This window comes from Physella acuta, unplaced genomic scaffold, assembly GCF_028476545.2.
Source record: "Physella acuta isolate Inbredline_101_S28 unplaced genomic scaffold, ASM2847654v3 ptg001125l, whole genome shotgun sequence".
NCBI classification, from domain to species: Eukaryota; Metazoa; Mollusca; class Gastropoda; family Physidae; genus Physella; species Physella acuta.
The window spans coordinates 1-256,583 of NW_026732642.1; the positions used below are offsets into that span (position 1 = coordinate 1).

Genomic DNA, 256,583 nt, shown 5'->3' on the forward strand with positions numbered 1-256,583 from the left:
CTGTCCTTGTTTCTATTTACTATTTTCTTTCCAGGGAGATGTTGACACGTCACTTAAAGGCTAGCATATCTAGAACATTTTTAAGGCAATTTTCTTTTTTTTTTTTAATTGTGGTCTTGCTATTGCCTCGGTCTCTGCTCCATTTAATAAGAGAGAAATCTCTGCTGGCACGAAGACCACAACTCTTCGAGCTGGATGAAAGCGGCTCTAGATTTGTGGATCCTCAACTTTTTTTTTTGGCGCATACCACAATGTGTTCTTCAAATAAGTCATTTAGAATGACGCGAATTTCTATGAAGATAAATGGTTCAGTTCTGCAATCTTATCTTATTATCGTTTTGGACGTGAACCGAATCCAAGTCGCTAGCCTGATCCTACAAAGTTTTTATCGTGCATTTTTCTTGGGTGCCATCATGCTCCGCTTTTGTCGATGTCATACTTCGTTCTGCGTTCAAAAAATATGTATGATTTGACTAAATAAGTAAATATAATTTATAATATACCGTTCTTGATTTAGTTGGTTATTTTTAAAATACTTTTGTGCTTTCGCAGCTTTCAACTGCGCAAGTGTTTAAAAAAAAATAACATTCACACCAATTCAAGTCAATTGAAATGAGTCAATCTAGTCGTCACGTACAAAAGTGGCCTACTTCAGAGACAGCTTATCATTTTACAAGGGCATTTATGTGTGTATTCGATTACTGTGTAGGCAACACAAGTAACACGAATACTTAAATTGACACGGTAAAGTTTGATGAGATAAATTTTAAAATCGGGGAATGTATATGTAACTAAGTTCTCAGCGTAAACCGCCACTATGAAACTAGTGAATTATCTGTGGGATTTTTGTATATGGAAGGAAAATGTGTTCGAACTTTGTAACAATTTCAAATAATCTTTTTTTGTAAAGTTGGAAGAAAAATTGATCCATAAACCTATTATTGACGACTTTTAAAAAATAATTAAGAAAGAAAACTAAAAAAAAAATGAAAATTAGAATTTAAGTGGGAGGGCTGACATTTTTTTCTTAATGGGGGGGGGGGGGGGGGTTAACAGGATTTATGTATGGACGACACATAACATCATAACATTACTATTTTATACTGCAAAGTACCTTAGGCCTATCCTAAAAGCAAGAGGCCTCTGTTTTCTCACGTATGATTATTACTACAGCTAAGTTTTGTTTTATGATGTTCAGTTCTGTTTCGTTTTAATTCTTTACGCAGACCTAAAGTACGCAGGGATATAAAAAGAAACATATTTCATAAAATAATTTTGCGAACGAATTATTGCATCACTGTATTTTAAAGTTTCCTGAAAGTTTCGGAAAAAGCAAAGTTTAAGTGCAAACTGAAGATAAACTGATATTTTTTATTCTGTGACGTAAGAAGGTGGGCCGAAAAACTAGTTGATTACCGTCAGCAAACTTGAATTATTATTTTTTTTTTTGGAGAGAAGTAATCGCGCCCGAACTTTGGCCCACATGGCTTGAAGAGGGTGACTTAATTCATACTGTGTTGACCGAAATGAAAAGACGTGTTTCCGTTGAAAAGTATACCATAAGGTTAGAGTGACAAATGATTATCAAACCACGTTTGGAATATCTAACGTCTATGCTTCTGTAGACTACTGTTTTGATAGACATGCTTTTTTTTCTCCTTAAATTTGCATATCAAAAGTGCTACTGATACTGAAGATAAGAAAAAAAGGGGACCAACCAAAGTTCTTTTGATGATATTTATTCAATCATTTATTATAAGCGAATAAAGCCTCTTTGATACCCCCTCTCTCTAGGTCTCCATTCAGCTTCTCTCTATTGGCCTAGAACTATCAAAACATCAAAGAGGTCACCGAAAATATCTCCCATAAATGGATCCTTTTAAAAATATTTTCACCCCTTTTACTTTCAAACATCTCCGTCGCACCTGAAAAAAAAAAAAAACCGCATCCCCCTAAAATGCCGGAAACGGTTATTTTTAGAATAAAGCTAGTTAAAATCTGTACCAGAAAGGTGGGTAAATAGGCATGCGGCCCAGACCCGCATCATACGAATCGAATCGTGATTGCCATATCATACTTTTCGAACCCGAGACCCTGCGCAGATAGTCGTATTCCTGACGCTGCCTTTGCTTACAATAGCCCTAAGTAAGTGTAAGGGGTCATCCATAATCAGTGTTTCTTCCAGACTTTTTTCTCCGGGGGGCACTTGAAATTTTCGGGGGGGGGGGGCGGTAGACTTTCTTCGGGGGGGGGGGGGGGGGGCGGACACTGTTAAAAGTATATATTTTCTATATAAATTTCATTTCGTTCGGGGGGGGCGGTAAAAAATTTTCGGGGGGGCTTGGCCCCCCCCCCCCCCCCCCCCGAAGAGATGCCTGGAAGAAACTCTGTCCATAATGATGTTTTGGCGAGTTTTAACCACTCCACCCCCAACCACCCCCCCCCCCCGCCGCCCAACCAGTGTTTCTTCCAGACTTTTTTCTCCGGGGGGGGGGGGGGGGCACTTGAAATTTTCGGGGGGGGGGGGGGGGGTAGACGTTCTTCGGGGGGGGGGGGGGGGAGGACACTGTTAAAAGTATATATTTTCTATATAAATTTTATTTCGTTCGGCTCTGCCCCCTCCCCCCGCGAAGAGATGCATGGGAGAAACTCTGCGCCCAACTTACCACCCTCAAACATCACCACAAAAAACCAGACCTCCAACCTACAACACCGCACACTACTTAAAATTTCATTTTAAAAAAGAACAGTTTATTTCTAAAATGCTTTCTGTGCTCGGTCAATATTACAATTTTTTAAAAAACTTTTATAAACGCAATTAACGCTGACGATTCAGTTGATAAGATTACTCTCTAAAATGTAAACGTATGTCACTTTCGGAGCCCCCATCCCCTTCGTCATACATCGTCACAAATTTCCGAACTCCTCCATACTACCCCCCCCCCCCCCCCCAGAAATGTGACGTCGTTTATGGACGATCCCTAAGGGGTCGTCCATAAATGACGTCACACTCAAAGGGGGGAGGGGGTCCGTAATTTTGTGACGGTGTGTGACGAGGGGGAGGGTGGGGGTTCAGATGGCGGAGCCGCCTGAGTTGACGTCACAAATCTTCACTCACTCCCGTAGCAAATCATATGTGACATCATTTATGGGCGACCCTCTATCACTCACTTGGGTACTTGATATTGACAATTTGACAACAAAGGATAACCAAAATGTGTCTGGCAGGTGGAGACTTGCGATCGACCATAATTGACAACACGCACTTACGGGGTGGACTGGCTCATTGTTTTAGATGAAGTTTTACGAGGGAAGCTGGTGGATAATACATTTTGTCTCTCTGTATATATAAATGATGACAAATATTAATGTTGTCAAAATTATGGTTAGAGATCTTAGATAAGGCAGTGAAGCGTAATTTTTTACATTATGACTTGTTGTGACATTGACAAAACAAGTTAATTAAAAAAGTCTAGTGACATTTATGCGCAATTTCCTTATGTTATCTAAAAATAGCTCTGACGTATAATGCTGGGGTGCATTCAAGCTAGAAGAACGATCGGTTTGTAGGTGTTTATGTAATTTTAAAATTTGTGACCGAACGAGAGGATATTTTTGAAAACTTTCTTCGGCAATATTGTTCTAAATTATGGCAGGAATCGATTGGTACATGTTTCAAGTCGCTAACTGGTCTGGTTGCCGAGATATGGGCCAAAAACTGCATTTTTTCGAGGTTTTTTGGCTTTTCCTGGAAATCCATGAAAGAAACCCGGAATTTTTATGGCCTATGTTCATTCTCGTAACTTGCTTAACATAATTGCTTTTGGAACTAGTCATCGATATTGAGGTGGATTGTAATGACTGACGAGAAGCCGCGTTGGTTGTTAACAGCCTTTATTTACAGACGCCATGATGCAAAGAGGGAGAGAAGTGGCGAGAGAGAACTATTTATAGATAACAACATGTAAGGGACATCACTCAAAATAACAACATAAATATAATACTAATACAGAGAGTGAGTTCCCTTGACCTCACAATTAACTCAATCTATTACATCCCTTTACCCTTAGAACACAATAACACATCTCTCAATAGAACAATTGATAGTATCCTAAAATCACCAATTATATTGTAACATGAACACTATGGTAGATTACATCCTTACAAACAATGCACAATATGCTACAACATAATCAAGATACAAAACAATGATGTCAAAGTCCTTTTGACCTTTAAAATCATAGGTCTAACTTATTTGGGACTTTGATTGTCCTGCTTGACCTTCTCAGTGGCTTTTGATTTGGTGACTCAAGATTCTGACCATCTGGATTCTCTATCTCAGGAGGTCTAGGATTTAAATCATTAACTCCAGAATTTACATTTTCTGACTCCAGACAACTTGGTTCACTCATATCAACAGAACTTGGTTGTGGAACAAACTGAGTTGGTGTGAACTGATCAGACTTGGTGGGATTGACAGATTCACACTTATTATCTGCACAAGTTATTTTTAACTTTATAAGACACAGGTCCTGTACATTGAACAATTTGACCTGGTATCCATTTTTCCTTTCTCCCATAATTTCTTAGATACACATTATCATTAACACCAAATTCTCTTTCAATGCATGAGTTGTCATGATTTAATGGAACTATTTTTGAATTGGCATCTGAAAGTATTATGCTATTATTCAGATCCTTGACTGACATAGATTTCTTTGATTGATCAATTTCCTCAGGTAATCTGATAGTGCTTTCCTGGTAACCAAAAATACTGTTTACAAGTAATATCCTGGACCATATCAATTTGCAACTGTGATCCAGTATTTGAAGTGGGTGTATTAATGGCAAAAATCTTTTTTCTTTTCTTTTGATGTTACCCTTTTTAGTTTCTGTAAGTGCTAATGATGTTAGCAAAGTTGTTTGATGATCACATTCCTTCTTACTAATGTATTCTCTTTAAAACATTTGAAATTGCCATATCACCATAATCATTTATCAAGTTACAAGTACTTTGCTTAGGTAACTCTGACTGATAATGGACTGTATCTTCTCCATCTTTTATATTATCTTCACAAAGGGTTTTAATTTCTTATTTTATATGGCCTTAAGTCATCATTCACAGACTCTTCAGGCCAACCATTCATACAGTGCTCATATACTTTTATTAAGCACTCATCTTTTTGTGTTTCTCTTTTAATATCATTCACATTTATATTGGAGTTATCCATGATAGTGAAGAGAACAAATACATCTTCTGGTACATGGTTCAGACTCTGGTTTTTTAAAGGTAATCTACTAAGACTATCTGCACTATTCTCAGATCCAGGTTTGTATTTCAATTCATAATTGTATGCAGTTAGTGTGATAGCCCATCTTTGAATTCTTGGTGAGGCATGCTCAGGTAGGGTTTTGTTTTCTCCAAATAAACCTAGCAATGGTTTATGATCTGTAAAGATGGTGAACTTCCTACCAAACAGAAACTTATGAAATTTCTTAACACCAAAAATGATGCCTAAGCCTTCCCTATCTAACTGAGAATAATTTTTCTCAGCCTGGTTCAAAGATCTACTGGCAAAAGCAATGGGTCTGTCACCCTTCTCATCCATGTGGGACAAGACTGCTACTACACCATCTGGTGAAGCATCACATGTTAATATAAGTCTTTTCCCTGGGTCATAGTGAGTTAGTAAGGTGTCAGCAGACAAAGCCTCTTTTGCTGTATTAAAAGCAGCTTCTTGTTGTTTACCCCAGTGCCAAGTTGCATTTTTCTGTAGCAGCTTGTACAGTGGTGATAGTTTACCAGACAGATTTCCTATGAACTTTGCATAGTAATTTATTAAGCCCAAAAAAGCTCTTAGTTGTTGGGTATTTTCAGGTTTGGGTGCTTCTTTAATGGCTTTTGTTTTCTCAGGTTGAGGTCTGATGCCTTGTTTGCTCAATATATAACCAAGAAAACTAATTTCTGTCAACATGAATTGACATTTATCTTTGTTTATCTTTAAACCTTTTTCACCAACAATTTTTAATACTTTATCAAGTGTTTTAAGATGTTCAGTGTCATTCTTACCAGTTATGTACACATTGTCAAAGTACACACAAACATTTGGAATGTCCTTAAAAATACTGTCCATGACAGCTTGGAAAATTCCAGGACTAGATGATATGCCAAAACATAGTCTTTCATATTGGTAGAGTCCTTTATGTGTGTTTATTGTCGTATAGACTTTTGAATCTGGATGCAGTTCTAGTTGAGTGTAAGCATGACTAAAGTCTAATTCAGTGAATTTGTCTCCTCCTGCCAAATTCAAAGAAATTTCCTCAATGTTAGGTATAGGGTACCTATTTAGCTCTATTTGCTTATTCAGTGTAGTTTTATAATCTCCACAAATTCTTATAGAACCATCCTTCTTTAACACTGGCACAATGGGTGTCGCCCAATCGGAATAGTCTACCTTCTTTATGATGCCATTAGATTCCAATCTACTTAGCTCATTTTCAATTTTATTCCTCATTGCATAAGGTGGAACTCTAGCTTTGCAGTATCTTGGATTTGTATCTTTAATGCTTAACTTCACTGTTCTATCATTTAGTAAACCTGAATTACCAAAAACACATTTATTTTCAGATATAACTTTATCTAGTGAAGTAAGACTAGATTCTTTTACATTCTTCAATGAACAAATACTCTCCCAATTTAACTTAAGATTACTTAACCAGTTCCTACCCAGTAATGGCGGTCCATTTCCTTCAACCACAAGAAGAGGAAGTTTAACACTTTGACCATTATAATTTACATGAACCATACACTCTCCTATTACCGGAACATTGTCACCAGTGTATGTTGTTAAACACTTGTGACATGGTTGTAGAGGCACTGATCCTCCTGTGACAGCGTCAAAATCTTTCTTTGTTATGACTGTTAGAGATGCTCCAGTGTCAAGTTGGAAGCTGATGCTCTTACCGTTGATATTAACTTGTACATTGATGGGAGCATGACTTATTGATTTCACAGAGAACAGGCTGAAATCCGGCTGCGAATCAGTTTGAGCATTTTCACAGGTAGAGTGGTTCATTGGTTGGGTTAGGTAGTCTTGGTGAGAGTTAACATAGTGCTGCTTTTGGTTGCGGTACTGTCTTGACTGGCTAGATTTAGCAACAGACGAAGACTTTGCAAAGCAGGCCTTGGCAATGTGACCTTGCTTACCGCACTTATAACAAGTTGCAGACTTGAACTTGCACCGATGAGATGCATGGGGACCTTTGCATCGATGACATTTTTGATAATTATTACTAGATTTAGATCTAGGCTTTGAACGAGCAGGCTGTTTAGCATAAGTTGGAATGCTCTGATGGGGTTGATGTTTATTGACTAACCTGCTGTTTACTGCATGGATCTCTGAAGGTGCTAAAGATCTCGCCGCATCAGATGACTGCTGGAATGAAGTTGCTAGTTGTATTGCTTTTTCTAATGTTAGATCTGACTCGAGCAGCAACTTTCTTTGAATATCAGGGCTGTTTACACCTGTCACAAACTTTTCACATAGTCTGTCAGACAGCGTGTCTCCGAATTCACAAAATTCACTTAAATGACGTAAAGCAGCAACATATTCTGATATTGACTCGTTTGGTTGACGAGTCCTACTGTCAAATCTAGCTCTACATAGAAACTTTGATGGGGTAGGCGCATGGTGGTCAATTAGCAATTTGCTCAGCTCGTTAAAGCTCTTGGTAGTTAGACTAGCTGGTGCGCATAAGTCCTTTAGTAGCCTAAATTGTTGAGGCCCTATGACTGTTAACAAAACAGCTCTCTTTTTGGCTTCTATCGTCACGTCGTTAGCTTCTAGGTAAAAGCTTAACCTCTCTAGGTAATCTTGAATGATTTCATCATTCGCATCAAATTCTTTTATTTGGCCATACAGCGCCATAATTCTAGAAATAATTAGCTAATAAGCTCTAGCAAACCTCTTTTTTGCGTAAGTAGGTGCTCTTTCTAGTAGATGTTTATCCTTCGTCGCCAAATGAGGTAGATTGACGAGGAGCCACATTGGTTGTTAACAGCCTTTATTTACAGACGCCATGATGCAAAGAGGGAGAGAAGTGGCGAGAGAGAACTATTTATAGATAACAACATGTAAGGGACATCACTCAAGATAACAACATAAATATAATACTAATACAGAGAGTGAGTTCCCTTGACCTCACAATTAACTCAATCTATTACAGATATTGCTTCGTTGAGGAGGAGATACGACTTAAAGCCCGGACACACATTCATACATCCATACATTCATCCATCCATTCCCAGAAATGACGAGTTAATAAACGCAATTCTCCAGAATGGAAATTGCGCTAAAAAATATGACGGAGGTTGGGGTTTAATTAAGGTAAAGAGAAGTAAAAAAAATGTCATAAGTTACGATAGAATCACTAAGGGGTCATCAATAAATGACGTCACGCTTTTTTGACGATTTTTACCTCCTTCTCCCCTCCGTCACACGTCGTCACAAAAAGTCAGACCCCCCCCCCCCCCCTAAATGATGTCCCACCTCAACCTACAACCCCCCTCAAAATTGCAGTTAAATTTTTTTTAAACATCGATATTTTTCGAAAATCTTGTCTATACTATTACAATTTATTAAAACAGTTATCTAAAACGCAAAATATCGTCTAAAATTCGTTTTCTAACATTGCTTTTTAATAATGCAAAGGTGTGTACTCATATTTAATGACATATTCATTAATTCACTCTCTCCCACATTACTAGTTTTGGCCGAATTTACGACGCTAGGCCTAAACTAAGATTTTACCATAACCTGGTCACGTGACCGGCAGCCACTCTGATAAAGATTAAAGGTCAAAAGCGAAAAACTTAGGCTACCATAGCATAGAGTTTTAGAGCCTTAGAGGCGAGGTAGATCTAGATCTAGATCTAGGCTTAGTTACTAGATCTAGACTAGATAGATCTAACTAGTACTTACTTAGAATCTAGATCTAGAAAATCTAGTAGCTAGGATTCAACTTTACAAAAAGTTATGTTATTATAACGATCTAGAGTCTAGATCTAGATCTAGAATCTAGATCTAGCTAGAAGATCTAGATCTAGATCTAGATTCTAGACCTCTCGACCTCGCCTCATTGTCATTTAACATTTTTCTGTTTCTAGTTTACTGAAGTTCACTCATCAGATGATCAATCAACATTGACAACATCACTCACAGATTTGATAATAAAAGTTGCCTGTAGCTCCAGCCATGATCAAAACAAGGTTGGTGAGTTAGGGAGTGTAAGAAAATTAGAAGGGTTACTAAAAACGAGAGTAGATATAAATTTTACTAAGTGACTACTCGGAAGATTTTTCTCCCCAACGTCTCCACTTAGTCGGCAAAAGATAGCTCTGCGCATGCGCAGTGACCCGTAGTTAGGGTTAGAATGAGGGTTAGGGATAGGATTAGGGTGTGTTAGGGTTCTGCGGTTGTAAACACACGCAAGGGCAGTACCATTGAAAACATCGCCGCGATGGCAAGTCGTAGTTTCTCTCCATTGCGCATGCGTATCTTTTTCCTGCTAGCATCGGCTTACATTTTATCTAGAACATATCTATAACATAGGATTTTGGGTGGGGGGGTGACACTGTGAGGTCCTGCAGCAAGAAACCACAGAACTTGCGATGTCACTGGATATAGGCCTAGATATCAATAAATATCATTATTAAATTAACACAATCCGTCCCATGAGCCGGAGATTCCGGCTCGCGCCAGCTTCACCGTAGGCCCGCGAGCCGGAGTCTCCGGCTTGGCAACCCTAGTGTTTGTTTCATGCGAAAATTCAGTCTAATATTTAAACTAACTTATTCAAATCCATGTTTTTAAATACACGACATCCGGATCTTTCTTTCGGTTCAAAAATTTTGCACTGGGAGTGTTTCACGTGTGTTTTATTCAAGTTTAAAGTTCGTGTTTACGTTTTAAAATTCATTATGGAATTAGGTCCCTCAGGCCAACGCCCACTCAAGCGATTTTGTGCTGAAAAAGCACGCGTTATGCTTGATGAGTGGATGAATAATTTAGATTCAGATGAAGAAACATTGGTTTTATCATCTGATGAAGATAATAATTATTCATCAAGCAGTGAGAGTGATAGATCTGGTAGTAGTGGTGATACTGATAGTGATTGTGATAACAACAAAAGTGGGTGTGGCAAACCTTCTGCAGGGAAGGGTAAGGGACCCATGCCTAAAAAAAGGAAAGCTGGTACTAATACTGCTAGTACTAATACTTTTGTAACAGGACAGGATGAGCCTGTAACTGTCAGTGGTACTGCTACTACCACTAGTAGTACTAATTTTATTTGGGCAGAAGTACATGAAGGTACAACGCAAAACAACTTTCGTTTTGTTCGCCACGAATCCCATGGCGTAAACTCGGATAAAATAACACCCGAGTCAACTGAGCTAGATTGCCTGCTCACTTTATTGAATGACCAGATCATTGAGCTATTATTAGCTAATATCAATGAGTATGCTAGGGGAAAATTAGTGTTTCCTCAGCTCAGGCATTCAGTGTACTACAAATTTCAACCAGTAACGAGACCAGAGTTGAAATTTTTGGCTATTTTGATAGCTATGGGCCTCAACCCTAGGCCTTCAATAAAAAGCTACTGGTCTGTAAAAGAAGCCCACCTTTTTACACCTTGGTATGGACAAACCATGGCCAGAAACAGATTTCAGGCCCTTTACCACACATTTTTACATGCGGCTGGTGACAAGGCAGAGGCGCAAGATAAAATTGAGCCCTTTCTCAATACATTGATGGCATCATTCCAAGATGCATTTTACCCCGGTCTTAATTTATCTGTCGATGAAATGGTCATTGAATATAAGGGAAGGTGGAAGAACAAACAGTTCAATGCCACAAAGCCTTCTAAATATCATATAAAAACATTTGGCTTGTGCGACAGTAAGACGGGGTATGACGTAAATTTATTTACGTACTACGGTTCTGCGACTACTTATCATCCAGACCTAGACAAAAATTGCACCATGGCTGAAAAGGTTTTTCAAAAATTGTTGACACCACTAACAAAAGGCCACCATATTTTTGCAGATAGGTTTTACACCTCTGTACCTCTGCTTGGGTTTCTCAGCCGTCAGAGTTATTATTATACTGGCACGGTCGACATAAGACGGAAAAATTTCCCTCCTGCACTCAAGTCTCTTGTCTTGAGCCATATGGAGATGAAGTGGTACATGCATGAAGAAAAGTACCTTACAGTGGCATTTAGGGATAAAAAGGCTAAAAGGTTTGTGTCAGTTGTGACCAGTCAAGGAAGTGTTAGCAAAACACTAATCAAAACCAAACGTGGTGACGTCGAAAAACCAACAGCCATAAATTTATATAATCAAAATATGAATGGTTGTGATAGAGCAGATCAGCTAGTTGGCTACTATGGCTGCCACAAAAGAAAAAGCCACAAGTGGTGGAAAAAAATATTCCACTGGCTGTTGGAAATCTGCCATGTCAACGCTGCGATTTTATTTCGTGAGTCTCACCCCAAGCAAGCGAAGATCAGTCTAGCTCAGTTCAAGTCCAACTTGATTGTTCAACTTATAGCTGAAGCTGGTAGATCACTTGTTGAGAAACCTGTGGATATTGCCCTAGCCCAGCAACCACAGCCAAGTGTGAATTTTGGTTACTGACAATCCAACCATTCGGCTAGCCGCTAAAATACATATCCCTATGTCGGCTAAAAAAGACCGTAATTGTCAGGTCTGTAGTAAACCAGGTGCTCGCAAAAGAACCAGCAATGTATGTGCAGATTGTCCTGGTCAACCATTTTTATGTAAGGAGCCCTGCTTTAGAATTTGGCATACTAAGAGTAACTATAAATCTTAGTATGCTGGTTGTAAAAAAAGATGTCCTGTTTTCAGCTTTTCAATCTTTTTAGTTTTTTGTGCATAACTTTTTTATTTTACAAGTGTTTTTTTTCATATTTGGATATGTTGTGTATATATGGATAACCAACAAAATGTGTAAGTTTCATAAAGTTTGGGTAAGTGGTTGGTGACTTGTGATTATGTAAGTAGGAAATATGTTTTTATTTTTTATGTGTTGTTACACTAACACCTCATTTTAACATGTAAAAAAACTACTTTCTTTAACATAACCCTCAATTATCTTCATTTATTACTATAGAAAATTCATTTCTGTTTATTTTGATGTATAATACATAATTCTGGTTAGAAAAACATAGGAGCTATAATTATTTAAGTAGGTAAGGGCTGTGTAAAAAAAATTGGGTCACGAACCAATGAGGTCAGGAGGTGGAAAACCCCCTGGTATAGAATGAGTTAATATGTTTTCTAGAGATAGATAGATATTACTAGAACTATTAGATAGGCTTATATTTATATTTTATATATAGCCCCATATATAATTTTATATAGGCCTAATATAGGGGCTAACAATATATATATATATTATAAGGTCTACATAGGCCTATATACACCTGTCGTTGATTGACTTATCTGTTATTCAAAATACTCAACGAGCCTTTATTCCTCTCAAAATTTTGCAGTAGTTTGTGAGCCCCTCCCATTGATATATAATTTTGCAAATATTGGTCTTGGTGTCAGCGCCCCCCCCCCCCCCCCCCCAAATGGTGTCACCTGGTGCAGTCCGCACCCCCTGCCTATATTATTTTAGTATTTACTATTACAAGAGACATATTCCTCATGCCTACTTTATATAGTACTAGCTTACCCGACCCCCGCGCGTTGCCACGAGGATAGAAGAAAGTTTGACGAAATATATTAGGATTTCACCAACGCGTTATCAATTATAATTATATGTTCTTAGACGCGTGACCTTCTTTTCTAAAAATGAGTTATTTAAATGTAAACAATGCCTGTTCTTGGATCATAAATATTAGGACACGGGTTTACCTACACTACCGCCTGAAAACATTGAGTGTACATTAATCACTCACCGAAATAATATGGTAGAACACACTTCAGTGACCGCCTCTGTGTCAGAGACGTAGAGGGGCGCTCTCAGGGCCCCCACCCCCCGATTACACTACCACATAGGCGCGGCGTACGACACCTGGTTCCTTAAAACTATCAGGCGCCATCGGCCTAATAGCATCCTGTTAATAATGATGCAGATTTCGTCATTCGCTAAAGTGACACAAATGAACAGGATTTTTTTCTTTAACACGTAAAAAAATTATTTGACATGTTTTAAATATCAGTGTGACTGATGCAATATGCTAGCGTTACTAATGGTCTATTATTAGATGCTTGATATCAATTTCTGACTGGATTGTCTAATAGTAGATGCAAAGTGACGAAACTCTACAGTAGGCTCCTCATATTCAAAAAGTTATTTTTTCATCTTTGGCAAGGTGACGAAACTGTACACAAGGATTTCCTCGCGTTACAAAGTTATTTTTAGAAGACTGTTGTAGTTTTACCGCTGAGTATAGTAGTACCCCTTACTCGCTATGCAGGACGCTCGATTAACGGGTGCCAAGTGCCAACATAGTCGCTCTAAAACTCTGGGCGCCAAACCGTGTATTGACGAAAGTTGTACCCTATATGGAGCCGCCCATACGAAGCTTTAGTTTTCTTTTTCGCAGAAATATTCTCGAGAGTATTCTTATCTACTTCCTAAAGTTTCATGGCACTCGGATGAACCGCATCCGAGTTTTATTTTTTATATACCATGTATAGAGAAAAAAAATCGCTCTCCCCTGGGGGCGCCGCCCTTGCAATATTAAACAATATTTTTTTGCAGAACCCTACCATTGAGTGATCTAATCATCTCCCCACAGTTTCATGGTACACGGATGAACGATGTGAAACCGAAATAGACTCTTATTTTTATAAACCGTATATAGAGAAAAATTGCAGCCTCCCGTGGCACCGCCCTTGCGAAATTAAAAAAGGATTTATTTTTTTTACAGAACCCTTCCCTGAATTGTTCTAATCAACTCCCCCAAAGTCTCATGGCTTTCGGATAACGGTGTCACACCAAAATCGCACCCTCCCGTGGCGCCGCCCTTGCGAAATTAAAAATGATTTTTTACAGAACCCTTCCCTAGAGTTTTATGATGAACTCCCCAAAGTTTCATGCCTATCGGATGAACGGTGTCACTGCAATTCACTTTTATTATTTTTATATACCATATGTAGAGAAAAATCGGACCCTCCCGTGGCGCCGCCCTTGCGAAATTAAAAATTATTTTTTTACAGAACCCTTCCTTAGAGTGTATTATGAACTCCCCAAAGTCTCATGGCTAGCAGATGAACGATGTCAAACCAAACTCGACTTTTTATTTTTATATACCGTATATAGAGAAAAACAAATCGCGCCCTACCGGGGCGCCACCCCTACGAATTTAAAAATGTTTTTTGCGCGAAAACCTCCCCAGGAGTATTCTCAACATCTTTCCAAAGTTTCATGGCGATCGTGTGAACGGTGTCACTGCAATTCACTTTTATTATTTTTATATACCGTATATAGAGAAAAACAAATCGCGCCCTGCCGGGACGCCACCCCTGCGAATTTGAAAAAAATTTTTTGCAGAAACCTCCCCAGGAATAGTCTCAACAACTTCCCAAAGTTTCACGGCGATGTGATGAGAGCTGTAGTAATGCATAAAGGACAGACACACAGACATACATTGCTTTTTATATATATAGATTATATTTAAATTATATTTACTTTTGTTTTGTATTATAATTTGCCTACTTAATTGGGTATTAATAATTACTATAATTACTAATTAGGTGCTAGTAATTTAGACAAATAATAATTTTACTAAACTGTTAATGTAAATACTAATAGTAACAAAACAATACTAATACAAAAGTAAAGTAGTTCTGTAGTCGTAGTACTTGGTAATAGAACTTGTAGTAGAACCCTTTCCCTTTTGTTGGCTTTTGAACCTGACAGTCCATAATCCATGGTGCATTTTAAGTGGAGTTCACTTGTTTCAGTTACCTCTTTCTCTTTAAACCTGTGTCAGTATAGCCACGTTATTTGGAGAGACACAGTTTGGTCTATAGTTAATTTTAGCTACGCATTGGGACATTACCTGTACTAAAATGTATGCATTTTATTTTGGGACTCTTCTGGTGGATTTGCTAATGCTAGTATTTGATATAGATCTAGCATCAGTAATTATTCCAGAACATTGTAGCTAGGGTCTGTGTGGTCTGGAGGGAAAATTCATGGTTGATAACTCATAATAAGTCTAAACCAGGGCAGATGAGGCTTGTTATCCGAAATCAAACAGAAGCTGATCCCCTTATGTTATACCAACTCTGGTTTCCTTTCTGCAGCTCCTGCAATACAGCTGGTGCCAAATAGTAATACCAATCCCTTAGGTACATTAGCTATGTGCAAATCAATCTTAATCTAACCACAGTAGACTAGCTTCAAATTTAAAGGTTACATTTTTTAGTCATATGTTACTTTTTTTTATTAAGACCGATATCTCCAAAATGCTAAGAATAAGTACAATTTTTCAAAAATATATTATCATTCATATCTTAGAGAGATAAATGGTCATATGACAGTGACATTCATGACTGATATAATTTTAGTAACTTTTCTATACTAATATAGTATATAGGATGATGGGACAGAGTGGTTGAGTAGTTTTAAAGCACATAGTTACTAGGCAGAGGGTCTTGAGTTTAAAGGGATTTCCCCCAAGGCTACCCAAATCAGATGGGTTCTTTATTTCAGTCAGGGAAAGAAAAAGCAGCTGAGCACAGTTCTGACCACAAATTTATACAAATGTTGAAGAAATAGATGAACATAACTTTATTGGTTGCCAGGTCTGAAAGGTACTTTACTTTTATCTGGAGGAAACTGCTTGGTAGCTCAATTAGCCTACTAGTGTAAGATTAGGGTTAGAGTTAAGTTAGCATTTTGCTGAGGGATTGATATGTTGGTACCCAACAGGAATAAAGTATCTAATATCTTTTTTTATTCAATATGACATAATATTATTGTACAAATAACATTGTTTCTTCCATAAAAATTTGTCACTGCCATTCATTCAAGATAATATTGATGTAGGGCCCATACCAATAACTCTTTAACCTCAGATGTCTGTTTAGGCCTTAACTTATTGCACTTTTATCTTTGTCCTTAAAACAGACAACAGATTATTTATTACTCTTACTACTTGCTGATAAAAAAAAACATTATAGATAACACATTAACAGGGATCATTTCATAATATTGCTATTATGGAAGTTGTAATTAAATCAAGTTGTAGGCCTAGCACTTGTTATAATTAATGTTTTTCAAAACAAAAACATAACCAGATTGTTTTCATTGAAATATTATTTTACTACATTATTAAAATGGAAGAAAAAAAGTTGTAAAAAATGTCTCATAAATTAAGTACTCAATATTTTATGCTGAATGCACTGCATCTGTATGTGACTTGGAACACTACACTCAGCATTTACTGGTTGTATTTTTAATGTTCTATACTTATGGCAACTATGGCACTGTATAATTATCTAATCTTATATTGTAGTTACTCATATGATGAAGTGGAACAGATTGCTAAGTTCATCTTGGATAAGGTGAAATGTCGTCCCAAACTTGGAATTATTTGTGGATCAGGTTTAGGCAAATTAGCTAATTCTGTAGAAAATCAAGAAGTTATAGCTTACAAAGATATTCCAGAGTTCCCAATCAGCACAGGTATGATACAATGTTTATATTTTTAGTTTTTTTTTATAATAAAAAATATCTTGAGTTTAAAATTCATGTTCTTTTGAAGGGGTAACTTTTTTAAAAACAATAATTGTGTAAATTTCAGTATAAATTATATCAATGTAATTTGTTGTTATATCTATTGCCAGTTCCTGGGCATGAAGGAAAACTTGTCTTTGGCACTTTAGGGGGTAAGAATGTTGTGCTTATGCAAGGTAGATCTCACTGCTATGAAGGATACCCACCCCAAAAGGTGAGTCAATCTAATTATTTTGCTTATGTGTTGTAATAGGTTCAATATGTTCACAATAATTTATTTTGAAAACTGTTTTAATAAAATTGCCTTTGAAAACTTATGTAGGGTGTTTATAGAATGACATTTAGATATTGTGACATACTTTCATTTAGTTGGTAATTTCACATTCTGTAATTCTTGTTTAGCTAACATGTAAACAATTTTCTCCCTATGTCAGACTACACTTCCTGTAAGAACCATGCATTTGATGGGAGTAAAAACTTTATTTGTAACCAATGCTGCTGGTGGAATCAACAGAAAATTTCACGTGGGAGACATTATGATCATCAAGGACCATTTAAACCTGGCTGGCTTTGCTGGTGTTAATCCTCTTGTTGGTCCTAATGACGAGAGGTAGGTAATGAGATCATCTGATAGTTTCTTACCGCTTTATATTCTTGCAATTTCTAGATTTTAATTTTGTGTTTCAATAAAAAAAATTCAAAGAAAAATCTATTTTAAAATAAGTTTTGAAGTTTACTGTGAACCTAAAATTTAACTCTTTTTTTTCTTTGTTTTGTGTAATTATCTTTTGAAAAACACCATAAAAACTTGTATATATTTGTTATAAACAAATGATACTTCCAATTAGTTCACTGTAGAGAAACAAATGTCAATGTGGAGGGGGTCCTGTTTTCAAATTGTCTATCACATTTTAGCCATAAAGAATCTCTTAATCTAATTTTTTTTGTTTGCACATATAGGCCTACCTACACAATTGTAGGAGAAACATGCTACGTTTGATCTAAAAATAAAGATGACATGTATTCTTTGTCTGCTAGGTTTGGTCCTCGTTTTCCCCCCGTGTCAAGAGCATATGATCTGGAAATAAGAAAACTTGCAATGAGCCTGGCCATTGAAATGGGGTTTAAAGATTTTATACAAGAAGGGGTATATAGCATGATGGTAGGACCTAACTTTGAAACTGTCACTGAATGCCGCTTCTTGGAAATAGTTGGAGTGGATGCTACAGGTAACTTTCTAGTATTTTTAAAAATGTTTTAATGACATGGGTAGGGAAGGGCAAAGGGAACATTTTTTTTAAATGTGTATAAAAGAACATGAATATGTAATCACTTTTTGTGCTTTCTCCTGCTACCAAGTACAGCTCACCAGAGTTCTCTGTCCAACACCACTTTTCTAGCTCCACAAGTGTCAATGCATCCCCTGTTCGGTACCATCACCTCTCCCCGTGGTCTTTTATTTAAGTTTATTAGTTTTCATTCAACACTATATGTAGTGGCATACCCACCCCTAAAAATGACTGCTGTCTTATGTAACTTCAGTTATCAGTGATGCTAGTTTCAGTTTCTATTTTAAGATTTTGAATGTCAGGGGTACTACTTGATTCAGCAGTTAAACTGCAGCAGGCTCACCCAGCAGTCAGTGACCCGGTGTGCCAGTTAGCACTATGGCGCCTATGTTTGTGTTTTGAAGTGGGCCATACACTAGGGATACAGTTGGCTACTATAAAAACTATAATCATTGACTAAATCAAACCAGGGCACATCCTCAGGCAGTCGGGTGACATGTAGCACCCAGGGCTACCCTTTGAGCACGCCTATATTTATTTTAAAAAGCACCCTTCAAATAAGATCACAGCGAACATGACAAATAGGCTACTACAAGAATAAATGTTAAAATTACATCAATCTGTAAAAAACGAGAATAAAATATATTTTGATATATTTTTAATTTTTAAATTGTAACATGAAAGTATGCAAATCATAAAATCAAACATGCATTAAATAATGATAGACTTTTTAAGTTAGCTTTTATAAACATCTTATAACATCGTCTTTTTGAAGAAAATATGCTCTGTACTATAAATACTAGTGAATAACTCACTAAAGCTAATACCCCTGTGAAATGGTATAACCCCAAAAATGAGTTAGTCGGATCTTTTAGAGCACCTGCAATGATGAGATCAATGGATTCCACAATGCCATTGATAAGAAATTCCCAGGCATGATGTGGCCTATGTGCTGTAGCCAAAAAATATGTCCACTGTGATCACTGCCAGCATTGTATAGAGGATGCTGTATGCAAGGTCAAGGATCACTTGTCAACAGTCAGCAGCAAAATACCCTGGAACATCCATAGTTAGGCTGAGGGTTAGCTGGGTAAAAAAAAGTTGCATTTGTTTTACAATTCTCCTGTCTGCAATAACACCTATGCCATATTTGGAACTGATATCTGCAACACTATTTATTGTGATTAGATGAGCTATATCCTCATCTTTTAGACCATTTTTTTCCCCGTTGAAGGCATTTAGGATAGAATAGTAGGAGTTGGAACCCCTATCCTAGATACTGTTAGAAGAGGACAGATATCTTTTAATTCTGTCCAAGAAAGTTGAAGAGCTGTTGCCTTTACCCCATGCAGACATGAGTTGCATGATGGTAGTCAATAACAATTGAGTGAGAACACTCACTAACCCTTTTACTTCTTTTCCCTGTACCAGCCTGATACGTCATCAGCAGACTAAGTTCTGTATTCTGGCAAGCTCACTTGCTTTATTTCTTTCTATGAAGGTAGGTCTTTTAGAATTGTTTAGTTGTCTACTGTTATTTCTGTTGGAAAGTTTTTTGTTGATCATACTGGGAGGCTGAACTTTGGAGCAGAGAAAAACCTATACAAGTGATGTTTAATCCACTAAGAATAAGCAGTGCCCCTTGCAAGTCATAGGTGTCTAACAGAAGTTAAATCTGTGGAGTCCCACCTTTTGTGGACATGCTGAAACCTAAACTGACAAAGGCAGTAGCAAAGGCTCGGTGTTTCTTGAAGTATAGGCCAACCAGTATGGTTTGGGACTCAACGATGAAGCCTAAAGATATACCCAAAACTGCAAACATGAAGTGGATGATGATGATGTTGGGAGCATAAGCTATCACAAGGATGCACAAGGTACACAGCCTAGCCCTGGTAACAACTAAGCTCTCCTCAAACAGCTGCAGATTCATGGAACTTGTCCAAGAATTCAATAAATAGTAGGCCCAGTATACAAATGAAGATGGAAGCAATGGAAATGTTCAGGAAGGCACCAACATAATAAGTCATGCCCAGCCTCTGTCCACAGGTAGAGGTGTTTTTTTTTTTGCTTGTCACTGTTGTCATCTCAAGTCCATCTGAATTGTCCATACTTCTGTACAAACACAAAAAGTTTATTCAGGAAAAAGAAAGTTAAAAGGTTGAGTTCATTTATTAAGAAATTCGGTTATTCTTCACACTGTTCAAATTCTGATTTTAAATGTCCTAAACCAGTAATTTGTTCATGAAATAATGATCGAAGTCCATGTGTCGATGTATGGTGTTTTCTTGTGACTTGCTTTTTCTGAATGAGAGTATGTTTACATTCGTTAGTTTTCTTCAAGAACTAGTTTACAAAACCCAGTGATATAGCCTAGTCCAATTCATTCTACATCGTTATGGGTTCCTTACCATTGACCAGGAAGCAATTATCTCAAAGAGACAATTGCGCCAGATATATCTAGATACCCTCTTACCCTTTTGTTTACACTACCAAACTGAAATCGACATTTTAAGTTTAGTTTCTACTCTCATTCTCAAGAAAGATTTATAAACTGTACTTGCTGTCTTAAACACATCTTCATGTACAATAAAAAAAATATTGTCGGCCCACTTGGGGTCGTAAATAATTTTTCCTCAAGTATACCTTCTTCTATGAACTGTCCTCGTTATTAACTACTTACATCCTCATTCAAATTAATCGCATTACCAATCAGCATAAACCTTCGTTTAACACCATCACCACATATGTTGCCCATCAGCATAAACTTTCGTTTAACAGCATCACCATCACCACACTGTGTTACCTATCATCATAAACCATAAAAAATTCATAAAAAAATAAGCTTATTCAAATGCAACATATTCATAGCTATAGTTTGTTAGATGCAGTAATGGCTTGTATTAAATTGTTTTGTTAAAAAAAAAAATACGTAAATTGTTTGAACTAGAGTTGTTAGTAACACTATTGAGCTTTACTATTGATAGGCCACACGGGTTTTTAAAAAGTGTTTTTATTTCTTCAAAACTTCGATGGCCTCAAAAATCCTTATTCATAACTTTTAAAAGTATAATATGGTTAATATGCGATGAGAGAATACAACGTTTAAGGCAGGACACGACTTAAGTGACCACAGGTGGAACACAATAGATTCCAACAACGTAAATTATAAACTTTAAGAATAGTAATCTAATAGTAATAGTCTAGACATCACTGCAATACGTTTACCACCACCCATACAACATCGCTACGCAGACATTCGTTGATGGTTTGCACACTTCTTCAGTGCAAAAAATAAATTCCTAAAGTATGACCCCACACAAGAAATCACTATACATTTACACGTGTTGTGGTTAAGCGATGTTTGATAATACATGTATTGTGACAGATGTGTAGTTATAGGGGACATGTGTTGTGGGCGGTGTTAAAAAAATATGACCTGTGTTATGAGCGATGTTTTCTCCGTAGTGGCCGGGTTTAATGCGACAGTGTGATGACACTACGGTCTTAATGTTTCGTTTGATGACATGCTTATATATCTATAAGGTTCTTTACAAAACGGTGCTGCATTGCAGTTATTACTTTTAAATTATTGAAATCGGTTGAAACAATCACAACTAGGCACTAGTAGACACGAGTCTCGTTGTTTTGTTGACAGTGTTTCTTCCAGACTTTTTTCTCGGGGGGGGGGGGGGGTAGACTTTCTTCGGGGGGGGGGGGGGGGGGGCGGGGCGGACACTGTTAAAAGTATATATTTTCTATATATAAATATATAAGGCGGCCCCCCCCCCCCCCCCCCCCCCCCAAGAGATGCCTGGAAGAAACTCTGTTTGTTGATCATTTTTCTAGAGAAACAAGCAGCAGGGGAAATAACTGCGATAAAAAGTTAATTGATACAAGGTTACTAAATAACAAACTCTTCAAAGGATCGTGGTCAGACTTTGTTCTCATTTGTATACTTTTTTTTTTTACAAGTATGAGAAATTTTGGTAACCAAACATTGTGGCATAGAGTCTTTGTCTTGTTTTTTTTTTTTTTCAACTTTTTTTTAAAAGCAAATTATTCTTTACTCCCCCCAAGTATGAGTTGTAATTACTAATAGTAGTAATAGCATGATTAGGACCTACTACGCCCGAGTTTTGGGTGGCCAACCATTGTGTCGTAATACATGTTTGACATGTTTTTTTTGTTTTTTTTAATTTAAAAAAAAAATCTTTTACTTCCAGGTATGAGTACTATCCCAGAAGTTTTGGTAGCCAAACATTGTGGCATGAGAGTATTTGGCATGTCGCTGATCACCAACATGGTCATTATGGAATATGATGCTGTGTCCACAGCTAACCATGAGGAAGTCTTAGAGACAGGAGAGAGGCGCAGCAAAGATTTGCAGAAGTTGATGACCGCCATTATAGAGAAAATTGAGGTGTAAACATTGGTGCGTTTGTAGCTCATTAAAATATTCAGATTGTTCATTACCATTGAACAAACAGAACATCACATTAAATTTGTATTTAACATTCAAGTGCAGCTAGTTGTGTGCAGAGTAGATCATTGCAGCTAGTTTAGAGAACTTGACTAATTTCATTTTTTAAATGCTGACTTAGCCTATATATAATTACTAGACTGCTGCTGTATAAAAGAATAACTATTGTTTTGAATATTTTTTTTTTTAATGCTACTCAGATCTATGTGATTAAACCTACTCAACAATGAAAATGAGATTCATTTAGCTTTTTATCTAATCAACTTATTAATTATAATAAAACTGTTGTCATAGTGGGTAATTTTAAAAAAAAAAATGATTTTTTTGTCATCTCACTAAAATATATAAGTGTGTTTACATTGATACTAACTTTTTTTCACTTAATTATTCCTGTTTGGGTAAAAGATTGTATGTGTCATTTTCTTGATATTTTTGTGTTATTAATTATATTAGAATTTGTATATTTTTTTCTGTACTTTTACAATATTTGAAATCTTGATTAAGGTTCTCCTTATTAAAAAAGACATACTGCACATAGTAGAAGAGTTCTGACATGTGATAATAAGCTATGTGGGGGTGGGGTTTTTAATACATGTAGCATGAACTATATTTTATTTTTTTAAATAGTAATTAAAACTATTTATTGTCCATTAGAAATATGGCAATGGGAGTGGAAAATGTGATGTTTGTGTCATTGTTTTTAGAAAAGGGGACTTGCCTTTTCTAAGTATATGTGATGATAGAAGGGAAAAAAAGGTTTGCTACAATATTGTGACATCATTTATGGGCAACCCCTTAGCCAATATAAGATTATTGTATTTTTAAATGCATTGTCTGGAAGTAAGATTTATATAATACCATTATCTTCATTTTCCTACTTTCAAACCATACAAGCTTAATACATTAGCGCAACTTGGCTTGAGTTTTCACTTCATACTTTATTAAACTTATAATGTCTAAATGCTATTAACTTCAATTGAATAAAAACATTCTTTTGAATTTATCCTCTAAGTTTTGTTGTAATATAAACCTAAATGTTGTGAGAATATTATTGTCAATTACAGTTTTTCAACCAAGTCCCTGTCTCAACTTTAAGCCTATGGGTGTTAGGTTAGCCTGTTGTCATAGACTGTTGATAAGAGCTAGGGCACTCTGTTCTGGGCTAGTCCCTCCAACTGTCTCCAAGTATCTACTCTTCTTGGTGTCAGGCCATTGTACTGGAAGGATCTTTCTGAGACGGGAGTTTATAAATTAAATTATTTTTTTTTATTTGTGTCATTCTCCATATCTCATCTCCATAGAGTAAAAAAACAGGTTTACTAGTGTATTGAATTCCAAGAGTTATCTCCACAACCCCAAACATTTTTAGTTGGTTGTAGCTACTCTGGCCGTGATAGTCCTTATTTGTATGCCTTCTTCTGCTTATAGTACAGCCTATGATAAGTCAAATAAAACTAATTTTTAAAATAAAGCTTTTGTTATCATGTTTAATTAAAATGTATCCAACAAGTGTTTTACTTTGATGTGCACATTCTCTATTGTTCCAGACTCATCCTTAACCACAATAGTGGAGTCAGAGAAAAATGTCCAGACTCTTGACTCCTTGATCGACTGACTCTAGACATGACTAATGAAGAGCTCCAGATTCAGAGAACTGATGAGGGCAGGTGCAGCCCCCCAGCAGTCTCTCCAGCTCATTTATACACAAACTTTCTAAACAATAGGGTACAAATAATGCATCACCAGTGTTACAATTAGAGGCAGAAAACTTCAACAGTGCAGCATAAAATCTGTGGAATAATGGAATAAGAAATTTTATTAACACCTTTCAATCGTAGAAATAGAGGAAATTTATAGAACTGTTCAAGGAACAGGATTTTCATCAACTCATTTTTTTTCACAGTGACCTGGAATATTATTAGAATATTTTGTGTGAATATATATATATATATATGCAATACATATATTTATGTATATCTAAGGGCGCCTAAGTGAATTTATATTTTTTCTCTCACATTTTTAATTTTTCAGGGCTTTCAGCTGAGCATGTGATCATGTCCTTACAGTTTTTTATTCCCCTTATACTACAGCTTGCCCCACTTGCACAGCACACTCTAATCTATTGTTGTATGGATGTCGGTAACCGGTAAGCTATTAGCTACCATACCTTAGCTTGTTTGCAGCAAACATGTTTATTTTATGCTAGTTAAATATTTCTCTACATTTTCTGGAGTTTGGAGTATAAACTTTGAAGTTCTACTGATGAGCGGACCAGGATTTAGATTTTAAATGTGAGAGAAAAAAAATGATTTTTTTAGAATAAGGAACAATTGTTTAAAAAAACAAAACAACGGGCTGGGAACCACTGGGCCACGCCTATAACACTATACTAGTATACTATAAGTTGTGTGTGATGCTTCTCATTTCTTCTTTTTTTTTTTATAATCGATAGTGCTGTAGGACACAGGGGAGATAAATGCTGTTGTGTAATAATATCTTGGTTGCATGTAGTTTTTGTTCTTCACTGTAAGAGTTATTGTTTTTCCGAGAATATTTTACCATCTGTCTACACAGTGACAGTGTGCTCTTACGAAGACATAATCTTAAAGATGGCGATGATAAAAAATAAATGTAGATCTATGTGACGCGTATGTTGAAAAATGTATTTTGTTTTATACTGCTAATTTTTAAGGAAGATAAGAAACACAAATCACGTGACCCTACAAATAGTGAAAAGCTTATTTCATTATAGGACCATTAGTGACAGCAAAGCCTGAGATTTCACTCGTGGCGGACCAACAAGGGGACGTAATTCATATATACTTTAGTTCAGTTATATTTAAGATGTAATTATATTGTTTGTGTGAAACTCACTTCCCCCCCCCCCCCCCGTCTGCTTTCTGAAATGTAGACAGCTAAGCTGCAATTGTGTACAGGGTTTCTTTTTTTTTTTTTGCTCAGAGGAGTGAACTTGAAACTTCCGATTGGGGGAAGTGGGGGAACAAATGTTAAAGAATATGTTTGTTTCGTCCTGGAGTGGAGTGAACGTGCTGGGGGGGGGGGGGGGGGTGTCTACAGGAGAGATGCCTGAAAGAAACAATGGGTTATCGGAGTTGTTATAAAGTCGTTGAAGGTATCACGTTAACAATGCTAGCCCTGCATTAACTATGATTACGTTAGGTTAGGCCTACGTAAAAACTCGGTTTCTTCGGGGGAGGCCATGTAAATATAACAGCCTAGCGTTATTGTTTGTCCATAAATGCAATTAAAATCCTAGGCATTGTGTAGGTAATGACACTATAGTGTGTGATTTATTGTAGCACGCTGCCGTCGAGCAGTTGGTGTGCACACATTGTGCCATCTGTTGGCGTGTTCGTCAAATGCGTGTGAAAACGGTGGGCGTGTTATTGTGTTGTGTCAGCGGCGCAGCTACTGCGTAACAAGTATCAGCAAGGCATAAGGTCCATGGAAATATATGAGCCATTTTTCCTGTTTGACCCATGTAAAATTTTACATAAGAAATTTGATATTTGTTTTGTATCCATTTATTTTAAAAAAGTAAATGGAAATCCTGTTTTTTTTCCTGCTGTAGAAATAATGTGTTAATTAAAGGCTCACAGTTCTTCAATAGTGTACAGGCATAGGCATGAAGGAACGGGGGTGGGGGGGGGGGGGGGGGGGAGACGACAAATAGGACCTGCTTGTATAAATAACAAAAGGCCTACAGCATTGTTGCGTTGTCGGGCAAGCAATTGAGAAAATTAGCATATAAATAAAGGTACAGCTCATCGACACTTGCCTGGCGCCTTAATTACAAACGGTGTTTTTTGTGTGATCCAGGTCCGATCATGTAATGGAAAGGTAACTTAAACATTAACTTTTTTTTTTTTTGATGGCATCCTTCACTTGTATATTTTTTTTGGATGGCATCCTTCACTTGTAAATTTAAATGCGCCCTTTGAAACCTGACCTGAACGGGAAATTCCCCCAACCCTACAGACGTACTACCCCCCCCCCCCCTCCCCGTAATGTCAAACAGCAGTGGAGACAGCGGCGTAGCTACAGTAAAGCTAGCATAAGTAAAACATAGGATAGGAGCCCAAGACGCCCTTTAAAATATTAAAACTTAAACAGTGAAATTTTAATATTTGTTTTTTTAGGGGAATAAAAAACTGTAAGGACATGATCACATGCTCAGCCCTGAAACATTAAAAATTTGAGAAGAAAAAAATATAAATTCACATAGGCGCCCTTAAATATACATACATATATATGTATTTTTATACATATATATACATATATTTATATTCACATATATACATATATATACATAAACAATTTTATATATATATATATATGTATATAAAAATATATACATACATATATATATATATATATATATATATATATATATATATATATATATATATATATATATATATATATATATATATATATATATATATATATATATACTTATTTCTTAAAACTTAAACATTGAAATTTTAATATTTGTTTTATATAGATAATTCTAAAAAGAAAATAAAAAAGAAATCAACTTTCTTTTCAGCTGTAGAATTTTTTTTTTAAACCCGTAAAAGTCCCCAAGTTATTCCATAGTGTACATGCAATGGCATGCAGAAGTGGATGGGGGCGGACGAGGCCAGGTTCGCTAAACAACCTCACGATTAATAAATCTACAGGAGTTCTCGGGCTAGCAATTGATGGAATTACATTATATATAAAGGCGTGGTTGGGTGCCACTTGACTGACACAAAACGTGTTTTTTGTGTGATTGCAGTAATGTTATGTAATTTTCAACTTGAGCTTTGACGTTATTGGGAATCCGGCACCCGTAGATGTACATGCATCGTTACAAACCTCAACTGGGCAACGCGAGTTTCCCAGCGCGCGGCTATCTTAGCACCTAGGGTCCGTTGATTGGACGTCCTGCACGGTGGGTCAGGGGTACTACTTGATGCTATGGTCAAACTTCAACAGGCGCAACAAAGGGCGCCCCGGCGGTCGTTTGATCCTGTATACCCCGGACTCCCCTATGAGCACTATGAAATTGCACTTACATTTTTCATTAAAACATCATTATTTTTCCTAAGTCTTTTCTAAATTCTGTCAACATAGAGTATGTTAATCAATTTAGATTACAATTTATTCCTTTTTTCTAACATTGTTTTTTTTTATTAAAAAAAAAAACCAGTGTGAAAGCGGTGGGTCGTTCATGGAAGACTCCCTCCCCCCCCCCCTCATTCCCCATTTAAAATGTAATCTAAAACTTCTTATTCTTTATTATTATTTTATTTTATAATCAATTAAAAAGGATATAGGCAAAAATCTAGATATAAATGAATAGGGAAGAAATAGGCATAACGTAACCAGGGGCGGATTAAGCTTCTGCGGGGCCCCTGGCTGAAACTTTTTCCGGGGCCCCCTAAACTATATATATATATATATATATATATATATATATATATATATATATATATATATATATATATATATATATATATAATGACATCACAAAACAGAGGCCTTTCCAAAAAATAAATAAAAATTGTCTATCTGAAAAGTCTGAAGCCTGGATAATGGTGGAGGGTTGGAAATCAAGAAAAATTTTGAACTAACTCCGTGCGAATAAATCGAAAAGAATGACTGACTCAACAAATGTAATTCCGAATGGGATTTCGGGGAGGAAGATATAGTTTGGGGGCATACCGGAAGTGGGGGGGGGGGGGGGTGATATGCCAAGCTCAACACAAGAGGTTCCAGTTTCCATTACCCTAACGGGTCGGACAGAGTTCACAGTTTAATTAAATTAGAAAAATACTTAAAGGTCAAAGTTCGCCATTGTTTATTGTTACAACTGAGGCCACGGTTGATGTTAGGCCTAGTGAGTTACCCCCCCCCCCCCTTCCTTCCCCATCTCAACTTGAACAATGCTGTATTTTATAGGAAGACATTAGTGTCGCACCTAGTTGTTATGTGCAGGGAAGAGAACTACGGTCGCCTGGAGATTGTTTTACCTGAGGTGGATGGCGATGGGTCGATTAAGTGAGCCTTCCCCCCCCCCCCCCCTCCCTCCGCCTCCACCCCCTTGTACCTGGTATGTAAATTTGGGAAAAAAACGTAATATGATATCCTATTGTATTCTGACCAATGTAGATGGGGTTTTTTTTTTGTTTTTTTTTTTATGTCTTTACTAGTTACAATTAGGTGGTAAATTTGGGGGCCCCTAAAAATCGGGGGCCCGTAGCTGCAGCCCTTTCAGCACCCCCCTTAATCCGCCACTGAACGTAACAACATCACGGAAAATATAATAATTAATATGTACCAAAAAATATGCATCTACATTTCAGAAGCTCCTTTGTTTTAAGAGTGATTTTCCCTTTCGGAAGTGACATCATTTAACACTTGTCATGGTACTATATTTTAGATGAAAATTTATTCGCAACATAATTTTGTTTGAAAATTATTCCTTATTTTAAAAACGGATAATTGTAGGTTTCGCCGTTAAAATGCGCCTACTATTATTTTAAAAATTCATATAACATATTTTATTATCAAATACGTATTTTGATTGTACTATTATTCGTCGCGGAACATTATTTTTTTCTGCGAGTAAGACGCCATTTTCGGGCTCAGTACCGATACAATACGGGATTTTTAGCAATCTCAGTACTAGACACCCCTTAAAATTGTGCTATAAACTAAAGATTGAGGTATATTCATATCGTTTGACTAGATATGCATTAAAACATAAACATACTTTTAGTTAAAGTAGTTTAACTGCTTGTAGTAGGCCTATTCTTATTATTTTAGTCATTTCTTTTTGACAAAAAGTTTTAGTGGAGGAGTGTGTACCCCGACTGTACTGTGTACTTTACCGACTGAAGACAAAAACAGAATCTAGATTCTAGACTCGAATTTTATAATGTAGACTATATCTGCAAGATCTCTAATTTACTGTAGGAGTACGAAAAAAATCTAGATCTAGAGAGTGACAATTAATTAGGTATTGTTTTAGGCCCCCCTACTCTGTTTTAGTTTTAATTAGGTACTAGGATAAATTTTCAAAATTGGGTTTTTGGGGAAACAACTACTACAGTTAAAAGGAGCAGAAAATTACAATAACAGAACCGTTTTCATTTTTGATGTAGCTCAAACGGTTAAAAAGTTATGATTTTTTTTCGTATTAAAAAAAGCGTTTTTTTTAACATAGGATTTTTTTCAATTTCTGTGTTAGAATTTTTTAAAACATTTACTAAAATTGTCATAGCCTGTAAACCGTGTGATCAAATTTGTTATAACTTTGTAGTAACTTAAGTTATCATATATGTTAACATAATAAAAAATAAAAAGAGAACTTCATAGGTAGAATTCTAAAAAAAACTGGAGGTGAGGAGGGGACCCCCTTGTTTTTGCATTCACAGTGCTTTCATACAATCACAGTTTAAAGTTAAACTATTTGAAATATCAAGCTGAAAATTGCTCAGAATGTGTGGCTATGGATGAGATCATTAATACCATCAAAATATTGATCATAATTTGAAAGTTTTTTGTTCAAAGAGCAAATGAGCTGATAAATTATGCATTTGTACAAAAACCGAAATCTGGTTAGTGTAAAATGGAAAATGATGCCAAATTTGAACTTTTAAGTATTTATGTCTCAAAATTGGCCTGATTGTAGTTAACCCTAAACCTAAATAGATACAATCAAATTGTATGTTTTAGTTATATATGTCTGCCTAAAATAGGGGGTGGAAGAATGTACCCCTCTATATTTTTAACACCGAAACTTTTCACACAACTCAAAATTAACTCAAACTATTTAAAATATCAAGCTGAAAACTGATCAGAATGAAGTTCTGTAAGTGTGTCTGTTAATATTATATAAATATTGATATTGGTAAGTTTTATTAATGGTTATATGTGAATTCTAATTTTTTTTAATATATGAAACCATATTTTAAACTATTGTAATTTGTTTTAGAAAATTTAGGATGAACAAGTTATTTATTTCCATCAAAGAAATTTAATTTTCATCACTGTTTAATATTACATTATTCTTCCTTTGCCTGTGCTGTAGAATTGCAGTTTCTATCTGAAATAATGAACATTACTTTAGTAACATGTCATTAAAATAAATGAAACATAACTAATTAGTAAACTGACCAACCACTGTAGACATACGGTCATTAAGATCGACTTATTAAAATTCCCGACAAACCCCTTGACATCATTAATGACTTATTGTGCGTGACAATAATTCCCGTCATTAATGCTCACGTCAATATGTGCTTGACAATAACTCCCGTCATTAATGCTCACGGCAAACTGTGCGTGACAATAACTCCCGCCATTAATGCTCACGGCAAACTGTGCGTGACAATAACTCCCGCCATTAATGCTCACGGCAATCTGTGCGTGACAATGACTCCCGTCATTAATGCTCACGGCAATCTGTGCGTGACAATGACTCCCGTCATTAATGCTCACGGCAATCTGTGCGTGACAATGACTCCCGTCATTAATGCTCACGGCAATCTGTGCGTGACAATGACTCCCGTCATTAATGCTCACGGCAATCTGTGCGTGACAATGACTCCCGTCATTAATGCTCACGGCAATCTGTGCGTGACAATGACTCCCGTCATTAATGCTCACGGCAATCTGTGCGTGACAATGACTCCCGTCATTAATGCTCACGGCTATACAGTTCTAGAATCTAGCTCTCGTCAAAATGGCTCAAAATAAACGCCGTAGATAAAAAAAAAACTAATTTTGTTAGTATTCAAGATCTAAAAAGTCCACAACATTAAAGAAGAATTCAAATAAACAGGACTACTGCGTTTACAATCAGAACAGAGCGTTGAAAACTTGGAATACTGTTTTAAATCCTTCATTATAAACTACGGTAAACGATCTTCCATAAGTGACGTCATTAACCCTCCCCCTATCCTCATTGGTACACTACGTCACCTTTCTTAACCCCAACCCTCGATGCTCACGTAGAACAATGTCAACCTCGGGTCAACGCGTCGTTCAGTGACGTCAGAGGACTGAGGACAGATTCCCGGTGAACGCAGTTAATTGGGGGGGGGGGGCATAACCAACAATAATAATGTCAGTTTCGCGTGTTGGTTTAGTAATTAGTAGTGGGCCATCCATACAATAGATCTACATGACGTCACGGAACTGGAGTCCACCGTACTTACTCAACCCCCCCCCCCCTCCCAACACCCATCTCCTATGTGCAACACATCATCCAAAACGTTATGCCCTCTCGGTCTCAACCTTAAACCGACCGCTAAATGTATGCGTACATGACAGCATTTCAAATAATAAAGTATATAGGCCTAAATAAAGAGTCAATGGGGAATGTGCTATTATTTTCTAGAACTGTCAATTCAAACGATATAGTGATATTAATTAAACAAAGTCTATACTAAATAATAAAAAAATAACTGAATACAGTGTAAATTGAAAGTCATATTTAATAAGTCGGTAGTGTTGTTAGCGTGATCGGGCTAGGCCTCTCACGGTACTTCCGGCTTTCCTTTCGTTTTGAGCCGTAACCATCAGAAATGGCGAAGTACATACCTTCTTGGGGAGTGAACCATTAACAATGGGAGCAACTTAGAACTCTAAATTAATAAAGATAATACGTAGAAATGGTCCCTATGTTTGAGTCTCTACATAAAGTGGACGTGTCTTCAATAGTTATTTTGTAATGAATAAAATAAACTTACCTTATTTTCAAAGAATAACTCCTCTTTTTTGGGTCCAGTAGAAAAAACAAAAAAAAACAAACAAGCTTGATATCCATTTATCTCCTTAAAACAATCATCACAAGAAAAATGATCACACGGAAGCGGCGAATTAAGCAAATTTTCGAACATCGTCACTCGCGCGATCGCCGAAAACGCAACAGCCTGGTAACGGGAGAAAAATCACGCCTCGGACGCCGCGGCGCGAGCGCAATCCTAGTACCTAGTTTTAATAAAAATACTAAAATACTTAAAAATAGTCAAATAAGATAAAATTAAGAAATCTAGATCTAGAATCCCTTGATTAAATCCCGGTTAGGACGATTATAGATACCGGTGTCCGATAATAGACGCTTCCATAAATGATAAAATAGGTGTATTAGGTTGTTAGTAGTATTATAATCTCGACTAATTTTATGGTTAGAAATTAGGGTTAGGCGTATGTATGGTAGGACCAGGGTTGGGGTTAGGGACAGGGTTAGCATTGACATTAGCCAGCCATGTGTTTATTTAGTTAACTACCAGTAAGCTAACACCTCTTTTTTAAAGAAGATTCCATTTTCGGACACCGGTGTAAAAATTCTCCCAAAGATTAGATCCTAGGACCTAGACTAGGCCGAATTTTAAATTTTTTGGCATAGGGGCCCTAATGATTATGATTAGGCCTAGTGAATTAGGCTACTAATTAATTAGGTAATTACTAAATTAGTCCTAAAGGCCTTAAAGTAATTTATGTAGGCCTAATTGCAATTAGATTCTATATTGAATTGTAAGTACTAAACATTTTAGAGGAGAGCTCAATAGAAGTAGAAGAGGCTGTAGGGGTCTAATGACTATGCAGGTGATACTACTTTGTAATTTTAGTACACTGCCACTCATCATAGGCCTAGCTAGTATCAGCTGACCTAGAGACTTTTTTTAAAGAGATAGATCGCTTCGGCTATAAGCTCATAACAAATTATAGTTTGATCAACTATAGAATCCTTTGGAGAACGAACCTCTGCATGACCTCATCCAACTTGTGGGCTTGTTTCATTGCATTAAATATAAACTCAAAACAATAACATAAACAATCTCATTTAAATGGGTCAGGCCACATACCACGCATGCATAGTGTTGTGTGTCATGCCTTAATGACACTGTTTGCATCATTAAAAATTTCCAAAATACATCATCTATCATTCTCATAAAATAGTTTATTTTAATTTGAATAGCATACCAGGTTTTAGAAAACTGAAATTGTGATAACTGAAAATTGTTTTGATCACTTACTTTATAGGCCTAAAGTTGCATAAGGTTAATAGCCTTTCACTTTTACCCCTTCTGGGACATAGCCTATCAACAGGCATTTTCTAAGCATCTCCATTCTGGGCTGGTATCTTTCACAGTCCCTATCTTCTTCCAGGATAGGTCTTCCTCTGTCTGCCTGTATTTCTTCTACCCTGTGCATTCTTGGTGAAGGCTTATCTTGTTATGCCAAATGCAGGCTTACTGAGTTTTCTCTATTTTCTCTGAAGAATATTATCGTCAGTTGGCTTGTGTGCTGTCGTTTTATTTGTAATGGTGTTAGGCCATTAGATTAAAGAATCTTTCTCAGAGAAAAAAATACTCCTAGTTTGTGTACACTCATATCAAAATAATATAAAAAATCAAGTCATGGATAGTCCTTATTTCTTGAGACTTAAACTACAAAGGTTTAATGTAGTTCATCTAGGCTAAACATAGAGTGGTGGGCAGTATTCAAAATATCCAACTAATACATAGAATGGCACATTCTTATTTTGTTCATTACAATATCATATTTTGCAACATAGGCCTACTTAATCACAAATATCAAGATGTGGTTAAAATTTAAATTTTACAATAGCATTTACTCTTTGAGTGTATATTTAAGTTATCTTTCAATCCAAATATCAGACTTTTGTGTTCACTTTATAAGAAATCAATCTTTTAGATTCAACCTTATTTTAATGGTAGATAGATTTATTTGCTGAAGATTTTCAAATCAAGTAGTTTTTGCACTAATACATTACTGGGCCTAAGTTGAGTTTTAAAGACTTGTTGGTGTAAATAATTTTAGAACTTATAAAAACATACATTTCAGATAATGTGTACTCATTATTTTTCACATTAAAACTAATTATTTCTTATAAATCAAATTGTTTTTTAAAATAGTACTTTTAGGTTCATGATGAATGTTGTTTTCATTTCAGAGCTTGCAGTAACGAGATAAGATAAAGGATTTCATGATAATAATCTTTAGAGAAAAATAAAATGAATGTTTTAAAGGTTTGTGGTTTTCATTAAGCTACATAAGCTATAATTTTTAAAATATGATTATCATACAATGAAACATTCTTTTTGGTTAAAACTCAGCTGTTTAAGCCTAACAATTTTTTTTTTAAAATTTTCTTTTTTTTTCCAGCAGCAAATTAAGTCTTTAACTTAATTTATTGTGCTTTTTCCTAACAGGCGGTGAGTACACCGGTTCCCAAGCGACTACGAGATCTAATAAGAGAAATTCGTTCTTCACGAACAGCAGCAGATGAGAGAGCTGTAGTTAATAAAGAATGTGCAACAATTCGAGATTCATTTAGAGATCAGGATAATACATATCGCTGTCGCAATGTTGCCAAGCTTCTTTACATACACATGCTTGGTTACCCAGCACATTTTGGTCAGGTAATAACTAAATAATGTAATGCTTGGTAATGTTAGTTAGAAAATAAGTAGTTTGTTTTGTGTGTTTTAAGCTTGATTATGCTATTTTTCTTGTTCTTTTTGTTTTCTGGTTTTTGCATTACAAATATATATTGTTTTATTCCTTTTTTTTTCACTACAACCCAGTTCTTTTTTTTTTCCTTAGCTTGAATGTATGAAACTTATTGCTTCACCAAGATTTACTGATAAAAGGATCGGGTATTTAGGTGCTATGTTGCTACTAGATGAAAGACAAGATGTTCATCTCCTAATTACTAATTCTCTGAAAAAGTAAATATTTACATTAATTTATTATGTATGGACTTTTTAAAATGAACTGCTGATCATTAAAATGGAAATGCATTGTGGATTGTTGGCTATTTAATTACGTTTGAATTATTTTTCCAGTGATCTTGGTCACCAGACACAGTACATTCAGAGCTTGGCATTATGCACTCTTGGTGCAATCTGCTCTACAGAAATGAGCAGAGATTTAGCTGGAGAGGTTGAGAAGATGATCAAATCTTCAAATGCATATATAAAGAAAAAGGTTTGATAATTTTGACTACTTTCATTTGCTGTTCATTCTTTATTATTTACTTTTCTTTCTTTTTGCACCTTGCTATTTATTTTTGAAAAAAAATTGTTAATTTTATTATTGCAATATTTTAGGCTATTTTGTGTGCTTTCGGTATCATCCGGAAAGTACCAGATCTTATGGAGATGTATATCCCAGCAACCCGGTCACTTTTAAATGAAAAAAATCATGGTAGGATTTTATTGTCTGAAATATTAATTTGCTTTTTGAACCCTCTCAAAGCCATGTTCAGTTGGGTATACTTAACATTTTAAATTATCATTTTTAAAATAATAACAAAATTTAGTAAAATAATTTGTCTTTTATGGCATCATTTAGAGTACCAAGGTAAAATATAATAATGTGCTAAATAAAGTTTGACATGATTTAATGACAAAATTTTATTTTTAGGTGTCTTGTTGACAGCTGTCTGTTTGATAACAGAAATGAGTGAAAAAAGCCCTGATACTTTACATCACTTTAGAAAGGTTTGAGATGTACTATATTACAAGTTTATAGTGTGAATCATGAAATATAATGATTATTACTATACACTGATACCTTACCATTCTTTAAAATTATTAACTAACATCTATTACATTTCAGTTAGTTCCACAGTTGGTCAGAATCCTTAAAAACCTTATTATGGCAGGTTACTCACCTGAACATGATGTTTCTGGTGTGAGTGATCCATTTTTGCAGGTGAGCCAAAATTTTACCAGTAAATTGCTGTGTATCATTGATGATCAAAACTATCTTTATTTCCTAAGAATTTCTTAAGATAGTCAATGCATTGTTTTTATTGGAGGTTAAATTTGTCACACATTATCCCCTTATCATATAGGTCAAAATATTGAGGCTGTTGAGAATACTGGGACACAATGATGCAGAAGCTAGTGAAACTATGAATGATATATTAGCTCAGGTAGTTTTTAATTAGCTCAAAAATATGTATTTATGAAAACTGAAAAAAAAACCATTAATACATAGTATCATATATTATTTAAAAAAAAATTTCTTTCCTTAGGTTGCAACCAATACTGATACTAGTAAAAATGTTGGACATGCAATATTGTATGAAATAGTATTAACTATTATGGGAATCCAGTCAGAAGCTGGTCTAAGAGTATGTAGTCTCTTTATATTTACAAACTTTCTACAGTTAATTAGGCCAAAACATTTTAAAAAGAGTTGTTGAAAACTATTAATCTTTGAAATCAAACAGCATGATATTTTACTAATAATTGTATCCATTTTCATTTTTCAGGTTCTTGCTGTCAACATTCTAGGCAGATTTCTACTTAACAATGATAAAAACATCAGGTACATAACTTAAATGATTTTAATTTGCCTGACAGTCAAATTTAGTTTTTTTACTTATTAAGTTATGATTTATTTAAATATTTGATAACTGATCAATACTTGTATGTATCAATGTTCCAGATATGTTGCTCTAAACACCTTGTTGCGTGTTGTCAGTGCAGATTATAATGCCGTTCAAAGGCATAGAACAACTATTGTGGATTGTTTGAAAGATCCTGACATATCTATTAGAAGGTAATTTAATTGTGTTTGGCTCTTTGCAAAATAGCAAGCTTGTTGTGCAATTAGTTAACCTTTTTATGGTCGTCCTTGCTTCTCAAGATTTAAATATGTACGTTTCTTAAAATTGTTTACAGGCGAGCCATTGAGCTATCCTTTGCTTTGATCAACCACAACAATGTCAGGGGAATGATGAAAGAGCTGTTGTTGTTTCTTGAAACCTGTGATCCAGAATTCAAATCTGATTGCTGTTCAAATATAGTCATGGCTTCAGCAAAGTAAAATAGCTTTTCTATGGCATACCTTTGTAATTTTCTTTTGCTCCCTTTCTACTTGTATATTTTAAAATGTTTTTTTCTTTTAATAGATATTCCCCTAATAAAAGATGGCATATTGACACAGTTTTGAAAGTGTTAACAACAGTAAGACTTTTTGAAATTAAAAACATAACCTAACAAAATAAATTGAATAAATACTTAAAATTATTAAAGTGTAACAAATACAAATAATTTACATTTATACATTGGTTACCAACAGTTGATCTAGTTAACATAGAAAATAACTTCTTTCACCTATTATAGATCACATGTGCTAAAGTGCTCTTTTAATTTAAATATGTATTAAAATTATCTAATGCCTTGTATCTCAGGCTGGCAATTACATCAAAGGCGATGTGGTGACTATAGCCATTCAACTAGTATCTGAAACATCAACTCTTCATGCATATTCTGTGCAGCAGTTATTCAGAGCACTACGCAGTGATATTACTCAGCAACCTTTGGCCCAAGTAGCAGCATGGTGTATTGGAGAGTATGGGGAGTTAATTAATTCCAGTAGTGTAGAAGAGGAAGAACCCCTGCATGTAAGAATTCGAATTGAATAATATTGAGAAAAATATTTGAATGAACTTAGTTTTAATGTAGCTCACATGAGGGATATTATAATTTGGCCATTTTCTCCACCTTGTTCAAGGTGCAAGTTTTAAAAAAAAATGTATTTCTTTTTTAGGTAACTGAAGATGAGGTGATAACTTTGCTTGAAAGAGTATTGGCAAACAATAACTCAGCTGTTGTAACTAAAGAGTATGTTATCACAGCACTAATGAAGCTTTCCTCAAGATTTATAAACAGTTCTTTGTAAGTAATTAGTATATATTGCTTAGACAATTTAATTAAAAAATTATAATTTTACCATCATTCTTAACATACACATCACCCATTAGATGACACGATTGATTTGCAAGTCTTAATCTTGGCCAATCAAATTGTGTTATTTTTGCTAATTCCAGGTTATCTACTACTGATTTTCATGATTGGTTGGTTGTTACTTTTTTTGTGTGTGTGTGTTAATAGTACATTTTTTATTAATTCCACTAAAACTGTGCCTACAGAGGGTCAATCAATAACAGCTTTATTTAGTAAAGTGATTGAATCTTATTTGTACATGACGTTCAATATTTGGCCAAGGCATATGAAGAGATAGTGTGCTCAGTAATATGCCCAGCTACCATAGTTTCCTTTATGTGAATCAGGTACTTATCAGACCTAAATGCACTGAGGGGTGTCCTACAGACTCGAGTCTGAATTCCTTAGGGTTTGTAGTTAAGTGCTCTATCACCCAGATGTGCTGTCCCCTAAATGTAATAAGCAGTCTTGAAAAAAATCTACAATTTCAGGCGACTAAGGCAGATAATTGCACAGTATGGTTCAAGTACAAATGTTGAGCTCCAGCAACGTAGTGTCGAATACTCAAACCTGTTCACAAAATTTGATCATATGAGGTAAATCTACAGAATCTGTTTATTTTTGTTAATAAGGATTTTAAATTGTATGCATAAATTTTCTATTATAATTTTTTTATAAAAAATGTTTATTTCAGACCAGCATTACTTGAACATATGCCTTTAATAGAGGCTCATCCACACAGCATAGAAGTGGGATTCCAAGAAAAGCAGGATGAGCTGCACCTTCTGACAGATTCATTTTCAAGGACTGTTGCACACAATGCAGCTCCTGGATTACCTGCAGAAGTAAGTAAAGTAACTGCCCCTAAATGTAAAAAGTACCCATTTTTACCCATAATTATGAAAACATCAACAATAATTTCAGGGCATAAACAAATAAGGCTTGAAAATTTTAAGACAAATGTTAACACTACAACATATTTAAACAACTTTGTATTTTCCAGAATGGTGATATTTTAGATATTTTATCCAATGGTTCAGTTCCATCATCACATGTGGATTCAATGAAAAATGGTGGAGGGGCTTCAGATCTTCTTGACTTACTTGGAGATTTAGGGACAGATGTGTCACCTATACCAGTACATAATAATACAGGTGATTTTTTTCCTGATTTTAAAATCTGTGCTTTTCTTTGTAGGATAATCAAACCAGGCTATAAAAAAAAATTATAATCATTTAGATACACAGATTTATCAATTACCATTTTTATAGAGATGTACTGAAACAAAACATTTTAAACATTTCTCTCCTGACGTTTTAGTTTTATCACCAGTCAGCAACAATCTTTTGGATGGTTTCATGCAGCCAGCAACACAACCAAATGCTCTTGTAAATGGGACATCAGGTATGATACTGTTTGGATTAATGAAATACATTATTGTTATAAAGTAAGGAACTAACAATTCTAAACTAGTATGTACTACATTTTTAAAGTAAAGTTCTGAATTTTTGTTGGGTTTTTCACTTTTTCCACACTCTGATGACCCAAATCTCTTCAATTACCTATGCTTTTTTTAACAAATCAAAACTGAAATGACAACGAACTAGGCCCAATTTTTATTCACAATATTAAACTAGTTAAAAAATATAAATCCTTTTATCATTAACAGACTTAAACTATTTACAAAAAAAGACAACTTTTTATAAATCGCTAAAACCTGCTTATCTGCTGTTTGTCGTTATTAATTTGATGTTCAAGCACTTTCAAACTCATATAAACTGATTATTTTTAAATGAAGTTGACCATTTGCTTTGGTTCTAGCTCTGCCGGTTGTAACAGCTTTTAACAAAGATGGACTTCTAATAGAATTCAATTGTCAGAAAGCTAACAATGATGCCACCAAAACTGTGATTAATATGAAGGCAACTAATTCCTCTCCATTCCCAATGCTAGACTTTGTCTTTCAGGCCGCAGTGCCGAAGGTAATTTTTATCATTTGTTTTTTAACCATTGACTTGCATTTGGTGTTCCAATGAATACATTTAAATTGCTAGCTTATATGTAGAAAACTATTTTCACATATGAATCTAGTTTTATTCTCTAAATGCTAATACTCAAAGATACACTATTAAATGTTAAATGTCTTCATTTAAATACTTGTACTCATTTATGGTATAAAGAGTAAGTGAACAGTTATTGGCTCTAAATGTTTTTGCATAACATTTCTGTAAAAATATTAATAATCTTATGTTTCAGTCATTCCAGTTAAACCTTCAGTCCCCCTCAGGTAACAGGCTCCCTCCAGTTAATTCAGGGCATGTAACACAAGTTATACAGCTCAGTAATCCACAGAAGGTTGGTTACAGCTTTCTTTTTAGATTAAAATTGACTAATAACTCATCAGCTTCCACAGTTTTCTACTTCTTTTCAAAATGTTATTTAAATGCATTTATTGAATGTACAATTTACACATGATTAAAGAAAATAATTACTGATTTTTTAAAATGTCTTTGCAGCAACCCATACGAATGCGTTTAAGAATAACCTACACACAGAACGGAAAGACAGTTAATGAGATGGGTGAAGTCAGTACATTCCCACCAGAGCTTTGGCAATAACATCTTGTAACATTTTATGTTTCTTTTTTTTTTGGCTGTGAGAATGGCTGAATGTCAGAAAATGTGTTAATGTGAGAAAGTTTGTTGGGTTTATGAGTCGTCATTGTAAGTAAATACTTATAGTAACAAGAGGAAAATATTGTAATTGATTAACTAAGGAATAAATGAACAAATAATTAAGCGAGTCCCTCAAAACTATAGTATGTACATTTTAAAAAATATCTTGGTTCATTATATATTTTTAAAGCATGCAATTTTCTTTTTAACTTAGCATTCAATCAGAAAACATTATAACCTGCTGTAGTTAAATATCACAGACTCTTGTATTTTCTTACGCAAAATATTTATTCAAAACTTGGTTTAGAGGGTTTAAAGCAGTGATTTTATGGTATTTCTATGTCTGTTAAAGCAAACACATAACCAGTCTATGATGAAAAATTTTGAAATATTTAAAGCAGTAAACTTCTAAGTGCATTTTTGATTACCTTTAAATGCACAACATAAGTATATAATATTTGCATAGATCATTTAATTACTCATTTATTAAATTGTTCTTACCTCTCTATTTTAAATTTATTTTAGTGGATTTTCTTGTCTTTGCTATTTTTTTTAAGTTGCTGTATTTATATATTTATTTTCAAATTAATTGCCCACTATAAACAAAATTGAAGTAACCCTTTATAGTACTATTATTTTCCCACCTGTTAGCAGATATCAATTTTATAATACAATTTAATCTTTATGTCTGCCAGTAACATTGAACTTGAAGTGAATGTTGCTTGATTCTTGAGCATTTGGATGGGCATTACAGCTGTTTAGGTTTTGGACTAGCAAATACTATAAATGTACTGAAATTATATTTACATTTAAGTGAAACTTTTTTCATCTTCTATTTAACTATAATAAAATTAGCCACACTTTAATCACTAAGATATTTCTTATAATCACATTAAGTAATATTAGATTATAGATATTTAACTGCAAAAACCTCTGCTCTTAAAAGGCCAGTCAAAATATCAATCATGAAAATTGACATAACATTCCAAAGATTGTGTTAGTGATATAACAAAAGAAATGAATGCTTACACTGATTTCATCTTGTTAAGCATTGGATATTTTTTTTTAGCACATATTTTGTGAAATTCCATTTTACTGTGGCCATTTTAGTACATTTCACTTGTTTTGGAATGTAAAACTTGTTAATTTCTTTTGAGGTTGTGATTGATGCAGTACTGATTCTCTTGGGTTTTTTTTGTGTGTGTAGTTGTGTTGATTGAAGGTAATGGAAGTATAGAAATCTGTGGTAATTAATTTAAAATACTATGCATTTGTCATTTAATAATAATTACATTATTTGAACTTTCATGGCTCATCAACCTTAATTAACCAAAATATCCAAGTTTGTCATATTTACTGTAGGTCAATTTTATTTATGAAATAGCTTTACCCATTACATTTTTGCATAACACCTGCAGTTAATAAATTATGCTCAATATTAGTATTTCTGAAGTCATTTAGAAATTGCTGGGAAATTTTAATAGAAATGTTAAGTCATTTGTATTTAGTTTTAATGGTAAATTATAATTTTCATAACAATTGCATAAAAAATGAATCATGTTTTATCACTGTGAGGTTGCCTTTTTGATGCTGTGATGAAAGTATGAAATATGTTTTTGTGATCTATTTCATGATTGTACATAATTTACTTTAAAAAAATGATTGAGCACTATTTTCTGTGTCTTATACTTATAAATATGTTTGCTTACAATAATTTAAAACATGTAGCAAAAAAAATTAAATTAGTATCTATGCTATTGAGAAGAAACAATTTAGTTGTACATTGCTAGAAAGTAATGTGTGGGTTTTATAAATCTAATGGTTTTATTTTAATATGACAGTATTTTTGTTTCACTATATGCTGCATGTTAGGAAATCAAATTTCAACCAATTTTCAAATAGCTTTAAAATATTGAATCTTTCCACATTTTAGATTGATAAAATGAATCAAGTAGTTGGCTAAAGTTATTTTTTAAAAATACTTGTAGATCACATTGAATTAAAAGATATGTATTTAAAATTTGTATTTTATGCATTTATAGTTTTCTTTGGATTAAAAATTGTATAAACCAATCTGTAAAATTTGTGTGGGCTACAGTTCAATCTTACATAATCCAAAGTTGTACCTACATGAAGATTTGTAAAATTTTTAGGGTCTGATAGTGTGTGATTTAAAATAGACTAATTGTGTAAAACTTTCTTTTTAAACATGCCCTTATTTTAATCAAAGACCCAAGGTTAAGCTAGATAGGGCCCACTTATTTATTTTTATTCTGTCATTGACTTTCTTTTTTCTAGGTCTGTAAAAGATATTCTTAGATTTCATTATCACTTTTGTTTTACACAATTAAGAGATTTAAGCAAGAGAAAAAAATTTACATTTCCATACATATATACATGGTTTGAGAAAAAGTGTTTTGAATGATACTTCACTACTAATAGTTAACTGATTAGTATCTTGTTCAAATAATAATATAACTTGCTCTGTTTAAATTTGGGAGTGATTGTGAATTTTTTTTCTATTACACCATGTATTTAAAGTATTTTTTACTTCTAGAAATTGTTTGCTTGTACAGTATATGTTATGGCTTAGTTAATTTTGTTTCCAGTTGTCAATTAACTGAGCTGTTTTGTCTGTGGATTGAAGTCACAAAAAAGCTGAATGAACCAAAGCATGTAATTAGCATGGATGATGTTCCACAAGGTTTCTTGGGAATCTTTTGAACTTAGAACATAATTATTTAAACTGTGCACTGAATAAAAGCAGTGTAAGAGAACTAATTTACAGTGCAGCTAAAGTTTGGTGATGGCTTATAGTTTGTGATTTAGTTGTGTGGTGTGTAAACCACATTATTTTTAAATGATGGTTTAAGTTATTAAACTTCAATTGTTTCTCTGTTGTTTTTGTGTGTGTGTGTTTGTATTTACAGTGGATTAACTATAAAAAAAAGACAAAAATGTTTTAGTTCATCTTTGTTAAATTGTGTACATATATCATGTTCTTGCATTGAAAGATGTATTTTTTTTCTCTTGTCTGTTTTATTGTCATACTTGATGCCATGTACATTGTCTTCACTGCGTAATTTAAGATAAACATACAATGGAATAAATAAATAAATAAGTTTGTCATGTATTCTATTGTATCTACCAGAAATAAAATAGTTCTCTTAGGTTAAGTATGCTACTAAAGAACTTTTTAAGAACTAATAAATATGAATCAAAATTTCTGCAGTATCTTATAAAATACACAAATATCAATGGATGCTGTACACCCTTGTGCTAAATTGACAAATTGTCAATACCATGTAAGTATAGTTTGGTCTTTAGATATAGGCATTATATTCTATATATATATATATATATATATATATATATATATATATATATATATATATAAGCTTAGATATCTAAATCATATTATATGATTCCACTCTAAGCTTAGTCGGGTCTATTAATTTTATCACTTCACTAAAGTTGTGTATGTAGTCAGTGGGGTAGCGAGGTCGGGTGTCACCCGGTGCGGCACTTAATGGTGTCACACCCCCCCCCCCCCAGAGGCTTAGCGACTCTTCCCGGGGACAAACTTTCAATTTTTTCGAGTTGCACCCCCCCCCCCTCAATTTTTCTCTATTTTTTACTATTTTATGCCTTGGTGTCACCCCCCTAAATGGTGTCACCCGGTGCGGTCCGCACCCCCTCCCTCGCTACGCCTCTGTATGTAGTAATACTAAGTATGGATAAAGTAAACCACGCTTGCCCTTCATTTAGAAACTAAATACTATGAGTGTCTGGATTAGCTTTTTAATTTTCTCCAGCGCGTCTTTTGGTTGTAGCCTAGATCTAAGTAGCCTACTAAAGTAAGAATACCTGAGGGAGCATTTTTACCTTTAGTCACATGACTGAACCACCAACCGGAACCTACAAACGACTGGAACGCCATCTAACACACTTTTAGGAGTCGGACGTAAATTAAAGATTCGCAGGATTATACTACACACTGGGGATTAAAAAACGCCGTGCAGTGCTTGTTTATAACATCAGTAAGCAATTGGTAATAAAATGACACAATACTAAATTGTGTTCAGAGGACTATTATTGGTATAGTGTTCTAGACTAGAATCTGGATCTTCTTGTCTTGGCGACCGGAGTTGACACTGCTGAGATGACGATGACCTATTTTTCATGTGTCACAGACTGAACTGAGATATTTTACTTAACAATAACAAAAACTTTCAGCAAAAACAATTCACAACTCTGTAAAATGTCAAAGTGAAATCGCAATTATTGTGTGTGATTTGTAGATCTAGTCTAGATCTAGATAGAACTAGTCTAGATATAGATCTAGATAGGGCCTATAAAATAATATATTTTATTTAAGACATGATGATGAGCTGAAGAGTGCTAGACTCACTCAGATCTAGATCTAGAGAATAATCTAGATTAGAATCTAGCTAGATCTAGATCTAGAACCTAGATTCTAGATCTAATGTAGATCTAGACTCTGTGTTAGAGCTAGACTCTGCTAGATCTATATTATATAGTATATAGGCCTACTATATTATTAATTCTATACTAATCTATACATATAGAATCTATTCTAGTCGTGTAGTAGACCTAGGCCACTCTATTTTATCTAAGATAGACTAGGACTCTGGTCCTAGTCAATCCTCTAAACTAGAGAACTCAGGAGTCACTCTAGACACTCTAGTCTAGTGTGACTCTAGACTAGATCTAGTCTAGATTCTAAATCAAGTAGATCTACCCTACCACTGTACTAGAATTCTAGTAGATCTATCAGTGATCAGATCTAACACTCGTAGTGTAGTCACCTTCTAGATCTAGATTCTAGTTCTAGAATCTTTTTACCAAAACATCACTAAATCCAAATTTCTAAATTTGTCTTGAGTATTAAATTTAAACTCTTAAGCTAAGGCTAGAACTTAATCTAATACTACTAGATCCTCTCTATCTAGATTAGTGATTAGAATCTAGAGATCTAGCTCAAAAGTTTGTCCCCCAGCGCCGAGAAGGGTCGAAAAAAAATGCGGGGAGTGGGGGGGGGGGGCTAAATAACCTGGTGCCAGCACTGCCTCCACTTCACACACCAGCCCCAGCAATACAAGTCTACATTTGCCACTGAGCAATATAGTCTTATATCATTTTTTAAAATTTCCCTAACAGTTAGGGTTAGGTTAGTAAAAAAATGCATTTCCTATTGTCCTAAAAACATAACATAAAAGTACCCACTACAATAATTACTATACATATTTTTCTGTTAATTATGAGACAAACTATTGAAGAATGAATAGTAGTTTTGACTAGGCTTGTAAACTATTATATTGTAACAGTCTAGTACCAGCAACATTGATCCACAGAAGTTACTTGTTATGAGAAATAAATATAATTACCAATGTTACTGTTGATCCAATAATTAATTTTCACCTGTCCCCATCAAACAAATCACATCTTTTGAAGTGTTAGAGCAACTTACAGAAGCATCTTCCCTTTTGATAAAATATGTGGCTACTTTTTATTTATATATAAATTCATCCTCATTTTGGTACATATAGATTAGCTTTACCCAGAAACAGCTAGTACTGCTGATATTTTTTATAACACACTGTAACTTTAGGGAAAACTCATATTTATAATTATAATTTTTAACTCAGTAGAGTGGGGTGGTAAAGTACCAGATCCAGGCTTTTTACTTTCTCGTATATATGGAATATAGAGAAAGTCTTGTAATCTTGAAAAAAAATCGTGATTTTTGTAAATCTCGACGTTTTACGCCTCCCTGAGTCTGAAAAACATAGTTTTGCAATCTTGTCTGTATTTATGTGTGTGTGTGTCTGTCTGTAAACACGATAACTTTAGATAACTTTAGTACCGTTACAACTAGGTTGATGAAATTTCATATATAAGTATTAAATCAAAATCGTAGATCCGTATTAACTTTTGAGCAATTTCCGATAACCGGAAGTGAAACTTTTTCTACTTTCAATATTTTAGAAGCCTATAACTTGAGTACTATTTCAGATAGATAAATGAAATTACACATGTAAGTAACAGACCTAGATCTCTGCCTTCTTTCAAATTTTGAGTAATTTCCGTTGACCGGAAGTAGTAATTTTCTCTATTTCCTATTTCTCAAAAAATGCATGTGAATTGATAAAGTACTAATAATATTCCGCACTATTATACACATTTTGTTTTGCATTCACTTGGTGTGCAATCCTTTTTCCTTCAAGATTCTTCTCTATTTTAAAAAGTTTAAGTAATTAAAAATCATGTTTATATCCCGAGTTGCCATCCCGTTATTTTATATAAGAATATTCGAGAAAGCTGAGAGGAGATCACTCCCTATTTATTTTTTAATTAGTTTTTTAACCTCTTCACATAACATGTACAAAAAATTGCAGCGAATGGATATGTACAAGCGAAAATTATGGAATTGTATTAGTAACAATGTTTATGTCATAGATAATAATGTTGAAACTGGTGATGTAACCATGTCATGTTTTTATTTAGCTGTGCTCTTAATACTAGTTATATATGTAATCTGAATGAAGGCTTGTGTGTTTTGTTTGGTCATGACCTTTGGATGACTAAGGTTGTTTGTTTGGTTTTTTAAAAATGTAATAACTTATTGTTTTAACAAACTTAATCATACTGCTCTTCATACTATGCTGGTTAATGATTTTTTAAACAATTCACGTTTTTTTCCAGGCATAGAGCTCTATTTAATCTACCATCCAGTATGGCTTCAGATGAATTAGAAGCATCTTATTCTTTACTCATTCTGCATCAAACTATGGATATGTGGTCATTGCAAAACTATTTCCAGATCATCTGTTAAAGGTGGAAACATTTTCTGCTTTAAATATTACAGGATAGACAAACTGGCCTTCATGATAATAATTTAAAACAAACATGGAACATTTTAAAGTAAATTAAGTCATCCTGTAATAAGTATTACACAAAAGTTGTGTTGTTTATTTGTGTGGACTTGGTTTTTAGTTTTTGAGCATAAGACAGGCAATTTACTCCTGTTTTTGTTACTCATACAAAAAAACCTCAGTGTTGTGATTTTGCTGTTGCATTAACAAAACATGGCCATGGAACACTACGAACTTGTCCAAGAGATGCCATCCATAGAGCGGATGACAACTCAGGACAGGTTGAAGCATGCCCGTAAAAGAAGATCCCAGCAGTTAAAAAAATGGGCCCAGTATGAGAAGCAGTTAGAAAAGGAGAGCACAAAAAAGAAGAAAAAGGAACCACAACAAGACTCTATGAAAAGAAACAAAAGACGGAAAACAGACAGAGTACAATTTGTAGCTAACATTGCCCTCCTAGAGTCTGCTGCCAGAAATGACTTGGAAGAAGGTAGGAAATGTTTGTTTTCTTTTTAAACCTAACATCTCCTTTTAAAAAATGTATTTATATGTTTTAAGGTAGATTCTAATTTTATAGAGTAAACTATCAATCATACTTTGCCACCTTTTTTGGGGACTTCATATAATTATATTTCATTAGCTCTTGGTTTGCATTCTCCATGCATTTTCATCCTGTGTCTGTCTTTGTACTTTTTGAAAGATTCTCAATAGGTTTTCTGTGGCTTTTGATAGCATTCAAGTTTTAATGACATACATTGTAACTTCTCTTATTGTTGTTTTATATATTGTTTGCTTAGTGCTCCTACTGATGTTCTTGCCATCATGTTTTGGCTACTGAAAAATGCCTTGTTGCTTGTAGAAATTCTATATTTTATTTATACTACATTTATATACATAGTACATCAGTTTGCTTTAAAACCAACTTGTGGGATCCCTTTACACAGTATTGTTGATTGTTGAAAAAAACTTTTGCACCCGTTTTTCTGTTTAGAAAATAATATAATTGAACAAGATATTGCAGACCAAGTAATTAAATAACACATGTAAGAACTGTTAGAACTACTCTTTAAAAAACAAACCAGGTATACTCTATTCTATTGACAACCCCCTTCATATCCTTTGATTCTGGTTTTTTTTTTTTGTATTGTTATCTTAATGACACATTGTCAGCTTTATGTTTATCAACATGACAAGTATTGCATGCCAGTCAGCCTAGAAAGCTGATTATAGAGAAATGTCAATAGAATAGTTTTAATGACTGCCTCCTTACTAGCATTTTGATAAAAATGATACTTTATAGCCGTATAGGCCTACCTTGTGTATTTGTAAATAACGTGTTTCCCAAGTGGGCGTGTCCAACATTCCGATAATATTTTGCTCAAGAGAGGAGGTATGAATGATGTGTTTGTTAAATTGGAATTGTACCAGTTAAGTCCGCCATAGCGGACATCTCCGTACTTCACTTCCCTCCCCTTGTCCTTCAGCGTTACCTTAGACTCGAAGGCTTAGTCTGAGTATGAAACGTTCTTACAAGGCGTATGAATAGACGAGTTTCACGCATAAAACATGAAATAGGACAAGCCCCCCTAGACGACAGACATTATAAATGGCACACAAAGTCCGACCTGTTCTTACAGCAGAGCTACACAATCTGGTGTCACACAAGGTTAATTCATTGGCTCAACACTCGCAGTTTATGTAGCGGCTCATTACACTAACTAGATCTAGAGCACACATGTTTAATTAGGACCAGGCCTAATTGATTGGTGGTTCACGTCGAGCCGAGAGTTTTGTCATTACAATTGGGTGTGTTGTGTTTGTCTTTACGAGAGAAAAACGAGTGCATTGACACACTTAAAAAAAAAAAAATTGAGCTTGCGGCGTTTATATGTATATAAAAAATTCCGCGTGCTTGATTTTATTTTCCTCGTGAAACAACTTTCTACTTCCTAAATATCACAATAGAATTGGTCTACTAAGTGTTAGATTAGTGATTCTTAACCCAGGGGCTCGGCGGGTCAAGAAACACTCATGACTCTATGATTCACGTTCGGATTTTGTCAGTTCGGACGATAGAAGTAGAAGGGTTCAGTGAATGCGCATATGAAACTGGTGGGGTTTGGTATTTCCAAAAAGTTTAATTAAGAACCACTGTGCTAGATGAAACAACCGTGCGTTACTGTGAAAATAGTGATATGAATCAGTCTAGTGCCATATAGTGTTATAGATAATTTTCTATTGTTTAAGCTACACGACATAGTCCGTGCACTAGTATAATTGAATGTCAGTACTCTCAAATTGTGTGCTTAGTCAGGTTCGGGGCCTATAATGCCGAGACAACTGACCTGCATCATAGGCTATTATTAGAATACGTGGGCGGGTGGCCTGTTGGGGTTACTGCGCTCCCGCCTGTAGCCTAGTAAATATTAATGCGAACTAATAACAGACGGGCGAAAATTGACACTATAATCCATCTTAGACTATCAGTGATGTTCCTGCTCATTAGTTTTGTTCTGTTGCTTTATACCTCAAATCCTCAACAAATTATTTTGCTATTTCTACTCATTGAACAAATAATACTGTGATTTTTTTTAATATGTACTATCGTGAATTGCTTTATTTTAAAATAACGCAGAACCCTTTGTGTAGTAAAATGTTAAATAATTGATTATGCAACATTCTATTTCAAGCTGAGAGGGTACTTATAGTAACTTAGATTATTTATAGAGAGCAGTCTCGTGTTAAGCCTGTATGTATATAGTTCTCTTATCTCGCCGATCTCTGCTGGGTAGATAAGCGGATTACAACGTGTAGTGTCATTCACTTCATTTAGCAACATGTTTAGTTGGTGCATCCCTGGCACTTCTAGTCTTGTTTATCTATGCTCCAACACTACCATCTATGGTCCATAGTTTAGTCAATCAATAACTGCAACAGTTTTAAACAACGTAAATCGAATCGATTGTCTTTTTTTGCAAATGCGTTTATTTATGCTTGCGTCAGTTTGAACCTAATTATTGGTTTATCTTAAGACCGACTTTGCTCCTACATAACAATAATTTACAGTAAATCAATGGTATCTTTAAAAATGTTTTATGCTGGCGTCAGATTGAACCCAATGAGCGGTTTATCTTGAGCAATGTACTGACACCAATAATTAGATCTTGGTGTCGGCAAACGTCAATCGGCGTTCAGTTGTATGTTTCTTTATCACATCTTGGTTTTCATGAACACACGGGCGTGCCTACAACTATACTTAGGCAAGTCTTAGTCAACTCATTAACCGCTTCATTTATGTTATTAATATAACACACTTTCAGTTTAATTTTTACTCAGCTAACACCCATCTCCCGCCCATCAGCACATATAGACATAAATCTGTTATAGAAGTTAATACGTTTTATTACATGTAATAGGGAAACACAGGTTGTGCATGCCCTGATAAAATGCGAGTTAATCGACGTGTGCACATACAACTGCCGTCAACACGCGCGGAAAAGGCCGGCTATTATCTCCGGCCTTTTGATGAACCTTAAACAAACACCCCTATTCCCCCCCCCCCCTAAAAGACCCGCCAACACTGCGGTGAACGCAAATAAACAAAAAGTTGACGATACAACCGCCAGTAAAAGCTGACTTGAAAGTGTTTTTTTGGCACAGGTAATGACCCACCGTAATGCGTGACGTAAGCCCTACAAAAACAAGGGTCATTAACCATATTTTTGGCAGGATACCTGCCTAAAGAACAAGATGGATGCCGCGTAGATGATACCATCCTCTAAAGTTACGTCACAACAGTTGTGTGTTTTGGACATGCTGAGTGGTGACCGCAGTTAAACAATAGTGTATGTAAAACTTGCTAAGTGTGGGTTGGTGCCAGTTTCACGTTGAACTGAATGCACTTGATAAGTGCTGTGTATCATGAAACAAATGTGTGTTGTTCGCTGATGGCGAGGTCGAAAGAATGCCATTTGTTAGGCCGGTGTCTGGTGGCACTTGTTATGCATGTACTCAACTTTACACCGCGGCACAGTATGGTTGTATGGCTATATGAAGTCAACTTTATAGGCCTACTACGCAACAATACGTCACATTGCAAGCAAATAGGGGTGCTAAAATTGGGACCCCACTTGGCTCTGTTTACTTGTATTGGAAATAAATTATTATGTTTGTCCACCTAATAAATGTAAACAAGGTCATGATTAGATGTTGAGATATTCAGGTTAGGGTCAATGTTACAACGTTTAATGGTTGTAGCATTGTATATTAACCTGTGAAGTTTGGAACCATTTGTCCAGCCCGGCTTATGGTCAGATACAAAAGAGCGACAAAAGACACTTTTAAAAAAATCTTAATCATTATGGCAGCCAATTAACGCTGTATGCTTATTTAGGAGGAGGGGTGAATTGAGGTGGTTTTTTTTTTTTTTTTTTTTTTTTTTTTTTTTTTTTTTTTTTACTATTGAACGTGGAATCGTAAAAAAAAAAACCCCGCGGTTGGATATCGGCAACCAATTTGTCTATAACCTCGGCTCCTCTCCCCAATAAATAATGCCTGATGTAGATATATGTCGGCTGGTTTGCCTGTGCTCTTTCCCCCGCAGAGGCCACGGTTAAGCTGGAATAATTGTCTATGTGGATGTTGTATTGCACAAGACCGGCGGGGATGAAGATCAGATAACATGATGAGACGGGGCGGTACAAAGGCAGGCTCCTGTGGACACGTGACATCGAACCTGAGTATCGCATACACACATCAAATTAGTTCCGGATTTTATGGGGAACTTTGACTCCACCTGCTTTAAATGTGGATTGTAGCCTATCTACTTTGTTGGCTGCAATCAACATGATTAGGGGGGGGGTAACTACAAATCAACAGACATGTAGCCTAAATACTGCGTAGTGGTAATTGTATCCGTATTACTAGTGCGTGCAAACGACGCTTGTAGTGTAGGCCACGGCTTGAGACAGGGCTGGCTTGTGGAGGAAATTATTCGCATCGCTGGTCCCGCCCGTAGAATGAAGCTTCCGTGGTTTAATTTTTTTATCGATTCAAGTCGTCCGTTTGTAGAATCTACACGGGAAGTGGGCGGAGGATGTTTCTCCCTACCCCCCTCTTAAATATTGTAGCAATGTTTACTGTTGTACATATTTTGTAGCCGGCTAGTAAATGTGACGGCCACACTAGTGCCAATAGACTCAGTTCACACGTATCTGAGGGAGGGAGGTGGGGGGGGGGGGGGTTGGAGAGCGAAGATAAAAATGAAGTAACAAAAATACAAAATGTCTATTTCTCCCACTTCTAGTTCGCCGTCTGTTGGAGAACAAAGTCAGCCCAGACGTGACGAATGAAGATGGCCTTACTGCATTGCATCAGGTAAAACAACACAAAATATCAAGCCCCCTTCACACTCAAGGCTTATCTATGCCACTAATATTTTGTTTGCTTAAAGGAACCAGTTTAAAATCTTCATAAATCTTGCTAAGTTTATCAGAGCCTTATTGCCATAATACTGTATATGTTTATCCAACTACATATAGTAAATATTCCTTAGTTGCCATAATTTGTTAAATGGGATTTTGCACATTTTTATCCACCACTCCTTACTTAGGCCATCTATATTATGACTTTTAACAAAACACACTTTTGTTTGTCAAAATAAATTATTGTAATCTCATCATTTTAGAGAAAAAATTAACATTGTGTTAAAAGAAGAGAAAAAAATATTAAATAGTAGAAGTGTTACAAAAATAAGAATAAACAAAGACTAAGGCTGTTATGTGACAGATCTAAATCACTAACCTATCCCATAAAACATTAAAGTGTTGAACCACCCCTATTATTTCTGATGTTAATAAGTTATTGTGATTCTTATATAGGAATACATCTTTTCACTAGTGTAAGCAGGACTGTGTTGTTGGGGAGGGGAGAAATGTTTTTTCCAAATATATTTATATGTATATATGGTGCCTACATAAATATCAGCATGTGCATGCATGCATGTTTTATATATTCTATAAAATTAGGAAAATGTAAAATTGTGGTTTTATAAAAATTTGAAAATTAATTTAATGCATTGTAATGTAAGCAAAGTAAGCATCCCTAGTAATTTTTTGGGTTCATGGGGGAGCTTTGACACTTTCAGACACACTCACATACACACCCCTTCTGTTTATGCCACTTTCTCTTTTATAAACCTAACTAAAAATGCGCATTATGTTTTCTTTGGGTTTACCATTCTGCTTTTTTTAACAGTGCTGTATTGATGACAATGAAGAAATGTTGAAACTCCTGCTAGAATTCGGTGCTAATGTAAATGCCTGTGATAGTGAAATGTGGACACCACTTCATGCAGCGGCCACTTGTGGCCATGTAACCTTATGTAAACACCTTATAGAGAGGTAGGGCTGACATCAGTTTTTAAAAAAAAATTTTAACATTTTATAGAGAGGTAGAGTTCATACAACATAGACGAAACTGGAACTCACCAATACTAACATTTTGGTGTATAGAATTGATTTAGGGTAAAACACTGTGACCTTTACTTAAGCACTGTCAATTGTTCTCTTTCCCCAGAGGAGCTGAGCTGTTGGCAGTTAATGCAGATGGAAACATGCCCTATGATATTTGTGAAGATGAAATCACTTTAGACTATATAGAAACAGAAATGGCTAAAAGAGGTTTGTACAAAAGCTATTTTTGCTCTAACTGAATACAACTATTTTGGCTCTTGCTGATACAAATTTTATGTAATAAAATTTCTTTTTTTTTATTATTCCAACACAATTTGGTGTTTTTATAATACTGAAACTAGCTTACTAGAAAAGCTGTGAACTCATATTCTTGAAGTTACAATTTTTTTCAAAACATTAGTTCTCTTTTTTTTATCTAACTTTTGTTTTGAATGACTAACCAGGAATCACACAAGAACAAATCGACACAACAAGGTTAACCACTGAAAGACAAATGTTAAATGACCTGAAGGAACTTGTGGCAAGTGGAGGGGATCTAGAATTTAAGGATGCTGTGGGAGCCACTATGGTAAAACTTTTTGTTGTTCTTTTTTTTATTATTGTAAAGGGTGATTTGTTAAGGTCGCAAAGTATTTGCAATATATCAAATAAAAATATAAATAAAAATATGCATATGATAGTATTCAAATAGTAAAGCATTTTTTACAATCTTTCTTAAGCTTGATAATTATCTAAAACATACTTTCTAGCTTAAAATAAATTAACCTAAAACTAATACATAACATTATTTCAGCTTCACATAGCAGCTGCCAATGGATTCTTAGATGCCGTAGAGTTTTTGTTGGACCATCATGTCAGTGTAGATGCCAGAGATAATGAATCGTGGCAGCCTATACATGCTGCAGCATACTGGGGGCAGGTAGGCAGAAACATTTTTTTAGTATCTTGGACAGACAGATTGAACATTTAATACAGGGTGCAAGTGGAATAGAACAGTTAATCAAAACCTTGGATAAATACTGGGCACCATAATGAAAGACAAGATTATCTATGTAAATTTTACAAAGTAAAATTCAATGTTTTTCTCAAACAGCTGGACATACTGGAATTGCTTGTTCAGAATGGTGCAGACTTAGATGCAAAAACTAAAACTGGGGAAACTCCATTTGGTAAGTTTATAAACAGTATTATTGTTTTCATTTTTAATATATCTTAAATATTATAAAACTTGATAAAACATAATGTAACCATCATATTTTTTTTCTCTCTGTAGATTTAAGTGAAGATCCAGATATTAAACAAAGGATATTGGATTTAAAAGATGAAATTGAAACCAACAAAGCCAGCAGATTGCGCCCAGGATCCTCCAGAAAGCACAAACATAACTCTAGAAAGTAAGTTCTTTAGATAGTTTTTTGCTACAGTTTATAATAAGAAATTTTTTCTCTCAATATTTCATTAAAAATTGAATATTTGGCAACTTTTATTTTTAAAGCCAAACAAAAAGTTTTCTGTAAAATTCCAATTTTTATCAAATTTCTTTGTTGGTAAAGATTCTCTTTACAATAGTTATTGTGAAGTAGTTTTTTAATGCTAGATTATTTTAATTCATTAGTTTTATGTACTAGTTATTATTGTGGAGAAGTTAATATAGTCAATAGTAACTAACACTAATAATAATAATAATATACGGCTGAGTTTTTATTTACTTTAATAAAAGTTATCAAGAAGCTTTGATTTAACAGTTCTTTCAACACTGTTGATGGACATAACTTGCACAGCCTGTATACATTCATCTGACTTGCCATTTTCTAAGATATTACTAATAATAATTGTCTTGTTCACTTTGGCATTTCATTAAAACTTAATGCTCACACCAACCTTATAATGTATATCATCCCACTTAAATCTGCATGAGTTGTGAAGTCTTGGTATATAAAAAATCAGTTGTTCAATTTCCATTTTATCACTAGCAAAAATGATTGGTGTATTTCTAATTTAACAAAGCAAGAATAATAAATGAATACTTATGCTTTGTTTTAAAACTATTATTAGTGCTAAAAAGACTAGAAAATAAAAGGTTTTAAATTTTTTATGTTATGTATATATTTTGTATAAAAATATCATTCCCTAGCTTTTGTATGTGTCTGCATATTTACAGTGGTTGCATTGTCTAAACATTTTTTCATCTCATTTAGCATATGATTTAGTGTCTGTATTTTAAAACCGTGCGGCGTCAATTCGGCCAATGACGAAACGGCCCCGTCAAAACGACCCCGACAAAACGACCCCGTCAAAACGACCCCGTCAAATCGGCCCCGTCAAAAGGGCCAGCGACATATGGACCCCGTCATATAGGCTCCCGACAAATAGGCTCCCGTCATTTAGGCTACCGACAAATAGGCTCCCGTTATATAGGCTCCCGACAAAAGGGCTCCAGTCAATAAGGCTCCTGACAAATAGGCTCCCGTCATTTTGGCTCCCGACATATAGTCTCCCGTCATTTAGTTTTTTCCACAAAACGGCCCCCGTCATTACGACTCCCGACAAATAGGCTCCCGCCATTTAGTTTCTCCACAAAACGGCCCCCGTCATTACGACTCCCGACAAATAGGCTAGCGTCATTTTGGCTCCCGACAAAAAGGCTCCTGTCAATTTGGCTCCAGACAAAAGGACCACTGACACAGTGGCGTAGCTGCCGTAAAGCTAGCATAAGCAAGGCATGGGGGCCCAAGGCACATAGGGGCCCTTTTCCCTCATAAAAAATTAAAACTTTTACAATGGAATTTTAATATTTGTTACATTTAAATAATTTTAAAAAAGAAAAAGGTTAAAAGTTCCAAAAAGCCCCCCAAAGGTTAAAAGTTCCAAAAAGCCCCCCCCCCCCCCCCCACCGTTTCGGCAGTGGGATTCAGTGTTTGTGGGTCAAACAGAGCCCAATCGTTATAATAACACTACAGGCTATATCACTTTGTCGTGCAAGACATTGAGAGAATCAGCCTATAAATAAACTTTTTAGCAGTAGTAGGCAAGCATAATAATATAGTATAAATACAAAATCAGGACATATAAAATACAAAATGTTGCCTTCAGAATATTTATATATTAAAAAATATCCATCGTAAGTAGAAGTTGATATCTTCGTTTAACTCCTCTGTAGCCTAACGCAGAGGCGTAGCGAAGGCGAGGCGGGGGGTGCGGACCGCAAAGGGTGACACCATTTAGGGGGGGTGACACCAAAGGCAAAAAATTGTAAAATTTATAGAATGAAATGCCATTTTCCAGATCCATTAGTTAAAGTTAAATAGTCTTCTAAGTACAAATCGAAAATTATATCAAGAGGGGGAGGGGGGTGTGACACCACGACGTAAACGTAAACTATAAAGAAAACAATGCTACATCCAACTGTATTATAAACAGACTAGTAGATAAACATCGTTACTATTAAGTCAGCAGTGATTAAAGCTTAAACATGTACGTGTACCAGTATGTGGCATATATATAAATTTTAGGCCTATGTAGGCCGACACACACACACACACACACACACACACACACACACACACACACACACACACACACACACACACACACACACACACACACACACACACACACACACACACACACACACACACACACACACACACACACACACACACACACACACACACAGACAGACACACAGACACACAGACACACAGACACACAGACACACAGACACACAGACACACAGACACACAGACACACACACACACACACACACACACACACACACACACACACACACACACACACACACACACACACACACACACACACACACACACACACACACACACACACACACACACACACACACACACACACACACACACACACACACACACACACACACACACACACACACACACACACACACACACACACACACACACACACACACACACACACACACACACACACACACACACACACACACACACACACACACACACACACACACACACACACACACACACACACACACACACACACACACACACACACACACACACACACACACACACACACACACACACACACACACACACACACACACACACACACACACACACACACACACACACACACACACACACACACACACACACACACACACACACACACACACACACACACACACACACACACACACACACACACACACACACACACACACACACACACACACACACACACACACACACACACACACACACACACACACACACACACACACACACACACACACACACACACACACACACACACACACACACACACACACACACACACACACACACACACACACACACACACACACACACACACACACACACACACACACACACACACACACACACACACACACACACACACACACACACACACACACACACACACACACACACACACACACACACACACACACACACACACACACACACACACACACACACACACACACACACACACACACACACACACACACACACACACACACACACACACACACACACACACACACACACACACACACACACACACACACACACACACACACACACACACACACACACACACACACACACACACACACACACACACACACACACACACACACACACACACACACACACACACACACACACACACACACACACACACACACACACACACACACACACACACACACACACACACACACACACACACACACACACACACACACACACACACACACACACACACACACACACACACACACACACACACACACACACACATATATATGCTTTGTTTCCTGGGAGGGGGTGACATTACGAAGTGCCGCACCGGGTGAGACCCGACCTAGCGACGCCACTGGCCTAACGGCTGACGAAGGGGCCCACTGATAATTTTTGCATAGGTGCCCGAAAATCCTAGCTACGCCACTGCACTGACAATACCGTTTCTGTAGCGACTAAGTCTCCCGGCAAAGCGGTCTCATTGAATATGACATCTGCCAGTGGGACCCCTTCATCAATATTCTTTAGAGTTAGCTTATCCAACACTCTTATGTAATACAACGTATGCATCTCTTGTTCGGCAGGCCTTATTTTTATATTAGTTTATCTATTATAAAATATAGTATGTTTTAATTTAAAGGTCATCTATCTATGACATCCATAATTGAGTCGGTCATAGGCTGTTCCAACTCATTGTGTGGGGAGAAGGGTCCACGCTGTACCTTCCTAACTGCAATATGCTTGTACAGGGGCGTAGCGAGGGGGGGCGGGGGGTGCGGACCGCACCGGGTGACACCATTTAGGGGGGTGACACCAAGGCAAAAAATAGCAAAATATATAGAGAAAAAGTTGAGGGGGTGGGGGTGCAAATCGAAAGTTTGGGGGGGGGGGGTGCAAATCGAAAACTTGAAAGTTTGTCCCAGGGAAACGCCTCTGGGGGGGGGGTGACACCATTAAGTGCCGCACCGGGTGACACCCGACCTCGCTACGCCACTGTGCTTGTAGGTTATCAAAACAAAATGCTGTTATGTTAACATCATGTATATCATACATTTACACTTCTGTGCTCGCTTTTAAGCAACAGATCTTTTCTGTTGTAAATTAAACATTATCAAAACTTTAGAATTGGTGGAATTTAGCTGTTAAGGGCTCGATTTGTTTGTGAATTAATGTTGGTTAATGAAAAAAATAATTTCATTCGGGCATTAAAAAGAGGTTATGGTGGTATTGGAGGTAGGACACAATGGTTACTTTTATGCCAATAGTGGTCATATCATTCATTTTTCTGGAGCCAATATGTCGGGAGTCATTTTGTCAAAAGCCAATATGTCGGGAGCCCAATTGCCGGGAGCCAATATGTCGGGAGCCCATTTGTCGGGAGCCCATTTGTCTTTAGCCCTTATGTCGGGAGCCAATATGACGGGAGCTGCTTTGTCGGGAGCCAATATGTCCTGAGCCTATTTGTCAGGGGTTAATATGTCGGGAGTCCATTTGTCGGGAGCCTAAATATCGGGAGCCCATTTGTCGGGAGCCTATATGTCGCAAGTCAATATGACGGGAGCCCATTTGACGGGAGCCAATAAGTCGGGGCCCTTTTGACGGGGCTATTTTGACGGGGTCGGTTTGTCGGGAGTCGATTTGACGGGGTCGTATTAACGGGGCCGTTTTGACGGGGCCGATTTGTCCCGGGCCGTTTTGACAGGGCACCTTTAAAACAGGCAGCTTATTGTTAACATGTAGAAATGCTAATTCCCCTTTCTGCTATGGGAAAAAGAACCAACCATATACACTAAAAGTTATGTCTCCCATAAGCTGTACTTTAAGACACAAAAATTGTAAAGCTAGATCTCTAGTGGCTTCACCAAACTCCATCCCATCCACACTTACAGATTTGTTTTGTACATACAGGGGCTGTTCACCGGAAATGTGCTACCATATCCAAAGGTTAACATTAACAAATGGTACCAGTTTATTTTTTTAAGCTCTGCTCCCTTTATTTTACACATTTTTATTTCAGCTCAACTGCTCACCATCATCAGGACTCTGTGTATAGTTCAAATACATCTCTCAACTCCAAATCTACCAGGTCTGACAATAAGTCCCTTGTCACTTCACCTAACCTTGTATATCTATTTACGTACTGGGTCACAAACACATTAAACTCAATAAAAAAAATGTCATCACAATACAAGGGATCAGTTTTATACAAAGTTCAAATTCATACTGTATATTTATTTTAATTAATGGTTTTATATTGTTTTTTGTTATCATATTGTTCAAACCTCCATTCACATTCCCTTAAATTCCTACTTTAAGAAGTAAGATCCAAAGCTTAGCAAAAAGTGACATCAAGGCCTGCTACGTAATCACTAACACTTATATCTCAAGGTGGCGGATATTTCCAAAGGCTTGTTTCAAAGCTGCATGACCAGGACAATTTTGCATTCATTAAAAATTCTAATTAAGCTTTACTTTCCCATTTGTAATGGTGCCTCAATTATGCTTTGTATAGCTAATTGATAAAACCAAAGCATGCATGTTTAAAAGAAAACTAATTTTAAAGATAATAAACAACTAGGATACAGAACATAGTATAAAACTAGTAAAATACTTATCTTTAAATGGCATCACTCTGTACAAAACCTGTTTTCTTTAAGGGATCACTTAATTATCAGTGGTGCTAGGCGGTGTTAACAAGCTAATGGTTATAGTCTACTACCTTTTTATTATTGTCATTCTCTTACTAAAACATCATTTTCATAACTCATTTAAGCTGCATTTATTCATTCTTTTTCTTACAGAGATGTAACTATTCCTTTTTTTAAGGAAATCTTATTTCCACCAAACTAATCTTCCACCTGAAAAAGGAATCTAAAAGTATCTTTGATTTGTTATCAGAAACATGGTTATGAATCCAGTTTCAGGCACGGAAAGGTTTATGTTTTTAGGTAGTCTGTTACATCTCTGTCCATATTTTCCAATACTGTGTGTAATCAAGTACAAATAAATGTGTGATACGCTTTCAGTATTTATTAGAACATTTCATGTATTCATTTCTGTGCAGTATAGCTAAAAGCAGTTGAATAATAAAAGCAGCTTTATCTGACTGTATTTCTTACTGCAGATTTTTCCAGACAAGTCTACTGTGTCAGTAAACAGTCTACTGTTGATTTTTTTCATTCAATAAATGCTGCTGCTTAATACATCCTTGGATCATTTTTACAAAAGTGATGTAAAGCAGTTGGTGGGATAGGTTTAAAACACATTTAAAATGACAATCAAATTTTATAGAAGATATTCTTGTTTTACCACTTGTTTGTTTATTACAAATTTTAAATTGTTGATTTAGATTCTCTTCAGCTATCAGTTATTTTGAATTCATGCATTTTCGTAATATTTTATAACTGGTTGATTGCATTATTCATTCTTTTCCAGAAATATAAACACATAGCTTGTTATTTGCCAGTTAATAAAATATGAATATTAACTTTCATAATTAATCTAATACAAGAGAATCAATTAGGTACTTAACATTTTTTGGTTGTAAATACAGCCAAGGAGAGAGACTGAAGTGACTGAGGGGTTTGGCTATCCTCAGTACCGGTGGATGACCAGTTTCAACATCAGTGTTTTCCTTGACACCATTGTTTAACAGTCACTTTCTAATGATTGCATTACCTATTCATTTGCAATCAGTGTAAGAGGAATTAACTTTTCTTTGCATGCCTAAACTGAGATTGAATAGAAGACTTGTTACCTCTATTGACCTTTAACCTTCTGATATATTCCTGCCATTGGGCACAGTAGGACTATTGTTTGATCATTTGTTGATACAGTAAAGGTTTGAAGATAGCTTGTTGTAGAGTGAGATCTGCATGGTGGCAGAATTATGAGAAATGTTCAACTTCTAGATAGTCTTTTTACTTGCTGGAGTTGTTTTGTGTTTAAAGTATTTGATGACCTGCTAGACACTTGTATGTCTGCAGTAGATTATGCCAGGACAGATTTAACATTAAAATTAACATCTGCGTTTTACTGCCATTTATTGCTTTAAGATTTTTATTAATTTTATTTTGGGAAATTATTTTTTAAATGTTTGATATATTTAAGGCAGGTTAAGCCCCATATTCCTATGCCATTTTTTTTTAAGTTTAAAAGAATACAGCTGAACTGACTGAACCATGTCAGGACATTTTTACAAATAAAAAATTATTGCTCTAGTCAAATTTAATCAATTTGGGGTTTCAATAAAATCTAATTGATTAACAGCATGTCATTTTTTTATGCATGACCAACAAACTTCTTTTTGCAGCTTTAAACAATGCATACAGCTAAATTTTTAAACTTTAAGTGTTAAGTAAAGAAAAATGTTTTTTTAAATCCCTAAAACAGTAAGCTAGAATCTGAGCAGCAAACCTGTATTTATAATGTCTATAATGTAGCGTTACTAATAGAAGAGACAGCCATTACCTTCATGTAACTGATGAAATTTTTTTCTTCTTCTTAAAATCCTCGCATTGCTTCAGCTTGTTTCTGGTTCCCAGGTATAGATAAGATATTCACAACCCTTTCTAAGTGTTTATACCCTTACTCAACCAGTATGTTTTCCTTATAAAACACTCACTTATTTATTCTACATATGAATCTGCACCTTCCTTTTGTTTAAATAAGGTGGGGAATTTCTTTGATGGGCATTATCAAATAAATAAATCTTTATAGAAAATACAGCACTTTGATTAGTACAAGTTATAAAATGTTCACTGATCTCACACCAGTCCTGTGTATTAGAACACTTTTCTTGTTGGTAGTTACCCTCTTGGTAGCATGAACTTTGACATGTAGGGTTAGGATATTTGTTATAACCTCTGTATTAGCTAGGCCCTGTGTTGTTTTTGTTTTTATTATTTTGTTATTTTAGTAAATAAGATCAGTGCATTAACACTTCTTAAACCAGTAAGTCTGTTGGCTCACTTCTAAAAGTTTTAGGATCTTAATCAGGTGTGAAGAAATTTTAAACTAGTGCAAAGAAAGCAATACAAAACTTGAACAAATGTGCTTTGAAAAGCAGTGTTGTTTACTTTCAGTTTCAATGTTCATTAAAAAAAATAAGCAGTTCAGAAATGAGTTAATAGTTTTGCAAGAATTATAACCAGTTTATATAAGCGATTTATTTTTCATGTTTGTCAGCATGAGTAAACTTCTATTTATTGCTTGCTTTTTTTATTTAATTAAAAACTCTTTTCATGGCTGCAGCAATATTTAAAAACTATAACGCTGGTCATATTTTTTTAGTTTTTAACAAAAAATGTCAAATTATATTCATACAAAGCTTTGATATATAATTTTTTTTTAATGATTTGAGTTTAATATTTTTTTATTATTTTAACATGTTTTTTAATTGGGTTTTTATTTAATCAGGAATACAATTTTCTTTGGTGTATGAGTGATCATACCTTTATTCCTTAATACATTAAACGCTTTAAATCTTTTCTCAGCAACCTTGTATACAAAGTTTGAAGTAAATTGCATTATCTGCATGTGTAGAGCATTCTCTAAAATAATGTATACTATTAATGCATAATTATAATGTCTAAAACGTGTTCAGTTATAAAAGTAATTTTTATACTATATATTACTAACTAAAATTGCCAGTACTTTTTTCTTTTTTGCTGGCTGATTATATTTCTTTCAAAATTTAAAATTAAGTGAATCTTCATCAGCCAAAAAGGATGCAATAAATGCATGAAAATTATAATGTTAACATATATGAGTGATCCAATCAGCACTTAAGCAACAAAACATTACATGGTTGTTTTGTGCCATGAATCAACTGATTAGTATTAATAATCTAATGTGGGATTCATTTTTGTCTTTATTGCATGGGCTGCTTCAGTTCAAACTGTTTATTGTACCAAATTAATTTCCTCTGTAGAATATCAGTCATCATTTAACACAAAAAAATGTATTATTGTTTTTATTTGTTTTAGTGCATCAATGAGACGTAGCTCTCTGCGTGGAGAGAAAAGTAATTTATTCAAAAAGGAGGCTCAGGAAGAAGCTTTGCATTTTGGGCTTCGTCTTATGCAAGATGAAGAAGAGTTGCCAGTAAGTTGTGTCCATAAAATAATCCAGTCCCTTAAAACAAAACAAAAAGCTATTTATAATCAGTGGTTTTGGAAACTTTATTGAATTAGTTAAGGTCATTGTTAGTGCTAAGGTTTAAGCAGCGAAACTAGAAAAAATATAGCCACAACCTGCCAAAGTTTAAATCATTACCACTTGATCTTAAACTGTTACAAATATTTTTTAAAAATGTCACTGTTTTCAGGTTTTAACTGAAGAGAGAGAAACTTTACCAGCATCAAACATTGATGATATTGCTGTGTCTATTGATGACCATGACAACATTGAGCAACCTTCTCCAGCACCCCGTCACAGATCTGACCCTAGAATGAATCCAGGCAACAGCTTAGGTCGCACCTCTGCTGACAAACTTCCTGGTGGTAACAATGCTGCCAAACCAACTGCAGCAGGGAGATCACCACCATCTGTTTCATATTCTAACGACATGAGGAGACAATATAGTGACGTACGAGAACCTGTTCAAATGGACCCTCAGAAAGAGGCGCTTGAAGCCCAACTTCAGAGTATGTTTTTAGCTAGTGTTCCCAATCGTCAAGCTCGAAGTACATCTGTGACATCTGTTACACCACCCCAACTTCAGTTCTACCCACCTCCTATGATGGAAAAAGCCAAAAATGGTCACAACAATAACAACAATACTGCTCTAAGCACTGCCTCTACCAACAGTACACCACAGTCCAGTTTTAGAGATGGCCAGTTGCGTAGATTTGTTGCACCAACCAATGCCCCTATAGTGGGGGGTGATGAGGATGAGAAACAAAAGTGCTGTGTTATTTTATGATACAACTGTTTGCATCAGTTCATTGCTTCCAATTTGAAGCAATTTTTTTTCAAGTATACAAATCTTTACCAGAAGGAAAATCTTTAATGAATAATTAAGATTTTCTATACTTAATTATTTTCTTTCTGGGCTTATCCCTTTGTCAGTTATTTTAATTTAATTTAATGCTAAGTTTGAAATTCTTCTGATAAGACATTTACAAAAGCTCTCTTGCATCAGAAAAATATCTATATATATAATTCTCTTCTGGGATCAGTTAGAAAACAAGCTGCAAGCGCCTCCTTGCAGTCCCCTCTCTTTCTCTCTATCACTATCACTACCACCCCCACCCCACCCCCACATGATCTGGTGAGCGGTGTTCACTCTGTTTACATTTTACAATCATAGAGACGGGTTTGGTGACGGCTATTAGGGGCAGATAATTTAGTTTGAAACGATTTTAAACTTCGAGGAGGTAACTAAGAGGAGGCTGCTTTCACGTGGGGGGGGGGGGGGGTTAGTGTTTTTAAGCAAATATTTTCAATGGCAGCATTGGTACTGTCGAATTCACAAATTATAAATTACTGAAAAGTAGAAAAAAACAACTAAATAGCGGCGTATGATACGCAGCGGGTCGGCTCGTGTGTTTTATTTGAATACATTTAGTGTAAAAAAAAAAAGGTAATTTTATCCAGTGAAAACAAATGTGATGATTATTTCATCCGATGCAGATATCAAAATAATTATGCTTTATTCAACTTTTTGTTAAGTTCACTATGTAAAAACAGCTATTGACAGATATAAACTATATTTTGTTGTTATTGTTGATGTGTATTCATAAATATGTACATACACGTTAATATTATTTTGGAGATTGTACTTTTATATCCTGTGTTTATATATAATTGATCAAATGTACATATGTCATTATAACATTTCCTTTCACTAAAAACCATGTGCCACTGTCAATGATGAGATGCACTTTTGTGTTTTAAAGTAAGCATTCCATGTGTAAGTTATAGTACATTTTACTGAGTTTGAAAAGTTTTATTTGTCCACTAATTAAGCAATATAATATATGCACGATTCATTTAGCACCAAGTAATCATCTCAGTTTGGCTGAAGCAAACACACCTAAATTTTCAACTGCAAGAAAAAAAAATTAAGCAATATTATATTAACATTAGTATTTAGTATATAAAATATTATTCATTCATTATTTCATGCTATTCATCAAGTTTAATTTAAAACCTATCACTTTTGTGTAATTATTTCTAAGTTTTTTTTAGCATCCAGTGATATTGCTATAACTTAATAAGATTAAGATAGTGTCTTTGTAATCCATATTAATAGCAAATATATATAATTTATATATAGTTTATATAGGCCTAATTAAAATTATTTGAGAAAAATTAAGCAGATAAGTAAACACATAACATTATACAATTCAACACTCACGATTAATTTATTCTTTTAAATTTTAGTAACATTCATTGATTATATTTAGCTTTTATTAGTTAGCTGAGTTTTCTTTGTGAAATTCTTAACTTTTAACAATACAGTACATCATGAAATAATATCTTGACTTCAACAACTATGTAACATTAACATGTATTTGACAGCTTAATAATTATACCGCATTTAAAAGAGATTGACATTTTTGTTATGCTAAAATGGAAAGCTGCATTATTTTTACTTTTATACAGTGAGTGGATACACTCTTTATTTATTTGGCAGTTGTTAATTTTGTCTATTTTAAATAAAAAAAAATTTTAATTTAGGCTGCAGCATTATGAACTTTGCTTGTGGACACAACACACTTTATTTAAAAAATAAATCCTTTATAGATCTAGAACAATTCTATGAACTTTGCACATTAATTTCAACTTTGATTTATAAAAATCAGTTTAGTCTATACCTTAAGATGTTCAAATTATCTAGTTACAATTAGGTAAACTGCTAAATTTTAATAAGTGATAATTTATCATACAAAAATTTATTTGCTAACAGGTCAGGAGTCAAGAAGTTCTACTTTCCAGTAAAATCTGTATATCTTGTGATAAGATACTTGTTACAAAATTTGAACAAATTTAATTAGAACAATCATTTTAAGATTTACAGTTAATAGTAAACAAATAATTCTGCTGTATTTAGCATACAATCTTTGTTGAAGGACACAACAACTGCAACTAGCTAGTATTGATGTACTATCTTTGTTAATATTTGCATGTGTTCTACCTAATTTTATTTTGTAGTCTAACAAATAATGTAAGCTTGGTTAAATCTTATGTTTTTTGAATCAGATAATTATATGCGTAATAGTAGCAGTTTTTGTTATTGTGATTTGGTTCTAAAGAAAGCTTGGCAACTTAACTTGTACTATATAATTGGAGGACTAACCAAGACATATGTAAACTTTGAGATCTTACTGTTGCCATGTGCAATAATATCAGAATTTTAAGTTCCATTAAAGTAATAAACATTAAATTCTATGCTGTAACCATGTATATAAATTACATAGATCTGGGTTTTTCTTAAATGACCTATATTTATTGTAATTTTTATGTTCATATTTAAATTGTTACCTAACACCTATTTTCTACTTTCATTAATACATTGAAGTCTATCCTATGCTCTGAATTTAATTAGGATTGCATGAAGGTCAGTAGTGTGTAGATTTTGCATGCAGTGCTGTTTACTGTATTAACATTTTATAAACTATTTATTCCAATTTAACAAAGAAAAAAAAAACACTGTTTTTATAAGTGTACATGTTTTCTTATAATTGTGTAATTTATAATGAATTATTTACCTGTACTTAAATTATATTATTTATTTACCTTTTTGGGAATAGGGTAATTGAGTTAAAATTAGACTAACAAGATTGTAGAATTTTATCAAATGTCAGATAATTAAAATTACTACTCAATTTTTTTTATAGTAATTAAAGTAGCTTCAATATTTTATTTCTAGTAACTGTTGACTCAATTTATATGATTGTACATTTTTAAAATGAAATTTATTTACTCTAGATAACACAGAGGCTCTACATTTTATTTCAGTTGTAGATGTAAATTTTACCAGACTTTGAAACTATAATATTAATACATGTTGACATTAATTCATTTTGGTTATAAATTTTACCTTCCCAGAGCTTGATCTTTCTTTAGGTTCACTGAGCTGGTTAATTAACAACTCAGCATAATATGTTGAAACATAGATTGGAAGTGAGCTTTTGCTATGATGAATCAAGGGAAGCCACTCTCATTCATTTTAACTGTGCCTTGTCACCACTTGATTCTTCTGAGATTATTTGTTCTACAAATCAAACGGGCATTTACTAAATTTGGTCTACTTATAATACTTATATTACCTTGCTTATTAAAGATAAGCATGTGAGAAACTATAGATTTGTAACGTGAGCATGATCTTTTAAAATAACTTTCATTCAGTTAGAAAGTAGACTTTACTGAAATGCAGGTCAGTGGGCTATTTAAATAAGGTTATCATTGCAATCTCTTATGTACACCATATGCTTATTATCTCAGCATTTTGGGCCGAACATATTGATACTTCATACACAAATTAGCTGTATGGTTTGTTTTTTAAATTTCAAGTTACATTCCACAAAGTATTTTATCTGTTGCTATAATTGTGTATGTACATACTATATTTTAACACAAAATGTCACCCATGCAAATACATGTACAATATTTTTGTGAATTTTAATCTATAGAGCACATTTATATTGTGCTATTCCCGTGTCAGCAAATAAAAGATTATTAACATTCTGCTCTGTATTTTATTACAATTGTTTTATTTCAGTGTTTTAAGTTAGAAGGTCAACATAAATTAACATAAAAACCAATTTAAATAAATATGAATAGCAAATAAACTTTTCCATTTTTTTTTATTCATATATATTTTTTAAATGTTTAAATTTGCATCTTGATTAAACGTTTGTAACAAAAACCACAAAATACTTTAATTGGTTACCTTTGAAAATAACTTTCTCAATCATACTTTCAATTTTCTTTCTCTTATGTGATCTGATTACTCTATAAGTTACCTTTCATCTCTGAATATATTTAATTTTTCTTAAGAGTAAAATATACCACTTCTCAACAGCTTTATAAGTGTTTTTGCTAATATAACAACAGTTACATCATCTGTAAATACAGAACCAATGAAGGATACACAGATTTTAATTATTATTTATTATATTGCTTACAAAATATATTCTCTAAATATAAAATAAATATAATAGGAGAATATACTTTATGTAAAACACCAATTTTAAACTGAAAGTAATTCTAGTTGACTTGTAGTGATACATCATAGCCTTGACCTAGAAGACTGACAGACATCTTTGATGGCTTTAGCAGCGCCAACACCAGCTCCCCACCCTAATGTTATTCCATGGCCTCCATGACCATAATTGTGAAAGATCTATGAGCAAAAATCAGAAGAAAACAGTGTAATATCACTTTTTAATTTCCTTAAAAGTCAGTATTATCCTTTTGGCATTAATAAATTTTTAGAAATACTTTAACTAGCTATTCATGAATTACTATAAAACTATTTATTTCCATAAAGATTGTATTCATCTTACTGGTAGTTTCACTTTGTTACTGCAGTCCATTATTTCCATTTCAAAACGAATTTTGTCACGTTTAGGACGCAGACCAACCCATTCTCGTAAAACTTTTACTCCCTGAAAGAATTTTCGCCTTGTTTATTTGGATGAACATGATTATGTTAATGTGTTATTTTTTTAATTATTTAATAAAAGCAATAAAAGAAACAACAAAAGTATTATCCTCACTTTGAGCTGTGGAAACAGAGCCTGTGCTCTACTTAAAATGTGTTCACGAGTTGCAGGATCAGGCACTGTGTTGAATTTGCCAGGCTCTCTGGTTCCTCCAATTATCAATTTATCAACACTTAAATAAAGAAGTTGGTTGTTTTTTATATTTCTCATATACGAAGCATATAGAAAGTATTGTAATTGTGTAAAAAACAAATTGAGATTTTTACAAATCTCAACGTTTCACACCTCCCTGAGTTGGAAAAACATAGTTTTGTAATTTTGAGCGTATGTCTGTGTGTGTGTGTATGTGTGTGTGTCTGTAAACACGATAACTTGAACACCGTTACAGCTAGGTTGATGAAATTTCATATATAAGTATTATATCAAATTTGTAGTTTTGTATCAACTTTTCAGCAATTTCTGTTAACAGGAAGTATAACTTATTCTACTTTCAATTTTTCAAAAGCCTATAACTTGAGTACTGTTTCAGATAGATGAACGAAATTTCACATATAAGTAAAATATCTACTTTTCTGCCTGCTATCAAATTTTGAGTAATTTCCGTTTACCAGAAGTAGTAATTTACGCTATTTCCAATTTCTCAAAAAACGCATGTGAATTTATAAAGTACTAATAATATTCCGCACTATTATACACATATTATTTAGCATTCACTTGGTGCGCAATTCTTTTTTTCTACAAGATTCTATTCTATTTTAAAAATGTATAAGTAATTAAAAATGGTGTCTATTTCCGAGTTGCCATTCCTCGTAGTGATATAAAATATTCGAGAAAGTTTAAGGGAGATCACTACCAGTTTATTTTAATTCTACTCACAATTTTTTTCTCTTTAATAACTGCTGTTAACTCTCTTGACTAAAAACATTTTAAGGAAATGCATATGCTCTCTCAGTGAAAATATTATTGTTACTATTTAAATTGGTCAGTTATAGTATGGAACAGAATAAACAAGCTTTGCATACAAAATTAAGCACCAAAAGCTGCTTGTCATTTTAAGTGATTTTTTTCCTGGCTTATTTATCATACAAAATTAAAGTGCTTACTGTGGTATCAAATAAACATCATCCTCAGACAAAAAGAAAGTTTTCATCCAAGGGGCATCAACCTAAAAAACAATTTCAGTTCAACTTGTTAAAATAAAAATATAAGAAGATAAGACAGTTTCTTAATGAGTTATGTGATAATATGGTATACAATTATTAAAATAGAACAGAAGAAAATGCTTCAGCAGTGATACTTAACAAGAAATTGAACAAAATATATTTTTATTTCTATCTTTGGTTACAAATCTTTTTTATTTATTGTTGTAGCCGTGGAGAAGAGACTTCACACACCATTACTAGATGCCCTCTGACTGGATAAACCTTTTCATCATGCACCAATTCCCTGGCTCCAAGTCCACAACAGTTGACAACAATATCAAACTCACCAGCTAACTGAAAAATTCATTCATCATTTAGCTAATATGCTCAGAAATACTTATTTACAGGCATGCAGAACAACGAGTTAGGGATAAGATTTAAAGATATAAATACCATTTCTAATGATGCTTTTAGCTACTTGGTGTTTTTTATTTTAGGTAATTCAAAATAAATTACAAAGAGTAATTTAAAATTCTAAAGGAGCACATAAACATAACTAGGGGAAGAATGGGCATGCAGTTATACAGCAAAAATATCTTTGGACTTACTTCTTTTATATCATTTATTTTTCTTTTCTGGATAACACCACCAGCAGCTTGAAACCTAAGAAATGTAATGACCATTTGTTTAATGTTTATCTGTTAAAATTTAACATGATATCTGCGTACTTCTAGCGTTAGACTGCTAACCCGATAGTTTCGAATCTGGGTTCAAGTTAGTGGAACGTCCCTGAGTCCACCCAACTCTGATGGGTACCTAACTCAAGTTAGGGAAATTAAGGGCAGCTGGGCATAGTGCTGACCACATTATCCCTTTATATGCTGAGGTCAAGAAACAATAGCATTTTTTAAAAATAGGATATAGTTAAATATAGCAGTTGAAGATCTTTCTTAATGATATGAAGATGCTATGTTTAGCCTCCTTACCTAGGACAAAACATTGTCAACTACCTACCTCTCTGTAAGCCACTTACAAAACTTTTCTGTATGTGTAATAACAGTAGTAAAACTGTAACCATATCTGAGGAGGTCATGAATAGGTCAATTAAGTACATACAAAATTTAACATATTTTAGTTAACATACTCTATCATTTTTTTTTTAAGTTAACAAGCATTATAAATTCTAAAACTACTGTGGATTATTAGAGAGAATGTAAATTAAAATTAACAACTTACTTATAATTTAAATTCAACCTTCTCAGCTGATCTTCTGACACTTGATGAAAATCATAGGACAGAGTTGCTAGTAAAGAATAAGCACTCTCCTAATGATGGATTATAATATAAAAGATGTTACTCATTTTTTTTAAATCTGTCTTTTCAAAGGTATTTTCAATATTAAGTTTAAACTGATTTTACAGACTAAGCGATTATAATCATTGTAATTCTAGTACAAAGTATGATTAAGAGCTTGTAACACAAATATATATATATATATATATATATATATATATATATATATATATATATATATATATATATATATATATATATATATATATATATATATATATATATATATATATATATATATATATATATATATATATATATATATATATATATATATATATGTATGAAATATGTATGAAATATATATGAAATATGAAACATTAAAAGAACTTATCTAATCTTCACCTGGGGTTTGTTATATACAACTGTACCAGACACCAAAGTTTGACCACTCTCATTGGCTGAAGGTGACTGGGCAAGTTCACTATAAAACTCCCATGAATCTTTCACCCATTGGCTAAAGAGTGTAAATACATTTTGTTGTTTAATATTAGCCTAGGCAGGATTTCTGACCTGTTGTGGTGATTTTATTTTGCATGTTGAAAATAGTTATTTACAAGACAGTAATTAGACCTATTCAAAATGTGTATAGGAAATTTAAAACATTTTAACACTTTAAAATAACTATTAAAACTTTAAACTTACGTCACCATTTCCTTGTCTTCAACATGAAAATCATCCATGTTTGGTCTAAAGTAGCCTCCTGCTCCAGTGCTGGTTGTATCAGTTCCAAACTTGTCGGCTATGATAGTGACTTTAGCATCAGGTATCAGCTTTTGGAGATTTACAGCAGTAGACAAACCCATGACACCAGCACCAATAACTGCTATTTTAACCATTTTTTTAGAATCAGTTCTATTAAACTTGGGGCTGAATTATAAAAGAAAATATTAAATAATTAAAACACATCAGTGGAAAAACTTTTAAAATGACATTTGTTATTACTTAGTATATCTAACGATAAAAAAGGCTTCAAAGATAATCATTGTTTCATGCCATTCATAACAGTAAAGTAACCTATAACAGTTAAAATCACTACATTATCAATATACCTAATATAGGCTACATATTTTGACAACATATAACTGACAAAAACATTAAGTACCTTTAGTTTAATCACAATAGATGGCAACCCTTGCTCTCTCAACCACAATCTACGTGCCACTTAAAACTAAACCAGTTATTTATCTTTCTTTTTAGAATGGCCAAATCTGTTAGGGCAGTACTGAGACAAATCTCTTATCTGTATTCTCAAAAGGAAAAGGAAAATGCAAGTCATTAAAGAGATAGTTGTAACTAGTTCAACACAGTACAGTAGGACTACTTGACCTACATTATTTGCAACTATGTATGTTTTTGCATCATGTTTAGGCTGAAGGGCATACTATTATTAATCACACACCAGCATTAGTCAAGAGTTAAGACAAAATACAATGATGTAATTAATGTCTAAAAGAAAAATTAGTGCAGGCTTGCTATAAAATACTATAAATTGTTGTATTGTATTAAGTGATTCTGGCTACAAGAATAAATCTATTACTATGTTTCTTTTTAAAGTTTTAATACATTAATTTTTATTTAATTAGTTCAGTTTACTATTAATTTGTGTTGGATTTTGAACAAATCTTACTTTTGAATTATCAACACAAAAGAACAGTTGTTACAGTTATGTTTGGTAAAATTACTGGAAGTAAATTATCTGTCTAACATGAGTTTATTATCATGCCTCATCCTTTTGACCATGTCAATGTATGATTTTTTTTGCAGCTTATATATGCTAACATGTTTGCTTAAACTGCAGGGGCATTATTATAATGATTATATAGGCCTACAATGCTGTGTACAATCAAAAGGGGAAGTGTGCAGTGTTTCTTCCAGACTTTTTTCTCTGGGGGGGGGGGGGGGGGGACACTGGTCAAAGTATATAAGTATATGTTTTCTATATAAATTCCATTTAGATCTTGGGGGGGGGGGGCTGGAAGAAACTCTGAAAGTGTGTGGGGGGGGGGGTCACTCACATGAATGAGGGTGGTGTGGGTTACATTCATAAGGGAAGGATTGCAAGCTTGACAGAACAGACAAAGGCAGATTAAAGCTGGTTTCAATTTCATAACCAAATGTACTAGATCTAAAAGATGAGCAAGCTGATGGCCAAGTAAAAGCAGTTGGACACAGGGGCGTAGCGAGGGGGGGGCGGGGGGTGCGGACCGCACCGGGTGACACCATTTAGGGGGGTGACACCAAGGCAAAAAATAGCAAAATATATAGAGAAAAACTCGAGGGGGGGGGTGCAAATCGAAAGTTTGAGGGGGGGGTGCAAATCGAAAATTTGAAAGTTTGTCCCTGGGAAGGGTCTCTATGCCTCTGGGGGGGTGACACCATTAAGTGCCGCACCGGGTGACACCCGACCTCGCTACGCCACTGGTTGGACATAAGATTTAAATCTAGAATAGATCAACAGTACTTCATTTGCGCTATCACCATGCCTGAAATGTAGGCTACTTCTTAAACTTGTTACCATGGCATTAGATGTTTATTTTACAAAGGTTTTAATTAAGAAATTCTTTAAAGAAAATATGAATAGATTAAATTATTTTGCAGTCATCTAATTTTTCTGTTGATCAACAACAATCCGTCTGCTGTCATAGACGACGTCACATTATTTTAAGAAATGTTTACCCAACCCAAACTTTTCTCAACACTCTCATTTTAAATAGAGCACATAAATTTAACACAAACGGGTTTTTCATAAATAAATAAAATTTCTTTAAAATTTAACTATACAAAATAAATTGTGTCACATGTCTTACCCCCTCCCCACCTGCCACCCACTTCCTTAACCACATCATCACATTTAATTTCATCCCCTTTCCCTCTCTTGGTCTTTGATACGTAAGATAGAGTCATTACAGTTAGATTTCTTGTCCAGAGTTACAATATTAATAACTTGTAGGATTGTTTATATATATATATATATATATATATATATATATATATATATATATATATATATATATATATATATATATATATATATATATATATATATATATAAAATAATTATAATTGTCTATAAAACATCTCATGATTTTTTTTTACTCTTCTTAATAATTCCCTTCCCTCCCCTTACGAATCCTCATTAGAAGTTAGAAGTCATCCCCCTTCCCTCGGTCAATTCAGTCAATTGCAATTTTTTAAAGTAGAACTAGAGTCTAGATCTAGAATCTAGATCAAGGCCTAAACAGGATTTCAAAAAGAAAAGTAACTGAACTGGGCCAAAAACTCTCCCATGCGAATATAAATTAAAAGTGCCATTCCTATCACCTCCCAATAATTCGTTTTAATCCATTTTATTCATTACAGCGTTCTTTTTTGGAAAATATATTGTTGATAGGTTTTAATGCGTTTAAAATAACGACATCAAATGTTGTAATCGTATTTTTCTGAAAAGGAAAGACTACCATGGTTTTAAATAGGACACACATTTTAATGAACATGTCATGCTATGCAAGGTTTCCACATTGGCAACTTAAATTGCTTTGAAATAATTAAACATATTTTACATCTTCACATATTCATCATACTCTTAATCTACAAATTTACATTAAGTTCGGTTAAAAAAATTTTTTGTTTTAACGTGTATAATACATTTTAAATAATAAAAACAAAATACTAAAGGTAAAAAGAATTTTGTAAATTTTTGTCTGACATTTAAAAACACATTTTTATCTGGCAGTGCATCTTTGACGTCAGTATCCCGCCATTGATTCATTGATGCTGTTCTAATAAGAGTAGCAACGATGAGTATCAAAGTCGATAAGGATGCCTTTTATAGGCGAATGAAAAAGATTTATTCATCATGGGCTGTAAGCAACTAGATTCTATTTGATGTTGAACCATTCACTTTTTAAAAAGTTTGCTTTATGTTACTTCAATCTTAGATCTCGTGCAATGTTTGTTCCTTAGAATCAACATACCCTGTTATCGATAGTGATACCATTTTGGCTGATTTTGGGCATTTGCCTTTCATTTACTGTCATTTAGCCGTGAATTAGACATATACTTTATTCATATTGCTTTAAGAAACTTTTATAACACTTACAAGCAATGAATCTAAATTCTAATTGCACAAAAAAAAGGGTAAAATCTTAGTTTAGCGTCGTAAATTCCAACGTAGCTAGTAATGTGCGATGAAGGTAACTAATGAATATTTCTTTCATTTGGCCAAATTTATGTCATATTTTACCTAATATAACAGATAATTGAATAACAAATCACAATCCAAGACCAAACCAGTCATAAATATCCTGGAATAAACTTTAAACTACTCCGTTCGAGACAAAAATGAGTAAATACAAGCAGCGGCCATGTTTTAAAAACAATAAATTGTCTATTCGCATGTCTTTTGTGTTGATTTTGTGGTTTAATATGATTGTTTTGTATTGCTGTAATATATGCCGGGGGTCGTCCATAAATGACGTCACACTCGTAGGGGGGAGGGGGGTCCGTAATTTTGTGACGTTGTGTGATGAGGGGGAGGGGGGGGGGGTTTCAGATGGTGCGACGTCACACTTTTGCATTTTAAAAAAGCAATGTTAGAAAACGAATTTTAGACGTTATTTTGCGTTTTAAAAAACTGTTTTAATACATTTTAATAACAATTGATTAAAATACTCTATTTTGACAGAGTTCAGACAAGATTTTGGAAAAATATAGCTGTTTAAAAACAATTCACCTGCAATTTTGAGGGGGGTTGTAGGCTGAGGTGTGACGTCATTTTAGGGGGGGGGTCTGGCTTTTCGTGACGACGTGTGACGGAGGGGAGGAGGGGGAGGTAAACATCGTCAAAAAAAAGTGACATCATTTATGGATGACCCCCTGTATAGTAATTTTTCTTTTTTTTAATATAGTTGACATGAATGACTAATAGACCTTATCAGACTTAATAGTGTGCATCCAAGACCACAACAATTGTTGGGAGGTCGAACTTTTGAACACTTTATTTGCAGTAAGCAAATCAATATTAGATCGCTCATAAATGACGTCGCTCTTAAGATAGTAATGACAGCGTGCATTATTACAGAGCAAACATATGAACATATTGTTTCAGATAGAAATTGTGATTTGTGGTGGGGAGAGGTTGAATAGAACTCAGCGATGTGATTTTGGAGACGGGTCAGGTTTTTTTTTTCTCGTGAAAACGGGATGGTTGTGGGAGAAAGACCAGTTGTAGAAGTATGACGCGTCATTCATTGGTGATCCATTTTCTCAGTGGGGACGAAAGAACTGTAAAAAGCTTGCCGAGTCGTATTTCTTGAACCCCACCTTTTTCATTCCCCCACTTAGCACATCGTCACCGAGTTAACGCTCGCATGTGACGTCATGTAGCGGTACTGCCGACCGTTAGGCTAATTTTATAGAGAAAAAAAAACAAGCACTGCCTTTTTGACGCTTTTGCGACGTTTAATTTGATTACATAAGTTGGTGTTCATTAAACGGCCCCTAACACATCTATCACTCGTCCATTTAAACGTACGTAGTTATTTCTGCAAGCTTGCTGTCTTGAAACTTTCGGCCCTTTAAAAATGTATTAAGCTCTCACCGTATAGAACTAGACTACCCATATTAAGCTCCAAAATAAGCTTGGTGAAAACAGGATGGCCGTCCGATTTTGAAGCTGCTCTGCGCTTTATAAAAACCACAATAAACGATAAGATGACACTTATATTGAAGTAAATTATAGTTCTGAATATTGATACATTAAAAGTGATATTCGGAAATTAAGAGCCAGACAGTCAACATGATATTTCAATTTAAGTCCAAGAAAATAAATTTCCTCAAACGATGGAACATTACTAAATTTTCGCGCAGTTTAGCGAAATTGAATTTAAGTATTTACGTCATCTTACAAAGCGCGATAGCCTACTGGTGCTCTAACGCGGCCCATGCTAATGGCCGTATTCCTAACGCCCCGCATTAGACGCGGCTTATTCGTCGGCAGGCATTTGGTGGCAAGCCTTTTTGACGGGGATAATGTGTTGCGGCCGTTTTGCCGAATGTCTTAAACTAGCAGGCTTGCAACATTTGTGATGATTCGTTTTAAGCAAGGTATACGTATACTAATGCTTATTTATCGTTATTTTGATTGAACAAAGCATTATAGAGGTTCTCCATTAACCACCTAGGTATTTTTACCCGTTCACCTCCTTCCATGAGACCGACACATCATAAATTGCGGAGCCGCCTGAGTTGACGTCACAAATCTTCACTCACTCCCGTAGCAAATCATATGTGACATCATTTACGGACAACCCCATATCACTCACTTGGGTACTTGATGTTGACATTTTGACAACAAAAGGATAACCAAATTGTGTCTGGCAGGTGGAGACTTGCGATCGACCATAATGACAACACGCACTTAAGGGGTGGAGTGGCTGATTGTTTTAGATTATGTTTTAGAGGGAAGCTGGTGAATAATACATTTTGTCTCTCTGCATATATAAATGATGACAAACATTTAATGTTGTCAAAATTATGGCTAGAAATCTTAGATAAGGCAGAGCGAAGCGTATTTTTTTACATTATGACATGTTGTGACATTGACAACAAAAATATGACGGAGGTTGGGGTTTAATTAAGGTAAAGAGAAGTAAAAAAAATGTCATAAGTTACGATAGAATCACTAATTGATGAAAAGAAAAACCTGAAATGAAAATAGTGAACATTCAAACAATAAGAAAAAACTCAAACTATATAGTAAGGGGTCATCCATAAATGACGTCACGCTTTTTTTGACGATTTTTACCTCTCCCCCTCCCCTACGTCACACGTCGTCACAAAAAGCCAGACCCCCCCCCCCTAAAATGACGTCACACCTCAACCTACAACCCCCCTCAAAATTGCAGTTGAATTTTTTTAAAACATTGATATTTTTCCAAAATCTTGTCTAAACTTTTACAATTTATTAAAACAGTTATCTTAAACGCGAAATAACGTCTATAATTCGTTTTCTAACATTGCTTATTTATAATGCAAAAATGTGACGTCGCAACAGCTGACCCCCCCCTCCCCCACATCACACATCGTCACAAAATGACGGACCCCCCCTCCCCCCTACGAGTGTGACGTCATTTATGGATGACCCCTAATAGTAAGATCAAATAAACATTAGTAAAAAAAAAAACGTGATTTACTACATGGATACAAGTTGCATCTCACAATGCTTCTAGAACTAATAAAGTTGTTTGTTAGAAAATTCAGTTTTTAAAGAGCAGAATTTAAAAAAAAATGCTTTGTAATACGGACTATACAACGAGACAATCATATTTAAATACATTTTCATACGAATAGAAATGAAAGGGAAGCTACTCTAAATAACATTTTCTTAAGATGGCTGCTGTTTTTAATAGCAAATTTACTATCTCGAAAAGGGTTGATAAAAATTAATTTCAGGATATTTAAATTGATTTAACCATAAATGGTGATCTATTATTCAATTATCTACAATATTTTATCAAAATATACGAAAATATACTCATATTTAATGACATATTCATTAATTCACTCTCTCCTACATTACTAGTTTTGGCCGAATTTACGACGCTAAACTAAGATTTTACCAAAAAAAGGTTACATGGCTTAAAATAAAGTAGTAGGGAGGCTCACTAACTTAAAAGTAGGTACTAGGATTGGCCTCCCGATTCTCGCTGAACGGCGTATTTTTTCTCCCGTTACCGAGCGGTTTGCGTGTGCGGCTACGCGAATTCGACGGTTTAGTAAATTTTTTTCCTCTCCGTTATTGAACGGTCAAATTTAATGTGGAAATTGTTTTTCTACTTAAAAATGGACTTTGCCTGGCTTTTTGTCTTTTGTTTTTATTTTCATGGATTATTCAAAATGGAGTTTTTCATTGAAAATAAGGTAAGTTTGATTTATTTTTTTAAATTAACTACTGGACGCATGTCTTTTTTTATTGATTGCTAGAGTCCCTACACCATTTTCCTCTATCATACTGAAATTTGAAAGTGTTTGGATGCAGCTCATAGAAGTTATATGCTGCCCCGTGGGGTGTATGGTTTAGCGCTGTCTTGTGCTTACTTAGAAAGCGAAAGTAAAAAACCGGAAGGAGTCGGGTCTCTTTATTTCTTAATACTTTACGCTTACACGAGAGGGGTATGATTATGTGATGTGTAGGGTCTACTGTGTTGTGGATGGGGAGAGAGTGGGGGGGGGGGGGCTTGACTAATTGTATGACGTCATACGGTGTTAAGCTTAATCATGTTTAAAGACGGCCATTAACTAGGAAATTATTTATTAGATTGTGGGCGTATCAACTTTGACTGTTTTTTTTAATTTAATATTTGGAACATCGTAATTTGTTAACTTATTATTGTAGGTTTTTTTTAAATATAGAATCTATATACAAATCGTATAGGCCCTAGCGTGTTTTATTTTTTTAACTGTGTTCACCGGGAAACGGTCAATGACCGTCCTATTTGACGTCACAGAATTACGGGTGAAAGTGAGGTCAAGTTTTGGCTTTTTCTGATGTGCTACGTGCGTGAGGGTTGAGAAAATGTAACTTAGTAAACATCGGTGGGTTATACAACTTGGTGACGTCATTTATGGACAATTTTTTTTTCGCCCGCTGATAGGTACAAAGACTTTACTGCATTTTTAAGTTTCTCATCGCATGTGTTTGAATGTAAACTTTGTAGCGCCGTGCATTTTTGGTGTTATCACTGTAGCCTGGGCGGCAAAGCTGTTTTATCGTGAGCATTAATGACGCGAGCGCTTAGCCACGTGCCTTATTGATGAGCGGTTTTGTCGGGGATTTCAGTGTCGGTTTTGTCGGGGATTTCAATGTCGGTTTTGTCGGGGATATCAATGTCGGTTTTGTCGGGGATATCAATGTCGGATTTGTCGGGGATATCATTGATCAATGTCGGTTTTGTCGGGGATTTCACTGTCGGTTTTGTCGGGGATTTCAGTGTCGGTTTTGTCGGGGATTTCAGTGTCGGTTTTGTCGGGGATTTCAATGTCGGGAGTTTTGTCACATGGCATATGGACAGTAGCATTTTGTGGTGGGATATTTTAAGGGAGCCTTATATTACAAGGCCATTTATTTTTAACGGGATCGATTTTTCAGGACCCTTAATATTGCCCTGTCGGGGTATTTTTTTTATGTATGAGGATAATTTTAGCAAACAATTTTTGTACTTACCTACATTTTTATTTTGCTTTACATATGTGTTTTTATTTGCTAGTTATATTTTATTTATTGTCATGCTAATGAAGTATGTTTTATATTCCAGACAGAATATGCACTTCTAAAGCAGAGCAGAAACCATATGTAGAACTATATATTATAAATTATAATAAAGAATAAAGTTCTTTGGTGTACTCCTATATATAAATTGTTCATCATTATTTTTTTACTCTAATAAAACTGCAGTTTATTTTTACTACAAGCATATTCATTGAGATTAAAATTAAAATAAATGAGGCCCAGCAAGGGACAGCATTTGAGCCAGCAGTGAAGAAAAAAAATATTTCTTTTCAAAATGACAACTGTTCCTTAGAAATGCAAAATATCTTGGTATAAATCAGAAACATTATCATAAACAAAATTAAACTAAATCCTCATTTAAAAGTAGAGTGGTTATGACTTTGCCCAGCTGTCTTCAATTTCCATAGAATATCAGGTACTCATTACAGCTGGGTGGACTCGGGGATGTCCTATCAACCTCAGTCCGGGATCCGAACTTGAGGCTTAAGGTTAACATTTGGGCGTTCTTTCATCTGACCATGTCATCCCTTCATTTAATTACAATCACTGAATCAGACTAAGGGTCTTAAACAAAGTTAAAGGATTTGCCATCAATGTAACATCAACATATTTATTTTCACTTTTGGAACAATGATAATCATTTACATAATTACAATGTGAGTTGTATCAATTCTTCAGCTCAATGAAAAGAAAAACATACCTTGATGCTAATTATTTAGTTAGTATTAATAGTTAATAGACACACTTTTAGAACTTCATTCAAGCAAGCTCCATGCTTGATAGTTTTAATAAATAGATAGAACTCACACTCAGATTGTGCTAAAAGTTTTGGTTTTTTAAAAGGGGGGTACCTTCTTCAACCATATATTTCTGGAAAACAAATGGAGTCACAACCAGTATTTTGATTATTTCTTTTGTAGTATAGAGTTATCTTAAGTTAAGCAAATTTTGAAACTTAAATGCTCAGTAGTTTAAATTTGCCATAATTTTGTATTTCACATAAACCAGACTTCGGTTTTGTAGAATCGCATGATTTATCAGCTTTGCATCATGATATACACAAATCTTTCATGCTATGATCAATATTTTGATATTATTCATTGACACACCCATAGTTACTCATTCTGAGTTATTTTGAGCTTAATATTTCTAATAGTTAAAATTTAAACTGTGTTTGTATGAAAGCACTGCGTGTTCAAAAATAGGGGGGTACCATGTTTAACTTTTGTTGTTCAATAATCCTACCCATAAATATCTTATTTTTTGGTTTATTATGCTTCCATATATGATAAAAAAAGATACTGGAAAGTTTAAACAAATTCTACCATGTAGTTTACAGGCTATGATCATTTTAGTGCACTCTAAAAAAATCTTTATCACAGAAATTTAAAAAATCCTATGTTAAAAAATGCACCTTTTTTAATAGGAAAAAAAATCATAACTTTTTAACCGTTAGAGCTACATAAAAAAGGAAAACTGTTCTGTGATTCTAATTTTTTGCTCCTTCTACCTGCAGTCATTGTTTTGCAATCAAACCATTTTTGAAATTATATCCTAGTACCTACTTAAAAGCGTCCTTGGTTGCTAACCAGAACATGGCGTAAGGATCGGACCATGACTTCCGGCGAGTTTTTCGACTTAGTTCCAGAGACCTTCTTAGAATTACTTTTAAAAATGTTTATCACGAGTAAAATGGCGGGTTTTCACGTTATAAAAACATGCTATAGGTGGCAAGGCTAAATATGCCAGAAAAGCATTTTCAAAAATTGCTTTGGGGAATGTAGGCTAAATTTAAAGTCGGTGTCATTCAAAATAATATAACTTTTTAAATATAGATCTCCCTATCACAAAATTGATTTCCAAAGTAAAGCATTATTAGTTTTATCATTCTATGAAAAAATAAATCAAATATCTTCAACACTTTTTTTTATATGATGTGTCCAAAAAATGACAACCAATTTTTTTTATTTTTTTTGACCACGTGACCGCTATTTGAATGGATACGTTTACCTGGCATGGTTTTTTATTTTGCTCTTTTGTACAATAAAAATTGTTATAAAATTAAAGAAATAAAAGAATTCAAACATCACTTCTGTCTTGTCTTTTTTAAAATTTATTTCTGATGACATTCTCTTAATTTTTTTTCCTCTATAAATATATCCCGACGATAGACGGGCCAATTCTACTTTTAGGAACTCTCTTGTGAAAAAAAATTAGATCTATTTCACGGTCACTTAAAAAGTTAAACCCTTCAACTTTTAACCAGGTTGTCATGGATGATCAGTCATATCATAGCTGTGAGTGACAAAACATTTTAAAATTCAATAATTTAGTCTAAACTCGCTACAACCCCTAATTAGTGCCTAGAGGATAAAGTATGGACGTTTTTTATTCAGTTGTCATGTTTAAATTGAGAATTGAGTAGATTTCACATATAGTAAGAAAAACTATAAAGTAGGTCTAGATCTAGAATCTAGTCAGTAACTTGTTAATAAGACTGTACTGTGTGTCATCTGGCTGCAAGTGGGAAGTGAACTCTAACCCGAGAAAATGGTTTGGGCTCAACAGGGTTCGCACGCAGTCAAAAAAACGTGAATTTCGAAATTTTATTTCCTGGCTGGGTGAACCGGAAATTTCTATGAATAGCCGGGAAATATCTTTAAAAAACGGGAAATCTTGCTTCCCATGGTTTTTTTCCTTTCGGGTGTTGCGATATTTGGACAGAGTATAGGCCAATCCAATTGCTAGTCTCGCTGTGTCTCATGATCTAGTTTTGGCTAGTCTTGCCAGTTCTCGTGGTGCCTCTTTACTGTTGATCTGTTTTCCGCCCATCACGCAAGCATACACGGTACATCTACTGACTGCTATGCTAGCTTCGGGTTACCCAACATTGACGTGACGTCATTTTTTTTTCAGGATTGGTTTAAAATTTAGTTAAGGCCACACATGATTTTTTTTATTTTTGGTAATTTCAACTCTCTGTTGTCTAGAGATTGCCCTAAATAAACTGTATTACTAGGATCGCGCACGAGTACAGTCTTGTTTAATATTAATACCTATTTTAAGGATAACCGCTGTAGCAGACCTCACGGTTAGCCACAAATTAAAAAAATGAAATTTGCGAAAGCCAGCTTTTCTAGCATTCATGACAAAAAATTAAAGGCTAGTGTATTAGTACAATAGTAACAGTGAGGGATATTATTCAAACTTCCTGTCTTAAAGCAAATTATTTGCTGTTTACATTTTGTTGGTTGGGTGAATAACTATTAGGTACACATTTTTGGCTGACTTCATACTTCATGGATAAATGTTAATTTGTTGATAAATTAAATGTTCTATTTAGAAATCAACTGGAGACGAAGGCATTGCCAAAATGGATGCCTTAATTACAGCTGTTGGTGTTGATGAAGAGGTCATTTACTCAAAGTCCACAGCTTTACAGGTCAGTTTGTTTTGAACAAATATTTGTATGGCTTTTAATGCATTATTTTTTTTAGAGTAAGTCTTATAGCTTTTACTTCTTAGCTTTTTATAGACATTATGTTACCATTATATCGACCTTATTAACATAAATTTTATTTTGACTTCAATATGGAAAAATTAATTTATTGCAGACATGGCTGTTCGGTTATGAACTTACAGATACCATTATGGTAATGTGTCAGCAAGTCATTTGTCTAATGGCCAGCAAGAAAAAAATTGAATTCCTGAAACAATTGGACAGCTCAAAGGAAAATGATCAGGGAATTCCTTCTCTTAAACTCATAACAAGAGAAAAGGTAAGTAATATTATTACTTGATCTAAAACTCACCTATGTATTTGCTATCGTCTTTTTAATGCATTTTTTTTTTCTTGATGAAAGTTATTTTGTTACTGTTATTAATTGTTTATTTACTGAATCTGACTTACAGGGTGATAAAGAAAAAGACAAGGCCAACTTTCAGAAATTGATTGAATATATTAAGAAAAGTAAAAAAGTAAGCAAGTATTCCCCTTTGTAGATTTTTTTCCTCATCTTATTCCATCTATTGTTATATGAATGTTGAAGGAAAATGATTATGTGAAAAACTGTAGGGTTTTTCCCCCACTATTTTAATCATTCATAGTTTTTGTATAAATAATTCCTTTTTTCATAGGGAAAAACAGTTGGTGAGTTCAGCAAAGACAAATATCCTGGTGAATTGATGGATGGATGGAGAAATGCTATCAAAGAGGCTGGTTTTGAAAAGGTAGTGGATTATTTCAAGTAAATAGTATTTTGCATTAGTCTTATGTTTTCACTTTGAAAACAGTTTACTAAAGTTGTGCTTTTTAGTCAGCTGTTGTCCAATAATGCTGTTTTAAATACTTTTGTAGGTAGATGTTTCATCTCAGTTTGCCTACATTATGGCTCCTAAAGAAGAATCTGAAATTAAAACAATCCAGAGAGCCAGTCAGGTTACCTGTGATGTTTTCAACAAATATCTCAAAGAGCAAATAATGGAAATCATTGATGCTGACAAAGTAAATTATTTTTTAAATAGTTCTTTAGGCTTCGGCTTTACTTTATCTTTTTCTGCTCAATCAAACTGAATATCAGTACATGTTAACTAGCATTTCCCTTTATTTTAAATATGTACAGAAAGTAAAACATGCAAAGCTGTCAGATGGTGTTGAGCAAGCCTTACAGAACAAAAAGTATGTGTCGGGAGTGGATACCAGTCAGCTTGATGTCTGTTATCCAGCAATCATCCAGAGTGGTGGGAAATATAGTCTGAAATTCAGTACTACAAGGTGGGTTTTTCATTCTGTAAAATGTTTTTATTATTGTGATTGTTGGGATGTGAAAGTAAAATGATTATTTGGGATTGTGATGCATAAGATTTTGGATTAAAAATTACTTTTTACATAAAGGAGGATAAGTGAAGTTTTTGTGCTGAGTTTAGACAGTTCCATTTGGTTGAGTTATATTTTTATAGTCTTAATGTCTACACCTCAACTTTATTTTTATCCTTATCAATGTCCCTTACATTCCTGCTGTCTGATGACGTTGGTCTATGTGCTATTATGAACAGTAAAATAAACAAATTATAGTTAACAAAATATGGTTTTGTTTTAAACAGCGATGAAAACAACCTTCAGTTTGATGCTATTGTATGTGCAATGGGTGTACGGTACAAATCATACTGTTCAAATATTGTTCGTACATTGTTGGTTAATCCTGAAGAACCTATCCAGAAGGTGTATGAATTTCTTGTGCAGGTGGAAGAGGAGGTTATTAACAAACTTCAACATGGTATAGTTTTTATTTTATTGTTTATAACCTAAATTTTCAAGTACCAAATCTTATTTTATTTCATATAGTTTTTTCTTCATGCATAAGTACTAAAATAATGAGAGAGCTTTCAATCAAACAAAATGAAGACTAATCTTACAAGTAAATTTAAGACTAGAGGGTCACAAACTTGTTTCATACATGGGGCTAAGATTGGATGGACAACTACCAATATTAAAATGCAAATGCATGAAACATGTTAATAACCAGACCAGACAAGTTTCTTCTACATTAAGCATCTAATTTGCTCTTTGTTGTTTTAGACACAAAACGGTTATTTTTTTAAAAATTATCTTAATTCCATATAAAATTCCATTTAAATATGTGGTATTTTGTCTTCCAGGAGTGAAACTGAGTGATGTTTATGAAACAGGTCTTGCACTGGTAAAAAAAGAACACCCTGAGCTAGAAGACAAAATGATCAAAAGCTTTGGCTTTGGAATGGGAATTGAATTCAGAGAAGCTTCTCTTCTTATTGCCCCTAAAACAAGAGCCCCTGCTAAAAAAGGTTTTTATTTCTTCTCTGATATCAAGTAAATATATAAAAAAAAAGAGAGCACTCATCTGTAAATCATCTGTTGTTTACTTAGGTCTGCTGGACTGGTAATTGAGGCGTTGTATTTATTTTTTATCAGGAATGGTGTTTAACATAAGCATTGGCTTTGCTGACTTGGTAAATAGTGAGAAAAATGGGAATAAAAAGGCAGCGCTATTCCTTGGCGATACAGTACTTGTAAATGAGGTTGGTTTTTTTTTTTTTTTTTGTTAATATAATCCTTTGCACATAATGCATTGGGGTTAATGTCTTAAAGCATTAGCCTTTTTTTCATCCACAAATTATAATTTTAACAAATTAGCGCCTTTTGATATAAGTATTTAACTCAGCATGCATGAAGTAATATGGTAGACTTACATTGCATTAAAATTAAGTTTTTGTGTAAATATGTATTGTATAAATACTACTAAATTGTACTGGCTGACTCAAACTTTCTCCTTAATACTACTGTAACCCTGGGATACGCAAAAAATTACACTTTACTGTCTTTTTTAACTGTATATTATTTTCTAATAGGGAGCACCGGCAAGTGTCCTTACAACTACAAAGAAGCTTCTAAAACACATTGGTATATTTTTAAAAGATGATGATGAGGAGGAAGAGGAGGAAGAAGAAGAACTTGAGAAGGAAGCAGAACAGTTTTTAGGGAGGGGAGGTAGAAGAACGGCTATGGTGGAGAGTAGAACCAGAGTGAGAATTTTTTTTTACTATACAAACAAATCTTTATGTAAATAATTTTTCTAAAATTATGTAAATATTGATATCTTATTTTTCCAGACAGAAGCACCTTCAGAAGAAAAGAGACAACAACATCAGAAAGAATTAGCTCAAAGATTAAATGAAGAAGCCAGGGAGAGGTTGCGTGGTATCAAGTCAGGAGGTGAAGACAAAAAGTAAGTTAATATGTGTTGTTAGTCATACCCTTTTTAGATATACATTAAAAGTAATATTATCTTTTTGCAAATGGCCTTGTCCACTCTTTTTATAATCCACTAAAACTGTTAATAATGAAAACTAGTGCCAAGAGCTAATGAAGTATTTTTTGTTATTTTAGAGCACGAAAGTCAAACGTTTCTTACAAAAATCCAAACAATTTTCCTGAAGAGGCTGAATGTAGAGATCTCAAACTGTTTGTGGGTAAGATAGTTTAGAAACCACTTTTAAAAAAAAAATGATCCAGATTTGATATATTAAATAACTTAATACCTTAATACCTTTTTTTTAGACAAGAAATACGAGACCATTGTTCTGCCAATTTTTGGCACTGCCACACCATTTCACATTTCAACAATTAAGGTACGAACTTTTATACATTCTAGCTTTAGTCTAGCAACTTGTGGCATAAGATTACTATTTGCTGCTCTTCCAATTACTTCTAAATTTCTGTTGTTGTTTTTTTTTCAAATAAATGGTGCACATAATTTTAATAAGCCTTTTTAATGTAACTTCTCTGGTGTAAAATATGAGTTAAACACTTCATATAGTGTCTACATGAAGTTCCCTTTATCCTCAAAGGATTGCTGACACTCACTTAATAAACAGAAACTATGTTTAAAAACTAGGTCCACTGTCTTTTGACAGTATTCTTTATGTGTATCCTTTAGTTGTTGATGTCAAACACCTGTTAAAGCTTTGTGACATCAAATAACCTCCCAGAGCTGTCTTTTCCCAGTTTCACCAAGGTACTACTACACACCCCATCCCCTCATGATGGTTCTAGAAAATGTAACTTCATCCTTTATTTATATACAGAACATCAGCCAGTCCGTGGAGGGAGAATACACATACTTAAGAATTAATTTTTTCCACCCCGGCGCTACACTAGGAAGAAATGAAGGCAGCTTTCCTAACCCTGACTTAACCTTTTTAAAAGAAATGTAAGTTAGTTTCAAGATCGCCCTACCTGAATATATGTTTGCTGGAGAATTGTGATTTACAAAACACTTTTTTGTTTCATCAGCACATATCGTAGTTCTAATACAAAAGAGCCAGGTGAAATTTCAGCCCCTTCATCAAATTTAAACACAGCTTTCCGTCTCATTAAGGAAGTACAGAAAAAGTTCAAAACCAGAGAAGCTGAAGAGAGGGAAAAGGAGGTAACATGAGTAGGATATTCATTTCATCTTAGTGGACATCATAAATAGTATGGTCTTATAGTTGATGTGGTGTTTTTTTTTTTTTCTTCTTTGTAAATATTTGTATTTGTATTGATTTTCTGTATTTACTTGTTAGGGTATTGTGAAACAAGACACATTGATCATTAACCCCAACAGAGGTAACCCTAAATTAAAAGACCTGTATATTCGACCAAATATAGTATCCAAAAGAATCTCAGGCACTCTCGAGGCTCATACAAATGGTATTATTTTTTAACTTTTAGCTTGAATTTTTTAACTTTAGATATTCTGTTTATACAATCACATACTATTAGTTGCCAAAGCTAATTTACTTTTAAATATTTTTAAAAATTTAGGTTTCCGGTTTACTTCAGTCAGGGGTGATAAAGTTGACATATTATACAATAACATCAAGCACGCCTTTTTCCAGCCGTGTGATGGAGAGATGATTATTTTACTTCACTTTAACTTGAGAGTAAGCTATGCTTATTTCATGTACAAAAATGTTATATACCAAAATTTTTAAAAAATGTCTTTTCATTACAGGATGGCTGAAGATTAATTTGTTTCTTTATTCTTTAGAATGCTATTTTATTTGGCAAGAAGAAACATATAGATGTTCAGTTTTATACTGAAGTGGGAGAGATTACAACAGATTTAGGTAAACACCAGCACATGCATGACAGGGATGATCTTCATGCTGAACAGGTTGGTTATCTGGAATTGTGACATATCCACTGGATAAGGTTTTTTGTTTAGTAAAAGATAAATACAAATTATCTGTTTGGGGCATTTGCATTTTTAAATATTATTTTTATTTACTTTCTCCTAACATATTCTATTTTTATATATTTTATTTTATTTTCTTATAGGCTGAACGTGAACTGAGACAAAAATTAAAGTCTGCTTTTAAAAGCTTTTGTGAAAAGGTTGAAGGCATTACAAAACAAGAAGTTGAATTTGATTCTCCATTCAGAGACCTTGGTTTCTATGGTGCACCATTCAGAAGCACAGTGCTACTTCAACCTACTAGTGGATGTCTTGTAAATCTAACGGAGTGGGTAGGTATCATTTCATATAAGAAATCTTAGTTTAGACATCTTACCCAAAAACTTCATTAATGTTGTTTAGATGAACTATGATTAAAAATGCCTTTCTTTTAATAGCCTCCTTTTGTGGTTTCCTTGGAAGATATTGAGCTGGTTCACTTCGAAAGAGTATCATTTCAGCTGAAAAATTTCGACATGGTGTTTATTTTTAAAGATTACAGTAAGAAAACAGCCATGATAAATTCTATTGCCATGAATATGCTAGACCATGTGAAGGAGTGGCTCAAGTAAGTTTTGTTTTTTCCATATTTAAACTTTCAATATTTTTTACAAATCACTCAACTTTATCTACATACATTAAAATTGAATAATTGCTTTACAGTTCTTGTGACATCCGTTACACAGAAGGTGTTCAAACTTTGAACTGGGCCAAAATTATGAAAACTATTACAGATGATCCTGAGGGATTTTTTGACAATGGTGGATGGACTTTCCTTGATCCTGACAGTGAGGTAAAACTTTTTTTTTATAATGGTTCATTCTTAAGTTCTGCATTGTTGGGGTTTTTTTTTTTTACTACTTTATTTATAAAAGACCTTTTGTAACTTTGTTTAAATTTTGGTCATAAAATTTTTAAATGAAAAAACTCTCTGACTGAAAAGAATTCTTAATACTCAAGTTCATTACTGGGTTTTTTAAAGCAACTGAAGTAGAATTTACGGAAAGCTTTGCAAGATAAGCTGGGGGGGGGGGGGGGGGAGTATAAGTTACACTTTATTAAAACTGTCATAGTAAATTACAAGCCAATCATTGCAAATCATGTAGAGCTGCTTGTTTTCTGAATCTCTAACAAGTTGTCTATTTTAAAAAAGTGGAAAATCTTTTCATTTAGGTTCATTTTTTTTAATCAGTCATCTGATCAATCATATCTTCACATACTCTCATTTAGTATTTTGTTTCTTTTTAAGTCATCATGATTGATAGTTTTCTTATTTCTTTTTTTTTTTTAATGTTTATAGGGTGAAGTAAGTACTTATTAATAATAGTACTATTTTAATGCTTGAGGTGTAGGCTTAAGATCATAATTTTTATATTTAACTTGGTATACTATGGTTGAAAATGTTGCTTTTGATCAACAAAAAGTAGTCACCAAAAATTTTTTTTTTTTAATTTAGAAATCTTTGTATAGAATGTGTGTTTTTTGTTTTTGCTAGTTTGGGCATTAGGGATATTCTTTAATTTGTTTCTTTATAGCTTTTTTAAAAACTTGTTTCTTTATTATACATTCAATGCAGTTGGTTAAAATATTGAATACATTTAAAATGCTCAGAAACAAGGTTTTTATTTAGTAATTAAAATTAACATTTTGTAGCTAGTGTTTAGCTTTTAGAAAAACCGGTTTCAAAGACTTAACTTTTTAATGACACACTAAGAACACATCCTTGACTTCATAGTTCCTTAATAATTTGCATTTGGACAGCTTAAAACTTATTATCTAGATGTATTTCTATACTAAAAAAAAATTCCCTTTATGTGTGTGCCATCTTAAAATGCATTTGCTGAACACTATTTGTGCTTGTGCTAATTTAATAATAAAGAATTATAAAAATTACGGATTCTATTTAAATAATGGTTTTTGGGATGCAAGTAAGTAAAATAAAAGCTTTGTAATGTAAATGTCTAAAGTCAGCTAAAATGTGTAGACAAAATCCATGTCTTTGACAACTCAATAACTTTCTTATATATGGTCCTTATGGCTTGATATTTAGCTTTATTTGTATTCTGTACACCCAAATAAAAACATTGGCATTTTCACACAATTAATTAGTCTGCCAGTTTATATATTTTTTCTGAATAATTCTAAAAATACCATTTAAGTAGGCCCTACTCCTTACTAATAAATATAGCTTTAATTGATGATTTTAAGTAAAATTGGATCCTTTTTATTCTTCAAACACTATGTTCGCTTAACCTTACCTTTTTTTTTTTACTTTCCTAAACTCATAATTTGCTTAAATGAATTCTTTGCCTTTAAATAATCTCTAATGCAGAACAGTCTCCTTCACCATATCAGATTACAAGTTTTGGTTTTTGTATTGTTTGATTTCACTGATCTTTAATAATCATTCACTCATGTCCCTTGTTCCTTTATTCATTATTTTTTAAAATATGTATTAGAAACTTATTTTTATTGTTTCTAAATATCTATTTTTATTTAAAGTTCTAATTTGATAGAGATGATTATTTTTTTAAATTGTTTAAATATTCATTGGAGCAAATTTGATTTTAATGTTTCAAAACAAAAATGGAAGAATTAGTACAACTTTTTAAAATTTTTAAATGTTATCATTAGCAAGATATAAATTATAAACTTGATTGCTATAACCAGGAGGAGCAGGAAGAAGAAGACAGTGAAGAAGAAGATGACACATTCCAGCCATCTGAAGACGGGTCTGATTTTGATGAAAGTAGTGAAGAAGATAGTGATGAAAGTAATTGGGAAGAGGAGGAAGAGGATGAATCTGGTGATTACCTATTTTTATTTCAGTTTTTTTTTTTATCGGTAAACAGATTGTGCGTTGAAAAAAAATGAAATTCATCATACTATTAATTTTCTTTTTTGTAGGCTCTGAGGAAGATCTGGGTTCTAGTGAGGAGAGTGGCAAAGACTGGGATGAGTTGGAAGAAGAAGCAAGAAGAGGTAAAAATAATTAATCTAGAAACAGGTTTTTATTGCTTTGGCAACTTCACATCCTTTAGCTTGATATTGTTTTACAATATTTGAAAAGTTCCTCTAATAAATTTAATCAACTTATGTTATAGCTGACAAAGAAAAAGATGATGAGATCCCAGAAGCCCGGCCATTACAAAAACACAGATCACGCAGTAAAGGAGGGAGTGGTGGCAGTAGCCGCAACAGCCGAAATAGTCGCCACGGAAGTAGTCATGGAAGTAGCCGCCATGGAGAAAAAAGGGGCAGGGAAAGTAGCAGTGGCAAAAGCAGCTCCCCACAAAAAAAGAAATCCAGGCGCTAGCGGGGATTGAATGTTTGTAAATAAAAATTTGCTGTTTTTCAAAACAATTGCACGGACATTGATAAATACATTTTTTTTGTTTCTGAGAGAAATTATATAATTGATAAATTTTAACATTCTCTTTCACTGATATGTCATTCACAATGATTTATTTGTATAAACATAGTATATCCACATCATACATTTGTAATTTTTAGCATCTGTGCTTGTTAATTATGTACTGTTTATGCCATGAATATTTTCCCCTTGATTAGGCTCATAGAGATTAACATGGTAAATTTAAGTTTATAAGCAGCCTTTAACAGAAGGGGAAAATTGTGACCAGTTTTTATTTATGGATCAATGTTCAACATCTTTATTCTGTTATGAATAACTGTAAATAAAATATTTGGACTACAGCTTTGGGATTTTTTTTACTTTTAGACTATAAGAATCAATTCAAACTACTGAGTGAAAAATTAATTCCTGGACTAAATATTTGGATTTCGTGTATGAAGTTTTTTTTTTTTCAGTTTAAATTAGTATTCAGTCATTACTTTTTGTAATGAGAAAAGTAATGAAAGAGGTTTACACACGTTCCAATCCTACTCTTAATATACACAAACAGTAACCAGTATAAAAAAAATGGCATTGATAAGTTTGTCATAAACTTATTACACCATAATGCTAAAGAAACGAAATTTGTAATGTATAAAACTTGTAAGTTTTAATCATGTTTAAACTTCCTAGTGGCTGAATTTTTAAAAATAATTGCTGTCGAATTCTTTCTAATAAATTTACTTGGAGCTGTGAAGTTTTGAAAAGAATTAACATCCAGCTGTACTAGTTTCATGAACTCCTATTTGAGCTTCAGTAGCAAACTTTTTAATAATCTCATTTGTGGAACTTTGCTAGCCCTTGATTCTCTAAATATTTTGCTTATGTTGACCTGCATTTTCAAGCATTCACACTTACAGCATACAATTTCAACTGCTTGTATAAATGACCTACAAATCATTTAGTTCAATTAGAGTTTTCAAGCTGAAGCATCCATACCCCATGTTCACAGACATTCACCTCTCATTAAATAATAACAAAAATTACTTCATTTAAATAATTTGTATTGAAACAACACTGGAGCTGTTTATTTACATGTGCTGTGAAATACAAAGAACAAGTATTTCAAAATGTGTTTATTAATCTATTACAATTGACCTGTACAAATTAAGGCTTCAGTTAAATAAGAATCAAACACATACTATGATATACATTAATCATTCATAAGTTTACTGGATATAGATCTATTAGAACTTTTTTTAAAGAATTTGGGCCTTTGTAAAATTGTTTCATTAAAATGTCAAAATCATGGAAATTTTTTTCAATTACCAAGAACTTTAAAAGTATTTACATAATTTAAAGAAATAGGGTGGTCAGAACAGTCATTAACAGTCAAAGAGAATTTATTTTTTTTACAAATATACTACAGGAAATATGATTATCTCACGTAAGTAATGTGAAGGAAATACACAGCAGTAATCTCAGTAACTGAAACAAGCATCATAAAGATTTTATTTGAACAAACAGCTGATTATCAGTTAACAATTGTTTTAACTATAAATTTAAAGTTTAGATGGTTTTAAAATGTACAGATTTTCAAGTGATAACAAATGCTCCTCAATTTACAAAATAATGACATAACTTAAATGGTTGTTTTGAGAAGGCATAAAACATTCATTTTAGTAATTTTTATCAATAATTTATGCTTATTGTTAGCTGATCCAAGAGTTAATATTTTAAAAAATCAAATGGAGTAGACTAAAAGATATACTGTTAAGATGTTGTACTGGAAGTATCAGTATACTTTACTATCCAGGGATGTTTCAGTACTTGAACCAATGGTAGTCTTGCATTTGGGTCATGTCGTAACAGCTGTAAAAAAAAAAAAAATTTTTTTTAATACATATCTTGGTAATATGATCATTGATAAATAAGTAGCTTGTTTAGTTAAATGACACGTAAATGCTTAATATTCAAAACTTAGTTCCTACTTTGGATATGAGGTCCCTTGCTCCTTCTGACACAAAGTCAGGGAAACGCAGATCTACTTTTGATATCCTTCTGTATGTTTCTGTGTGACCTTCTGCCTCAAAAGGGGGGGAACCAACTAGAAACTCATAACAGAGCACACCCAGGCTCCACAAATCCACACATTCATTATGAGGCCTTCCTTCAACCATTTCTGGCGGCAAATAGTCCAGAGTACCACACATGGTTTGTCGTCTGCAAGTTCATTTATAAGAAACTATCAGTCATAAATTGTATAAGATATACCATAAGCAATGTAAAATTCAGTTTAAATTTAATTTATCACGAGAAATTAAATTAGTTTTAAAAAAAACAATACAAACCTGGATGAAGGAGCATGAACTGACCAACCAAAGTCAGCTATCTTAAGATCACCCATTAATCCAAGTAAGAGGTTTTCAGGTTTGATATCTCTGTGAATAACCTTTTTCCCATGACAATAAATAAGTGCATCAGCCAGCTGAGCGATGTACTGAAAAATAATGTGATACATTTAAAAAAAAGAAATGATAGTTGTCCTTAACCGTGCACCATAATCTATCATCTAAATCAGAATAAAAGCATATCTCATCATTGATACATACTTTAGCAGATCTGGCATCATCGAATCTTTTGTGCTTTTGTAATTCTTTGTATAATTCACCCTTAGGGGCATATTCTAAAATAAGGTAAATTCTTGAGTCATCATAGAAGTAGCCAAATAACTTGAGAATGTGTGGGTGCCTGAAAGGACATAAATGTAGCCAATCATGAGAATTGTAAGTATGAACATAAATCAAAATTGCATTTTAATCAAATGAAACTTTTAAAATAAATTAATGAAAATAAAACCAATTATTGACCTCAGATGAGTCTGAATTTCTATCTCCCTCCTGAGCTGATGTTCAACACCAGCTTTCTGTAACTGTGACTTAAACATCAGCTGAAGACAATGTTAAATGAATATATAAAAAACAATATACATGAATTTAAGTAAAAGTTATCTAGATAAATATGGGGGAAATTATACACGATACTTATTGAATACAATTGTTTGGACAGTAATTCTCTTAGCAATATTCCTTGAATAACATAGCTTTTTTGGACAACTTACCCCCTGCCCTGAATGTTTAATTTTATCTTACCCTCTCACCTAATTGCAGTTGTTAAAATAAATTTCTTGATAAAATATTGATTAAGCTGGGTCAACAATCAGGTATAATGATATAATTTAAAAACTAACAAAATAAGTACTTTTTAAAAAATGTTAATCATCTATATTATGTTTTAAAATGTTAGCTAAAGTGAGACATCACACTTAAGCCTCCACACCCCCAAATGTCCAATTCTGTGGTGTCATTTATGGACGGACAACCAGCTTAAATTAACAAATATAATAATAAAGTGATTGCTTAAACTACAAGGTATCCCAAATCAGAAATTAATTGCCTTTAATGCCACAATGTATTTGCTTTTCTTTTCTCTGGCAAGATACACATTTCCAAATTTTCCTTTACCAAGAGGACGACCAATATCAAAGTCACTTAGAGACCATTTGCTGAAATTTTGAAGATTTAAAAAAATATTTTCACCAATGTATAGTTAAAATTCACGAAATATAACTTGCAACACCTAAAACAAGGTGAATTTATTTCTTTTTTAAATTTATAAATTATAGTAAAATAAATATTTTTAAAGTAAGATAACATTTCTGAGCTTACATTGGGCCTTTTTTACTGGCACTTTCCATCTCTTTTTCATTTTGTGACAAATTTTCTTTATCAACAGGAATTCTTTGTGGCTTCAGATTTGTTGCTTGCAAATTTTCTCCGCTTGAGAGCAGTATGCGACGTGCTTCCATTCCCAGAAGTGTAAGTATGTATATCTAAATAAACATAAATCTTTTTTTACATTTTCGACATAATTTTTTAAATACTAGGGTAACACATAAGTTTGTGGTAGCTGAAGTACTTGAAGGCATTAGAGCTAATCAGCTTCTATTAAAAGTGAATTTGTTTCAGAAAATGATATGAGCACTGAGACCTATGTATTTGTAGATTTATTACGTTCTTATATCTGAACATTTATAATTTACATTGATTGTTATATCTAGTAGGAATTGAAACTGTTTTACATTTTAGCAGAAATTATTTTAAATTTCTAAATTAATTTTTCTAACCTCTAACTTCTTAAAACATAAGGCTCTGTCAATGTTTAAGTTGAACAAATATTGGAGTTATTACGGTTGGCTATATTCATTGACACACATGGACCCACATGTGGTCTGGGAGTAATGGTTGGTAGCTCTGCTTAGTATTCTATTTACATTCTTCAGTTCAGCCAAGCTTTGATCAAGTTGTACTGCTCAGCTGAACTTTAGATGTACTAAAATTGTACTTCTAAGATCTTGATCTAATAAAATATCTAGATTCAAACTAGATCTTACAATTAACTATAACTTATTTTTAGAGACTAGACTAATAGAATCTACTAAAGTTGATTAGTCTGCTAGTCTAGACTAGCAATGATTCATATACAATTCATTAGTCTGACAAACTGGAGCAGAAGATGAGAATTTCACATTGAATATTATATAAAATTGTTAATCAATGCATTCTGCCATAGTAATTAATCTCAGGCATCTCTCAAGGGGGAAAGAGACAGCCCTCTAGAGCATTACTACCAAAAAAATAAATCTGTAAAATAACTTGGACAAGATGAAGGCCATTTATACCACTCTCCTAGCAGCTGCTATTTGAATAAAAAACTGGTTCACAACAACATGTGAAAAAACCAATACTGTACCACAAAAGGACATTGAGCTTTATTACTATTAGTATGAATGGTAACCACTTAGGCAATTAAGGGTATGTGTTATACCAGTGTCTATCAAAGCAATAAAAGATTTGGACTGGGCTGCCCATTGTGCAGACAGAGCAGCAAAGGGCTGAGAGAGATGGTGGCAGAAAATTATGAGAAAATCAACTGTTGACCCAATGACCCCAATATGGATTAAGAATGATTGATTTGCCTAGATCTAGTTGAATTAGTATAAACAAATATAGATCTATTAAGCCTCACTATTAAGTTGTCTTCTCAAATAAATATATTAGCCTAGGCCTATAGTTTACATTAAATTTTAAAACCTCGATGGGCATAGTAGAGACTAGTCCGTAGTACTAAATCTAGCTACTAAATTAATTTAATCAACATAAGTCCTAATTAGGCCTATACTATAACAGGCCCCTAATAATACATGTGCTTATTTATGATAAATACGCCCCCAACTCTCTAGACGTGAATAAAATACACTAAAATGGAGTTTTACCGTATACTTAAGTATACTAGTAATAGGCCTACCTACTACAATAATACTAGTAACTAGACTCTAGCAGACTACAGTGTAGGAGTCTAGGGTAAAACTCCATTTTTGCGTATTTTATTCTCCGCTTCTTGTTTACCTCCAGTTGAGCGTATTTTATTATAATAACCAAAAGACACCAAAACATTAGAAAAACATGATTTATTTATGCCTAGGCCTATTTGTATTGTATTTTTATTTTAACAAATGAATAAAAAAGAATTTAAAAAAAAAACAGATTGCCTTTGTTTTAGATTTTGATAATTTACTTGTGTCAAAACTTGAGAAAAATCCAAATTTAGAATATTGAATGATATGAATGTGCTATGTTCATGTGTCAGAATTTTCATGGCAATGGGTGAAGTACGTAAATGTAACTCACAATTGCAAGGCGGTTAAGTTTGTATTGTTACAAAGCATCTCGCAGGCATGATACTATAAATAAACATTTATGAACTTACAATGACCCCAAAACTGAGGCCAACACAATTTCAAACAGCAATGGCCCGAGCTATGACGTATGCTGATAATTAAAGTCAATGTGAACTCACAGTAGGGATTTTTCTCCCGCTCAACGCTATTTAATTGGAACATGCTTTTTTTAATGTTTTTTTTTACCTTTTCTAATTAAAAATCACATTCATAAAAAAATAAGTTCATCTAGATTCTAGTGTTTTCCTAACGTTTTTGTGTTTCGGTTGTGTTTATAATAAAATATTAAAATATGCTCAACTGAGGTGAACGGGATGCGGGGAATAAAATACTGAAGTTTTACCGGAGTCTAGATTCTATTTCTAGGATTCTAGTCACAAGCCCCACTCAAGTCTACTCTTAGATTTCTAGATCTAGATCTAGATCTCTAGGTCTTTTCAGTCTATCCAAGAATCAAGATTTGTAATCTTCTACTTCAATTTTTTTATATTTTCTTGTCTAGATCTAGATTTTCAGAAGTTCAGACTTCAGACCTTAGGGAATAAAACACTTATCTTAAACCATTTAACTAAAAAAAACGCATTTTAAGCATAATTTAGGCTTAATAATTAGTTATTAATTAGATCTAGATCTAGATTCTAGCTCTAGATTAGTATAGAGTCTAGATCAAGAAAATCTAGAGAAATTGTTTTCAAAATTCTAACCTTACTATTTCTGTGGCGCTGGGAAAACTCGAAACTTAACAAATAAATTCTTTTACATTTGATTGGCTCTTGCCAAAAAGGGGAATCTACTCTATTATAAAAAATAAATAAAGGGGTGGTAATCTTAAATTCGCTCCAGGGTCTAGGAACTGGCCTGACTTTTCATGATCCAATGGTTCTTAAATATACTTTTAAAAATGCAACAATTTAATAAAACACTTTATAATAATAAGCTTTTAAATGCATTAAAAATTGAAAAAATACTTGCTTTCTTTAGCAAAAGCATTGGTCGTTAAAACAGGTTAGAAATCTTTTAAGGTAACATGGGTGAAAAAGAGTGGATACTCCTAACTATTAGTAATAATCCTATGTTCTTGTTGACAACCATGTCTACGCTATTAGTGGAATAAGTAATAGAGAAGATGAAGGGTACGGAGGGTGTGCTTCAAGACAATGTTATAATAAACAAAAAAATCAGGATCGAGAGGCCACCAGCTTATACTTGTTTGAAAACAAATATTGACAGGGCGCGAAGAGTTTCTTCCAGGCATCTCTTCGAAGAAAGTCTACCGCCCCCCCCCCCTCCGAACGAGATAGAATGTATATAGTAAACATATACTTTTACTAGTGTCCCCCCCACCCGGAAAAAGTTGACCGCCCCGCCCCCCCCCCCTTCCGAAAATATCACGTGCCCCCCGGAGAAAAAAGTCTGGAAGAAAGACTGCTAGCCAGAGATCATCATTCTATAAACTGAGATCCATCAAGATCATTGTTACACACCTTGAAATTCGAAGATTTTTTTTGTAAAAAGAAACGGATATTTTTAGGGAGGGGATTGGCAAAAAAAAAGCGTGACGACATTGATGGACACACCCCAAATTATGGTGGTCTCGGAGGATCTTCAAAAGGTCTTACGTAGGCCTGTTTGTGTAGGCTTGTTTTTGTCTTTCAGTGAGGCGGTCTTTCTTGACTTATTGGTGGATTATGCTAACCACGTACACAGAATAATGAAATTCCTTACTGAGATTTATTTTTAAAATGACTTGGCAAGTTTTGGTTGAGTCAATATTCAGTTTTAGTTTTATCCCTTTTGTGGATGAGAGTTAAACATTGAACTGATTGGCGATTAACACGATTTGGCTCCCCTTATCTGTAATATATGGTTTCTTACAGAGTTTATTGGAATGATGTTGTAGCCGCCTTCAATAAGCACAGCTGCCAAAAGATCGGAGAGCAACAACAATAGGCATTGCATTGATGTTTCATTTTGTAAGTACGAGCTATTTGGATAACTTACCGTGAAATAAGCCACCATCGGGCTCAAAGTTTATAGTATTTTAGATGAATAAGTCAACAGATAATTTTTCATCATATGGGAAGACAGTGGCGTGGCCATATTTGTTGGGGAGGGGGCCCCACAAAATAACAGCTGTGTCACGTTATGTTACAGCAACCAGTAATGACGCACACGTGTCGCATTCAATTATTTCAGTTTCAAAATTTTAAATGTCATTTAACGACAATTTGACGCTTTTAAAAACCTCATTTCGTCACGGGGGTGTGGTTATGGTCATTTCAACCTCCCGTACACACATACAATATGCCTGTATAGTTAGATTGTGTAATTATTTACAATGTTTTCAAATTAAAATTTTGAACCCTCACATATTTCTGGTTGAACCAATTGTAAATAACCGATTCCACTTGGTGACGGATGCATAACTTTGGGATACATTATTCTGTCATCATCATCATCACTCCCTACCATTGCTGGGGTATGGGCCGCAAATCAGAGATCTTCAGAGTCCTCTGTCCAGTGCAGTTTTCTCAACACTATCAGTAGTTTCAGCTTCAAGATCACGTCGACGGGTGTTTCTTTGTCGACCTCTTTTGCGCTTTACTTGTGAGTTTTCATTCAATGCCTGCCTGGTGTTATTTTTTGTCAGTTTGCGCAGCGTGTGCCCTAACCTACCCCATCTTCATTCCCGAATTATTTATCAGCGGAAAGTTGTCCTGTCGTCTCCCGCAGGTGTGCGTTGATGATGGTGTCAGGCCAGCGGATCTTCAGTATTTGTCTGTTTAAAAAGGCCTGAACTTTATCAATGATGTTCTTTGTCGCCCTCCAAATCTCTGCTCAACACAGTTTTACTGATTTTACAATGGAGTTTTAAAAAGGGCACATCTTAGTGGTCAACGAAAGCTCACAGATGTTTTTTAACTGTGCGAATGCTGCGAATGCTTTGTCTGCCTTTGTTTTAACAGTAGTTGCATCTGTTATGGCCTACTGGCTTTGTCGTGCATCTGCTGGTGGTTGTGGGAGAGAAGTGCCAGGTCATCTGCAAAGTTCAAATCGTACGTAGTTTACTGAATTCCATTTATACGTTATCTGGTGGCTGTCTTATCTAGTCGATGGTTTGAAGAAAAAGCAGTGGTGACAACAGCCATCCTTGATAGACAAAACTGCGCTATACGTTTTAAAGAGGTTTACTATTTCCATTGGGATGCAAAAGTGTCATAAAATCTTTCAGAGTGTATCTCGGTCCACACTGCTAGGTTATGATACTTGCGGAGTGTTGCGACCTGGTTCTTGCAGGAGCTATGCTGTCGGTATCCTGCTTGCACGTCTCTCAACTCTCAGCTCTGGGTCAAGGACAATCTTCACCCTATTTAAAAAGACGGTTCAAAAACTTTCCCCGTTACGGTTACTGCGGTTACCTTTTTTGGAGAGCTTTATCGGACGGCCTTCCTTTCAGTCTGTTATTATTTCCTCCTCCCATACCCTCTCAAAGAGTTGGCTTAACATCTCTACTGATGTTTCCATGTATGCTTTCAAGGCCTCCGATGGGGTGTCTTCCCATTTTCTTCTGGGAGATGGCCTATCACACTGTTTAGAACAAACATAGGCGTCATTGCGCTCACGGAAAAGCCCAATGCGCCAAATCGCACCCTGCAGGGGCGCCAGAGCATGCGCCTGATTCGATATAGTCAAATATAATTGTTGCCCATCGTGTCTTTAGTGTGTAGCTTTTTTTTTTTTTTACTTTCTCGTATATACGAAGTATAGAGAAAGTCTTGTAACTTGAGTACCGTTACAGCTAGGTTGATGAAATTTCATATATAAGTATTTTATCAAATCGTAGATCCGTATCTACTTTTGAGCGATTTCCGATAACCGGAAGTGGAACTTTTTCTACTTTCAATTTTTCAAAAGCCTATAACTTGAATAATATTTCAGATAGATAAATGAAATTTCACATGTAAGTAAAAGATCTAATTCTCTGCCTTCTACCAAATTTTGAGCGATCTCCGTTGACCGGAAGTAGTAATTTTCGCTATTTCCGATTTCTCGAAAAACGCATGTGAATTTATAAAGTACTAACAATATTCCGCGCACTATTATGCACATTTTATTAGGCGTTTACTTGGTGTGCAATTTATTTTTCTTCGAGATTTCATTCTATTTTTAAAAGTTTAAGTATTTATAATGGATTAAAAATCATGTCTATATCCCGAGTTGCCATCCCTTGTTTCATATAAGAATATTCGAGAAAGTTTAGGGGAGATTATTCCCGGTTTATTTTAAAAACGATTGTACGGCAATAGTACTCACAGGGAAGACCGGAGCGCTTCTGGTCACGCAATCGTCGGGCGCCGGTTGCTTCGCCTGTTGCAGTTTTACCTCTGAATTTAGGAGTACCCCTTACCCGCTATGCAGGGCACCCGATTAACGGATACCACATGCTAACATGGCAGCTCTGGAACTCTGGACGCCAAACCGTGTATTGACAAAAATCGCACCCTCCCGTGCGCCGCCCTTAAGAAACTTTATTTTCTTTCACATAAATCTTTTCAGGAGTATCCTCGTCAACTCTCCAAAGTTTCATGACACTCGGATGAGCGGTGTCGAACCGCATTCGGCTTTAATTTTTATATATCGTATATGAAGAAAAATCGCACCCTCCCGGGACGCCGCCCTCGCGAAATTATTTTTTTTTTTGCTGAACCATTCCCTGTAGTATTCTAATCAACTCTCCAAAGTTTCATGGCACTCGGATAAACGGCGTCGAACCGCACCCGACTTTTATTATTTACTTACCGTAAATGGAGAAAAATCGCGCCCTGTCGGGGCGCCGCCCTTATAAAATTGAAAACAATTTTTTTCGCAGGAACCTCCTCAGGATTATTCTCAACAACTTCCCAAAGTTTCAAGTCGATCGGATGAAAGGTGCAGTAATGCATAATAGACACACACATAAATTGCTTTATAAATAATTAAATATTAAATAGATATCTAGATCTATAGATTATGCACAAATAGAAATGATTTTCTTTCAATATATAATATCACCACTATTTAAATAACTATAAAGAAAAGCGTGGCTCGTTTCTTTAAATTTAGTAAAAACATCCAATACATAGCATAGTGAATCTAGATCTATTCGAGATCTAGATCTAGAAGTCTAGATCTAAATCTAGTAAAATCTTTGCCACTAGGCCTAATGAAGGTAAATTCTAAATATAGTAAGATCTCTATAATTTCGCTAACATTTATTTTGAGTTCATGTTTTTATATATTTCCGCTTTGTATGTGACGTCAAGTTTAGTTGACATCATCACTGAGTGAAAATATTACCGAGACATGTCTTACGCATACTTATTTAAATACATTATCATTGGGGATACAGGTAAAACTCACCTATTTTCATTATTAAAGAAGAAGCTCAAATTTAAACGCATATGATTTGACATCTTTAAAATTGTAAGATAACTTACCTGGTTAGACATCTAACAACAACTGGTTACTGTGAGAACTGACGGAAATTCATCATGGCGGATTTTCAACAGCTTATTTATAATTTTTGCTGCTTAATCTAGACTCTAGACTAGATCTATATATCTAGATCTAGTCCAGATCTAATCTAGATTCTATAGAAACTTTAGGTAGATCTAGTTTTAGACATAGTCTACGTGACAGTCTACGTCCATTTTAAAATTGTAATTCTAATCTAGATCTATTCTAGCTAGTCTAGATTCTAAAAAATCTAGATTCTAGAATTTTTTTCTAGATTCTAGATTGATTCTATTAGGGTTGTCGGTATCCGCCGAGATCGCGGTAAAAACATGACCCGAAATCGCCCATTACTTTCTGATACCGGGCGCACGAGATTTGGTTTTGCATACTAATAAGTTTTTAATTTATGGTAATTAATTAAGTTTAAAAGGTCATTTCCTAATGTTAAATGAAAAGTAGAATGGTTTTCCCATTGTTTTGATGGCTTAGCGATCTGATCGCACGCTGTCTCTGCTTTGGTCTTCCCCCTGTATGAAGGCTAGTTTCAAATACGTTGGAATCACGATTTTTTAAAAGATTATTCTAGGTGAGAGTAGATTACTGATCAGACATATCTTAAGTATGTGGAAATGAAATTTGTTTTTGGATATTTTGACTCCGACATTAGTTATACTGCTCCGAACGAAGTCACTGTATGTAGGTCACGCTGCCACCATTGTTATATTTTTTCATCCCGATCTTCCGGCCTTTAAGTTTGATCAACTAATAACAGCATTCTTATGGCATGTGCAAACAAATCTCCTAATTTTTTTATTTCAAAATATATTTACATACCCATCTTTAATTTTTTCAGCTCTAGTTCTAGTTTTGCAGAATATGTTTTTCCTAAAATCCAATTTTGTCAGACTAGACTGACAAGAGTCAGACCTAGATCTAGGTTACCTGTCTGTTGCTATACACTGGCATTGTGCTAACTGTAATTTTAAGTATTCAAGTTCTACTTACCCTTAGATATAGTTATATGCTGAAAATCAGAATCCATACACAATTCACACATAAAAACATTGATCTGATAACTCCAAATTTTATTACAAAATGGCTTTTATATGGACTCTACTTCACCTGCCCAAAATAACAAGGCAGTTATAGACACATTACAGTGTTCAAGACATTTACTTTAGATTTCTGACTATGGAGTTCTTTCATTCACTGTATTTATATAAAATATTGCTTTAGAAACATTTTCATATTTGCGCAGCAGTTTTATAACAAAATGGCTTAAAGATGGACTCTACTTCACCTGCCCAAAATAATGAGGCAATTATATGCACATAACAGTGTTCAAGTCATTTACTTTAGATTTCTAACTTTGTAGTTCTTTCATTTGCTGTATTTATATAAAATATGGCTTTAGAAACATTTTCATATTTGGGCAGCACACAGTTTTTTGGGGTTATGGGAGGAAGCCAACACAAAAATATAAGTTCTGTATTATTTTTATTCATTTCAATAGCATTTACAAGTTCTATATATCATTCTAGTTAAACTCTGCAAATATGAACAAAATACAACTGCAAGTAAAATAACTATGCTCAATTTATTCAGGTATACCATCACTTGTCACAATTGGCCAATGCAAAAGCAAGGGGATTCCACCCCTCACAAAAAAATTCGCTAAAAAAAAACTATTTGAGCTAGACAGAAAATCTTTTTTGTTTTGTTTTCATATAGTTGAGCTCTACAAGAATATGTAATTTTTATTTTTATATGATGATTAGTGTTTTTTTACCAAAATCCCTAATTCTATACTAGATCTAGATTTAGCTAGAGTCTAGTTTCTAGAGGTAAATTTTCTCCCTAAATCTAAAATTTACGCAATTTTCAATACAAACATGACTGCTGAATAATAGACATCCATATTAAATCTATTAGGCACTAATTTTGCAGTTTGTTTTAAACTTAAATTACTTAATTTAATATTTGTCACTCACTACCATGACACGACACACCACTCCATGACAACACAACTTACTCTTGAAGCCACGGCAAGCCACGAATAGGTTCGACTTTTTAATTGGCCATGCACCAGAGTTTCTCACAAGTGATAAACCAAATAGTGGTCACGTGGTTTTTAAAAAATAAAAATAAATTATTTGTGATATGAACGCCGGTCTTATTAAAAAACAAAATATTTGATTTCTTTTTTCATATAGACTGATAAAACTAAAAATGCTTTACGTTCTCGCTCATTTTTGTACCTACACCGTTGATATTTTAAAAGTTCTATTCATTTTTATGAAACCAACTTTTGAATTTAGCCTCCATTCTCCAAATCAAATTTTAAAATGCTTTTCTGGCAAATATAGCACAGCCACCTATGGTTTGTTTTTATTACGCGAAAACATCGTCATTTTGCTCATGGTAAACATTTTAAACAGTAATTCTAAGAAGGTCACTGAAACTAAGACGATAAATAGTCGGAAGTCATGCATCTAGTCTGTACGCCATATTGTCGTTAACGACTGGCCACGCCTCCGAGTTAGCGAGTAATACAACTAGCTAGATCTGGATAGAATCCTAGATTGATTTCTAGAATTCTAGATTAATCTAGCTAGGATCTAGGCTATTCAAATGAAACTGTTTATAAATGATTATATTTTCTGATATTTTTTTCTTACTTATCTGCTTGAATAGGCCTAATAAATTACGATTTGGCCTAAAGATTAAATAATTTTAAAAATGTCCTACAAGTAACAACAATACTCGTGATAGTAAATTTGATGTTAAATATGCTGCAATCATAAAATATTATTTAGGGCCTATAGTTCAGAGTAATTTATTTTTTATTTCAATTTGTATTTTGTGTTGATAAAATATGACTTGTTTATTATTTTAAGCATGTTTTTTTTATTCTGCCCTTTAAGAAATTTAATTGAGTGATAATCAACATCAATTCCAAAAATTATTATGTGTTGAAAATTTATGCATTGAGAAAATTGTTTGAATGTAAACATTAAACAACAGCAGATGTCAGCATGTGTCAAACCACATAAATACACCCATTTGATGATCGCTGTCACGCATGAGTGATTTTGATATGTTCTGGTGAACTAAACTACCAGTCTCTTGACAACAAACTGGAAGACAACAGATAGGCATACATGACATAACCTCAACAGAATAGTTTTTTGAAAATAAGTGAGTCAGTTGGGCACATTGTTTACATGTGTTGATTCTAGAGTTGTCTAGAATTATTTACCTCTTAAGGACAAGTTGTAACAACAGTCTTAGTCGGCAGTCCGTAGGTTGCATTGTAGTGTGTAGTAGTAGGCCCTATTTGCAAAATGTAAATTAATCCGCATCAAGCAGATTGCCAGCTAACTCTGAAATTAGTTTATTGTAAAAAACATACACATCACTCAAAATAATTCCAAAGAAAGCACAACTCATTAAGAAATGCATCACTATAAAATTTGAAAACCACATGTATGTCTACTCGCCATCTTTGGCTAGAAGTCATTAGCTTACACAAGTTTTGTGAATGATGCTACTACAAATTTAGTTTTTGACGGTACCTGACATTTACATAATAATTAATTAACTCCCAGAACTCCAATATCATCCTAGTATTGAAAAAGAATTTGAAGCACAAAAAACTAATGAATAAATCACACGAAGAGTTTTGCAACTAGAATCCCTGACACAACTGTCAATCTATACCATTGGGTAGCCAACAGTTGTGAGTACACCAGCGCCCTAGACCTTTTGCTGTTTCAGAGATTTTTTTATGTTTCCAAAGTAAAATATGGAGAGAAGGGCAATAAAACACCATAATACTTGTTTTAATAATGAGGCCACCAATAGTTCACATTTTCTAATGGAGTTATAAGTGTAACTTTATATTCAACATGGTGGGGGATGGAGGGTGGGGTTATTTCGAGTGGTTTTTGTAATAAGAATATGGGAAATTAAAGTTTAAAGATAACTTAAAAGCTGATGTTCTGCTGTTGTTTAATTCAGAACTAGGCTTCTCAATACAAAAACTAAAAAAATGTTGATTTGCTACCACTCCTTGTAGCTCTACATAAGATCATATTTTAATTATTCTATTTCAAATGCAGATCTTGTTAAAGAATATTCAGAAATACATTTAGTTCTGTCATGAATATAAAATATTAGATATATTATATATTATTGCAAATTAGCAAAAAATTTTTTTAGTTAGGACTATTCATAATTTCATTACTACCTTGTTCTTTCAAGGGAAAAAGTATTCTTGCATGCTGCAATGTAATTCAAGGTCAATACTTCAGTGAATTCTTTTTCACTTGCGTTTAATGAGTATATCCCCAATTTCTTATAAATTTTAATCCAAGAAGGTGAGAGGGTGGTACAGACATGCTGTGAGGATGGGGTACAAGAAGATGAAACACCAGTTGTGAGGGTGGTGTTGTAGAAAGTTTGATTCTATATATACACTGTGATGCTCTGTCATGAACATACAGAAGATAATATTCTTCCTATGGGGATCGCCTCTTCTTATACGCCTGGTACAGTTTAGTGAAATCAAACACAAGTCCAATTCAAGATGTTCTATAATGATTTTATTCAACTCGAATCAATCTCCTTCTTCTACCTAACTAGACTATACTATAATACTATCTACTAACGCATCTAACTACACACTCCCATGACAATCCCTAACACACTATCTAACTTTAACCCTCTACATATCTCTGACTGTTCTCTACAGCTATCTGTCTCTAATAAGAACTTAGAAGTAACTAGGACTTTTACATATCCTAGAACATAGCAAGGAAGGAATAATCAAATTAATAAAGTTATGTCAAAGCTAACTTTAAAAAAAAAGTAAGCTGACATTAAGCAGTTTTTAAATGTAGCCTAGAGACTAGTTATATATAACTAGACGCCTACAAATTAGACTAATTTTTTATTTTTAATTATTTATTTTTATTTTTGACTCGATAAAGTAGCGTCCCGGCCTATGTTCCTCATTTTGGCTTCAAATTCCTCTTTTTTTGGCATGACTGTTCCTATTTTTGGCTGACAGGAGTAGGCATGTCTGGTGGTATTGCAAAAAATGTATGTTTCTTAAATTATAAAATAGCAATAATACATAATAATAAAATAGTTACTGATATGGCATCATTAATTAAATTTTTAATTGCAAATGATAATTTTTCGTGAAGGGCAAGAAATGTGGAAATCATCACCTAGGGATCTACTTTGATTGTGCATGCACTGTTGCAATAAGCCAACTAACAATACTATCTAATATTATTTTTAGATTAAGAAATAAATGCAGTGAACGATACATGTTATTAAAAAGTTATTTGTATGATTTTTATAGCTTTGTTTGAAGAAATAAATACATATTATTATTATGATAAATTTAGATTTCAATTAATTTTTTGGAGAATAAAATTTTTAATTTTTTTTAACTTAAAATCATGCATTTTAAAATAACTTAATTTTGTAAAAGGTATTCATAGATGTTTTTTTTGCTTAAAATAAAAAGTTTTGAAATTTACTTTTAACTTTTTAAAATTTGAATTTAATTTAATTGATGATGTTAATAATGTTACCATTTCAAAACAAATATTTTCCTTCTATCAGTTATTTCCTCGCATGGGTCTGTTTCTCTATATATAAAGAGAGATTTATTTTGGAATTGTGTGATTAAGCTGCTGGGCACAATATAATTTAATATAAAGAATTAAGTTTTGAGATAGCATATTAGAAAGATATAAAAACTATATAAACAGAAACTTTCGTATGTAGTATGTAAGTGAAGACTCAGTAAGCAAGTGCAACAGTTATATATCTGATTTCCTGAACAAGGAAAACTGTAGTTTTCATTTATTTTGTAAGTTTAGCTACATCTTTATGCTATGAGCAGTTAAGTTCATTTTTCCATTTCTTTAATATTTTCATTTAAAATGTAACCTGTCACATAGATGTTTACAATCATTATGCTTATAAATTTTGTAATAATATAAAATTGAACCTTGATTACAAAAAAAAAACAGGTTTTTTTATAGGGGTAGAGAGCCCTGACAATAGACTCATCTAAGATTGGGACTTTAGTAAAATAATTTAAATCTTGGGGGCCAAACTTAGATTTTTTTTTTCTGATCAGCACTTGTATTAATGTAATATAGCCTTTTGTATAACTATCAAATTACTTAATAGAACTATTCCTTGTTCATACAATTTGAATTTAACACTTTTCCCTTACAGTTTGTAACTAATTACTTTTACCAACTGTCTATGTCATTTATTGCAGTCATTCACAGCTGTGTATTAATGCCATGAATACCCCTTTTCACTCACCTAGTGTACCATCTGTTGCCATATGATTTATTCTCTTCACATAAACTGTTGACTGGTTTGGAAAAAGAACATAGCTATTTTATTATTTTTATAGTTTAATTTAGTTATTTTAGAAGCCAGAAATAGTACCACTTCCAGATATCAGAGGTCAGTCAAATTCTGAAAGTAATCGAAGTATAAGTATAAGATATACTTTTGTATGAAATTTTGTCTACTTAACTGAAACAGTATTCAGGTTATTGTGTTTCTATGGAAATAGAGCAACATACCACTTAGTGTTTGCGGAAATTGTACTAAAGTTATTAGGCACCTTCGCATACAAATTTCGCATAGAAATTTTGTCTACCTAGCTTTAATGGTACTCAAGTTATCAGCTTTTGAGAGACAGTAAGTGGAGTATGTATCCCCTCTGGTGTTACCGGAAATAGCTCAAAAGGTGAAAGAAAACTAAAAATTTGATTGTAACTTGTATATGAAATCATGTTTACAGACATACACACACAGACGGACAGGATGGCAAAACTAAGTTTTTCTGGCTTCGGAAGATTATAAAATGGCAAAAATGTTCAAAATCTCAATTTAGAATTTTGCACACTTACAGGGCATCCTATATATTCTGTATACAATACAGTAGAGGGGGGAAAACTATTAAAATTTCATTTAACATTTCTGTATGATACGATGCTTACTTTCTCCATACTCTGTATAAAGAAAGTAACAACACAGCCTATGCAATTCAAAGAAACTGATCACATATGTCAGGATTATGAACCATTTTTTAAAGCACACACAGGATAAACCAGAGTTGTCACATTTTCCAACTCTCAAGAAAATTGAAATTTTGTGCTTAAAGACATCAGCTTAAAGTTTTTTACATCTTAAACTGAAATAAGTTATTTATGGAAATAAATTTTATTTAATAATTTTAATTACTAAGATTCAGTACAAGTCTTATTTAAAAAATAATAATTTTGGACACTCGTTTTTTTCTGCTTACTTCACCACTAAATGTGTTTGTTCTCGGAAATTCTATCCATTTTTTTTTTCTGGGATAAGATGTTAAATGGCACCCTAAAGAATTTTATAAATCCAAAAGAGATTTTTGTATGTACTTCCCTTTATTCAATAAATGAAATTCAATTAATAAATATCCAATTTCACCTTTAGGTGTGGGTAAATCCTGTCTACTTCTCCAGTTTACAGACAAAAGGTTTCAACCAGTTCATGATCTTACTATTGGTAATGCATTGTTTTTATTGTATTGTTGAGAAGATTTTAAAATAATATTATGAATTGTTACTTTTTTAAAAAGTTTATTTTCTTTTGCTGGTGTTTTTGTCAAAATGTATTATGCTTAATTTTTTTAAACAGGGGTTGAATTTGGTGCTCGTATGATAACAATTGATGGCAAACAAATCAAACTGCAAATATGGGATACAGTATGTTATTCTGTTTACCTTTTTTGAATTTCTTCTTCTTAACCTACCCTTTTTTAAAAAAAATAAATAGAAATTATTTGCCATGCCTTGTGTGTTTCTGACTAGGTTACTGTTAAGTTCTTAATATAAAATTTATATTGCTTGAAAAATATAAATGGATGATTTGCTTTGAGAAATTGATTTTAAAAAATGCTAAGAAATTATATTCATACTACTTGTAATAATCCCACTGACGATGTTTAAATATGAATAATAAATGCTTATTAATTTAAGATTTGACAATATTGTTGTTAGGCTGGACAAGAATCATTTCGATCTATCACAAGATCTTATTATAGAGGGGCTGCTGGAGCATTGCTAGTCTATGACATTACCAGGTAGGATGGGTTAGATACACCAGTAGGTTTAACATTTTAAGGCCTTTAAGAAAATAATCTAAATATCTTATAATTAAAAAATATTGTTTTTATCAGACGGGATACTTTTAATCACCTTACAACATGGCTTGAAGATGCAAGACAGCATTCAAACTCCAACATGGTTATAATGTTAATTGGAAACAAAAGGTAATCTGTTCTGATTTTTCAAAATAACTTAGCTATAGAATTTATGTGGGAAAAAGAGTAACGTTCCCTTTTTTAACCTTATGGTTCATGGGGCAAGTGAAGTAGAGTTCACTTGTTTCTGTGACCTCTGCATATAAAAAGATATTGTGGTCCCAATCGCCTTTACCTGCTCCAACATGGGTCAGGTACCCATTAGAGCTGTGTGGACTCAGGGTGAGGGACGCTCTACTGACGTGAACCCGGAGTTGAACAAGACTTTTGGGTTGGCAGTCTAGCCTCTACCTCCACGCGACCCTTACCTAGAATACTGTAGTTAAGCAAAATTTCCATTTGTTAACTAATAATAATAATTGTATACAGTGATCTAGAAGCAAGAAGAGAAGTCAAGAAAGAAGAAGGAGAGGCTTTTGCAAGAGAGCATGGCTTGATATTCATGGAGACTTCAGCTAAAACTGCTGCCAATGTTGAAGAGGTCTGTAAACTGTTTTCATAGTTGAATAAAAATTGCATCGAGTCATTAATTTTGTATTGAGAAAACTGCCAGGGTGTCAATCACTTGGGAGTTTGACATTTGAATCAAGTAGTACCCCTGACCACCTATGCAGGGCTCCCAGTCTACAGACCCCATGTACTCAGGTTACCACTGGGAAATTTGAGACTCACTAGTGAAAGGGGCTGATTAAAATTAAACTAGGTGAATTCTCCTGGTGCATTTAGACTGTTGAATCAAGTAGTACCCTCTCCCCCTGTGCAGGGCACCCAATCAACAGATCCCAAGCAATAAGATAGCCAATGGGGAACACATTGCACTACACAGCACCTTACTGCCCCTTTGAAATAACACATTTTTTATCGCAGAAACTTTTCAAAGCGTATTTTAAACATTTTCCCTAATTTTTATGGTGATGGGATGAACGGTGTAGTAATGCATAATATAGATAAACCACAAACATTCTGTCTGTCATCTACTTATACATGGGTCAGGGCCTCTCTTTAAAATGTGTTAATCTTTGTCTCTTTGGTTTTAGCCTAAATGATTTAACCATTTGTTTCTATTAGGTTCCAACACTGTTATCAATTATCTGATTTGATAAATATGCTAAAAAAATCAAACAAAAAGTATTATACAGATAATACAGGACAAGGGTCTAAATTTACTATGTATGAGTTTAAATAATTCAATTTACCAATATTAAACAATGAATAAAAATAACATTAATACCAGAAAAACCTATACATATTTTATTTTCAATGCTAAAAACAATTTCAACTTAGTCACTGGAACTACTTTCTTTTTCAATATCACTGTACTAGTTACATTATAAATATAGCCTGATTCTACAGTGGAGAAATTTCAATTTGTTGTAATTTCAATAATATATTGCCTGTAATTTCAATAAAGAAAATTCCTTATGTAGAAATTGAACTGTTTGTGGTAGAAAAACAAATAAACAGTGTATATTAAAAAAAATTTCTTGCTTCTAGCAGCATCTTCAAAATCTGTAACCAGTGAGACTTCCATTTTAACATTTAAATAAATGTAGTTCATATGAAAAATGACACATTAGAGTAACACAACAAAGAAAATTCTCTGGGGTTGACATTTTTTTCATTTTTTTTCAGGCTTTTATCAACACAGCTAAGGAAATCTATCAAAAGATCCAAGATGGTGTTTTTGATATTAACAATGAGGTAAATTTATCTTGAGTTTCCTTTAGTCGCCCACAAAGATTACTAATAGGGCACAAATGTCTAGTTAATTTCTAGTTAACTTGATCTACTTACAGTCAGTTGGCCATACTAAAAGTGTATTATTTTAACAGGCAAATGGCATTAAAATTGGACCACAACACTCACCAGCCAGTCAAAGTCTTAATGTTGGTGGAAGTGGAGGTAACCAGGGAGGCAACTGTTGCTGAAGGATTTTTCAAAGAAGTAAATATGGAGATGGTCTTGTGAATTTTAAAGCAGTGGTTGGATTTAAATAATGCAGGCACCTATTTATTTTATAGAAACTGGGCTCAGTTCATTTTCTCTTAAATTGTAAATGTCTTTTCAGTCATACGAGGAAGCAAATTTTTATGACATTTCTGAATCAATATTTCTAACACATTGAATATACAGTGAACTAATCATTAGTGAAACCACACTCACTAAGATCAAATCATAAAAGCAACACTTAGATTTTTTATTCTATTGCAGATTTTTATGCATTACTTGAGATGTATAATTGTCAAAAAAAATTTACTTGCTTATCATAAAGATTGTGTTTGCACTTAGAAATAACAATTCTAAATGCTTGCTATGCACACAAATTTTGATTCCTGATATATAACTATCAGACATATTTGGATGTAATTTTTTTAAAATGAAAATTGTTATTAGATTAATTTATGGATTGGGATTTTCGGGGGGGAAAGAAAAACAGAATGTTAAGATATGTGACACGCAATTCATATTTTATTATTAATTTCAAATAATTTTAAAACTTTTTCTAATAAAAGAATGACATGTATTAAAAAAATGACTACATATTAGATTAGAAATTTGATATATTACCTCTTGGTTTACATACACATTTCATCGTCTGTCATTAAATATCATACATATTTATTTGTTTCCTACAGATTTTAGTTTCATCATTCTTGACTTCTAATGTCCACTTTTGTGTTGTACAAATACAAGATGTAAACATTTATTTGTGTTAAAAATTGATGAATTTTGGCTGTTTTTAAAAGATTGCTGTTTACTTTGTAAGCATTTAATCTGGCTTTGTTGTACTCTCCAACCTATAAAATCTCAAGCTGAAACAAAAAAGGGTTGGGGCGGTTTTACTTGTTATTTTAAAATTGGGCAATCTTTTTAACATTTTAATTAAGAATTATTTATTCACTAGAGAGCAGTAACTGTCACTGGATAGCAGAAACTCATTCAATCTTTGGTTCTCAAAAAGCCTTGCATTAGTTTTTGGTTTCTAATTCGATTCTGAACTAGACTGTCATTTGATATGAATCTACATACAATTGGTTTTATATCATATAAAAACAAAAGCATTGAATTGGATTGTTTTGTCTAATCTATTCAAAAGATTAATTTCAAGTCTTGTACATATAATATTGGCTCATTTTATGTTGCCAAATATTGGAAAAGTTCATTCTTTATCTTTCAGACCATTCCAGATAGTTTGCCATCTTGATAGTGCTAATGATTTTTTTAGGTTCTTTAAAAAGCATTATATTATTTTAAGTTTGACTTTGTAAACTGCTTTCTAGTTTAATTTGTATTTCTGTTCACAATAAAAGCAAAAAGATTTTCATTACATGTGTATTGTTTTCTTTAGAGAAATCAGACTTCTCTTGTTAGTAAATGTTCAGAAGTCATGTTTAATGAATCTCTCAAATGAAAACAAGTGTTGAAATATTTGTCTGAAATTGACATGTATCCGTTTTATAATTTCTTTAAACTAAAGATTTTAACATGGAATACTAATCCGTTTATTTCTGTACAGTTGCCAGTTTTCTAAAACTTTCAGGTTTGCCCAATGCTGCACTTTTTATCTTTTTATTTTCTATTTATAGAATTTGTCTCTATCTAAACAGTATCATACATTTAATTGCTGTGATTTTTTTTTTTAGTTTTGTGTGTTTATGAAATAATGACTCCAGTAGTTGTAAATGTTGTGATATTGTTGTTTTGTATGTTCATCGTATGAAATACTTTTATTTTAAGCTCTTGTATACACTTCAAAAGTTTAGTTGGTAAAGAAACATTTTATTACTTTGTGAAATTTAAATTTTCATTTTATTAAAAATAGAATTTAAGATAATATAGCTACTATCTGAACTTTATCTTTTAAAATAGTATGAATATAGTGTTTCATAGCAACTAGTCTTGAATTAAAGAAACTTTATGCTATATTGCTGTTATGTTCAATAGGATTAATCCAAGTGCAATATTTGAGTGTGAATTATGAACTGTTTTTTGTTTTTTTTTTTGTTTGCTAGACTAACCCATCTTTCATTTGTATGATTTTGCAACATTTTACTGTGTTTACCATTGACTGATGTTTGAGTATGCTCATTTTTAAAAGCTATAAATTAATAAAAAAACAAAATGTTTCTTAAGATCTGTTCATTATATTATTGAAGAGGGCTGCATTTGGTTGTCTAAAAAACTTGTAGACATTATTAAAAAAATATTTAAAATAGACATAATTTTTTAAGTTTGCTGTTCACAAAAATTCTGCTTTGCTTTAGAGTCAATTAAATTGTAATCAAAGCTCAGTATGCTAGAATTTTTCTATTATTTAGCGTTCAATTATCGTAAGTATTTCTGTAGACCATTTAGAAGAACCAGTTTTATTTTATCTGCCGATTATTGTAATTGATTTGTTTTGTAGTTCATTTGGAAAAAAAAATTCATTGAGAGGATGAGTGTGTGGGTACTCATGAAATGCTCTTGTGAATTTGAATAAACTCTGTGAAATATAAGATTTCTTGTTTTCAGTTCTAAAGAAGTTAGTATAAATATTTAAACAGCTTTTATTTTTTAAGACCTCATTAGATAAAAAGTTGGAGAAAAGGTACTGCTGGGTATAAACAAGAAACTATCTACAGTTTTCCTTTTGAAGAACATGTTTTTGTAATTCGATTTAAGTTGAATAGCGTGAAGCATATATTATCCACATTTGAACCATGGGGTCATCCATAAATGACGTCACACTTTTGCATTATAAAAAAGAAATGTTATATAACGAATTTTAGATGTTATTTTGCGTTTTAGAAAACTTAATAAACTGTAATAGGACGTCATTTTAGGGGGGGGGGGGGGTGTGGGGCTTTTTGTGACGGAGGGGAGGGGGTGGGGAGGTAAAAATCGTAAAAAAAAAAAAGCATTTATGGATGACCCCCATGCACTTTGTATGTATTCTACTGGGATTTATTGCCTCTGGGTCAGCTATAACATACTCTGAGACAAGACAAAAACTAGTGTCCATAGATGTATGGCAACTGGTATCAGTGTGTACCAAAAACGTGACAATGTTAGAAACAATATAAAATTGAAAAAAACATTCTATAAACCAATACAGTAGTTTATTTCTAAACCACATGCACAAAATATCTATTGTACAAAAGTTAAGCACAAATTATGGTTAAAGATCGATTTTATATGAGTGGGCCTAAAGCAGTATGTTTATTTTGAGGAGAAAAGTATGTATTGTAATACTTGGAATTTAACTCTTATTGAGACTGTTTTAGGATTTAACCAAAGGAGCACTATCTTCACTTTTTTTCTGATTCTCGTTGATCACACATTTTTTGTTGTCTAAACCTCTATCTTATGTAACAAGCAATAAGAAAAATATTACAACTTGGATCTTTGTAAAATTTAAAAAATATTTAAATCTTTTTTTTTAAAGTAAAGTTAAGAATATAACCAAATCCAGCATCAGTTTCTGAGCCCAGCAAAACATATTCAAACTAACATGAGAAGGGATACAATTAAGGTCGATGGGACTTTGTATAATGACGGCTGCACACCTAGGAGAGGGAAAACTTTGATTACAAACCTCCTCGCCTTATGGCTAAACCCTTGATTTAGAAAATCTAGGGGTGTAATTCCCAAAACAAAGTCAAGTCTTTAAGGCCCTGCTAACAGTGTACTGTCATTCCTTTCCCTTGGGATCATCAGATATGGAAAAAGGACTGATACATGGGCAACATCTGGCTCCCCAGGATTTGCACCCTGGAGAAGCCACTACAGCTTAGCTGTAGCAGTGCCCACAAAACATGGAAAGCAACCAAGGCCAATCAACTTCAAAGCCAATAAATGAATCTGTTAATACAGTGGTTTCATTCAATGTTAAGGTATCATATATAATACAACATGACTATATTACAGCGTTAACTTGTTGAATTATATTTACACAGGCAACAGAAAAATATTTTTAAATTACTTACAATAATTTTAATAATGTAATTAGAAAAAAATTATATAAATAAAATAAACTTTAAAATATTCACTACTTTTAAAATCAAACACATGCCAATACATAACTGAAGTTTACTTTATCTCTATTACTATTAAACAAGTTGTTGAATAATTTAAAATTAATGACCTAAGTTTTGAAAAAAGCAAATTACAAATAGTTTTTCTATCACAGAACTCCAATCACATTTAATCAGTCAGAATAAATCAGCAAAATGTAATTTTTAAAAAGTAGATATAGAAACTTAAATATTCCATTATGCATGTTATTTCCATCAAAACAATTATTTTAACAAAGTAGCATATATCACATAGTGATACATAAATGCAGCAAAAAAAATTTAACTAATTATAGACTTCAAACATTAAACATAACCAACATTTTAATAAGATCCCAAAATAAGTTTCAGTAAATAAAACAATAAAATATGAATATATCATACAATTAGATTACCAATCCACACAAATATATGTAAAAAAGGTAAAAAAAATGAGATAAAGATTTTAAGACTGAAAATTTATATTTTTAAGAAACTGTTTTGTTCAACTGAGTATTATTGTTACATAGCTATGCCAGCAGTTATACAGCAGAAATTGTTTAAAAGAAAGTAAAGAGCCATTTTTGACCAGTGTGAAAACCTGAACCAATATATGTGATGAACTCATTGAAGAAAAAAAAATGTAGTCATTAAATAAAACTACTACATATTAAAATATTTATCCTGATTTCAAAATAAAAACTGACACATTTTTTATTTTGTTGAAAAAATTCAACACAAATATTAACAGTATAAACAGTTTATGTTAATGCTATGGTTAACAAATACCAGAGACATTAACCCACAGCTCCATATGATACAGGTCTACTATGATCAATGAAAGACCATGCTGACCTGAAATTGAGCTCAAAATTAGTAATAAAACTAAGCATAATAAGTTAAATAAACATACAAATAAACTGGTAGATTACATTCCTGAATGAAGTTGCATCACCAAATAAAAGAGTAGGATAACTATCTATATATATAATTCTCTTCATGGGGATCATGCGAGACCGTAAATGCACACCGTTACTCATCAGCTCTCTAGGCATATAGCTACCACCCCCCACCATTCTGGTGAGCTAAGGTTCACCCCGAATGTTTACAATCGTAGAGCTGGGTCAAATTAGTAACGGCTATTAGGGGCAGATAATTTAGCTTTTAAACGATTTGAAACTAAGGAGAGGTAAGAAGTTCTGCTTGACCTTTTCATTGACGTCTGTAAACTGTTGTCATGGAGGGCTGCTTTCGCGGATGAGTGGGGGGGGGGGGGGGGGGGGGGGGGAAGGAGGAGGAGGGGGAATGGAAGGGAGGGTAGTGTCGAATTCACTAACTATGAAGTAATGAAAAATAGAAAATTAAAATAACTAAATAGTGGCGTATGATATGCTGCGGGTCAGCTCATAATTAATAATAAATTACTGAAAATCAATACTTTAAAAAAATTTAAAATATCAAGATCAAAATACCAATAGGTGATTAGTAAATGAAATTGCTATTACAGAATTGAGGTTGTGCATTTTGTGTAATAAGAGCTCTAACTGACATTAGAAGAGATTAACATATATATTGGATAGACTGTATGGGCACAAAACCAGACACTACAACCTATAGTGATCCCAATGGAATGCAGCTACAATGCAAAGCTAACTATCACAGCAGAAAGCATTAAATTAAAGAGTGTCAAACAATATTAAAGTTTAAAAAGTCTTAAAACAAAACAGTTTAGAAACAAAGAATGTGCCTTTCTTGTCAATTACAGAATTAAAAAAAAATACTGTAAATATGACAAGATATTTAAAAAAGGAAGTTTAATCAGCATTTTAGCAATAAAACAATTGTGGCAAGGCACTGTTGGTGTTTTTAAAAGTCAATACTTTACCCAAACATACCATGCAATTAAATAATACAAACTAAGCCAAAGCTATTTTTAAAAAGTTAAATAATTTAAAGGTGCAAACATTTTAGGGAAGTAATAATGAGCGATGTAATGTGCTACTTTAGCATAAAATGGCTAAAAATGTATTTAAACTGTTACTGAGAAAACTATGAAAAAGAAACAAGTCTGTTAATGCTGTCCATCAATACTCTCCATTAAAATTTGTTTTAAATCTGAAAGTATTTCCTGTCCAGGTTTCTTTAAGACAACTTTACCCTCTTTTTGCTCCATATCAGCACAATGATTTATTAGAGATATAATCTTTTCAGCAAACTTGTGAGGGGGAGAATACAGGAGGCCACCTACAGAAGAAAAGATAGTTCCCCTGAAGACTTTGTTACAAACAGTCTGAAAAGAAAAATGTCAAGAAGACACTTAAGTAGAACAACAATAATTGAAATTTATTTTAACAGCTGAGATAAGTAATTGAAATGTATTTTGACAGCTGAGATAAATAACACAAATTATTTTTAATGGCATCAAAGTTGGAACATGATACAAATTTGATTAATATATTTTTTATATCAATATTGTAGAAATGTAATGCTATTTATTATTCAAGAGTGGGAATATTAGATAAAGAAACAAACAAAACAATTAACACAAGTATCATGAATAAAAAAAATGTACAGGGAGAGTCAAGAAAAAAAAAAAAGTGTGATCCTGATTTAATTATTTCAAAAGTGATATGGCCATGAAAGATCACCATTGGCAAAGATCATCTTTTGTTACCTCAAAAGTGATAAATTACTTTTAATTTTTCTGTCTGCAAATTTTATTATATTAATTCTTAAGGTATTAAATTTCAATAATATTTAAAGCTCTGATTAAAATATTTGTATGAAATACTGTGAACATTAGGTAAAACTTCTAAATCTTATTTTACTAGGGCAGATGAAATTTTATTTTTTCATTGAATGTGAATTATGAAGGCACTGTATTGTAGTAATTTCCATGAAAAATGTGAGACTTCCAAATCCATGCTACATGGATATAAAATCATCAGTTTGACAATAATAAAAACAACAAAACATCAAAGCCTAAATACCTGTAAGTTGTTATTTATTCTCATAGGCAGACACCTGTGTGTGTTGAAATCACACAACCCTTCACAGTCAAAAATAGCACAATCTTTATGTGCATTACATTTCAATGCACTCATATCACGGTTAAATGCTTCATCTGCTAATACTGTTTCAGCATCTATAAATTTCACTGTATTTCCAACTGTAAAACCAAAATGTGGAGATTTGATATCACACAGGTGAAGAGAATGCTCCATTGCATCTGTCTTTTGCACAAAATGAAGAATTTCAATGGCAAGCTTAGCTCTCTGATTCCAAGGGGGAAACTCAGCTCTTAAAAATGAAAAATACTTGTCAAGAGATTTTAATGAGGGATTATGTTCTGTGATATATAGTGGCCCACAGGTACCATAAACTTCAGGGAAAACATCCCAGTCATCAAATATCCTCGAGATTCTTAATTCATTCTGTTTTACTGCTGACCAGTATGATCTTGCAAACAGGAGATTAGTTTTTGTGCCTTTGAAATAATCAGCGTAATCATCTCCCCAAAGAAGACTCAAAATATCTTGACCTTCCCTTGCAAAAAAACCATATTCATTTTTCAAAAGATCTGCTGTCAAAATAGAAAGATTCCTTGATGTAATAATATATTCTTGAAGATTATAGCTAGCAATGCTTGAGCGTTTGCTTAGAAGAGCCAGCAGATCTAAGCCACTATAAACCAGATAGTCATTAACATTGGACCCATTGATACGTTTCATTTTTAAAACAGCTGGTACAATCTGTTGGGTATTACATAGGTGTCTGCACTGAACTTGGATGATGTATTTGCTGTACTTATAGTTGAGACACTTTGTATAAGTAACTAAATTATTTTCACAAAGTGGAGCACATAAATCTCCTACAATTTCCTTGGCTTTGTAGAGATGACACTGGAAAAAAAAAGATATCAAAATCTAAATGATAAAACTAATTATATATTTTAAAAATTTTCAGTGACTTTTGAAATGGCAATAAGAACTACTGTAAATCATCTTGATTGCTTAACTCTAATTCAGAGACTGTTACTACTGGTGGGTTTTAGTAATGAATTTTCGTATGTAAGAACAAATCTTTTTCTTGTTGTAAGGAGCAGGAGTCTTGTCTTGACTGAGAAATGTCTTTATGTCAGAAGTTTCATTGTAGATACAGAAAATTATATAAGGACTAAAACTGAACTTCGACAAAGGGAACAGTCGACAAAGATTTTTATTAATTTTTTTGTTCCTTAAACTGTTTTGAAGGTCAATGGTATTGGTAACCTCTCACATACTGACAGCCATAATAGGTTAGTTCAACTAAGGAGCATTAAACACACTTTAGGTGACAACACAAATGTCATCTATTTGATTTATTTTAGATTTTTCTGCTTTCAGAAACTGGATAAAAAATTGTTGACAATCATTAACCTTTTAAAAACTATTCAACAATTAGATTAAATCCATGTAAATAGGCCCTTAATATTAACTGTTCTCAATCACAAAAGAAGCTATATTTAACAACTGTGACACTTACTATTTGACTTATAACACCTTTTGTTTCATTATCATCACACGGCTCCACTAACACATGCTGTTTTAAATTCTGCACATTTTTCATGTTTAAAAGCCAGTAGATAAAAGTACAGGTTATCAATATAGTCAGCATACATTTTTTCCTCTTGCCTAGCACATTTATCATGTTCCATTGTGTTTTATATAAGAATGAAGGCATGTTTGCAATGTTTTCTTACATCATCACATCACAATCACCCAAGTTTGATCATTCTGGAAATAGTTAAAACAGGAAAAGAGTTAATACAAAGTTTTTCAGACTTGAGGGCTTTACTATAAATTAATGTAAAGTGTTGCCCTTTAGACATTTCCCTGTTAACCTGAAACAGATAAACTATAGCTCTCCTATCAGCTTAAGATTTGAAGAGATCCTGTTTTTGGAAAGGCCTACTTAAATTTCAAAATAATATTTAGGCCCTAAAAATTTTAAATAAAAACAACATCCCATCATAAGTTCTTAACACTTGAGTTAGCTGAACTTAAAAGATTAACTTAAGTAATGATAAATGTGACTTAGAATTAAATTGGATACCGGCTACAGTATCACAATACTAAAAATCAACATCCAGTAGTTTATAGCAGCAAGCCTAGAAAAATATTAATCTTATTTACACATTAGGCCTATTATTAACTTTTTAAAAATTTAACTAGATCTAGAATCTATTCAATTATTCAATTCTATTCTATGGGTGTTGGGAAATTGTGAGATGCGAAAAGGCGAGGCGGTAAACTGCGAGAAGAAAATGCGAGACATACCTGCAGAATCACATGTAAACAGTGAGATACAGTTTGCGAAAAAAAAATGTGTATCATGTTTTTTTAGTGTTTTTTTTTTTAAGTTATAAAGTAAAGAAGCTGATATATCACGAACGTTGTGTGTTGTTCTTTTTTTTTAAAATCTAGTTTTAATTTTTTTTATATCTAGACCCAACATAGATCTCTATATTAAAAAATCTTAACATCCTATGACCGGCTGTCATAGACGGGTCAGTGTGAGTTCATAAAAAGAATATAATTTTAGACTATATTTTTAAAATCTATATCAAGATATTCAAAATTCTAAGCATTGTCGTCCGCTTCTCGCTCTCTCAGGTTTTCGAATCTGTGCGGGAGGTCACAGTCAGTGCATTTAAAAACTTTTACCATAAGTTGGTATACATGTTGAGCTCTCCCATTTTTACTAGATTTACATTGTGACAAGACACTGCGCGACCTTAATATCATACTACCTTGATTTTTCAAGGGAAAAAGTATACCAGCATGCCGCAACGTCATTTAAGGTCAATATCTCGGTGAATTATTTTTTGCTCGGTTTCAATAAGTATACAGCCCTCTCCCCCTTCTCCACCAAATTTAAAAAAAAAATTACTAACATGTTCGGGGTCAAAAGTGTCATGTTCGATTCAAGAAAGGGAGCGTGTGGTATTAAAACAACGCAGCTGTTTCTTTAATAGTAAAAATAAATTTTACAGGAAATTTGTAATAGAATTAGGCCTACATTATTAATTAGTTAATTTAGTTATCGCTAAAGAAAATAAAGGGAGATAGGCCTAGTTTATTTATTTAGTTTATTGGTTTAAATGTATTAAGGCACAACACTATGCGTGAGTGGTATGTGGGGCCTGATCTATTAAATATATTTTTGTTTTGAGTTTATATTTTACTCAATGCAACAAACCCGCCGGATAATTGAGGCCACACGGGGGGTTCGTTCTAAGGTTCTGATACGTAATAAAGAAAAATTACTTTGCGACAATAAAATTATTAAAATAGATCTATATGTTTGTGGTGGCACATGGCCACAGTGTTCCACACAAAAGAAATAAGTCGATCTATCGTCTGTGGTATTTCGGGCAGTTTTGAACAAGGTGGTATTTTAAGTCAACACAAAAGATGGTGAAGTTCACAAATCATCAGAATGTCTAGCGACAATGTAAACTACTGTAAACAAAACATCTTTGCTGAAGTCTGCATCAAATATCACTGTAAATTGGTCGCGGTAAAATTTTTGCAGATAGCTTCGCATACTACCACCACCCTGAGTAAGTATTGGGTGGTGATAAAATGCAAGGCAAAAATGTCACGTGACCGACGTTTTTCGTGCCCTAAACTAGTAACTAGATTTACTAGAGTCTAGAGTAGCTAGAGTCAGAGTAGAGAGGAGGAGAGTGCTACTAGATTTATATATTATATAAAGATCTAGTATAGAATTACAGGTAATCTATCGTTTTGGGTACGTAAAATCGCCCGCGGCTAATAATGTACGAAAACGTTTCCTCATTGTCAATGCTTTAATAGAAGAATATTGTGATATGTTTGTGTCAAATATTATAGATAAATGAATATTAAACCTAAATCAATGGCTAAATACATCAATATAGGCCAGAAATTAACTTTAAACAGCAGTGTCTGCGAGCAAGATTTGCTATATATTCAGCAGCCATTTGTGTGTAATTTTTAAAATAGAGTGGATTCCCCCTGAATCTCGCGTTATAAGTTTATAAAAATAAAACTTTAAACAAGATAGCTTATATAGTAAATGAGCATGGTTGCATCTGTTGGAAACATCGCTAGTCTTTATTTATTACTGAAAAGTTTTAATTCAATTGTTTAAAAACAGGTACATAAATGAAACGAGGAAACATTTTTGTATTTTAAAAAACAAATCCTCCTCAAAATGTGAAATAATTATTAAAATTTAAGGAGTCACCTGTTTTTCACATTACAAGTCGCTGGCGATTTTACGTACCTAAAACGATAGATTACTAGATTACCGAATTAATCTATCTACTCCTCTACTGTCTACTTTGTAGATTCTAGATTTACACGGTATAGCGGTAGCGGCTTTTTCCCACGTTTTCTTTAACTTGCTTTCTCTGTGTGTTTGTTTGTCTTTCCAATCAAATCTTGCGATCGAAATTTCTGGCACTTCCCAGTTAGCTAGCGCGCTGAAATTTTCAGGGAAGCTTTCTTTTGGATGACCATTGAATATTCAATTGTTATTATTACTAAATTGATCAATGGAAACATTTTATTGAGCATTTTAGACCGCTATATAATCTATATATATAATTCTCCTCTGCTAGCCATTAGAAAAAAAACCAGCGACGCGTACCTCGCGCGCAGTGAAGCGAACGATCACATGTCGCCACAGGCTTAGGGGCAGAGAATTTAGCTTGAACCGAGTTTAAACTTACAGGAGGTAGGCCAGTTTGGAGGAGACGATATGGTCGAGTGGTTGGGCACACGATTGCTATCCCACTCGACACGGGTTCAAATCTATGTGTTCTAGTCAGTAACGTATTCAAACAACGTGTTTTTTACGAGTTGTCTTTTTACGAGTTGTCTTTTTACGAGTTGTCTTTTTCCCACGTTTTCTTTAACTTGCTTTCTCTGTGTGTTTGTTTGTCTTTCCAATCAAATCTTGCGATCGAAATTTCTGGCACTTCCCAGTTAGCTAGCGCGCTGAAATTTTCAGGGAAGCTTTCTTTTGGATGACCATTGAATATTCAATTGTTATTATTACTAAATTGATCAATGGAAACATTTTATTGAGCATTTTAGACCGCTATATAATCTATATATATAATTCTCCTCTGCTAGCCATTAGAAAAAAAACCAGCGACGCGTACCTCGCGCGCAGTGAAGCGAACGATCACATGTCGCCACAGGCTTAGGGGCAGAGAATTTAGCTTGAACCGAGTTTAAACTTACAGGAGGTAGGCCAGTTTGGGGGAGACGATATGGTCGAGCACACGATTGCTATCCCACTCGACACGGGTTCAAATCTATGTGTTCTAGTCAGTAACGTATTCAAACAACGTATTTTTTACGAGTTGTCTTTTTACGAGTTGTCTTTTTACGAGTTGTCTTCGTTTACCCAAAAAAAGTGAAAAGATAAAATCGATAGCAAGATTTTAATGCAAACAAACAGACAAAGACTAAAAAGTAGAAAATAATAATCATTAAAAAAGTTTTAAATAACCCACGTTTTCTGATTGAACTAAAAAGTAGAAAATAAATGCTATAGGCCCTACATCACAATAATGCAAGCGATCACTCTACTATAAGCGAGCAAAAACGTGGGGCGCCGTGATTTTCTTACAGTTTCTAATACTGTTGACTCTCTACAAGCTCCCTAATAAAAGTCAATAGTATTATCTAATCAATAGTAATATAACTTTTACTTCGGCGCCCCACGTTTTTTAAAACTTTTTTAATGATTATTATTTTTAGCCTAGACTAGACTACCAGATCTAGAAATCATCTTTATTTAAGTGACACTTTAAAACTTTAAACTTTAACTAGATCTAGTTCTAGATCTAATATAAAAATTCTAGTCTAATTCTAAGTCAACTAAGGGTAATCTATCGTTTTGGGTACGTAAAATCGCCCGCGGCTATTTATGTACGAAAACGTTACCTCATTGTCAAGGCTTTAATAGAAGTATATTGTCATACTTTTGTGTCAAATATTAGGGTAAAGGAGGGCGTTAAGAGCCACACTTTTTAGCACCTGTACATTTTTAAAGATTTCTGCTAATCTAAGAATTTTTTAGTATTGAAAATATGGCAAAATTATTTTAACGTATCTTACACAATATAAAAATAATAACAAAGTGTATTAAATGGGTTTAATTGAACATTTATTGTCATACCCCCAAAACCAGCATTTGGGGTGAAAGGAGCCGGGCAATGGGGCAATAAGTATTATCTCCTAGTTTAGACTAACTCCGCAATAAAAATAATTAATTTCTAACCCCAAAATAGTTAATGCTGTGTACACACACTTTAACTGATACTAGCTATCACTAGGCCCCAATGGGCCCAGTCTACAATTGTTACAATTGCAGGTGTACATAGGGCCTAAGACCTAAAGTCTAGTAGTTTACAGTAGGCACATTAGTATGCCTAGTGTGTAGTTAGTATACTAGTGTGTAGCTGTCCAGAGTTAACATTCTTGGATGTAAAAAGGGGTGGTACTAACTAATCTGCCTTAATGCTTTCCCCTGATAAGCCATGTGTGCTATACATTACATAACATGACATGGAGGTGAGAAATGTTGAGGGGAGAGCAGTGGTACTGGTTTCCCCTTTTTTTCTCCTTGCTGGACCCTGAGGGCCATAAATTACATAAGGAGATGCTAACTCTGGTTGGCTGAGATCTAAGAACTAAGTCCATGCTACCTACAAAGAGATAAGTTTTATGGTGGGTTAGATACAGGTGGTGGCTGGGTATCATGGGGGTGAGAAATTGTGAGGGGAGAGCAGTGGTACTGGTTTCCCCTTTGTTCTCCTTGCTGGACCCTGAGGGCCATAAATTACATAAGATGCTATCTCTGGTTGGCTGAGATCTAAGAACTAAGTCCATGCTACCTACAAAGAGATAAGTTTTATGGTGGGTTAGATACAGGTGGGGTCTGGGTATCATGGGGGTGAGAAATTGTGAGGGGAGAGCAGTGGTACTGATTCCTCTTTGGTCTACACCCTGCTAGACCATGAAGGTCATATATTACATAACATGCCACCCCAGATTGTCTGAGATCTGTAACTGTAATCCATGTTACCTACAAAGAGATAAAGTTTTATAGTGGGCCAGAAACTGGTGGGGGCTGGGTATCATGGGGGTAAAAAATTGTAAGGGGGGAGCAGTGGTATTAATGTGTCTGTTTGCTTCCCTGCTGGACCATGAGGGTCATAAATTACATAACATACCACCCCAGATTGGCTGAGACCTAAGAACATTTATTCCTGTTACCTACAAAGAGATTAGAAGTTTTATGGTTGGTTAGAAACAGGTGGGGGCTGAGTCGGCTGTATTGCCCCTTAGGGGTAATAAGTATGTGTACCATTTAAAAAATTACCTTGCTAACATCAGATGGCTGAATTTTTACTTTTTAGCAGGTTAGAATTGTATTTCTATCATTTAGACACAAGTCTGTTGAACAATTAATACATTTTGTGTTAACTATTTCTATACCAGTGTCATATTCAGTGGTCTAAAAAATGAGAAACTTGCACTTAGGGTTTCAAGAGCCACATAACAGTATCTGTTATAACTTTTCTAAACAGGCAAGCTAGTGGACAAAATTAATGTATTCATGTAGATTTAGTTATTATCTAAATAATAAAACCATTATTGTAATGATCAGTCAAGTTTTACTCTGATAATGATAAAAGCTTTATAGCATGGTAAAATGGGACAAATGTCGGCCATTTTGTTTTGGCACCAATAATCACTGTGCAAAAAAAATTCATTAAAATAAAACTATTCTAGCCTTAGCTATAAAAATAGTGTTAAAATGTACAACAACCAATGCTCTAATACAGGAACAAAGAATGGGCTTGAAAAACTCATTTGGTTTATTACAAAGTAAAGTTTCCCAAGTTATGTCTATTTGGAAAAAAAGTTCAAAAAATGGTTTTATGGAGATGAGAAATTTTAGGGAAAGAGCAGTGGGATTAACCCTCTTAAGACGTAGCTTTTTTAGAGAGCCGGTGCTAAGAAGACGGAGCCTACTTTCAAGTTTTGCACTTGTATCACAAAAAAATTTTGGAAAAAATAAACTAATTATTTTACATGCATAAAAATATATATTATTTATTAGGAAATTGAATGAGCTAATATGATTTTTATAAATCTAATAAAAAATTTCAACATATATATATGTGAGCTTTCTGATTTGCATAATTTATGCACGAAAAAAATTTGACTGCACTAAATTACAGTAAATTTGTATGAAAATACGTTTTTTTCTCTCTGTAATGCTAATCTAAATAATACACAAACATCTATTCAATAATCTGAACTAATTTACTGATTATTATTTCTACATTAGAATTTCTAAGTATATTTTTAGTATATTTTGATGACTGGACTGTTGGACATAAGAAAATTTACGATAGGACTCACAGCACTAAAAAAATCGATAAAAAAAAAAAAATGAGGCAAACTTTCAATGGAAGTCGCCATTGAAGTGCTAGATATGTACTATAACAGTTAGGAGCAATCTGATTGGCTGATATGATACTAGAAAGCCAATCGTGTGGCTTCTACTATCACGGCTGAGACCGGGCCGATGGATCGGCCGATCGTCTTTTTGGCTATAAAACCGGCGGCCGATAGATCGGCCCGGGCGTCTCAAGAGGGTTAAATCCTGTCTCATCCTCTCCCTATTGGACCAAATGGGTCATAAATTACATAAAATGAATCCTCTGCTTCTCTGTTATCAAAGAACAGCAGTGGTTGTTACCTCAGAAGTAGATTAGCGGTGTTATTGGGGGTTTTGTGGGGGTGGGGTGTTAATTGGGGCTTAATACCACACGGCTCTTAACGCCCTCCTTTACCCTATAGATAAATGAATAATAAACCTAAATCAATGGCTAAATATTAAATATATCGATATAGGCCAGAAATTAACTTTAAACAGCAGTGTCTGAGAGCAAGATTTGCTATATAAACAGCAGCCATTTGTAAAATAGAGTGGCTTCCCCCTGAATCTGGCGCTAAAAGCTTATAAAAATAAAACTTAGACAAGATGGCTGCTATAGTAAATGAGCATGGCTGCATCTGTTGGAAACATCGCTAGTCTTCATTTATTACGGAAAAGTTTTAATTCAATTGTTTAAAAACAGGTACATAAATGAATCAAGGAAACATTTTTGAATTTTTTAAAACATAAATCCTCCCCAAAATGTGAAATAATTATTAAAATTTAAGGAGTCACCTGTTTTTCACATTACAAATCGCGGGCGATTTTACGTACCCAAAACGATAGATTACCCAACTAAGTGACAGTGAGTAAGTGATGTCCAGATAAATCAGATATGCCAGCTGAGATAAGTGCCCTCCTTCCTAATCATTTTTTATCGTGTTGGTACGAATAGTCAAATGTTTTTAGATCTAGACCTAGTCTTGATCTAGACCCGTAACATTGGAGATAAAAAGTAGAATCTAGATCTAAATTCTACTGACTAGGCCTACTGAATTTCTTCATTGACTTCATTTCAAGAAGTTGAGTTAGGGCCAACCAAACAACGGTAAATAAGATGCTATTCACAATATTTTCCCAGTGTCTTCTCAGTGTAGTTCTTCAAATAGTCATCTAAGCCATCTTGCTATTTGAACATAACAATTAACATTTTTGTCAAAATCTAGATCTAGAATGATTAGGCCATTAGGCCTATTTAGTATTTAGTATTTAGATCTAAATCTAGATCTATATATTTAAAAAAAAAATGCATAAAAAAACGTTTAAAATCTTTTATGTAATAATGCACTAAAAAGGAGAAAATAAATGTATTTGTCGACACACTACTGGAAAGGAGTAGCGTTCGTATTTCTTGTGACGATGTCGATAATAGGGGGGGGGGGGAAGAGTTACTCATTGGAAAAATAAGTGCGCACATCATGCCGCACATGGGCTTTTAATTTATATATTAGGATTTTCGAAAAGTAAATTGTAATGGTTATTAAAAAAGATTTTTTCGGTATCTATAACTAACGTTGCAGTGGCGTAGCGAGGTCAGGTGTCACCCGGTGCGGCACTTAATGGTGTCACCTCCCTCCCCCTGTCAAAAAAAATTATACACACACACACATATATATGACAGCATCTAACAGTCCATTGCTCAAGCACAGGGAATACAAGGTGAGCTTGCCTGACCATGACTGGGTTGCAGCTAGCCATATAGAAGAGAAATCTCAAACAACTGATGCCTTGTAACATGTTCTAGGATGGACAAAAGCTAAAGATCTAGTAGCAAATCTAAAAAGAAACGCAGTCCTATGTGGTGCATAACAGGTTGACACATAATACTTGTGTTTGAGGAAATTCCGTCCTAGATTACCAGTGACAAAGAATAAATTTGGCTGTATATTTTGATAAATCTACCTGCAGCTCCATACTGCTAAATGTGTGTTATTTTATTTGGTTAGATCAATGGTAAGGAAAAATATAGCAAGGCAGATTATTAGCCAGTGAAAAATAACACAGCGAAATTGAAAAATTAATGACTTTTTACAAAAAGTAGTAATTAAAAAGACAAACAAGACAATCATACTATTGCAATGTTTAATTTATAGAGATCCCAATGAAAATGACCACTAACATTAATTTTTGAAAAAACATTTTCTATTTAAACACTTTATTCTAGATTTTGAAGTTTTGTATTCCTAAACTATTTTATGGATTTAAAACAAACTTTAAAAATATTCAAAAAAAGCTGAAGAAATAGCTATTGAATAGTGTATTGAAAGTATTTTCTAAATTATATAAACTGGTTGCAACTTTAAACAACTTAAAAAAGTTACCACTAGTTGTAACGAGATGTGCTTTAAGGTTCAAATCAATGTTGTCATAATTTAAATAACTTTTAAAAATTTAAGAGGTTGATTTTATTTTGACATGATATTTAAGAGAAAAATGGTAAAAATAAAATGAAGCAAAATCTGTCTAATTTATCTATAATATAAAAGAGAATCCACTTGTATATACATTCCTGTTTTTACATATTTACAAAACTGTCTGCCCTAAGTTGTGCTTGAGAGCAGTATTACATCTAGTATCTGTAGTTAATTGCAATGTTTAATAGATACAGAATTTCTTAACATAGATGAGTTTTTTCCAAAACAGTTTTGTATTACTACCACTTCATCACATAATGAATACATGAAATAATAGATAAATCCAAATAATGCAAGTCATCAGCCATTAGGACTAGGGCATTATAAAATAATAAATAAATAGTGTATGGGGCATAATATTCTTTCATTAATGAATAGATGTAAAGATATTGGAAAAAAAATGCCCATCTTTAATCGGTAAGACTACAACAAATATACATAGGAGTCAGGCTAAAAATTATTTTTAGAATAAGTCTCTTTCTTTATAGCCACTGACTGTTTATCTACACAATATAAAAATATATAAACATTATTCTTATTAACACCTTAAATTACCAACGCAGATAAAACAAATAGGCTACATCTTCTCAAGTTTAACATACATTTAATACCTCACAGCTTCTACTTTGTCCTGTTATAGAGACCCAAAGTAATTCTATTGTAATTGTAATATCATTTAGCTTTGCTGTGTGTGTTATCAGTCAGTTTATTCAAGTTCAGTGGACATTATTCAACCACTAATTTTATTCATGTACTAGAGAAAATACTATGTACAAAGCATAAATATCAAATATTTCACCTGGTGTTTTTAGATGAGAAAAAGAAGAAATACAAATTTAAAAAAAATATTTTAAAAGTCAACTAAATTGAGGGCTGAATATGGTAGAAAATGTGAGGAAAAAAACCAGTAACAAAATAATTATTCATAACAGTAGTTCATTATAAGGAAGGCTCTGGTTTAAAATTTACACAATACTCTACAATAATCAAAGAGGTTCCAATTAAAATATTTTTATCTGATAAAAACTTCTACTGCTACTAGTAAAAACAATACACCAGTTAATCCAAAGTTTAAATTTATTGTTATAATGGATAGCAGATTCTCCTGAGCCTAAATATTATACGAGAATGTTCACCAAAGATGTATAACATTGTAGTCAGGGGGTGGGGGTGGGGAAAGCATTTTATGAGAAATGATAGTTTTCCATAATAAACATTCTTATAATGAAAGAAAACTTCAATTAAAAAAAATCATGCTAATCTTAAAATAGTTTGTTTTGCAATCAATTTCACTTTGAAGTTTTGGGCCAATAAATGTTTTAGAATTAAAAGATGAAATAAAATAAAGCTTAAAATTAAAATTATTGTCATTAAAATGTACATGGTTAAGTAAAAGCGAAGAAGGAATTGCAAAACTACACTTATTTAAACATGACAAGAAATGTACATGTTAAAATTACAGTTCTTTTTTTAGTATTAAAAGCATTTAACATGACAAGAAATGTACATGTTAAAATTACAGTTCTTTTTTTAGTATTAAAAGCATTTTTGTGATAGCCTAATTTTAGAGTTGATATAAAGAAAACATAATTAACACTACAATACTTGCCTCAGTTAATATGTGCTAGCAAATAAGCATGAATTATATGTGAAATTCGTAGTACAAATATAGGAGATTATTCATGCCTTAGACAATATTTGGTCATTTTTTTTCAAATTCAAGTGCTTTTAAAATGAGTATTCTCTCATCATAAATTATTACAGTTAATAATTTATAATGGCAATAACTTAAATGACTAATTATTTAATAATTACAAACATTGTACATAATGTAATAAACTGTTTCTTGTAAGCTCCTAAAACAGTTGATGTAACACTAATGAACTGCTAATGATTATTAAAGCCTACACAACTGTACACTGGTAATACTAATAGACAAGATGTACAATACTTAATGCTACATGTTATATAACTTTTGCAGTGGAAAGGTTAGGCAGGAAAAACTGCCTTAACTGAATGGCAAGATTGAAGTTTTTAAAATATGTTAATTGGATGAGATATTTTATATAATTTATTCTTTGACCCACAAGCTACAATTAAAATTCATCATAATATGCACACAGAAACATATTTAATGAAGTTTCTGTGCAAAAAATGACACAAGAACATTTTAACTGTATGCACAGCCATTAAAAAAACCTATTGTTAAATCAAAATTAAATAAACAACTGGGTAGCAACATATAGACTATAAGCTCTAAATAAGGCATAATTATTTTTACAGTTTATTCATAAATGTTAAATTAACCACTGAAATCAGCACTCACATCAATGTACGATTATGTACACATGCACACACTTTTAATGCAAACCTAAAGGATGAGTTTCAATTTCCTACTGTGTTCAGCTGCTTGTGTTCATTTAAGTTGTACTGTATAAAACGTATAATTTCCCTAAGATTATTGTATTAGTAACTAGACATAAAATCCCCTTGATTGTAGTATACAAATTATAAAAGCAGTGGTCAGCAGAATACACTGGTGGTCTTTATTTCCCTGATGTTATGTCAAGCTGGACAAATCTTGGGGACATATTCCAAACCTGAGCTAAAATCCAACCACATACTACAGTTAAGGTGACCACTCTTCTAAATGATACTCTTCTACTAATAAATGAAATACCTCATATTTTAATATTTTAGAAACTAAAATATTCAAAAATAATTTTAATGAATGTTTAAAATATAATATATAATAAATAAAAGTTATTTTTATTATTAAATATTCATGTTTTTTAATGATAAAGTGATGTCATTGTTTTTAACAGGTCTTGATGTTACTCGTAAACATTACTTTCTTTCATTGATTTAAAAAAGACTAGATTGTATCTCTTTAATGTCAATTGATGTTAGTAGGCCTATAAATCTAAGAACATACAATCCTAGTCAAAGTTGAATGGTGACATCTAATCTACATTAACTGTACAACAAATGGGAAAATAAAATGACTGGCACATAATTAAACAAATGGTCCAAGCAACTTAAGTTACTTAGTTACTTGAAACATAACTATTCTAAAGTTGATGGTCTTGGAGGCTAACAATTTGTTGCATTCTGCCGAGTCTATAGGCAGGTCCAGGTATTCTGTTTCTGCTATATCTGGGGTGAATTCAAAATTGTAAATCTTGGACTTCATCTTTATGCCACCAAATGGTCCACTCAAGGCAAGAAAATGCATTACCATCTAAGATATAACACAATATTATGAAATATTCATACACTGACCAAACAGAAAGTCATAACTAAAATATATAACAATACTAAATATTTCTCATATAGGTTCTTATAAAAACATGGTTTTATGCTTAAAGTTAAATAAAACAGATTTAAAAAAAATTGAATTTCAATATGCAGACAAGCTTTTTCCTAGAAATCACTTAAAGTAGCAGCCATACACATGTGCAATATCAACATAAGCTGTTATGTAACTATCATTGTTTAAGAATAGCAGGCTATATCAATCTATTCTAGCTCCACATTTCTGCCTTGCTTTGTAATAGATAAAAACTAAAAGTTGGCCATATGAACAGCTAATGATAAAGTACATTGTTAGTACAGTGACTGTATTTTCTTTCATATTTCATTAACTATTAAATTGCCAAAATGAATGTTGGTTTTGCTATTCTTTTTTGTATTATATATAAGAATTCATCAATCAGTCCTTTCTGAGGAATGTGTTCAGTTTATTTTTAAGTTAAAGACATAGCTCCCCAATCTCAGCGATGTGATGAACAAGACAATTTAAGTGTGATTTTGCATAACTATTCTCCTGATGGCAATGTGGTAAGAATGTCTGCATATGGTCAACAACAACTAAAGAAGTGATTTAAAAAAAAATTAATCTTAAAAATTAATATTTTGAATTCAGGAGCTTAAAAAATACTTACAGGTGCTGTGAGCTTTGATTTAACAACAAGTTGGTATGACAATGATCTAGTCATTGTGTGTGTTGGATTCTTGTGGTCAGAATTGATTTTAGCTCTAATCACCCATTGTTGATTGAAGGCAGTGAAGCGTGATGTTTCGTAGTACAAGCGTGTAATGAAATCATCTGTTCGGAATGGTTTCAACTGAAGATCTGGAAAAAATAAATGTTATTTTCCTAACAAGTTTTAAATGATCAGAGTTAATAATTTGGGCTAACCTTAACATTTTGTCTTATTCTCTGCCTAACTTTGGTAGTACCAGATAGACAAAATTTATGGCAGCAATGCCAGAAAAAAAAAAGGCTGAAATTGGAGTCAATGGTCTATATGGCGTGTAACAGGTTGACACATAATACTTAATTGTATTGGAGGAAACCCTGTACAATACTACAATAAAAAACAATTATGGACGAACAAGAAAACTTGACCAATTTTTTTGTTTCTGCAGTTCTGTAACTATTATCACAAAAAGGCTTTGACAGACCCAGCAATTTAAATAGAGGTGTAAGTCTTATAATTGGACTTAGTAGCTACACAGCTAGTATTAAAAGCTGTATAATTAATGCACTCAGTTCATACATTTTCAACATCTTACTTATCAACAAACTCACTTAATATATTTTCATATTAATCCAATTTCACTCATATGATTCTATATAGATGCCATAATAATTTATAAATTTGTACTAAAAAATTTTTGAAAAAATATTCTCTGGTCAGGAGGGAACTGATCATAAAATAATATATTACCATTGAAGGTGATCTTTTCAAAGGACAAGAGTGAGAAGATATCATTGTACAGCTTCTGCTCCTCCTGTCTTTGAGCATCTAAGACTTCAAGGGCTGCCATCACTTCCTCACCAGTCTTCATGGGATGGGCGCAGCCACTTTCATGCTCAGCAACTTCATGGAATGGGCCCTCCCAGTGGCAACCAATGCGGGAATATCTGCATGAGCAGGGCCTGAAAATAAAGACCAAGGCCGTTAGCTCTCACTGATTTGGCAGCTCAAAGACTAGGAAATGTATACTTACAACTAAACTTGAAGGAACTTTCTAAACAAAATGCTATGAGAGACTATTTAAAGCCTCCATAGCATGTTGTTTAGGAAAGAACTTTGGGGCTGCAACCATAAGGAACTGTCCCAGTAAGGCCAGCCATTAGTACCTGAAAAAACAACTGGATGGAAAGCAACAAAAAAACAACCAAAAAGGTAAATGACAGTTAGATAGGCAAAGAACATCACAGGTCTGCTGTTTTATCCTCCATTTTATACTGATAATTAATAATCCAAGTGCTTTTAATGTCACAAGTTTGCAATGAATTTTGTTTCACTAACTAGTACCCAATTTCTGGTAGCTACAGAACTATAAAATTATTTTTAAAACAACTTCCATCTTTTAAGATCCAGGTTGCAATCTATCACAAACTTTAATCCTTGATTCTTTTGCTGAAAAGACATGAATGGTTTCTCAAGTGTTAAACACCACTCATTTTCTCCAAGAAATTAAACATTCTAAAATCAATTTGATGTGGAAATTTCAGCTATCCATTAAAACAAAATGAATGCATGTAATCATAAATCACTGTGGTTGGTTGAATGCTTCAGCTTCTCATCAAAAATAATTCACTAAAAATACATTAGGCACAAAAATACATAAGTCCTTCATGGAAAATTGTAATAAGTATAGAAAGAACATAAGAATAGTTTGGCCAGAACAAAGGTATTAAAAAAAAATAGAGCTGTGATCAAATGACCATCTAAAAATGCTTTATTGTTTTTAAACATTTTGAATTTAGAGTGTGAAATACACTTATTTTTTAGATTTTGGAGACAATAAATGCAGTTTGAGAATGGTCTTCACTGTTTATAGAAAATGTTTTTTCCTGATCAGTTGCCATTGATGGGACAATGACCTGAAAAGATTCTATATTCACAAGCTCCAAATACAAGCGTAAAAAATAACAAAAAAAACAACCCAGACATGTTAGAGAAATATAAACAACAAACATCCTGTGAGAAAATTAATAAAGTACTTGTACAAAATCAGTAAGAGCATCGTCATAATGATTTAATCTATACTTAAAGCTTCACCTTTCCCTCACCCCCAATAAAGTATATTGCTAGCATTTGAAATGCTTATGAAATTTCTCTACACCCCGATTATATTTTTCTAGTACCTTCAGCCCTTATTCGCCCATATCCTACCACAAACTTGTACAGAGCATAGCTCTTTTGCACGACTTTACCTTCACACTCCCAGGTCTCTCCCGTTTTATAACTGATAAAACACCACAGACCCAAAGAGAGAAAGATACTTGCCGCTTAAATTCAACAGTAGAGGAACTGTTGCATACAGATACAGCCCTTCACCGGGAACAACCAACACCGATAGGACACCACACTTTTATTTCTCCATCATACTGGTATATTCTCTGCAAATCCTGAAACTGACTTCCTGCTGTAAAGAAAACCTGCCTGCTTGAACAATAGAAAACAAAACAAGTGTGGTTCTGATTAGCAATTTATGGCTCAGCTGCCTGCCAGTCAAGAGAAAAAAACCTATCTGACATAGTTTGAGCCCTTGTCATACTGCCAGCACCCGCACGTTTGGAAAAAAAAACCCCATCAAACATGCGCGAGCCCCAGCTGTGACAACCTACCTAAGACTGGGCAGGCCACTGATAAACATTGCCTGGAAAAAAAAGAACCAAAGTGGGTTAGTGAAAACAAACAGAGGGTGAGGCATGATAGCTTACCCGTCAGTGACCTTACCTCTCCTGACACATCTCCCTCTGGTGGTACTCCAACTGGTAACGTGGAAGTTTCTGGTTGCAGAAGGCGCAGTCAGATGGCAGCTCTGACACTGCTTTTTCCACTGCTAAGTTACGGATACAGACATTACGATTTATTTCACACCGACAATTTGGACAAGTGGCAGTTTCATCTTTTATGCGTGCGTCAGCTAATAAGTGGTTGAAACAACCAGCACACATTAGATGTCCATTGCTGCACTGAAAACAACATTAAATTTAAATGAGTTAAACATATAACCTGATAAAATTAGTACCAAACCTAAAACATCAACTTAATTTTAACATGAATTACTACTTTGAAAAAATCAGTTATAATATATACAAACAAATTTACAGGACAAGTTGTTTTTTATTATTTTATTTAGTTCTAAATTGTCACTGTTTTTTTGAGTTTGATGAGATTGTGTAAAAATGTTAAGAAAACCAGAATTTCATGACATATTGTCCCCATTTTCAGGTATTTGAATTGTTTAATCTCTTAAGAATTATGCCAACTGAACTGCCTATTCAATTCAGTTAACAAGATATTAAAATAACTGACAAATAAAAGATGATGAAATAAGAAGTTTAGAACTGGTTAACAGTTTAAATGTATGTCTATGTATGTATATCTATATCTATATATATATATATATATTATCATCTATATACATATATATAGGGCCTATATATTTGTGTGTGTGTATTATACTTTGACTATTTTTCAGATAGCTGAAAATGTTTGATCATTTCATATCAAGGCATACCTCAACTTTTTATATTTGTTAAATATATCTAATATAGGCCTATATCTTAAATATATGTATTTGTGTTCTTATTTATTATAATCTTTTTTATCCAAACTTCTGTGTTGGAGGGTTTGATTCACTGAATATCAAGATGCCTATAGCAAGCACCTAGAATACTGTTTTATGTTGAGTCGCTAAATTTTGGGGAGAGTAGGCTTTACCAGACTGATTTTAGGTGTAAGATAAACATTTAAAGGGGAGACAAAAAGTATATAAGAAGAAAAAAAAAAGCAAAAGGATGTCAAATTAGAGAGTAAGTAATGCTGAGAATAACAAAATTGGTATAGTTTTTTGTGGACGTTTGCTCCAAAACTTTAAAACTTGTGGTTATATTCCTTAGTTGTGTGATATTTATATACCATATTTTAATATAAATTGAACCTGTACATTATACCCCTCATGTAATACAGCACAACCACTAAAAACTTTTGTAAAGTTGGTGCTGATTTAAAAAAACTTGATTATGCAAGAAACAGGGCAATGTCTTGTATTTGATGAGGAAATTTGCAGGGCAATTTTTAAAAATTATTGTTTCTCTTTTCATCTAGTGACAAAAATGTGTGCACTGATGCTGGTATCAAAAAGTGACAGAATTATCGCAGAACTGATTTTATTTTAAAACAAATTTTAACAGATAAGAAAAACAACACAGCTGCAAAAAGTATACTTTTTATTATATTTTTCACTGTATATTAATAAATATACAATATATATTACACAATTATTAATATTAAATATCTTATTCCACACTTTTAGAGATATTTGTCAATCCATATCTATGGTCAACACAAACATACAACAAAACCTTAAAATTAAAAAAAAAGATATGTATATATAACTTAATATAATTGTATTTTACTAACATAACAATTATATTTTTAATATAACATTACATCAGATTTTAAAAAATATATAGAGAGACATGGTAAATGAAAAACAACCCATAGCATATATTTTAACCAAAAGTCATAGCTTTTGTTAGAAACATATGAGGTGATGTGTTTTGTGTACTGACATTTAAGTTAAGGTAAATTAGGAGGTCATCTAAAGGTTACATAGGGATTGTCAATTATGCCTAGCATTCTAGTGCAATTTATCAATTTTGAAAAAGTACTAAAAGGACAACAGAGTATCAAATAGAGGTTTCTTGCCTGTATAGGTGTTAGTGAGGACCTACATTTTATTATTTTAATATATGCACAGTCCTAATTAGTATGTATAAATTAAGTACAATTTTATAACACAAAATAGAAGATCAATCGCCTGCAGTAAAACTAACTTAAATTTTTAGTTCATGCTCAACATTTTAGATTACTGACAGTCAGATATAATTATTTCGGGGTACTAATCCAAAGTCTCCAGATAATGTCAATGCAAAGGTCAAACAAACAGGTGAACTATTTCATCTACCACTTAGATTAACTGCCAGGGAGTACTTATATAAATAGTAATACAAGATCCTGGCTTTGCAATAAGCTGACTCAAATATTATAGTTATTGATAAAATGTAACTTAAATAATAACAAAATTTAGCTGATTCTTATAAAAATGCTAAAGGAAAATAGTTACATTTTTCCTCCTTGTAACACTATTAGTGTTATGGCCAGAATTACAAATGCAACGTTAAAGATATTGATACTAGCAAAAAATAAAATTTAAATGTAGGAGGAATGACGTTGATAAATGGTTTAGTGTTTGGCTGTTAGCCTGCAGGTCTCGGGTTTGGATCTCAGTTCTCACTTGAGACTGTTGGAAGTCTTTAAGTCCTTCTAGCTCTGATGGGTACCTGACTTGTGTTGGGGAAAGTAAAGGCAGCCGGACATAGTGCTGACCACACTATCCCTTCATATGCCAAGGTGAAGAATAATAAGAAGGGACTGAACGATAGCCGCAGCTTTAAAATATTTTTTTTTTGCTTTATAAAATATTTATCATTTTATAATATTTATTTCTAGCCAATAGTCATACTTAACTCAATGTTAAAAAAAATCTGTGGCCTATGAAAAAAAATTAGTCCTCTTGATGATCTCTACTCTAGTCTAACCAATAACTAAACTGTTATTAGTCTCTACTCTAGTCTAACCAATAACTAAACTGTTATTAGTATAAAGTAAAAGATTTTGGAAAAATATCAATGTTTAAAAAAAAATTCAACTGCAATTTTGAGGGGGGTTGTAGGCTGAGGTGTGAAGTCATTTTAAAGGTGGGGGGGTCTGGCTTTTTGTGACGATGTGTGACGGAGAGGAGGGGGGAGGTAAAATCGTCAAAAAAACGTGACATCATTTATGGATGACCCCTAACTTGGCCCTAAGTTGAAAATTATAAAAGGTATCAGCCCTGGCCTGTTGTATCAGCCAAATCAAATTTCAAACAAGTGACAAATGTCGGTGAATCCTGATCAAAGATCTATAACATGGAGTTTGTAGATCTAGAATTCTAGATCTAAGTTGTTTTTTTCTTTTAAAGAAACAAAATCTTTTTTTAAAGGACAATTTTTTAAGAATAAGACAGCAAGCTAATGAATGGCAGCTGAGCTGGCTGAGCCCACTGCACGGCCTACCTGATAACATGATGTCGGGAGGTCTAAACAAACTGCACAACATAAAATGCCACTCAGTCTATCTTCAAGCTTATGTTTTCCCTCTGCTGATACATCTGTTACTTTCATTTTTTTAGTCGGAGGCTCGTACGATGATACATTTTCTTTGTCAGCTGATGATTCGCGTAGCACCTGTATTGACGAGTCAGGACCTTCCTCCATTTTGTTTGTTTGTAAATTCTGGATGACGAAGTCGGTCAAGTCAGCTGACGTCACGGCTAACCAATAAAAGTTGAGAAAAGGAGGCTTCGGAGATTTCCGACTGTATGGAATGCATCACGATTTAACGCGAATGTTGTCGAACAGTGTAGTGCGACATTGTGACGATGTAGGTTAATTTATGAACAATACTTTTTGTCATGTGACTTGACTTTAACCTAGATCTAGATCTATAAAATTTTAAACGGAACACTTTTCCACTGCAGGGATGTGCACACACAGCACATGTTATTTTTGTTTTACTAGATCTTTGTAGACTTCTAACACAAAGAGGGTGGGGTGTCTTAAATTATATTAGTGTGAGAGGGGTAATCAAGAGTTTGTTATGTAAATTCAGATCTAGATCTAGGTTTGAATACTTAAATAAATAATGATCAAAATTCTAAATTAAATGCAATCGGTGTTGGGTAGGGCATGTGAGTTTTATTAAATACCAAACCCCAAAATCAGCTAATAAGTGGGAACTAGCCCGTCAAATGGAGAAACGGGTAATGTCATCTCACATTGACCGGAGAGTATCCCATCTTTTTCTTGATTTCAAACCTTCGTCAGACAGATTGCAAAATGGTATATTAAATCAAAATAGCAGTGTAGACACATAGTATTATTTCAATGCCAAATTTTAAACCACAGGTAGAAAACAGAAAATTTATGGAACGGTCAAAGGGGAATAAACATGAAATTGTTTACCTTCATAGTTTAGCCGAGGTTACCTAGCGTATATTTTTTTTGCGTCAATTAATTTTGATAATTTCATATTTTCAGTTTTAAGCCTTACAAATAAGAAAAAAATGGGAGAAAACGAGATTAAAATAATTTCTGTTTTATTTTGAAGCATAAATAACCTCCCGAAGAAAGTCTACCGCCCCCCGAACGAAATGGAATTAATATATAACACATAGTTTTACCAGTTTTAGTCCCCCCCCCCCCCCCCCCTCGGAGAAAAAAGGTCGCCTCGTTCAATATTTTGAGTCAGTTTTGCTAAGAAAATTGTTTAATTTAGAATACATTAATTACAAGCTTACTATTTAATTAACAGCAGATATTTCAATTTAAACAATATCATGTTAAAGATTAATTTAACTTTTTTTGTGTCGTAATTTTAAAGCATTATTTTTTTGCAAACATTTTTTTTAACTGTTTGAAAAACTCAATTTGAGATTTGTTGACGTTTAAATAATAACTTTCCTGGTCCTGCATATTTAACATTACTTTTTATGTTAAAATATCGATAAATATTCCAGCGAGATAACCTTTGATAAACTACGAAATAAAATAATTTCATATTTATCCCCCTTTGACCACAAATTTGCAATTACTGTTTATGTTATAAATATCGCTAAATATTTCAGCGAGATAACCTTTGATAAACTATGAAATAAAATAATTTCTTGTTTATTCCCCTTTGACCACAAATTTGCATTTTAAATATCTAAATAAAATCTTTAGCATATATTTCCTTGATGAATTAAGTCTCGCAGGTCGACCTGACTCCACCCAAGTCAGGGAAATTAAAGACTTGTGCTGTGAAGAAATAAATATTAAAAATAAAAAAATTCGAGTCCATCCGTTTATATATATATATATATATATATATATATATATATATATATATATATATATATATATATATATATATATATATATATATAATTGTATATATTTTATGGATAATATGTATATATTCTTTCATCAAAAACTTGTATACGTATTTTCATTTAATTTTTTCACAAATTTGGCATATTTTGCGATCTTCATAATTTACGCATTAATTTTTTGTTTCGCTACAACAATTTTCCGATAGGTGTTTTCAATATTATTATTTTCATTACGCGCGTCTGATGTTTTGGATTTTCTTTAGGCCTAGGCCTAGATCTATTTTTACCAACAACTAAGAATGGCTACTCGTTTAGAAAAAGTCCAAAATTTTAGAATCTCCAGGACAATATTCATTAACCAAGACGATGGATCGCCAATCCTGTTTTATTCAGACACATTTTCAGATTGTTTGAATAATATTATTAGGGTAGGGTAGGCATATGTTTAAAATTTAAAATAGTTAAGTTTAGGGATTAGGCTTAGGCCGCGGCTTAGGGACATTAGGGTAAAGCAGGGCACTTTTGACTAAGAAGTGAGCCCCCACATATTGGCACATACTCACATACATACTAACATATATAGGCCTAATGAAATACGCTCAACTGCTGGAGGTGAAAGTGAAGCGGGGAATAAAATAAAAATACGCTTAGGATCTAGATCTAGATTCTCTAGAGATGTCAAGTTTGTGAAGTTAAGCCTGATGGCGATGGTTTAAAATTAAATTTATAGTAAATTATAAATTATATGTAGCCTATTTAAAAGTGCTTTCAGCTTTTATTTATTTGAATTTTAAAATATTAAATAACTTTTTTCTTATTTCTTATCTTAGAATGGAGGTGGCTTAACTACAGACAATCAACAGGAGGCATCTGTCTTGTGAGTTTGGTTAAAAAAATGGTTTTAGCTTAGGCTTAGCCTATGGAATTGCATCTTGAGAGATGTTAAATGTTTGTACAGATCCTAACTTATTTTGTGTACATTTCTTAATCCAGATTGTGCGAAAACAAGAATGACCATAGAATTCATGATGGTTTTGTACCTCAAGAATTTGTAGCTGATTGTGTTATGAAAAACTCTTTTGTTAATATTGAAAAATACAGGTTGGGATTTGCCTCTGGCAATTAATTTTAGTTTTATAAATAATTCACATTTAGTTCAAAATTTAATGACTGCAGTACCAATTTTGAATATATACATTAGATCTTTGAAATATTGTCTTTAAATAGGAGTGATATTCTTGGTTTACAAAAAACAACACAAAGTACTGAAACAGTTAATGCAGACTGTACTGGCACTGATGAAGATACTTATGACTTTCCAGCATCACCACATATTATAGTTAAATCAACAGATTTGAAAGGGTGAGATTGATTTGGCTGTTTAAAATAATAAAAATTGCTTTATATTGTAAAAATAGTTAATAAAACACATTCAGTCGTCATGACTGTGATTTAAAGTAAATGACATATTGTAACTGTAAGGCTTTATTGGAACTGGAATTTTTCATTCTGAGTGTGGAAAGGCCTTATTATCAAAGACAGTATGAACCCTATTGAATTGAAATATCTGGAAACATATCTGTTAAATGCTGAGTTTTTGTTGCTATCTGATTAGGTAACTATTTTTCTAACAATGAATATACTGAACATTTGTTTGATTTTTTTTTTAGGCGCAAGAAATATTCAGTTGATGATGATTTTAAAATAATTAAGTATTTGATCAACCACGGTCGTTACTCAGAGACGGGTGGAAATACAATTTGGAAGTTCATGCAGGCTGTTCAGGTAGGTTATTTTTTAGCCATTTAATTTCTAATAACTTATACTAGTACCAGAATGGGGAAGATGATGTTGTCAAACAGTTGTGCACATAGTCATTAACCCAATTAAAAGGGTTAAGACTATACAACATCCTAGAGTCCACCTAACTGTGAAGGGTGTTTCACTCAAGCCACACCACCCCAGGCCCCCCCCCCCCCCTAATAGCTCTATGAATTTTTTGGCCTCCCTCCTTTTTACGGTGCACTCTACTTTAGCATCTATCTGGTTGTGCTATATATCGCCTTTTTGAGGGTGTTCCATATCCACCTCTCTTGCAAGTATTCCTTCTTGGCTGGTGATTGTCAGAATACTGCTCAATTTATATATTAGAATTATTTTGGGTTTCTTTTCTTGACCTGTTTGCTTGATTAAAAAAAAATTTGCAATGTATGTGTTAAATTTTAAATACAATGGGATATGCTGCTCTAACTGTCCTTTACTGACTGGTCAGGTTACAGATCATACAAGCCAGAGTATGAAAGCAAGATTTAAAAAGATTATCCTTCCCAACATTGAGTCGTATGACATACCTGCACAATGGAAGGCTAAGTTAACTGGCAACTACAAAAAAAATTTGCAGGGCTCCTCAGGTGCATAAATAAGGAATTTCAATTCATAAAGATAAATTAGTTAATTTCAATACCTAACTGACTTGCAACGTTTTTATAATGTTAAGTTTAAATGCTACTTGATCATAATTTTGTTAAAAAATTTTTTTTAATGAAAATTAAATTAATTTTTTATCCCATAGAATCTGACAGTGAATGTGAAATGAACTCTTCATTTAGAGACCTAGAGGCTTGGAAAGAGCAGGAGCAGTCTTCTTGTAATAAAAAATTGTCTGATAAAGAAACAATAAATGTTTTAAAGGACGGCCCTGCAAAACCCTCTTCTTATAATAAAAAAGTGGTTGATAAAGAAACAAACATTTTAATGGACAGCTCTCCAAAACGTTCTCCTAAGCCAAATGAAGAAAGGCCATGTTGTTCAAGGTTGACAAGAGAACTCACCACATCTAAACTCACAACTCCCAACAGCCCTCTTCTGAAAAGGAAAAAAGTTTCAGAGGGAGAAAGTTCTGAGGTAGATGATGCAACTTGTAAAGATTATTTGTGTGAAGATGAAATCGATCAATTAATTATTTCAAAGGCGAAGAAGCAGAAAATGCCTCTTGAATTTTCAGCGACAAAACATTGTAAATCAAGTCCCACTACTAGTATCCAGAATGAAGCAGGAGAAAGTGAATTTGTTCATCCTCGACGTGTACATAAAATGGATAGCAAAGACAAAAACATTGAACAGCCATCTTTATCAGCTACAACCTCTAAAGTTAAGAAAGGTAATCTATATATATAAAAAGCAATGTATGTGTGTGTTTGTTTGTCTTTAATGCATTACTACACCTTTCATCCGATCGACATGAAACTTTGGGAATTTGTTGAGAATACTTCTGGAGAGGTACCTGTGGAAAAAAAATTTCAAATTCGCAGGGTGGTGCCCCGGATAAAATTCTGATGCAGTTTGATTTGTTCATCTGAGTGCCATGAAACTTTGGGGAGTTGATGAGAAGGTTTCTGCAGGGGAAAAAATCTCTCACTGGTGGCCACCAGCAGGGTGCGATTTGGCACTCTAGGCTATCCCCTATGTGCTATGACGCCTTGGTTCATTTTAAAAAGTGTGATAGACTATGGATGAAATGGGACTAAATTGAATCAAGCAGCAGGGCGGTATTTAGCGCCCTGGGTTATCCTGTGAGCACCATGGTGCCTGTGTTAGTTTTAAGCAACCAGGGGCCGTACGTGACGCCCCTGTGGTAGTGTAACTGAGAGCTCTCGAGAGCGTCCCTCTACATCCCTGACACCTGGGCGGTCACCGAAGTGTGTTCTACCTCACTATTACAGTGAGTGATTAACGTACATTTAAGGCTTTCATGTGGTAGGTAAACCCATGCCCCGATAAATAGCGCAGGCATTGTTTACATTTAAATAACTCAGTTTTAGAAAAAAACGTCTAAGAATATAGCATTGGTAACGCATTGATGTAATCCTTATATATTTTGTTAGACTTTCTAGTTAGTCTATAATTTGAAAAAGTACCTTTACACTACCTACAGATGTTTTTTTAATTATAAAAATAGCTTTAATGCTTGTCTTCACAGTTTAAGAAAATTTCTCATTTGAGTCCTTAATGTAAGATTAAAAAGGGCAAACATGCTTTTAGTTTAGTGTAATTAAGTTTATTATGAACAATTCCTAACTCTATGTAAACAAATCACTTTATTTTATCTAGCAACCTCTGACTTAAAAGTTGTCTTTCTTTTTCTACACTTCCATGGAGAAAAAAAATGGGTGAATTAGAATTAATATTCACTAATACACTAACAATACTTATCTTATGAAAAGATCTTTTAAAAATCATTTGTTGCTTTTTTGTTTTGCAGATAAATTTACAACAAAACAAAAAAACAGATACTTTAAAACAGTAAGTTTTAAAAATGAGTTTTAAAAAATATTGTTTAATATACTGGTACATGTTTTGAGGAATAAAAGCATTAGGTAAAAATTTTAATATATTCTCTTATTCACAGTATTTAACACAAGAGCGCAAATTAACTGCTACAGAAGCTTCTCTTCTCATTCGAAGTTGTAAAGGAGATGGTCTTTTGGCTGCATGTTTAATATAAATTGACTTAGATAATGTTTTAGCTAATCTTGTAAATGAATATCATATTATTCTATTCAATTATAATTTATCCTGTTGAATTACATTACATTAATGTAACCTATGAACAATGATTACAAGTTTTACATTTATAACATTCAAAGTAAAGCTTATCTAATTTTCAATCTTTGGTGTGGCATTTTAAAATAAGCATTGATTATTATGTACAGTGTTCAAGACACATTAATAATGCTTTTTAATCTCTATAAAATTATTTTAAAAATTTAATGCATTCAAATGCAGCTACATTGTATAGGTAATTTTAATAATTTCTCTCTATCTCTATTAGTGAGTTTGTTTTAATAATTTTTAAAAATTTCAAGCAAAATCCATCATGATTTAAGTTACAATACCATTACAAGTGTATTTATTTTTTTTACGTCGTGAAATTTAAAAGATTAATAATTTCTCTCTATTAAAAAAGAAAACTATGTAAATATAACATGCTTTAAAGTTACTGGTACTTTTATTTTATGAAAATAATAAATCTAATTTTTTTAAAATAATTCATTTTATGTTTTTAATTTTATGGTTAAAGGTAATGTAACAATAAACATGCAGAAATACTAAAGTTACGTTTATTTTATTATAGCAAAAAAAAACTGATAAATACATCCTCGTTTGTTCTTTACTTTCCTTTGAGGACTAGCATTTGACTGCAACTCAGGGTATGTTGAAGAAAGGGAGAAATGTAATTTAGTGAGTGGTCAATGAAACTGGGCATGTGAGGTAGTAGTGTATAGTTGATAACAAATTGAAACCCCTGGGCCTAGATGGGATAAAGAAAGGTTTAAGACTGGTGCATACTCAGTTGAGGGGGCTAGTAATGGGGTGGCAGCTTTAGTTAGAGGTCTACATTTATTCTCAGGTTGTGTGAGAAGTTTAAGGAGGGAGTTTGTGTTTTATTTGTATGTAAAACACTCGATGACACACAAACCTTCTAATATGGAAAAATGTAAAAATCATGTATTGGTCTCAAAGCGGTGAAGGTGCCAAGATCAGAAGTGGAATGGGACAAGGGGAGTTAATTAACCTTTCCAGATTATTGCTTCGTTATTATTGTACATATTGCAATATGTAGAACTACCCGTGACTTAGGGGTCATCCATAAATGACGTCACGCTTTTTTGACGATTTTTACCTCCCCCCTCCCCTCCGTCACACGTCGTCACAAAAAGCCAGACCCCCCCCCTAAAATGACGTCACACCTCAACCTACAACCCCCCCTCAAAATTGCAGTTGAATTTTTTTTAAACATCGATATTTTTCCAAAATCTTGTCTAAACTATTACAATTTATTAAAACAGTTATCTAAAACGCGAAATAACGTCTAAAATTCGTTTTCTAACATTGCTTTTTTATAATGCAAAAATGTGACGTCGCAACATCTGATCCCCCCCCCCCTCCCCCTCATCACACATCGTCACAAAATTACGGACCCCCCCTCCCCCCTACGAGTGTGACGTCATTTATGGATGACCCCTTAGCAGGGATGGTCATCAGGCTTGGATGACCAAAAAAATAAAAACGCTCTATGCTATTTAAAAATTAAGATGGAAGTCTGGAGCAGAGTTGCATCTCTTCGGGGGGGGGGGGGGGGGGGGGTGAACTTCCAGTTATACACGGGGAGGGTGAAGGCTTATAAACAGTGTTTCTTCCAGACTTTTTTCTCCGGGGGGGGGGGGGGCACTTGAAATTTTCGGGGGGGGGGCGGTAAACTTTCTTCGGGGGGGGGGGCGGACACTGTTAAAAGTATATATTTTCTATATAAATTATATAAATTTTATTTCGTTCGGGGGGGCGGTAAAAATTTTTCGGGGGGGCTTTGCCCCCCCCCCCCCCGAAGAGATGCCTGGAAGAAACTCTGCTTATAAACTATAAAGCGGACGGGATAACGGCCTGATCTGATATAGGCATCGGGGGGGGGGGGGGGGGTACATATGTCCCTGGGCGCCAAAATGGGTCGGAAAAAAATATTAAAAGCTCATTTTAGCTCCAGTTACTGATACTGATGGCAAATTCCATTTAAATCTATGCGTAGGTCATAAATGGATGACTCCCTCTCAATTATATGACGATCACATTATCAATATTATAAAACATAATTTTATTAATCTTAAGCAAAAAAGGGTAATATTTTCTGGACGAGATCGTAATTTTTAAAACCCCAAGCAAGGTAACTCTGCTTTCAAACTTTGCTCGATTACAAATCTTTGTTTTGACAAGCACGCCAGCTGATCTAGTCTAGTCTAGCTTTCTCTAGAGTCAAGAGATATATATTCAGACCTACTCTACGAGCCTGGATCTAGACTAAATCTATTCAAAAGTAATATGTTGACTCCAAAGTTTTCTTTGTCACAGGATTCCGATCATGTTTTTGTCACTATCTATATTCCTTATATTAAAATAACCGAAGCTGATTGCTTCATCGATGATGATGAATTTTATTTTCATTCTGAACCTTATTACCTTCGATTGCATTTACCTGGAAAAATTAAAGAAAACCAACATTCGCAATATGATTTTGATACGCACAACCTAACGGTTAGTCTAACAAAACAGACAAAAGGCGAGTGTTTTGAAGGACTGGATTTGCTAACAAAATTGCTTACTCCTAAAGTTGAGAAATTCAAACATAAAGAAATTGAAGTCATTGTCGATAACACTACTGGTGATCAAGACAAGAGTGAAGAAGGTCCAGAATGTGAGGAGGATGATTGGTTTTTTGAACAAGTACCATGCACTGATTTACAACCCAATGCAGAGTTTGTAAGCAAACCAAGTTATGGTTTTGCAAATAGAAAAAGTAGCTGCTTAAATAATTTGACCTCAGAATTCACAGAAATAATAGATCTCAAAGATCCTGATAATACATTGCAAATTAATAGAAGACTTCTCCGTGAAAAGCAAGAAGAAGCACATTTTAATTGCGAACATTATCTAGCAGATTTCTTTGAAGATGATGCTATTCAGGAATTAGTTTTTCCAGATTATGGAGAACTGACTGGTGAAGTTGGTACAGATGTTATTTTTACTGAAAAAGAAAGGGAAAAGCTTCTGCAGTTGCCTCGCAGAGAATACATAATTGATGAACAAAACATTGAACCTACTTATTTAGGGTTGGTAGATTTAATGTTAGCTTATGCTTACAACTATCGTTTTACACAAGGTGAAAGTAATGTTGAATCTGAGTGGACTATTTGCAAACTAAGTTCGACATTATGCTGGTTGGATACCTTCCAGAACATCAAGGAAGTTGTTGTTAGTTTTGCTAGGAGATCTTTGACATATCCACTGTATCGCAACTGGAAACTTTTTCTTAAAGTGTTTTCTGATGTGAAAATTATATTTCAAGTTGGAAAAAATCAAATTTTAAAGTGTTTGCTAGCAATTCATGGAATTCTTTCAGAGAGTGAAATTCGTTATCCACTCAATGATTTGTATATTACAGACTACTGTGTATGGGTTCAGAGTGCAGACCCAGTGTATCTTGGAAAAGTGTCTCAGGCATTATTAAACTTGAATATTTCAAAATCAGATTTAGGTCTAAAATTAGTTGAAATGGAGACAGATGCAAAACTGTTATTGGATGACATTCATAATGAAACAGAGAAGGAGACTGACTTGGAGGAACTTTCTCATATTCTTGCTAACAGAGTGAAAATCACAGATGCACTTCATTCAGATAGTGATGATGATGCTAGTAGTAACACTAGTGATAGTGAAAGTAGTGATGATGATGAAACAGTTTCTACAGATGCTTCAGAAAGCAGCAGTACGGAGGACAAAGATACAAATCCCTAAATTAATATTAATATCCAGAAATTTTAAACACTGTGAAATGAAAATTTCATAGCTACTGCTGGCATTTGGTCATCATTAGGTTTGGGTTAGTCCAGGCCCATGAAGCTTTTTTTTTAAGTGTTATCAAAATATATTTGCATGTGCAGGCCAGAGCTTGTATGTAATCAATGCCCTGGCAGGGCTGGTGAGAAAAGGGCTAATACATAAGTGAATGCCTTTTTATAACCTAATTTTGTACATCAGAGGGCAATGTAGCTTAGAGAAACAGGGATGAGTCAAAACATTACCACTGGTCCCACTAGGGAAATTTCATGGAAAAGTAGGAAAGAGAAAAAGGAATGTAATTAGGTAATTATTTAGGTAGGCTAAATAAAAATGTTTGAATATTATATCATGATGCTCCATGTGGCCTATGCCAATTGTTCCTTTGGTTATGGTATGTAATACCAACGCTTCTACTTCTAGTGGCTATATTGTTCATTTTATGGGGTCGGCGTGGTCGAGTCGGTAAAGCTCATGGTTGCTAAACCGAAAAGTCTCGAGTTCGAACCCCCGGGCAGATGAGGCTCGTTAGCTGGGGACAGCCACTCCAAAATTAAACAACTGCTGCCTTGTAGTTTGTTCTTGGTTGGACAAAGGCTATGGAAGCAAATCCAAAAAGAAAAGCAGGCTGAAATCGGAGTCATTGGCCTCAATGGCGCATAACCAGTCGACACGTAACACTTAATTGCGTTGGAGGCGTGGTTGAGTCGGCAAAAAGCTCATGGTTGATAAATTTGAACAAAGTCTCGAGTTCAAACGCACTGGCAGATAATTATTAGTGTTGGAAGGGATCGAGAGTTAAGAACGAAGAAGAAGATTCATGTTAAAAAAGTAAACATAATTTTGTCAATTCTACCATGAATTGGAAATTAAATATTTTTTTTTAATTGATTCATGGAAATATAATTCATGTTCAGATGCTAGATCAACTCATGCCAATTTCTTTGATCTTTAAATATATATTAAGCCTAATAAAAAATAAATTGCTTAATTATTTTTTTTTGTAGTGTTTAATTTTCCTTTGTTGGCTAGTTGTAACGGTATTTACAAGTTTACAGCACCTTCAGTTTGATTATTTGCTTTTTCATGTTTGAATATGGAATGTTTAAATGAGTTTTTTGTTTGGATAAATAAATCACAAACAAACAATAAGCAAAAAATTTCTTTAATTACATTCACAACATCTATGTCATTTCTAAACCATGCAAACACAAAATTCACAATCCAAAATTACATTGTATGTCATAATTCTGTAAAAAAAAAAAACGGCTTAGGGGTACAAACAGAAAACCTTTGTACTGTTACTATTTACTTTAGGGAATCACACAAAAGTAGGCCTACTTTGGATTCAATTTTTAAAAATTGTACAAAAATTAATTTTCTATAGACCACATCATTTCTATACACAAAGATATGCTAGACAAGTATCAACTTGAGCTAAGCCAGATAACTGCCTAGAGTCTACACCATGTTCTTGTACAGAAAAAAAATGAATATTTTTTTAATGAGCCCTAAGTGTCTTGCTGTTCTAATTAATCTTAGTGTTTTTATATTTATAACCTATTGTTAGTTAAAGAGAGACTGAAACATTCTGATGTGACAAATGGCTTATTTGGTGTAAAAGTGTAATAAATTTAGTGTGAAAAGTTTCTAGAAATTAATATATAGGGCCTAGAACAAGAATTACTATATTATCAGTACCTACAATGAGTAACAAGAGCATTTTAACTTTATGAGCATCATCAGAAGAAATTGCAAGAAAATTAGCCATGAATACAAAAAAAAAAGCAATCTAAATTTACAAGGCATTATTTAATTTTACTAACGCAGTTAATTTGATTGAGATAACACAACATTAAGAACTGGTTACATTTTTAAACAATGCACTTAGTTATACCATACATATAACAAAATTGAAAGGTTATGACAATGAAATGTAAATATTTTCAAAATCTAAGCATATTTCCATAACACCATGATATATTTAAAAACTGAAATTGATGACCTGTCATAAAGACAAGTGAATGTTGAAGTAGTAGTAGAACATAATTAGCCAGTTGAGTTAAATGAGAAAATGGGGTATTTAAATTAGATGAATGTACAACTGCTAAAGCTATTGCTGAAACTAAATAACTATAGTAATTTATTAACCCAATAAGAATTATAACATGATTCAACATTATTTTAGATTATTTTCTAGAATTATCACCTCTTTCTACATTGGCTAAGGCACTAATGGCTTTAGAACTGGTAAATAGTAAATAAATATTATATTTTATAGTAAGGGTGTTGAATTATATGGATAGTATTAAATATTTTTATAAAATAGAAGTAAAAAGTCAGTGATCTGTAGTGAATGCCAGTTTTCAAAATAGGAATTGTCATTACAAAAATAAAGGTTACTACTAACTACACGATTAAAGTTAGTTTATTATAGTAAATAATGTTGTAGGCTAACCTGAATTTAAAAATAAACCTCTAATACAAACATAGTATGGATATAGTACATGCATAAGCAAATTTATAAAGTCAGCATTGAAAAAATAGATATCACTAATTCAATTAAAACAAGTTAACTAGATGGTTAAGTGAGAAAGAGAAAAATATTGCACTATTCAAGAGATGAAAACCATTTTTTCTTCATTCTTTAAGATGTAAACAATGCATGTTTTGTATGTAAGCACATGTTTTTAAATAAAAAGTAAATTATATATGAAGTAGTAGGGAACAGGTATACTTAAAAAATGTAGGCCAGATAGTTTCCACATATTTTACTAGTCTTTTTTTGACTTATCCATTTGTGAATATGCAAAAACTTTACTTAGATAACCCATTGTATTTTCCTCATTGAATGTCTCGCGAGACATTTGCCTAGCACTAGTAGTGCTTTTTGCTTGCTTTAAGTTTAAGATTTTCCTATAAGTTTTTACTGGGTTGATTTTACGTATGCGAGTAATATAAAACAAAACCTCGGGACAACGCAATATAAAGATAAGTTTGGCGAAAAGTTCCTCTTCTAGCCAAAAGTCCTTCAGCTCTCTGGCTAATGTGATTTGGTCTGTCAAGTTTAACAAGCTGTCCACATCAGGAAGCTCGGAGTAATGAATGTACAATATACGACCTTGTATAAACGTTGATCTGATGAACTTGAAGACAACAAACACAAAGGATAAGTACATCACTTCTATTCCACCACTAACAACTCTGAAATAAAAATTACCAAGGTGTTTTTTTATAGGTTAGACCTAAATGAAATGTCTCCCTGCACAGAAAATGGAAACGGATTATCATGAATAACAATATTATGTACAAAGCTTAGAAAAAAAAAGAGAAATAAAACAAATACAATTTATTTTTAAATTGGTGTTAAGAAGATACATTTATAAAATTTTTAGAATACATTTTTCTATGCAAATGGCTCTTATTAAAATGTATAAGATTATCTAATTATTGTGGAATAAAGTCAGGAGTGGAGTATTATTTAAAGTCTTTACATTAAATTATAGCTAGACTACTGTGCTAAGGATTATGCAGGAGGAATAATTTAGATCTAAAGCTATAAGAGTAAGAAATGTCTGCATCATAACAATGGGCACTGATAACCAAAAGCACTCTTAGCTTCATATATAGCTATAAATGAGTGTTCACTGTTTCACTAAATGCTTGAGAAAAAAAAAACCAGTCACATATATTCAGGGTGTAAAAAAGAAGTAAAAATCTTTTTAAAAAATACAGTAAACAACGTACATAATAAGACTTTAAGCTATCAAGATATATGACTGATTGAAGAAAATATAAACAAATATTGCAGAAGAAAAGAGTTCCCTCAGCCTTGAACGAAAAAAAAGCAAAAAAATTTGAAAGACTAAAAATAGACTAGCTTGAGTTGCACAAACACAAGAATTCCTTCAGTTGTTGAGAGGTGGTTTTATGCATGGATCAAGTAAAAAGAACACAAGCCACAACACAATGCTAACAAAAAATATTTCTTACAAGTTAAACACAAATATTTCATTTTAAAAGAATAAGGAACATAAATGCTATCATACATTAAGAGGCAAAAATAATACCAAGTTAAAAAACTAAAGTGTCTAAATATGTTCAAAGTCAACATAGTATTACCAACACATTATTTTCCAAAGCCACAATAATAAACATACAGTAACTAGATTAAAAAACTACATACAAAAACATCATATAAAAAAACCTCAGTGAGGTACAATATCATGTTTCACATTGTATATCAATGGGTGAAGGCTTACAACACAACACAGAGGATTCAGGAATTTCAAATGAGATCTCACACGTTTTAAAGGGTAAAAAAAAAGCCATCATTACAACACATACCCTGCATATGGTATAAAATAAAATAAAAACAGCTTTAACCCTAAAGAAAAGCTGGGAAGTAGACATGAACAGAGAGATGGCAGATCTCATAAAAAAAATCTACAATAAAAACTGAATCATCATCACTGAGTAGAATGATACTGATAGCAGTTCTACAAATTCTAGCAACATGTCAACAATTGTAAATCTTTCAGAAATTGTTTTTTTTCTATTATTCAAACTTGGTCTATTTTAGGGCAGCTGTTTCTATTGTTATTTATCACTATAATTGTATGTGTGTGTGGGAGTATATGTCATAGTTTCTGGTAGGTTATTCTAAGGATTAAATAAAAATACTTGTTGAATTATAAATATTAAAAAGAATTTATACAAGCGCCTTTTGTTTTAAAAAACTGCACAGCATGATGATTCATTTTTATATAATGTGTAGTAAAGTCATAAACTAGATCTACTTCATTTACTTATGCTCACACTGATTAGGTAGGCTAAGCTAACAGCAGATGTTTGGTCAGCATAGAGTGAAGTAAATAATTATTCTACATTATCAAAGCAAAATAACACAATTGAATCCCAGCTGAAAATATCTACCACACAAACATACCTATATGGTAGAGGCCTTTAATTAAAAAGTGGTTAACCCTTTGATGGCCTGGCATCAAAACTATTTTATTTCCCCTACGGCTGGGCGAAAAAAGACTCATTTTTCAACCACAGTACTTTTTAAAAATATTTTTAAAAAATAACCGCTTAAGTTAAAAAATAAAAAGCTAGCCCAAGTCTATTATGCATGAAGTTAAATAGCTTAATAATTTATTATTAATTAATAAAAATAACACTAATCCCGGAAAAAATGTAAGCAAAACACTACTTCTAATATTATTTCTATAAAATTTTTATTTGAAATGCTAAAAAAAAAAAATTCAACGCAGTCACTGGAGCTACTTTCTTTTTCAATAGTTACATTATAAATAAAACCAAATTCAATGGCCGAAGCATTTTAATTAGAATTAATTTCACTAATTATATTGCTCATAATTTTGAGAATTTTTTTTTCTAACTTTAGAAAAATCGTAGAAAATGGACCACTGGTGATAGAACGAGAAAACAAAGTAAATAAAACTTATTATTTCCCACTCCCACCGATATCTTCAAAATCTCGTTACCATCGAGACTTCGGCTACTACAAATAAATAAATGTACTATTCATAGTAGGGCGACCGCGGGCACACCTGACTGTACCAGACAAAAAATTTTTGGACGACCACGGGCAGATAGGCCTGTAAAGGGTTAAATATAAATAGTATCAACATTAAAGAAAAAGACAAACTGAATTTTCTGATGTAGGGCAAACATTCTTCATTATTTTTTGTGTGGTTTTAATTTTCTATTTGTGTGCAACCCCCCAATAAGATAAAAAAAAATAATTGAGGACTTAAAAAAAACAACAACAACCAACCTCTTGAGCATAACAAGAAAAGTATAAAACAGAAAAGACAGGAATGTAAAGGGGTCAAGTTGGCTAAGTGGATGAAATGTTCTAAATGGAAAGGTCTTAATGACAAGGTCTTACTAGTTGCTACTAAGACATGTACAACTGTATTATGCAGAAAGAAAAGAAAACTGCCTTAATGCCATGAAAATGAAACCTGTACTAGAGGCACTGAATTAAATATTTTCAGTTGCCAAGTTCTAAATGTATCAATCCTCCTTCTCTTTCTCTTCAACAGAGAAAATTCCAGAGCGCACAGTCTGGCGCGTGTACTTGATTGTTGTCTCAGGACTGCGGTACAAGAAGATGAGCTTGGCGTAGATCTCCTCTTCCAGCTGGAACTCCTTCATCTCTCTGACCAGGTACAGATCTAAACACAGCTTCATAATGCGGTCAACGTCTGGCAACTCCCTGAACATGATCGTCAGGTACTGATTGGTCGTGCTCAGACGCATCAAACGACCAATCAAGAGAATGAAGGACAGGTACAGCCCAATGATTCTGTAAAAAGTGAAAACTATTTTACTAACCCAATAACTGTAAACAATAGCTATTCAAGCTAAGCTTTTTAAAAATTAATTATGTGTAATTATATTTATTCAATTTGCACTAGTACTAGTAAGATATATTTGAAAAAGCACAGGAGTTGTTATTTAATTAAACATGACTATTTTTGAAAATTTAATTTCTTTTTATTAACTGTTTATAAATATTTATAATACAATTTTTTAACAGGTTTAAATAATTGAGGGAATTAAATGAACAAGAAAAAAAATCTAACATCAAACAGGAAGCTGAAATGTTTAGAAAATCAACTTGCAATACTTTATTTACCATTTAACAGATTGCCATAGGTAACAATGGGTTTAATTGAATATATGGCTCCCAATGTGAATAAAAATGGACATAACATTTTTTTAGTTCTTTCTATAAGTGGTAAGGATAGTTGTGTAATGAACAAAAAAAAATTTTTTAGTATTTTTTTTTTAGATATTGTCAAAATGTTTAAAACACTGCTAAGTTCAAAGTTTTGTAGGACATTTTGTGAATGTCACAAGTGAATGCAGATTTAAACACAGCTAAGTTAAAAGATTTCTACTTCAAAAGTGAATGCAGATTTACTTACCCGTATCCAGATAGGAAAGAGAGTGAGGCTGGTGCCTTGCGATCATTGAAGGTGATTATAAATGACTTGTCATACGAGGTGTTGGTTTCTCGTTTGTAAGCGTAAACAGTCCCAGACACAATCTCTTTCAGATTCCACCATTCACTCAGTGAATTGGATGGGTCGATCTGAAGTTGCATGGAAATGTTGCTCAAACCAATGCCTAGGGGAAGTAATAATTGTAAAGATAAATCAATCAATCAATCAAATGAACAGATCTAAATCAATGGAGTTGATTAGTAAAGCTGAGAACATTTTCTAAATATTCTTAAAATGGGGCAGGAAAAACATACCATTATTTAATACATCAATGGGGACAGCTTTTGAAGTGCCACCAAGCCGCAAAAATCGAGGAAATAATTCATGAATCACCCTAAATCAACAAAAGAAAATTAGTGTAATAGCTGTGACAGGTTAAATTTCAGAGATGTCATGGTTTTATTAGGTCGTAGATCTGGTAGGTCATAGTTGTTAGGTTAAACAAAGCTCTAGGTCACAGTTTATGCAATCTTTATTGTAACAGAAGTGGATCTGACTTACACTGATTCATTTGTGGGCGTTGTGGAGTTGATGATACGTGCAAAAGTGTGCCGAACATTTTTATATTTTACATCTCGTAGATTCACTTCAAAAAGACAACTGACATCACTGGGTAACACTTGGTCTGGTTCTCTGTTTATGAAACAAAACAAAAACATTTACAAGAACGAATGGATATTATAAACTCAAGGGAAGATAACAGTGATTAAAATATAAGGAACAACAAACAATTGGTGACAGATGCAGTTGTAAAATTGGTAGTTAGAGCTGCTGTACCTCTGGTGTTTACAGAAATGGCCTTACCTTTGGTGGTTATAGAGGTGGTATCACCTTTGTTGGTTATAGTTATAGAGGTGGCTTTACCTTTGGTGGTTAGAGGAGTGCTTACCTCTGGAACTTGTGTTCAACTGAGAGCATCAATTTGCTGGTAGAAGAATCATCAGAAAGGTCATTCATCATGGACTTCTGACTGACTGGACTTATCCCCCAGATGGCCAGAGATTTACCATCAAATGATAACAACGAAACATCTGACGCATCGTAACCACTAAGAAAACTGTATGCATTCTGTGTAAAGAGAAAATAATTGAAGAAATTGTTTAATCCATTTTTAGTAAATTGTTTTGCTCATTAAGGATAAATCATGGTTACAATCAAGACTCAATTGGTCAAAATTATATATATATATATATATATATATATATATATATATATATATATATATATATATATATATAATATCTATATATATATATATCTATATATATCTATCTATATATATCTATCTATATATCTATATCTATCTATATCTATATATATCTATCTATATCTATCTATATATATATATATATATATATATATATATATATATATATATATATAGATATATATATATATGTACTAAAAATATTTTGTAATTTATTTATTTATATTTTAAAAAAATTTAAGGAGTGGTTGAGTAAAAGACCATACACACAAGTTTAAACACTTAAATCACACAACAGGTAAATCCTGAGTAATGAGTCTTGAGTGTGCGGTACTCAGACCAAATGACAGTACATGACCTACCCTATCCCTTGAGTAATGAGTCTTGAGTGTGCGGTACTCAGACCAAATGACAGTACATGACCTACCCTATCCCTTGAGTAGTGAGTCTTGAGTGTACGGTACTCAGACCAAATGACAGTACATGACCTACCCTATCCCTTGAGTAATGAGTCTTGAGTGTGCGGTACTCAGACCAAATGACAGTACATGACCTACCCTATCCCTTGAGTAGTGAGTCTTGAGCGTACTGTACTCAGCATCAGTCAGCGTGTGGATTGTGTTCCCAAGTGCGGTGGATGAAAACAGGGGCTGGTACCCTGATATGCTGACAGACATGGTGGCCTCGTTTGGAGGGTTGGAAATAAAGACTGCGTTAAAGAAAGAGAAGAAAACCAGCGGGAACCAGACGATGAAGACCACAATGACCAGCAGGATCCCACCAGACACATACTTGATCCAAGGCTTCTTCTTGATCGCTCTCTCTGTTGGATATTGCTGAAAGTACAAACAAGTTCACTTAAGCATTGAAAATAATTTAGCAGAGTTTTTAAATACAACCAAGTTCACTTAGATATTACAAATACATGATGGTATTTTCATACAAGGATTTCGCTTAAGAATTTCAAAGAATGTAACCAAGTGTTTTTATTACAAGGATTTCATACAGTGGTCTATCTATCATTAAAGACCTAGCTTGTCACGACTTTACACAAGCTGTAATTTTATGGTACCTTTTCTATTTCACGCCAGCATTTAAGAACAAAAATATTTGCATATATATCTTCCATCTGAAGCCAATTTCCAATAGCAAGTGTGGAGTCTGTCCAGATCCAGTCCATCAACGCCCGAAGTTCTAACAAAAATGGAATGGCTAGGAAACTGTAATACAAAACATACATTTTATTCTTTATTGTTCTTTTATTTATCTTTTTCATTAAATTTCCCTTCAACTATCGTAAAAGTGTTTTTTATTATTCAATGCTGGTTTTGGACAGAAGGCCAGGGGTTTATTATTATTAAATGACAAGTCTTTAACCATTAGCATTAAAACTGATCCTACAATTAAACTAAGTACTTATTGCTTTCTAGTAATAATCAAAGTTGTGAATATTTAGTGATATTTAATGCAATCTTTGTAATGCCTCATTCAACTTGGCTGACATTCAACACCCAGCTGTTTACTTATTCAAGAAAGACACAATAACATTTCCATAAAATGGTTCACAAATTCAAGCATGAGCTGATGAATGAGAAATCTTCTTGATTAAAGATCAGGAATAAAACTAACAATAATTTTCCTAAATGACCTTGCACCCTGTCTTTCACTGGGTATACACTAAGTCAGGATGTAAGGCTTGCACCAGTCCTATAGCACAACATTAGCTTGGTACACTAGAGAAACAAAACAGCAGATATAAAAATCCTTACCCTTTAAAGAGGAATAAGTTGGTGTAAGTGTATTTCTTGGTCAGGAAGTTGCCTAGGATGCGGTTGGGATAGCCACATCTGATCTGGTAAGCTGACAACCCAAAGTAAATACACTTGGTGAAGTACCAGATCTGAGCTGCCACGTTGTTGAAAAAACTCCTGGAAATCAAATCAATAACAGTTGTTTTTTAGGAGTTGTGGATTTAAAAACTATACACAACATTTAAGAGCAGTTATAGTTATTCACCAAAGTTAAGAGATACTCTATGATAAAAATTGATCTCTTTTTTTAAAATTGAAAATACCAGTTATTATTTACCTCTTGGTGATGGCAGGCAGAAGGAAAAACATCCAGATATGTATGGCGATGACCAGGAGGATCTGGAAAATAAATTTCCCCAGAACAAACTTGCGCAGGAAAATAGCTCTGTCAATAATGATGCAGACAAACTGGGCTATGAGCATGAAGAGGAATGGGATGGGGATCTTGTTGTTTTTGATGTAGCTGGTCACATCTCCATCCCCTGCTGTCTCCTGGGTACAGGATTGAGAAAACAAAAAAATTTCCAAAGATAATTGACAAGAAATTATATTTGATAAAGGAATTTATTCTAGACATTAGAATCAATGTATAGATAAAATGCAGTAAACTAGTTAAGTTAAATAAACTTTAATGCAACTTATCTATTAAAAAGCATATGTATCTCATTAACAGAGATTATGGTTTATAAATCAATTAAACACTATTTGAAGTCGTATATAAAAAGTAGATATCTAATAAATCACATTATAAAATAAAAAATCAGTGCCACATTGTGTATAAAACGAGAGTAACACTGATGGCCAACCAGAATATGTGGGTGCCAGTGAATTTTGCTGACTCAACAGAAATATAAAACCTTACTTACCGCAGGTCCAAAGACAGAAATATAAAACCTTACTTACCGCAGGTCCAAAGACAGAAATATAAAACCTTTCTTACCGCAGGTCCAAAGACAGAAATATAAAACCTTACTTACCGCAGGTCCAAAGACAGAAATATAAAACCTTACTTACCGCAGGTCCAAAGACAGAAATATAAAACCTTACTTACCGCAGGTCCAAAGACAGAAATATAAAACCTTTCTTACCGTAGGTCCAAAGACAGAAATATAAAACCTTTCTTACCGCAGGTCCAAAGACAGAAATATAAAACCTTTCTTACCGCAGGTCCAAAGACAGAAATATAAAACCTTACTTACCGCAGGTCCAAAGACAGAAATATAAAACCTTTCTTACCGCAGGTCCAAAGACAGAAATATAAAACCTTACTTACCGCAGGTCCAAAGACAGAAATATAAAACCTTTCTTACCGCAGGTCCAAAGACAGAAATATAAAACCTTTCTTACCGCAGGTCCAAAGACAGAAATATAAAACCTTACTTACTGCAGGTCCAAAGACAGAATAATAAAACCTTACTTACTGCAGGTCCAAAGACAGAAATATAAAACCTTTCTTACCGCAGGTCCAAAGACAGAAATATAAAACCTTTCTTACCGCAGGTCCGAATGAGCTGAAGCTTAAGACCAGGACCAGAAAGAGGATGAAATCACAGAAAAACATTGGGGCGTACACGTCTGCTGTAGCATTGTATGAGGACTCTGTCACTTGCCTAAAGAACTTTCTGAATGGGTTTAAAATGTACGAGAACCTGCACAGAAAGATACAACAATAAATAAATGTTTCCTCATCATAAAAATGCTGGTCAGACAAAGGTTAGAAGTAAATCTATCTGGACTCACCCCTGTCCCAGTTTGGAGCGAGGTTTACAGGATGGGGTCAAGCGTCCATCAAGAGCATCAACATTGCTGACAGACTTGCCAAACACAACATCTTCATCAAACACCTGAAGAATAGGAGAGTCAATCATTGGGGACAATGACAATCATGGAGTTGATATGGGGGGGGGGGGGAGGGGGAGAAATAAGGATACTGACAATCATTAGGGACAGTGATAATCATTGAGGACATAGTTAATATTGGGGGGACACTGACAATCATGGAGGACATAGTTAATATTGAGGGACAGTGACAGACATGGTGACACATTTATGGAGGACCTAGTCAATCACAGTGTACACACATCAATTGTAAGGTACAGTCAATCTGGGGGGACATGGTTGATAACAGAGGACAGATTTAACCAAACTCATCAAGGGGGGACAACATCTGAAGTCATATCTGTACAGTAGTTCACAAATACAAGTAGAAAATAAAAATAATTTTAATCTAACCAATAACAGCTTCTTACTTTACTGGGTGAGTTTGGAGTGCTTTGTTCTTTAGCTCCAGCTGCCTCAAGATCTGCAGTAATGTCAGCAGCATCACGCCACAGGCCGTATTTCTGTACAGACAACATAACGACAAGTTGTCTCACAACATATATATATATATATATATATATATATATATATATATATATATATTACAAGTAAATACATTATTAATATTATATAATACACTACAATAAAAGTTGACTGACTATAATACCCAGTCATTAAAGTAAAGTAGACTTCATGTAATACCAAGTCTTCTTCTTCTTCTTCTTCTTCGTTCTTAATTATTAGTGTTGAAGGGGATCGAGATTTATCTGCCAGTGGGTTTGAACTCGAGACTTTGTTCGAATTTATCAACCATGAACTTTTTGCCGACTCGACCACGCCTCCAACACAATTAAGCGTTACGTGTCAACTGGTTATGCGCCATTGAGGCCATTGACTCCGATTTCAGCCTGCTTTTCTTTTTGGATTTGCTTCCATAGCCTTTGTCCAACCAAGAACAAACTACAAGGCAGCAGTTGTTTAATTTTGGAGTTGTCTCTCCTAGAAGAGTGGCTGTCCCCAGCTAACGAGCCTCATCTGCCCGAGGGTTCGAACTCGAGACTTTTCGGTTTAGCAACCATGAGCTTTACCGACTCGACCACGCCGACCCCTTAATACCAAGTAATTAAAGGAAAATGGACTCAGTATAATACTAAGTTTAAGTAATTGAATGACTATAACAAGTAATCAGAGTAAAGATCACTGAGCTCACCCTGAGAATTGATCTATGCAGGAAAAGAGCCAACAACAGCGCTATATCCACATTGGCATAATTGCTTTGTTTCTCAATGCCAATAATCCTGGGAGGGAAGAAGGGATTGTCTCTAAAGACGCCGTCATTCCAAGGGAAGAAACCAAACTGGAACATGTACTTGCACACCACCACAGCCTTCAAGAAAAAACAAATTTATATTTTGTCAAACAAACTTTAAAACTGACCCTATAAACTTTATTTAAAAATTGATTAGAAATATATATTTACAGACATTTTACAACTGCTTAATCAATTAATTTTTTTTGAGGCAAGATTGATGAATGTTTTAAAAAAAAAAGTGAAACAAAGTGTAGTCAAAACACAAACTAGCTGTCATCTTACCTACAGACAGACATTTGAACCAGTATGCATAACTATGTGAGTTTTATATTAAGAGAAAAAAAAAAAAAAAAGCAACCTAAAATAAAAACCAAATAATAGAGATAAACCAACCTCAGTGTAGGTAATGACAGTAATCCAGAAAGTCTTAGAGGGGCGGGGTACTGAGAGCATACCCCAGAGGAAAACCATGAGGGGCAGGGGCAGGGAGAGCAGGCTGCCATAGACCATCTGGTTGAGGATCATCAGGAAGTAGCACAGCAGCTCCGAGCGTGAGGCCAGCAGCAGGCCCACGGCCATGGTCAGACGACTGAAGCGGTCTCGGTTGGTCTTGAACTGTTTCTGTATCTCCTCCTCGTCTTCCTTCTCCAGCTCATCCAGGCTGCAAGGTCAGGGAGAAGTTGATTGAGAGGGTGAGGTCATATTAATGGGAGGGTAGGGGCTAATTAATTAAGATGGGAGAGCTCCCTGAAATTATTGGGACAGTGGTTATGCTGTAGAGCTGACAGAGATTTTCAGATATTTGTCAAGTTAGAAATATTCACCAAGCTTATTTCTATATTGTTAAAATATGAAAACAGAAAGCTTTTAATTTAATTTAAACTTTGCCAATCAAATAATAAACTTCTACAAAAAAAGGATTATTTGAAAAAAAAAATTTAATTATAATTTGACTAAAATACCTTAATAAACTCTCAGATTTTCGAGAAATTCCAGGAAGAATATCTTCCTCAATGTCCACTTTAAAGTCACTAGAAGTTCTGCAAAATACAAATAACATGCTCTGAAGCTATTGCAGAAAAATGGATGGAAACAACAATTCTCTGTTCAGTCTGGTAACTAAGTTCTAGGAATAAGGACAAATGTTATTGCAGTCATATAACTCAAACTCTAAATCATTCCTTGTTAGGGTCATTGGGGCACTACAGGGTTGTTTGCCTAGGGCTAAGTGCCGCATGGCGGTGGCCACCCCTCTACATGCCTGACCACAGCTGGATGCCTCTGGTGGCTCGCCTTGGTAGGAAACACGTGGCCATTGAAGTTCATCTAAGAACTCTTGTGCCCTGGCCAGTGACCTTTACCGGTGACCTTTACAGGATGGCCACATGCCCAGTGATGATGTGTTAGCATCAGTTGTTTAATTTTGAGTTTTCTCTCACCAGCTATTGAGCCTCATCTGCTTGGGGGTTTGAACTCTGAACTTTTTGGTTTAGCAACCATGCAAGTCATGTGTATAAGTTTTAGAAATGAGGACAAGGGTAACACTTACGAGGGCTGAACATCAGGTGTGACTTCCTTGCTGAAGTAAAAACTAGATTCTGTGCGGGCCTGTGAAATAAAATGAACCTTAAATTCTAAACAAATTATCACCAAACTATTCTCACAGAAAAACAATTCCCAGTTTAGGTAATAGATGTTGATTCTTGAGTTTAGTAAAAGAAATGAAATATTACCAACAAAATAAGTAGATGAAACTTGTTTTAGCAAACCATCTGGTACCTATTTAAATGGCTGCAGAATGTATTTAATACTTATTTTTTGCTACCCCAAATTAAACCTTAACCCTAGCCTTTATCCCAGCCCTAACCTGGCATAAAAAAAAAAAAAGCAATACTTTATTGTTTTGCAAGTGTTTTTCTAAGGAGCATAAAAACAATCCCTACCAAAACTTTCTGTTTCTCAATAACCATCTCCTTGGTTAATTTCTTGGCTACCAGACGATAGTTGCGAGACAACCTGTTGCAGAAGGCAATAATCCAGTCGATGATACTGAACCAGACGGTTGTGATTAAACCAGCAATAACCCTCAGTTTTCCCACAGCTGAAATAACAAAGTGTGGACATTTTTTATGAGTTTCAGTGAAGTCCGTTGCATGAATTGACAAAAAAAATGGCGTTTTATCTGTTGTGTTTCTAACATTTTATGCAGAATTGTGAAAAATATAAATGTTATACGAGTTTTGTTTCATTAAACAGCACACAACATGATTTTTAGTTAGAACATAAAAACTTGGAGCTTACACTCAGGTTCATCCTGGTCTGGTGGATCTACAGGTGAGGATACATGAGCTTCAGCCCTAGTTGGAATCTGCACAATTATTTTTCATATTAATCAAAAGTTGACCCTAAACATGGGGTAAATCTTGCTATTATTTCAAACTTAAAATTACATAATCCAACAGACTTGCTTTACTTAGCAATTTCAAATTAGGTCAAAAAATAAGTTTTAATGAAATTTGAAACAACCCATTAAATCAGTCTTGACCCTATACAGCTTTAGTAGGACAGGTAAACATGTAATTTGTTCTAAAAGTTAGCTCCTCTTGTCACATTCAGTATTACAGAACACAAGAATTCTTCATACAAACCTCAAACAGTGTTAAATAACAGTTCAATTTCTAATTACTTTAAAATTACACACAATGTCCCACTATTTTAATAATATGCAATTTAACATAACTCCAACACAATGTTCACAAACTGGTACATACAACGTATAACCTAAAAGTGAGGAAAAAAGATTTACTTCGCTAACATCTTCATAGGACACAATGGCAGCAGTCATACCTTGATCAATAGCTGTATTGATAACCTTTAAAAGTAGACCAAAAACAATTGGTACAAAAAGGAAAAACATTACCTAACCAAACAATATTCTAAAGCAGGGGTCTTCAAACTACGGCCCGCGGGCCGCATCTGGCCCGCGAGGTCCTCTCATCCGGCCCGCGGAGATCTTTTTGTCGTAGGTGACTGTGGAAAAATGCCACCCCAATGAGATGCCTGGAAGAAACTCAGGCCCCCGAACTTATATTTGATAGTTAATGCGGCCCGCGGGCTGAAAAGTTTGGAGACCCCTGTTCTAAAGTAATGTATTGTAAAAAAAAACCAGTAAAATTTCAAAAATAAATTTTAAAAAAGTGCTATCAACATTAAAATTAATGGAGAAGTTAAATGCAAACACATTTTTAAAAAAAAGTAATATAAAAAGCATGTTACATTTCAACAGTAAAGAAACAAAGCATTTTAACTTGAAAAATATTGTCTGAATAGCTAAACTATAACCAACGAGTGCCTTTTCTTTTAGTTTTCTAGTATAGCATATTTTGAGATGAACAGAAAAAAACCTCAAGCTTGATTAGTTATCTTCTAGAATAGTGAAGCAATATTTTTTTTATTTTCTCTAAGTTTCTAGGATAGGATCAATAACCAAATCATGCTTCTATATAATATTAAAACAAAATAATTACTCAAAAAATATGATTCACCCAAAACCTTATTGTCCCATGACATCACAATTAGTCAACCAAAAATAGCCATCTAAATTACCATCTTTAAGTTCCATAAAACTTCCTCCCCCAAACACCATTACCTTACCGAACATTTTTTTCATCATTCTGGTGTTTTAAAACTTGTGTCTCACTTCTTGAACCCGCTCCCCCCCCCCCCCCAATCATCATCACTAAAATCTAATTTCCCTCCCTTAGTTGTCTTATGTTTTGAATGTAGTTATCTAACTTTAGAGACAGGAATTTTTTTTAAAAAGGTATTTTATATATCTTATAAAGAAAATGAGACAAAACTCTTAAAAATCTAAAGTCTAATTAATAAACTATACTACTTAATCAGAATTTTTTTTTTTAAACAATTCCAAGCATAAAAAAAAAAAGAAATCCCAACACCTAAAACAAGACAGACATTTGAAGGCAATCATTCACTATCACTTTTTTCTATTATGCGTTCAGCATAACATTTTATACAAGCTCATGAAAAAAAAAAACAACTAATGATGTGGTTGGCAGGGACACTGTGCATGTTTTATGTAAAAGGGGAATTTAATTTAAAAAGTGAACTACAGCATGATCAAAACCCTTGCCTAGAACATGGGGAACCACAGGATGATCAAAATCCTTGCCTAGAACATGGGGGAACCACAGGATGATCAAACCCTTGCCTAGAAAATGGGGAACCACATTATGATCAAAACCCTACCTAGAACATGGGGGAACCACAGGATGATCAAACCCTTGCCTAGAACATGGGGAACCACAGCATGACCAAAACCCTTGCCTAGAACATGGGGAACCACAGCATGATCAAAACCCTTGCCTAGAACATGGGGAACCACAGCATGATCAAAACCCTTGCCTAGAACATGGGGAACCACAGGATGATCAAACCCTTGCCTAGAACATGGGGAACCACAGCATGACCAAAACCCTTGCCTAGAACATGGGGGAACCACAGGATGATAAAACCCTTGATCAAAACAGATTTAATTCAGTGGTTTCCAAACTGAGACTAAACTAGTGTCAAGTGGGTGTGACAAGTTAGAACATGAACTAGTTTTCTCCCTAAGTAGATTTTTTACATTGTTTAAAACCACTACAAATGGTGTGTGATTGTGCCTTGAAGAGGAAAACATCAAAATTTTCTCATTAATGCATATTGGACCAAATTTCTTGTTTATGTTGAAATGAGCTTTCAGAAAAAGGTACAAAGTTGAAGAGGTCAATTTAATGATTTTTACCGATTTTAAAACTGAAGAATGATTATTTTGTTTTTTAAAATATAAATAATGTTTGGAAACCACTGTTTAAATACTAAATCTATTTTCTGAAACTACTCTTATGTGCAAACCAACTAGCCACTAGGTGAACTTCTATATGCTGAACATACAAATACCTCTGATGTAATGACTGTAGGGCTCAACTCATCCTTGTAAAAATTATACAACCATACATAATGACATATAACATTACAAATATTAGCCTTTTATTAATCTTTAAAAAAATTTACTTCTTTTTTTTTAAAAATGTAAAATAACAATACTTATATTTTAAACTTTGATTGTTATAAAAAGGGTTATTCTGTGCAGGCATCACAAAATTTATTAATTAATCACAAAAATGTTAATGGGGATATTTAAAAAACAAACATAATAGCTTTTAAACTTTTAAAATGAATGTTCTACATTTACATTTATCAGAAAGGTATGGGCCATCTTTTACATATGCCAATTGTGGGTCATTTTATATCCAACTATTGACTTCACAGGAACACAGACTACATACAAGAAATGACTTCACAGGAACACAGACTACATCCAACAATTGACTTCACAGGAACACAGACTACATACAAGAAATGACTTCACAGGAACACAGACTACATCCAAGAAATGACTTCACAGGAACACAGACTACATCCAACAATTGACTTCACAGGAACACAGACTACATACAAGAAATGACTTCACAGGAACACAGACTACATCCAACAATTGACTTCACAGGAACACAGACTACAACCAAGAAATGACTTCACAGGAACACAGACTACATCCAACAATTGACTTCACAGGAACACAGACTACATCCAACATTTGACTTCACAGGAACACAGACTACAGCCAATAAATGACTTCACAGGAACACAGACTACATACAAGAAATGACTTCACAGGAACACAGACTACATCCAACAATTGACTTCACAGGAACACAGACTACAACCAAGAAATGACTTCACAGGAACACAGACTACATACAAGAAATGACTTCACAGGAACACAGACTACATCCAACAATTGACTTCACAGGAACACAGACTACAGCCAAGAAATGACTTCACAGGAACACAGACTACATGTAATAAATGACTTCACACAAACACAGACTACATACAAGAAATGACTTCACAGGAACACAGACTACAGCCAAGAAATGACTTCACAGGAACACAGACTACAGTCAAGAAATGACTTCACAGGAACACAGACTACAACCAATAAATGACTTCACAGGAACACAGACTATAGTCAAGAAATGACTTCACAGGAACACAGACTACAGCCAAGAAATGACTTCACAGGAACACAGACTACAGTCAAGAAATGACTTCACAGGAACACAGACTACAGTCAAGAAATGACTTCACAGGAACACAGACTGCATCCAAGAAATGACTTCACAGGAACACAGACTACATCCAAGAAATGACTTAACAAGAACACAGACTACAACCAATAAATGACTTCACAGGAAAACAGACTATTGAATCTAACTGTAAACAACAAAAGAACTTTACTTGTGCTGGTGTTGGTTTAGCTGCTGGATCCTCTGGTTCAGTGCCAAAGGTCAATGATGTCTGTACGTTGACTGGCGTTTCATCCTCTCCCTCATCTTCAAACAGATAATAGTCTCCAGCACGAATGGCTGAAAACAAAAAATCAGCTTCAATTCATTTCAGTATCTAACAATATCAAGCCATATGCATTCATTTGTTTAAGAAAACTGTTTTTTTTATGGTTAAGCGATTATCCTTTTTTGCAAGCTGACTATCTAACCCTCCTCCTGCCCCTCCCTTGCTCTGCAGGCATGCGCAACAAACCTATCGCTATCACCCCCACCAGTCTGCTCAGCTGTAGTTCACAATATTTGGGGCAGATAATTTAATTTTTAAACTAAATTATAAATGACTGAAAAGTAGAAAATAAAACAACTAAATAGCAGTGTTTGCTACGCCGCAGTTGGCTTGTGTATACTAATTTACTTAATACATTTTTAATGAACAGTTAAAACATTCTTTAAGTGCATGACTGAAGAACAACCATGAATAAAGAACATTCATGACTAAAGAGAACAGTCAAGACATAAGAACAACCAAGACTAGAAAAACAGGCATGACTTAAGAACACTCATGACTAAAAAACACTCATGACTAAAGAACATTCATGACTAAAGAACATTCATGACTAAAGAACATCCATGACTAAAGAACATCCATGGCTAAAGAACAGCCATGACTAAAGAACATCCATGACTAAAGAACATCCATGACTAAAGAAAACCCATGACTAAAGAAAACCCATGACTAAAGAACACCCATGACTTTTACCCTGAAAGTGTTCCTCTGGTTCCTTGTAGTCTTTCTTCAGCTTGGCTTGTTTTTTCTTCAAAGCTTTCATCTGTTTCTTGATGTTGACCAGGATCTCCTTCTCCTGTTCATTCTGTTTGTTCACCTCCCTGATCATGATCCTGTTGATCAGCTCAGCTCCCCTGGTGGGACATTCAACATGAGCTTAACGTTCCACACCTTGATACATGCACATTGATTTATCACAACACAGGGATATGTTCAAGAGGCCAGGAAAATTTTTAAAGGGGCTCCCAACCTTAGTTTGAAATTTTTATTGTGCATTTTTTTCCCCATCAGAGCCTGATGATCATACTCAAATGGAAATTCCCGTGATAAAAATAATTATTTAAAAAAAATGAAAGCACTAATAGGCCAAGTACAGCACCATTCTAAGGGGTCCACTGGGGTGTTTTACCTGGGGGCCCACTGGGGTTTTTACCTAGGGGCCTACTGGGGTGTTTTACCTGGGGGCCTACTGGGGTGTTTTACCTGGGGGCCTACTGGGGTGTTTTACCTGGAGGCCTACTGGGATTTTTCCCTGGGGCCTACTGGGATTTTACCTGGTAGACCGCAGGGCCAGTCCACCACAACATATTATATAGAGATGTAGCTTTAACTTTCATACATTGATGTATTTCCACATCTTAACAAAGTAAGAGAGATCAAATAAAAAGCCTCACCGAGAGACTAAATTGTTCTGTGCTCTAAGAGATGTGACTATATGCCTGAAGTAGTAAGAAGAGTAGACACGGCGCTGGAAGAGTAAAAATGTCAGGCAGATCACATCCCATGCTAGGCCGGCATCGTCCTTCTCCACCACACATACTCCAGTAGACACTGAAAAAAGAACTCGTTCAACTTTAAGTGTTTAAAATACCAGCGGTGGACTGTAAAATAATGCATGATCACAATATTCAAAGCACATTATAAGGAAAAAATTATTACTTGTCTAAATGAAACTGTTGACAAGATTTTTTAACGATATGTTCCTGGTTAAGAAAAAAGTGTGTAAAAATGTAACTGGTTTATACAAGTGTCATCAGTGAAGGTTTTATCCTCATCTCTTACCTGGGGTCTGGACACCAGCAAGCAGACAGTTGACCCCAAACAGTTGAACCAGCCAGCACTGGTGGTTGTCTATCAGCTGTGCTACATACACGCACCCTATCAGCTGCGGGGATAAAAATTTTGAATGTTTTAAAAGATAATAAAATAATTTCCTTTTGAAAGTAAAACCAATGACTTAAAAGATAAAATAAATCCTTAGTGGCTAAAAGTTTTTAGTTGTGAATCATTTCTGTACAGATTTTTAATGTTAATTCTAGAGTTGATTTACGTGGAAGTAAACAAGAGTCTGAATGATCCTACCTGCAGTGTCGTCTTTAGAAACAATACTAGGATGCAGTACATTATAAGGAAATTCCACCTGTTGATTGCAAAGTTATTAACTTAACATGGCTTTTAAGATTTTAAAAATATTATTAAAAACAAAATTTATTGTGCTTTGTGTCACTACTATTATTACTCCTAACAATCACATTAGTCTGATATGATAACTTTAAACAAAGGAGTCAGGTTTGATACAATAAGTCACTAGTCTGATATGATAACTTTAAACAAAGGAGTCAGGTTTGATCCCACAAGTGACTCACATTAAAAGCATTTTCCTGATGGGCTTGAGGAAGAGCTCCTTGCCGTACCACATGAAGCAGAAGACAGCTATGACATAGAACAGGGAGAAGATGTTTATCCTTGTGGCCCCAGTGATGAAAATAACTGCCATTGTAACCCAGAACATGTTTTCAAAGATGAAGTACTTGAGCAGGTTGATCCCTTTCCTGTGGTGGAAGGTCAGAATTCAAATCATATTAGATAAAAAAAAAATCTTAGGACATTGATTTCTGTTATAATAATTTAAAACATGTTAATTTTATGAAATTCAGATAAATTAGGACTTAAGTTCTGTTGCTTGAAGTTTTATAAAATAAAAAAATAAAAATTACATTAAGCAAGTTTCATTAAAAAAATAAATAAAAATGAATACAACTTTAAATAAAGTTAAGGCCTGTGTATAATAATTTATAACCATTCAAGTAGTGTATAGTTTAAAAGCTTACGTTGTGTCAATGGTAAAATCATCACATAAAATTGGCTTATTGGCCTCCACATCCTCCACAATATCAGCATTATCTCCCCCTCCAAAAGCTTCCATTTTTTCATGGTCTGCCTCTAGGTGGAACACAAAGGACTGGAGGCTGACAAATAAAAGCTGCAGGAGGTCAGCTGGGGACACAAGAAAAACAAGATCAGCTTAGCTACAGATGTGCTGGGAACAAAGGTAGAATGAAATGACCTGGGACTTCATTCATTTAGCAAAAAAAATGCAAGTGTAGAAGAATAGAAATGTACAGAGTAGCAAACAAAGGACTACTAACCAACTAGTTTAGAAGAATGTGGAGAGGCCACATAATCAGGTAAAAATAGCCACTGCTTCAAATTATTAGAAACAGCATTGTCCATTATCCAAGGGTAATCTGTAGAAAAAATATTTTTATTTCTAATTGAAGAATTAATTAAAAAACATACCAAAGTTTTATTTAAAAATAGTTTTTTTACAAGTCTGTTAACAGAAACTAACTAAAGAAGGCAAAATTAAATTTTTCTCAGAAGCATAAATATTTTTTTCTCACAAGCATAAATGCTTTTTTCTGACAATGTCAGTATTGCAATATTATAGTTACCAATGCATAAACCAGAGGGAAAGCCGAGGACCACAAAAAACTGGACAGCTAGGAGCACAGCCAGGAAGAGTTTGTAAATGGGCCAAACTCTGGCTATGTTACGCCTCGACTGCATAATAAAGCAGGCAACAACTAAGATGTAGAGTACAGCAATAACATCCACTCTGATACTAACAGTTACGGCAGTCATGATATAACAGCACTGAAATTATAAACATTATACATGATATAACAGTACTATTTGTCATGGAACATTCACATTAAATGTGATGTAACAGTACATAAATTTATAGATTATTAATGATATTAAACTAATTACTATGAAAATTATTCCCTCCCTATCAAAAGGTGAAATTATTAGCATTAAAAAAAATGTATCCACAAACCTCCAGTCCAAATTTATAAAAGAAGTAATTGGCAAAGAACATGGTACACCTCACAATGCCCTTGTCCGCATCATTGCGTGTTATGGAAGCAAAGATGATGCCTGTTTGTGGCTTTGTGATATTACTTTGATTGAAATATTGCTTCTGATGGTATCTAATGATGCTCTCAAATGCTATCAAAACCATAATCAAGAGATACAGCTGAAAAATAAATGTAAAAAAGATCTGTAAACAAATATTAGTTGCTGTATAATCTTTAAAAAAAAGTTTTTGAATATGAATTATTTATTGTTTAGTATACTTAACAAAAATTAGAACATAATTACAAATGAATTACAAAATGTACTTTTTCAAATATCAATGATAAAAAGGAAGTGAAATCAAAGTTTTAAAACACTTACACGAAGATAATGTGCGAGGGAGGTTCCCTGACTGTCAATCTTCATCAGCCCAAACCACAAGGCATTATCTGTTTCCACTGTTGAGTTCACTGTGCCATTTACACCATAAATTTCCTGAAAGTGTGGTTAAAATTGGTGAATCACTGCAGGCAAAATACACAAATGGCAGATATTTTAGGACTGCAGTTGTCTTAAATAACCCCATTAAAAATACGAATGAAAAAGTGGGGACATATTTGCAAGATAGCCTCTTTAGATGTGCCTTAATGAGCATAGTTGCTTTACAGATATGGGTTTTACAGTAAAATAATTGGAACAGACAAGATCTTTCTTAAATTAACACTACAGTGCAACATATTTGATAATAAAATACTATATTTTGAGAAGGGGAAAGTGCTTGCAGTTGTGTGAAGGTGTGGGGGCCAAAATTATAGATGTAGGAGCCATTCTTATAGGCATGTGAAAGTGTAGTGCCATACTTAATGGTGTGTGAAGGTGTAGTGCCATACTTAATGGTGTGTAAAGGTGTAGTGCCATATTTAAAGGTGTGTGAAGGTGTAGTGCCATATTTAATGGTGTGTTAAGGTGTAGTGCCATACTTAATGGTGTGTGAAGGTGTAGTGCCATACTTAATGGTGTGTGAAGGTGTAGTGCCATACTTAATGGTGTGTGAAGGTGTAGTGCCATACTTAATGGTGTGTGAAGGTGTAGTGCCATACTTAATGGTGTGTGAAGGTGTAGTGCCATACTTAATGGTGTGTGAAGGTGTAGTGCCATACTTAATGGTGTGTGAAGGTGTAGTGCCATACTTAATGGTGTGTGAAGGTGCAGTGCCATACTTAATGGTGTGTGAAGGTGTAGTGCCATAATTAATGGTGTGTGAAGGTGTAGTGCCATACTTAATGGTGTGTGAAGGTGTAGTGCCATACTTAATGGTGTGTGAAGGTGTAGTGCCATACTTAATGGTGTGTGAAGGTGTAGTGCCATAATTAATGGTGTGTGAAGGTGTAGTGCCATACTTACTGGTGTGTGAAGGTGTAGTGCCATACTTAATGGTGTGTGAAGGTGTAATGCCATACTTATAGGTGTGTGAAGGTGTAGTGCCATACTTAATGGTGTGTGAAGGTATAGTACTTACAGTACAGTTGGTCTTCCAATACTTGGTCTCAACCAAATTGAGCTGGTAAATCATCTTGGCTAGGATGATGACAACCGTCCAGAACTGGGTTAGATGGGACAAGAACAAATGGGCTTTTGGGATGGGCAGGAGGATGGACAGGATCAGCACATACACGGCAGTCAAGGCAGAAACCTGGCAGAAAGATATCAGTTCAAATTTAGAGTATACCTATTGAGTTATAAAAATATTATTTCCTTTCCTATATATATATATATTATACAAAACATAAGTTCACAAAATTTTCTTCCCTAGAAATGCAACTGTAAACATTTCTCTCCCCTACCTCATTAGCTGCAACAACAATGATAATCAGACAGATGAGCTTGAAGAAGTGAATCTCTCCAAGTCTCCACAGCTTTAGTGTGAATCTGTTCCACTGTTCCAAGCCTCTCAAGATGTGCCTCTTCAACCAGTTCCTGGTACTGTGTCCTGTAACAAAGTTGTTCAAGTAGTTATACTTTTATAAATAAGTTTTTCAGGTAGTCATACATTAAAAAATACTTTTTTTTTAGGTAGCCATACATTTACATTTAAAAATATTTTTTTTTAGATAGTCATCCTTTCAAAAAAATTGTGAGAAAATTGATAGTCATTATTGCATTTTTAACATTAATATTAGAATGTCATGCTTATATTTCTTTGTGAACCATGCTCACATTAGGTAGTCATTGTTATATTTCTGAACTATTTCAAAAAATCAGAAAGAAAAAAGTTGTGGAACAAACTTTTGCTGGAGGTTTGTGCTGCTGAATTGTTCTCATCCTCATCTTCTGTCATGTTCTGGGCCAGCCTCTCGTCATCTGTTTGGTTGAGGTTCACATCTTCTGGTGTTTGTCTATAGAGGGTACAAAGGTCAGACTGCCATCACAGGTGACTTCATTAGCATATGGGCTAATTACATTTATTGTAATTAATAACCTTGCATGTGTAGGTATGTTGGATTTACATTCAACTGTCTAAAACCCCTAAGCTAAAGTAAGAGCTTACGTATATCTGTTTATATCCCTGAGCTTGTAAAATAGCTAACATGCAGCTGTCTAAAACACTGAGTTTTTGTATGTGTGCTAATGAGCTTACAGGTATCTGAGCTTATGTAAGAGCTTGCATGTATCTGTCTAAAGCACTGAGCTTAAGGAAGGGGTGGTGGAAGTATCTGAGCTTATGTAAGAGCTTACATGTATCTGTCTAAAGCACTGAGCTTTTAAGGAAGGGGTGACTTATATAAGAGCTTACATGTATCTGTCTAAAGCACTGAGCTTTTAAGGAAGGGGTGACTTATATAAGAGCTTACATGTATCTGTCTAAAGCACTGAGCTTTTAAGGAAGGGGTGACTTATATAAGAGCTTACATGTATCTGTCTCAAGCACTGAGCTTAAGGAAGGGGTGGTGGAAGTATCTGAGCGTATGTAAGAGCTTACATGTATCTGTCTAAAGCACTGAGCTTTTAAGGAAGGGGTGACTTATATAAGAGCTTACATGTATCTGTCTAAAGCACTGAGCTTAAGGAAGGGGTGATGGAAGTATCTGAGCTGCAGGATGACAAAGACCAGGAAACTTGTTGGGGTCAGCAGCTTCACAAACAGGCCGGTCGTGTCGTACCTCTCCAGGCCGATGTCTTTCAGCCTAAACATTTAAACATCATTTTTTTTTTAAAGCCTTCAAGAATAAAATAAACTCAAATTCAGCATTTAAAAATATCTCACTAGATATTTTGTAAAAGGTTCAACAAATCAATATAAAAAATATGAATTGCTAACTGGAGTTTTTTAAGCAGAGAATCAGGAAAAAAAACTAGAAAAAAGGTCAGGTCAGACAGCCACCACAAAGTACTTCATTAGCATAAGAGCTAATTATATTTATTGTAATTAAAACTTTGTGTGTGTAGGAATGTCAGAGTTTACATTCAAATGTCTAAAAGAAAAAGACATTTATAGAGGTATTAAGAACTGATGAAGATTATGTTAAATTGTATTTTAGTTTGTCTGGTTTTTATTTTTGTATAATAAAAAAATTAACTAGGACTGAAACAAAAATAATCCTTAAAAGATTGGTTATGTAAAATTTGAAACATCAATAAACAGTCACACTTTAAAAAAATAAAAGGCAATTTAATTTTCTTAAACAAATTGTAAAGGAATCAATTTACGTGAAGCAATTTGTTTAAATCTTTTTCCCATTGTAAATAATCAATGAAATTCATCTGAGTGGACAGCATCATCTCTATCATCTATATATATAATTATCCTCTTCGAGCCGTTAGAAAACAAGCTGCAAACGCTCTCCCTACCTCCCCACCCCTACGTGGTTTTAGTGAGCTGTGTTCACTCTAAATGTTTACAAGCAGAGCCAACGATTTTAAACGTAGGGGGGGGGGGGGGGGGGAAGGAAGGGGGGGGGGGTTATGGTCCTTAACGAGCTACTTATAGTGTTTTAAAGAAATATTTTCAGTGTCAGCGTTGGTACTGTCGAATTCACAAATTATGAATTATTGAAAATTAGAAACAACTAAATAGCGGCGTATGTTACGCCGCGGGCCGGCTCGTTAAGACTAAACAGCTGAGACAAGAGACAAATGACACAAACAGCCAAGACAGCAGCAGGAGACATCAAGTGACTTACAGCTCTTCATCAAAGCCTGTCAGACTGACCCAGTAGTTTTTGAACTGTTCAAACTGGTACGTGTAGATCAGGATCAGCACCAACATGGAGTAGATTACCACAATCCACCAAAACATGTAATTTGCTGTCCGCCAGACCTTATAGTTATACTGAAATAAAAAATGTTAAAAAATACAATGGGAGGAAAGTTTATGACAGAAAATTTAAAACTGTTACTATTCTGAGGCAGTAGGCAAATGAAGATAAAGGAAAGCCCACATTTTAATTGAGACAATAAATATACTTTAAAATAAAGAGTTGGTGTATACTTAAGTACATGACAAGATTCTCATGGGTTAAAAAGTCAGCTTATGTCAGAAAATACAGTACTTGTGCTGGGATTTCTTAAGTATCAGTGTTATTACTTTTAAAGTTCTAGTTGTAGAACTTTAGATATACTAATAACCAGAGTAGTACTTCTAAAGTAATAACATACTGATTTCTTAAGTGCTAGTTTTATTACCCAAGTTCTTGTACAATAACTTCTAAAGCACTACTAGAGTTCCAGAATTAAATATCACTGATAACATCTGAGTACTAGTACAATAACTTGTACAGTAAAAACAAGTGGTCTGGTGTAAACTAACCTGGAAGAGCAGCACAAAGAAGAGGAACAAGAACATGTAGATGATTCTGTAGATGACCACGTCCTGCAGGGAGATGATGGCCATCATGATGGAGCAGAAGATGATCCAGTACTTGCAGAAAAGCACCCACAGGAAGTTCCCTGTACAGCCAAGGCAAACAGTTAGCAAGTATTGGGACATGAGGAGCCTGCATCAATTAGTATACAACTGGACCACTGGAGCATGTACTACCACAACATAGTGTTGATGACTGTGGTGAACAGCTGACATAAATACTTATGTAGAAATTTATAAGTTAGTTTAAAGCTTACAATAAGTAGCATGCAAATACATATTTTAGCTTATCAAAACATCAAAAACAATTATTTTCTTTTAAAAATTTAAGTCTGACTATTAGTACAAATTATCAAACTGTTGGATGAAATTACTTTTAACATTTAATTAAAAACAAACCCAACATTGCAGGGAGGTAATAAGCTTTTTGAAGTTTTTAAGTAAGAAAGAAGAGAGCATGCAAAAGTGTGAGGAGTATTGTCTTCAGCTATTTTAAAATGGTTTTGGCCTAAAAATATCAAAGCTTTCTTATATGAACATGATTAACTTTAAAAGCATCCACACTCCACACTTATTTGCAATCAATTAATAACTGGCAAACAGCTTAATTAGCACAAAGAGCCAATAAAATAAAAACAGTAAACAAAAATGATTTGTTTGGTTATCTTATGATAAAATTTCAAAAATTATAATAGTTTTAAAAAATGATGTGATGATGGTGTTTGCTTGAAGGTGAGTAAGTAGAGGGTTGACCACCCACAGGAGGTGAGTAAGTAGAGGGTTGACCACCCACAAGAGGTGACAAAGACTGTGAAACATCAGACTCTGAGCCTTACATGGTATTGACCCCATGCTAAGTCATTCAGCCAAGTGAAAGGGAAGCAACTACAGAACTTTTAAAAGTTAAATTGAAAAATAAATTAATTTCACTTAAATCGCTATTTATTTTTAGACTTTTTAATCAAATTTATATTTTTCAGAAGATCTGCAGCAGTTACTATTGTTTTAAATGCGCATGGCTCAAACCGGGAAAAAATCCAGAAGTTTTATTTAGTCAAAAAACTAGATATCTACTGCATGCAGAAAAATATACTTATCATATATACATACATTTATATATATATATATATATATATATATATATATATATATATATATATATATATATATCAAAAGATATATTTAAAATGTAAGTATTTATTAGTACAAGCACTAGAATAAACTAACAAAAGCATTTAACAACGAATTGGATAGCGATGCACACTACTTTTACTACAACAAATACCCCAAGCTTTATTTTTAATAGACTAAGGTGATGGGAAACTTAAATCAACAGCTGAATGGAAAACTTGAAGGGAGGTGAAAGATATGGTAAACCAAAGGAAGGGACACAACACAAGGACATTAAGTTAAGTTTACACCAACTAACCACATTTGAAGAAGAACAAATAAAACAGTTTGTTGTTGTTGAGCTGCAAGAAGCCTTGGCTGATTGAGATTTGAATGGCAAGGTGAAGGCAAAACAAAAATTCCTAATGTGACTCACGACAAATTATAAATACTACAAGCAACTCTATTTTTGTTGTTGGTTCTAATACCTCTGACAAAGCTTTTGGTGAAGAAGTGTTTTTTTAACTATAAAAAGCCTTACTTTAAATACAGAATTACATAATAAATTCCATACATTTGTGGATACTGCCTTATGTCAGTAATGTTATTGGTTTTACAGGGATTTTAATTCTTAAAACTTTGGAAAAAATTAATAAGGGGGATAAAACAAAAGGTAAAAAAAAAAGGTAAACAAAATTTGATTGTAAACAAAACTTGTTCATAAACAAACTTTGTCTATCAACAATTCAAACATTGCCCAAAACAAAACGGTATGGAATTATTAATTCTTCACAGCGGACAGGGTGTAATAAAAACTGAAAACTATCAAACAAAAAAAAAATATTTTCAGCGGCGTATGCAGAGCCTTCCTACCTATAAACACCATAGTCTTGCTGTCGTACATGCGCTCTTGTAAATCCAGAGATACTGAGGACGTTTTTAAGAAAAATAGCACACAGAGTAAGACAATGCTAAACATAGTTCTAACCTACAGCTCAGGAGGGTTTGGATCAGGATTAATCTGTAAATGTATTAGTATGCTATGCAAACTCACAACATCAATAGGAACAACATTGCCAATGCTCATTTCACAGCTGAAAACTTCTGTTCAATCGTTTAATTCATATTCATTCTCTTTTGGGATATTCTAGTACCAATATACATTTTTTAAACATATGGCAGTTACATTAAAATATTTATTTTTAAGATTTGTAAGGATAAAACAACAAAGTTAATGTAACAGCATTGGCATTGCTTTCATGCAGTCACTAACAATTTTTAAAAAGAGCCAACAAATTACTATCATTAACAATAGAAATAGTATAACATTTTAGAGAAACAAACCAATATTACAAACAATAAAAGCATTATTCATGCTTTTCTTAAAGCCATTCCAGAGAAATGCTCAAATTCTGTGTCAAATATTAAATTGTAGATGCATGGGTTAGTCATTAATTTAATCAAAGAGTTATTGGAGATGTAACAGAAGGCAATGTATGTGTTCATCAATTTAAAGTAAACAGCTGAATGATTGGCAGTTATCAGTTACAAAACTGTATTCAAAGTAAGATAACCAGGAGTTTTATGGCCAGTGGATAAAAAAAAGTTCCCACAAAGATAGTTTGATTTTTAGAAAGTACCAACAAAAAGTTTGATTAATTCACACACCCGATGTCATACATAAATGTTTCCCTTGTAACATTTTCACATGCATATTTTAAAAATACATTACAATGTATTCATTTTATTTTTATCAGTTTTAAATATTCTTCAAATGTAGACTAAAATGTTTCAACTTCACAAGAACCACGGTTTTAATATACAGGGAGGCGATCAACATAAATTACCACAAATTGAAATAATTTTTATCTTTAAAAAATATTTTAAGGTTTGCAATTATTTATTTTTTAATGTATATGGATTGGAATACTACTGCATAAGACAAATAATGTTAAAATGTGTAAGAATTATTTATTGACTGAAATGTGAGAAGTGTTAGGGAAATGTGTGGTTAATTAAACCAGCAGGCTCTTGTTATCCCCATTCAGGAGTAAGTATGGGATAAAACAGGAGAAAATATTTTCCCTTAGCTATAAAACTTTACCTTTAAATTCTACACATTGAATAGCAAAAAATAAAAAGATAACAAATATTTAAATAAGAAATAAACTTAGAATTGAAAAGGATGTCACATTTTGTAAACTGAGTTTTTTGTATTCAGTATTAAAATTATTACAAGCCCAAATCTTTTTGTTTAAATTTTATTTTTTCATGCACTCCAAATAACTTTTTTTTCCAAATAATCAGGAAAAGCTGCACAACATTAGCTCAAATTTGTGATTTTTAATGTAGATCAAATGACCTAACACCAATGGAATATCCAATCAATGGTTTAAGTAAGGACAAATATAACAATTTAAAATCATTTTAAAAAGAGAAACAGCAAGAAATAGAAAACGCAGACTTAAATGTAGACTTAATCAACTAGAAAAAGTTGGTTGATGTGTATGTTTTTGAATGTTTGATTCATTTTTTTAACCATTAATGTATATTTTTTTGAAACACCAGTAAATGAGATTAACACATGTTACACATTTTTAAAATATAAATAACATAAAATATCAGGTTATCTTTTAAAACTGCAACATTTTAAATTTTTTTTAAAGTTTGGATACTCTGTGGTAAAAGAATAAATAACATTAACCTTACTCATTCTTTGTCTTAAAAGTTTAATCTATGATATAGCAGTATTACTACAGAAAATACATGTAGGCTAGGCACTTTAACATCAGCTCTGGGCATGTTTAATGTATTGTATCAGTATGTTTGTGGCTGGATATTTTTCAACAAAGTCAACGATTCTAGGATCTATTCAACATCTTAACTCAGTATGTTCTGTATAGGACAATACCCAGTAAAATGATAGCATTTTAATCAGCTTTTAAAATGGTCTTTTATTGTATTTATAAAAATAGAGAGGTAGTAATTAAAAACAAATTGTTTTCACCATGAATAAAATACCTGGAACTAGAACATTTTACAAAGATTTGTCAGTAAGAATTTGAAATATATTCATTTTTAAATAAAAGAGCTGATTATTCTAGTAAACTGAACTTAAAATAAAGAAAAGTTTTTTTTACTTACTAAAAGTTTCAAAGATGGAATGACGTTTGGAGGCAATTTCAAGAAGAATGCCGGGAGGTATTTCCTCAGAGTTCCGCCTCTGTTCACTGAAGTACTGCCTCAAGGCCAACACAAGGAACATTGTGTACAGACACTGGTCAAGATAAGAACAAGGTCAAGACACGTTCATGTTAAAGTTTTAAAATAAGAAAAGTCACTGCATAATAAAAAAAATACAATTTACAAAAATACACTACCTAAGGGTCAGATACAGAGATGTGATCAGATAGTGGGAAAAAAATCAGGCAATTTCTCAGAACAGACTGAAAAAGCTTTTTGGAGTGTATTGTAATAAAGCACTCTGGCTCTGTTATCATACTAATTAAGGACTTGATATAGCCAATATATTAATAAAAGAGGTTTTATTTTATTCTAAGAACAGACAGCATAGAAATAATAATTTTTAATTTAATTTTTTTTAAAGATAGCCTAATTTCAAAATTAAAATAATTTTTTCCAACTTTAAACAAATTCAGAATGCAATAAAACTATTTGCAATCCTACTTGACAGTGACACAAGCTTAGAAGTCAGTGGCTTATAGCATATGTCAAGGCATGAACAACTGCTATTTGAGATTGCCAGTGAAATCATTTTTATTTTTCCCTGATCCAAGTAGCATCAAACAGGTACTCATGAAAGTTTAGGAATCAGCAAATGTTGCTGTTAGCCTACTAACAAATAGTCACATTATGAAAAGATTTCAAAATTTATTTGAGGTTCCAAAATTAAATTGAAAGCAGTGGGAAATGGCAGAGGAGGTTGCTAACACATACTACAGCTTTAAAAAAAGCTGATAATAAAATACCAGTAGATTAATTATAGACTATGCATGAGAGATTAATGGTAAAGAAACCAGGCCCAGATTAAATTTTCTTTCAAGATCAGCAGCATTTGAAACATACTTTTTCTGATAACTGTTTTTGTTGAAAATATGTAACTGAAAAATTAATAAATTTGCAGAAATTCTAGAGAGATAGTAAGAATTGCTAACTTGTAATGCGATGTTAATGCTAGGATCCACAAATCTCTTAAGGCCGATCTCATCCAGTTTGTAGGCGCCTGCGTTTTTGGGCAGCTCATCGTTCAGATCCATACCAAAGATGTACTGCGCTAACAGCAAGAGCTCAGCGTAGAGGAGGATCAATGGGGAAGCTCGTAGGCACCATGTTCTTGAGTTGGGCATCATCCATAGCAGACAGGCAGTGAGCAGGAAAGCAAATGTCAGCCATGAGTGGTATGTGATGCTCCAGACCTGTGCAAGTAACGATAAGTACCAATTAATAATAAGAAGAAGTACAACGAAGAAATTTAGTACACAGCAGGAATATCAAGATGTGAGGAGATCAGGTAACAAAAAAAATTAATGCAGGCATAAATAAAGAAAATCAAACCATTTCAAGACCTACCATCATGGCTATGAGAGACAGGACATAACTCTGCTTCATGATGACATAGACAATGGACATCCATGGTCTCCTCTTGGTCTTCTCGTCATCTGGACAAGACATTGTGGACACCTCAACAGTGTTGTTAGATGGACGCTCTTCAACGCCCCCATACCTCCCTCCAGGGGGCTCCTCATTCTCCACCAGACGCTAATAGATGAGATTTGTTTTTTTAAATAATCAACAAGATGAGTTAGTAAAATATTTTGTCAGAAAAATTTGTGACAAATAATACATTAGAAAGTTTTACTAAATTCAAAATTTAAATAAAATTAGCCACAGGAAATTAGCTAAAATACTATAAAAAAATCAACCGTTTTATCAGCATTGTAATACCACAAAACTGAAAACTGATATAAATGATTGTTAATCAATTTTTTTCTTATAAGTAAAATAAAAAAAGCTTCTAGCAGTACACAAGAAACCCTAAGGGAAAGAACTGGTAAGATTCTTCCTAAAGTAAAAAATAGTCATGACTGCTCAAAGAGAAACCTCATATTTGTCTCATTGGTAGCTGCAAAAAGAACAGCTATAAAAATTAAGATCATTGGATATAAGGTATTTGGACTAATTCAAATAATATCTATTGAAATTTATTAAGAAAAGCATATTATAATAGAGCAGTGAATTTAGAAATTCATGCAGTGATTATAAAGTTGGATACTTTTATTTTATAGATAGCACAGAAATAATGAGCTTTATAGTGAAGATGAGAATGCAGGCACATATGTTAAGATTACAACAGAAATAAAATGTAAATCTTGATGTTCATCTATTTTAAATATGGAGTTATTTTGGAAAAATATGATAAAATGCTATGTTTTGTATAATCTATGTAAACTGTAGAAACATACATTATCCTCGATGCAGATGAGAGAAACACACATGCAATCATAATGATGCATAAGAAAGAATATTACTAAAATAAAAATTGCTTAAAGAACATTGTTGAATTGCAAGGCATACTAAATCAAAATGCAAAAATAACCCTAAATTTTGTATACTTTAAATTAGTATCTAAAAGAAATAACAAAGATTTTACATCATGCAATTATTCTTTTCCATTTGAATAATCAAGTCTAAAATCTAAAAATAATAATAAAACAGTCGTTGGCAACCTTTAAACTGAAGAGCCAAGTAGACAATTATAACTGGAAAAAATATTTAGCTAGCCTCAGTCAACGGTAGATTGGGACTTCTTATGTACACAACATGTGTGGTAATCATAGGTTTCTTTAAAACTTAATTCAAAAACTACAATAAAATAAAATAATTTTTTTTAAAATAACGCTTTGGAGGCTTGCACACAAATAAATCAAGATTTGACAAGATTTTTACAAGACTATAAGAGTTGAACAGATGTTAGATTTTTGTTTTAACAGACAAAACAACCACACATTACAATTACAACACGGCTCTAATTTTACAGGTAGCCAATAACTGTGTTTAAAACATGCAAGGATATTAAGAGTACATAATACGCCTTCAAACATGCACTAATGCAGGACACAGTTACAATACATATACATCTAGGCAGTTACCACTTCATGAACACAAGGCTTGAAAAAATTGATCAGACAATCTGCAAATTAATTGTAAGCAAGGCAACAGTAAATTGACTACAAGACTGTATGCTCATGTCCATGCAAACTATTCACAGCAGTGTAGTATTGATGCCAGGCTGGTACAAAGCTGAAACTTTCAACAGTCAAGGCACTCAGAGGTTAATATTTACTAACAGCATTAATAAGTGGAGCAGCAAACATAAATGCTTGTTTGCAAAAATATTGCCCAGTACAAAATAGCCTTTTAAAAAAGACACTTTTAAAATGGATGAATAAAAGCATTTTGTTTTTTTATCACATTAATAAAAAAAACTTGCAAAAAAGGCCAAACTAAAAATATAAATACAAAGTTTTATACTTAGCAATATTTTTGGACAATGTGGCATATTGGGCAAATAATCAAACACTGACATAGCAATGTTTTTGGACAATGTGACACATTGGGCTACATTCAAACACTGACAATGTGGCACATTGGGCAACATTTCAACACTGACAATGTGGCACATTGGGCAACGTTCAAACACTGACAATGTGGCACATTGGGCAACGTTCAAACACTGACAATGTGACACATTGGGCTACATTCAAACACTGACATAGCAATGTTCACCTCAGGTGTAGAAGGACGACCAGGCTGTGAAGGTAAATAGAGATAAACAGAGATAAGAAAAAAGAAACTACTCCAAACCAGCTCTACGGGGTTATCCATCACCACTAAACATAGATCACATGATCATGCAAGCATCAGACATCACCCACTTATTCCTGCTGGCTTGTCTCATCTATGACATTTTTTAATATTATTATTTTAAAATATTATTTCCCGATGCTCATTTTTAAACATAGGGTTTGTTTAGAATATAGTTATTTCATTTCTTCCTTGACTACAAATCTTATTTGCCTTTAAAGTGGTAAATTAAAAAGCCCAACTCTCCACCTTTCTAAGAGGGAAATAAGCTCTGCAATTCAAACTTCTGTCAAGGCTCCTATAAAATAGGCAAATAGCCCTAAAACATTACCTGTATTAAGTCTCAGCACACAACTCAAGTTATGATTATAATGATAATCCTAATTAAGGGTTTATCTATAAATTATGCCACACTGTATTATGTCTCAACACACAACTCAAGTTATGATTATAATGATAACCCTAATTAAGGGTTTATCTATAAATTATACCACACATTTGTGACAATGTCCTACTTGGGGAAAAGTGAAATTCAAGAAAAGTGAATCACTCTATTTCACTCTTTTTAAATTAATAGAAAACACAGTCATTTTCATTTGAGGATCTTTTATTTAGTCTGCTATTTTTGCAGAGACATGTGATATTGGGTTAAAATACTGTGTTACATCATTTATAGACAATCCATAAATAAAAATCACTATTCCCCTTAATAATTTTCTGAACAAAAAGTATTTGAACAGTAGGCTGAAAGTTAACAGGCCCAAAGCAAACAAGACAAGTGATTTGTTAGACTGGAGTGATAGCAACAGGAAGTAACAGCATGCATACAAAGTGTCCAAGAATGCAGCCTTCACTGAAGTAATTCTTGTCTCATGCAGTCTTTTCAAGATATAAAATACAATTATTAAAATGTACAATGTCTAGATGTGATAGCACCTTCATAGTAATCACTCACTGCCTAATACTCACCAATTTAAATGTCACATTTCTTCAAAAAGCAAATTATGGAATTTTAATGGTAATATGGTCAATAGTAATTTTTTAGAATAAATAAATTAAATAATATGTCCAAAAAATAAATAAAAACAACATAAATTCAATGAAGCTCAATGTAACTTTTTCCTCTTCTTGCTATTCTTTTCCCAGCTTTCATTATGGAGAAATTATTTGTTTACACAGGTCTGGAATCTTTATTAGCCCTATAGATAACTAAGCAGAGCAGACTAAAGCCACTGGCAACCTACTTACTGATTGGCTTAGCACTAAGGCAATGGAGGGGTGAACCAGTGTATTCAACTTTAAATGATTTCGCTACAGAATTGATCAACTCAAAAAGCAGTTTTTTTCTCTATTTAGTCATGAGCTATTTAAAAACTCCAGTTTTTAACTTCAACTGCTAATTAAGTTTTAATGATGTAAGTAAAAATATTTTTAAAAATGTATCTTAAAAAGGGATTGTGAGGACAACTTTCTGGTTGTACCCACATTTTAGCTAATGAATTTAAATATGCAGCTTAGCAGATCCATTCCAAGATTTAAAAAAAAAACAAAAAAAAACAAGACTTTTTAAAGCAATGATTCTTTAGCTACGGAATTTATTTATTTTTTAAATAAGAAGTAAATAATGCAAAAAAAAAATACTTCAAAGAAAATTTTGAAGCAAGCTACTAGATATCATTAGTTTCTTTTAAAGAAAATTTTTAAGAGAATAAAATGTTTAAATACTACTGACTATAAAAAGTTAAATAAAATATACACAGACACCTTCAATATATGCAATTGCTTAAAAAAAAATGATGTGTTTGTTTTGTGTTATTTTTTACAAATCTGCTAAACATGCTATTAAAGGTTAAAAACAGCACAACAGCTACACGTTTAAATGAAAAATTTGAAAGGTGTAAGAAGCAAAACTAGTGAAAAATAAATTTGATAAGCTATAAGCTACTTTATTTCACTTTCTAAACTACGCCACACAATGAATAAAAAAAATTCAAAACCATAGGTATAGAATAAAAACATGCATGCCAATTGTCACATCAAAGTAAAAAATATAAAAACAATTAAAACAGGTTGCAGAAAATCTATTTATCGACGTGTTAGTAACTTTACAAAATAAAGAAGGCTATGTGTTTTGTAGAGCAGAGTAAGATTGAGTACACACAAATCAAGCCCACGCAGCTACTAGAAGCACGGGAAAATCTCACCTCATCTTCGCCGCCATCATCATCCCCTTCGAATGATCCAGAGAACACCATACTCCCTGTCTGATTGGTTAAAACAGTGCAGGCACATGAGAACATTGTTTACACCAAAGAAATGAAGATGTAGCCAAGGTAGGCTATAGGTGTAGCAAAGAAAGGCTAACGATGTCAGTCAGGTTGTTGAGAGTTAAAATATGGTGGAAGAAAACCTTCTTCAAACCCCAGTATACAGCTGAAACCCTAAAACTACAGTATAAAGCTGAAACCCTAAAACTACAGTATAAAGCTGAAACCCTAAAAACTGATTTCAAACCGCAGTATAAAGCTGAAACCCTAAAAACTGATTTCAAACCCCAGTATAAAGCTGAAACCCTAAAAACTGATTTCAAACCCCAGTATAAAGCTGAAACCCTTAAACAGCTGAAACGGTAATAATGCTATATTTGAAGTTTGAACTTATCACAGCAGTTTTATTAAACGTTCTCAAATCATAGTAATGTGGATAAAATTGTATGAATCCAAAAAAAAAAGCAGCTCCTTAATTAAGGGAGTAACTATACTTAAAATGTTTTGTTGGAATTTTTCTAATCACTGTTTTTTGTGTCTTTTTGTATCTATACTTGCTACTAAAATCTTATATTTTATTTTGAAGAATGTACAAGCACACCCATAACAGACCTTTCCATGTCTACTTTTAGTGTTTCAAACCATGCATAATTGAAGTTGTTATAAAACTTAAATAATTTTCCACTAACAAGTCAACTTAAATAAAATAATGACCTTAAAACACCCATGTAATTAATTTAAAAAAAAAAATAACTCTTTTGTTTTAATGAAAATTGGATAAAATGAAAAAAAAAGTTTTAATACACAAGAATATATTCTTTAGATTTATCATATTAGGCACATGCACTCTTCAAGATAGAAGATACTGTTTTCTATCTGCCTGTTTGGTCAGATCTGATAATAGAAAAAAAATCCACATAATCATTTCCTTAATATCAGAGTATTCATTATGTGAACAAAGCTTTTGAAGCCAAGATGTTACAAGTTAAACCCCTAGTCCAGGTACAGTGTGTTAACAAACTGTCTCAGACAGGTTTCTATGACAACCCAAGTCCAGGTACAGTGTGTTAACAAACTGTCTAAGGCTGGTTTCTATGACAACCCATGTCCTAGTAGAGTGTGTTAACAAACTGTCTCAGGCTGGTTTCTATGACATGCTGTTTTCTTTTTGTACTTAAAAAGTTAATAGTCCGAGCTAAGATTCAGTACTATCATTCAACTAGGCTCAAGATTAGTACAATTTTTCGACAACATTTAACTAAAACTTGAAAGGGTAATTTTTTTCTGAGCATTCATGTTAAGTCACATCCATACCCTTTACAATTATTTCAGGGATCTAATGTTATGTTGGTTAATGTTAAGCATGCCATTTTATTTTAGCTGCTGTATGTTGACATTTTGTTTTACACAATCACAACTATTATTTTATTTTTAAATTTTAGTCTTTTTATAAACAACTACGCTGAAGACAAGTCAAGTGGGAAGGAGGGAATAAATTAATCTCCTCTTTAAACAAGCGCAACTCCATTCCTTAAGAGCTACATATGGGAAAGCCTAGTGATCAACTGAAAAGGTACTCAACCTCGCTATCTATACAGCGCTTGGGCTCATCCCACTGTGGAAAATGTGGAGTATTTTACTTGGTTTATATTAAAATATTTTTTTACCAACTAAAAGAGAAATATTATTATCTATTCAATGTAGATTTGAAAAAAAAAATTATTATTTAATTCCATAGTCTTTTTTAATTTAATTTTTAAAATAAATATTTTTTTCAACAGGTATTATTTTATGGATTGGAAGTAAATATTAATTTTCTACACAATTTTTTTTCTTGTTTCAAATTTTTGTATGTCAGTGAAAGGAACACTACATGCAGTTTTGCCTAAGTAACTATCTTTAATAATAAAAAGAAACTATTTAGCAGAGTATAAATCTGCAAATATTAGGGATATATTTTAAAAATTTCACATCCAATTAAGAATTTTACAGCTATGATTAGATCATTTCACAGCAATCCATTCAAAAAAATACCTCCATATCAACTCTTTGTTTTTCCACACTCCACAGTGACTGAGAATGAACAAAAAAAAAAAAAATCCCACCTTGAAGATTAGTTGTGCAACAATGAAACCAGCAACCCCTAGGGGTACAGTCATACAAGTGTGCATGTCTAAATATACTTACTCCAAGGGGGAGAAAAATGTATAACACAAAAGGGGAAAAATCAAATTATCATAAAGTAGCCTTAAATTACAAATCAACCAGAAATAACCAAGCTAAAATATCAAGCGTCCTTATGTAGCTTTAATAATTCAATCCATAACAACCTAGCTAAAAGCCATTATGAAACTCCCATCATGTATTTTTATAAAACAAATCCATCAAAAACTAACATGAAAAAACCACTACGAAACTCCAATCATGAAGTATTATATAACAAATCAATCATCAACATCTAAGATAAAAACACTAAAGCTTTGTACTGCAAAATAATTCTACAATAACCAAGCCAAATTACCACTAAACAATACTGTGTGACAGTGAAATTAAACTTCACATATTTTTTTACTCTTTTAAAATAGGTTTACTAATTTTAAGAATTTACTTAAAATAATTTTTTTAGTTGGAAGAATTTAAAATTCAATACACTGGTTCTCATCATCCTCAAAAGATATTTAGTGTAACACCCTAATTTACACACACTTGACTGCCGTTTTTATAGTAAAATTATAGTTTTAACAAGATGAGTTTGGAAAATGGTAAAAAATGGTTTTGGTAGTATACAATGTCCTTTTTGTTTTGTGTAAGCTGACTATATATATTTCCTATACTAGGCTCTGTGTTTTGCTACACCTAATTTCTTTTCTAATGTAGAGAAATTCCGAATTTTTTTGTTGTATATATTTATATTTTTAAAACAACTAGCTTGAGTTTAAACTGATGTAATTTTTTTTCTAGGAATGTTTTGAACAGACTGAGCATTGGGCGTTTTAACTAGGAATACCGAAATGCAAGTAACAAGAATAGAGGAAAAAGTTCTGGCAAACCTCATTGAGACTTGTCTGATATACCTGCCGCTCTGTAGGAACTGTTGAGCTCAGCAGACTCCCACTTGGATGATGTTCAACTGACTGCTGTTGTATGACATTGAAAACTGCCCTTAGTTTCAATTTAAATCAATTTAAAAATAACTTTTTCAAATTATCAAATAGTAATGAAAAATGTTGGAGTAAGCGAAAAAAAAATTCAAACAATTTTAAAATACATGACATTCCCATGTTATATAGAAAAAGATTACTGTGATGTTTATTACTTTAAAAAAAAATGTCTGCTGACCTTTGACCTGTACTTAACATATTGTTTATTGATGGCCATCATCCAGTAGAGAGTAAGAAGAATGGCAGGGTTAACAAAAGCTGACCATCGAACACCCGGGTGAAAAAGAATGCTGTCCACATTGCTGCAGTCTGTCTCAACAATACCTGTCAGTCCCATAATTCTGATTGTCGGGAGAAAAAATGTTCAAGGTAAAATTTTCTACAAATTGTGGAAAAATGTTGCATTAATTTAGCTTCTAACTAAAATTGTATCTCAAATAAGGGAGGTAAGAAGCTGAGTTCTATCTAGGGACACAAAACTTGCAACACCATATAATTTTAATCTGTACTTAACCTAAGACATAATATATTTCATTCAGTAGACTGAAGCTAACTTTATAAAAATGTGAGCACCAGTGCCGTAAAACAAGAGCTACCTGGCTATAATGTCTGTAGGTTTGAGTGTCTCCTGGAAGAACTGGAACTGGTAGATGTGTAGCAAGAGAAGGTGTGAGGCTGTGTAGAAGAGCAGTAGGTTCTGTATGTAGTTGAACCTCCGGCCCATGGGGATGTAGCAGCCCCAGAGGGTAAGGACTACTAAAAACACAATGAAGTACACCTGGAATACAAGGAAAGATTTGTGTAAGGTGTGGTTTCCATGGGGATGTAGCAGCCCCAGAGGGTAAGGACCACTAAAAACACAATGAAGTACACCTGGAATACAAGGAAAAATTTGTGTAAGGTGTGGTTTCCATGGGGATGTAGCAGCCCCAGAGGGTAAGGACTACTAAAAACACAATGAAGTACACCTGGAATACAAGGAAAGATTTGTGTAAGGTGTGGTTTCCATGGGGATGTAGCAGCCCCAGAGGGTAAGGACTACTAAAAACACAATGAAGTACACCTGGAATACAAGGAAAAATTTGTGTAAGGTGTGGTTTCCATGGGGATGTAGCAGCCCCAGAGGGTAAGGACTACTAAAAACACAATGAAGTACACCTGGAATACAAGGCAAAGTTTGTGTAAGGTGTGGTTTCCATGGGGATGTAGCAGCCCCAGAGGGTAAGGACTACTAAAAACACAATGAAGTACACCTGGAATACAAGGCAAAGTTTGTGTAAGGTGTGGTTTCACTACGTGAAGCACACAGGCAACATTTTAAACATGTTAGAAAATGTACTTTTGTTTAGCACATGCTTTTGCTTATTAAATTATGATGAAGATTTTGTAAGCAAATAACTTTTTGTCAGGTGTGGATTTATTAGTTGAATCATGCTGCCATTTTTTTTTTATAAGTGTAAAAAAATATTTTGTTTAGCTAAAAAATTAGCATTGGTAAAATTTCATGTTAGTGTGAACAAGTGAGCTAGATCCAATATCTAGCCACCTCAATAAATTGTGTTGGATTCAAAGAGACATCTTTTAAAAGGAAAAACAAAAATATAAATATAACAGTTACTGTTTTGATTGACTTGAAAATGTTGAATAAATTACCTTTCGTTTTTACAAAGAAAATGTTTTCTTAATCCTGATTAATCATTATACTCTAACATAAAAACAACATGGAAGATGTTTTTTGTGTACTTACGCCTGAAAGTATTGATGGGACGATAATGCCAGCTCCCAGAAGAGCCAAGTTCCTACAAAACTGCAGGAAGGTCCTCATGAGATTGCTGAGACCCCTCTGTTTCCCTGGCCCCAACAGTGGCTGCTCGGTTGGAGAGTTGTACAGCACGGATGGCTTGGTTATCTTGACTGACACGGCTAGCAGAATAACAGAGGTCACAAAGACAAGCGCGTCAGGGGCCACCAGTCTGATGATGTTGCCAACACTAGCATTGTCCAGCCTGATAATTACAAATATAGCATTATCACTCATTTGCACTGAACTAATTATCTCATGTTGTAGTTAGTAATAATAGTTTTTCATTAGTTTCTTATTAAACTTCATTTTGGTCCCAACTTTTTAAAAAAAAAATTCTATTAATAGTAATAAAATAACTTTTTACTCATTTGTTACAAAATTTTTTTTTTCAGCTCAACACTTATCAGATAGTTTTTGGCAAAATTTTACAAAGCGCAAACAATAAAATATTTTCTAGGAAAAAGCACTTAACACAATATTAATTCCTCAGTTAATGAAAATACATATCTACCAACCTCTGAAATCCTATTTGCCGCACAAGCTTTTCATTAAATGAACCTATTATAAAAATAAAAATTTGTTTTAAAAGTTAAATTTTAAAAATGAAGGAAAACAAACATTAAATATATAACAAAATGTCAAGAAAAATTTGGTAACCTTTTGAAGCAGTGAATTGAAAGCTTTTGAATATTAAAGTTATCATTAAATACTAAAAAATACTTACAGTTTTTGAACATGCTGCCATATGGATCATTCTCTGATGCTATAGCCACTAGGGTAACATGAAAAATTATGTGACCCAAGATAGGCAGCAAGCTCATTGTTACAATAAATTTTAGGTATACTCCAGTTTCTGTGAATAAAGCAAAACATAAATTTGTCAATTATTATACAATTTGATAATTTTGGGCATATACCAATATCTGTTAATGAATGTAGAGCAATATTAGATTTTAGGTCAGCAGCAAATTCTGTAGAAAAAAAAGTATATTTAAGTTTTTTGACTTGGAACATGACATGTATAGTTCTAGTAGCATGTGGCCAGCTACAAAAAGCAGCACACAAGTTTTTTATTCCATTGTACAACATTAACCCAGGTTGGTATGTGGGTGAGAGAGTGATAGAGAGAGTGATAGAGAGAGAGAGAGGAAGATAGAGACATGGTATTATTCAGTTTAAACCATTTTATACAATGATATCCTCTTTATCTAAATACTTTAGAGTTTTAAGGCAAATTATCATTTTTATTACTAAAATAAATTCTCCATTCCTATTTATATCTTGTTATATGTCTCTTTTTAAGAATATTTAAAGTTGGTAAAATTGGTTTTCATACATTTTGGCGCTAAAATGCATTAGTTGCTCTTCAATTTTTGTTTCCTAATCCTTGCAACACCTATTATTTAGTAAGAACACTACTGACTGCCTTAACTGTAGAGTAAAATCTAATACAAGTCTCTGCAGAGAGACAGCATGTTACAAAGGGAGAGAATCAATACAGGAATTGGGAAGGGAGTGAAGTCCGTTTTACAACAAGTTAGAAAGCCAACCACTGACAAATAAAATTAAATCACAGATGTTGGGATAAAGGACACAGAGTAATATTCTAGCTAGGATTGTATTCTGAAGTCCAGTATTTAAGAAAATAAATAAGAATTGTTTTGTAAAAGTTAAGCTCCCTTTTCAATTTTTTCCATGGGGCAAGTGAAGTAGAGTTCTGTTTCTGTGAGCTCGGCATGAGCCCAGTTGTCTTTACTTTCCCTAAAGAGAGTTTGGTACCCAAGCAAAAAAAATGTTTTGATTTAGTTCAGTGTCCAATAGCTGATACATGAAAACATTATGAAATGTATAATATCAGTCTTTATTAAAACTGACGTAATTTTATATTATAAACACCTTATATTTTATTTACTGTTATATTACTGAATAATGGACATTAGAATCATGTTTCTCATTACACAAGAGACATAACTCTCACTTGTAAACAATAACAGCTTAAATTCAACTGTTGTCTCCCTTGCTGTAATTTTTTAAATAGCTTTCCAAGATAAGTATTTGTACCATGACTCACTTAGCTATTGATGTGACACTAACACACTGAGTGTCATAGTGTTATAATATACAAGTGTTCTTAAAGCTTCACTGCAATGTTCTGAGTGTTATTTTGTAACTGTGTGGGTAATGGAGAATATTGTTGTAACCCATTAAAAACAATTATGAGCATTGGCTAATGATAAAGCCATATTATGTTTGATGAAAAACATCTGGATTAAGGATGAGCCATGTAATTGTTAAATAGGAATACTTGATAATTACATTGCTATTAATAATTGATACATTTAGCTCCTTTGTTAAGGTTAAATAAAATGAGCTGAATGGATGACATTGCTATAAGAACTGCTGACCTGTGTATTGCAACACACTCTTGGATCTTCTGTGCATGTATTATAGTAGCAGAATTTGATCAGTTACTAGACAGGAGGGGGGGGGGGGCGATTTTAGACAAAAGTAGGAATGTTGGAGGTGAATTCAGATAGGGGAGGCATAACTTGAGTAAGAAATTATGCAAGACAGGTAGCACAAATTGTATAGGTGGCCTCAGGGGTAGCACAAACTGTGTATGTGTCCTCAGACTGATGTAGCACAAGTTGTGTATGATGTATGATGACAGAGGTAGCACAATTAGAGCAGAATGAGAAAGAAAGAGGTAACAGCATGAACAATGCCCTATAACACACGCAAGGTGTGCATATAGTGAGGAAAAGGACTGGTAAGCTTGATACAAAGACAACATGTATGTTGAGTAGAGAAACACAGAGTTTGTGTACAGACACCATGGAGGTTGTGTACAGACACCATGGAGGTTGTGTACAGACACCATGGAGGTTGTGTACAGACACCATGGAGGTTGTGTACAGACACCATGGAGGTTGTGTACAGACACCATGGAGGTTGTGTACAGACAACATGGAGGTTGTGTACAGACACCATGGAGGTTGTGTACAGACACCATGGAGGTTGTGTACAGACAACATGGAGGTTGTGTACAGACAACATGGAGGTTGTTTACACACAACATGGAGGTTGTGTACAGACAACACAGAGGTTGTGTACAGACAACATGGAGGTTGTGTACAGACAACATGGAGGTTGTGTACAGACAACATTACTGTCACGGTCTGACAAAGAGCCACCAAAGCTCAGCTGGTGACCAGCGATCGTGTTGTGTAACCTAAGCTCGGCCGTCACAGTTGTCGCCCTGTCACAGTAGGTAACCCCCCCTCCCCCCTGACACGGCTAGGTGTTTATTACATCGGCAGGCTGGCGATCTCGGGAAACCAAATATAGATTGAGTACAGGATTACCTGGCTATAAATAAACAACTACGCCGTGCTTTGACTTGTTGCGGGGGTCGGCCTAAAAATAAATACGGCCTTGAATATAATTTAACAGCACCTGTAATTAGTGGTGGGTATGACGAGATAAAGACATCGCTTCACATTTTTATTATGGGCCAACTACGCCGTGGTGGGAGTACGAAACTAGCCTGACAAAGATGAGACGGGTCACAGTTTACATTCGTTATTGGATATTTGCGGCCGACACCAGTGGTTCTCATTATGTCATCATTTGTATACCCAGCGATGTAGCAGATGGTACGACTGTATTGTGTGAGAATATCTTGCTGGGTAGATGGCGGGGGGGGGGGGGGGGGAGATCTCTGTAACCTGACCTTTTATCTAAAACACAAGCAGCCTTTAAGCTGTGTACACACGATACAGAGGTAGGAAACTGGGAGGTGGTGCTTAAAACTGTGTATACTTTATAGGTGTGATATTTCTAAGAGAAGGATGGAATTTTTTTTGGAAGCTAGTACTTTAGTTTAAGCGAGGGGAGTTGATATCTGATAGGTGTTGATTTCCGGGGTGAGGTGGGTTGCTGGGGTGGGGGGGGGGGGGGAGTATAAAGATTTACGGGACATATGCAAGTCAGACTATCAAAGCCATTCACGCTACCCAACATCATGTCCTGCCAAAGATGAACACACCACTTCAATTTGCCAGTAACCAATTTGGTCTACGCCTGTTATTTTCAGACGTGAGTACCAATGTGAGGGTTGGCAGATGACACGAGGCTACACGAGGCTACACGGCCGTCTGGTCCTGTCGCGACGTTTGAGAAGCGCTACATATTGATCCAATCAATCAAGACGGCCGTCAATGTGCGGGCTACGAAAGGGAATTAATCATTGACGTTTTTTTTTTTACAAGCCGAATCAAGGCCCATCAATCTGTGCCATGTAACTAGATAGACAAACAAGGACACGCATTTGTCAATCGATAGGTATGGTGGTAGTAGGTGCTGTATCCATCTAGACATGTGTCTAACTACACATATATCCATCTATACATGTGCCCAACTACACATTTATCCATCTAGACATATATCCATCTAGACATGTATCCATCTAAACATGTGTCTAACTACACATATATCCACCTAGACATATATCCATCTAGACATATATCCATCTAGACATATATCCATCTAGACATGTATCCATCTATACATATATCCATCTAGATATGTGTCTAACTACACATATATCCATCTAGACATTGTCCATCTATACATAAATAAATCTAGACATATGTCCATCTATACATAAATCCATCTAGACATGTGTCTGTCTATACATATATCCATCTATACATCTAGACCGTGTACGGTAACTACTCTCGCCAGTGAGAAGTTGAGCACCATGTCTAGCAGTATGACAGACGTAGCTGCTAGACCTTTGGATTGTTTCCCCAATGAAACTTGTCACTGTAGCACAGGCCTGCGTCGCTGACAGCTCCAGTCATTACAAAGCTTGACCACCATTTAGGTTTGAATTGTTCCAATCAAAACGTGGGACCTGCGAGTTTAAAGTTCACCGGCCCGGCATGACTCAATGACAACAGATGGATTTAGGTATTGGTTACCGCCGTCTAGGTGGGATAATTTACTCATGCCGTCACCCACGGGATTTGTGGTATTACAGGCTGGGCTTAATACTGACACTCACTCCCGTCATCAAAACACTGCCTGCCCTTTGTGGCTGTTAACAAGTCTCGTGACGATGTGTGACATAAGGAGGGAGGGGGGGGTTGTCTAGAATTGTGACGCATTTATTTAGTGTTGTTTATGAACACAAATAAAAAAGGGGAGAGATAAATTAAGGTAGATTCAAGTTCAATTTAAGATTGGGGGGTGACGATATGGGGTGGGGGTAAAAACCTTTTTAAAATAGTGTGACGTAATGTATAAACGATCCCTACAAAAAAACTGCTCTAAAATAGTGTGACGTAATTTATAAACGATCCATACAAAAAAACTGTTTTAGAATAGTGTGACGTAATTTATAAACGATCCATACACAAAACTGGCTTTAGTAACGTGGAAGTCAGCAGGGAAACAACTCCCCAACAACAAGCAACCCCCCACACACCTCTCCCTAGTGGCCAATATGAAAATTAACGCTAGCAGCCGGCCGTGTCGTCCCGGCATCCAGACACACCACGTGACATTTATTGTAACTAATGGCAGCCTGCACGTGCCGCTCTATAGTGTGAGCAATTCTAGGTTAGTCGGTTCATTTTTTTATTCTTGTGGACCGTGGGACGTCGATGGGTAGAGGGGAGGGGGTCGCTCTACGGATGGATGACTACTAAAAGTCAAGTATTGTTGCGCTATGTCGGCGCCGGAAGTTGACTTGTAGCCCTGCCTCTAGCTACTCTAGCAGATCGATGAGGATAAGCCTGACGTCACGTGATGCAGTTCGATGATCGAATCTCGGAGTGGAGCAGATGCTAATTGATTTTTTTTTCTTCTAAAGTACAACTTAGCTACAAAAAGATGCTCCTGTAATATTTACATTCCAGCGGCCCTTGCGTGAAGCATGTACGTCATAGTCAGCTGGTTTGGGGTTAGAGGTTATCTATAATAATAGTTTCGCTGTCTGTGTATCTATCTGACAAGAACGCTCTGTCTGTCTATCTGACAAGAACGCTCTAGAGAAAACACAAGGAAATTAAAAACATGCATAGTAATTCGAAAAACGAAGTATGACGCGGTCACATTTAGCATAGAGAAGAAAATAAACTTCAGCCGGAGAGTGCACACAGTAATATAATGACGTCATTGATTATCGCGTAAACATTGAATAAAAAGGAAATGTTGTCTAATCTAAATGGTTTGCGTGAAGAGTTTCTTGCATACAATTCTTCGGGTAGGGGCGAAGCCCCACCCCCCGCGTAAGAACGTCTGAGCCCCCCCCCCTCCCCAACTCAAAAGAAATTTCTTCATCGATACTCTATAATAAAATTACCGCCTAATTAATGTGTCTAAAAAAGTGGTTTTCTTGCAATTTCTTTAATGCAATTCTTCGGGTAGTGGCTAAGCGCGACACCAGTGTTTCTTTCAGACTTTTTCCTCCCCGGAGAGGGGTGGGGGTAATTGAAATTTTCGGGGGCGGGGGTAGAATTTTCGGGAAGGGGGGCGGACACTGGAAAAAGTATATAATTATATTTCGTTGAATGGGACGGTAGACATGATTTTTTTGGGAGTGGGGGGTGGGGGGTGGGGGTGGGGGTGGTGTGTGTGTGGGGGGGGGGGGTGGGGTTGGGTGGTTTCCTCATCGATACTCTATAATAAAATTACCGCCTAATTAATGTGTCTAATCTAAAAAGTGGTTTTCTCGCAATTTCTTTAATGCAATTCTTCGGGTAGTGGCTAAGCGCGACACCAGTGTTTCTTTCAGACTTTTTCCTCCCCGGAGAGGGGTGGGGGTACTTGAAATTTTCGGGGGCGGGGGTAGAATTTTCGGGGAGGGGGCGGACACTGGAAAAAGTATATAATTATATTTCGTTGAATGGGACGGTAGACATGTTTTTTTGGGGGGTGGGGGTGGGTGGGGGTGGGGGGGTGGTGTGTGGGGTGGGTGGGGGTGGGAGGGGTGGGGGTGGTGTGTGTGGGGGGGTGGGTTGGTTTTAGTTTAGAGAAAAGAGACAGCACTATCAACCTAGCGCCCGGTGTATCCTTCTTCAACGGGCCATTTTTCTCGTTACATAAGATTGGCATTGTGGAAATAGTTGGTTCAACGTCGGGAAAGCAAAATGCAGATACCATGCAATAGGTAATAATTAAGCACTAATAATGCAGCCCTTCTCCTGAACACAAGACTACTACAAGCAGACAGACTGACAAAGATAGTACGACGGACATGGCATGTAACGTAATAGCCGGGTGTCATGTAGACGAGGTGCCACTGTTTGTGTTGACAGCCATTAAATCATACAGTACCTGCCGGCGTAGGTGTGTCGCAGTGATAACCTGCCGGGTCGGCTATTTTTACCTGCCGATTTTGTGCAAGTTTGTTGACTCAAACATTAGAGCAGAGTACACGCCAAAGCATGTTACTGCACTACTTTCCAGTATCTCCCTCTGGTTACACGTTCCGGAACCCGTGCTGGACCCACGAGTTTTAAAGAAGAAGCTAATTGCTTAGTTAAACAACATTTTTCTATTGGAGCTATGCTGGTGGGCGGGGGGGGGGGGGGGGGGGGGGGCGCTAAAGAACATGGGTGGGCTAATATCGTCACATGTTTGGTTGTGTTTAAATAACTGAATTTTTGTAAACGATAATACATTTTTCAAGCGGACTCAAGTCGCCGGCTAACCTTTGACAAGTGTCAAAATTATGTATATTATACAGTTCTTAGTTTGTAACTAACACGCAGTAGCGTACGCAGGGGGGGAGCAGGGGGAGCGGCCGCTCCCCCTCTGGCCATTTTCAGCAAAGTGGCGCCTTTTGGAAACTTTTTAAACTCAAAGTTTTAAACAATGATATTTGTTAAAAAAATAATTTCGGTCGGCACATCTATGTAAATCACAAGATTTCTTTTCATGCAGCAATTAAGCATTATTGTACTAGTCTAGTAGTGTCAACGTTTAGAGCACGTATTAACAGCTACATCAGTTTGCTATTCTAAAAATAACCATTACGATGCATTGCAATGTTTAAAAACCTCTACGGGTAGTACCACTTGGCAAGAGGGGTGTTAAGTTTAAGGCAACTGTATAATGTATTTGCTTACGAATAATTGAATTAGAAAATTCATTAATTAATTCATTCATTAATGACATTAATGTCACACCTAGGTATACACTGGGTTGGATAATTGACATGATGTGACCGGACAGTGGTGAATGAAGTTTAAGTTAATGATCTTTAAAGAACACAAAGAAGCAGTATTTAATTAAAAATAAATGATCTGAACTAAAGACCAATATTTAGTTTAATGTAGGCTATTAATCCGAGTGTTTTTCAACAGTAGTGAAAAGCGTGGTTTTATACCAACTCTGATTTTAAAAACTTTCATTATGCTGTAATACTTTGGCATTTATGATGACGATATATTAAATTCTGATTATAGACAAAAACATTTTGTAAACACGAATAGTATTAAGCAATTTTATTATATTCTAAAGTAATTATTTATTTGTTTTGACATTCATAATTAAATGTGTAGATATATACATATTTATATTAAAAGAATGATTATTTCCCCTATTTCACTTGTCTTAAATAATTTCCAGGAATTATTATGTAAGAAATTTTTTTTTACAAGAATTACAAAACAGATAGTGTTACGTTCATTGTTTTTGGTTGTAGTGTGTATATATATATATACTGTTTTTTTTTTGTTTAGATTGATACAATTTTTGTTTTGTCGGCCTACATTGTGTGTTTTATCTTATTTCTTCAGAGTGCTACTTTTAATTTATTTTACATCATAGCGAAGTAAAGACATACAGCTAGTAATTATATATATATATATATATATATATATATATATATATGTATATATATATATATATATATAGTACACGTATACAGAAGGTGTTAAAAATTCGGCGCCTTTTTTTGCTCTTTTCGCTCCCCCTACAACGAAAACCTGGATACGCCTCTGCTAACACGTGTTAAATGATTTCTAAATTCCATGGACTCTAGAATGTTTTATGTTTAGTAAAATAATAAACAATGAATTCCATGGTTAAAATTTTATTTCTTATTTCTTGTATTTCTGAATTTAAAATATAAAATATAGTTTTGGTTGATTCCCCTGCTCATTTTAAAATTATGTAATGAATTAGCTGACATTAATATATATTTATATACAAGGTTTTACAAAATAGTAATCAGTGGTGGCTTAACGGAGTTAACAGATACGGTATATACACTAATATATGTCTACCTATATTCATTTCACTTAAAAAGGTCTAGGCAGTGTAGGCACGGCGTTTGCCCACATACATTCCATGAGACTTAAAAACCCCGCCTTAAGCTAAATAGGAGACTAAGGATGCCCCAGTGTGTCACATCGTATAACTAGACTTCACGTTTTAATAACATTAGGGAGATCCTCGTCCTTATGTATTATCAAACTGTGTTCCCCACATGGGTCCGACACATGTGTCGTGTCCAGCAAAAATAGACACAAGTAGTAAACAGTTGTAGAGTCAGCTTGATCTACTGCATTGTGGGGGCTAATGACGTTTAAATGTCAACTAAATGGGGGGGGGGGGGGTGGGGGCAGAGAAATAATCTGTTAAAAACTATCCCACAAGCCCATGGTAAAACATTGGTCGAATGCTTTAAGTACCAGAAAATTACAGGCTAATGTGTGTGCGGAAGTGACAAGCTAGTACACAGCGCGGTTTACCTAATTACCGAAAACTGAAACTAGCAATTAGTCCGAATTGCAGCTAAATAGGAATTGTTTGCAATATATATTTTTACGCGTTTCAGCTAGGTTAGGCAACGTTCTTATAGAACATTTTTAAAAAATAAAATACGGATGTGTAAAAAAAAATCAACGCCCATTGTGCTGTTTTCGTTAAAGTACTCTCTGCTATAAAAATGGAAAGGTTTGTCATTTAAAAACAAAACTGTCACAAAAACTTATTAGTAGACCATAAGCAGAAAGTTGTTTTACAAATTATTTGACAGTATTTCAAAATGTATAAATGATGAATGAAGCAGCTATTGGCAGCTATTAAAACGAAACAACATGAGGAACTGTATTTCAAACAGCGAGACAAAGCCTCCAGCAACAAGGCCATACAGGTGAACTAATTCAAGGTGAGTCGTGCCAAGACCCCCACAGCAGTGGGTAAATAACGCGCGTGATGAGCTCACATCCTATCGCCTGTGACGCCAGCAGACGATCAACCCAGGAAAATGTTGGCGGTAAAAAAAAAGGCGGTAAAAATCTTCAGCAGAAATAAAGCAGCCATTACTTCAGGTGTGCAAAACAAACAGGTATGAGGAGAGATCTGCACAACGAACAGTGGATATTTGAAAAGATGAAACCAATGTATTTATAGTACTCAACATAAATTACATATATGCGGATTAAAAGTTGGTTTTAAATAATTTGTAGTATCAGTGGATCCATATATTAGGATTCAACATAAATTACAGATACACTTATTAATGATGAATTGTAAATAACCCTTTGTATATTTGGTAAGGGAGGGGGCTGCGCAGCAAGTGCCTTCCGAGGCATTAGATGCTATACGGGGCATTAGATACTATACGGGGCATTAGATGCTATACGGGGCATTAGATACTATACGGGGCATTAGATGCTATACGGGGCATTAGATGCTTACGGGGCATTAGATACTGTGCGGGGCATTAGATACTATACGGGGCATTAGATACTATACGGGGCATTAGATACTGTACGGGGCATTAGATACTGTACTGGGCATTAGATACTATACGGGGCATTAGATACTATACGGGGCATTAGATGCTATACGGGGCATTAGATGCTACACGGGGCATTATATGCTACACGGAGCATTAGATGCTATATGGGGCATTAGATGCTATACGGAGCATTAGATGCTATACGGGGCATTAGATACTATATGGAGCATTAGATGATATACGGGGCATTAGATGCTACACGGGGCATTAGATACTATACTATACGGGGCATTAGATACTATACGGGGCGTTAGATAATGTACGGGGCATTAGATACTATACGGGGCATTAGATGCTATACGGGGCATTAGATACTATACGGGACATTAGATGCTATAAGATTAGGTGCAATCGATACCAAAGGGACATTGGATGAAACTAGGGTATTGTATGATACTGTACAGGACATAAGATACTATACTATACGGCATACGGGGCATTAGATACTATACTTGATATTGGACACGCCCTATTTAATGGAACGAACGTCTAGAGCACCCCCCCCCCCCCCAACTCAACCAGCTTGTAAGCAAACAGGTCGCCGTGGGTGGTGCATTTAACTTTATTTTAACTCGCTCGACACGCGGTGCATGCAAACAAATGCTGACCCGAAGATTTAAACTTCTTACGCCAATCAAAAATAGCGATCACAAAATGACGTCACCAGGGGGAAGGTTATCACGTGTTATGCATACATTAGAAAGAGAAGGGGAAAAACGTATATATTTAGATATTCCTACACGGTAAAAACCACAAAGTAGTAAATATTTCATGCCATTGACAACGTACTGTCGATGTGGCAAAATATTTTCACTTCCTGCTACTAACTAACCAGCACACTTGGTCGGTCTACCCTGACAGCCTAGACTATAGAACTCTTTCATAATTTATCAGCTGCATCGTTTAGATCAGGGGTCTCCAAACTTTTCAGCCCGAGGGCCGCATTAACTATCAAAAATCAGTCCGGGGGCCAGAGTTTTTTTTCCAGGCATCTCTTCAGGGATGTAGAGCCCCTCAGCCCCCGGAAATGTCTGCCCCCCCCCCAAATATAAGTTATATATAAATATATACAAATTTCAAGTGTCGTCGTCAACCCCCCACCCCCGGAGAAAAAAGTCTGAAAGAAACACTGTCGGGGGCCTACAACATACTCCAGGTCCGATTAGTTCTCAAATTGTTCTTCGCGTATTTCATTTTTGAAAATGTTTGTTAAACCAGGTATGATATGTTGTTGCAAAATTTGATACTTTGATGCAAGTTTTAGAAGTCTTCCTTGGTCAAAAACGTATTTAAAAAAAACCCACCCGTCCTTCTTTGAACTAGTCTCTAAAGAGGTCATTTGCTTGCAATTCAATGACCTCCAGCTGCAGTTCATCTGGGCAACTGGCTACATGTTCTTCAAATGGGTTTTGAAACAGTCTCAGTTCTTCTGCCTTTGATTCCAAGTCCGAAAATCCCTACTGAAACTGCAGCTGGAGGTCTTATGATGATCATGAGCGGGGGACGGAGGGAAACAGCTGTTGCTTACGCATGAAGACCTATATGAAGTTATAATCAGCAAATGTTTTTTTTCAACTCATTGAATATATCATCTCCGGTAACAGTGCTATACATGTTATGTAGGGAAGCCAGCTCTTGTGTTATGTTCATGTCTTCATCCACACTTCTAATAAACACAAGCAGTTGAGAGGTGGAACATCTGTCCAGCGACTCATCCATTACAATTGAAAAATTGCAAAACTTGCTTGCATTTTTCACCACTTGAGTCAACATGTTTTCACCAATGTCTGCAATACGGTGGGCAACGGTAGTTGTACCAAAAGCTACATTTTGTAATTGTTTTGAAATTTCTGGGCAAAGTTCCTCAGCCACCTCCAACAAACATTTTTGTCCGTGGACAAAAAGATCTCCGCGGGCCGGATGAGAGGACCTCGCGGGCCGCATCCGGCTCGCGGGCCGCATCCGACCCGCGGGCCGCATCCTACCCGCGGGCCGTAGTTTGGAGACCCCTGGTTTAGATCCTGGCTATTCTAGGGTGGCAACATGTTTTACTTCCGCCATTGACAACAACCACCGTGGCCAAATGGTATTACACCAACATGAGCATTAGTAGACTCATCTTTTGACAAATCACTGAAACCGTTTTTAAAAACACCGATATTAGTGTATGAACAACCGCTGCTAACATTCTCAGCATTATATTGAACTGCTTATCTATACTATTTTACACTTATACACGCAACGAAATAGATTGGGTTATAAAAGTCACGACTAGTTTCGACTCTTGTTTACTAGACGTTAGAAAGGCAATAACAGAGTGATGTTTAAACTAGCCCAAACAGATGACGCAGTGGACATCATCACACCGTAGACAACAAACACGGTATGGTGGAGAGCACCTCCATTTACATTCCCAATCGCAAACATTTTCATTTGAATATACCATTTGTTGAGGGTTTAGTAGTGTTAAGATGTGTTATACACATCTCAACAAACAAGGGACAGCACAAATCGATACTACACTACCAACACACAAAAAACGACTTCAATAACGCCCCCCCCCCCCCCTCCCGCTGCTTGGACTAAACGACAACAAAGTGTTCTTAACACAGTTAATTCAGGGCAGCTAAAAAGTTAATCATATAGAGAAATCGATCATCGGTTTTAAACGAACATCACTTTGTATGAAACTGTGTTTTAGTTCGCAATAATCCAAGATGATCCGTGCTTTACTTTATAATTGCCTGTATGTTTTATGCGTCTTTTGTTTGATTCGACGTTTCTCAAACGGGGCTTGTTGTACCCCGGGGGGAATACACTATACTGGTTACAAATCCTAGCAACTCTTTGTTTTCTATGGTAAATAAAAACGTTCAGTAATAAAACAAAGCAAAATGATAGAAGTGAACTTCGAGCAATTATAGTTAATATTGTCCATTCTTCACCCCCCCCCCCCCAATGTCATAAGCGGTCACACTAAGTAATCTCGACTCCCCTTAGTGGCGGCTTGTAAGTTCTACTGCCCATTTTTCCCTCCCCCCGAATGATGTGACACATCCCCATTAAAATAACTATAACACATCTTCACAAATGTCAGTTTCGTTTCCGGCGAGGGGTATGACGTACTTGAATGGTTCCAGTTCTCCCAACCCCTCCCCTTCAGAAAAAGCTATCAACTTGAGGGTGTGAGGACCCCTGACTTAGTATGTAAACACAATCGTGAATGTGATGGGAGAAATATGCCATTAGAATTTCACTAGCGGCGTCATCTACATATGTATGACCAGCTCTGACCTCGCTAAAAATGTTAATCGTACTTTTCCTGATTGTGTGCTTATAACCGTGGTCATTAAAGTTTCCATATTGGTGACATTTAAAAAATCCACAGGGTCGATGGTAAATTGCGGTGTATACATCCAGATGGCATAGAGTACACAACACATAAATAACTAGGAATGCAATAAGATACGGTGTAGGCATTTGGACAAAAAAAAAACCTTTAGTGTTAAGCCCCAACAATAAAGAGGAAGATTCCCCAATCATGATAAATAAACAGGGATTGTGACAGACTCGTGTGAACACAGCTGTTTATGTGTGGTCCCCCGTCCAGGGGTTGTGACAGTTGACAGAGTGATGTGAACACAGCTGTTTATGTATGGTCCCCCGTCCAGGGGTCGTGACAGACGGGTGTGAACACACAGCTGTTTATGTATGGTCACCCGTCCTAGGGTCTACAGCTGTTTATGTGTGGTCTCCCGTCCTAGGGTCTACAGCTGTTTATGTGTGGTCTCCCGTCCTAGGGTCTACAGCTGTTTATGTGTAGTCTCCCGTCCTAGGGTCTACAGCTGTTTATGTGTGGTCTCCCGTCCTAGGGTCTACAGCTGTTTATGTATGGTCACCCGTCCTAGGGTCTACAGCTGTTTATGTATGGTCACCCGTCCTAGGGTCTACAGCTGTTTATGTATGGTCACCCGTCCTAGGGTCTACAGCTGTTTATGTGTGGTCTCCCGTCCTAGGGTCTACAGCTGTTTATGTGTGGTCTCCCGTCCTAGGGTCTACAGCTGTTTATGTGTGGTCTCCCGTCCTAGGGTCTACAGCTGTTTATGTGTGGTCTCCCGTCCTAGGGTCTACAGCTGTTTATGTGTGGTCTCCCGTCCTAGGGTCTACAGCTGTTTATGTATGGTCACCCGTCCTAGGGTCTACAGCTGTTTATGTATGGTCACACGTCCTAGGGTCTACAGCTGTTTATGTGTGGTCTCCCGTCCTAGGGTCTACAGCTGTTTATGTGTGGTCTCCCGTCCTAGGGTCTACAGCTGTTTATGTGTGGTCTCCCGTTCAGGCACAAGGGTACACTGTCACTGTCTTGTGTGCATCTCGTCAATTGCAGCTAAGATTTAGGTGTCACTCACATAAATAAATACTGCTAAGTCTAGAGGAAAATTACAATTTGAAAACAAAAAATGGCAGAAGACACGAAAGGTGTGTGTAATAGAACATTGAGTAAAGACATTGAAACAGCATAGAACATTGAGAGAAGACATTAAAAATTTGGAGAACATTGAGAGAAGACATTGAAACATTTGAGAATATTGAGAGAAGACATTGAAACATTGAGAGAACATTGAGAGAAGACAGTGAAAATGTTGAGAGCTTTGAGAGAAGACAGTGAAACATTAGAGGACATTGAGAGAAGACATTGAAAGATAAAATATAACATGAGAGAAGTCATTGAAACAGTATGTAAAACATTAAGAGATGCAAATGAGAGAGTATGTAAATGATGGAGAGAAGAAAATGAAAGAGTATGTTAAACATTGAGAGATGCAAATGAAAGAGTATGTAATAGAACATAAGAGAAGCCATGACAACAGTATGTAATAGAACATGAGAGAAACCATGGCAACAGTATGTAATAGAACATGAGAGAAACCTTGACAACAGTATGTAATAGAACATGAGAGAAGCCATGACAACAGTATGTAATAGAACATGAGAGAAGCCATGACAACAGAATGTAATAGAACATGAGAGAAGCCATGACAACAGTATGTAATAGAACATGAGAGAAGCCATGACAACAGAATGTAATAGAACATGAGAGAAGCCATGACAACAGTATGTAATAGAACATGAGAGAAGCCATGACAACAGATGAAAGCACTAAGCGTACAACTCCCCCAGACGAGGCATGTTCCCACGTTATAGACGAGCCAGAGTTATTTCGTCTCTAATTAACGCCGTATGGAACAATGGCATTTCCGCACGTGTATCTGTATAAACGGCAGGTAAACATGCACGTTGGTGTTCTAGTGATGCTTGAGACAGCATCTTAGGGATTTATAAGGTGGGGGGGGGGGTACAGTATATAGTGGAGCCATGATAGGTCAACGTCAACACTGGGGCGTGAATGAAGAAAGGAGTTGTACAGATTCTGGTTTCTAAGTAAATACCGTCATCGGCACACAATGTCATACGATATCTTTATAGCACTCGGGTGTCGTAGAATGGAATGTTGCTGACAAAAACCGGATACTCCAGTGTCCGTCACACTGCGCGTGCGACCAACTGGTCACAGTCAGCTTTACTGCCCACGGACCCGTTACATTGCTGCTATGGCCTAAAGACCAATCACACATTTACTTTACTACCCTATGTTGAGTGTGCAAGCCAAACAGCAATACATTTAACAAAGGCTCTTGACACACAATATGCGTGTGTATGTTGCACAAAAGCTAACCGGCGACCCTGTCAGCGTGCATGAAACCATTAGCTTGTAACAAAGAAAAAAATCTATCGGGTAGAAACACTCGTCAATAAATCTTGCCTAATCGATATTTTACTGTTAAAAATAAAAACCTTCTGGTAACAGATGTTGATCAAGTTATGTCATATCCGTCATGTTTTAGAGACTTTTTTCTTGCAAGGAATACACATCGACAGGCTAGCAAACCATCAATGGCCAACGCCGGCCTAGTCTAGCTTGTCCATTGCCTAGTTGTCTTAGGGATATAGTTAGAAGTGTGTGTGTGTAAGAGGGGGGGGGGGTTGAAGAAACAGTTGGGTCATAGCTGCCTTAGACTGTTGGTCAGAAGGTGAAAAACTCATGGTAAAAATCACAGCGAGCATATTGTCTCACAATGTCAAGGATTTATTTGTGCATTAACCTTTTAATCCTCAATGTGGGCTCGGTATTTCAAGGCCACAAACTAACACTATGAGACCAAGTGTTTTCAAGGCCACAAACTAACACTATGAGACCCAGTGTTTTCAAGGCCACAAACTAACACTATGAGACCCAGTGTTTTCAAGGCCACAGACCCAACAACCCAAGCGGGAAGTATGTGGTGCCTGGGGTACCAGGCCATTGTGTTTGATCTACCCGCTGTACTCATGATCCCAGACAAGCCTCCGCCCACGGCTGTATTGAAGCCACTATCGAGAAATCCCCAAAGAATTCCCCACCACCAGATCTGGCACCATACCAGGAGACGTAGGACATGTGTCTGGGATGCCAAAACAATTTTCCTTATCTGGTAATTTTTTTTAACTACACTCGTGGATGGTGTGTTTGTAGAGCACGGCGCACACACGCTAGATGGCATCACAGTGGCACGGTGGCGATACACACATCTACACTACATGACATCAGATTAGAAACAACAGTGGGGGGGGGGGGGGCGCAGAGTAGATGTTTTCATGTTTTACATGCAGCAGGATTTTAAATACCGGCTGCCTATGAAAACACTGGTTTCGCCACGTCTGTATCGCGCTGCGGTTATTTTAGCATTTTTTTTGTAGTAGACTTGTGTACATTATAATTAAACTGGTTTATAAACCTAACGATGGCCGAGGTTATCCATTGCTTTTATATTGCAATTATAATCTGACGCTGGAGAACCGTGGCACAGTGAATGGACGGTCCATATGACGACCACAGGACGACAGCACTAATCTCCAGACACCGCCCCAGTACACGCCAACTTTACAAGGACAAAAAAAAACGATGCGAGTAGCAGCGCCACGCTGCTGAACGTCAATTTCAAACTAACGACTCTCAGAACTTTTTTTAATGTGGGACGATAGAGTGGAATAAAACAACGTCAAACTAACGACTCTCAGAACTTTTTTAATGTGGGACGATAGAGTGGAATAAAACAACGTCAAACTAACGACTCTCAGAACTTTTTTAATGTGGGACGATAGAGTGGAATAAAACAACGTCAAACTAACGACTCTCAGAACTTTTTTAATGTGGGACGATAGAGTGGAATAAAACAACGTCAAACTAACGACTCTCAGAACTTTTTTTAATGTGGGACGATAGAGTGGAATAAAACAACGTCAAACTAACGACTCTCAGAACTTTTTTAATGTGGGACGATAGAGTGGAATAAAACAACGTCAAACTAACGACTCTCAGAACTTTTTTAATGTGGGACGATGGAGTGGAATAAAACAACGTCAAACTAACGACTCTCAGAACTTTTTTAATGTGGGACGATAGAGTGGAATAAAACAACGTCAAACTAACGACTCTCAGAACTTTTTTAATGTGGGACGATAGAGTGGAATAAAACAACGTCAAACTAACGACTCTCAGAACTTTTTTAATGTGGGACGATGGAGTGGAATAAAACAACGTCAAACTAACGACTCTCAGAACTTTTAAAATCTGGGACCATATAGTGGAACGAATAAAAGTTTGAATGGGTGATGTGTGATGAGTGATCGTGAAAGGGTGTAGTGTGATAAGTGATCGGATGAGAGGTTGTGGGGTTAATTTAACCCTCAGAAATACCATGTAATGTGACTGCCAGCGGCTATGCCAACTACCATCACGGCATTGGCAATCAGAGAAAACCATTACGTCTCTCTGATCAGTCGTGTTGTACAACAGCCAAAATGATTCACGGGGTATTTGACCACAGAGTCGACACACACCGTTCGCTGTAAATGACGTCACGCAATTTTAGACGGCTGACGTCACAATTTCCCCCCCCCCCCCCCGCTCAACCAACCTCTCCCCTCAGTGTCACATACAAACCAAAAAATAAGCAGAATTGTAATCAAAATAATCATGCTCTTCATCGCATTTAAACCACCCTTTTCCTAGCCAGAACCTCCATCCCCCAGGGTGCGTCACATCAATTATGAATGAACCTCTTAATGAAACAAAACATTAGAAGAATGGACGCAAAAATAGAAGACCCGTATACAATGTCAGTCATTAGAATAACTAGTGTAGGAGAAACCGCATGGCTGAACAGCCAACAGCGGCTGCATGCTCAACACAAAGCTGGCTGCCAGTGTGGGGATGGGGTGGTGGTTGCTGATATTTTTTACAGGTCGACCTGTGCACCTGCTGTGAGTAGAGCGGGGAGCAAGGTCGTCGGGTGGGGGGAGGGGGGGGGTCTTTGATCACAATGACAAACATATTACCCGCCATAAAGTTAAATGAGTTAAGAGAAGAGAAAATAGAGCATAGATACAAATTCAGAAGGGACAGGCGCATCAAAGAACACACAATAATTACAAATGTTTGTCCTTTTAACATTGAGCTTATTGACTGTAAAAATATAATACCGATTTTTTTTATTTTTATTTAACAAATTTGGCTTTTAGAATTAACTATTTTAAAAATAATTCATTGTCCATTTATATTTTCTTAGAAAATCGGGTTATTGCATTTTAAATTGTGTTTGTTGTTTAAATAGTAGTGGGTTTTACAGCTTAATAATAATGCAAATACATTTCAAACAAACGAAAAGAAATTTTCTAACACCACACTTAAAAAGAAATGTAACTTGTGAGTACATTATAAGAACTGTTGTATTTAGATCAAGGGAGCTCCTTAAATCAAACTGAATGAAATTATGAATTAATTACCTCGCAACATGGACTTTTGGTTTGGAACACGCATGAGAGGTGCAAACAGCAGGCAGATACTGTATCCCAATGATAATCCATTGTAGCGTAGAATAGCAGCTGCAACATAAAAATTGTTTGTTCTAGTAGTGCAAACTGTATCACAGTGAGGGTCAGGTTGGTCATCTTTACTGGTTCATAATAGGACCACAGTACACAGTTGCTAAAAATGTGTAATAACTAGTTACTGTATAAAGAAGGCCTATAAGTAGAAGGCTCCTTTCAGCTGCAATGTGCTTATCAGAAAGATAATGAACAATGCTGAATTAATCAAAGTTTTTCAGTTCACTAGTAATCCGATATATTTCATTATCTTTTAGATCAGTTCAGCAGTAATCAATATTAACAAGTTACTTAGCAATGAAGTTCTAGATAAATACCTTAATTTTTTTTATTGCAAATTAAAAAAAAAACAATTCTGAAATAATCGTTATATTTCTCAGTTCATTTGTAATACCTTTAATTTCTTTAAGATTAAGCAATACATGATGCAATGTATTATCCTAAAAAGTGAATGTTTATATTTTGATAAAAGTTTTAAATAAAACTCACCTGTCAATAAAATTATTGGCAGGAGTATGCGAAAAAGCACAAACAAAAGGATGTTACTTCCTCTAGGATTCATGGTTACTAATTATTTACACCAAGTTTTATTCATCATAGGATTCATCAAATTGCGCTGAAAAAATGAAATGATAAATAATTTAAAGTGCACCAAGACAGTCTGAAATCTGCTGATTTTGTTATAAAATTTAGTCAAAAAATAAAATCAAAAGTTTGGTATATTTTTGTTTAAATTATATAATAACATTTTTGGTAGTCAACTTTCTTGAAAAATTTTATTTTTTTTCATCTAAAATCATTTTTGTTTATTTGAGATCACACTTTTGCATTATAAAGAGCAATGTTAGAAAATGAGTTTTAGCCCGTTATTTCGCGTTTAGAAAACTGTAAATGGTAATAGGAATTGATTAAAATACTCTTTGTTGACAAAGTTCAGACATGATTTTGGAAAAATATTGATGTTTTAAGAAAATTCAACTGCAATTTTGAGGGGGGCTCAGGCTTGCTGTCATTTTGGGGGGGGGGGGGGTCCTGGCTTTTTGTGATGATTTGTGATGGAGGGGGGAAGGTAAAAATCATCAAAAAAGCGTGACGGCATTTATGGATGACCCCCCCCCCCCCAGTGGTTTCTGGTTTGTAAGGTAGGTAGGCTACTGAGTATCAGTATATCTTTAATGTGTTATATTTATTTTTATTACTATTATATAGTTACAAGTATTAACCTTATGGTCCATGGGGTAGGTGAAGTAGAATTATCCTGTTTCAGTGTCCTCTGAATATAAAGGGATAGTATGGTCAGCACTATGCCCAGTCAGTTTTACTTTCCTAACATGGGTCAAGTACCCATCAGAATCGGGTGGACTCAGGGACATCCTACAGGCTGAAGCCTGTGATACAAAACTCCAAGACTTGTATTTCAGCAGTCTGACACTCTACCATTTGACCCTACCACTCCTATTGCTATTATACTTTATGAAAACACTATTTTCAAAAGATTTATAGCCTATAGACTATAAACCTATACACACAAAAAAACAATATTACACTCCACACACAATCTAACTCCTGACAAAGTTACATATATCTTCAACAAACCGCACCCAAGCTAAAAAACTTAACTGAAAACATTTAGGCCTGTAGATTCTAGAAACCTAGCTTTAGGAGTTAAGGTAGACTATAATCTATATTTGTAGACAATCAATAAAGATAAGAATAAATTGAAAACCCTCTATGTCATGATTTGAGAGTTTTAATAAGCACACTGTTAATACTGTTATTATTCTTAGTGACATGTCATTAGCTTTTAAAGTGTTTACAATATACTATTACTATCCATATAAGTGTAGGCCTATAGCAATTTTTGGGCACTTTAGGCCTACTCATAAAATCATAGCACTATACATAGTGTGTGTAACTGTTCAGCAAGTATGCTATTTAGATATATATTGTGTTATGTTTTTATTTTAAAAATTATTGTGGTTTAAGTTTAACTTTTAGGCTCATATCTGCTACGTCCTTTGTAGATGAACTGATCACTTATCATTATGCACTCTAATTAAATCTATACTAGTCTAATTAATAGATCTAGTATTTTTTAAATAAATAATATTAATTATGCATCACATTGCTATTCTTACTCAACTGTCAATTACCATTTAAAATTTGCATAGAACAAATATCAGGTGAAATAGGATGTCCTATTTATTTAATCAACTATAATTCACAGTTTCCATCACACTTCTCACAAGTTGTTTTTTTCTTAGCAAAAATCTAAGGGAGATTTTTTTATTTTTTTTTTGCAGATATGCCATTAATCATGTCACAAACGATTAAAAAATTAACGCAACCCTTTCATGAACAATGGGAAAAAATAAAATTTTGATGATAGGGGGACTAAATTAAGTGTCAAAAGACCAGTCATCTGATGGGTTCAAACCCGCAACTTCCGGCACAACAGTCACCCACTTTTCCACTCGACCACACAACTTCAAGTCTAAATTGGTGTTTTTAACATTAAATCTATCAAAAACAGTCACGACTGTGAATAGTCCTAAAATAACAGCTATTCGCAGTCGACTGTGAATAGACACTTTGAATTAATAATATGATGTAGTGTAATAATATAGTAGGGTAGGCTACTCAAAATCTAAAATAGTTTTATAATAAAAATACTGTCTAAATCTACCTACTACAGTCCTAGCCTAGAAACCTAGATCTACAATTATCAATATCTATTTCAGTAGATCTAGACGTCTATGTCAGATGTCAGGACTACTAAGAGTACTAAAACTTGAACTTTACTAGATTCTACTTTTTACTAAAATCTTAGTTTAGTCAATTTAGACTAGACTCTACTAGTCTAGTAACTTTAATTTAGTAAAATTACTACGTTAGGCCCTAATCATTTTGACTCGTTTTTTTTAAAAATAATTTCATAGTCTAGTGCAGGGGTCTCCAAACTACGGCCCGCGGGCCAAATGCGGCCCGTGAGGTCCTCTCATCCGGCCGCGGAGATCTTTTTGTCCACGGAAAAAAACGTTTGTTAGTGATGGCTGAGGAACTTTGCCTAGAAAAATCAAAGACATGCCTGTAAGAAAATGGCCCGCGAACTGAAATTTTATAGTTAATGCGGCCCTTGGACTGAAAAGTTTGGAGACCCCTGGTCTAGTGAACTAGTCTAGATCTGGAATCGGTAAAATCTTAGTTTAGCGTCGTAAATTCGGCCAAAACTAGTAATGTAGGAGAGAGTGAATTAATGAATATGTCATTAAATATGAGTATATTTTCGTATATTTTGATAAAATATTATAAATAATTGAATAATAGATCACCATTTATGGTTGAATCAATTTAAATATCCTGAAATTAATTTTTATCAACCCTGTTCGAGATAGTAAATTTGCTATTAAAAACAGCAGCCATCTTAAGAAATTGTTATTTAGAGTAGCTTCCCTTTCATTTCTATTCGTATAAAAATGTATTTAAATATGATTGTCTTGTTGTATAGTCCGTATTACAAAGCATTTTTTTTAAAATTCTGCTCTTTAAAAACTGAAATTCCTAACAAACAACTTTATTAATTCTAGAAGCATTGTGAGATGCAACTTGTATCCATTTATTAAATCACGTTTTTTTACTAATGTTTATTTGATCTTACTATCACTAGATCTATATATAGTATATAGTTTGATTTTTTTCTTATTGTTTGAATGTTCACTATTTTCATTTCAGGTTTTTCTTTTCATCAATTAGTGATTATATCGTAATTTATGACATTTTTTTTACTTCTCTTTACCTTAATTAAACCCCAACCTCCGTCATATTTTTGTTGTCAATGTCACAAGTCATAATGTAAAAAATTACGCTTCACCCTGCCTTATCTAAGATATCGAGCCATAATTTTGACAACATTGAATGTTTGTCATCATTCATATATACAGAGAGACAAAATGTATTATCCACCAGCTTCCCTCGTAAAACATCATCTAAAACAATGAGCCAATCCACCCCTTAAGTGCGTGTTGTCATTATGGTCGATCGCAAGTCTCCACCTGTCGGTCCTAGGACCTTTGACCACAGGTGCTTTGACCATAGGGCTTTTGACCATAGGGGGTTTGACCACAGCGGAGCTTTGACCATAGGGGCTTTGACCATAGGGGGTTTGACCACAGCGGGGCTTTGACCATAGCGGTGCTTTGACCATAGGGGGTTTGATCATAGGGGGTTTGACCATGGGGGTTTGACCACAGGTGTTTTCTCAGCAGAGGGTCTTTGATCACAGGTGGTCTATCAACTGGTGATTGATCACAAGCGCCGTGTCCGGCTTTGATCATAGGTGTTTTGTCCACATAGGGTCTTTGATCTCAGGTGGTTTGTCCCATGCTGTCCATATATGGTAAGGATTTATTTTAAAAGTTGCTAAATTATATTTTAAATTTCGACATGATGTAATAATATGGTCAAACAGATGTACTGACATATTTGCGTGCTATAGCACATCTGTCATTTAGTTAACCATTTTATGATTTACAGCTTTGACTATATTGTTGGCAAGTTTTGAATCATTTTTTATCCTTTATATATGCTATGTATTTTCAAGTAATTCTACATTATTTATTTGTGAAACTTGTTATATGTCGCATTATTTGTGTTTCATTTATATTTAAAATAAATCTATGAGGTCTAGCACCAGCCTTTATGTGGAGACTAAAATATAGTTCTTGGCTTTTTTAAAAATACATGTTAATTTCTTTTAACGTACTCTCAGGAAACATGTATAAAATCGTGTTAATTGTATCACACCTATGATCAAAGCCGGACACAGCGCTTGTGATCAAACACCAGTTGATAGACCACCTGTGATCAAAGACCCTCTGCTGAGAAAACACCTGTGGTCAAACCCCCTATGGTCAAACCCCCTATGATCAAACCCCCTATGGTCAAAGCACCGCTATGGTCAAAGGCCCGCTGTGGTCAAAGCCCCTATGGTCAAAGCTCCGCTGTGGTCAAACCCCCTATGGTCAAACCCCCTATGGTCAAAGCACCTGTGGTCAAAGGTCCGCGCACCCACCTGTCAGACACATTTTGGTTATCCTTTCAGGGGGGTTAGGGGGGGGGGGTCATTACCCCCCCCCCCCCCCCATAGACCCCTCGGTATATATATAAAGTATGAGGGGGGATGCAAATAGAAAGTTTGAGGGGGGGGGGGGGTGCAAATCAAAAGTCTGAGAGGGGGGTGCAAATCAAAAGTTTGTCCCCGGGTAGAAATTGGAAACCCACCCCCCCCCCTCCTTGAGACGATCCTGGCTACGCCACTTATCAAGTACCCAAGTGAGTGATATGGGGTTGTCCATAAATGATGTCACATATGATTTGCTACGGGAGTGAGTGAAGATTTGTGACGTCAACTCAGGCGGCTCCGCAATTTATGACGTGTCGGTCTCATAAAAGGAGGTGAACTGGGAAAAATACCTAGGTGGTTGATGGAGAACCTCTATAACAGAGGCGTAGCGAGGGGGGGGGGGCGGGGGTGCGGACCGTACCGGGTGACACCATTTAGGGGGGGGGGGGGGGGTGACACCAATGCAAAAAATAGTAAAATATATAGAGAAAAAATTTGAACGGGGGTGTGCAAATCGAAAGTTTGACGGGGGTGCAAATCGAAAGTTCTAGGAGGGTGCAAATCGGAAATTGAAAGTTTGTCCCCGGGAAGAGTCGCTACGCCTCTGCGGGGGCGGGGGGTGACACCATTAAGTGCCGCACCGGGTGACACCCGACCTCGCTACGCCACTGCTCTGTAATGCTTTGTTCAATCAAAATAACGATACATAAGCATTAGTATATGTATACCTTGCTTAAAACGAATCATCACAAATGTTGCAAGCCTGCTAGTTTAAGACATTTGGCAAAATGGCCTCAACACATTATCCCCGTCAAAAAGGCTTGCCACCAAATGCCTGCAGACGAATAAGCCGCGTCTAATGCGGGGCGTTAGGAATACGGCCATTAGCATGGGCCGCGTCAGAGCACCAGTAGGCTATCGCGCTTTGTAAGATGACGTAAATACTTAAATTCAATTTCGCTAAACTGCGCGAAAATTTAGTAATGTTCCATCGTTTGAGAAAATTTATTTTCTTGGACTTAAATTGAAATATCATGTTGACTGTCTGGCTCTTAATTTCCGAATATCACTTTTAATGTATCAAGATTCAGAACTATAATGTACTTTAATATAAGTGTCATCTTATTGTTTATTGTGTTTTTTATAAAGCGCAGAGCAGCTTCAAAATCGGACGGCCATCCTGTTTTCACCAAGCTTCTTTTGGAGCTTAATATGGGTAATCTAGTTCTATACGGTGAGAGCTTAATACATTTTTTAAAGGGCCGAAAGTCTCAAGACAGCAAGCTTGCAGAAATAACCACTTACGTTTAAATGGACGAGTGATAGATGTGTTAGGGGCTGTTTAATGAACACCAACGTATGTAATCAAATTAAACGTCGCATAAGCGTCAAAAAGGCAGTGCTTGTTGTTTTTTTCTATAAAATTAGCCTAACGGTCGGCGGTACCGATACATGACGTCACGTGCGAGCGTTAACTCGGTGATGATGTGCTAAGTGGGGGAATGAAAAAGGTGGGGTTCAAGAAATGCGACTCAACATGCTTTTTACATTTCTTGACCCTTCTTAATAGTGCTATCGTCCCCACTGAGAAAATGGATCACCAATGAATGACGCGTCTTTCTCCCACAACCATCCCCTGTTTTCACGAAAAAAAAAACCTGACCCGTCTCCAAAATCACATCGCTGAGTTCTACTCAATCTGTCCCCACCACAAATCACAATTTCTATCTGAAACAATATGTTCATATGTTTGTTCTGTAATAATGCACGCTGTCATTACTATCTTACGAGCGACGTCATTTATGAGCGATCTAATATTAATTTGCTTACTGCAAATAAAGTGTTCAAAAGTTCGACCTCCCAACAATTGTTGTGATCTTGGATGCACACTATTAAGTCTGAAAAGGTCTATTAGTCATTCATGTCAACTATATTAAAAAACAAGAAAAATTACTATACAGGGGGTCATCCATAAATGACGTCACGCTTTTTTGACGATTTTTACCTCCCCCCTTCCCTCCGTCACACGTCGTCACAAAAAGCCAGACCCCCCCTAAAATGACGTCACACCTCAGCCTACACCCCCCCCCCTCAACTTTGATTTTTTCAAAATCACAGTTTTCTAAAAACAGTTTTCTAAAACGCAAAATAACGTCTAATATTCGTTTTCTAACATTGCTTTTTTATAATGCAAAAGTGTGACGTCGCACCATCTGAACCCCCCCCCTCCCCCTCATCACACACCGTCACAAAATTACGGACCCCCCCCCCCCCCCCCTTTAAGAGTGTGACGTCATTTATGGACGACCCCCAGGCATATATTAAAACAATACAAAACAATGAAAAACAATTATATTAAACCACAAAATCAACACAAAAGACATGCGAATAGACAATTTTTCCAGGGAAACTACTCTATTATTGTTTATGAAACATGGCCGCTGCTTGTATTTACTCATTGTTGTCTCGAACGGGGTAGTTTAAAGTTTATTCCAGGATATTTCTTACTGGTTAGGTAGGTTTTTCGATTCGGGAAGTCTCGTTCTCGCGGTTTTGAAGCACCCGTGTTTTGGGCGGACATATAAAATATCGAATCTTTTCTTTCTCATGAAGTACATAATAGTTACAAATAAGGATTGTATCGTAATCGGAAAGATTTGTACTCGAAACTTCCCATGTATTTACAGGGCGAATAATTAACATTTTAATAATGGCAGCTTGACCTAATTTCTTCCTTTGTCTTTCACGAGGCCGTCGAGAGAAAGTCACGCTTATTTAGCTTGTGTTTCAAGTCGAATTATTTAAAGCAGGTGCGTTACCCAATAACTTTTTTATTAGACCCAATTTTTATAACATCTTTACTATCAAATAAAACTAGATTTGTTTAATGAAATTAGGCTGAAAACAATACATTTGCTTCTGTAAGTGGCCAACCCTCTTTTTTTTTTAAGACGCCATTTTATAATAATCTAATTGCCGATTCCGGAAGAGGTGAAGGGGTGGGGTTGGCATTGACGGACTGTTAGAGTGAAAAACACTTAACTTGAATGAAAAAAACTTTATTCGCGCTTACAATTTGAAATAAAGTTTTGATAACTTAGCCATTAAGAGACAGATATGTTTTATTTACTTATTTTAAAACTGGATTGTTAATATATCGACAGTTTTTTTTTGTTTATGGTGTGTGACTGAGTGTGTCCTTGACCTTTAAGTGCTGTTCTAGTTAGGAATGCAGGGCAGATGCCTTAGTTAGATGCCAAGAACTCATAATAGTCATCATAATTCTTAGTTAGTTTATTAAATACCACTTCAAACAGTTCTTATATTATTATTACTTGAGTAATTCATACCTTTATTAATAATTTGCTAATTGTTTCTGACAAAATATGATCATGGCACGGGCCGTCTTCAGGAAGGGGGTGGGGCGGGTGGGGGCTTAAAAAATGTCACATAGTACGTTATTTTGTCATTCTTTTGGGAAATTGTGTTTTTTGTCGTGGGGTGGGACTTTGTGAGATTTTTGGTGGTGGTTTTGAGACATTAGTGGTTGGTGAGTGTAATTATGATGTCTTTTATAGATAACGAGCCACCCCGTGGCGTATCATACGCAGCTATTTAGTTGTTTTATTTTCTACTTTTCAGTAATTCATAATTTGTGAATTCGACAGTACCAATGCTGCCATTGAAAATATTTGCTTTAAAACACTAACACCCCTCCCTTTCCCCCAACCCCTACCCCCCCCCCCCCCCCCCCCCCCCCGTGAAAGCAGCCTCCTCTTAGTAACCTCCTGTAAGTTTAAAATCATTTCAAACTAAATTATTTGCCCCTGATAGCCGTCACTAAACCCGTCTACGACTTGTAAACATTAACGTGACTACAGCTCACCAGATCATGTGGGGTTGGGGTGGGGGTGGTAGTGATAGCGACAGAGAGGAAGAGAGGGGATTGTAAGGCGCGTTTGCAGCTTGTTTTCTAACGGCTCGAAGAAGAGAATTATATATATAGATATTCAGTATTATTAAATTTTGTCAATCTTTTTTTTCTCACAAAATGTTAATTATGTCCTATTCTATATTACATTGATTCTGAACATCAGAGTCAGTTTTGCCATTCAATATAATATACACCACAGACATATTTACATTGTCAGATGGCTGAAGTTTACAATTGGAAAATGTGAATTATGTCCTACACCATAACACATTGATTCTGAACATCATAGTCAGAATTTGTCAATACACCACTGACATGTTACATTGTCAGAAGTAATTTGTCTGGCTAAAACCATCAGGAGTTTAAACAATATGAATTGAGATGTATGTTTGGTATTGCAATACAATAAAAATCAATACATCGCACTGATTCTGAACACTAAGTCAATCTAAAGTCAATATTTGTACACTGTTAAAAAAACACAAAACTGGTGGGTCATGTATATTTTTTTATTTTAAATTTTTCAACTTCAATGACAGGTACATTATTTACAATTTTATTGTCTTGCATGTGTAAATGTGTACATATAACATTTGATTTTTAAAGAATTTACTTGTTACTTGTCCTCTGTGTTGTATATATCTTTTTCAAACTTATTGACAAGTACATTAATTACAATTTATTGTCTTGTTTGTGTACATATGTACATACATATTACATAGGCTTATTTGATGATTGTAAAACTAGTTTGTTATTATGCCTGTATGTATTGTGTTGTGTAACTCCGACATAACCTGGTCCCAAATCAAGGATGAAAAAGAGAGAAGGGGACAGTCACAATTGCTTAAATCTAATCTGATATAGTATGTCTTATCTTTAGGCAGACTGTTCTGTGCCTAAAGAAAATATGTAGTCAATTTAGTGTGCTTTAGAACATAGCTTCATTTAAGATTTTTAGTTTCTATAGAAAGGAAACGCCCATTAAATGTCACACATAATTTCATAAAATAGATCCTACTTTAGATCTTCAAATACCGACTCCCATTGTAAACTGCCTAAATAATAAGTGTGCACAGTCTAAGTAATTAAAATAATAAATATGGATGATTTTAAAATTAGAACTATAAGGCTAATTTTTTGTGTTACCAATATCTGCCAACCTTATTCATTAATTTTTTTTTTTAAGTTATTAATCAATCTTGGTTACTTTTAGCTATCTACAATCATTTCTAAGCTATTTTAATATGCTTCTGTTAAGTTTCATTGAAAAATGTTAAAAATTAATCCAGATATCCACTCATGAAATCAGGTCACAGGTCTAGGAGTTTTTTCTTCATTAGCTATGCCACACGGACCCATGACTTTGGAATTTTTTTTCAGTCATAATGACTTTGCACAGAAAGTTTATATATGCTAAATTGACTTAGTTTACCATTGTCCTAGCTATTACTGATACTTTTTTAAAAAAAAATTTTCTTTTTAATTTTTCATCAAACTGCCTACTGGTTAGGACTTGGATTGTGATTTGTTATTCAATTATCTGTTATATTATGTAAAATATGACATAAATATGGCCAAATGAAAGAAATATTCATTAGTTACCTTCATCACACATTACTAGCTACGTTGGAATTTACGACGCTAAACTAAGATTTTACCCTGGAATCTATCTAGTATTTCTAAGAATCTCTAAACTCTAATCTGTCTAGATCTAGACTAGATCTAGACTAGGGATCTAGATCTAGAATCTAGATTTCTAGATCTATTCTAGATAGATAATCTAGACTAGATCTCTAGAGATCTAGATCTAGATCTAGATCTAGAATCTAGATTAGATCTAGATCTAGATTCTAGATCTAGATCTAGATCTAGATCACGGCTGATTGACTTACTTAAAAAATGTCACTTTTGAGCATTAAATAAACATAAATAGATCTAGTGTTGGGTAAAAAAAGCAAACAAATCATAACTAACCTGGATGCAAAAACGTTTAAAGTACATTTACATTATCCTTTCGAACTAGTGTTTTCAAATGTACAACTAAAAACATAATCCATCGCCAATAACAAACACCGCAATTTTCTTTCATGAAGTGGATTGGTAACTCTAAATAGCAGTTGATAACGTTACTCGAGTTAGCCAATCGTAACGCATACCTTTTTCCTTTAGGGGTAGTGCAAGCTTGTAACAGTTCAATTACGACAGCGCATAATAATGATCGATTTAAAATAATTTATGGGCCAAGGATGGAGTCGATTGTCGAATTGTAACTGAGGCTTAAAAAAGGGAGCACCATTTCATCTTATCTCTAGCTATAACCTCTGCCTGTTTGAATGCTAGGCCTCTTTCCGTCATCTCTTTCTCCATTGATCTTCTGGGTGTTTCTTTTTGGTAAACCTCGCTTTCTGAGGTGTCTATCTAAGAGCAGCCATAGCCAGTGATTATTAATTTCTTTCAGACTTGTTTCTATCGGGGGGGGGGGGGGGGAAATTGAAATTTTAGAATTCTCTAACACCAATTACGATAAATTGTCTATATTCATAGGCGTATCCAGTTGGAGTAGAATGGGTGGACATTTTCATTAGCCTACATCATCATGTTTCCTTTGTGTCCCCTGGGGAGTAAAGAGCTGAAGTTACATATCTCCACCGAACTCAGTTTTGGGCTGCTCCCTTTATCTGTGTCCACGTGAGCCCAGCGGTCTTTGCCTTTTCCTCTACCGTTCTTCTCAGTGATCACTTTCCTTTTTCTCTGGGATTCCAGTCCATAGCACTTTTTGCAATATTATGCTCTTCCCTTCTTAGGGTATATCCTAAAAATTCAAATCACTTTTCACATACTGTATAGAAAAAATATTCGCCTGTCAGAAAACAACGTCAGCTTTCAACCGTTACATTCGTCTTCCCAATAGTTTCCAAATATTTCATGCTGCTTCATTGTTTTTTCGGTGCCTATTTGAGTTCTGTTTTGTAATGATTTCAGTATCTCGACCCCAGCTTTTTACTTGTCATCTCTGTTGGAGATTTGCCAAACCCTACAATACTGCCCATGCAACAGAAAACGCCCTAGTTCGATTTAGCAATCGATTAAAGTGGCACATTGCATCCCTAGAGTACGGCGCTCTTTAAAACGACTGTAGGCGCCATTGTGCTCATGAGGTGCGCTAGAAGATGCACCTGGTGCAGTTTGACAGTTGTCTGACCCTCTGTGCAGGACGCACAATCAACGGACCACATTTGCTAAGGTAACCGCTGGGGAACTCGGGGGCTGAAATGTACATTACTGCAGTGGCGCCGGAGGACGCAAATTAGTCATCGTTATTAGTACCTCACATTATGCCTGGTGTATGGCGCTATTCAAAACGAATGTAGGTGCCATAGTGCTCACGGAGGAAAAAAAAATTTAAGGGGAGTTTGCAAATCTTGAGACGACCGTGCAATTGGTTTACGGCGTTGGTTTTTGTTATATTATTCCCTCAATATAAAATTATAAAAAGGAAGAAGAAAAAGAATGTACTTCGTTTGCTTTTTAATATTGAAAGAAATTTCTGTGGGGAAAAAAAATGTTTTCGGAAAGGAGGCGACGGGAAGCTAAAGTGATATAATTCTAAGAGGGGGAGGAGGCATTACTTTTTGTAAGCAGATTAAGCCTAGAGAGGGGTGTGTAAAGGGAGTAAGTGGTCAAAAAGAAAATTCTTACATTTTTTAAGGATATACATACATTATTGAATAATTAACGCTCTAAAAAGTATAAAGCCTTTAAAGGGGACATAAAAATTCAAGTCTTACATTTTAAGGCTTTTTAAATTTTAGTCTACTGTTATTAGATTTATTAAGGAAACGGTAAGACCATTATGAATAATAGATCTAGCCCTATGTATTATCCGCATGTATTTATCTTTATGTTTTGAAATCTTAATAATCTTCATCTGTTAAGGAATGGAATTGTTTTAGGGAATTTTACTTTGAACTCGGCATCTAGACTGTCCAAGGCCTACAACCACAATAAAAATAAAATATAGGGCCTAAGCAACATCAGAGTACGAAAATAATAGAAGAAATACACAAAGTAAGTTTAGGGCCTAAATCTCTAGATCTAGAATAGATCTAGATCTATATCATCATGTAGATATAGTTCTTTTAGAACTAAACTAAACAGATAGGGCCTATCTAATAGTTCTAATACAAATAATAAATAAAAAATTAAAATGATTGAGTATGGGCTACACTAAAAATACTAAAATAAAATTAAAATAATCTCTGTGTAAATCTGTTCACTAGATCGAATGCAATCTAAAAATACTAGATCTAAATAGTTATCAGGACTGCCCAATTTTTTCGTCTAGGCCATTCAAGGTTTTATGGTGAAATTAAAGTATTATTTCAACACCAACTAGGCGCAGAATTCGAAAATGCTCAAAATGCAGAGCATTCCACACAGGCCTAGTCACTTTGTATAAAAAAATTGTTAGGCTACTTGTAGTATTTGGCTTACTAGATCTAGATCTAGAATTAAATCCAGACTAAGAATATATCAACTATGACCATGGCGGAAAACAGGTTTTGCAGCTGATGGCATGTTCGATCTTTGCCATTTGTAATCTTCTTAACCAGTCATTGTCTTGTGATTTTGTTGATATTAATAGACAGAACTAGATCTGTGTCTTTAGAAGCTTTGTAATTGTATACCGTATTTTTGTGGTATTTGTTTTTTTTAATTTTATGCAGCAGCAAAAAACCCAAACCATGCAAATCATAACAGAAGGGATCTACTTGGATTGTAGAATCTACATGTACTTCTAAAATAATCCAAGGAATTATATAATCTATAATTATTAAATTATTAAGTTCTTTTTACAATTTTTTAACCTTTACTTAAAAAAAAAAGCATTACCTAGGCCTATAGGTTCTATACCTCCCTAATTATCATTACATATAATAATCTTAGAAAATGCCGACTGCAATTAAATTCTTTTTGTGAATAAAAATTGTAGGTTTTTACTTCATACCATGTATTTTAATATCAGTTTAGTGAAATGTGTAAAAGGTATGTTTTACTTTGCTATAGATATATGCCAATTTTGTTTTGCTTAAAGCATTTCTCTGTCATTGAAAATCAATCTTCGCTTATGCACTCACACATTATAAAACATCACCTATCTTTAAAACTAGAGAAGTTTGATTGGATAGTAAAGTTTTTAAATTTAAGTTTACTTTTAAGTTTAAGCCATTGGTTTTTAAAGTAACTAATTTGATAATGTAATTATTTCAAAGTAAAGATTTTCTTTCTGAAATCAGGTTATAGCCTTTGTATGACCTTTGCACAAGTCTGTTTCTTTGAAACTAATATTTCTTTAAATTAAAGCTATTATCAATAAATACTCCCAGTGGTCTGTAAAAAAAACTATACCCACACTATTTTAAATTTATAGTATATATATAATAGCCTATTTACAATTTACATGCATTTTTTAACTATTTACTTATTTATGCACAGTAAACTGCCTATAGAATTAAAATATGAAATAGTAGATCTATAAACCTGGGCTAAATGTTAAATTATTTAGAGTGTGAGTTGAAGCCACTTTATTTAATATTAGATTCTAGCAAGTTACACTCTTTTTAGAATTCACCAATAGTTCATTGAAAATGTTCATTTAAAAAATGTAGGCCTAATTTTTAAAAAGTAAGTTTTTCTTTCAGTAGTCATGTGCAGTCAATAGGGCAGATAAAGTAGAGTGCACCTGTTTCTGTGACCTTTATATATAAAAGGATTGTTAGGTCAGTTTTATTAGTTTTCTTTCCCTAATGTGAGTCAGGTTTTCATCAGAGCGGGTGGATTCACTCACACCCTACAGGCCCGGTATCTGAACTTGAGAAGTTCAGGCTGGCATGCGTGCCCTCTACCTAAACCAGGTCGTCATATATAATTAAAATAATTTTTCAAAACATTTCTTCCAAAGTTATATTAAAAAGGTATGTAAGAAATAACAGAGATAACTTGTATAAATAGCTGTTAAATTAATATTCTATATTGTATTTTTCAGAAAAAAAATTCTGTATAAATATAAACGATGGCCAGACAACTAACAACATCAGTTTCAGATGGTCTTCTGACATGGTCTGTACTTTACTTCATCTACCATGTGTTTTGGGTAAATTTTTTCGCTTGCCTTGGGCTCAGCGTGCAAGGTGCAGCTGCAGCCCTGGGAGTTGTCAGATTTGCTCAGTCACGGATGGAGGGACAGATTTATGATTACCACAAGATGATGTCTTGGCTTGCACAGGTAACTTGACCTCAGCTTTGTTTTTTACTGATTCATGCTGTAACCTATTTAGGTCTAATATTATAACTAACTTGCACAGCTCGTATCTAAGTATAAAATTGTAAATTAATTGTATAATTTTTTTTAGTCTGTTGTTTAAAAAAATGTGACTATCAAATAGATACATTTTTTTCTCTTAGATTGTTGGACTTCCACTGCTTGCTGTTGGTTTTTGCCACAAAGATCTTCCCATAATGATGAACTTAAATCTCATGATAATGATTGGTGTCCTGATCGGGTGCAGATTTTTGGCCCCTGGCATGAGGGAGTTGGCCACACAGAGCTGCTCTGGGTTTGCTATCCTCACCATCATCTTGGTGTCTTTGAGGGCTTGGAACATTTATGGTCTTCTGGCAACAGCTGCTTACGTTGTTTCTGGCAAAGTGGTTGGCTCTGAAGGAAAGATGGGAATGTTTTACAGAGTTGACATCCTTCATGTCGGTCTGACACTTGGTAACATCTTATTCACATGGGCTATGGTGTAACTTCTTAGGCCACATTATTACTTCTACTCCAATTTAGGTATTACAAATTAGATCTTTTAAGATGACCTCTGGTGCTCTTTTTTTTTTAAGCATTTTTGTATTAAAGTTTTCTCTCTTGAACAAGATAGAAGAAACTATTAATGCTGTACATCATCACTTTGATACACATATTTTTTTTTAGTTTTTAAGTTAAGAAAGTTTACAGATAATTGAACAGTTTTTGTTTTGATACCTATTGTTTATACATTTATTTATATCACATATAATTAGTCAACCCTTGTTTTAACATGAATAATTGTAATATAACAAACAACTAAATGCCAGACTGGTAGTGTGAAGTGTTGGTGATGCACTGAGTCTGTAAGCTACTAAAGAAGGTTAATACAATTCCATTGGTAATTGTCTCCTTAGTTAAGTTAGCATTGTCTAAACAGACGTACCAGTACAAACCTAAGTTGTATAGCATCCACACTGTAGGAAATATAATGTATGTATATCAATTTTTTGATACTTTTATATACTAGCCCACATGAATAAAGTTCTGTGGACATTACATAGCATACTAATCACATTACTTAGGGGTTGAGAAACGGTGCATACAGTTTATGTTTTATTTACTGAGTTGTGTGACAATCACTAAAGCTTGGAACTATAGCAAATTTATCTTTTGTTAAATCTTTTAAGTACCATGCACTAAACGTCTAGATGTTAACACAGATTACCATGTCTGATTTAAACATCAATCAAATTAATCTTTTTGTTTAAATAGCTGTTTTGTTTCTATTAAAGATTAGAGTGAAATTTTGCAAAATAACATCATAAAATCTGTGTCTTAAAATTTACTTTTTATTTATTTATGATTGTTAAATTGGAACAAACCTCAGTGTATTTGAACTTAAAATAATTGTATTGCTTTAAATATGAATCTGTTAATGCAGTGTGTAATATAAATTTGATCAAAATGTATTCTATTTACACACAAATTAAAGCCAAAATTTGTACACAGTTTGCTTTTAAATGACTTTGTGTCAGCTTGTGCTTTTTTAGCGGCTAGTTTTCATCTCTCTAAGAATAAAACATTTTAAAATCTGTTTTTCAAGATCAAAATTATATGCAAAATTTAAACAATAAGCAAAAAGTTGTTACATTTTTAAACAAATTTTTCAATACATTTATAAATGTGCTTTAAATTTGTAGAATTTATGCTTTTGTACAATATTAAAAACTGAAAACATTTGTCAAAAAAGCTTGAAAACCTTGTGAAAATAATTCTTCATCTGCATATAAACTGATCATGCATTTACCAGAGAGGCAATACACAATTGCTTTTTTGTGCTGCTTAAAGAAATAAGAAAATATGTATATCTATCAGCACCCGTTTTAAAGAAGCAATGCATTAATAAACATATATTGTGCAATAATTTTATTTTTAGAGTTTTTCTTTTTTACTTTTTTGCATAAGCCTTAGAATACATAAAAAACATAATAAAATGCTTACATCAAGTTGTATTAAGTGATATAACTTGAAAATAGGACTTCCTTCTGGGTGTAATTTGAAACATTGTATGTTTTTTTTTTTTTGTTGCAACAAATTTTGTGTTAATAAATTTATTGCATTGCATTTTTATTTGGTTTCAATTCGAAAAATCAAAACATCATTTTCTGTGTAATTAAAATTTTCCTGCAGTTTTAAAATATTTTACAAGCTGGCTATTTGATACCAACATGTTAAATTTTTATTTAGCATTTAGATTTATAAATTTTACTGAATTAAGAATTCTATTTTATTTGGTGGTATTTTCACCAACTGTATTCACCTTATGATGTATTTACATTTAATTTGTATTGGCAAGTTGTTTTGGAATGTCCAATTCGCTGGTGCAATGAAGGTTTTTAAAGCCTTATTTGCTATGTGCAGCAAGCATAATGAGCTTGTCAACTGGTATATAGTTTAGCAATCATAAAATTCCAACAGCCTTCTGCTGAATAAAATTGCCAAAGAAACATAGCATGAAGTACTTATTTTGTTTGTGTTTTTCTTGTAATAGTGCTTTCAATTTTTAAAAGACACAATAAAAAAAGGCAGAACAACAATCAAACAGTAAAACTAACTTTAAGTAAAATCCAAGTGTTCATTGTAATTTTTGATGACAAAAATGTACATATTGGATAGCAATAATCAACAGAAAAATTACACAATGTAAAAAGAACTATAAACAGAACTACACAAGTAAATGTTTTTGTGATGACATATTTAGTATACCAGGCTCAACATAAAATTTAAGTGAATGCAGGCTGAGTATAAAATATCCCTTGTGGCAAGCTAATGTAGGTTTACACACAGCAACTATCAAACAGACATATTTTAATATATTCCATTTGTATATTTATATTATACTATTTATACATTCAAGAAATAAGATAAAAGATTTTGCAATATCACCTTGACACAAATAAGAAGCAGCATTGTTTACAAAGGGAAAAATATTGGTAATCTAACCTGCTATATCTGTGGGGGAATGCAAGCAAAAATTGGTTCAAATGCAAATAGAAGCAGTTTGGAAAAAACAATAAATTCTTTAAATATAAAAACTTTCAGTATCAAGGATGTATAGCCTTGGCTGAATACTTGGACACCAATTGTAGCTAACTTCAGGTGATAACTGCAGCCATGTGAATACAGAGATATTCTACAAACTGGCCAAAGTCATGATGTTTCATTCAGATTTTACTCTCGAGTTGGCAGCTTATTTTTATGATAACTTGAGTTGCCTAATTTTTATCACCACATATATTATGACTTGAAATTATTTGGAATTTTAACAGAAAGATATTTACAATTATAAATTAATGAGGCAATAAATAAGATATTACATCACATGAAAAAAGAGTTTAAGACAAGATTTAGTTTATGATTTTACAAAATGTTAACACTCCATAACATAAAGTTATAAATAAATTATCCTTGCTAATTTTTTACAGCTGTCACTCACATTAACAACATTAGATTAAAATAACTATTTGCATTTCTAAACCAGATGTGGTTATTCAATTAAAAAACTGACAATTACAGCTACAGTACTTAATTACTACTGACATGTTGAAATTTGTCTTTTTTCCTATTGCCAAACCATATTTTAAACAGGCCATTTGTTTCTAATTACAAAATAGGATATATATTTCAACTTTGTTATGTAGTGTGGATGTACTTTTTTTCATTTTTATTAAAGGTCACCACAAAGTTTTGTCTATTTATTAAAAATAATAGTGCCAAAAGCAATGAGCTAATGTTGTTTGGCAGTGCATGACTATGTTAGAAAAGAACCCAGACTTTGTTTAAACTAAACAAAATAAAATACCCCTGATTTTGTAATGCAGCCTTTGCCCTCCCCTTTCACATGATGGCTAGAAGTTTAAAAACCAAAGGCTGACAAAAAAAGTTATCAGCTATTTTGCAAAATGATGATAACCTTTAACTTAAAATGACAAAAAAAATTATTTTATAAAGTAACCTAGATTAGCTGTTTAAATTTTCCATGATGTTTTTTAAATATTTTTAAAAACATTTCTAAATATTTAACGATTTAAATCGCTTTGTAAAATTTAAATTATAAAGTGTATCTCAATGCATTTGATGGAGGGGCTGTACTGTGATATTTTTTTATTACTTATAGGATAAAAAAGTAAAATCTTATCTATTTCTTAAAATAATTTAAAATTCCTAGTTGGGGCCTATCCCTGATAAATAATGAGGCAGTGTAAGAATACAGCAGGCTCTTCCATAAACTCTGTTTGAAAATTTATCTACTATTGTCATAACATCTTTAGCTGGGTCATATTCCTGAAGTAGGTCTGAGTAGTAATGTTCCCCATTTATGCCACCAACAATGTAAATCTTGTTATTTAGTGTTGAAGCGCCAGCTTCTCTGATGTTACAAGTGGTTTTACAAATAGACCACTGATCTGTTTCTGGGTTGTAAAACTCCATAGCAATTATTGGCACTGGGAAGCCATAGCTATCCTCTATGTTTCCTCCAATAACATAAAGCATATTCTGTACCTAGAGTTAAGAAAAAATAATTATTCTAAAAATACAAGATAGATTTTTAAATTTATGAAGTTATTAACTGATGGTAAACGTTAGTTTCTTGCATTGATTCTGTAGGACTTATCTGGGTACATCAATGCTGTGGATATCCAAACTGAGTTTTGGAAGGCTATGACAGAACAGCTAACCATATAATTGAGATGAACGCTACTTTTTTAAAATTATAGACCTCTGGTCAGAAAGGTACTTGTTTTAGTCATATGCTATTTAAATTTTCAAATCAAGATAATAAATCATTATAAGTAGGTACTCCAAACTGCCGAAAATCGAGGTTTCGGCTCATTTTCTTTACTTTTTCACTACTTTCCATCACAAAGTTCCCCCATAAAAATTAAGCGTATACTAATAAAAATGGTATGGTTAGAACGCTTAACTTAAGCTCTACAATAATGTGTTGTTTGTTTTTATATTGGTAAAGGAAGAATACATGTTTTTGTAGCTTGAAAAACATCACCGCAACGATTTTTATCGGCAAAATGACAGACCCGTTTTTACCCCTATCGCATTCTGACGCTTTGCGCTTCGGCGCCATGTGACGTATGAATTCTAAACATAGCTTATCGTACGCAGGATTGAATGACCTTTAGTCTCGTATAAAATGTTAACAAATTATTTTAGTAAAAACGGCTAATAAGATTAGCATAAAATTCTAGATATTATTTTTTTAATAATATACCTCCATCATGACATGATTACAGCGCCCATTTAACATTGGGGCTTTTTCCTCCCAGATGTTTAATGCTGGAGAATAGCAGCTCATGTTGTTAGCACAGCCTGAAAATCTTTGACCTCCTGATATATAAATTTTATCCCGACACACTGCGCCTGCATGTCCATAACAGGAGTGGCTGCACAATGAAAGTTATAAAAATGAATTTGGTTCTAAAGTAAAAAATATAGAATACATTTCAATACATTTTTCTCAACATATGTCGATGCACACTGGACATAAATTTACAACTTCTGACTTGCATTAACTACTCTTTGAAATATTTGAATTAAAAAATAAGAGTTTTGTTAAAATTTGACTTTTAAAAATTGTGCTCAAAGGACACTGCACACCTTATAGAAGCACACATGTCCCAATCTTCAGTGGCCACTGTATAACATTCAACAGTACACATCACCATATTTTCATCTTGGCCACCAACTGCATACAGCTTCCCATTGTAAGCCACAACCACAAAGTCTTTCCTGGCTTCATTCATTGAAGTCAGCTCATACCAGATGTCAAATCTGTCACAAAAATAAATTTTTAAATACATTTTAAGATAAACTAAACAATAGTGTAAACATTATTTCAGTGTGATGTTAAATTAATTAAAGATCAATTATTTTTTTTTATTTTCTATAATACTACAATTTTCAAGGTTGATTAGGCCAGTGTTATGATAACAGTTCTACTTGCAAAAATTAGGCTCCAATGTGAATTTGGGCCAGGGTTAGGGTGACAAGCAAAAAATAGGCAACTTGGGCCAGGGTTTGTAAATATGTTTACAAAAAAAATTGTGTTATGGTATACCTTGGATCATATCTAAAGCAACGAGCTGTAGCGATTTCATTGTTTTCAGTGCTGTCATATTTGCCACCACAAGCATACATGAAATTGTCGAGCACAGCCACACTGGGATTAAACAGGGGCATGGGTGCATCCCTCAAGAAGCCATGATTCTTGTTATGGAATGTGTAGCATTCCAGATTTTGGGCATGTGACATGACGATGCTGGGGTGGTTTGATCGAACTTGTGTACGGGAGGTCTGTAGCATGGGCTGTTTGCCAATTACTATATGGTAGTCTTTGGCTTGTGTTAATAGGTCACTGCACTCCTGGTTACTTCTCATCATATCCACTTTACTAACCTGAATAAAAATGTCATCCATTAATACATTTCTGTGGGATGATACAGCTTATTTTCTATATAGAGTAGGCCTTGACCCTACATTACAAATATATTTATTACTTATATTGAAGATTAGTAACATTGTAATATATCTTTACTTAATAAGATTAAGATCATTATAAAGCACTGACAATATCAATTTAAAATAAACATCATCAGAAAGGGTTTGTATGATTGATAGGAGGCCCAACAAAATGCTTTGATAAATGAAACTGAAATAAAACTAACTTTTTCCACTAATTCTTCTCCTGCTAACAAAGGGAGACGTATGTTTCTCATAAGTTCAGCCAGATACTGTAGTCTATCATCTTTGTCGTGGTCAATCCATTGCAGGACAGTTTTAAAAAGATGAAATTCGGATGGCACTCTTAGGCTGTTATCTTTTAACATGGTTGCCAGCTGAGTGTGGGTTAATTTGTTGAACTGTTCGGATGAGCTTACAATCTAAGATTTTTTTAAATGTATTAAAATTAGAGCTTTTAAAATCAAAACAAACATTAACCTAAAAACAGTGGATATATTTAAACAAATGAAAGGTAAATAATTAGTACTAAATTATCCCATAAGATCGGGCTGGCAGTGGAGTAAATGAACTCTGCAGGATTGTGGGCAGCTCTATGCCTAATTGCCTTTACTTTCCCAGACTCCAATTGGTAACCATTAAATAAGGGTGGACTGAAGTACATCTTACAGCTTTGATTCTAGGAACTGAGTTCTGACTTTCAACTAGTGGAGTTTGAATTCAATAATACTTGACCATGCTGCCCCAAACAAATTTAAAAAAAAAAACCACACTTCTCACCTCAAAATTATCCATCATGTACTGTAAAGCTTTAGTCTGTGTAGAAGCAAGTGAGTACATCTGTGCTAGGTTCAAAATGTCTGTACAATTGTAGTTTGTCAAAGCCATTTCCAAGTATTTACTGCATAGTTCCACTGCCACACTTACCTTGATTTTAAATTTAAAGTCAACAAATAGGGTTATTAAGTTTGTGTTGCAATGTTAAGTTATTATTTTCACAGAAATGTATGACTTTAAAAAAAAAAAGGCAGTTGGTTAATATATAGCAAATAATCAAAGTATAAAATCTACTTTTAGTTAATAATTCCATACCTGCAGATGTGATGCAGCAGACAACACCTCCTGAACATTATCTGTAGTAAGTTCAAGACGCCCGGTATATGCAAAATCTACAACCACTTTCAAACCACCAGCTGTAACACCTTTCAGCTCTACAAACTCCTCCCGGCTCTCTTTCATGAAACCTGTCAGCATTACTCTGAAATAATCGCTGCAAGCTGCCATTACTGCACGATGAACAGCAATTTTCTAAAACAAAGAAAGTTTATACAATTAGGACACTTTTTATAAAAATAATCACTTAATTGAAGGTTATATAATTTAGAGGATTGCTGCAAATGTGGGAGGATTTGTAAGGCTAACCAACATTTCTACAGATATTTCATTTAATAATGTATTTTGCAGAATCTAGAGAATTCTGTTCAGACAACTTAACCCAAGTAACTTTTACATGCTAGGTAATTTATTCATAAATGAAGGATATTAAAATATAAACAAATACACACAAAAACTTTAAATAACCTGTCCATCAGCAATCAATGTATAGTCACAAAGTGTATTTGATTTTCTAAGCTCTTGTAAACCGTGGAGCAACGCACAACAATGGTTTTCTGTTGAAGATGGCATATAACTGGAAACAACTTTTTCACTTGAGGCAAAGGATGGGCCTGGCACGTCATCATCAGTAGCCAACACAGAAAATTCTGTACATGAAATATAGTTAATACAACCAAATAGTATGAAAAAAGGATGTAAAATTTTACATAAAAAACCTATCTGTAATAATTAAGAGTAGAAGAAAAAACCAAACCTGATGGAGGGAAATCTCTTGCCTGTACCATACTATCACATGTGTTGTCTAGAAAACGCAGTCTAGATGCTTGGGTAGTACGGGACACATATGGTGTCAAATGTTTTTTAGGGGACAATGGCATGTTTGATGGATAAGCCTAATTTAAAAAAAACAAAGAAGTGTTTTAGCATTAGCAATACAGGTTTTGTTTAAAGTCACATTATGGTTTAGTAGGGAACTTTTTCTTTTTGAAATAGACAAAGGACATTATTAACTCCATCCACACATAGAATATTTGTAGTTTCTAGCAACCCTCTCCTATACCCCACTCCACAATGAAAAAAAAAAAAACTTTATATAGGCAAAGATCTATTTGTCCTTTCTGTATTTTTGAAAGAACTATTTTCCCCTAATAATAGTCTTTTTATTCTTCTTCTTTCCCTTTTTTAAACTCCCAGTTATGCATAGACATCTTGAGACCTTCGGGTTAGCAGTTACTGCTAAGCCATATGCCTTCCCTTTGTCACATGGTTTAAAAAAATAATTTTAGAGCCTATTTATACCAGTATAATAGAATCTTCTTTAAAAAAAAAGGGGTTTTAGGTTACTCAACTGGTAGTTAACTAAATACTACATATGACTTGCTAATGTCAATGCTAATCCTATCCCCAATTCTATTCGCAACCATACACCTAACCCTAATTAATTTCTATCCATAAAACAAGACAAGATTACAATACTACTACTAATAACCTAACACACCTATTTTCAAATGAGTCTATTATTGGACATTGGTATCTACAAATTTACTATAATCATCTTCTTTACATTTGCAATGAATAGGCCTATAATATTAAATAATATTATTAACAGATTTTAAAAAATTGTAATTTCTGAATCGTTTCAGGCTTTTTTTTTTTGAAGTGACTACAAAAAAGATCAAAGTTTCACTTTATTTATAAGGTAATTTTCTCAATGGCTTGCCCGACAATGCGACAACACCTGTGGTATGGATGGGCCCCGTTCGAACCCCCCCCCCCCCCCACTGAATGCCACTGTCTGTACGGTAAGAAAGGACTTGGGGTCATTTTGGAAATTATTTCTACAGTAGAAAAGGGCCAAGGCTTTCCCAGCCTGTTGGGAATAGCCGTATTGGGGCTATTCCCAGCCGACTGTGAATAGCCCCAATAAGACTATTCACAGTCGTCTGTCATTTCATGCTAAATACGACTGTGGATAATATCTTAAAATAATAAAAGCATTTATTGTGGCTGGGGAGTAAGGTATTGATTAAGAGAGCAGTGCTATTTTTATTTTGTTATATTTTTATAAAAAAGTTATTACGGTTAAAGTTTAGTTTAGCTTTTAGGCTCATATCAGACATATCTGCTACAGGCTACGTCTACGTAGGTCATAGATGATCAATTATGCACTCTAAATCTATACATATACACTAGAATAATAGATCTAGTAATTTTTAAATAAATAATACTAATTAAGCATCAGTTTAGTTGGTTGTTCACATTGCTATTCAACTATCAATTATCATTAAAAATTCACATTATCACATAGAATAAATATCAGGTGAAATAGGATGTCCTTTTTCATCAGCTATAATTCACAGTTTCCATCACACTTTTGTGTTTTTTCTCTTAGCAAAAATCTACGGGACAGGTCTTTTTTTTTTTTGCTGATATGCCAACAATTACGTCACAAAAGAAAAAAAAAATTTAAAAAAATAAACTTTCCATGAGTAACTCAAGTAACTGTGAAAAAATATTTTGATAATAAGATTAAGAGGCATACATTAAGAGTCATAGCAATAAGCATCTGATGGGTTTGAACCTGCACCTTCTGGCTCGACAGCCACTCCCCATGTCCGCTCGACCACACATCTTCAAGCCAAGATAAGTATTTTTAACATTAAATCTAGCAAAAACTGTCACGACTGTGAATAGCCCCAATACAGCTATTCACAGTTGACTGTGAATAGACACTTCGTTAAATCTATCAAAAACGGTCATGACTGTAAATAGACACTTCAGTAAAAAAGAAACTGGATTTCCTTTTTCTTTGAAAAATTTTACAAATATTAAAAATTAAAATTCCAATGGCCCCTATTTTCCTTGGGCCCCTATGCCTTGCTTACGTTTAATTAAGCCATTAAGCTTTACAGCACTGACTCAAGTCAAATCATCAATTAGGCCTAAAACTAATGACAATTATCATGAATTTGAATTATCAATCAATCACATTCACAAGTGCCACTCTTGTGGACTCTACTCTTGGACAGTAATAAGTAATAATTCTTCTTACTTTTATTTTTACTAACCTACTAAAATTACTAAACTCAGTATATTATACTGAGTATAAAGTTAAATGATAAATCAGATGATTAAATCCAACATCTCCGACATCTAGATTCTAGATCTAACTACAACTAGAGTAGATTTCCTAACGCGGTCACACATAGCAAAAAAATCCGAACTCCCGATTTTCATCGGGCGCTATTTTGTACCCGTTTCACACAGAAACAAACTGAAAGTACCGTGTTATTCCGCCGCCATTCTACTCTAATATTTATAAATCATTTTGTATTCCTACGCATAGTATTTGAGATATTCATGTTTTAGTGACGCGCCTGCTTGCGATCTTTTTTTCCCCTTTTTTTCTTGCCGGCGGTCACATTTTCCTGTTGCGTAACAAGCGTAGTTTTTTACGTTTTGATCCAATTTTAAAAGCTAAAATAAATAATTTACACTTTTAAACGTGTTGTTGATTGTATTATTAATTAATAGACTGCAAAACCAAATAAAAAACACTTTAATTAAATTTATTAACAACACATCACGGATGACCCAGTGATAACTCAAGGGACACAATTTTAATAATCATAACAAAGGGACGTAACAATTACTAACAAGACAAAACCTAACATTTGCTTAAATATGCTTGTATATGGAGACACAAACTAGTTCTAGAAGAAGTAGATGATCGAAATAATTTAAAACCACAGAATAATGTATAAACTATACAGATTCTAGACTTAGCTTGAAATATAGAGCATCTAGATCTAGGCTAGTCTAGCTCAAGTCATTGGTTACGCAGCGAGGAAAACGACCCGAATCGTCAGCCCAGCTGCGATCACCCCCATTTGACCTCTCAGGTTGCTTTAGTAGCCTTAGCTATAGTATTTACAGTGTCCCACACATATGTAGAAGCTATTTATAGTTAACCTAATTATAAACAGCTTTGATTGGTTAGTTTTATTCATCTCATCCCGGACCTAGTGCTTTCATCCGGGGGAACTGGGATCACCGGCTGACGTCATACCTCAACTTAAAAATTTAAAAACTTGTCTTCCAGAAGGAGAAAACAAAAGAATTTGACCTGGATATATTTAGAAATGGACATGCTTACAGCAGATACCGGTAGTTTCGTATAAAGCATCCAAACAATTATTTTACGAAGCGAAAACGGGAATGTGATCGCAATATGGCTTTGACCGCGTGAGGAAATCTACTCTAGATCTAGATCTAGTCTACTACTAAGTCTAGATCTAGATCTAGAATGATAGAATCTAGTCAATCTGAATCTAGATCTAAAATTTGTAGAATCTAGAATAATCTAGATCTAGATCTAGTAGTCTCTAGAGCACTCTAGTCTAGAGTCTAGACTAGACTAGTCTCTAGAGCTAGAGTCCCTCTACTCTAGAGCTAGACTCTAGCTAGATTCTAGATTAGATAGAATGATTATGATAGTATGATTGATAGACTTTCAGTAGATGTTTACTAGATTCTAGTTCATAGTAGTAGTCTAAGACAGTAGTAGTAAGTAGTAAGTAGTAGTAGTAGTAGTTCTAGTTAATTCATCTAGTAGAATAGGGTACCTTCTAGTAAAAAGTTCTAGTTTTTCGATGATACGACTTAACAATGTTTTTTACTCTTTTAAAATTAATCTAAATCTAGATATCTGGAACTAGATTTAGATCTAGATCTAGATCTACATTCATATTATTTATTTTATCAATTTTTTAGGCGTCTAGAGTCTAGAGTTTGGTACTGAATGTGTCCCCTGGTCTGGTTCATAACAGAAATTATATCATTAGCAGAGTGCTAAGACTGCCTTAAGTTTTACTTCCAGGATTCAGCTTTAAAGCAGTCTAGATACTATCACGTTTCGAAGCCGGGAGACGTTTTTTACCCTACATAAAACTTAAAAGGCTGCCGAGAAAAAAAAAACCGGCGATTGTCTGGAAACTAATATATTTAGAACATTTTTATCCAACTCTACCCTAAAATAACGTTTAAATATTGTCAAAAGACTCCATAATCCTTATTACATCACGTAACCAGCCACTTCAAATAAAAGTCTACCGCCCCCCCCCTCCTCGCCGAACGAGCTAGATTTAATTATTCGACGACTTCGGCCAACATCCAAAGATTTGTTTATTGTTTTTCAAGTTGGTATCACCATATCATGTATTTAACAGAATTTAACTACTGACCTACTCATTATTATGTTATTAAACCAACATGTTAGTAACATGTTACTTAAAAAGCAAGGGGTCATCCATAAACGATGTCACGCTTTTTTGACGAATTTTACCTCTCCCTACCCTTCGTCAAACATCGTCAAAAAAAGCCAGTCCCCCCCCCCCCCCACCACCACACCTAGATCTAAATAACGTCATACCTCAGCCTAAACCCCATTTAAAATTGCAGTTAAAATTTTCTTAAAATACGATATTTTTCTAAAATTTTGTCTGAACTCTGTCAACATAAAGTATTTTAATCAATTCCTATTACAATTTATTAAAACCATTTTCTAAAACGCGAAATAACGGCTAAAATTAGTAACATAGCTTTATTTTAATAATGCAAAAGTGTGACGTCATACCATCTGAACCTCCCCTCCCCTCATCACACACCGTCACAAAATTACGGACCCCCTCCCCCTACGAGTGTGACGTCATTTATGGACGACCCCCCCCCCCCCCCCCAACCCCTATCTGCAGAGGAAGGGTTAAACTCAACTAGTGCGGCCAATAAAATGATAATAATTATCGTCTATAAATAATTATCATTTACAATATTTACATAGGGGTAGCATGATGTGGTGTGCTGGTTTCTATTATTTTTCCATGTTACCCCCCCCCACACACACACACACACATACACGCGCGCGCGCGTTGCAAAGACAACCTAGAAGAAATTCGGGGAATTCTTGCATCAGTTGATTTTGTAGGCGTGTCCTTACAATCAAATGTTGACCCGGAAGTAACCTTATTTTACCTTCTTTTTGTATACGAAGCATGTCCTATATATTTATTTCTAATCTGTACTACTACTACTAGTGTACTAGTCTACATTCTAGGCCCCAGGCTTAACTTGAAATTAAAGTTTTAAAGACTTAAGCTAAAGTAACATAGCCAGAATGAAATTAAGATGCCTGTCTTACACTACTGAATAAAACAACTGTTTTTTATCGGACTTATAAGTTTAAATTTGTGTTGCGTACTGAATTTTAAAATAAACAGCCAAACTTAAAGACATTGAGTTGAGTAAAGTAAATAATATCAGTAATAAAAGAAAAAGATGTCAAGATCGTCAATTTCAAGATTATTTTTCAGTTTACAGTTACATCATAACGTCTTACCTTGTTCAGGTTCTTGGAACAATATATATTCATATACTTCAAAGTATGGTCTTTTGAATGCAAGATGTTGGAAACTTTTAAATTTTCCTGCAATCAGTATGCATTTTTCTTGCAGTAGTTACAATTTGAATAAGTATTCACAAATAACATTGTTTAATCATGGGTCATCATACTCACATCCTACATTTGAGAAACTGAATAATGTGAATATGCATTCAAATTTAGGTCTAGTTTTCAAACAATGTAGGTACATGGGTATCCAGAATAATAAAGTGAATAGAAGAGTGACAAGAACAACAAATCCCAATATTAGACAGCTGAATGAAAAGAAAGATATTGGCAATCAGGATGATGAACAAAAACAAAATGAGTTGAAAACATCTTCAGAATCAGCAAGCAGTGCATCAAGTGAGAATGTAGAGCAAACAGAAAAGTTATCACTTTATCAAAGATTCAAAAAAACATATAAAGAACATGGCAAAGTGTTGGTTGGTGTACACCTTGTTACATCAGCTGCATGGTTTGGAACATTTTATTTAATGGCAAGCAGGCAAGTTTAGTGGACACTTAAAAGTTAGAATCCACCACTTCTATAAAAAAAAAAAAAGTCACTATACACTACATTGATGCCCAGCAGTAGCTTCCCTTACCACAAAATAGCCAATCTTAACTATATATATATATATATATATATATATATATATATATATATATATATATATATATATATATATATATATATATATATATATATATATATATATATATAAGCATTACTTAATAAATGTTAGCAAATGTCATGTTTTGAAGATGATATCCCAATGATGTTTCTTTTCTTATGTTCTTACATTATTATTATTGTGTAAACAATATTTTTCAGCGGATTGGACATAGTTCCTTATCTTGAGGAATGGAATTTTAGTGAAAAAATCATTTCACCTTTTCGATCAGGTGGTCTTGGTCATGTAGCAGTTGCTTACCTAATGTATAAATTAGCAACACCTGCAAGATATACTGTAACAATTGGAGGAACCAACCTTGTTATAAGGTAGTTAAGTCTTTTTTCAACATTAAAATATACAAATATTGAGAGGAAAGACATGTTTAATATTTCATTAAAATTGATGTGAAACTATTTATTCTTTTACTTTTAGATACCTAAAAAAAGAGGGTAAAATGAAAGCAGTTCCTAAAGAAGACACTTTAACATCTCTTTATAAAGAAGGAAAAGAGAAGTTAAAGAAAAAGTCTACGGTCAGCATGAGAAAGTTGCGTAGGAGAAACAGACCCAAGTAAACATGTATTATGCAATATTTTGGAATATAAAATTGATATAGCTTTAAGAAATATATTCCCCACAACATTCTCTTATTAGTTTCTATCTATGTAATTGTAAAATAAATCGGCCTTGTGGCAAGTGCTCTCTGTGTTAATCATATTAAGCTAATGTATGCTAAAAAGGTCATCCATAAACGATGTCACACATTTAAAAACAAGTTTTACGTACTGTCCCACCCCATCACTACACATTGACACAAAAAAAACCAGCCCCCCCCCCCCCCCCCCAAAAAAAAAAAATTGACATCACACCTCACCCAGCCAGCTACCTTCCTCTTTTTTTAAACTGCTATACTGATCAAATTTATCACAATTTACAAAAAAGTCTTTTAAAAATGTGATTTACAGCTAAATTTCAGTTTCAAAGATTACTTGTTAAAATCTAAAAGTGTGTCCTCACACTTTCTGACCATTACCCCCCTTGTAGCACAACTTCTGTTTAAGTCCAGACCCCCCTCCTTCCCCCGAGTAGTGTGATGTGATTTATGGATGACCCCAAATCTTAATACATTTTAACCTCTTTTATTAATTAAATAAATAAAATCTTTTAAATTAAATAGGTTGATGTTATTGTTCATAATAACACTTTTAGTTTTATGTGATTAAAATTAGAAAAGATTTTTTTTTTAAATATTTGGTTTATTTGCTTATGTATCTGTATATACATAAAATATGTATTTATTAGCTAGTAATACATTTTATATAATACTGCCACCTGTATTCAGAAACTCTATGATCCAAATATTACCTGAATTTTAGAAAAGTGTGGCATTAAACTGAGTGGGCCTATATCTTTTTATTGGTTAGTTGTTTTATTTTTTAATACTAATTTAATATAATTACCAAATGATTAGATTTTAATTATTTAAAAAAGTAATGAAATATTACAAACAGAGTTTGTTAAAGTTCAAATATTTTAGGTAATAACATATTACAGTAAAATGTATTTAAAAAATAAAAGTTTTATTTAAAAAAATGAACAAAAGTTATTTTTGATGAAGTAATAATATTCAAGAACATATTAGCTTGTTATAATAGAAATAATAAAAAAGATTTTGTTTAATTTTGTTAAAAAGTAGCCTATTTTATACTTTCATTATTTCAACTATTTATTTTAAAAAAATTCATATTTAAGTTTAGCAATCATTTTATTAGAATTTTAAACTTTTGGTAATAAGTTTAATTCAATTTAATGCAAGTCTAATAGATTAAGTGTAGCTTAAATAGTCGCACTGTAAAAATAAAATGCAATACTTTTCCTTTGGTACAATCATTTTTCTACTGCTGATGTTGTTATTTATAAGAGTAAATTCTAATGGTATATTATGTTTGTTATGTCTTTTCTGTGTAACAGTTTTAAAAAAAATGTTTTAATAATTTACCTTGGTTTAAAAAATTAAATCATTGGTGTCTGTGATCAGCCATAAATAATATCCCACACCATCTACCATACATGGTTGAGGTACCAACAAAAGTTTTCTTATACCTGAAAGTCAGACGTTTTTAATAAGGAGGCTAGATTTACAAAGAAGATAATAAGTGATTTTTATGTGAAGGGTAGATTTGTTGACAAAGAAAGTTTTTTATTTTTATGGATTTTGTATTGCATTTTTTAAATGTGGGGTAAATCTACAGCATCTAGCCGAAATTCCCTTTATAACTCCTGATAGATATGGATTGGCTTTATTTATGCCCTTTGATGAATGTGATGTCAATAAGTATTCTATGTATAAGGAACACTTAGTATAACTAAATCTAAATACAATTTTGCAATTATCTTCTGCATTGTTATATTAAATATTTGTTGATTCTTTTGTTTTTTATTTATTATGTTGTTTATAGATCTGTAATGTAATTCTAGCTTCATTAGGTGACAAAGGCTTACTGAAGGCTCACTCTCTATATAAATTTGTTTAGTAGGGAAATCTTCAAAATATGGCTTTTGTGTCTGTCTGCAAACACAAAAAAAAGTTTCTGAGTATTCAGAAATGTTTAATTTAACAGTATAACATAACAATAGCAAATTGTCTGTTGTAACAGAATTAATATTGTTTTATTTTTCTTACTATTCCTTTTCTTACACATTAGAGACTTTAGGAAAGCTTACAACTATTAAAGCTCTGGAATTCTGGTTATATTTTTGTATAATGATATAGCAAAAATAAACACCAATCTTTAAAAAAAAAATCTTTTAATGTCTATAAATATAAAGACAATTTATCCCTTAAAAGCTGTTCCATTTTACAGTGTCACGCCACATAAGCAACTTAATGGGGAAAACAGAGAGGCACTGATTCATTAAAGAAAGACCACATCAAATGTGTTGATTTTTCACTGAACACAAGTATCAAAGAATGGAAGACTGTCATGAAAAAACTTAACCCTGTTTTTTTTTTTAAAAAAAGACAAAATTTTTAAAAATTGGCATTAAACATTTCAGCTATGTTATTCAAATGGAAACTTCATTCACATTCATCTATGTAGCATTAAATACTTAAATGTTAGACTCCATGAATGAAATGCCTTTGGTATAGAAAGAAGCTTGAAGAAGCAGAGCCACTTCTCACTGGCACAATAATAGCTAAAAAACCTGAAAACAGTTTTATAAAAGAAGGCTGATGGTGAGGAATGATTCTTTTGTTGTTGAAAAATTAATGGTACCTGTACAAAATTAACTAAACACCCTGCCATATATTATTATATATAATATAACTGTCACCTCCATTTATATATATAGACCTATATACATACATATATATATCATATGTAGGGGCGTAATCAAGTTTGGTTGTTTGTTAATTATTACATTCATAAAAATTCTCTAAAACTCCACACAACAGGATCCTTCTATACAGCTGGTAGATTAAGAACAATGTTGTTATTAGGGTTACAATTAATTGTTGGGAGTTGTAGGCAAAAATGATTACGTGGGGGAGGAATATATATTTGCTATATATCATTAACGAGGGGACACTACAGACAAGACCACGTTTATGTAACTGATGAATGTTGATTTTTTTCATTCTTATTTTTGCATGAAATTTGAGCCAGGCTTTTATAAATATATATATTTATAAAAACCTTGCTCGAATTTCAGATATATACATATATACAACAAATACAGGCCTATTCTACTTTTTGCACAAGACTAGGCTTCACAATTTTGTTGTTAGTGTTACTCAAAACGAAACATAATCTATATAAAATATTTTTTATTCCCATAATTTATTATTTAAAATATAATATAAAAAGTACCAGTGTTGTGAGGTGAGTGCCCTATGAATGTTATGTAATAGGCTATGTGCAGCTGTGCTCTATGAACATTTTAATTTACAACTTATAATGTTATTTGGAGTAGGCTGGCCTTTATTGACAATTCTAGATCTAAGTATTGTGAGTGTGTGTGAATAGTTACTTTTCTTAGTTTGTTGTTAACCAATGCGTTTATTATTATCATTAAAAGTAAAGACGGCGAGGAACAAGTGAACTCTACTTCACTTGCCCAATTGCAGGTTCTAAAGGGAACTTTATTTTTTAACATCCTGCTCTGCTTTGTGCTTGTTTTTCCCACGAGCAATCCCAATCCTCCAATAGTCTGTTAGACTATGAGTATAAAGCAGAGGCGTATCCAGGTTTTCGTTGTAGGGGGAGCGAAAAGATAAAAAAAAGTCGCCGAATTTTTAACACGTTCTATATACGTGTATTATATATATATATAAAATTACTAGCTGTACGTCATTACTTCGCTATGAAGTAAAATAATTGAAAGTAGCACTCTGAAGAAATAAGACAAAACACACAAATTTTTATCAATCTAAACAAAAATATATAGATCTATATATACACACACTACAACCAAAAACAACGAACGTTACACAATCTGTTTTGTAATTCTTGCAAAAAAATTTCTTACATAATAATTCCTGGGAAATTATTTAAGACAAGTGAATTAGGGGAAATAATCACTCTCTTAATATAAATATGTAGGCCTATATATCTACACATTTAATTATAAATGTCAAAACAAAAAAATAATTACTTTCGAATATAATGAAATTATTTAGCAATATTCGTGTTTACAAAATGTTTTTGTCTATAATCAGAATTTAATATGTCGTCATTATAAATGCTAAAGTATTACAACATAATGAAAGTTTTTAAAATCAGAGTTGGTATAAAAACACGCTTTTCGATCTATTAGTAGTATTAGAAACCCACTAGGAACAACAGCCTACATTTAGCTAAATATCGGTGTTTTAGTTCCGATCATATATTTTAATTAACTACTGCTTCTTTGTGTTCTTATGGGTTAGATCACTGTATTGAACACACACCTTTTAACTGGTATTTTACTGGTAATTGCAAAAACAATATTCCCAGAGTTATACGTTTAAAAAGCTAATTTTCTGGCGGCATGGTACTTTGGTACATCATTACGCGTCTTTCTACATGTACTTAACTGATCAGTTCGGGGTGGGTTGGGGGGTGGGTGGTGGGTTCAACTTTATTCACCTCTGTCCGTTCACTTTAGGTCAATTATCCAACCCAGTGTATACCTAGGTGTGACATTAATGTCACTCTACACAATAATGTGAGGTGTGTGTGTGGGGGGGGGGGGGGGGGTAACCAACTCAGTGAACATAATGTCACTTTTTAGATGACTGTTCTAAACATACATATATATATTACACAAATATATATTACACAAACAGTGGCGTAGCGAGGTCGGGTGTCACCCGGTGCGGCACTTATTGGTGTCACCCCCCCCAGAGGCATAGAAACCCTTCCCAGGGACACACTTTCAAACTTTCGATTTGCACCCCCCCCCCCTCAAACTTTCGATTTGCACCCCACCCCCTCAAGTTTTCGATTTGCACCCCCCCCCCCTCAAACTTTCGATTTGCACCCCCCCCTCGAGTTTTTCTCTATATATTTTGGTATTTTTTGCCTTGGTGTCACCCCCCTAAATGGTGTCACCCGGTGCGGTCCGCACCCCCCGCCCCCCCCCCCCTCGCTACGCCCCTGTACACAAATATATATTACAGAAATAGATTTAAATAAGTAGCAGTGGTATTATGACAATATTTTTTTACAGAGGGGTCCATGGGGGAGGGGGTTGTAACTGTTTCATATAATTTGTAATCGTAATCACTATCGCCCAAACTGTAAGAATACTACTACTTCATCGTGATGACGTTGTCGACCTTGTCAAAATTTCCCCACCACTACGCAGTTTGCCCATAAGTAAATTTAAATAGAGGTGCCACATCAGTTGTATTTGTTTCTGTATTGTAATTTTAAAAAAAAGTAATCACACGATTCAAACTGTATATATAAAGTAATTATGTGTGAAGTTTTATGTATAACTTTTTCTAATTCAATTATTCGTAAGCAAATATATTATACAGTTGCCTTAAACTTAACACCCCTCTTGCCAAGTGATACTACCGTAGAGGTTTTTTAAACATTGCAATGCATCGTAATGGTTATTTTTAGAATGGCAAACTGATGCAGCTGTTAATACGTGTTGTAAACGTAGACACTACTAGACTAGTACAATAATGCTTAATTGCTTCATGAAAAGAAATCTTGTGATTTACATAGATGTGCCGACCAAAAAAAATTTTTTTTTAACAAATATCATTGTTTAAAACTTTGAGTTTAAAAAGTTTCCAAAAAGGCGCCACTTTGCTGAAAATGGCCAGAGGGGGAGCGGCCGCTCCCCCTGCTCCCCCCCCCCTGCGTACGCTACTGGTATAAAGCCATATTAAATGATAAACTTTGGCATATGGGGTTGTCCATAAATGACGTCACACTCGTAGGAGAGGGGTCCGTAGTTTTATGATGAAAGAGGAGGGGGTGTTAAATGGTGTGACGTCACACTTTTGCCTTATGAAGAAGCAATGTTAGAAACGAATTTTAGCTGTTATTTCACGTTTTAGAAAACGGTTTTAATACATTGTACTAGAAATGGATTAAAACACTATGTTGACAGATTTTGGAAAAATGTCGTATTTAAGAAAAATTCAACTGCAATTTTGAGGGGGTGGGTGGGTGTAGGCTGAGGGTCTGGCTTTTTGGGGGGAGGGGTGAGGTAAAAAACGTCCAAAAGAGCTTGACGTCATTTATGGATGATCCCCCCCTATAGTCTTAATCCTTTTCTTTTAGATATGCCTGTGTAATCGCCTACAGTTTTACTGTGTTCTTCCCTTAGTCATGGTACTAGTTTATACAAGACATTATTTTATTGTTAAACGTAAGCCAGACATGATCATCTGGTAGATAGCATGAGGTCCGAATAATCCCTCTACCAACCGGAAACAGCTGCTGATATTTTAAGTAACCAAGGCGGATTATCCCCCTTTTTCCCACTAAGCCAACGTGACCACTGTCAAGAGGTTTAAAAATTATTTAAACAAGCAAATTATGTAAAGTTCATCAGCATATTTCCACTTCAAACTTCATGTCATCTTAAATTATACGATTAATTGGGAATGAACATTTTCCTTTCTTTAAAAAAAGGAGGAGGGGGCATCCGCAGGCTAAATGTAAAAACTCAAAGAAAGAAAACGATGCCCCGCTGCTTAATCACAAACGACGAGTTAAAAAAAAAATCAATAAGATCAAAACGCCTAATCGCTGAAAGTCCAAATTTAGGTCCGAACAGTTTATCGGGTGTCTTGGGACTTAGTGGATGTTCCAACCACTCTAAGGTAGGATTATTTTGTCTTGTGTGTCTGTGTTTGTTCATTTTAATTTTTAAATCAAATCTATTTAGGGACTGTACTTTTTGTTCGATTGGCCGATAATTTATTAAAAGGTTTAACTGATGCTTTATGATTAAGATGATGTAAGATTCTTTGAGTGACTCAATACAACAAAAATCAGCGTTTAAAAACCTCCAAAAGTAATCTCAAAATGACGTCTTATTCTGTTAAAGTTTGGCAGAACACAAAAGCATGTATATTTTAAGTAGGCCTTAAAACCGAAACAGTGAGCACAACCTAAACTTCACTTCAACCGTTTTTTAACAATGACATATACATTCAGTATGTGTTTTTCTATTCACTTTTCTATTCTTCTCTATCCATGCCAATCATTAGTCTGTAATTAATTAAAATTACCAATTACTACCAACTCATGCAAATAAGAAGGCTATTTGTTTGTAGGTTGATAACTTATCGACTGGATCATGTGTGTGCTGTAGTATGGCCCTAGCGTCAAGATATCGCCTGCTTGCACCTTGGATCGTCCTCTCTAAATTGTACGCTGGCAAAATAGAGCAAAGTAGACAGCGCGTACTTCAAGGTAATTTTCTACACAAAGATCTTGACTATTTATATCTTCTGTATAAAATAAACTTAGCTTCATAAAAGATCATAAAGTCTATAACTTTATGCTCTAGGTTTTTTTAACTCATTCCCTCCTAAGCCCCCACTTCCAGTTTACAAACCCTTTCCTGACCAAAGGGAAGCAACTTCGTTTTTATAACATGTATTTTTAAAAAATTTTTTACTTTCTAATCATTAATCAATTCAATATTATAAAGACGATTGCACTCAGAAATGGACAAACTTTTATATAAACATAACAATACTGGCATTACAACATAAAACAACAGCATAAAAAACAAAGAAACTCAACAACAATTGTACATGTAACATTTATTCAACCCAAAAATCACAGCGTGAAAAAGGATGTCTTATTTCATAAATATTTAGAACGTACGTAGTAATAATAATATTACAATAATTTTTCGTCATTAGTTACATCATATCATTCTGTTAGGGAGGAGCAATGTTTCTTCCAGCAAGGGGGGGGGGGTACATATATCTCTGGGCGTCGACCCTAGGGGTCGCCAAAAATG

The 256,583-nt window shown here is 34.2% G+C and overlaps 15 protein-coding genes, 2 long non-coding RNA genes and 1 pseudogene across 29 annotated transcripts; 9 read left to right on the forward strand and 9 right to left on the reverse strand.

The window, feature by feature from the left end:
• The first annotated feature begins 9,150 nt into the window (after positions 1 to 9,150).
• On the forward strand, positions 9,151 to 23,841 carry LOC131956046 (purine nucleoside phosphorylase). The gene is made up of 6 exons (XM_059320401.1): positions 9,151 to 9,268; positions 16,561 to 16,730; positions 16,892 to 16,995; positions 17,216 to 17,391; positions 17,820 to 18,010; positions 22,294 to 23,841. Exons 1-6 carry the CDS (start codon positions 9,255 to 9,257, stop codon positions 22,494 to 22,496), a joined length of 858 nt encoding a protein of 285 aa, XP_059176384.1. The 5' UTR covers positions 9,151 to 9,254; the 3' UTR covers positions 22,497 to 23,841.
• LOC131956047 (uncharacterized) lies at positions 19,218 to 20,125 on the reverse strand (annotated as a pseudogene).
• A 176-nt stretch (positions 23,842 to 24,017) lies between the features above and the next one.
• Positions 24,018 to 28,981, reverse strand: LOC131956048 (uncharacterized). The gene is made up of 2 exons (XR_009388928.1): positions 28,897 to 28,981; positions 24,018 to 24,340 (listed from the first exon to the last, which is right to left on the reverse strand). It is a non-coding gene; the product is annotated as an uncharacterized LOC131956048 (long non-coding RNA).
• Positions 28,982 to 29,169: 188 nt separating this feature from the next.
• Positions 29,170 to 44,136, forward strand: LOC131956044 (AP-1 complex subunit gamma-1). Its single transcript, XM_059320396.1, has 23 exons — positions 29,170 to 29,284; positions 34,546 to 34,621; positions 34,805 to 35,014; positions 35,199 to 35,323; positions 35,441 to 35,582; positions 35,705 to 35,801; positions 36,021 to 36,097; positions 36,216 to 36,311; positions 36,454 to 36,534; positions 36,637 to 36,735; positions 36,877 to 36,932; positions 37,053 to 37,166; positions 37,289 to 37,429; positions 37,519 to 37,573; positions 37,801 to 38,013; positions 38,160 to 38,287; positions 38,827 to 38,931; positions 39,030 to 39,180; positions 39,339 to 39,489; positions 39,656 to 39,739; positions 40,157 to 40,317; positions 40,592 to 40,690; positions 40,852 to 44,136. Exons 2-23 carry the CDS (start codon positions 34,607 to 34,609, stop codon positions 40,951 to 40,953), a joined length of 2,502 nt encoding a protein of 833 aa, XP_059176379.1. The 5' UTR covers positions 29,170 to 29,284; positions 34,546 to 34,606; the 3' UTR covers positions 40,954 to 44,136.
• On the reverse strand, positions 39,085 to 44,960 carry LOC131956049 (uncharacterized). Its single transcript, XR_009388929.1, has 3 exons — positions 44,896 to 44,960; positions 39,596 to 39,747; positions 39,085 to 39,172 (listed from the first exon to the last, which is right to left on the reverse strand). It is a non-coding gene; the product is annotated as an uncharacterized LOC131956049 (long non-coding RNA).
• Positions 44,945 to 66,292, forward strand: LOC131956045 (protein phosphatase 1 regulatory subunit 16A). Of its 3 annotated transcripts, none has more exons than XM_059320397.1 (12): positions 44,945 to 45,050; positions 47,737 to 48,396; positions 53,212 to 53,282; positions 54,162 to 54,307; positions 54,483 to 54,586; positions 54,823 to 54,947; positions 55,173 to 55,298; positions 55,473 to 55,548; positions 55,653 to 55,773; positions 60,947 to 61,015; positions 64,917 to 65,034; positions 65,258 to 66,292. In XM_059320397.1, exons 2-12 carry the CDS (start codon positions 48,120 to 48,122, stop codon positions 65,852 to 65,854), a joined length of 1,830 nt encoding a protein of 609 aa, XP_059176380.1. In that variant the 5' UTR covers positions 44,945 to 45,050; positions 47,737 to 48,119; the 3' UTR covers positions 65,855 to 66,292. The 3 variants fall into 3 exon arrangements, with proteins under 3 accessions (XP_059176380.1, XP_059176383.1, XP_059176381.1); XM_059320398.1 differs by having other exon boundaries at positions 44,953 to 45,061; XM_059320400.1 differs by lacking the exon at positions 60,947 to 61,015 and having other exon boundaries at positions 65,258 to 66,290.
• Positions 66,293 to 69,627: 3,335 nt separating this feature from the next.
• On the reverse strand, positions 69,628 to 76,612 carry LOC131956052 (D-aspartate oxidase). Of its 2 annotated transcripts, none has more exons than XM_059320405.1 (12): positions 76,561 to 76,612; positions 74,205 to 74,342; positions 73,745 to 73,969; positions 73,445 to 73,556; positions 72,983 to 73,071; positions 72,761 to 72,826; positions 72,355 to 72,409; positions 71,999 to 72,100; positions 71,708 to 71,769; positions 70,659 to 70,776; positions 70,446 to 70,547; positions 69,628 to 70,282 (listed from the first exon to the last, which is right to left on the reverse strand). In XM_059320405.1, exons 3-12 carry the CDS (start codon positions 73,936 to 73,938, stop codon positions 70,169 to 70,171), a joined length of 1,014 nt encoding a protein of 337 aa, XP_059176388.1. In that variant the 5' UTR covers positions 73,939 to 73,969; positions 74,205 to 74,342; positions 76,561 to 76,612; the 3' UTR covers positions 69,628 to 70,168. The 2 variants fall into 2 exon arrangements, with proteins under 2 accessions (XP_059176388.1, XP_059176387.1); XM_059320404.1 differs by lacking the exon at positions 76,561 to 76,612 and adding an exon at positions 76,424 to 76,540.
• Positions 76,613 to 76,836: 224 nt separating this feature from the next.
• On the forward strand, positions 76,837 to 94,861 carry LOC131956051 (FACT complex subunit SPT16). The gene is made up of 25 exons (XM_059320403.1): positions 76,837 to 76,965; positions 85,735 to 85,833; positions 86,006 to 86,170; positions 86,304 to 86,369; positions 86,529 to 86,621; positions 86,749 to 86,895; positions 87,014 to 87,165; positions 87,495 to 87,667; positions 88,050 to 88,214; positions 88,342 to 88,448; positions 88,779 to 88,952; positions 89,040 to 89,155; positions 89,317 to 89,399; positions 89,488 to 89,558; positions 90,015 to 90,139; positions 90,223 to 90,358; positions 90,495 to 90,621; positions 90,736 to 90,854; positions 90,962 to 91,087; positions 91,252 to 91,440; positions 91,546 to 91,715; positions 91,811 to 91,940; positions 93,818 to 93,953; positions 94,055 to 94,129; positions 94,252 to 94,861. Exons 1-25 carry the CDS (start codon positions 76,900 to 76,902, stop codon positions 94,461 to 94,463), a joined length of 3,222 nt encoding a protein of 1,073 aa, XP_059176386.1. The 5' UTR covers positions 76,837 to 76,899; the 3' UTR covers positions 94,464 to 94,861.
• A 699-nt stretch (positions 94,862 to 95,560) lies between these two features.
• Positions 95,561 to 105,208, reverse strand: LOC131956055 (aurora kinase C). 2 transcript variants are annotated; one of them, XM_059320406.1, is made up of 8 exons: positions 105,100 to 105,208; positions 98,228 to 98,391; positions 97,956 to 98,064; positions 97,370 to 97,449; positions 97,112 to 97,250; positions 96,851 to 96,999; positions 96,491 to 96,722; positions 95,561 to 96,371 (listed from the first exon to the last, which is right to left on the reverse strand). In XM_059320406.1, exons 2-8 carry the CDS (start codon positions 98,365 to 98,367, stop codon positions 96,273 to 96,275), a joined length of 948 nt encoding a protein of 315 aa, XP_059176389.1. In that variant the 5' UTR covers positions 98,368 to 98,391; positions 105,100 to 105,208; the 3' UTR covers positions 95,561 to 96,272. The 2 variants fall into 2 exon arrangements, with proteins under 2 accessions (XP_059176389.1, XP_059176390.1); XM_059320407.1 differs by lacking the exon at positions 105,100 to 105,208 and adding an exon at positions 101,004 to 101,100.
• A 379-nt stretch (positions 105,209 to 105,587) lies between these two features.
• Positions 105,588 to 118,644, forward strand: LOC131956042 (ras-related protein Rab-2). Its single transcript, XM_059320395.1, has 8 exons — positions 105,588 to 105,688; positions 113,317 to 113,388; positions 113,521 to 113,588; positions 113,883 to 113,965; positions 114,062 to 114,154; positions 114,515 to 114,626; positions 115,778 to 115,846; positions 115,978 to 118,644. The coding sequence occupies exons 1-8, from the start codon at positions 105,643 to 105,645 to the stop codon at positions 116,071 to 116,073; spliced, it is 639 nt and encodes a 212-aa protein (XP_059176378.1). The 5' UTR covers positions 105,588 to 105,642; the 3' UTR covers positions 116,074 to 118,644.
• A 2,863-nt stretch (positions 118,645 to 121,507) lies between these two features.
• Positions 121,508 to 126,877, reverse strand: LOC131956057 (divergent protein kinase domain 1C). Its single transcript, XM_059320410.1, has 4 exons — positions 126,489 to 126,877; positions 124,705 to 124,955; positions 123,171 to 124,082; positions 121,508 to 122,470 (listed from the first exon to the last, which is right to left on the reverse strand). Exons 2-4 carry the CDS (start codon positions 124,900 to 124,902, stop codon positions 122,252 to 122,254), a joined length of 1,329 nt encoding a protein of 442 aa, XP_059176393.1. The 5' UTR covers positions 124,903 to 124,955; positions 126,489 to 126,877; the 3' UTR covers positions 121,508 to 122,251.
• Positions 126,878 to 133,798: 6,921 nt separating this feature from the next.
• LOC131956038 (zinc finger TRAF-type-containing protein 1) lies at positions 133,799 to 144,513 on the reverse strand. The gene is made up of 5 exons (XM_059320383.1): positions 144,295 to 144,513; positions 140,906 to 141,144; positions 138,881 to 139,092; positions 138,092 to 138,282; positions 133,799 to 137,388 (listed from the first exon to the last, which is right to left on the reverse strand). Exons 1-5 carry the CDS (start codon positions 144,493 to 144,495, stop codon positions 137,191 to 137,193), a joined length of 1,041 nt encoding a protein of 346 aa, XP_059176366.1. The 5' UTR covers positions 144,496 to 144,513; the 3' UTR covers positions 133,799 to 137,190.
• A 1,884-nt stretch (positions 144,514 to 146,397) lies between these two features.
• LOC131956058 (uncharacterized) lies at positions 146,398 to 151,159 on the forward strand. Of its 2 annotated transcripts, none has more exons than XM_059320411.1 (9): positions 146,398 to 146,578; positions 146,981 to 147,027; positions 147,144 to 147,251; positions 147,378 to 147,512; positions 147,821 to 147,935; positions 148,423 to 148,561; positions 148,723 to 149,310; positions 150,412 to 150,452; positions 150,559 to 151,159. In XM_059320411.1, the coding sequence occupies exons 1-9, from the start codon at positions 146,450 to 146,452 to the stop codon at positions 150,652 to 150,654; spliced, it is 1,398 nt and encodes a 465-aa protein (XP_059176394.1). In that variant the 5' UTR covers positions 146,398 to 146,449; the 3' UTR covers positions 150,655 to 151,159. The 2 variants fall into 2 exon arrangements, with proteins under 2 accessions (XP_059176394.1, XP_059176395.1); XM_059320412.1 differs by having other exon boundaries at positions 146,457 to 146,583.
• A 1,792-nt stretch (positions 151,160 to 152,951) lies between these two features.
• LOC131956056 (protein SHQ1 homolog) lies at positions 152,952 to 155,529 on the forward strand. The gene is made up of 2 exons (XM_059320408.1): positions 152,952 to 154,971; positions 155,355 to 155,529. Exon 1 carries the CDS (start codon positions 153,024 to 153,026, stop codon positions 154,494 to 154,496), a length of 1,473 nt encoding a protein of 490 aa, XP_059176391.1. The 5' UTR covers positions 152,952 to 153,023; the 3' UTR covers positions 154,497 to 154,971; positions 155,355 to 155,529.
• A 3,880-nt stretch (positions 155,530 to 159,409) lies between these two features.
• LOC131956039 (piezo-type mechanosensitive ion channel component 2) lies at positions 159,410 to 229,116 on the reverse strand. 8 transcript variants are annotated; one of them, XM_059320384.1, is made up of 53 exons: positions 229,002 to 229,116; positions 218,461 to 218,587; positions 217,870 to 217,968; positions 198,886 to 199,014; positions 198,677 to 198,719; positions 198,105 to 198,363; positions 196,954 to 197,135; positions 196,536 to 196,698; positions 196,247 to 196,333; positions 195,231 to 195,269; positions 193,134 to 193,193; positions 190,852 to 190,875; positions 188,635 to 188,823; positions 188,220 to 188,480; positions 187,189 to 187,321; positions 184,918 to 184,971; positions 182,881 to 183,020; positions 182,255 to 182,403; positions 181,112 to 181,258; positions 180,360 to 180,469; positions 179,918 to 180,063; positions 179,593 to 179,766; positions 178,455 to 178,568; positions 178,054 to 178,254; positions 177,668 to 177,869; positions 177,362 to 177,460; positions 177,044 to 177,209; positions 176,579 to 176,764; positions 176,295 to 176,352; positions 175,995 to 176,097; positions 175,607 to 175,763; positions 174,906 to 175,066; positions 174,096 to 174,223; positions 172,692 to 172,724; positions 170,536 to 170,601; positions 170,031 to 170,097; positions 169,673 to 169,830; positions 169,279 to 169,337; positions 168,692 to 168,769; positions 168,123 to 168,390; positions 167,628 to 167,804; positions 166,846 to 166,938; positions 166,337 to 166,440; positions 166,092 to 166,245; positions 164,874 to 165,088; positions 164,555 to 164,713; positions 163,858 to 164,005; positions 163,343 to 163,621; positions 162,468 to 162,646; positions 162,080 to 162,211; positions 161,833 to 161,912; positions 161,501 to 161,702; positions 159,410 to 160,875 (listed from the first exon to the last, which is right to left on the reverse strand). In XM_059320384.1, the coding sequence occupies exons 2-53, from the start codon at positions 218,531 to 218,533 to the stop codon at positions 160,584 to 160,586; spliced, it is 7,179 nt and encodes a 2,392-aa protein (XP_059176367.1). In that variant the 5' UTR covers positions 218,534 to 218,587; positions 229,002 to 229,116; the 3' UTR covers positions 159,410 to 160,583. The 8 variants fall into 8 exon arrangements, with proteins under 8 accessions (XP_059176367.1, XP_059176371.1, XP_059176368.1 ...); XM_059320388.1 differs by lacking the exon at positions 195,231 to 195,269; XM_059320385.1 differs by lacking the exon at positions 190,852 to 190,875.
• A 1,888-nt stretch (positions 229,117 to 231,004) lies between these two features.
• Positions 231,005 to 235,848, forward strand: LOC131956041 (uncharacterized). The gene is made up of 3 exons (XM_059320394.1): positions 231,005 to 231,095; positions 233,074 to 233,313; positions 233,493 to 235,848. Exons 2-3 carry the CDS (start codon positions 233,101 to 233,103, stop codon positions 233,835 to 233,837), a joined length of 558 nt encoding a protein of 185 aa, XP_059176377.1. The 5' UTR covers positions 231,005 to 231,095; positions 233,074 to 233,100; the 3' UTR covers positions 233,838 to 235,848.
• An 86-nt stretch (positions 235,849 to 235,934) lies between these two features.
• LOC131956040 (kelch-like protein 9) lies at positions 235,935 to 245,833 on the reverse strand. Its single transcript, XM_059320393.1, has 10 exons — positions 245,783 to 245,833; positions 241,739 to 241,877; positions 241,450 to 241,631; positions 240,961 to 241,176; positions 240,649 to 240,795; positions 240,075 to 240,290; positions 239,468 to 239,805; positions 239,008 to 239,181; positions 238,622 to 238,793; positions 235,935 to 237,897 (listed from the first exon to the last, which is right to left on the reverse strand). Exons 2-10 carry the CDS (start codon positions 241,860 to 241,862, stop codon positions 237,559 to 237,561), a joined length of 1,908 nt encoding a protein of 635 aa, XP_059176376.1. The 5' UTR covers positions 241,863 to 241,877; positions 245,783 to 245,833; the 3' UTR covers positions 235,935 to 237,558.
• Positions 245,834 to 247,033: 1,200 nt separating this feature from the next.
• Positions 247,034 to 248,922, forward strand: LOC131956050 (protein FAM210A). Its single transcript, XM_059320402.1, has 3 exons — positions 247,034 to 247,928; positions 248,259 to 248,426; positions 248,533 to 248,922. Exons 1-3 carry the CDS (start codon positions 247,318 to 247,320, stop codon positions 248,672 to 248,674), a joined length of 921 nt encoding a protein of 306 aa, XP_059176385.1. The 5' UTR covers positions 247,034 to 247,317; the 3' UTR covers positions 248,675 to 248,922.
• Positions 248,923 to 256,583: the final 7,661 nt, after the last annotated feature.

Bases quoted from the DNA above. Each gene is read 5' to 3' on its own strand.
- LOC131956046 (XM_059320401.1), top strand. The intron at 16,996-17,215 runs GTGAGTCAATCT...TCCCTATGTCAG, and splicing joins AAGGATACCCACCCCAAAAG to ACTACACTTCCTGTAAGAAC. The intron at 17,392-17,819 runs GTAGGTAATGAG...TTTGTCTGCTAG, and splicing joins GTTGGTCCTAATGACGAGAG to GTTTGGTCCTCGTTTTCCCC.
- LOC131956044 (XM_059320396.1), top strand. The intron at 35,015-35,198 runs GTAATAACTAAA...TTTTTTCCTTAG, and splicing joins ACCCAGCACATTTTGGTCAG to CTTGAATGTATGAAACTTAT. The intron at 35,802-36,020 runs GTAGGATTTTAT...TTTTATTTTTAG, and splicing joins TTTAAATGAAAAAAATCATG to GTGTCTTGTTGACAGCTGTC.
- LOC131956045 (XM_059320397.1), top strand. From the start codon at position 48,120: ATGGCCATGGAACACTACGAACTTGTCCAAGAGATGCCATCCATAGAG. The intron at 54,948-55,172 runs GTAAAACTTTTT...ACATTATTTCAG, and splicing joins ATGCTGTGGGAGCCACTATG to CTTCACATAGCAGCTGCCAA. The intron at 65,035-65,257 runs GTAAGTTGTGTC...CACTGTTTTCAG, and splicing joins AAGATGAAGAAGAGTTGCCA to GTTTTAACTGAAGAGAGAGA.
- LOC131956052 (XM_059320405.1), bottom strand. From the start codon at position 73,938: ATGGTTAAAATAGCAGTTATTGGTGCTGGTGTCATGGGTTTGTCTACT. The intron at 72,827-72,982 runs GTAAGTTGTTAA...TGACCTCCTCAG, and splicing joins AGGTTGAATTTAAATTATAA to ATATGGTTACAGTTTTACTA. The intron at 72,410-72,760 runs GTAGGTAGTTGA...TACATTTCTTAG, and splicing joins TGTAAGTGGCTTACAGAGAG to GTTTCAAGCTGCTGGTGGTG.
- LOC131956051 (XM_059320403.1), top strand. From the start codon at position 76,900: ATGAGTATCAAAGTCGATAAGGATGCCTTTTATAGGCGAATGAAAAAG. The intron at 90,359-90,494 runs GTAACATGAGTA...TTTACTTGTTAG, and splicing joins CTGAAGAGAGGGAAAAGGAG to GGTATTGTGAAACAAGACAC. The intron at 90,622-90,735 runs GTATTATTTTTT...TTAAAAATTTAG, and splicing joins TCTCGAGGCTCATACAAATG to GTTTCCGGTTTACTTCAGTC.
- LOC131956055 (XM_059320406.1), bottom strand. From the start codon at position 98,367: ATGGAAGCACGTCGCATACTGCTCTCAAGCGGAGAAAATTTGCAAGCA. The intron at 98,065-98,227 runs GTAAGCTCAGAA...TCAAAATTTCAG, and splicing joins GCCAGTAAAAAAGGCCCAAT to CAAATGGTCTCTAAGTGACT. The intron at 97,000-97,111 runs GTATGTATCAAT...ATTATTTTTCAG, and splicing joins ATGATGCCAGATCTGCTAAA to TACATCGCTCAGCTGGCTGA.
- LOC131956042 (XM_059320395.1), top strand. From the start codon at position 105,643: ATGTCTTACGCATACTTATTTAAATACATTATCATTGGGGATACAG. The intron at 105,689-113,316 runs GTAAAACTCACC...TTTCACCTTTAG, and splicing joins CATTATCATTGGGGATACAG to GTGTGGGTAAATCCTGTCTA. The intron at 113,589-113,882 runs GTATGTTATTCT...TATTGTTGTTAG, and splicing joins AACTGCAAATATGGGATACA to GCTGGACAAGAATCATTTCG.
- LOC131956057 (XM_059320410.1), bottom strand. From the start codon at position 124,902: ATGCCTTCATTCTTATATAAAACACAATGGAACATGATAAATGTGCTA. The intron at 124,083-124,704 runs GTAAGTGTCACA...TTTTTTTTCCAG, and splicing joins AAGGTGTTATAAGTCAAATA to TGTCATCTCTACAAAGCCAA. The intron at 122,471-123,170 runs GTATTTAGGCTT...TTTTCTTTTCAG, and splicing joins GAATAAATAACAACTTACAG to ACTGTTTGTAACAAAGTCTT.
- LOC131956038 (XM_059320383.1), bottom strand. From the start codon at position 144,495: ATGGAGGAAGGTCCTGACTCGTCAATACAGGTGCTACGCGAATCATCA. The intron at 141,145-144,294 runs GTAGGCCGTGCA...TGTTGTTTTCAG, and splicing joins TCCCGACATCATGTTATCAG to TGCAGCAATGGACATCTAAT. The intron at 139,093-140,905 runs GTAAGGTCACTG...CTTTATTTTCAG, and splicing joins AGGGAGATGTGTCAGGAGAG to GCCCTGCTCATGCAGATATT.
- LOC131956058 (XM_059320411.1), top strand. From the start codon at position 146,450: ATGGCTACTCGTTTAGAAAAAGTCCAAAATTTTAGAATCTCCAGGACA. The intron at 147,028-147,143 runs GTGAGTTTGGTT...TTCTTAATCCAG, and splicing joins CAACAGGAGGCATCTGTCTT to ATTGTGCGAAAACAAGAATG. The intron at 147,252-147,377 runs GTTGGGATTTGC...GTCTTTAAATAG, and splicing joins GTTAATATTGAAAAATACAG to GAGTGATATTCTTGGTTTAC.
- LOC131956056 (XM_059320408.1), top strand. From the start codon at position 153,024: ATGTTGACTCCAAAGTTTTCTTTGTCACAGGATTCCGATCATGTTTTT.
- LOC131956039 (XM_059320384.1), bottom strand. From the start codon at position 218,533: ATGAATCCTAGAGGAAGTAACATCCTTTTGTTTGTGCTTTTTCGCATA. The intron at 198,364-198,676 runs GTTGGTAGATAT...TGTAATTATCAG, and splicing joins CGGCAAATAGGATTTCAGAG to GCTGGACAATGCTAGTGTTG. The intron at 169,831-170,030 runs GTAAGCTCCAAG...TTGTTATTTCAG, and splicing joins AGACCAGGATGAACCTGAGT to CTGTGGGAAAACTGAGGGTT.
- LOC131956041 (XM_059320394.1), top strand. From the start codon at position 233,101: ATGGCCAGACAACTAACAACATCAGTTTCAGATGGTCTTCTGACATGG. The intron at 233,314-233,492 runs GTAACTTGACCT...TTTTTCTCTTAG, and splicing joins TGATGTCTTGGCTTGCACAG to ATTGTTGGACTTCCACTGCT.
- LOC131956040 (XM_059320393.1), bottom strand. From the start codon at position 241,862: ATGCCATTGTCCCCTAAAAAACATTTGACACCATATGTGTCCCGTACT. The intron at 241,177-241,449 runs GTTATTTAAAGT...TCTTTGTTTTAG, and splicing joins CATTGATTGCTGATGGACAG to AAAATTGCTGTTCATCGTGC. The intron at 238,794-239,007 runs GTGTGCAGTGTC...TTCATTGTGCAG, and splicing joins GACATGTGTGCTTCTATAAG to CCACTCCTGTTATGGACATG.
- LOC131956050 (XM_059320402.1), top strand. From the start codon at position 247,318: ATGTCAAGATCGTCAATTTCAAGATTATTTTTCAGTTTACAGTTACAT. The intron at 247,929-248,258 runs GCAAGTTTAGTG...AATATTTTTCAG, and splicing joins TTTTATTTAATGGCAAGCAG to CGGATTGGACATAGTTCCTT. The intron at 248,427-248,532 runs GTAGTTAAGTCT...TTTTACTTTTAG, and splicing joins GGAACCAACCTTGTTATAAG to ATACCTAAAAAAAGAGGGTA.